Source organism: Syngnathus floridae, chromosome 17 (genome assembly GCF_059516105.1).
Source record: "Syngnathus floridae isolate MCC-2025c chromosome 17, RoL_Sflo_1.0, whole genome shotgun sequence".
In the NCBI taxonomy this organism is placed as follows: Eukaryota; Metazoa; Chordata; class Actinopteri; order Syngnathiformes; family Syngnathidae; genus Syngnathus; species Syngnathus floridae.
In genome coordinates, this window is record NC_142429.1 from 11,025,938 (window position 1) to 11,295,570 (window position 269,633).

General features: G+C 41.6%; 31 protein-coding genes and 3 long non-coding RNA genes across 96 annotated transcripts in view; 20 read left to right on the forward strand and 14 right to left on the reverse strand.

Annotated features, from left to right (window-relative positions):
- Positions 1-931: 931 nt before the first annotated feature.
- On the reverse strand, positions 932-5,991 carry LOC148384499 (dual specificity protein phosphatase 3-like). Of its 2 annotated transcripts, XM_088358459.1 has the most exons (4): positions 5,835-5,991; positions 5,406-5,638; positions 4,759-4,881; positions 4,590-4,666 (listed from the first exon to the last, which is right to left on the reverse strand). In XM_088358459.1, the coding sequence occupies exons 1-4, from the start codon at positions 5,957-5,959 to the stop codon at positions 4,629-4,631; spliced, it is 519 nt and encodes a 172-aa protein (XP_088214585.1). In that variant the 5' UTR covers positions 5,960-5,991; the 3' UTR covers positions 4,590-4,628. The 2 variants fall into 2 exon arrangements, with proteins under 2 accessions (XP_088214584.1, XP_088214585.1); XM_088358458.1 differs by lacking the exons at positions 4,590-4,666; positions 4,759-4,881 and adding an exon at positions 932-1,633.
- On the reverse strand, positions 1,928-4,797 carry LOC148384500 (stonustoxin subunit alpha-like). The gene is made up of 4 exons (XM_088358446.1): positions 4,759-4,797; positions 4,558-4,666; positions 3,011-4,480; positions 1,928-2,930 (listed from the first exon to the last, which is right to left on the reverse strand). The coding sequence occupies exons 2-4, from the start codon at positions 4,643-4,645 to the stop codon at positions 2,398-2,400; spliced, it is 2,091 nt and encodes a 696-aa protein (XP_088214572.1). The 5' UTR covers positions 4,646-4,666; positions 4,759-4,797; the 3' UTR covers positions 1,928-2,397.
- Positions 5,490-14,733, forward strand: LOC148384501 (uncharacterized). Of its 2 annotated transcripts, none has more exons than XR_015853492.1 (4): positions 5,490-5,508; positions 10,530-10,686; positions 14,094-14,208; positions 14,401-14,733. It is a non-coding gene; the product is annotated as an uncharacterized LOC148384501 (long non-coding RNA). The 2 variants fall into 2 exon arrangements; XR_015853491.1 differs by lacking the exon at positions 5,490-5,508 and adding an exon at positions 8,862-9,020.
- prl (prolactin) lies at positions 6,183-7,873 on the reverse strand. The gene is made up of 5 exons (XM_088358457.1): positions 7,657-7,873; positions 7,186-7,298; positions 7,007-7,114; positions 6,757-6,939; positions 6,183-6,694 (listed from the first exon to the last, which is right to left on the reverse strand). Exons 1-5 carry the CDS (start codon positions 7,697-7,699, stop codon positions 6,503-6,505), a joined length of 639 nt encoding a protein of 212 aa, XP_088214583.1. The 5' UTR covers positions 7,700-7,873; the 3' UTR covers positions 6,183-6,502.
- Positions 14,734-16,341: 1,608 nt separating the features above from the next.
- Positions 16,342-27,689, forward strand: brsk1b (BR serine/threonine kinase 1b). Of its 4 annotated transcripts, none has more exons than XM_088356616.1 (20): positions 16,342-17,580; positions 18,242-18,336; positions 19,040-19,125; positions 19,313-19,453; positions 19,572-19,688; positions 19,880-19,913; positions 19,982-20,050; positions 20,139-20,285; positions 21,017-21,048; positions 21,453-21,617; positions 21,695-21,792; positions 21,864-22,014; positions 22,082-22,142; positions 22,431-23,037; positions 23,222-23,270; positions 23,511-23,634; positions 23,728-23,829; positions 23,954-24,062; positions 24,623-24,730; positions 24,798-24,946. In XM_088356616.1, exons 1-19 carry the CDS (start codon positions 17,487-17,489, stop codon positions 24,718-24,720), a joined length of 2,379 nt encoding a protein of 792 aa, XP_088212742.1. In that variant the 5' UTR covers positions 16,342-17,486; the 3' UTR covers positions 24,721-24,730; positions 24,798-24,946. The 4 variants fall into 4 exon arrangements, with proteins under 4 accessions (XP_088212742.1, XP_088212741.1, XP_088212743.1 ...); XM_088356615.1 differs by having other exon boundaries at positions 16,343-17,580; positions 24,623-24,712; positions 24,798-27,689; XM_088356617.1 differs by having other exon boundaries at positions 16,343-17,580; positions 22,761-23,037; positions 24,623-24,712; positions 24,798-27,689.
- Positions 27,690-28,281: 592 nt separating this feature from the next.
- On the forward strand, positions 28,282-36,235 carry cpt1a2b (carnitine palmitoyltransferase 1A2b). Of its 2 annotated transcripts, XM_088356621.1 has the most exons (19): positions 28,282-28,450; positions 29,994-30,136; positions 30,218-30,357; positions 30,760-30,931; positions 31,050-31,151; positions 31,245-31,382; positions 31,609-31,686; positions 31,807-31,914; positions 32,105-32,192; positions 32,268-32,463; positions 32,760-32,948; positions 33,024-33,129; positions 33,569-33,685; positions 34,531-34,695; positions 34,769-34,897; positions 35,001-35,156; positions 35,221-35,334; positions 35,424-35,516; positions 36,045-36,235. In XM_088356621.1, the coding sequence occupies exons 2-19, from the start codon at positions 29,996-29,998 to the stop codon at positions 36,165-36,167; spliced, it is 2,355 nt and encodes a 784-aa protein (XP_088212747.1). In that variant the 5' UTR covers positions 28,282-28,450; positions 29,994-29,995; the 3' UTR covers positions 36,168-36,235. The 2 variants fall into 2 exon arrangements, with proteins under 2 accessions (XP_088212747.1, XP_088212746.1); XM_088356620.1 differs by having other exon boundaries at positions 29,994-30,357.
- Positions 36,236-37,872: 1,637 nt separating this feature from the next.
- On the forward strand, positions 37,873-42,147 carry LOC148384505 (uncharacterized). Of its 5 annotated transcripts, none has more exons than XM_088356627.1 (12): positions 37,873-37,965; positions 38,612-38,675; positions 38,945-39,010; positions 39,120-39,173; positions 39,245-39,325; positions 39,422-39,530; positions 39,651-39,662; positions 39,754-39,792; positions 39,946-40,095; positions 40,243-40,352; positions 40,570-40,602; positions 40,942-42,147. In XM_088356627.1, the coding sequence occupies exons 2-12, from the start codon at positions 38,640-38,642 to the stop codon at positions 40,969-40,971; spliced, it is 720 nt and encodes a 239-aa protein (XP_088212753.1). In that variant the 5' UTR covers positions 37,873-37,965; positions 38,612-38,639; the 3' UTR covers positions 40,972-42,147. The 5 variants fall into 5 exon arrangements, with proteins under 5 accessions (XP_088212753.1, XP_088212757.1, XP_088212754.1 ...); XM_088356628.1 differs by lacking the exon at positions 37,873-37,965 and adding an exon at positions 37,972-38,113; XM_088356629.1 differs by lacking the exon at positions 37,873-37,965 and adding an exon at positions 38,123-38,524.
- Positions 41,706-44,687, forward strand: pih1d1 (PIH1 domain containing 1). Of its 3 annotated transcripts, none has more exons than XM_088356624.1 (11): positions 41,706-41,844; positions 42,403-42,512; positions 42,592-42,649; positions 42,731-42,919; positions 43,207-43,268; positions 43,566-43,647; positions 43,720-43,816; positions 44,005-44,031; positions 44,083-44,161; positions 44,247-44,390; positions 44,464-44,687. In XM_088356624.1, exons 2-11 carry the CDS (start codon positions 42,432-42,434, stop codon positions 44,497-44,499), a joined length of 855 nt encoding a protein of 284 aa, XP_088212750.1. In that variant the 5' UTR covers positions 41,706-41,844; positions 42,403-42,431; the 3' UTR covers positions 44,500-44,687. The 3 variants fall into 3 exon arrangements, with proteins under 3 accessions (XP_088212750.1, XP_088212751.1, XP_088212752.1); XM_088356625.1 differs by lacking the exon at positions 41,706-41,844 and adding an exon at positions 42,036-42,175; XM_088356626.1 differs by lacking the exon at positions 41,706-41,844 and adding an exon at positions 42,148-42,253.
- A 151-nt stretch (positions 44,688-44,838) lies between these two features.
- Positions 44,839-49,704, forward strand: tnnt1 (troponin T type 1 (skeletal, slow)). Of its 2 annotated transcripts, XM_088356623.1 has the most exons (14): positions 44,839-45,689; positions 45,832-45,881; positions 47,307-47,349; positions 47,441-47,457; positions 47,526-47,636; positions 47,944-47,965; positions 48,231-48,291; positions 48,380-48,496; positions 48,628-48,705; positions 48,799-48,912; positions 48,987-49,096; positions 49,218-49,308; positions 49,382-49,422; positions 49,512-49,704. In XM_088356623.1, the coding sequence occupies exons 3-14, from the start codon at positions 47,324-47,326 to the stop codon at positions 49,555-49,557; spliced, it is 834 nt and encodes a 277-aa protein (XP_088212749.1). In that variant the 5' UTR covers positions 44,839-45,689; positions 45,832-45,881; positions 47,307-47,323; the 3' UTR covers positions 49,558-49,704. The 2 variants fall into 2 exon arrangements, with proteins under 2 accessions (XP_088212749.1, XP_088212748.1); XM_088356622.1 differs by lacking the exons at positions 44,839-45,689; positions 45,832-45,881 and adding an exon at positions 45,943-46,997.
- Positions 49,705-50,246: 542 nt separating this feature from the next.
- On the reverse strand, positions 50,247-53,739 carry syt5a (synaptotagmin Va). Of its 2 annotated transcripts, XM_088358588.1 has the most exons (10): positions 53,624-53,739; positions 52,919-53,079; positions 52,708-52,722; positions 52,423-52,604; positions 52,031-52,117; positions 51,792-51,959; positions 51,553-51,720; positions 51,346-51,463; positions 51,103-51,236; positions 50,247-51,024 (listed from the first exon to the last, which is right to left on the reverse strand). In XM_088358588.1, exons 1-10 carry the CDS (start codon positions 53,653-53,655, stop codon positions 50,815-50,817), a joined length of 1,275 nt encoding a protein of 424 aa, XP_088214714.1. In that variant the 5' UTR covers positions 53,656-53,739; the 3' UTR covers positions 50,247-50,814. The 2 variants fall into 2 exon arrangements, with proteins under 2 accessions (XP_088214714.1, XP_088214715.1); XM_088358589.1 differs by lacking the exon at positions 52,708-52,722.
- A 451-nt stretch (positions 53,740-54,190) lies between these two features.
- Positions 54,191-55,576, reverse strand: LOC148384509 (ferritin, middle subunit). Its single transcript, XM_088358385.1, has 4 exons — positions 55,283-55,576; positions 54,821-54,967; positions 54,618-54,743; positions 54,191-54,548 (listed from the first exon to the last, which is right to left on the reverse strand). Exons 1-4 carry the CDS (start codon positions 55,382-55,384, stop codon positions 54,393-54,395), a joined length of 531 nt encoding a protein of 176 aa, XP_088214511.1. The 5' UTR covers positions 55,385-55,576; the 3' UTR covers positions 54,191-54,392.
- A 663-nt stretch (positions 55,577-56,239) lies between these two features.
- Positions 56,240-61,249, reverse strand: aldh16a1 (aldehyde dehydrogenase 16 family, member A1). Its single transcript, XM_088357947.1, has 17 exons — positions 60,941-61,249; positions 60,377-60,476; positions 60,189-60,315; positions 59,931-60,088; positions 59,681-59,758; positions 59,395-59,582; positions 59,175-59,333; positions 58,950-59,108; positions 58,705-58,858; positions 58,560-58,635; positions 58,323-58,428; positions 58,096-58,220; positions 57,839-58,009; positions 57,443-57,647; positions 57,142-57,327; positions 56,930-57,055; positions 56,240-56,852 (listed from the first exon to the last, which is right to left on the reverse strand). The coding sequence occupies exons 1-17, from the start codon at positions 61,028-61,030 to the stop codon at positions 56,679-56,681; spliced, it is 2,382 nt and encodes a 793-aa protein (XP_088214073.1). The 5' UTR covers positions 61,031-61,249; the 3' UTR covers positions 56,240-56,678.
- LOC148384511 (histone acetyltransferase KAT7-like) lies at positions 61,236-71,061 on the forward strand. Of its 4 annotated transcripts, none has more exons than XM_088357950.1 (15): positions 61,236-61,735; positions 62,895-63,039; positions 63,308-63,481; positions 64,123-64,404; positions 64,465-64,547; positions 64,722-64,808; positions 65,459-65,557; positions 65,634-65,744; positions 66,816-67,007; positions 67,088-67,177; positions 67,310-67,450; positions 67,518-67,611; positions 67,697-67,843; positions 68,366-68,472; positions 68,649-71,061. In XM_088357950.1, exons 1-15 carry the CDS (start codon positions 61,721-61,723, stop codon positions 68,745-68,747), a joined length of 1,866 nt encoding a protein of 621 aa, XP_088214076.1. In that variant the 5' UTR covers positions 61,236-61,720; the 3' UTR covers positions 68,748-71,061. The 4 variants fall into 4 exon arrangements, with proteins under 4 accessions (XP_088214076.1, XP_088214075.1, XP_088214077.1 ...); XM_088357949.1 differs by lacking the exon at positions 61,236-61,735 and adding an exon at positions 62,399-62,440; XM_088357951.1 differs by lacking the exon at positions 61,236-61,735 and adding an exon at positions 62,466-62,790 and having other exon boundaries at positions 65,634-65,723.
- Positions 71,062-71,592: 531 nt separating this feature from the next.
- tac4 (tachykinin precursor 4) lies at positions 71,593-72,861 on the reverse strand. Its single transcript, XM_088357687.1, has 5 exons — positions 72,674-72,861; positions 72,124-72,220; positions 71,954-71,986; positions 71,824-71,877; positions 71,593-71,736 (listed from the first exon to the last, which is right to left on the reverse strand). The coding sequence occupies exons 1-5, from the start codon at positions 72,794-72,796 to the stop codon at positions 71,702-71,704; spliced, it is 342 nt and encodes a 113-aa protein (XP_088213813.1). The 5' UTR covers positions 72,797-72,861; the 3' UTR covers positions 71,593-71,701.
- A 2,863-nt stretch (positions 72,862-75,724) lies between these two features.
- LOC148384513 (growth hormone secretagogue receptor type 1-like) lies at positions 75,725-79,122 on the reverse strand. The gene is made up of 8 exons (XM_088358185.1): positions 78,983-79,122; positions 78,385-78,536; positions 77,624-77,799; positions 77,315-77,566; positions 76,759-77,032; positions 76,452-76,600; positions 76,081-76,160; positions 75,725-75,767 (listed from the first exon to the last, which is right to left on the reverse strand). Exons 2-8 carry the CDS (start codon positions 78,518-78,520, stop codon positions 75,725-75,727), a joined length of 1,110 nt encoding a protein of 369 aa, XP_088214311.1. The 5' UTR covers positions 78,521-78,536; positions 78,983-79,122.
- A 426-nt stretch (positions 79,123-79,548) lies between these two features.
- eci1 (enoyl-CoA delta isomerase 1) lies at positions 79,549-81,629 on the forward strand. The gene is made up of 7 exons (XM_088357924.1): positions 79,549-79,694; positions 80,014-80,139; positions 80,271-80,398; positions 80,480-80,626; positions 80,704-80,825; positions 80,897-81,075; positions 81,149-81,629. The coding sequence occupies exons 1-7, from the start codon at positions 79,652-79,654 to the stop codon at positions 81,313-81,315; spliced, it is 912 nt and encodes a 303-aa protein (XP_088214050.1). The 5' UTR covers positions 79,549-79,651; the 3' UTR covers positions 81,316-81,629.
- On the reverse strand, positions 81,620-83,771 carry dnase1 (deoxyribonuclease I). Its single transcript, XM_088357925.1, has 9 exons — positions 83,638-83,771; positions 83,244-83,382; positions 83,085-83,173; positions 82,918-83,004; positions 82,665-82,780; positions 82,480-82,592; positions 82,257-82,411; positions 82,103-82,196; positions 81,620-81,734 (listed from the first exon to the last, which is right to left on the reverse strand). The coding sequence occupies exons 1-9, from the start codon at positions 83,646-83,648 to the stop codon at positions 81,684-81,686; spliced, it is 855 nt and encodes a 284-aa protein (XP_088214051.1). The 5' UTR covers positions 83,649-83,771; the 3' UTR covers positions 81,620-81,683.
- A 709-nt stretch (positions 83,772-84,480) lies between these two features.
- On the forward strand, positions 84,481-87,671 carry naa60 (N-alpha-acetyltransferase 60, NatF catalytic subunit). The gene is made up of 7 exons (XM_088357926.1): positions 84,481-84,691; positions 85,074-85,189; positions 85,266-85,395; positions 85,484-85,580; positions 85,665-85,899; positions 85,971-86,140; positions 86,212-87,671. The coding sequence occupies exons 2-6, from the start codon at positions 85,080-85,082 to the stop codon at positions 86,125-86,127; spliced, it is 729 nt and encodes a 242-aa protein (XP_088214052.1). The 5' UTR covers positions 84,481-84,691; positions 85,074-85,079; the 3' UTR covers positions 86,128-86,140; positions 86,212-87,671.
- A 490-nt stretch (positions 87,672-88,161) lies between these two features.
- On the forward strand, positions 88,162-93,402 carry carhsp1 (calcium regulated heat stable protein 1). 2 transcript variants are annotated; one of them, XM_088357927.1, is made up of 5 exons: positions 88,162-88,375; positions 92,118-92,210; positions 92,301-92,409; positions 92,573-92,695; positions 92,847-93,402. In XM_088357927.1, the coding sequence occupies exons 2-5, from the start codon at positions 92,153-92,155 to the stop codon at positions 93,007-93,009; spliced, it is 453 nt and encodes a 150-aa protein (XP_088214053.1). In that variant the 5' UTR covers positions 88,162-88,375; positions 92,118-92,152; the 3' UTR covers positions 93,010-93,402. The 2 variants fall into 2 exon arrangements, with proteins under 2 accessions (XP_088214053.1, XP_088214054.1); XM_088357928.1 differs by lacking the exon at positions 88,162-88,375 and adding an exon at positions 91,684-92,010.
- A 724-nt stretch (positions 93,403-94,126) lies between these two features.
- On the forward strand, positions 94,127-118,896 carry LOC148384518 (neurabin-2-like). Of its 7 annotated transcripts, none has more exons than XR_015853209.1 (17): positions 94,127-94,255; positions 101,488-101,864; positions 101,940-102,148; positions 102,286-102,624; positions 102,812-103,450; positions 106,096-106,228; positions 106,930-107,050; positions 107,517-107,621; positions 107,707-107,842; positions 107,956-108,099; positions 109,163-109,216; positions 109,345-109,476; positions 109,906-110,003; positions 110,098-110,194; positions 110,388-111,773; positions 117,440-117,561; positions 117,680-118,896. XR_015853209.1 is itself a non-coding variant. In XM_088356760.1 (15 exons), exons 2-15 carry the CDS (start codon positions 101,564-101,566, stop codon positions 110,439-110,441), a joined length of 2,562 nt encoding a protein of 853 aa, XP_088212886.1. In that variant the 5' UTR covers positions 94,127-94,255; positions 101,488-101,563; the 3' UTR covers positions 110,442-113,571. The 7 variants fall into 7 exon arrangements, 4 of the variants coding, with proteins under 4 accessions (XP_088212886.1, XP_088212887.1, XP_088212890.1 ...); XR_015853207.1 differs by having other exon boundaries at positions 117,452-117,561; XR_015853208.1 differs by having other exon boundaries at positions 117,452-117,561; positions 118,065-118,896.
- Positions 98,460-111,468, reverse strand: LOC148384519 (uncharacterized). Of its 4 annotated transcripts, XR_015853211.1 has the most exons (10): positions 111,285-111,468; positions 110,370-110,902; positions 110,037-110,110; positions 108,717-108,794; positions 107,937-108,070; positions 107,698-107,770; positions 106,111-106,218; positions 103,244-103,388; positions 103,054-103,153; positions 98,460-98,799 (listed from the first exon to the last, which is right to left on the reverse strand). It is a non-coding gene; the product is annotated as an uncharacterized LOC148384519 (long non-coding RNA). The 4 variants fall into 4 exon arrangements; XR_015853213.1 differs by lacking the exon at positions 98,460-98,799 and having other exon boundaries at positions 101,862-103,153; positions 110,370-110,560; XR_015853210.1 differs by lacking the exon at positions 98,460-98,799 and having other exon boundaries at positions 101,862-103,153.
- LOC148384520 (phosphoribosyl pyrophosphate synthase-associated protein 2) lies at positions 113,662-119,781 on the reverse strand. Of its 2 annotated transcripts, XM_088356765.1 has the most exons (11): positions 119,617-119,781; positions 118,023-118,183; positions 117,484-117,536; positions 117,115-117,181; positions 116,852-117,024; positions 116,617-116,732; positions 116,477-116,532; positions 115,820-115,968; positions 115,330-115,400; positions 115,106-115,252; positions 113,662-115,036 (listed from the first exon to the last, which is right to left on the reverse strand). In XM_088356765.1, exons 2-11 carry the CDS (start codon positions 118,103-118,105, stop codon positions 114,878-114,880), a joined length of 1,074 nt encoding a protein of 357 aa, XP_088212891.1. In that variant the 5' UTR covers positions 118,106-118,183; positions 119,617-119,781; the 3' UTR covers positions 113,662-114,877. The 2 variants fall into 2 exon arrangements, with proteins under 2 accessions (XP_088212891.1, XP_088212892.1); XM_088356766.1 differs by lacking the exon at positions 119,617-119,781 and having other exon boundaries at positions 118,023-118,196.
- A 1,287-nt stretch (positions 119,782-121,068) lies between these two features.
- Positions 121,069-154,525, forward strand: caskin1 (CASK interacting protein 1). 3 transcript variants are annotated; one of them, XM_088356757.1, is made up of 24 exons: positions 121,069-121,747; positions 135,135-135,186; positions 136,843-136,940; positions 137,008-137,153; positions 137,564-137,659; positions 137,753-137,883; positions 138,970-139,078; positions 139,628-139,736; positions 140,909-141,003; positions 141,853-141,970; positions 143,423-143,668; positions 145,470-145,574; positions 146,163-146,281; positions 146,795-146,876; positions 147,315-147,427; positions 148,737-148,847; positions 149,678-149,779; positions 149,868-150,006; positions 150,233-150,376; positions 150,522-151,654; positions 151,715-151,984; positions 152,468-153,023; positions 153,153-153,642; positions 153,752-154,525. In XM_088356757.1, the coding sequence occupies exons 1-24, from the start codon at positions 121,660-121,662 to the stop codon at positions 153,846-153,848; spliced, it is 4,749 nt and encodes a 1,582-aa protein (XP_088212883.1). In that variant the 5' UTR covers positions 121,069-121,659; the 3' UTR covers positions 153,849-154,525. The 3 variants fall into 3 exon arrangements, with proteins under 3 accessions (XP_088212883.1, XP_088212884.1, XP_088212885.1); XM_088356758.1 differs by having other exon boundaries at positions 152,492-153,023; XM_088356759.1 differs by lacking the exon at positions 148,737-148,847.
- A 7,357-nt stretch (positions 154,526-161,882) lies between these two features.
- Positions 161,883-168,304, reverse strand: traf7 (TNF receptor-associated factor 7). 4 transcript variants are annotated; one of them, XM_088358238.1, is made up of 22 exons: positions 168,157-168,304; positions 167,204-167,356; positions 166,959-167,016; positions 166,779-166,864; positions 166,543-166,659; positions 166,299-166,391; positions 166,104-166,137; positions 165,800-166,022; positions 165,593-165,727; positions 165,422-165,517; positions 165,217-165,338; positions 165,071-165,144; positions 164,877-164,925; positions 164,658-164,785; positions 164,446-164,528; positions 164,341-164,380; positions 164,124-164,240; positions 163,537-163,659; positions 163,321-163,440; positions 163,107-163,238; positions 162,924-163,043; positions 161,883-162,840 (listed from the first exon to the last, which is right to left on the reverse strand). In XM_088358238.1, the coding sequence occupies exons 3-22, from the start codon at positions 167,008-167,010 to the stop codon at positions 162,826-162,828; spliced, it is 1,959 nt and encodes a 652-aa protein (XP_088214364.1). In that variant the 5' UTR covers positions 167,011-167,016; positions 167,204-167,356; positions 168,157-168,304; the 3' UTR covers positions 161,883-162,825. The 4 variants fall into 4 exon arrangements, with proteins under 4 accessions (XP_088214364.1, XP_088214362.1, XP_088214365.1 ...); XM_088358236.1 differs by having other exon boundaries at positions 166,779-166,867; XM_088358239.1 differs by having other exon boundaries at positions 167,188-167,356.
- Positions 168,305-171,465: 3,161 nt separating this feature from the next.
- gng13b (guanine nucleotide binding protein (G protein), gamma 13b) lies at positions 171,466-178,738 on the forward strand. 3 transcript variants are annotated; one of them, XM_088358357.1, is made up of 3 exons: positions 171,466-171,736; positions 175,258-175,384; positions 176,145-178,738. In XM_088358357.1, exons 2-3 carry the CDS (start codon positions 175,287-175,289, stop codon positions 176,248-176,250), a joined length of 204 nt encoding a protein of 67 aa, XP_088214483.1. In that variant the 5' UTR covers positions 171,466-171,736; positions 175,258-175,286; the 3' UTR covers positions 176,251-178,738. The 3 variants fall into 3 exon arrangements, with proteins under 3 accessions (XP_088214483.1, XP_088214481.1, XP_088214482.1); XM_088358355.1 differs by having other exon boundaries at positions 171,467-171,890; positions 175,256-175,384; XM_088358356.1 differs by having other exon boundaries at positions 171,467-171,887.
- A 3,689-nt stretch (positions 178,739-182,427) lies between these two features.
- rad23aa (RAD23 homolog A, nucleotide excision repair protein a) lies at positions 182,428-187,539 on the forward strand. The gene is made up of 9 exons (XM_088357202.1): positions 182,428-182,687; positions 183,342-183,503; positions 183,605-183,810; positions 183,891-183,934; positions 184,822-184,949; positions 185,087-185,174; positions 185,405-185,535; positions 185,624-185,785; positions 185,871-187,539. Exons 1-9 carry the CDS (start codon positions 182,622-182,624, stop codon positions 185,982-185,984), a joined length of 1,101 nt encoding a protein of 366 aa, XP_088213328.1. The 5' UTR covers positions 182,428-182,621; the 3' UTR covers positions 185,985-187,539.
- Positions 187,540-187,621: 82 nt separating this feature from the next.
- Positions 187,622-190,982, forward strand: LOC148384525 (uncharacterized). Of its 6 annotated transcripts, none has more exons than XM_088357186.1 (9): positions 187,622-187,780; positions 188,789-188,870; positions 188,944-189,130; positions 189,203-189,337; positions 189,445-189,537; positions 189,611-189,694; positions 189,786-189,825; positions 189,923-189,977; positions 190,109-190,982. In XM_088357186.1, exons 2-9 carry the CDS (start codon positions 188,854-188,856, stop codon positions 190,842-190,844), a joined length of 1,347 nt encoding a protein of 448 aa, XP_088213312.1. In that variant the 5' UTR covers positions 187,622-187,780; positions 188,789-188,853; the 3' UTR covers positions 190,845-190,982. The 6 variants fall into 6 exon arrangements, with proteins under 6 accessions (XP_088213312.1, XP_088213317.1, XP_088213314.1 ...); XM_088357191.1 differs by having other exon boundaries at positions 188,990-189,130; XM_088357188.1 differs by having other exon boundaries at positions 187,623-187,780; positions 188,978-189,130.
- A 196-nt stretch (positions 190,983-191,178) lies between these two features.
- On the forward strand, positions 191,179-193,907 carry atf4b (activating transcription factor 4b). Its single transcript, XM_088357199.1, has 3 exons — positions 191,179-191,360; positions 192,076-192,531; positions 192,610-193,907. The coding sequence occupies exons 2-3, from the start codon at positions 192,177-192,179 to the stop codon at positions 193,563-193,565; spliced, it is 1,311 nt and encodes a 436-aa protein (XP_088213325.1). The 5' UTR covers positions 191,179-191,360; positions 192,076-192,176; the 3' UTR covers positions 193,566-193,907.
- Positions 193,908-194,489: 582 nt separating this feature from the next.
- LOC148384527 (uncharacterized) lies at positions 194,490-200,132 on the forward strand. The gene is made up of 3 exons (XR_015853302.1): positions 194,490-194,649; positions 197,725-198,165; positions 200,060-200,132. It is a non-coding gene; the product is annotated as an uncharacterized LOC148384527 (long non-coding RNA).
- LOC148384528 (GTPase IMAP family member 8) lies at positions 194,775-199,561 on the reverse strand. Of its 2 annotated transcripts, none has more exons than XM_088357183.1 (6): positions 199,031-199,561; positions 197,741-198,296; positions 197,563-197,660; positions 197,349-197,480; positions 196,690-197,280; positions 194,775-196,551 (listed from the first exon to the last, which is right to left on the reverse strand). In XM_088357183.1, the coding sequence occupies exons 1-6, from the start codon at positions 199,059-199,061 to the stop codon at positions 196,478-196,480; spliced, it is 1,482 nt and encodes a 493-aa protein (XP_088213309.1). In that variant the 5' UTR covers positions 199,062-199,561; the 3' UTR covers positions 194,775-196,477. The 2 variants fall into 2 exon arrangements, with proteins under 2 accessions (XP_088213309.1, XP_088213308.1); XM_088357182.1 differs by having other exon boundaries at positions 197,741-198,305.
- A 128-nt stretch (positions 200,133-200,260) lies between the features above and the next one.
- adsl (adenylosuccinate lyase) lies at positions 200,261-226,222 on the forward strand. Of its 3 annotated transcripts, XR_015853300.1 has the most exons (17): positions 200,261-200,537; positions 201,899-202,102; positions 202,211-202,255; positions 202,378-202,457; positions 202,525-202,696; positions 202,775-202,821; positions 203,082-203,172; positions 203,251-203,320; positions 203,444-203,591; positions 203,703-203,883; positions 203,974-204,150; positions 204,221-204,340; positions 204,880-204,929; positions 208,915-209,059; positions 223,672-223,754; positions 223,820-225,257; positions 225,328-226,222. XR_015853300.1 is itself a non-coding variant. In XM_088357185.1 (12 exons), the coding sequence occupies exons 1-12, from the start codon at positions 200,394-200,396 to the stop codon at positions 204,305-204,307; spliced, it is 1,446 nt and encodes a 481-aa protein (XP_088213311.1). In that variant the 5' UTR covers positions 200,261-200,393; the 3' UTR covers positions 204,308-204,445. The 3 variants fall into 3 exon arrangements, 1 of the variants encoding a protein (XP_088213311.1); XR_015853301.1 differs by lacking the exon at positions 208,915-209,059; XM_088357185.1 differs by lacking the exons at positions 204,880-204,929; positions 208,915-209,059; positions 223,672-223,754; positions 223,820-225,257; positions 225,328-226,222 and having other exon boundaries at positions 204,221-204,445.
- A 4,323-nt stretch (positions 226,223-230,545) lies between these two features.
- csf2rb (colony stimulating factor 2 receptor subunit beta) lies at positions 230,546-262,352 on the reverse strand. Of its 19 annotated transcripts, none has more exons than XR_015853293.1 (33): positions 260,639-262,352; positions 259,995-260,255; positions 259,821-259,902; positions 255,562-255,776; positions 252,685-253,219; positions 252,444-252,587; positions 252,062-252,179; positions 251,818-251,996; positions 251,598-251,752; positions 251,374-251,518; positions 251,090-251,210; positions 250,849-251,003; positions 250,583-250,716; positions 250,209-250,392; positions 250,049-250,145; positions 249,887-249,953; positions 249,738-249,817; positions 249,492-249,642; positions 243,683-244,130; positions 243,349-243,558; positions 242,952-243,110; positions 242,837-242,879; positions 242,138-242,323; positions 241,839-241,962; positions 241,113-241,169; positions 240,099-240,177; positions 236,651-236,762; positions 235,779-236,262; positions 234,852-235,698; positions 233,443-234,749; positions 232,073-233,377; positions 231,165-232,002; positions 230,546-230,909 (listed from the first exon to the last, which is right to left on the reverse strand). XR_015853293.1 is itself a non-coding variant. In XM_088357176.1 (19 exons), exons 6-19 carry the CDS (start codon positions 252,544-252,546, stop codon positions 249,064-249,066), a joined length of 2,034 nt encoding a protein of 677 aa, XP_088213302.1. In that variant the 5' UTR covers positions 252,547-252,587; positions 252,685-252,751; positions 255,562-255,776; positions 259,821-259,902; positions 259,995-260,255; positions 260,639-262,342; the 3' UTR covers positions 247,319-249,063. The 19 variants fall into 19 exon arrangements, 3 of the variants coding, with proteins under 3 accessions (XP_088213302.1, XP_088213299.1, XP_088213300.1); XR_015853285.1 differs by having other exon boundaries at positions 241,412-241,962; XR_015853286.1 differs by having other exon boundaries at positions 234,852-234,963; positions 235,232-235,698; positions 241,412-242,323.
- Positions 238,459-245,774, forward strand: pdgfbb (platelet derived growth factor subunit Bb). Its single transcript, XM_088357184.1, has 8 exons — positions 238,459-239,300; positions 242,195-242,291; positions 242,715-242,771; positions 243,371-243,564; positions 243,644-243,832; positions 243,908-244,634; positions 244,783-244,935; positions 244,999-245,774. The coding sequence occupies exons 1-7, from the start codon at positions 239,235-239,237 to the stop codon at positions 244,914-244,916; spliced, it is 1,464 nt and encodes a 487-aa protein (XP_088213310.1). The 5' UTR covers positions 238,459-239,234; the 3' UTR covers positions 244,917-244,935; positions 244,999-245,774.
- pvalb6 (parvalbumin 6) overlaps positions 255,526-269,633 on the forward strand; it is a 15,571-nt gene continuing 1,463 nt past the window's right edge. Inside the window, exons 1-2 of one of the 2 annotated variants that reach the window (XM_088357205.1) lie at positions 255,526-255,731; positions 267,042-267,087. The gene's annotated coding sequence lies outside the window, so the exon portion shown is untranslated. The remainder of the gene's footprint in view (positions 255,732-267,041; positions 267,088-269,633) is intronic. The other variant, XM_088357204.1, reaches the window with a different exon arrangement.

Consider the following 269,633-nt stretch of genomic DNA (forward strand, 5'->3'; position numbering starts at 1 on the left):
AGAGTAAACAGAGTGAAACGGAAAGAAAACAATCAAGAAGGAGAAAAGCCCAATCACTGAAGTCAAAAGCCCAAAGTTTGGAATGTACACTAACACACCTTCATTTGCAGCCCTGCAGGGATTTCATTTCCTGGAGGTTCCAGAACCTGTCCTACCTACCTCCTCTTGTTAACTTTCAAAACAATACCCTGAATTAGTGTATGCGAATGTATGCCAGTTTAAATTCCCACAGCATGAGCAGGAACATATTTTCAGACCTTTGTCACACTGACATCAACTAAAGCCCCACAGGGATAAATATTGACATCATGGCAAATGATAAATAGCAAACAGAGGCTTGGTACGCACACGTGACCAGACACATCTGATTTAGTTTTTAGGCTTCTCTCAAGCAGGCTGGATATAATAAATGTAATGGATTTGATACATATGCAAACAAACAGTAATCCTGGGAAATAATCTTTGTACCCGCTTGTGAGCACCATGGGAGATTAAACAACATGCAATAACGTTCGGTCCAAATCTAACCTCTCCTGGAAACCTCAGAACTTTTAATTCCGCTCATTATTTCATCAGAGGTATTTTAAATCGGAGTCTGTCTACATTTGGGGGTGCATACTATGTCTTGCTAAATTCAGTTTCTCAATGATCCGAATGATAGCAGAGGATGGATGAATGGATGGGATTTCTCACTTTTTACCAATCACAGTGGTAAATGATGAGGCTTTTCATCCAGAAACATGGTCACATTATTAATATTCTATTTTGCTATTTGTGCAGGATTCACAGAGAGGAAACTGTGGTCCATTTATGCCCTCTGCGGGAGCTGTCATGAAATACTAGCAAGAGTCTTCTCAAACGTATTTGACTATATAGATTTGACAAATGCACAATGGCACTAGGAATTTGGTGCCCAATCAATATGGATGCGTACCTGCGTAATATTCTATTTCAACTTTATTGTCCATCAAATAATCCATTCGTCCAAACATACAGAAGACCTCAAAGATCACTGAAAAGCACACAATGGTTTACAAAACATTGTCAGCACACACTCATTAGTGCACAATAGGACATTTGAGCATGACGTCACGTGGATGTATTTCCAGGTGGCAAAAACATTTGGCTCCGCTTGTAAATAAACCCTTAAGAGGACTATGATCTCAGTGGAACATGTTCTTTTCTTCTACTTGTCTTCGCACAGGTCCAATGGGGAAAAAAGTGGATCATTTGTGACCTCTGCAGGATAACTCGATCATTCACCAATTGAGTTACACAAGTGTGGTAAAATATTCTTCTGTACTTACAAAATCATAATTTATATTTCATGTCATTTAAAACCTAAATATTTAAAAACAATATATATTTATATTCTGCAAAATATGTCAATAGTGCATACTTTCTTGCCATCTTTTGTTTGTGCTTCATTTGTTCCAGAGCATTCCCTCAGCGGCCAGCGTCTGGTTTAGCCGGCAGAGTTGGTAAAGGAAGCCATCGTTAGGGCCGATCTCTCTTCTCTCTCTCACTGTAGCAAGAGCGCTGTGGACGTCCATTTTCTGGCGAAGCATCAGGTAGGCCATGACTAAGGTGGGGGAACGGCTGTAGCCTTCCCTGCAATGCACGTATACTCGACCTAGGGAAGAATAGAAATAGGTCAAGGCCGTTCTCAACTGTGAGGATGTAAATTTAAGGCACTTCTACAAATACTAGGTCCTTGTTCAATTGATGATGAATGAGTGGTGAATAATGTTAATATTATATTTTTTTTAATATTATATATATTATTATGTTTTTTATATTTTATTGTATTTTTAATACATATTAATAAGATTATATTTTATAATATATATATATATTTTTTTTTTCATAAAAAGTGTCTGTTTCTTGTTATCATCCACTTTCAATTCACTTATGAGAGACACAATAGTGTGATGATCAAAAAGCATTTTTATTGTCCATGTGACCTTAACAATGTATTGACAATGAAGTTCCATCATACAGAACACATGGTGTGATTTGCCAAGGCCGCTGAGAAGCTCATCAAGCAAAGCATTCATTAGCGGTTAACGAGATGGAACACATGTTCCGAGCCAAAACCACAATAAGACAATACACCAAAAGTACAATTGAATAGAATCGGAAGGTTCTTAGTTTTCCCAAAATTCATGTATTGAAATCGAAATAAGTTTGAATCGAATCACATCCGTAATGTCTTCACATTCTTGGCATTTTTCCTTGCCCAAATGATTTGACTGCAAACTTGAGTGGCATGAGGATGAACCAAAAAAGCAATCAATGTCTTATTAACCAAGTTCCAATACTCAACAACAAATAACTGCGTTTAAAACACCTTCAATGGTGAAGCCTTGCCATGAGAAGCAAAATCGATATCGTGTGCTAAGACGTCAATCGGGCAAAACTTTGGTTGCCATAAACGGCAAAACCCGGGTAGAGTGGTTTGTCGAAATCATTTTCAAAAGTATACAAATGTTTCAGTTTGTTTCCATCGACACCATAGAAGGACAGGGTGCCCCCAGCGTGGTCAAGAAACACTCCAAGCTTGCGCATGCCATCAGTAAAACCTTTCCAAGTATGAGTTTTGCTGCCACTTACAACCTTCACTTCAAATACATCGCTCGCATGCAATCCCCAATTATACTTCATATCAGTAAATCTTTGAGTACCTAAATATGTATTCTTCCTGGGAGTTGTATTGTATGCTGCTGCGGCAATAATGTGACCCCTCCACTCCACTTCCCAATAGTGACGACCACTTAGTGGCTCGTTGCATAGAACCTGGGGATGATCCATAAATCTGTCGTCGTTAGCGGGATACGTCCTGACGCTGCCGTATGTGACCTTCTGATTCTCTTCTGACAAACTCAGATTTTTGTGGGCGGTATCTTGGTTCAAGGTGAGTTTGACAGCATCTGATGGGAAGACAAAAACAAAATTGTACAGTTGCTGTCGTTTGACGTCAAAGTAAAAAAAGAACAAAGAATGAACTTACGCCAGATGAGAGCACTTTTGTCCGTGATGGTCGTTAACGGTGGGATGGCGAGCGCTGTAAAGTTGTCAGTCTCCAGAAGGCCGTCTTTGTAATGGTAGATGGAAGATCCCTTGTATTTCTTATTTTTCATGGCAGTTATGAGAAACTTTATATCACTGCAATTCCGCAGAGGTTTGGCATATTCAAGGAACTTTTGGGCATTTTGTCTCATTTGTTCGACCACGTCCTTGGGGAAGGACGTGGACATTTCGGTGGTTCCTCCGAGTTTGAACGTCTCCAAGTATTTGGACATGACCTCAAGGCAGGAGTCATTCTCATCCAAGTTGGTGAAAACATAGCAAAGAACATTTGTGACACACATAGAGGAGGCCACTCGATCCAAATCTGATTTAGTGCGCACCACGTCAGCGTTTGATTCCTCCATTATCATGTTCACGCAAGACTCGATGGTATTGATGTCTTGTTCTTTGGAGTCCAACCATGCTCGAAGGTGCTCTTGACGGAATGGAGAACTTTCACGATCATCGAAGATTTTATCGAAAGAGCTCTCGTCTTCTTGCCCGGCGCGGATTGAAGGAAGCTTGTTGGACATGGCCTTTTGGAATAATTTTTCGTAAATCGAGACCAATTGTTGGAAACTTTTCACGTTCTGTTTTATGACGGGAAAGTTTTCCGAGGCGCTGCTGTGCAAACAATCGTTGCATCTCATTCTCACTTCACTTTCATCTTCCATAAATTGTTGAATTTTTCTCCATAGTGAGACGCTGAGGTCTTCGACCAGCACGGCAGCTCTGTCGTAGAGCGCTGCCAGAGGATACAGCCAGACAACCAGGGGAGAGCAGTTGTCCTCATCCGACAAGAGCGACGGAAGCTCACGGTAGGTCTCCACCGCTTGGACAAAGTTGGCGGGGTTTCTTTCAAGAATGAGATCCCCAAAGAACGTGCAGGTGAACGTGTTAGTCAGCTTCATCTCCTCTTCAGACAGCTTTATCTGGGCACTTCCTTCAATTACAAATGTCGGAATCTTCTTGATCACGGCCTGCATGTTACCTTGAATATCTTGAACACTGCTTGCCTCCAACTTCTCGCAGTCAAAGACAAAGACTGCATTTGCCCCGTACTGGATACCTGTGACCAAATGAGTGGCTTTGCAGTCGTCGATTTTTTTTTTCTGTTGGCTGGTTAGTGGTCCAAGAGCAGGAACAGACAGCTGCTTAAAGGTGGTGGAAGCTTTATAATAAAAAGTTACCCTGCTCTGGTTCTTGGATGTCTTCCGGTCATTCAGGTACTTGGCAGAACCTCCAACTTCGACCAAGCCACAAAGGAAACTCAAACCCAGAGAAGCTCCCACATCCAACATAGAAGACTTCGTTTCGATGGTGTCCGAGGCTGTGATTTGAAAGGAACTGCTTTTTTGAGCCGAAGTACTAGTCTGGCTTTCTAAAGCGGCTTTGTCCCAAAGAGTAAAACCTGCCGGAACAGACAAGTGAGATATACTTGATGATCAAGGTTTCACAACAATAACAAAGACGTGAATCGAGTTGTACCTGGGATCAATTCATCTTTGCATGCATTATACAGCATCCCCAAGGTGAAGGGCTGACCCAGAGCAGCCACTTTAAGTGTCTCTGACATCCTTGCAGATCGGAAGAGTAGCTGACGGGCAAAAAGGAAAACAACGCTTCGTTATAACAGTACTGCATCAGCTATTGGCGTTCATTCCGATTCAATCGGTACTCAACACTCACCTGACGAAGGTGCGATGATCAGCCGAGCTGTTTGAGAGTCATCCTGACTTCTGTCTCGAGATGATTGATGATCAGTGAGGTTGCCGGCCCATTTATAGTTATGACTGGCTGGTCTTTTGCATGCTTGTATTTTCATATAGGTTTTGCTTAGTTAAATGATATCCATATCGAATAATCAAATTCTAATAACGAACGACTTAAATGATGACCTTTTCAAAATTCTATTACCAAAGAACTTGTGAAGTGGGATGTTTTTAGTTCTCACTGAGAGCCAAATGATATCAAAGTTGGCGAAGATGGGTTTCAAGTTGTCTTTGCCTATTGGTCTGGTTAATATTGGATTTTTTGTTATATGTAATAAAAAGAAAAAACATGAAGTCAAATTGAAGACAAAGTAAGCTCATGAAGATGACCTTTGCATTTAGCATTGCTTTACACACAAATATAACACAATTATTTGATGTTTTTGTACAAAGACTATGCTCATACAATTTTGGGGTGCAAAAAACAGCTTTTTGTTGTTGTTTTTTATCAGCCCAAAGTCTCCATGCCAGGTTTTCAACATTTTTGCATTATCCGCCAGTGGCAATTTTCGTAATTAAAATCAACATTAAAATCAAACAAATATAAGCAAATTCTGGACTAACCTCTCCCATTTTTGTATGCCAGAGCTTCCTCGATAAAGTCTGCTGCCTCTTGGAAGAAAACGCTGATGTCGAAGTGATCCGTATCACTGGCTGCCACTCCATGGTAGGTGATCCCTGTTCCTGCATAAAACTCTGTGCTGGTGTTCACGTGCATAAAGGAATTTCCCTCTGCAGCGTTGAGAATGTGGGTGATTCCCAAACTCTTCAAGCGCGTCGTATTTGTCGCCACAAACCTGCATGGAAGAAGTTCAGGAGAAATATGAGAAATATGAAGTCAGTTTTTGATATAAGATTCCTTTTCCAGCTGGCCATAAACCAATATGGCTCCCTCTGGCGGACAGTTGGCGTATCTGTATGGTGGCAACGCCAAGCAGAACGCTGCTTGACCTACTTTTCACAAAAACATTTTTTAAAGGCCTAATAACTCACGCATCGCCGACGTAGATGCGTGGATAAACCTCGTGGACGTGTTTAGTTGGCCAGCTGTAAAACCCCCTGTCGTCTGTCAACAAGTCGTTGAGCTGCTGGAGAGTCACTTCGAAAGCCGCCGACATGGCTCAGCTCTGCTCTGCTCTGCTCTGCTTGCGTGACGTCACGGAGTTTATTTTTTCTTGGTGAAGGCACCAGTGAGCAAAACACAAGCAGGCATGTTGCAGAATGACAGAAAAATCCAAGGTGTTTATGGGAAGAAGCGTTTAGGGAATGTCATTTACAGTGTGTGTCCCAAGTGAGATTTCATTTGTGATGTCAAAGGTCAACTTAAAGAGAAATAGGAAGTCCTATATTTCATTTTATTCAATCTCAATATTTGCAGCCAGTAAAAAACAGCGAACAAATCCGAAAATCAGGTTTCAGATGTGACTAAACTAGTACATCACCTTAATTGATTATTAAATAATGATGAGAAATGAGATGGGCAGACCAAAGCTTTATACTACTTCTTAAAACGATACCTTCACCTGACATCATCATCCCCTATTAAATAATATAAGCCATCTAAATCATAATGCATATTGCTCGACTGAATTGCCGTACTATACAAGCTTTTGGAAAAGAAAAATCTCAAAGCCGTCCGGTCCGGTGTGATGTTTCGCTCTTCAACACAAGTGAGGTTGCAGTTTTGCTGCCCGGCATCGGAGGACTTTCAAAAAACTGTCGATCTTGTGGGAATCGCGGCGAAAGCAGGACAAAAGAAACTGAAATTTGATTAGTTTAGATGTCTTGTCCTGCCCGATGTCATTGCCGCCTCTGTAGGGCAGCGAGGAGATGGTCTGAGCTGCCGGGTCCATCTGTGGAAGCAAAGATGTTGTGACGTTTCACAACAATGTCATTTCATTTCAAAAACACGCACCTTGCCAGATAGGATGTTGAGACCATCTCCAAGGTTCTTGGAATGCTCCTGCAACTCCTGGATCTTATTGATGATTTTGCTTTGAGCCGGGTGTGGCAGGGTATTAGCGGAAGAGGACAAAACCACCAGCGGGTCCACCCAGGCTTGGAGCAAGGAACGAGCCAGGGAGAGCAGTTCTGACTCCTGAAAAGGGCAAACAGATTGATTGGCTATATTCTGTTGTGGAGCAAGTTTTGCAAAATTCCCTTACAGATACTTGAAGGGCTTGCTCTTTGTCACTGGGTGTCTGCAATGACGACGTGTGGCACGCTGAAGGCCGGGGCATGAGCATTCGGCCTATAGGAGTTAAATGAGAATCCTGGCAGGAGTAGATATGTTCAGCGCAGTTATGGATTTTTTTGGGTGGCACACGTAGAAGCGGGTACTCACTATCTCGTGGGTGAGTGTTGTGCTCAGAGAGTGGAGTTTGTCAGAGTGCTGAGAGGCTCGGTCCAGTAGGTCACTGACCGGGACACCGCTGCAGACTGCCACCACATACAACACTTGAAAAAAGAAATAAAAATATTGCGTCATATTGCTCGCAAGAATTAATCCATTCATTCCAACCATTTATTTGTCATACGGTGTATTTATTCTGTACAGCATTGCGGTCAAATTGGAATTATTGATGCTGTTTTATTGAAGGATTTTTCAAAATAAAATGATTTACTCTTTCTTCATGTCTGTATATTATAAAATGGTGTTTTGCGGTGCTGAATGAGAAAAAATGCTGATAATTACACTCAGCTTAGCTTATATTTAGCTCCTGAAATATTTGGAAAATGATCTCATACGTGATGTCATAATTTTCTAAAACTAAATTCAGCAATGTGATTGGTCAAAAAAGTGTGAGTCTCTTACCAGTGATGAAAGGTTTCCGACCATTCCATCTTCCGTGAGCCATTTTTCGTCCCTGGGCTGTTTCTCTTTGATTTCTCCTTCTTTGCTCTGACTCGGGTTTCCTTCCATTTTATAGTTCGTCTGCTTCAACTGTTTGGTTATGTAGCAGTAACCACAGCATGTGCTAATTGTTTGGTACTTGTTAGTCTGGTTAATAATGCAAGCATAGTCCAGGAGATGTGAATGAATGCAACAGCCACAGGTTGACTTGCACGTTTTTGTGTGGCACGGAAGTGGAAAAAGCTTCTTGGTCACAATTAGGTAGATGAATAAAAACATGCACGCAATGTTTGTCAATGACTTTGTGACGTACTTTCTTCCCGTTTATACTTAGTTTGATGGGTGGATTAGAACTGACGCAACTGACCTTTATAGCTCTAATCAATTTGCTTTTCATTTTAAACAGTATAATAGAAAAAATTAAAATGAGGACATCTGGTAAATTTTGAACGAATCAATCAAGAATGGTGGTGAGTGTGCCAGCAGGGGTGTGTAGACCTTTTATACCCAACTCCTTTGGGAATCGTTGTATTCTTTACTGTGTTGATTGGCTTAACAAAGATAAATACATAAGTTAATTATATATTGCATTTTTTTTTCAGTTTTGGCAATTGATGCAAAGATAGAAAGTATGCTATTGTGTATTTCTTGAGTACTTTTTTTTTTGCTATCCTACAAAGACAAGCAAAGGTCATATACTTTCCTTCAGCATGCTATAATGTCATCCCCCTTGTCTTCTCCATGGACACAAAGTTCTACTTTGGTCGCCTGTGTACTGTTTATGACCATGACCATTTTAGTTTGTACTGCTCCCGTGTTTAGCTGTACGTATGTACATGTGCAGCACGTCTCCCATGTGTGTCCTATACGTTGACTTTCCGCTGTCCTCTGATCTTATATAACCAAACGGCCCTATTCAAGTTCTACTTGCTGATAAGAAATGAATAGCCCTTTTCAAGCAAAAATGAGATACTGCATGTACGAAAAATCTCCAGGACTAATCTCACAGAAGTTACATTTCAAACTAAACTAAAAGTTTGGGTTTTTTTGTTTTTTTTCTGTTGCATTGTTGTCGTTAGGTGTATAATTCCTAGCCAAGCTCATTTTTTTCTAACCATATCCCCCTTCCCCCCTTTTGTGTCAGCACCTCCTGTTTTAAATGCAAACACACATGCACACTCCGAGAGGAACACACGCCCCCTTCCAAAAAGAGAAAAAAAAAATCATTCTACAAGTTGCAGGCTACCGGCTCGTTGACATCTGAAGGTGATTCATTGTCACCCTTAAACTTTTGGACTGTCCAACTCGGCTGCTGCAGCATATTGGTAGGAGTTTTTTGCTATTTGTTATTCATTGTTGACATTCTTCAAGTGAGGCCACATTTGGTCCCTAAAGTACATGATGTTCTTTCCTGGCACATGGACTCACATGTACATGTGGAAGCAAGAGACTTCATGCAAAAAACATGTAATTAGTTACTCTTTGGTAGAAAACTTTCTTTGCAGTCTGGGGGGAAAAGAAAGTGTAACACATCATGATACAGTCAACTATGTTTGCACAAAAAAGTCAATTCATAGTTTGGTAGAGAGTGTTCATTCAAAATTGGATCCAGTACAAAAGTTAATTGAATGTCATTCGATGCTAATGTAATCTAGAAACTGCACAGCGGTTTTTTTTTTTTTGCTAATGGTGTATGAATGAGCTTTTGCATTATTTTTGCCAGTCAGATGCCATTGAGGCAATGTGCTAATCATAGATAGGTTGTAGTGAAACACTTAATTTAAAAAAAAAAAAAAAAACTATGTGCTACATAGCTTTCAAATTTGTCTAACATTCACACGTGTGTGTGATGAAAATCTACCTTTTTTTTAAACCCAAAATATTCATAGTTGGGTCTGTCTCTGGCTGACAAAGAACAATTAAATATGGTATTGTTACATAACATTACACAAGTTTAAAAAAAAATCTTAGAATTCTTCTTTTTAAAGAGTCAGTTCACCCACCTCACAGAAACTTTGGGCTATGACTGAATTTTTTAAATGTGGAGTTTTACATCTAAGGTACAATCTTAAATTAATAATCATTTTATACATTTTCGGGTTACCTGAATGACTGCATATAAATGTGGAATTAATCAAGTACGCGTTGGTATATTGCTTTAAAATATTAAAAATATTACGCCCCTCTTCTTCTACAAGAAATGAAAGTTTTTCCCAAGTTTTTTTCTTTGACCTTGGAAAGTTTTTGAAATGTTCACACAAAAACAAAATTCATAATGAGGCAATAATATCACTTAAACTTTACTAACCAATCCCAAGTTAATTCTGTCCTCATTAAATTCCATTGTTAACATTTATTATAGACTAACATTGTCTTTGCTTTTCCACAAACTTCCAAATATTGTAATGAATAAGGTCACCACAAGGCGGCGCCCCACCCCATTTTCAAGCGCTTCACTTTTGCAGCGTCCACTCAAACCAGTAAGCATTCAACAAAGGCTTGGTTGACAGCAATCAATTGCACATTCCATCAAAGCATATGATGACCTTGACATGATGTTTAAAAAAAAAAAAAACACGTCCCTTCCTGTCTCTTGCAACCTGTTACCACCCAGAAGTGTTTGCCAATCAACTTCCTCACAATGTCAGCTTGCGTCACTGACCTTTAAACCCCCCGCAAGCCCCTGCTCAGCCTCCCACCCTGACCCATGCTATCATCTCACGTGTACCTCCCTCCCTCCCTCCTCCTCTCGTGCGCCCTCCCCTTTGACTTACTTGCTTGCATTCCCACTGTCTGTCTCTCTCTGTCTCCACCGGTGGTGCTCGGATCCCCAGGCTGACGTTTGGAGGACAGGAACAGGAACAGGAGCAGGACACACTTACCCATCAGCAGCACCACAGACATGTCGGACTCCGAGACCGCCGCTGCCGCTCCAGCCGAGGCCCCAGTTCCTGCTCCCTGTGCCGGTATCAAGGCCGATCTGGACAAATGGTAAGTGATGTGCAACTTTTGAATGATGTTGCTTGTACTTTTGTGCAAGCTTCATGTCAAAATTTGGTGACCTCATGGTTGTCAGCCACAGTTATGTCATGCAATAAAATATAAATGCATAATAATCATGATTGCTTAGTATCCCAAAACTATATTAAAGCTTTGGATTTAAAAAAAACAAAATACAAATTTAACCGGGTGAGGTTTAATTCCGTATGTCCGAAAAATCCGAGATACTAAAATGGAGTCTCTTTAGAGGACGATGTGCACCGCGCTGAAAGTCACCACCAACCCAAGCTCTTTTTTAACCGACTGTGACACGTTAGCACAGTCTTGGGGTCAAGGTCACCGAAACTTGGGGTACCCAGTGTTCGGAACAAAGATTTGGAGATAAATGCTTTGTGACAGCGGGGTGAGCTTTGATTCCCATCCGTCCGCATGGATGAAGGTTGGGAATCTGCTTACGTCACTTGCCTCCTCTTCCCAGAATACCTTGCGTCGTTAGCGCGTTGCTTTTTTTTCCCCGAGTCTTCTCTTGCATATCACAATTAGGAGGAACCCTGCCCGTGTTCTAAACCTTCCGACTGACCTCAATCTCATACAGACCTCCAACAATAAGGATGCTTGACGTGTGCACTCATCACGAGCGATGTGATGATGTAACACTTTGCATCTCATCGTTGTACTTCACGTGGAGCGTTGTACGCGTGATGTGGGTTGTATTGATTCTCGTGAGAACAGAAATTATTATCATCGTCATTCTCATTTAAAGTTATTATTATTTACTTGTTCCCATAAATTGCATATTTTCATCCTGTTTGGGTTCAATTTAAGTCGTTTTGAAGTTTGATATAACATTAGAGGTGCTACCAAATTGATCTATACTGATGCAAAGCCATAAGAATAACAAAAAGATGAACATAAAATGAACAGGGCTAAACTTTCAGGTTTTCATATGCTTGTGTTCAACTGTGATAAAGTAATGGTGAGGTGTGACTTGGTCAGATAAGACCAAATTTAGTGCTGAATGGGGGAGTCGGTTTCAACTCGTCTTTAGTAGTAACACAAAGCATTTTAGATCTTTTATTATCATCTTTATTCATCATCTATTTCATGATCCTTTAAATGTAATTCTAAAATGAACATTTCCAGTCTTTGTTGATATTAACTTGATGATCCAGTTGAGAATATACAACTATGAAGTGAAAATATGGCCCATGTTTAATAGTTGTCAGAACACACGACTGGGCTTTCCAGGCTGAGCTTGCACACTTAACATGGCAATCTGTGTAATCAATACTGGAGTCTTCTGTGTATTTATAGAAGGCAGCTTTTAGAAGTCGCGGCTCGTGGCGTGTCAGATTGGGACCGTGTGTGCAGGTTAACATGATAACCCGACTATATATCAACTTTCTGCTCTCCATGTCACCAGCTTTTAAGTTAAATTATTAGTTTAATTTTTTTACCTTATGAGTCACTCATCAATATGCGTTCATAATTTCCTAAAATGACCTCCAAAGGCTTACATTGAAACTTTTTGCAAAAATGCAACTACATAGCTACTGTTTTTTCCCCAAATCTGCAATTTCTTTTAAAGTCATGTTGATTTCGAGAAAATAGAGGTGCTAATATTCACTCTATTGTATGTTGCAAACATGTAAATGTGAAGGCCCACCCCCTTGCTTTACCCTTTACCCTTTACTTTCCGTGCATGTATACACACACCCAGATACACACATATAATCTTTCCATTACTGATTGACAGCAGTTGCATGTTCAGTCATGCACCCTCATACTTGGTATTTTCCATTGTGGGATTCAGTGACTCAGCAAAAATGTGTAATTTGAGAGCATTGTGCAAAAAAATTTTCAATGTCATGAAACTTCTTTCCTTAACAGAACTTGGAAGCTTTAATGTACCTTTCAAAATAAAACTACTGTTATGTTGTACTAGAAAAGTTATCTTGATCTAGGACAAGAGCTGCAAGAAAAAAAATCTATATTTATTTCAAATTCTTACTTTTCATTATCAAAGAGATATTATATATTATATACATATCCTCTCTGCTAGTGTCAGTCAAATTGAACATTTATTTTTGTAAGGGTGCCATTAAAATAAATGCGTGTGTGAACCCAATGAACTTTCCCGTCGGTGTTTCTGAACATCACTCATTTGACTAATGTTCTACATTATTTGTTGCTGCTGCACCTGCCGAGCGATCTATAATGCATGTCAGTCCCAGAAGACAACCTACAACACCATCATTATAAATAATTCAACTTCTTTTGTGACAGACAGCCGGACGCCATCACACGGCCGGTGATGACCGCAAATAAATCCTCATAGTTAGGAATGAGCATTTCAAAACTAATATTCACTCTGGGTTTAATCCAAAACCATTTGAGTTGATACATGTCATCTGTTGCTATGACAATTTAGCTTGACCCTGTAATACGACCTTCCGTAACTTGCTCTCTCGGGACGTTGTGTGATGGCTCCTGGTGATGATGTCATCCGGCTCCTCCTTTCCTGTAATCCTGCCCCCCCCGTCACACACACACGCTCACATAGAAATCTCACATATGATGTAATCTCATCAGTTTCCACTTCTCTCATGACACACATAGCATTCAGTGTTTTCTGCAGCCTCCTGGCATTTTCAAGTGCTGAGTGATAAGCTGCAGCTACCAGCTGCATGTTGCATCACACTCGGGCACTCGGCCAGCTGAAACACTCTGATTTATTACAATTTATTTAAATATCTTCAATATTTGAATAGAATTATAAGCCTGGTTTCATGTGCGCGGCCATCTTGAAAATGGAAGTTAGCCCAGTGAATGATCAGAGCAACTCTTTGTTATCATTTAAATATTAATGAATGGATGGAGGGGGGAGGGCTACTACTATAAGTGCTGACATTCAAATTATGTCACCCAGCCAGTCTCTAAACTCAGCCTTCCTCCTGCGTGTCTTGTCGTGGTCCCATCATCACGCAACCTCCCTTGCACCCTCAGCCCCTCCCTCCCTCTCACCCTCCCTCCTCCATGATGTTGTGTCAAACAGATGGGCACATACACACTCTTCCTTTTGTGTCGTAAAACTCCTCCCACCGCCCTCCCCTCCTTCTCTTGCTCCATCGCCCTAATGCATTTGGACAGTATCGGATGCAGAATTTGGGTGCTGCATGAGTGCCTGAAATAATCTCTCTCTCTCTCTCTCTGTCCCTTTTCCACTTGCAAGCTTCGATCACTTTACTTAATGTTAGCACTGGAATTGTTTTGGCGACAGATCATAATCTTGCAGACTCTTATCCCTTACCTGACAATGAATTTGATTTAAAGTGCAGTCACAGTGGAGCACTTTTTAATAAATCCAATGTCTTAATATTTGTGTGTTTGTCTTTCAGTGTGGCGGAGAAGGGAGTAGAAGCATGCAAAGACCTCCTGGAGGCCTTCGAAGCATGTGTGAAGAGCTCTGCTGAGGGGACATCATGAGCCAGGAGTTGCTGTTCAAACCTCAATGTGAGCATAAGCCATCATTTGTTATTTCCAGAATATAAGAATAAAAGGCTATAATTGAAAAGAAAAAAAAAATACCATATTTATATTGGCCGTTATATGTCATTCGCATGTAACAGGCTCAACCATTAAATTATATTAATCAAGTCATGTGATCTGTCTGATTATCTTCACCTCCCTCCAACTTTCTGCTAGGTCCACTGCACTAAGTCTTCCGAGTTCCCGGCATTCCCTTCTGCACACCGGCACAGGACTGAATGGCAACACCAACGATGATGCTCACGGTGTGACGAGCACTGTGTTGATTCGGGCTGAGTTTGGGACCTGGCAGCAGTAACCCTATTTTCCTTGTCTGTCCTCCATCCCTCCCTCTGTTTCAACCCTTTTCCTTCAGTCTTCCGCCATTCCCTCTCTCCCACTATGGCTGATGTATGGTGCATTGACTTGTTGATACTTCCAGAGAACTAATGGCTAGTTATGTAAATTCTTGAGATGAATACTATCAATGGAAATAAAAGTACAAAATGATTGGTATATGAAAGAGTTCTTTTAAAGTGGGCTGGTGGACTCCATGATTTATTTTGCAGCTCCACTGACGCTGTGCCGAGCGAAGACTGCATATTTCGAGGTATCAGTAAAGCCGCTAAATCCCATTTCAATGGCTGACATCTGTGACTCTCTCCCAAAGCGACACAGTGAATAGTCACCGCTCAATCACTCAAATCCTTTTTTTTTTTTTTAAACCTGCACTGCATCGTGTTGGCGGTCCAATTATGGCTGACATGTTCTTTTGTAACTCCACCCACACGTGTCTGCATGTTTGAACTTTACGCACCGCAAGTTCATGTACTCAATGTGCTGTATGACTGTAAACAGGTGCAAAGTGCTTCAAGGTTGGCGTCATGTGAAAGGCTGAACCATTTTTGTTCCGACATGCATGACAGCACACACATGATAATGATTCATCAAAGTTTCATTTTGTTTCTATACCAATTATAATCCTTTAAAAATGCTTATTGTTGTCTCAAAATAATGAAAACACCTTTTATATCAAAATAATCTAGATCTGTGACAGTGTCAATCAAAACTGCATTTTGTCATTGCACAGTTTTGGTTGACACTCATCTTGTAGTATTGATCTTTATCACACTGCAGAGCTGTTAATAATTATTTCTAAAATATAGTCATAACAGTACCCTCGTGTGGCCAGAAAGTATATTTCACCCTATGTCATATGTATAGAACTTAAAGAAAAACTTTTTTTTTAACAATCTTAGGTTATCACTATTATTATAGCTACAAATTTGATTTTTTTTTACAAGACAGATATAGATATTCAGATAACCTCATTTTATTTTAAATCAAGGTCAACCTTAATTTTAATTCCATTACATCATTTTTGCTGTTGACATTGTTGCCATTTTGTTGCTGTTGTGACTTTTGACTTGTCCTTTCTGTGCCACTACTTGCATGATTTACTTGGCACAGATTTGACTGTTTACTGGATGCTCTTCCTGGGAGTGGCTGGGTATTGGGACACTCATACGAGGATCTTGGGTGAGGGTATGAAATCAGCACCAAATTCATTATTTTGATGCTTAACTTGAATGTGCTATTGCTGCAGTGCATCATCAACACTACTGGGGGGGACTAGATATTTGATATATAATTTTTAACCAATGCACACCATAGTAGGCCTATCATAATATATTTTATGGTTCACAATTATTTCTCAATGCATCTATAACGCACAACAGATTAAACCATGTCTGCCATCTAGCGGTGATTGATGATATTACAATTTAAAACCAGATGTACATTGGCCCCTGTCTATTAGCTGGAGATTAACAAAAATCCACGTATAATTGATGCCCATTGCAGTTGATAGATGGATGACGTTCTTTGTAAAGCTTAAAAAAAAAAGCTAAAAATAAGAATATTGGGGGGCGGGGAATCTGTCAATAGCTGAGTCAGCAGTTCCCTCCCCAAAAACCTTTCTTTTTTTGTTTAACCTTGTTATAGAGTGTTTAGCTGCAGGGTGGGGGCAAGAGAAACTGAAAGGGAGAGAGAGTGACGGAGGAGGGGAGGGGTGGGAGTCGTAGGAAGGGGGGAGGGAAGCGGAACCCGGATGCTGATGCTGACCGTATTGGATGAATAGAATAGAAGGATGCAGGAGGGGAGGAGGACTAAAGAGAACGGGACCGTTACGGACTGCAGAGTGCTGGATGAAGGCCATCCCGTTAGTGATGAGCAACTTCTGAAACATAAAGTGTGCTTTTTGGACTGATCTCTTTTTCGCTTGGAGGAGATGCGGACATAGGATGAGCACGGTCGGCCGGGGAGAGGAGAACTGTGCCGTCCACCAGACTAGCTGAGCCGAGGATGCCGCTTTGGGCTTCCTGGAACAAGCGACACCGGAGGCGGCACTTTTTCGGGTCTTCGTGATCCAAAATCTCCGTTCGGAACCAGGGCGGGTTCGTCTTGTCTGGCCCGGTCTGTCAGCGCCTCTTTGACGCTCCCCCCCCCCCGCCCGCCCGCCTGCCCTCCCCCTTCTTCCTCTATTTCCTGATGCAGGGCCGAGGAGGGGGTGAGCCAAAGTGTGTACCGGATATTGGAAAAACCATTCTGGATGCTGATGCTGCTCCTGCTGCTGTGATAATAGACGATTATCTAGTCTAACGTCGAACGAGCGAGCACATGAAGCCATCGAGGCGGCTGTAGAGAAGAAGACTCAAGCTAAGACGGATTCCGAAATGTATTTTTGACATTAGGAGAGAGGAAGGAAAGGGGGGGTCCCTAGTATCGATCAGAGCATGGATTGAGGCATTCTGACTTGGGATATTTGAGACTCTGCACTTGCAGAAATCAATCTGTTAGTCTTCCTGTTCACGTCTGAGTAAGATCTGCACCACTTTAGTACAAACGCACGCACTCAAAGAAGGAGCAGGGTGGCTATTCATATTTTGGAAGCACCTCCACCGTCACGTCATCCCCCTCTGATCTCCACGTTTTTCTACGTAAAAACCGATCATCCCAGTAAAAGACCACACTGGTTTCTTACTTTAGTAAGATTCTTTTCTTTTTTTTTTTTTGGGTGGGGGCGGGCTTGGAGGCTATACGACAAACAAGTGAATGGGAGTAGCCTGCAGGGCCCGGCGTTAGATCACGACCACCTCCGACGCTAAAGTCTTCTGGGATGAGCCTTGCTGCATTGCGAGTCGAAACGGGTCCTCAGCTCTTTTGATTCGTCTCCTCTGAAACTGGCTCGATTTTTTGGGGCAATGTCGGGGAAAATGAGCAGCAAGGAACTGGGCCAGTCCAACCAGTACGTGGGGCCTTACCGGCTGGAGAAGACCCTCGGGAAGGGACAGACTGGTAGGAATCTCCTTGCAGTAGTTTCATCTGTCATTGCATTCTTTACTTCCTTGTTTAGAAATCGTCACTTCATTAGGTACACCCACATAATGTAATAGTCTTTAATGGTACATTTGATTGCTACAACTCTATTTATTATAGTGCATGTATGCTGCAACATGGTGGACAAGTGGTTAATAGTATGTCTGTGAGGTTCTGGGTTTGAATCTCATTTGCATGATTGTTAAATTAAATTGCCCAGAAATATTAATAGTGTGAATGGGTGTGTGCACAGTCCAGTTTAGGGTGTAGGCTTCCCCATGCACCTTCATCGCTATAGACAATCTGCATTGCATCATACTGAGAAATGTTTCAAATATTTTGTTATTAAATAAGGTAGCAAGCAATTCTAGTATCATTGGTGGACATCTTGTCTCTTGAGCTACTTTATACGATATACATGAAAGGACCTGCATTGATGATTAGCCATACTTAAGTGTCGCTGCCAAACAACCACAAACTATTTCATCAAGTATTATTTTGGCTTGGTTAGCTCACGCGTTATTCTATTTGGAGTTTTAAAAATGTGATTATTCTCTCCAGTGCAAATTTATATTGCGTTACAATAAAGCTACTGTTAAATTTATTTCTGAAAGCACTTTTGTATTGCTCTTTGTTTCAGGACTGGTGAAGTTAGGTGTGCACTGTATAACGGGACAGAAAGTTGCCATAAAGATTGTCAACAGAGAAAAACTGTCAGAATCAGTTCTCATGAAGGTATCTATCATTCCAATGACCAACGTGTTTTATATTTATCTGACATCTATTGTTTCACTACAGTGTGTAGGATTGCTTCCGTATACACCACATTGAGATGATTTCATTGAATTTTGAATTTAATTGAACTTGAAATGTCTGCTCACTGTCAACCATAGTGGCCTGTTAGTTAAGGTTTTTTTTTAATTTACATTTTGGAGCTTAAGTAATTTTTGTTAAATTAACTTTAAGTTAAATTTGTGCATTTTGTCATCCCTTGATACCAAAATCAGCAATCATCAATCTGTTCAATATTTTCACGCACTGGCTGCCTCATAAGTCAATTATAAAAATAGATAAATAGATTAAAATGACAAATACTTAATCAATTAAATGATTCATGTAACTCAATCATTTAATCCACATGTTTTGGAGAGTGTGTTTGTTGCTGCATCTATTTTTAAATCATTTTGATATGTCTCCGTCATAGCTGTCATTTGACTAATGCTGCATTCTACTCTGGCTCTTTCGCCTCATTGTTTTCAGGCTTGAAATGCAAAACCCTTAATGGGGTCGAGCACCTCGATCTGCTGACTAGCTTAGCTCTCTCTCTTCCATCATATTTATGTGCCTCTACCCACTTCTTCATTTTAACATCCTATCTCTATTTCTCTAAATCCTGCCTCATCCCGCTCTCCCTATCTCCCTCCATCTGTCACTGCAGGTGGAGAGAGAAATAGCAATTCTGAAACTAATTGAGCACCCTCATGTTCTGAAGCTGCATGATGTCTATGAAAATAACAAGTATCTGTGAGTATCTCCCTGCTGAATGAATGAATGAATCGGGGAGGAAAAATCCAAACAAAAATTGTCCAGCTGTTAGCTAAGCAGAATTTGCATTTATAGCGGTAGCATCAGCAATGTTTTTGGATGCTGGTTTATTTCCGTTTCCAAAAATGCTGCTTCCGTCTTTTCACGGCCTTTCGTTACCTGCCAGGTACCTGGTGTTGGAGCATGTGTCTGGTGGAGAGCTCTTTGACTACCTGGTGAAAAAGGGCAGGCTGACCCCTAAAGAGGCCAGGAAGTTCTTCAGACAGATCATCTCCGCTCTGGATTTCTGCCACAGTTACTCCATATGGTCAGTGCACCACAGTTAAAAAGGATATTTTGAATAACTAGGAGTTTAATAACATACAAAATACAAATACTCAGGCTTTTTGATTTTTTTTAAAAAAAATATTTGCATATATATCCAGTCACAGAGACTTGAAGCCTGAGAATCTTCTCCTGGATGAGAAGAACAACATCAGGATTGCCGATTTTGGCATGGCCTCATTACAGGTTGGGGACAGTCTACTAGAAACTAGTTGTGGGTAAGTCTTTTTGCCCAGGTCATAATATATAGTACATCGGATGAACTTTGAACCTAACAAAAGTAGTTGTATTTATTTCAAAATGAAAAGTACTATCAATTGTCAGTTGTTATTGACAATTTGTAAATTGATCTGAGCGTGTGAAGATCAATTTGCTGAGCGATATATTTAAAAACTCCTTTTCATTACAGATCCCCGCATTATGCTTGCCCTGAAGTCATTAGGGTAAGTGAGTTTGTGTTTACATGCTAAGTGTTTGGTTTTGCATGTGTAATAATAACGTTTTCCTCTAGGGGGAGAAGTATGACGGCCGTAGGGCAGATGTCTGGAGTTGTGGAGTCATCCTTTTTGCACTTCTTGTGGTAAATATGTTTTTGTGTTTTCAGTATTTTTTTTTATTCTCTCTCCTTTTCCCAATAAATGTTTCATTTGATTAAATTTCCCTCACAGGGTGCTTTGCCGTTTGACCACGACAACCTCCGGCAGCTTCTGGAAAAAGTGAAAAGTGGAGTGTTCCATATGCCCCACTTTATACCACCTGACTGTCAAGCGCTGCTCAAAGGGATGATAGAAGTCAACCCTGACAAGAGACTCACGGTATGTGACTTTGTCGCACATTACAGCCACCTACAGGACTGGAGTGGAACAACAGCGCTTAGCATATTTTTAATAATGACGCAGATGTGAGGAAGTGAAGTGCAGGGCTGCATAAAGCTTCATTACAGTGAGAACTCTTTGGCCCAGCGTTAAAAATAGAGCAGTGCTCCCTTCAAAAATATCTTTCCACTCAAGTTGTAAATTAATGCTTAGGATGGAAAATAAAAAGGATTATGTTGATACAAGGAACAAAGAGGTAAAACCAGGACACAGTGGCACAAAAAAAAAAGTGTAAAATAGAAGCAGAGATAAAGAGAATGTCTCATCAGTTAGTCATTCAGTTAACCACGGATCACAGATTTAATCAAAGCTGTGCATTCGTCTGATGAACTTCTGATTAATGGAGTCTGAAACGAGGTCAGAGATCCTCTGTTTTTTTTGTTTTTTTTTGCTGGACAGCCGGTTCTCTCCGAACCACCCACAACACATGCAAAGACAGTTCAAATATACAACGTATGACTTAGTTACAATAAAAGCTGTTGTGGTATTGTAAAACCTTTAATTAACGGAGTATTTACCTTATATTGATGACAAACCTGATAAGGAGCATGGATGAAGATGAATTATCGTTTACTGTTGCTCAGGCCAAAGCGACAGCAATATTGCTTTGGTGCCACCTTTTTGTGTCGTTTGCTTAGTTAATACATGGGTTTTGTATTTGTACCTTACAGCTAGAAGCAATACAGATCCACGCTTGGTACCAGTAAGTATATTCCTTTTTTTTATATAATTGTACCTGTTTGCCTTTTATCACCCCCCCATTAGGTTTAATTAATGATAGGCTCCACTCACGGGACATTAGGAGCATCTTCACAATGTAATAGATGCAATAATTGGCCTTAACAATGCTAATTAGCCAAGTGTATTGTTTACATGTAGAATTGTGGCTGTAATTTGCTGTGGTGCGGAATTGCTCTGCATCATCTGCTGTGGTTTTTCTAATGCTTACTTACACCATGGAGCTACTTGAGAGAGACAGCTTAATCCCATCATTTTATTCTTCCATCTTAAAATGTATACTGTGCGATAATATAATAGTATATCATATGATTAATATATAATATTAATATGTCTTTAAAATAATATTGTCTTTCCTTCGCTTCTCAGGAGCGGTCGCAACGAGCCGTGCCCTGAGCAGCCCCCTCCTCGTCGCGTGTGCGTGACAAGGGTGCTATCGTTGACCGACCTGGACCCTGATGTTCTGGAAAGCATGTACTCTTTAGGCTGCTTCCGGGATCGGGTCAAACTCACACGGGACCTTACGAGTGAGGAGTAAGTCGATCGAAGCCATCCGATTTAATCGATCTGTTGTGAATTATCATTGATAGAACCATTTGTCTGGTGTGCAGAGAGAACCAGGAAAAGATGATTTACTACCTCCTGTTGGACAGAAAAGAGCGCTACCCCAGCTATGAGGACGAAGATCTACCCCCGAGAAATGACGCCGGTGAGACACATCTCAAATATGAAATACGTAGCAACAACATGATTTTCATTTTGCATTGCAACTCGTCAAAGACCCACCTAGGAAACGCGTAGACTCGCCGATGCTGACCCGCCACGGCCGTTGTAGACCAGAGAGGAAGAGTTTGGAAGTTCTCAGTGTGACTGACCAAGTCTCTCCCACCCCACCTCGCAGGAATCTGGACACTAATGCACACAGCCAAAGGTGGATATATAGATAAGCTTGAGAAGGAGAAAGGATCTCATGTGTTGCTTTCTGCTCTTTCCAAAAGGTCTCGCTCAGTGAGTGGAGCATCCACGGGTCTCTCTTCTAGTCCTCTCAGCAGTCCCAGGGTAAGAAGCTGTCTTTATTCTACATCTTCCAGTGACTGGGACAAATTTCTTGATAGTGTAGTGGTTTCACGTGATGATTGACCAATCCAGCGGGAGTAAAAAATTTATCCAGTGTTGTCTATGGCTTTCTGAAAGCTCTTCACATTCTCAGCCACTGTCATTTTTTTGTTATAGTCTTTGTGACATCATGAATTCATCCAACATCTTGTTTGTTGGAAGAATGGCTTCCATGTATCATTTCATGACCATTTCTTTCTCTCTCTCTCTCATGTCTCCACATCCTGTCAGAGCCCGGTGTTCACTTTCAGCCAATCGGAAGTAACCGCAGCTTCCTCCTCTAAAGATCCCAAAGCGGCGAGCGCAACCACCCCTCGGCCTATCCGCCCGGCGCCCGACCCCAAAACTCAGACCCTCCCGTCCAAAGGCCCCACTGAGCGTCCCCATCTCAACTCCATGAAGTCCCTCCCGCTCCAGACCCCACGCACTCCATCACCATCCCCCTCTCCGCTTCTCTCTCCCATCCCTCGCTTTTTCAACTTTCCCTCTCCGTCTGTGTTCAAGTCCAAGAATGCCCACTCCTCGTCTAACTCCTCTGCCGCCACTCCTCCTGTGTCGCAGGTCACGCCGCAAGGCTCACCTCTCCCCACCCCGTTGGGCACGCCCGTGCACCAAATCCAACACCCTTCCTCCACAACCCCTCCCTCCTCCTCCTCCTCGTCTTCTTCTCCCAGAGGGGATGGATCTGGAGGGGCTTCTCTGTCACTGACGCCGCCCTCCAGTCCAGGTAGCAGCGGCGGACTAGCCTCCTCTAGCTCCGCCCACTGGAGAACAAGGCTCAACTCGTTCAAAAACAACCTGCTGGGCTCGCCACGTTTCCACCGGCGCAAACTCCAAGGTGAGACGGGGAGAATTCTCGTCTTCTGTTCTGACTTGATCGTTCTTCGTGTTAAAAATCGAATGTAATGATGAGGAAGAAAATCTGTTTTGTGTCCAGAATATCTTCTGGAATGAGTTCTGTGTATATAATTAGGACTTTTCAATTCACTGCCTTTTATCCATCTTTGTTTTTCATTCTGTAGTCCCAACATCAGAGGACATGTCCAGTTTAACTCCAGAGTCCAGTCCAGAGTAAGAACATATTCACCGTCTTTGGGACTAAAGATTAGACTGAACATTGAATTCCGCTTGTACTGTGACATCATAGCAAAACAAAACAATAAGAGGATAAAGAAAATGCACATCAGCATGGAAATGATGGTAGAGAAACATAAGAGGGGCTAATTAGTTGCTGCTTCTAACGAATTCAGTATTTAAAGCTCTCATCATGAAGATCCTGCTGTTGCTCTAATGTGTGACTCTCGTTAACAGACTGGCCAAGAGGTCCTGGTTTGGCAATTTCATCAGCCTGGAGAAAGAGGAGCAAATCTTTGTTTTGATTCGAGACAAACCCCTCAGCTCTATCAAGGCAGACATTGTCCATGCATTTCTTTCGGTAAGTACAAGCGACTTTGGGTTCACCTTAATTGGTCTGAAATTTGTTTATGAAGAGGGAAGATAATAATATTTTTTTTTAATCCATTTTCAGATCCCTTCCTTAGGTCACAGTGTTGTGTCTCAGAACAGTTTTCGGGCTGAGTACAAATCCTCTGGCGGCCCGTCGGTTTTCCAGAAGCCTGTCAAGTTCCAAGTATTACTTCTTTTTTTCTTGATCAACACTTATGAACCCTGTTGAAATAATTCTTCGAGAGTGTCTTAATCAAAGAAAAAAAAAAATCTCATTTTTATTTGATGTGTCTTGTTTTGTCCTTCAGGTGGACATCGGTTTCTCTGAAGGAGACCGGGAACTGGAAAGGGAGCGAGCAGAGAGGGAAGGCAGAAAAGCGCTTGGCATATACAGCGTCACCTTCACCCTAATAACAGGTAGAGTGAGATATTTATACTTGAGTGGACAGACAGCGTGCATTTGGCACTCCATCCCTGAAAGCAGCTGATGTCAAGCATCAGTTCAAACTCATTCTTTTTCTTTTTACACATAACATTGGTTATTATTAAAAAAAATCAACCATTTCTTTTGAATTATAGTCATACTACATCCGCTATGTACTGAATACTAAATATATGACACATGCAGAAAAAGAGAGACAAAAGGCTTTACTACATCTCATTAAACCGTGAATGTCATAATGATGTTTTTCATTGCACAAAAAAAATTGCACTTTTGGGGGTACAATAATAAATAACAAAAAAATAACCCACACACAAAAGACATAAATAAAGATGTATTGTATTATATTGCATTTGTAATTGTGAATATTTTTATTAAACATGATATTTGTTATTGCTTTAATTAATATAAATTAATAATAAATAATAATACAATTAATCTAATATTTTCTCAAGGAAAAAATTCAACTTACATTCCGACATAGTGTTTTTTTTTATTGCATTATTTATATTTTCCTCCGCTTCTTTTGTTTCAGGTCCTAGTCGCAGATTCAAGAGGGTGGTGGAAACCATCCAAGCTCAGCTTCTTAGTACTCATGATCAACCTTCTGTGCAGGCACTGGCTGGTGTGTAACTCATAAGCTGTATGTACCCGTAGTTCTATTCTTGGTCCCATCTCTTTCCTCTTAAATGTCACCTTGCATCCTTCAGATGAGAAGAACGGCAAACCCTCCCGGCAGCCCGGCACACCTTCGCGTCAGCCTTCGGAAAGTGATCGGTGTGAGAAGGAGCGTGCGGCGGCGGATGCGGCGAGTGGAAGCGGCAACAACCACGACGGAGGTATCTTACAAGGGTCGGGGAAAGAAAAAACTTTATTTCTCTCCACAACCAATGGGACACAGTCACACCCCTGAACAGAATGCTATGAAGAAGAGGCGGGATATCTACTCTGTCCTTTATCCTACCCGCATCCCGTTTTTTTCCTTCTTTCTGCCTTGCTACTTCAGTTCCTAGCGGCGGATTGGAAAAGCGAAAAGATTTAACGTAAAGCTCCGTGGATTTTTCTCAGTCCTCAAGGAGAAATCAGAAGCAAGATCTCCTCCACCCCAAAAAAAAAAAAATCCCACCTTAGAAGAAAATGTCACACGTTCACACGCTAATGAAGAAAGCACACGACCTGCTCACTAACGTACGGGATGCTTCACTTACTTCACACTTTGTTGCAAGCTTCTGATCAACATCCAATGACAGACGTTTTCATTCCTCATTTCCAGTTTTCATGAATGCTTCTCAACTTGACCTTTAACCTGACATCATGACTTACATGATTTTATGGAATGTCTATTTAAAATGAGCAAAAAAAAATCAAAGCTTGTGTCTTGAGAAATGACGAAGAACTGGATGGGTCTGAATTACAGGAGGGTTATTGATAAGGGATGCTGTATTATGGCAAAAACAAAACACAAAAACATCACAGAAGATGGATCTGATACTTATGTGTACCGGGATATATATAAAAAAAACAATAAGGCCCACTGATGCATCTTATCCTTGCAATTGATTAAGTTTCATTTCTGAATCAAAATGATAAACGCTATGATACCGTATTGCCTTTAACGGAGGAGAAATAGTGGATCACCATTTCGATGTTTCCCCATTTATCACTTAGTAGAGTCCCTCAAGCAAAAAGATGTTAGAGACAGGACACATAAGAAATAGCTCACATTGAAAAGTAACAGAAAGACAAAAGGGGTTTTATTTACTTTTGTTTATCATCATGTTGATTAAATCCAAAATCCCTCGTGTCATATGTTTTTCATCGACATATCTGAACTTATTTTTTTCCGTGTCTCCATACCAAAATCCACTCTAACCTTTAGATATAATTTTGTTTTATTTGTCAGGCTAGCAGAAAATAATTGATCATGGCTACTAATATTAATGCCCGCGACCCTCGTGAAGATAAAATAAATGAATGAATTAAGAGTAATGAGAAATTTGGAAACCATCCCAAAGCACACATTTATTGATTTATTTGTTTATTTTTCAATGATATCAGATATCAGCCAATGACAAGCAATGTATTGCTCCCAAAGGGGAAAAGAAAGAATGTAAAACACATTGATTGTGATGTCTGTCATTGTAAAAAAAAAAAAAAAAAAATTGCCTAGAGGGGGAAGGCAAGAGAAATTGCGAGCCACATATGATTGTTTTTTTTGTAGTCTACTCTGGTCTGTCTGTATTTTCATGCCACCAGCAAAATAGGCCCTATCAATATGAATGTTTTACATTTAAAGGTTTATTTTTTTCCAATTATGTATTTATTATTTATCTCTCATCGACCACAAAAGCTTTGATTATTGTGACAATTTATGCTGCAAAAACCCACCTGTATTGTTATATGTTGTTAATTTTGAACCCACTTTCTTATTGTTTGCTACACTAAATGACTTACACCACCAAAGATAAAAATCGTACTCAAACATAACAAAAGATAAGATAAGGCTTTAAGAAATGTTTCTCTGTCATTGTCTTTGACACTCTTCGCTAAAGAGAGCACGAGCTGTATGTTTCTGGAATGTAAGGAAATTAGTGCAAACATGCATGTACTAACACTATCACAGGCACTCCACTTCCAAAATTAAACACAATTTTTAGCTACAATTGCAAAGTATGGCAGCAGTCTTTCAATCCTCCAAAATAATCATTGATCTTTGGAATCCTTTGTGGCTCAATAGTGTGACAACAACGGTTATTTTAATGTTTCTTTCTGTTAAAAATATTTTTTCAATTAAGCACTAACTTACAAATGAGCTTGCATTTGTCTTGTCATGCACGTCAAGTCTTTCTGCAGTCTTGAAATGTCTGTTTTATGAAGAAATTGGGGAGGGAAGCAGTTGTATTTTTGAGGACCCAAACAATCTGCACCACTTTCTTTTATAATCTCATTTCTTTTCCCTTTCCATAACTGAGGCAGACCCTGAAAAGTGCGGCCCATCCAGTTTAAATGTCAGAAATGTTTGGAGGAATAAGCAATCAAGGGCACTGGGAAGTCATGATTTTTCCTTTAGGTTTGCAAAACAAAGAAAAAATATTACAAACCCAAGCAATTAAAGATCAATTGTGTTGTATCATATGAGGAATAGGTGGAAATGTGGGAAAATAGTCCTGGAAAAATAAAAAAATACTCAAAAGTCAATATCTGGCAAGGCAGCTGGGAGGGACCAAGGATATTTGGGGAGGGCGGTACCCCCACAGTCCCCCCTCTAGCTCCGCCAGTGATTAAGGTTAAAGTTCTTTTTTCTGAGAAGAAATCTTTTCAGTACAGATAGAAAGAAAAGCATGATAACAAAGGGCTGCTGCTTTTAAAACTACCTAGCGCAGAATACATCGCTATTATTGAAATATATGTCAGCCACCCCACCCCAATCTCTGTCATTTAATCACTCCCCTTGCCTTTGTATACATTTTACACTGATGACTTCACCGCACATGCACCCTATATCTAACTTTGTCTGTCTTCATCGTATGCCATCTGTTTCTGTGTAGCATTCATTGTCTTTTATCGACACTGTAGTCGCCATAAAACATTCTCCCTCATTATTCCCAAGTGTCATTCTTTTAGTCCCACTACAGTCATTTGTCTCCCACCCATGTGCACCAAACACAGCTCATCATTTACCCTCCACTCAAACTGCTGGAACGAAAACAAATTCTAAAATATTAATTATGACTGGTATGAGGGGAAACAGAAATGATTATTGCCTGTGAGAAATGTTTATTAATAAACAGCAATGGAATTATCTATGAGGAATTGAGCTCATATTGATATGATACACTTGTGATTTTTGTTATATGACAGTTACATCAAAACTCAAATGAAACACAACGGCAAGATAAAAATCAAACAAAACAAGCAAAAGGAATTGCAAACACAAAAGCAAGCAATAACAAGAAAAAGGGAATTGCAAACAAGTGTTATTAGTCTTGTTTTCCTGTTTTTATTTTATAGCTATATGCAGTTATCTTTTCATTTTATTTTACTTTTATTCAAATCTAAACACCATCATTTTTAAATGGCTGGAATTTGTCCTAAATATTGCTTATATCCATTGAGCGTGAACGCACCCCAGAAACATCCAAGACAGTCTGCCGCAGAAAATAGCGAAGAAGAGGTCCTCTACTTAAACACAGACGATCTTTGGCGACAGTTGTTGAAATCATTTGTTAGCAAGCTAGGCTAGTTTGCACCAAGAGTGAAGAGCGCTCACTTCCCCATCCGGAGAGGAGGCGCAGGGAGCGGCACAAATAGAAGCTTCTCCATCGATCACACTGCCAAGCAAACACCTTCCATCAATTTCCAGGTATAATTCAAACCTCCTATTAATTTCCTTTTCCCCCACTTGTTTAATTGATGTTTATTCCAAGCATTTGTGCGCCCACTCCTCGTTGAGCTTCGCGCGGGTGGAGATGGTGCTGAAACTGAATGGAGCGTTTGTGTGCTGCATGCTACACGACTTCTCCAAAATGAGAGTAAATGTCACATATTTGCCGAGTGCATATGTTTATTTTTTGGTTTCTTTTACCACCGCTGGACGAGGATGGTGAATGGATGCACAGCATGAGGTATGCTTGTGGAGCAACGTTCAAAAGTAAACCTGTTTTCTAAAGTAAAGCCATATGAAAACAAGTTTCGCCGGTGGTCGTCATGGTAGCGTCATTGCACAACACATAAAGGAGTCTTAAGCATTTACTGAAATTATAATCAAGAATCCTTTAACTATTGACACGCGCGGTGAAAGACAAACGGGCTGCTCCCTGTTCGATGCTATGACGTCACGGTGTTGAATAATAGTCGTTTGATTTTTGTCGCCCATCCATTAAACCCAGTGATCGATCAATAAAAGATTGATTTTAATAGATGCTTGAAATTGTTGAAAATAATTGTTACTGGCTGTTCATTTTTCATGCACACAAAAGTCAAAGTCATATGGAACAAAATGTTCCATCAGTTTCAACAATTGCCCAGATCAAATTGTGAACTAAAAATGTTTTCAAGATTGTTTTGATAGCTTTTCTTATTTTAAATCATGAATGCTTAATCGTTGAATAATTCAAACCGGTTATTGCTGGTGTAAAATCTTCCGCAGGCAAGTATTGGACTCATTATTATTTTTCCAACATTGAATCAACATTGAACTCTAATATTGATTTTACATTATAAACGTTGCACTATTTTTTTTTTTTTATTCGGATACATTCTGAACATAGAACAACAAAACCTCAGTAGCATTCATTGTGGAAAAATGTACATGATTTTGAATGACTCAACTTACATATATAAGGTCTGGATCCAATTACGTCAAGTGCCGAGTTATTTACTTCTAGTGACATGCTTGATGTTTGTACTGCACAATACTAGTTTGGTCGCCTCCCACAAGTGATTTAACCTGTTTTGCATGTTAACACACAGTGCTACTCACCCTTGTTTTTGTTTATTTAACTTGGGGTTGAAAAGTATAATAATGATGTGCATGGAGTGAATATTTCTGCCATCCCACATCTAGCTGCTGCTTAGGTTGTTGAATCTATTTTGTTTAGGCAGCAGCGCAGTTCGAATACTAATTGCATAAAAGTACTGTCATATATAATTCATGAGCACGCTGACACTGATGGCTACCATTTGTGCAGTAGTATCTTCAGTTTGCTTGCCATTTTATGCAATTATTAGGATAGGCATGTTTTTTTTTTTTTAATAATTAAAAATGGTCCCATGAGTGGCCCACAAAATAAAACCGAATGTAATAGTTAGTGAGCAAATTTGGGTTCATTCTAAATATTACAACTTAAAAAATGTATGTGCATGTTGAATTAATCTTTTTTTTTTTTTTCTTATGGGTCCAATAGCCATGGCAGAAGCTCACCAAGCTGTGGCATTCCAATTCACTATAACACCAGAAGGCATTGATCTGCAGCTTTCATATCAGGCACTGAACCAGATCTACCTGTCAGGAGTACGATCATGGAAAAAGCGGGTCAGCCGCATAAGAGTGAGTAAAAGCAAAGATGCAATGCCATCATTGACTTTAAACCTGACAGGAGAAGCTCCATTTATTTCTTTTTTGCTGCAGAACCGAGTGATCAAGGGCATGTATCCAGCCAGTCCTTCATCCTGGCTATTTGTTGTCATTGCCATCCTGGCCACCATGTACATGCGCTCTGATCCGAGCATGGGGCTCATTTCCAAGATCCAGCAACACCTTCCCCTCAGGTAGAAAAATGAGTGTTTGTCTTTACTGTTTGACTTTATTCACTCATTCACCTTTCAAACCGGCTTATCCTGACGAGGGTCGCGGGTGCTTCTGTTGCGATACCTTGCATCCAGCCAGGTATTTAAAAAATGCAAGTGGCTAACAACCACAACCACTCAAAACCTCTGCATGTCTGACTGATGAGTCACAAGTGAGCAATGTGGGTGTGATTTTAAACACGTGAACTCTGACCGACATTTCAGGCAGACATGTCACTCAGTGTTACTGACTCACTGTTTGTGTTACGGGCACACACACACACTTTTAAAACACTTTCACTATTGTTGAAATATTTTGCATCGTGATAGTGACTAATATGACTGGACTTGATTAATAATGGATGATTTTCTCCTCCATGCCAGCTTGTCACTCAGCGCTCAGGGCCAGACGATGCTTTCGGCGCTGGTTTTCAGCACGCTGCTGTGGCTCTCCCTTATCCTAGCTCTCAGGTTCTGCCTCAAGCTCCTTCTCTCCTACCACCGATGGATGTTTGAGCAGCACGGTCGAGTTTCCAACGCCACCAAAATCTGGGTGGTAAGTTATGCTCATACTTTGTATTACAGTGACCTCTAGTGGCGAGTTTCTATCATTGTCAATGTTGCTGCAAAATTCTGCCAAATGAATTGTGTCACTTTCTTTTTTTTTTTGCCAGACTCTATTGAGGCTCTTATCAAGCAGGAAGCCGCTACTATATAGTTATCAGACGTCGCTACCTCATCTGCCTGTTCCTGCCATTAAGGACACACTCAGCAGGGTGTGTGCACAAACGCTAACATGTCTGCACTCACAGTCCTCATGTTGATTGATGTAATACAGCAAAATTGTTCAAATTCTTTTTCTGCCTTAGTACTTGGAGTCAACACGCCCTCTGTTGTCCGACCCTGAATTCAAACGGATGAAAACACTGGCCTCGGACTTTGAATGCAACCTGGGAAATCGACTCCAACGTTATTTAAAACTTAAGGCTCTCTGGGCTACGAACTATGTAAGTCTATCACTTTAAAAAAAAAAAAAATTCACATGCGCTACTGTCAATTTGCATTTATAACGTTTCATATGCATTGGAAGTGTGAAACCAGTGTAGCCATTTTTTTTTTTCCAGAAATTTTTCAAAGCGTCGTGGAAAATAAAGTGATTTTTCACTAAGAACTATCTTTTTTATTTCGTCAGAGGTCGTGGTTATGATTTACGTGGTTCTATTTTCCTTTCAGGTGAGTGACTGGTGGGAGGAATACATTTACCTTCGAAGCCGAGGCCCCATAATGGTTAACAGTAACTACTACGGCATGGTAACCTTTTTTTTTTTTTGCTTGGCAGCCATCCATTTGGATTTTTTTTTTTTTTCTTCCTTCACTTCCTCTATTCCTGGTGCGATGTTGAACGTCTTACTTTCTCGTTGTACTTTAAAGGATTTCCTGTACGTGACACCAACTTCTATCCAAGCCGCCAGGGCAGGAAACACAATTATAGCCATGCTCCTCTACCGCCGCAAAGTCAATCGAGAGGAACTCAAACCGGTATGTGGTTTGGAAAGTTCTGGTGACCTAAATCACATGCAGATGTTAGAACAGGGTCACGCGTCTGCAATGTCATTTATGAGCTCTACTGATTTTCTGTTTTGATTTTAAGTAACACAATAAACAACATGTTTATTATAAAGCACATAAATTAATTAGGTCGATGTTTGTTATTGTGTCGATGAATTAGAGCCGCGTTCCGGGTACTGTTATCCCTCTGTGTGCAGCCCAGACTGAGAGGATGTTCAACACAACACGTACTCCGGGAGTTGAGACTGGTAACGCATGCTTGCACACACACAAATATATCCAAACAGAATGACCAGTAAAGATTTCATTATTTGTTTTCACAGATGTTCTCCAGCACTGGCTGGATAGCGAGTTTGTTGCTGTGTATCACAAGGGACGCTTTTTTCGCTTGTGGGTGTACCGGGCTGGCCGCCTGCTATCTCCCAGGGAAGTTGAGTATCAGATTCAGAGGATTCTGGATGACCCTTCGCCTCCATTACCTGGAGAAGACAAATTAGGAGCCCTCACTGCTGGAGACAGGTAGAAAGCACGATTACATTTTCGTTATTGTCACCGTACGCAGCGACGTAGGAAATCGTGTTTGGCCTTGGCCTCTGGCACAACAAAAGGCTCCACAGCTGTGGATGGGATGTTTTTGGCTTTCATGAAATATTTCAACTTTTGACCGTCTTGGAAGCATTATTGATTGTAAGCATTTCAGATGAATCCAAATTGCATATACACGTTCGATTTGAAAGCATATGGCCGTTCATAATGGATGTTTTGGTTTGGAGCTAGGTCAGAAGCGTTTCTCACATGTTCCAATTTATTTCCAGGATTCCTTGGTCTCAGGTGCGAACGCAGTACTTCAGCTCCGGCGTCAACAAGCGATCCTTAGATGCCATCGAAAAGGCAGCTTTCTTCGTGACCTTGGATGATGAAGAGCAAGGTATGAGAGGAAACGACCCGGCGGGAAATTTGGACCGATACGCCAAGTCGTTGCTTCATGGCAAATGTTACGACAGGTGAGGATCAAACTGAATGTTCAATTATTTGTGTCTGTCTCGTTCTTTGATTTTTATTTTTTTTTTCCCCCCTAGGTGGTATGATAAATCATTTTCGGTGGTGATCTACCAAAACGGGAAGAATGGACTGAACGCTGAACACTCTTGGGCTGATGCGCCAACCGTGGCTCACCTGTGGGAGGTGCGTGCATTCCATTCTCACTCTGTCACATCAATAGCGGAAGACTGTTGCATGGCTGGGTTCAAGGAAGTTCTCACGGTTTTAACAATGAGTATGCATCTCACGAGATGTAATCATGACCCGCCCCCCACCCACGCACACACACACAATCCTCAGTGGTTTACAAACGATCATCATTATTTGATCACCACTGTTGCTAAACCTTAGATTGAAGCCATCTGCTGCCTAAACACACAAAAGAAGCAAAAAATCTTCTCACACCAGAATCAACATTTCTGTTTGATAAAAAAAAATGTAAAATAAAAAAATGATATACATTTTGTGCCTACCACAGAGCAATGGTGGTGGCTCATCCATCGCAGTACGATATTTCTTTCAAATGCACTTTTTCCACCCTCATAGGTGAACCTAATTTTACTTTCTGTAAATGTATTTTAAGTTCACGCTAGCCACGGATGCCTTCCATCTGGGATACACTGAGGATGGCCACTGTAAGGGTGAAGTGGATCGCTCATTACCCCATCCCCAGAGGCTTATCTGGGACATCACACCAGAGGTATTACTGATAACTTTCCAACGCTGTCATCCAACTCGCCACTCGTGTCCAGACACACCAAAGTTTACAATAGTCATCATACCAGAATGTTATCATTCCATCTTACAATGTGTTTGGACAGGCTTTTTGTATAAACACAGTAAGGTTTATAGCAGTGACACACTTGCTAGCCACTGCCTACGTTAACTAACTTTAAGATCTGATTGAATGAATCCGATTTTCCGATTGAAAGGTTATTGTGCAGGTCATATCCGTAGATTCTTTTGTTCAGATAAATGAAAGATTTTTTTTTGTTGTGACCTGCTGCTGACACTTTGGACCGCACACTCCAGTCTTCCTCAGATATGGATAGCATTCAGAATCTATCATGGAAATTATTGTGCAGGTCATTATTTTATACACAGAGCGATCATTCTTATGGGAATACTATTAAATCTTACTGATGATCGCTGGATAACAAGTGAAGGGATTGTGTAAAATATGTTTCAATGCTAAAAAAAAGTATTTTTTCCTCTCCGCACTCTCACACACGATCATAAGAAAAGCCCCCGTTGTCTGCTGTGCGTCCGATGGAATTTTGGGGGGGGGGGGCGAGTCGGATCATTATGAAACCGAAAGTTCAACGTCCGGCTATGTGCTCATTAGTACTAAAAAAAAAACAGCTTCAATGAAGTTGAATGTTTAACCTGATCAACTTGTTTTTTGCAAATTCACCATGAGCAGACAACTTCAGCCCTTACAAACAATAAGTTAATGATAAGATAATGTCCCAATTTTGGAATTAAACAAGAATTTAAAAAAAAAAAACACTTTGCTCAAGTCTCTTACCTCTGTGGCATTTTCAGGTTCAAGCCCAAGTGTGTAGCTCTCTTGCTGTTGCCAAGGCTTTGGCTGACGATGTGGACTGTCACGTGTTCCCCTTCAGAGACTTTGGCAAAGGCCGAATTAAGAAGCTTCGGGTCAGCCCGGACGCGTTTATTCAGATTGCATTACAGTTAGCGTACTACAGGGTAAGTGAGACATGTTGCATATTTTTACATTATTTCCTGGGCTTTGTGTATGTTCATTATTTTATTTCCTCAGGATCGCGGCGGTTTCTGTCTGACCTACGAGGCGTCCATGACCCGTCTCTTCAGGGAAGGACGGACAGAGACGGTGCGATCCTGCTCGAATGAAAGCAGTGCCTTCGTCAAAGCTTTGGAGAGTGGCGAGGTAGGTCTTTACTTTTGGGGTTCGTCTCACTTTGAAGCAAAAGTTGAATAGAAAATTCAAAGTGTATTGTTTCGAGTCATTCGAGTGCATTGTGTTTTTGTAGAGCGAAGAACAATGTCAGCACCTCTTTCGACTGGCTTCAGAGAAACACCAAAATCTGTATCGCTTGGCTATGACCGGAGCTGGAATCGATAGACATCTCTTCTGCCTGTACATCGTCTCCAAATATTTGGGAGTGGAATCACCGTTTCTAAAAGAGGTGAAATTGTTGATTTTTCTCTATTTGCTCAAGTTCAATACTTTGCAATCTCTATTCACGTCAGGTTTTGTCAGAGCCTTGGCGCCTCTCCACAAGTCAGACGCCGGTTCAGCAAATGGAACTTTTTGATTTGAAGAACCACCCTGATTTTGTATCACTCGGCGGAGGATTTGGACCTGTGAGCACCACATCAATGATCCTTTTATTTGATTTTATATATTTACATGTATATGGTGAAATTGTCACGTTTGTCTGCGGTCACATCAGGTTGCTGATGACGGTTACGGCGTTTCTTACATCATCGTGGGTGAAGACATGATCAACTTCCATGTGTCATCCAAGCATTCCTTTAAGGAAACTGTAAGTAAACTATTTCTCTAACATTTAAATGCCGTAGCATGATTACAAAGCGTCTCTTGTTATACTTCGATGCCTATCACAACTCGTGCATAATGGCGGTTCTGTTTTGTGACTTTTGAGCGGGAGTCATTTATATTCATTGCAATGAATATAATATTGACAAATCAATTTTGTTTTGTTCTGCACAAATCAAAGTTTAAAAAAAAAGTGGTTTTAAATAAAAGAAACTTCTACATATTGTGCATATGAAGTAATTTTGGAAATTTATAATTAATTGATTACCTGATTTATTGTAAATATTTACAATTTTTTTTATTATAATTTAATCCATCCATGTTAAAAATGCCCTTGCGTACAAAAGTTTGACCTTGCCCTGTATGTGAAATTACATGCTGGTTACCTTCTGGACTGCACAGATTCAACTTCATTTGAGTTTTTAACTAGTTGCTTTACTAGTTGTTGACTGTTTTAAGCCGATGCATGGAAAAACGATGAGCTATATAGTTTCATTTCCTGTTTCCTGTTTAGGACTCTCACAGGTTTGGCGCCCAGATCAAAAAAGCTGTGCAAGACATCATGCGTGTCCTCTCTGCTGACACCAAAACTTCTCCAGGTTCCAAAGCCACATCCCAGAATCAGCCTAAGAATTAAATACACAATACAAAGATTATTGCCCTCACCAACTGATGGTGAAGATCCAATTATGTAGGTGACACCCCCCCCAAAAAAAGGTGAATATTTAAGCCAGTGATTTTAGAAATAACACTCTTTTAAAGGGACATGTAAACAGAGAAGATAAAATTGAAGCAGAGTTGGATCGCAGTAAGTTTCTGGTGCTTACTTGAATTATGTAGCTGTCAGTCTTAAGTACTATGACCTTTTTGTGTGTGTCAATTTCTCTTTTCGAGGATGTGATTCAAGATGTTCAAGTGGCAGTTCCTGGAAGTCATAAATATGACATGACATCATGCCAGAGATGAAATGTCGCTGCAGCTTTATTTGATGCTTTTCAAGTGCTCATGCAACACTTGCAACAGACTGCAAACGTTTTGACGTCAAGCTGGACTGGTCAAATCCAACCAGATTTTTTTTTTTATTTAATTGTTTGTATATGTTTGGTTTATTTTAGATGAAGCGGAGACGGCGTTTAAGTGTTCCTTATTTAAGTCATCGTAAGAATGTTGGCTTCGGCCTTAATTTTGGGCTTTGCTACTGTTGTGTGAAATGTTGAAAATGGTCAGTCTTAACTCGTCAGTGATTTTACTCACGCGAATATGGTACTGTATTTCCTCAAAACAGTTACCGCCTTTCCGTTTTTTATAAGTTGCCAAATGCCGACGGGCACGCGTTGGAGCTTGGAGGGCATGGAGGGTGAATTAGAGGCACTTGTGCGTGTTGGACGAAGTGTGATGTCATTGCAAGGCGCCATGACAAGGAAGTATTGTATTTTGTGAAAGTCCCTTTTCAGAATGACTTTTCCTTATGATGACTAATCCTTTTCTATTTGGACTAGCTGGGTTGTATTTGTTAGCCACTGATATGGTAAAATGATTCACCTTTGATTTGTCTGATAAAAAGTCATAAAATCGATTTAGGGAACAGATTGCTCTTTGTTAACTGCGCAATATCATTCATTCATTCGTTATAAAATGAAAACTAAGAGTAAGTTGAGTCATTGAATTGGATTCAAAGTTTGTTTTCATGTCGGTATCACTGATCATTACTTTTTCACATTCCTGTTTAATAGATACAAACAAACTACAAGGCTAACATAAATGCTTAAATATTGTTTATGACTTCGTTTGGTGGGTTTTTCTTTTTCATGTACCTGTTGCATTTGACCTATAAATAATTGATGTCCTTTGTATAGGCTTTTGTGTAACTTTATTTCATGTTATTTAAATGTCCTTTGTTTCCTTTTTTTTAACATATGGTGATGGAATGTTGCCTGAAATAAATAAATCCTTGACTTTACTGTAAATGTTTACATTTGGGGTTTCATTTTTTTTTTTAATCCAAACACTAATTCCAATGAAGTTGGACATCATGTAGAATGGAAATGGGGAAAAAAATAGAAATATTTGCAAATTCTTTTCAACCAATATTCAACTGAATACAATAGAGATGTCTAATGATCTTTTTTTTTTTTTAATTTGATGCCTGCAACACATTCCAAAAAAAAAAAAAGCTGGCAAAAGGGCATGTTTATTATTTTTGACATTACATTTCTATAGACACTAATTGTTGAATAAAGACAAAAATCCATCCTTGCGAGTGATCTGGAGTTGAACAGACTCTGCCTTAAAAGTCACTGATTTCGGTGTTGTGCAAGCGCAAGTGTCTTTCGAGGCGGAGCTCATGCAGACTAGAGAGTGAAACCGAAACCTCAGCTTCAAAAAAATACTGTCGTCTGGCTAAAGCAGAGCAACTTTATCGATCTCGAAACGCGGTGAGTGCACATTACCACGGATGCATGAATCTACTCATTACGCCTGAGCAAGGAGAAATAGGAAAGCGGCACACACGAGGACGATCTAGAAAACGCCCGCTTTATCGACATTAACCTTATTCGTGCATGTATTCAGGCATATTTCTAAGTATGCATGTATATTTTTATTTGGATATTGCATGATGCGTTCTTAACCGTATCGTTGCTCTTCCTTTCATGACGTGCTTAGAATCGGGAATCTCTTCATGTACTTTGCGGGATGCTTATTAAAATGCCTCTGTGCATTCCAAAAAAAAAAGTGACCAAATAACAAATCTAGGGAAATCACTGCAGAGAATCTAATGACGCGCATATATAGATATAATACAAGATTGTGGCACATGGACTTTTCTTGCTTATGCATTAATTCCTGATTGTTAAATCGTGGTCAGTTGAGTATAACGGGTTAAACACTGTCAGCATTTTTTTTTTTTTTTTTTACAAAGTAGTAGCTCCAACCGGGCCTAATTTTGACAGGTACTCAGTTATTTGTCCATGGTCACTCACTTCTTTCATTTCTGTGCGTAAAATATCTTAAATTGTATGTTTATCATTTTACTGTTCCACAAAGGATGAATTACATTTCTTGAATGTTGTTTACTTCTAGTGTGAGACTGGATGTTTAGAAAAGCAGAATGACGTGGAGGTGGCCACCCTGCCTGTGTTTTTTTGTAAGTAAGCACTTTTTTTAATATATAGCACTCAGCCTGTTGATCCCAATTCTAGACCATGTAAAACATTTCCTGAGGGTCTCAAGTCTGTCCACAAATGAATATGTACCTAACCTATACCTAGTTTCCACACTTTATTTAAAGCCCCAGTAAAAATAATATTCTCATATGAAATTAAGAGTGTGAAAAAGTCCCAGACAGTAGAGCCACCACTGTGTTTTTGTTTCTTTTAGTTAAAAGTTGAACTGCCATACAATTGTCTGTTTTAGGTATTCCTGTGTTTGATTCGAAATTCACAAGAGGGCTGTAAAGACTATTTAAACATGAGAGAATGGGTATGTTTTTTTTTTTTATCGTCTTTGATAAAGAGTCATTGTCTGTCAAACTAGCATGTGGAATATCACTTAACTTGACTGTTTTCTTGACTGTACTTTTGTCACGCAGATGAATTCCACTGGTCTTAAAAATGTCTCCCTTGTGATCACAGAGAACACCACAGTAAGTTTCTAATTGGTCAAAAGTGATTGATGAAAATGGATTCTAACATCTTTCTTATTTTTTTTTTAAAGAATGTGGCTGAGTGTACTTTAGAAAGCTACTGTCTGCAAGGACAGATATGTGATGTGTTGAACGACTGCTTTGACAGGCATGTGAGTGAGAAAATCAGAAAGGCTCTTTGAATCATGTGTTCATTATGACAATGGTTTTATTATTAACTATTCATTTGTTTTTTTTCCCCACTTTAGGCCGAGTCACAAAGTGCAAAGTGTAAACCAGTGTTGAATGTTACTGTTCATCCTCATCACTTAATGTGCCTTTTAGCCAGAGTGACGGATTCCCAAAATAGTGTATTTGGTTCGTATCACATTAATGATTTATTTCTTCCTGCAAGTCGCTTATTAATAATTAAACCTGTTGTAAATGTGATTGAGATTTAAAATGTATTTATTGTTCTGTTTTCCTTTTGCACTGCAGGCTGCGAATATGGTACGATTTTATATTACATTTATATGACATTTTCTAAAATAATACCAACTAAATTTTCATCGTAAGAAATATCTTCTGTTGTCTTTTTCAGCTACTGTTTGTCCATTATTTGAGGAAAGGTATCAGGCAGGTAATTGGTTTTGATTTGATATATTTGCACTCATTTTCATTGCACATAGCAGGGAAGTGAAAACAAATAGCTCCACTTTAAAATCATTCATGTTGAGCTATGCAGAAGTATTATTCTATTAAAACTAAATGAATCGTTTCCTTCTGTCACCAGTAACTGCACCGGATACGACAACAGTACGAACTACAACGATGACATCAACAGTTGGGTCATCTTCGACTGTACAGCTGCCAAACTCGCAAAAAATTATACCGGTGGCAGGAAATGGCCAGTATGCCCAAAATATATCCTGTCAAAGCAAAGGTGACTTTTATGACATACAACAAAGAGATTGTATTATGGTCGAATTTGTTTATATGAAGAATATTTCAGAATTAACGCACGCAAACTAATGAATTGCACAATTTCAATTAAAAAAATGAAGATAATTATTTGTCTTTCTTTCACCAGAAATGTCTTACCTGAAGGTGCTATTTGGGATTTCGTCAACGCTTGCCATTGCTTTGCCATTTGCTGTTTACTTTTACATGCAGCGCAAGTTCCAAGGGAAGCAGCAGCAGGTGAGTCTATTATGCTGAAAAACTGACTAAGCACTTATGGGATCATTTCATTAATGTGGTAATAATAATGAAAAAATATATATTAAAAATCCCTCATTGAAGTTGGAGCCTGTCCCAGCTGACTTTGGGCAAGATCATGCCATAGATGATAATCTCTTTTTGCCCTAGTGCTATGATTTAACTTTTTTTTTTTTTTTGGGTGGGTGGGTTCCTCTAGTATGACAACCAATCTTCAAAGTCCGATTTGCTGGTAGGTGTTATTAAGAACCTTATTGAAGATCACATATTGAATGCAAGTTGTTTCATGTATTAATTCAATTCAAACACTCAGCTTTATTGAACACAATCTGTGAATCTCACGCAATTGACTCGTTTTTCTACCTACCCATGACCTACTTTTGTCTTCACTTCCATTCTTCTTCCCCCACACATTTTTTGAAGCGATAAAGCGCATGCCATAACATGATTGCCCTTTGCCCATGGGTGTGTGTGTTATCGTAAGCTGATGTACTCGTTGGGAGGGTCCTATATATTCATCTAAAGTCAGCTTTTAGACCTTTTTTGTTTGTTTCCTCACTTTTCTCTCCAGATGGAGAACATCGGAGTGTCCACATCATAAGCTACGCATTGGATCTTCAAAACACTAGTAACAGTTCTCAAAGATTTACACTTACAATTATGCATGACTGACATGTCAAATTAATATTACTCTGGCTGAATGAATGTATATGACTGACATCACCGAACCCTTTTTTGACGTCAGGAAGACGGCTACCTAAAACTACCAAGGCAGGCATTTGGACTAGTTTCAAATTTTGCAACATCATAACTTTGTGTTTGTATAAAAGTTATGTTGCGTCAATAGAATAAATAAATAACATAATTATAGTTTTGTTTTGGTAAACTGGTTGTGGTTTACCCATTCCATCAATTTATTTTTATATCTTTGGATTATAACTATATTTTTTGGGATGGAAATCCTGAAGCTTTTCTAACGCAGCTCATATGCAAATTGGTGAATATTTATTTTCTCCATTTCTTTTGAATCTCATATATTTGGGGTATATGCTTTATGTTATGGACAGTGTTATGTTCAACCATGAACAGTGTTGAGTTTTTTTATGTTTTTCCTTTTTTTTTTTGCCATGATTTTAGCAGCAGGATTTTCTGCAGTGTTTTGGGAGACTTGTTAAAATTCTCTTTTGGTCACTTGAAGCAACAAGTTCATACGTGCTCATTGTTTTGCAATTGTTTTTGTATATGTCATTTTCATGTTATTATAGATGTCATTTGCAAAGAGCATTATCAATGATGTATGATTATCAAATGACCTGCTTCATCTGTCTGTTTAAAAAAAAATGTAGCACGAGTTGAGCATTTTACACAAAGCGCTTTTATTCTGAAGGATCACGCACGGAAGTGTGATGAACAAGTGCATAATTGCCTTTTCTGTCCTCCAGTTGAACGTAAATAGTCAGCCTTAAGAAACTAGGTAAGTAAACAATATATTGTGGTGTGTTTGTATTTAAACTGTACCTATAAAATCACTATAACCACAAATATTCGCTGGCTCCACTGAACTGCTGGTGATGCTATGCTAGTCAGCTAGCCGACTGTACTTGTCGCAGCCTACTGTTTGTTTATATGCAAGTTTAGCTTCCTCATACTGTCGCTACACGTGTGTGCACAATTCAAAGTCACGTCTAAATTGTTTTAATACGTCATTTATGTTCATGAGGAATGCTGTGATGTCGACCCATTTGACCGTTTTGAAGATTAAAAACAACTGAACCAAGCTTTCTTCCAGAATGACTCCTTGCTCTGTACGTTCTTTCAATTGCAACATTGAATGGGAATTTGAAAAAGCTGCAAGTCTTGCACGATATCAGGAAATATGAGATGTTTGTGACTACATATTCTTTTTAAAAGCACAATTACCCTTTTACCCCCCATTTTATTTGTATTGTATTTGATTAAAATGGCTGTTTCATATCACAGGATTCTATTTAAGGATGTTTATCGAGCTATGTTTTCGGCTGTTTAACCACAGGACTGTTTGCTTCATTTGAGCCTGTTACCATGACAACCGACTCGACACTCCTCAACTCCGAGATGGAGATACAGCAGCAAGAAGATCTGTATCAGCAGCTCTTAGCACAGGTCTTTTGACCCTGGCTGGGTTTTGTAATCTATCATATTTCCTGGTGGGTCTCCAAAATCTGATTATTTTTAAATTCAGTCACTAGAAAATATGCAGACTGCAAATCCAGATTCCAAAGTGATTCGGCCGCAACCAGGTGTGTAATTTTACAACACAAATGATACCAAATGACACAAATACAATACGACAAAGTAGGCTATTGTGTCCTTCCTCTCAGGAATTTGTGTGAAGACGACATCAGAGGGCGGCAAGAAGAAGGTCTTTGTCAACATCTGCCAGTCCAACTTGGTTCCACCTCCACCGGAGATCTCGAAAGAGAAACTTTTAGATCTGCTCCAATTAGAAGATCCCAGTGGCTACAGAGTCCCCATGAGCCTCGGCGAGCCACACACTGAATTGGACAACAGTAAGTCATTTTTTTATTTTTGAACATGCCAACAATGTGATTGATTGAATATGAACGCAACCAGTTAAATAGGTTTTGAAATAATCCATCAAGGTCTCGCTTTAATGAGTAAAACTTGATAATGATCACAGTTGAGTAGAATTTTCCCACTATTCATTTTTTTTGTTATTGTCACTGATGCATAGAAAAGTGAACTCACCAAACTATACAAACAGTTTGGTGAGTTCACTTTTCTATGCATCCCCCTCTAATTTTGCTAATGCCTAAATATAAATGTTGTCTGTCAGACTCTCAAGGTTGCACTGCATATGACGTGGTTATCAACCAAGAGTTTTTCCAGATGTGTCAGGTATGTCCGGCAGCTTTTATTCTTATCAACTATAATTATAGAGCCACAGAGCCAAAGTATTTATAGTTAAGAGTTGGTGGATTGAACATGATTCATAACGTTTAAGACTAAGTAATAAGGAGATCAGGCTTTGTAGTAAATCAGCAATATTGGAGTGAATATTTAATTCTTTAATTGTTGCAATAAAAGTAAAGTGTGTCTCTATTTAGTTAATGCACAATTGCAATTGCCTAATAAAGTGTCTTGTAAATCTTTCTGTAATAAACATGCTACTTTTTGTCTTTATGTGTCCTGCAGAAGGACTCCCTGTTCCAGCAGTTTGTTATTATGGTGTCTTTGGAAGGTTTAGAGAACAAGTACAACATCGAGCTGAGTCGAGGTGTTTAACAGTCAAATCTTTTCTTCATTTTGGTGTTCTATATACTCAATTGTGGTTTACATCTTTGTCCAGATTGGAAAGTGCTGAAAAACAGGAAATTCTTGGGCTCTGTCAGCGAGCAGAACATTCGCACTAAAAGCAAGCCAGTAATCCAAGAGCTGCAACCTCAGTAAGTCTCCATGTTGGATTGTTTAAGAAGCCAAGCTAAACAGGAACATCCCAAATGACTTCCTTCCAAAGACTCTGTAAAAAAAAATTGAACAAAATCCTATGTCAGTAAGAATGCATTGTTTATAAGCTCAGCCGGATATTTTACACAAACTGATTTTGTGATTTGTCATTGTTTTTAATTTACAGGGAAAACTCCACTTCAGAGGCCAAAAGGTAAAGGTATTATCTGTTCACCTTTGTTCGTTCTAATGTTATGTATCTCAGACCAGAATTCACCTTGTTTGTGGAGCCTCCTTCTGGTGTCCCTGAGTATCTCATTGCAGAAATCAACTTGCCTGGTGTGGTGAGAGACACAAATGTTAAACCATCCAAAAAATACTGACACTATAAAACAATGGGAATCTCAATAAAGATTCTTTATTTTGCAGGTTTCATCCCGAGCCTTGGTCCTGGACATCGGTGAGGACCGCCTCGTCTTGACGGCACGGCCCTCGCTCTACTTTCTGGACATTTTCCATCCCTTCCTCGTCAATCAGGAGACAAGCGTAGCGCAATTCAACAGCAGCACTCAGGTAACGCCGGCAACTTTTGTGAGAAACCCAACAAAGGCAGTGGTTCATAATTGTTGTGCCTTGTGTCTCTTAGATCCTTACAATCACCTTACCTGTGGTGTCATCTTGAAACAACCAGACGTAACTTCCAATTATTTATTAAGATGCTGTGAAAATCATGACTCCCCTGCACATAGTGAGTGAAGTGAATCCCCTTTTCAAATTTTACTGCAATCATTGATTTTGTATCATTTTACGTAAAAAAAACGGACTGTATAGAAATGATAAAAACCAGAATAAAGATGTAATCAAAACTAACCATTTTCATATTCATGGTTTACTTTTGTATTGATGACAATGTTAATTGTTTCATAACTGTTTATAATATTTTAACTGATGTAACAGCAGGATGCAGTTTTGTTCTTGGACCTTCAAAACAGGATCCACTCATTTTCTTGACCTTTGATTAATACACGAATGTCAATCTAATACAGCATATCATATTGAAATATTTTAGTCCAATAATAAACTGTGTTATTTAGTACTGTATAGTGAAACATACTATCCAAGATAAGTATGATTAATTATAGTTTCATATAGAAACCTCTTATTTGGATATAATTAGTGAACTTCAGCCCAATTTTGAGTCATAATATTCATTTGAGTATAGCCTAGTGACTTTTTGTTTGTGCTTTTTTAGAACCCCACACCCCTCTCAATGGAAAAAGTCAATGGGTCCCTATTTTTGGATTTGGCTCTTTAGGACCCTCCTCCCTCATTCCTCCTTTCTCTGCACGGGTTAGGGTTCCGAAGTAGGGTTTCAAACTAGGGTTAGGGTTTTAAAGTGGCCACAGTCGTTGTCATCATCCAAGAAGGTCAAACGCCTGTAATATTTTAGATCAAATTTAAGGATTAAATAAAAAAAAAAATGAATCAGGTAGAAGCGAACACAACTGGACAAACTAACCCACAATTATTTCAGCAGCAGTTCAGCTTTTGAGTTATAAATGTCCCGTCGCATCAATATAACTAGTCTAATGGAGGCTTTTGCTCAACACTAAATTATACGTATAAATAGCACTAATGCCTTCTCTGCCAGCTTTGTCTCTCTCCTGCCCCAACTCTATCTATCTCTCCTTTCATTGAGTCATTCCCGCTCCACCTGTCCTGGGCCACCAGCCTCCATTTGTCCGGTGAGGTCAGCCAGCCACCTCGCCAGCCAGCCCACTGTTCGTTCCCCTTAATCCCACGGGGTGCTCATCTTGCGGCCGTCTAATCCGCCCGTGGCTGTCAACCCTGACCACACAAGCACACCTGCAAGTTAGCACACGCGCTCCCGGCTATTTTTGAAGCCTATATTCAAACACTCCATCATAGTCGTTGAATGCATGTGCAACTAGTCATCCATAGAGCCCACGCATTGTTTCCCCCCCGTGCTATAAATCTCCCCTTCTTTGCACAGTAGTCCCAGTCCGGCTTGTGTGTGTCAACTGATTCCTCGTCTTCATACAGGTCTGTCATTTATTTATTTTTTTTCTCAGATAAATTAACACAGAGGAGATAAAAGGAATTCAATGTTCATTTATTTATCAAGATGGTTCTATTGTGACTATATACAGTAGTTGTGTCGTGAAGCTATTCAATTTGCAAAGAAATATAAAAAGTTACGACATGTTCTCGTCTTGCAGCGATAAAATGCTACGAGACATTGTTTCGTACAGATTACATCGTGTATTGGTCATGTCATTCTTCGGTCTCATTTGCCCCTAAACACATTCGTTCACTACGAGTGTTAACTAGTTAGCACCTGGTTAGCTGTTACATGGCAGTTTGCAGGATACACACTCAGCCAATTACAGGCAGAAAGATCAGAGCTGAGATTCGAACACCTGAACCTGCCAAGAGATTCTTGGTTAATGAATTTTTTTGCCAGTATTCCACTTTTAGCAGAATTAGGAATTAGTCTGTTGATAGTCGTTCTTTTATGATATCATCAAAATATTTAAAACAAAAAGTCCGATAGTGTCATCTCACAATTTCTATTCAACCTCATATTTAAATGCACATATTAAACGCATGGTCCCTTGATTTTATAATTTACTTTCTTACCTTTCTTTAGCGGCAGCTTTTTTTTTTTTTAATATAAATAAAAATTGTGATGGACACACATACAACAAGAACAGTCCTTGACTAAAATTACCCTACCTAAGACCAGTGCATTTGCCTGCTTGATTTTGACGCTCCCTAAATCCCCTCCCTGAATTTTTTCAGCCTACCACTCTCTCTCCTTTTAGCTTCCAACATTGATGCTTTATGCTGACAGAAGTGCTCAAATCTCAAGAAGAAAACACAGAATGTCAAAAAGTCAAATTAGCAGCTTTGATTTTTCAGAAAAGCTCTGACGGAAGAGATCTCGAGTGTGTTTAAGGACAACGTGTGAGCAATGCGGGAACGAAAGGGAGAGAAACTCAAGCTCTCTTTGTTTAACCTTTGTTACATTCTCACCTGTTGTTCTTGTATTGGTCCTCCAGCATCCTTTGCCAAGATGGTGTCAACACACACCCTCTGTGTCTCTGCATTGTTTTATGTCGAAGCTCGAGGACACAATTTATAGCCAGAAGCATCTCAGTATGTATTATCTGGCTGTTTATTTAAAGTGATTTACAACCGGTCAAAAAAGGCCTCCTGTGAAGAGTCTAAAAATGTTCGAGGACAAAAGAGCCGGCATTAAACCATGCACCAATGGAATTATCTTTAGTTAGTTTGGGTTGCTGATGTGAATACGATATTTAAAAAAAAAGAAGAGAGATTTGGGTTATGTCAGGGTGTACCTAAACTTTTGTAAGATGAAATCGCCTCCTGGACAATTCTACTGAGGAGATTAGCGAATGAAAAGATGGCTATATCATTTTTATTTTTTTGTTTTAACATTCACAGACTTGTTTCTTGCAGCCATGTCCGACATAGAAGAGGAGTACGAGTGAGTATCCATTTACGTGCTCTTTCTGCAATAAAAGCGACAATTTTATTTATTTTATTTTATTCATTTTCTTTCTTTGTTCTTTGTCCAGAGATCAGGCAGAGGAGGGTAAGGTGCAGAGTATTCAACTGTTTATCAAAAATATATGCGTGCAATCTGTTGTCTTTCCATGCCAGAGGTGGAGGAAGAGCAGGACGAAGAATATGAGCGGTACCATAAGCATGAAGAGGAGCACGAGGAGGAGGAGGAGGAGGAGGAGGAGGAGCATGTGTACGAGGATGAAACAGGTAATGGAAGGACATTTCATAGTGTCAACAGCTCATACCAATATTTATTTCTCAATTATGTATTTATTGTCATTATGGCCTATTATTTCTACAGCCTAGTATTTGTAAGCCGTTTATGTTCACATTTTTTCTTAAGCCCCTTCCAGAGAAAAACAAATTATTATTATTATTATTATTTTTTAACTAGGGCGAGTTTTAGACTGGTGGCAATAAAATTGACAACACACCATCCAACAGTGCTTTAATGCATCCTCTATTTCTGTGTTTTACTCACTGCTAATTGCATAATCCTCTCTCTTTTCAACAGAGAAAGAACGTCCCAAACCAAAGTAGGTCTGCTTTTTTTTATCTCTCGCTTTTAAATTTGCTGAGTGCAAAATGAGGAGAATTGCCTCTGTTGCTGAAAACTCTTCTAGTTCCAAAAAGTAAAATTAAGATAGCTTTTTTTTTCTGGTGTTAAAACATATTTTTTAGTGTTGAAAAAAACATCCTGAAGAAATGCCAAGAATTGAACAGTCCCCTTTATTTTTACATGTTCTCATTTCTTATTGAATTTCTTACTCATTTATTTCCTCCTTTGCTTTCTCCATTTAGACCAGTGGTAGCTCAAATTGCCCCTCCGAAGATTCCAGAAGGAGATCGAGTTGATTTTGATGTAAGTTGACTTTATGTAACTTTTCATCCGGAGTAGAATTTCATAATTTTAGTTTGACCTACAACCCCAAATCCATTTTTACCACCAGGACATCCACAGGAAGCGAATGGAAAAAGACATGTTGGAGCTGCACACGCTGATCGACGTCCACTTTGAACAAAGGAAGAAGGATGAGGAGGAGCTTATTGGACTCAAGGACAGAATTGTAAGTTCCACAGTTGTTTTGGTCAAAACCTGACCAAACACTATGAAGCGATAAAACTGTCGTTATGTTAAATTTTTATAGGGATTCATTTCAAAATAAAATATGCAATTAAAACTTAATTTCTCTGTCAGGAACGTCGTCGCTCAGAGCGTGCGGAAATCCAAAGAGTCCGAGCCGAGAAGGAGAAGGACAGACAGAATAGGATTGCGGTAAGCAAATACGATCAGAACAGACGCAAATGAGATCAAAATCTCTTTAGAATGGTTTTCCAACATGAAGCATTTCCCTTCATTATCTGCCAGGAGGAACGTCAGAGGAAAGAGGAGGAGGAAGCCAAGAAAAAAGCTGATGATGATGCCAAGAAGAAGAAAGTCCTCTCTGGCATGGGGGCCAACTTTGGAGGCTTCCTGGCCAAGGTCTTGAGACTGACTCTCATGGAAAGGAAATAAAATACTGAGGCTGTGTGTGTGTGTGTGTACATGTCGGCTAGGCCGAGTCGAGGAGGGGCAAGCGTATGACTGGCAGAGAGGTCAAGAAGAGGACCCTGGCCGACCGGCGTCAGCCCCTCGGCATCGACAGCATGAGAGAGGACTCCCTCAGGTGATTCATTTTTTTTCCCTTATCATTCATCTATCATGCGAGATCCACCCAGCACTCCATAACCAAGCAAGAAGTTCCTCCTCAGACCTAAAAGACTTTTTTGTTTTCATGTTCCAAAAAGACAACGAGCCCAGGAGTTGTGGAACTGGATCTACCAGCTGGAGTCTGAAAAATTTGACTATATGGAGCATATAAAGCACCAGAAATATGAGGTGAGCAAGTCTTGGACTGGAATGATATTTTATTTTGTCATTTGTTCTGATTGTTTTGATTTGCTCTTTGCAGATTATTGTGCTGCTCAACAGAATCCAACATGCACAGAAATTGTAAGTACTTTTGTTTTACAAAATCAATTTATTTCTTTGATTTTATTCGGACGTCTTTTCTACTTCAAACTTTCTCGTGTGTGTTACAGTAAAAAGGTGCACGGCAAAGGGAAAGTGGGTGGCCGTTGGAAGTAAACGCGTGAAAGGAAGAACCAAAGTAATAATAAAATGGCGAGAAGAAGTACAAGAACGGGAATCTTAAATCTGTAGTCCCTACAAGTATACGGCTTCTCTGATTATTTGTTGATAATGTATTTTAATAAAACAACATGCTCTCTGTCAGTTCGCATCTTTCTTTTTTTTTACCTTAACAAAGCCCTTTTTTCGCGATATAAAAAAATAAGTCAGCTCCAGCATCAATAAATGTTTATTAACATTCATAAAAGCGTAAAAAATATTTGAACCCTAATCTTTTCTGCATAAAGCATATCAGTTGTATTTAAAGTAGCTTGTCAGTATCCTCTCTGTCCATACTTTGCCACCATCCTGTTTAATTCCCACCTCACATGTTGGACTGACTGCGTGAGACAAGGACTAAAGAGGGCACTCTGCTAATCCACTCTTTCGTGACGCACGTGCGTACACACACACACGCACACACACACGCACACACACACTCCAACGAAACTGTTGGCAAAAGTGTTATTCGTCCAAAATAAATATGAGCAATATAATTGTGAGTGGATTCCATTCTATATGAAAAATGAAGAGTAAAACACTAATGATTTTTCATTTGGAGGTATAATAGTGATTATTATTCAAGCAGATTTTCCAGAGGCGCGTGTATGTGAGCTAGAGACTAAATCCACACAACCATCTGTCACTGAATTTGTTTGAAATATTTAATTTAATCATGTTTTATTTACACGTATATCATCTTACACACGTTTTCTTTTTCACATACAAAGAATGAGGAATTGGTAGGAGTTCTAAATATTTAACCGGGTAAACAAAAGAGAAGTCATACATAATGCAATCTCAAAAAGTGAGAATATTATTGCCTCGTATTTTTCTTATAATAAAACCATGTAAACACATTTTACTTCGGGAAGGATTCCTTGAAACAAAAATCTAAAACTCATTTACAAAGACAAAATAATGATAGTACAAAGATGTTATTGCAATTCAAAATATGACCTAATAAATGCATTTCACAATCCTAAACTTCAACCCTGCCCTTAGATAATCAGGGCAGCTCTGTGAAATAACGACAATATTGATGAAAGTTGGCAAAGTGCAAAGTTTTTGCTCACTAAAATATGACTGTAAGAAGAGTTGATATTTTTTTTAAAGGTTTTTAATATCCGTGCAAGCTATTGTAGATGCACTGTCCACCAAAAATCAAGCCCTCAGTGTCCATGTATTGTAAAATGTGATTTTATTTGAGTTATTTTAGCGGATGGGAGCCTTGAGGGCAGCATCGACCTCCTCCTCCGGCTGCAGGACGTGCCACTGAGCCACCGGACGGCGTGGATTGGCCAACATGTCAGACCAGTGACGCAGTCCGACGCCCGAAGCGCCGTAACCGATCCAGCACTTCCCGATGGGGTCGTTACTTCCCAATTTGTCATAATCGTACACCGTGATGATCACCTGGACTTTCTGTGGGGATGAAGACAATATGTTTTATAAATGCTATATAAATGTCGTTCCTTTTGGACCAAACGATTGTTTACCCACCTGGATCTGGGAGAAGGGGATCTCAAAGCTAAAGCTCTCGTTGAAGTATGGATTCAGAGTGTTTTGTTTTACTGATGTCTTCTTCTTCTTCAGGCGCTTTCCATTGTGCTGAAGAACCACTTTTACAAACGGATCTGTGGAAGAAGCAAAGTTCATGTTCACCAAGACTACATTGTGTCTGTAAGTTTGTCTCTATTTTTATTTCTTCCAAATGACTATGGTGTTATTTTTATGTGTGCCCACCAGATAGTCCTCCAACATCCATCTTCTTCAAGTTCTTGGCTTCCATGATGTTAACGGTCAGCTTGCCAGCCGTGGGAACGTAGCGGAGAGAAATGCAGATGTCTCCGAGCTTCTCTTGCTGTATTGAAAGAAATACAAATAATCAGGTTAGTTTTATCATTTCAAAACCACTCAAAATTTTGATGAAATTTGAAAATAAAAAAATACCTCTTCTTTTTCTCCTCCAATCAAATCCTTCCATTCGTGGATCGGCTGTGCGAGGTCTATGCTGTTCATGGGAATCTTGATCTCACCGATGACGTCATGTTTGCCGAATCGGTCAAAGTCGAAAACCTGCAGCACCAACGTCTGACCACCCAACTCTGTGTAGGGTATCTTGGAGAAACGAGAAGGTCCAATTTTAAAAGGTAAGAAGGCTTGGGTGTTATTTGAACAGTATGACACACCTTGAAAATAAAGGTCTCATTGAAAACCGGACAGAGGTTCTTGCGCTGGACTTTGGTTTCAAACTTTTTCTTCTTGTCCGGCAGCATGTAGACTTTAACGTAGGGGTCCGAAGTCCCGCCCATGTCCATGGCTGCCAGGTCCTGAGCCTGGAGGATGCCTACTATCAGCTAGGAGGAACAATGAGAGAAGCAACAACATGAGTGGAGGTACGTCCAACTTTGATAGACAATCTGTGTACCTGGTTATCCGTGAAGTTATAATCCAACGTGTACTCCAGTTTGCCAAAGTTCTCTTTCTCCTCCTCTTCCTTCCCGTCCTCACCTTCCTAAAAGAACCACAAGCTGTAATTATGAAACATCTCATGTTGATGTTTAGATAACAACAACAATCTGTTGGCCATCTAACATACAAGGTGGACGTCACACTTTTAGGGGCGTGGCCTAATGATGTCAGGAGGTTAGTCATATGTGAGAATCAACAAGGGTGCTCATTTTCAGCCTCACTTGCACAATAAATAAATCATAAAAATAAATAAATAAATTTAAGAAAATAAATAAATAAATAAATAAATAAATAAATAAATAAATAAATAAATAAATAAATAAATAAATAAATAAACAAACTGCTTACCTTCTTTTCTTCTCCGTCCTCCCCTTCTTTGTCCTTCTTCTTGCGTCCTCGCCCGGCCTTTCTTTCTCTGACCTTCTTGGGCTTTTTTCCCTTATTGAAGCATTTCTTGTAAATGCAGAATCCCATACAGGCAATTAGGGCGAGGACCACCACCACAATGGCACCTACTGCCCACATGGGCACTGAAAAAAGAAGGGAGGAAAGCTTTATGATGGGTAGTCCCAAACTATTGCCCGAATGAGTGTTTTAGTATATTAGAAGAAAGTTTCATGGAATGACACTTACAATTGAGTTTATGGTCTGGAGCAGAGCACAATGGTCACATGACAATGAGAAATGGAAAAACAAAAAAAAAACACAAATGGAAAGTGAGATGACAAGATCTAATGAGGGAGAATGCTAAAAATATTCAAGACAAAAAATAAGCTATATTACCAATTTGATATTTAAAAATAAAGCAATCCTCAGATTGAATTGAATGTATTTATTCACTTACTGGGTAAGTGTGTGAGCTCGTTGAAGAACTTGTTCTTCATGCTTTCAAACTGGTGGTTGGAGTGATGTGAGGGGGGCGGAGGTGGCGGGGGCTCCTTGCTTTCCTCCTCCGCTGCCCTGCGGAGTCGCACCCCCTGCATGCTGAGCATCCGCATCATTGCTCTGTGAGAAATATCGTGTCCCAAAATGTATTTGATAAATTGAATGTATTTTCCAATATCATTCAAAGTAGTTTACCCATCAACAACAACTGCATGAATTAATTCATTGTATTTACTCTATTTACATCACAGGGTGAAATTTAATTTTATTTTGTTTAAAATAGTATGTGTGAATTTCAAGCTGTGACTTGAGCCCCTCGCCTCAATAACGAGTCAGAGTAGATGTCCCCGTGTCACCGTGAAAGCATTAGAACAAGATTAAGTAGCCAAGGTAATCCAAAAATCCCAGGGTTTAAACAAATTAAGCAGGTTTTTTTTTCCTCTTGGAGCCTCCTGCCCATTTTCCCCTCACGATGCACCATTAATTAATTTGTCAAATTTAAATATCTCATAGCTGTTTTTTTCTTCATGTGAAGGATGTTTTCTTTTGGGGGTCTTGAAAGACATTTTGCTTTTTTTATTATCAACATTATGTCAAGTTAACATGGCCTCTGTCAAATAATATAAATATATCATATAGATAAAATAATATAAATACGACTCACCTATCTTTGTCTCGGTCAGTATTATTAGGCATCCAAAGGTAGTGAGCTCCAATCAAACAGTGTTGCCTCAAGGGAAGTGGTTGTCCACAACTCTTTCTCTCTCTCTCTCCCCTCCTCTTTTTTTTTTTTTTTTAATCTCCTCATTATCCCTCAATACCAACTACTTACTGGCCATTCTGCACAACATATTTGGTCTTGAGGCTCTAATTTGATATTACAAATCTCCTTTAAAAATATTTTTACAAGGATTAACACATTAACACAATCTTAAATTTAAATCCCAAAGGCAATTGTATATGTAATGAAATCCAAAGCATTGTAGTTCGTATCTCTTACCACTAGAGGGCAGACTAAGACTAAGTATTAGTTGGGTCCTGCAGAGGAATGTCAGATTTCCAAAATCAGAACCATGTTGGAGGCCACTTAAGAGGTGTGAATTCAAAGCACCTGGCTTTGTAAAAACTGTTATGAATTGAAGAAAATAGACGAGAATAAATTACTTAATGGGACCAGGTTCCTAAGGCAGAGCATTTTGAACAATGCTTATGTCAATGAAGAAAAGGTTCATTCCAGCTTCATTTTTTTATTCAGTGTAGAGCATCTTTACAACAGCCACTTGAGCATTTGACAAACAATTCTCATCATCCCATGAAACCACCTAAACACATGGCCCTTTGTTAACCAGATTAAACAGTTGGCTAGGTAGAGAATGCTAATGAAGGCCCATTTTAATGAACATGACAGGCCTTCACAAAAAAGGGACATGCATTTAGCTCTTGCCCCCCAGAGTATGCTTGTCAAACAGGTACTCTGCCATCTTGTTGTTTCCAGCATCCATTCGGCTCAGGTTGGTGATGTAGTCACCCAACTTCTTTATGGCCTCCACTTGCTCATTCAAGTAGTGGCTTTCCAAGAAGTCGCACATCTGTGGACACCAAAAGATTAGGAAAAGTAAGATTATGGCCAATGAGTAAATGTTAATTTGCAGACTTACATGTGGGTCCACATGTTCAGAGGCCAGTTTGTGCAGTTCCAGCAGAGCCTGGTTGACATTTTTCTCCAACTGCAGGGCGCACTGCATGGCCTCAAGTCCACTCCCCCACTCATCACGCGCTGGTTTCTAGAGAAAAGCACAAATAGAAATTAGAACACAAAATTTGAAACAGCACCATCTTTTATTTGGTTTGTAGTGCACACCTTGATATCCTGGAGGAAGATACGTCCACCTCTTTTGTTTTGGAAGGACAGGAGCTTATCAGCATGCTCCCTCTCTTCTTCACTGTTCTCCTTGAAGAAATGGGCAAAACCTGGAAGGGCCACGTCATCTCGGGAGAAGTAAGAGGCCTAGCATTTGAAAATAAAAATTAATTAGATCGGCTTCTGTGAAGCAATAAATTAAATTATACTAATTGTAGCAAAAACAGTAGTCTACACGGGACAATGTGAGAATCTGTTTGGGCATATTTAACATTTATTTTTAATAGAAAAAGTAAGGCACATTAGTTGGCCTTTTCCACCAGCTAGCAAACAGCAGCCGGAAATGCCTTCTTGGGTCAGTCAACAATAGAGCACGTTGCTCTGCATACAAATTGCATTCTAACCTCGTAACGTGATATTGATCTTTTTTTCCTTTCTTTTTTTCTCGACAGACTTACTTACCATTGAGGTGTAGGTGTAGGAAGCGAACAGCTCCATATTAACCATTCGGTTAATGGCGGCCTCACAATCCTGGTGGTAGTTCTGACGCACTTGAGACTCCATCTTAGCTGGTAGGTTTTCTCCTTTTTCTTACCAAAACCAAAAGTACAAAAATAGAACTTTGCGTCAAGTTATCTAAATAACACAAAAAGCTGCTATGAAGTAGTGGGGTGGAAAAAAAAGGGACGAAAGAAGTTCCGTTCAAACACTGTTGAAGCAAGAACTCTCAAGCGACTCTCCGTGTGGAGTTAACTGGAAGGACCTCAATTTATATTCCTCGATCTGATGACTGCTGTGACGTCAGCTATCACATCCGCCAATGGCAGCAGGTTTTGGGAGCACGTGACAATATTGCCTTTCCAGCCTATTGCGTCACCTGAATGAGTACCATATCAGTTGTTGGCTAAACTTATTGCATGTATGAAAATGACTTTAAATCAAAAGCAGATGCACTTCGTAACGCAAGGAAAAAGAATATTCAAGACCTCACAATTGCTGAGTCACGATTACTCAGCAAACCCCCCCACCCCTGCATGCTCAGTTTGTTTTGATTTGTGCTGACTCACTCCTAGACAAATGTTTTGCATCTACCTCAACTAGAAATGTTGCTGTGTCATTGTCATGACTCAGCAATCTGAAATTGCAAGCTGTCCAATGACTGGGAGAGGTCTTGTGACCATGACATAGCACATATCGGAAGGGAAGTTGACCTCAACACTCCATGAGACTCGGCTAAAAAAGATTGCACAAGATAAACGGAGAAGTGATGATTAACAGTCACGATGCAAGTCAGGAAACATTGATTTCAACACTTGCTTTCCCTATATTTCCCTATAATCTCATTACCTCTGCATATTTAATTCTACCAAGGTGACGCGTGTCAAAAATCTCAACCGACCATAGACAAGAACACAGAAATGCTGCAAAATTACTTTTAATAGTAACTTAAATGGAATGTGTACTAGAAACAAACTTTTGTACGTGTTTACAAATCCAAACAAGTGCATGTTTCTCAAAAAGGCAGAATTCTTACATAACAGTAAGGCATTGTATTTGATACAAAACGTGTCTCCCTTGGTAGTTTACACAACGACAGCAGCTTAATCCTTCATTTTAGGTGAGTACAATTTGTCAAGTCCTCCCAAGCTAACATTGTCAACAAATGTGATCGTTGTCCTATGATTGTGTAGTTGTACAATAACCTTTGCCCATTACTTCATTCGAGATTTATAACAGGCTTTTTTTTTTTACAGCAGAAAGTCACTTTGAAATGATTATTGAATTAATCTTTAACTTGCCTTGAACCCTACGGTTATCATTTTGTCATTTTATTCATCACACTCTTTCTACTATCATTTTAAGATGTAGGAATCCACACGCTCTTCCACTGGACGGCATTTCTCCACAGTTCCTCCAGAACAGATGGATGTGTCCAGTCCCCACCACAATGCTTCCCGTCCTTGTCCTTCTGGCAGAACAGCCGCAAAGTTTTTAGCGGGCTGGTGCAGGTGTACTGGAGGTATTGGCAGCCCTACAACGAGAGAACGGGATCATGTGAGCTGCGTAACTTCATATTGACTTTTTTGAAGGACCTCAGATAATGCTCACCTCACTGTTCCCCCAATACCAGATGGCCTTGAAGACACTGTGATTGGCCAAGGCCTTTGTCAACTGGTTTCTCCTTCCTGTAATGATGCTCACTAAGCCTGCTGGCAGATCTGAAGACAGGAGCACCTAGATGTAGAGCATTGGCAGTTCCCACACATTTAGGGACAAACATCTATGAAGAAAAAAAGATTCAGGGGCATTATTCCTCTTACCTGAATAAATGCTAAAGCCGGAAGTGGATATTCCTGACTGGGTACCATGACGATGGCATTGCCTGAGGCAAGGGCTGCTCCAAGAAGTGTTACCATGGAGAGGAGGAGTTGCTTGTCGGGAAGGACCACACCCACCACTCCCAGTGCTTCAGGGATGGAGAGACCCGTGCCAGACTGTGGTACAGGCTGAGCGACAGTAACCACACCAGATGTTAAAGTACGTGTGCATCAGGAGAATTTAAAACTCACTTAAAGAACACTTTTGAAAAAGTATGACTTTGTACAACGTTAAAGGCTTCACCAGAGTTCCGCCGTGAACTTTGTCACAATAGGCAGCCCAATCACGGAGTCGGGCGATGCTGAGCTCCACTTCCGAATCAGCCTCTTCCATAGGAAGACCGGTTTGGGTACTGATTGACGACGCTATGTCCTGCCTTTTTCCTTCAAGCCCCTTGGCCAGCGACTGAATAGACTGGGCACGTGCAGATGGACTCTTTTTCATCCAGCTAAAGGAGAAAAGTCATAATGGTAATTATGCAGATTATCCAGAAAAATCAAAATCATGACCGTGACAAGTTTGGTAAACACTGTTTGAGAACATTGTGTTTTGTTTTATTAGGTAAAAAAAGAAGACTTAGCTCCAATGTATTAGTCAACATGTTTTGATTTGTTTGTTTGAATTTAGTTGGTCACTCACCCTGGTTGAACTTTGATAGCTGCCTCCACAGCATTCCGGACATCTTTCGGGCCTCCATCAGGACAGTGGCCTAGCACACTGCTGCCCCCTTGTGGATGAACTACTAAACTGGCACCAGACTCCGATTTGCAAGCTTTGCCAGCGACAAAATGTGAGTAGGACTTCAGGGTACTGAGAAGAGACATATACAATCATGAATATGCTTATGTGCAAAATTACGTTGTGTAAGAATAACCATATTTAAACAAACAACACACCCAGCGGTCTCGTCGGGAATGATAACTGGCGGTGCGTCGGTTCCAAACTTGGCGTAGTCCAGAGCAACAGAGGAAGCACGAGGGGGAACGTAGGATGATGATGGCCGCAGAAATTGATAAAGACCCTGAAAAAAGACAGAAATTGCAGAATGATTGTTTAGGCTTCAAATATAGTAGATACCGCAAAACTATCTCATGCAAAAGTGTCACAAACTAAGCAAACAAACCTCCTGGCCTCCATCAGTGCATGTGCCGCTGTCTTTGTGACCAGAAACAGGCAGACACGGATCAGAGAAAGGATGTGAGTTTACCCACACTGAGCCAACAGACAGACTGAAGAGATACAGAAAAAAAAAAAAAGATCTGAACATCATCCATTGGCATTCATGATTTGTAAAATACTAAAGAAATGCAACCAGGGAAAAGTCAGATTATTATTTTTTTATCTGTGTGAATGTGCGTGCCTCTTAGATGTCTCCAAAGCCAGCGTGAGGTCTTCAGTCCAGATACATGCTGTTTGGCCATGTGGACTGTGGTTCCCTGTGTAGAACGCAAGAATTTTACGCATAGAATACTTTTGATGCATCTACTCCACAGAGGCATCTTTACCCAGCGTCACTGCTTCGGAGTTACTTCTGAAGGTCATAAGCGGAAGCAGTGGGCCAGGAGATGGCACGACCACACATGATGAGGACGGGGCCGCTCCGCAAAGCACCGTTGGAGGATATTGCGTACCAGAGGGGACAGCGCAGGACTGCACCAACTGAGGTATGAAAAAACAAAATGAAATAAGCTCACGGTGTCAAGTACCTGTACGTAAAATCATGAGGTCAATAAGATGTTTTATGACTAACCGTGGCCCCGCTATTTTGAGCATCCTGCACTGCGGCGTCCACGAGCACCCTGACATCATCACTGGGCAGCGCCACGCATTTCAAGCCTGCCATGCGCAGCCTTAGGCGGGCCGTCACACTTTCAAGCACGCTCTCCTGCACGCACAACACCCAATGCACCTGCGGAGACAAGATTTTTAAAACAAGTATCAAAAAATTGACGAGCATAGTGGATACTTAACTCACTTCTTTCTTCTTTTGGAAGGCAGTCTCTAACACGTCATCCACTGCACTGTTGATGTCAGCAGACTCAAAAATGATGATAGGGCATGTGGCGCCAATGTTTGGGGATACAGATACTGGAACCCCCATCCCTGCTGTGGCTTTACACAGCTTCACAGCATCCTAATTTAAAAAAAAAAATCATACATTTTTGATACATGTGAGATCATTTATTTATATCTACCTGTTTGTTGCCACTGTAGGTGATGCAGCTGATGCTGGAGTTCTTGGCTACATGAGAAGCAAGTGACATGTCAGTGCCAGTTAAAACACTGAGAACGCCAGCAGGAAGCCCTGCACTCATAAAAAGCTGAGCCAATAGAAGTGCCGGAGGGGCGGTACGTTGACCAGGGGCAACGATGACCGAATTGCCTGAGGAGGAAGAACATTTAGGTAAATTAGTCAATGTGACATCATCGCATATGAACCAAAAATCACAATAAACTAAGTATCGCGAAACTTTTTTGTACCCATTGCCAATGCTGGTAAGACTTTGAGCATCAGGGAGTAAAAACCGCAGTCATCAGAGACAACGACTAACACCACACCTGTAAAAGAGGAATAACATATTCAAAATGGTATCATATTAATTAAAATGTGCTGAGTGTATTTTGATGACAGCATTTACAAACCTGTTTTTAAAACACTTGTAAATTTTGGACAAAAATATAATAAGTCTATTTATTTTTAAAAACAGGACCGATGGCCCAGCTCACACACCCAATGGCGTCCAGTTGGCGATCAGAGTGTCTCTAAGCTGAGCCCAGCCGCTGTAGTATTGCAACAACCTGACGAGGCTGGAGGAGGAGCAGGAGGCTTGACAAAGGTCACACAGCTCGGCCACAGTCTGCCCATGCTGTCCAAGAGTGCTCGCCAACCTGAGGACAGGTGACACACATCCTAAAACATGCACAAACACTTGTAGAAGCATTTCAGCACTTTTAGAATCCTTTCAGCATGTTTTTTTTGGGTGTGTACCTGAGCAGCACTTTGGACCTCTGGTAGCTGGACAGGCGACTCCAGGACTCAAATCCTTTGATAGCAGACGATGCACACTGCGAAATATCATCCTGCACAGCACACACTGTGCTGCACACAAGATCACCTAAAAAAATTCCAAGTTGTTGTGAACTGTGTAGAGTTTTAGGGTCAAAATCGGAGCTCACCTTTCGAATCCACCAAGGAGCGAGTCTGTCTGTCTACCAGATTGACAAATTTGCCATCAATGAATAGACCCAAAGTGCAGGACTGGTTATCCAGCCATGCCTACAGGGCAGCGGAAAGGTAAAAAGTGAGTGGATATAAAAAAAAAAGCAAACCCCTGTTCAAATGCTTATATATCAATATTCTCAACAAACTTGAAAGTGGCCATTGCACACTTCGCTATCCGGCCTTCAAATGATAAAGTTTGGGATTCTGGATATCATGTCTCATATTAAGGGTGGCAATTTTGTGAGATGGTAAACAACAGTGCAGTTTGATATCAAAAGTGTACTCACTGTCCCCCATGACAGTTCACTGCAAGGTTATTGCGCAATTCAGTCACATGCTTGCCTTGTGAGTTATCAGTTAATGAACTTCACACAGGTCCAAGAGTCTAACGCTGGTTTGTAATACTTTGAATAGTGGTTATTACAGTAGAAGTGACATGAAGAAGCATGCATCAATATGTGGAATTTCAGAACAACATCAAAAACACTATTTTCTTTCATGCAAAATAGTCATTTTACCTGTGCAGTGGCAGTGTTGGAAGTTGTAGCTGGTCCGTACTCCATGCTTTGAAAAATATCTTGTACAGTCTTTGTGGTGGTACCAGCCATAATAGTAATAGCTTTATTTTGCAGAAAATCTCCAATATGTCCGTGAATTCTATTCTGAGAAGTTTTAAAGGTCCCAATCTTTGTTATAAAGCAGTAACGCCGCTCCAAGCGAAATCAGAAAAAAAGTCAACACGTCAGAGCGAACGTGCTGCCTGTCAAACCCGCCGACTGACAACTTGAAGCGAGGAAATACATTTCCACCTACGACAACCATCGTTTGTACAGTATATCTGATATTTAAAGTCATAATATTCGATATTTGGGCTGTAATTGTCTTAATTTCCCCTAAAAGTGTTTTAAACCCGTATTTTTGTAGCAAAAACTTTTTGTTATTTTTAAAAGGACAAAACTGTATAACAAATTGAAGCGTGAAAAAATTCTCAAAACCTGAGACGGATAAAAAAAATATAATATTGATGTATTTAGAGTTAAATTCTACGTGAACGCAACATAATTTTAGACACATAAGGGAACGCTTGAAGCAGCTTAACTTGTTTCCAGTCAGGCGGATTTTATCAACGTACCGAGCGTGCGCCTTGAGAGGAAAAGCATCAATACTGATACGCGGTTTTCAGCTGACTTGACTCATATTGTAACCTGGCGGTTTGTTGTTGTTCGATATTAATGGGATCTGACATCAATTACTCCCGTCACAGTCATTATTAACTTGGAAAAAACGATTCTGTGAAAATGCCCCGGAGAAAGGTAAGGCATATGTTTTCTTTGGTGCAAAACAGCCTTTAGAATAGACTGCAAGCTGGCTCCCATAACGTCATCGATTACGTTATCCAATTTAGGATGAAAACTGAAGGGGTTGGAGTAACCAGTGGAATTTAACTACACATTTAGCAGTCGTTTGTGTACGTTGAGAGTACACTCTTAGATACGATTGTTAGTTAATTCATAAGACATGCCCTGTTGAATTTGCTCATCGGCTTAGCAAATGTGTATTTCCTGGTTACTTAAATATGTCGCTATATTAATTTTTTTGCACAATTGTAGTTTGCCTTCCGACCTATTTTCTATTATGATTGCGGAGCGTGCGTTGATGATAACCTCCGTAGCCCCGAATACTTCATGTTTGGTCGGGACTCGGATGGAACAAGCTGTTCATTTTGAGGACGGTGCGACGCGTCCGTACCAAAACAACACAGTGATTGGTCAGAATCCCAATTAGCGTTACGCTCATTGGTCTGGCTTTGTAGATCTCCGCCTCTTCTCTCTTCTCATTGGTTGTATGCAAATGAAGTGCCGGGCTTCTTGTTATGAAGTGTCAAAAAAGTACGTCAAAAGGGCTTTCGTATTGAGTGACGTTTTCAGGCTAATTGGTTTATGAACATTTGATCAATTAGTAAAGATTTTAGTAATGCTTTGAATCAATAAATGTTTTCACAACATAGAACTTATCAGGTACCTATTATTATTAGGTACTCCTAGTCAAGCTAGCACGAGCTGTATCAAAAATTCTGTTATACATATTATTATACACAGTTTAATATTGTAAAATAATGTCCATTACAGTGCCACCTGAGTCACCCAAATTGTCAGTTTTGGCAGCTTGCATTTTTGCTAAATGTTGCTTGTTTAAACATAATGATAGATGTGATTACCATCATCCCTTCCATCTGACTTAAGGTCCTAAAATATCCATCTTTGGTGACTAGGTTAATTTGATTAATTATTGACAAGTTTGTTGCGTGGGGATGTGGAGGATATGATGCTCCTCACCCAGGATGGGATCTTTTTTGGATTATCCACCGGTAAAACGAAACAAAATCATAGGAATAATAAACCTATCTGAAGTCTGTCTTTAATTACTTTTATCCAGGACACTCTTCTAATTTAATTTATATTTTTTTTACAGAGGACCACAGGCAGCAGCTCAGATGGGACAGAGGACTCTGATTTCTCCGCCGACCTCGAGCCGGCCGAAGCAGTCGCGAACGTGCAACGACGAATTAGTACGCGCCTGACTCGCACGTCCCTTCGTCTCAGCCGAAGCACACGAGGTGAAATGTTTGCAAGATTTTTTTACTATATGCATATGTTGCCCAACATATCAAATGTGTCCATGAAGGAATAACATGAAGATTATTTAGCAGAGGTGGAAAAAGTAGGATACTCACAATATGTACTTGTTTAAAGTCAAAGAAGTCCATAATATTCAAGCACCCCCTGCTTTGTCACAAAAACTATTCTTCCTTTATTCACTGCATTTTCTTACTGTCTTTCACTTACAACGTTATGATTCATCTAAACATTTCTACTCCCTTCCAGAAAACTCCAGCACAGCACGAAGCAGTTCTCCTGCACCAGCAGAGACAGCAGCGTCTGCATTTTCCTCAAGACGCAGAAGCACGCGTAACCAACAGGGGGCGACAAACACCACAGCCAAAAAATACCCACTCAGGCAGGGCAGGTTATCTGGCTCAGATTCAGAGGTTAATAATGGTAAGTGTAAAAATGACTGGCCTTTATGTCTTACATACACAGGATGCTAATGATATTATTTCATGTAAGTAATATTGCATATGTCCCAAATACTTCAGCCACTGAAATCTGACATTCTACATTGTACGGTTGTGCTTCCAGTAAATGCCAAACATTTCAAGAGATGTATTTGGAATAATCATGGACAGTGTCACCCCGACTTCTTATTTCATTTGCTTCAGAAAGTTTGATATACTGTACCTTTTATCACAGAAGGTTTCTAGCTCCATCTTACCGTGCTGCCACCCAAAAAAAAAAAAACGTTTTCATGGCGAGTCAAATGTGTCTGGAGAGGTAGGCAAGAACAAGGACTACAGCATGTTCTATTATTTGCTGGCCGAGGTCTCGGAGCTCTGCGCCTCATTCGCACTCACATCAGTCTTGACTGTAAGATTCTTCTGCCTGGTCTCAAAGGGTGTAAAGTACCTGGGTACCAGTGAAATGACTGGGGCTTCCTGACCTTGGAATTAGAAAAAAGAAGGAATAAAAGTTGTAGTCCATAGTCTCCACTTCTCACTAATAAGAGACTATCCTAATTGAGGCCATCAGATCTTTGCATAGAAATTAGAAACCATTTAAATTGGCCTTCATTGACTCTGCAGGCATAAAGCGGACAGCGGACCACGACGAGACCCCTCCCCGCACCCCCACCGGAAATGCCCCATCTTCAGAGTCAGACATTGAGACCTCCAGCCCTGGGAACGACCTGGTTTCTTCTAGCAATGATGTGGTGGTTTCTCAAGAGGAGGATGAAAGACTGGCAAAGGAGCTGTCGCTGAAAGAGGCCGCCGCTCACGACCTTTCCCACAGGCCCAAACGACGGCGCTTTCACGAGAGCTACAACTTCAACATGAAGTGTCCCACGCCTGGATGTAATTCCCAAGGTAAAGAGATGGTTTATTCAAATCTCTGTGCAAGAGTCATATGATCTTCTCCATGTGTAGGTCACCTGACAGGAAGACACGAGAGACACTTCTCCATATCAGGGTGTCCTCTATATCACAATCTATCAGCTGATGAGTGCAAGGTATTAAAACACAAGACTCTTGAGAATGGCAACTGCTTTGCTACATGCTAACAAATTCAGGGCTCCCACAATGTGCAAGTAGTATAACAAGGTCAGGTTGGAACGCAGAAGGTTGTTTTTGCTGCAGGGCTGACTGTCACTTGCCGTCATCACACCGTGTTGATGTTTTGTCAGGGCAAGGTGTCAACTCGCGAGAAACAGGCCGACGAAAGGACGCTGTCTCACCGTCACGACGAGAATCGCCATTCCACCAGGAACCAGGTATGACGTCAATTCAAAAAGTATTGTACTGATTCGTGACTGGCTTTTGTTTTGATCTGCCCTGTGTTGAAATGAGATGTGATATTAGAAAGCATTAAATAATCATTATGTCATTGGGTCAAATTTAATAAAGGCAGGAGATAATATGGAGCCTTAAGTTATTATATATTCCATTGGACATCATACCCAGAAGCAGCAGAAGCTTCATCAAATCTGAACTTTTTCAATGTTTTTCCTTCCTGAGGCAAGAGCAGACATTAATTGCCGTCCTGTCGGCCAGCGATAAATTAGTGACTGGGCTGCTCATCTCATCCGATATTTAAGAAAGTGGACTTTGTTTTGTGGTGTAATATAGATGACAAGCCTGCCTGGCAGTAGTAAGAAAATATGTAATTAATGTTTTGTTTTTCTCGGACTTCCCTCTACAGTCAACTTTGATTGCCTGATAGAAACTGTAAACAACCGGCGGGCTTTTTACTTTCTGTCTTTCTCGTTTGTACTAAAATAACGAAAGACCACCACGCCGAAGCCAAAAGTATAGCGTTATCTTTGTTTCGCGCCTGTCCCGGGAGCTGCCCACGTGTGATGTAAACATCCAGGACAGGTTGTTATCTGGCGCGAGCTGGTGCTAACCGTCGGCGACGTGTCAGACCCCGACAGATCGTCAGCTGCGCTACAAGGAGAAAGTGACTGAGCTGAGGAAGAAGAGGAACACCGGTCCCAATAAGGACGAGAAGGACAAGTATACGGTTTGTGGATGAGAACTTTGTCAAATGCCGTTTGAACATACTAATGATGATTTTAAACACCGGCCTTTGCCGCTAGGATCATCGTCAGAGCCACGGGATAAATCGGGAGCCCCTGCTGGAGAACATCACCAGCGACTACGACCTGGACCTGTTCAGGAAAGCGCAGGCACGTGCCTCGGAGGACCTTGTAAGAGAGAAAACTCATCATCGCCCTCCTCTTTCACTCTCGTTGCGTCGGTTATTTGCCCACCCCCCCTCCTCCTCGCCGGCTCCTTCCTGCCTTCTTCCTTTTTTCTCTTCCAGTCTGCACAGCCTCCTCTGCAGCCTCAGGAGGAGTCTGAAATATACTTGGTAGATGGAACAATCCCTTTCAGTTATTCTGTGTGTGTTGTTGTGTTCCATCGAGAGCCATTGAGAAGTCAGGTTATTTTGTTTTGACCCTTAAATGACTCCCTATTTCCGAAAGGCAAACGGACATTAAATATGAATGTGACGATTGGGGCCTTAGCGTGGACTTGTAGTGTTGCGTCATTATTATTATAATAGCTTTAATCAGCTTTTCATTCATGTTTCGTAATCACACCCAGAACATAAAACTTCTCAGTTATTAAAAATCATTACAAGTATTGCGGCACACATTCCAATGTGTGATCTTGTTTGCCTCTTTAAAATAATTGAGTGTTTTTCTGAAACTTCCCCGCGACCGATGATTAATTAAAAAGCTAAGAAGACTGAAGTACACCGAGTATTACAATTTTACATGAGAGATTTTCATGGATGTATAAGTCTTTAGATTTCCACATGATCGTTTCAACACCATTCCTAGGAAATTACAATGGCCCAGTATTGGCGAGCGAGCCCACAGGCTACTCATTATTTTCTGGCGCTACCACCACTGTTGGAAAGCCCTTCAAAAATGGAATATTTGTTTACCTGTGCTCCAGTCTTCCTCGTTCCCCTGCAAACAGTTGCTCTACTTAACTGAAAAAAAAATAGTATTTTGAGTTCTCATCTGTGGGTTATTCATTTACAATTGACAGGCAGTTTATATGCTGGAGAAAATTCCTGCATTCATCTACAATTTTCTTCATTGTGATTCTGGGTGTTATCTATGCTCTTCCCTGACTAACAGAGTTTTTCTTTTTCTTTTTTTTCTTATTCCATTTTGTCACGGCAACCTATTACCCTGTTCTGTCCTCTTCTACCATTTCCTTTCACTCCCATCTTCATCATCACTCTCTTACCCCGATCATTACAGGAGAAGCTTCGTCTGGCTGGCCAGGTGTCAGAGGGGAGCAACATGATTAAAATTATCGTGTTCGGACGCTACGAACTGGACACGTGGTACCACTCGCCGTACCCGGAGGAATACGCCCGGCTGGGGAGGCTGTACATGTGCGAATTCTGCCTTAAGTATATGAAAAGCCAGACCATCTTGCGTAGACATATGGTAAGACTGATTACAAATATTCCCGTTCACATTATTTCCACAACCGAGCATTTCATTTCTTTTTGTCCTTTTCGCATTAGGCCAAATGTGTTTGGAAACATCCTCCCGGCGATGAAATCTACCGAAAAGGCAATATTTCAGTTTTTGAGGTCGATGGCAAGAAAAATAAGGTAAAGCTTAAAACAATAAAAAACATGAAAGATTTGTTCGGATGAAATTAATGACAAGCATTCATTTGCATAATACAGTTCATTCTTAATTTCAGTGGGGAAATTTTTTAACAGCACTGTTTTTTCTGTCAGATTTTCTGTCAGAACCTTTGTCTGCTGGCCAAACTTTTTCTAGACCACAAGACTTTGTATTATGACGTTGAACCTTTCCTCTTCTACGTGATGACTGAGGTGGACAACACAGGGTGCCATCTTGTGGGATATTTCTCCAAGGTAAAATCTTTCAAAACAACAATTACGTATCGTTGCTATATTTACACCTATTTCTGTCTTTGTCCAGGAAAAAAACTCTTTCCTAAACTACAATGTATCCTGCATCCTCACCATGCCACAGTACATGAGGCAGGGATATGGAAAAATGCTTATAGACTTCAGTAAGCTTTTTCTTTGTTACTTTAGCATTCTCTAAACCACAAAACAATCGATTTTAGCATTTTTTTTTTTAATTGGTCCTTTTAGGTTACCTGTTGTCAAAGGTAGAGGAGAAAGTGGGCTCGCCAGAGCGGCCATTATCTGACCTGGGCCTTATCAGCTATCGCAGTTACTGGAAAGAGGTGCTGCTCCGCTACCTGAATAATTTTCAGGGGAAAGAGATCTCCATTAAAGGTCAGTGAGTCCATTTTCGAATGTTGAAATACCAAATATGCAAGTTACTCTTTGACGTCAGTGTTTCCTCGTTTCATGTCATTAAAAGTGCAAGGACATTTTTGTCTTAAGAATCCATTTTATCCAATCTTAGGTACATCTTTGTACAAATTGCCAAAAAGAAAAAAAATGAAGGTCTGAAAATGGCTGGCACTGCTCTCAGGCTAATCAGCTTGTCTTTAGGGAAGGTTAGTGCAACTGGTGTTGCTGATGGTCAAAAAATGGCCTTTTGAATCATCCACTTCCTATTTCCGGCTGATATTTGCACCGGTTATGGATGCGAGTTTTTATTAAGGCTCAGTCGAATGCATGACATCCTCCCTGCTTTCAACTTTTGGCTGTAGAAAGGTTATGCCTTCTGGAACTGTCATTTTCTGCCTCCAAGCAATTTCACGCAATGTCGCCATCATCTGTGTGGCCTAGTTCAACAATGTTATAAAATGATGTACGCTTACCTTGAATCTTTTCTCTTTATACTGTCAGAGATCAGCCAAGAGACGGCAGTGAACCCAGTGGACATTGTTAGCACGCTGCAGTCCCTCCAAATGCTCAAATATTGGAAGGGGAAACACCTCGTTTTAAAACGACAGGTAAGATTGAGCACCGTGTTTGGTCATATGACGCGCTCAAGCTGAGCCGTGATTGGTCGGTACCTGTGCAACTCTGTGGCAAAATAGCCGCCCACTGAGATGGTTAAAAAAAAAAACGATGACATAGCATTTTAACTTAATCTAGAGCAAGCTTAACTGAATCCCGCCTGTTGTAGGACCTTATTGACGACTGGAAAGCCAAGGAGCGCAAACGTGGTAACAGCAAAACCATCGACCCCACAGCTTTGAAGTGGACGCCACCTAAAGGGACGTAGAACTGTATTTTCTTTCACACTCCCACAAAAAAAAAAAAGAAGCAGTCACATCCACTTCTGCGCACTGGTGAGCACACGCACCTAAAATATTCACTGTTGTTTTAAAAACGCTTCCAGCGGCTTTTTACTAAGTCAGATATTGTTGCACTCACTTCTGTTACAACAAACAATAATTATATTTGTTGCCTCTTCGGGTTATGATTATTGTTGTCTAATATTAAAGTCTCTGGATGATTGTCGGACTGAGTAAGAACGTAAGAGAAAATGTAGCAGGCAATGTATTACGTGTCAGATTATTCTGATTTATTTACTCAAACATTTTACAGACTGTCAAAGTATTTCTAGCATTATCTCAAAAATGTTCTACAAAATAGTATAGTCCGTACTCAAATGGCATAGCACGATTTATAATTTTTTGGTTTTAGAAAAGTGTGTTTCAATTACAGTGTTGTCAATACAGGTTGAACTAGATAATATTCAGTAACCAGAACCTGAAATTTGCGTGATGGAGCTCTGACTGGAAAATACTTGAAAATAATCATTTTATGTGTTCGGAAAAAAAGAATAAAAAATTGGCCAGATTTATGCGAAAGGAAAAAGTAGAAGCAAGAGCTATTGAAAGAAAGTAAATACTCAATTTTGTTCTAGAATTGTGTAATCAATTAACGTGTGCCAGGTATTTAAACCTATAAGCTATAGCTGCCATTGGCCTTATTTTAACTTTTGTACATCTTTAATTTAAGAAGGGACCTGCCTTGATATCTTTAAGTTGCTCTCTGTCATCAATAGGACATATGTGAGATTTTTAGACCCCCCCCCCCTCATATTTAATCATTTTCTACCTCTCACCACTATATAAAAGTTAAAATATTCCACTTTTGGTCTTCTTTGTTACTGTGTGAAAATATCTTTTGTTGAACATTTTTTGTACTAGAGTTCTTGAAAGGAGATGTGTTATTTATGTTTTAAGAATGTGCAAAGTGTAGAATAAAATAGTCACAGGATTCTTCCATGTGAATAGAAATATTTGTTTAAAATTATGTTTATATTGGGATTCTTCAAAGCTACTGTTTTTTTTTTCTTACTGAAAAAAAATAATTTAAATTCGGAGTCATTTTCCTGTAAAACTGGAGTCACACTGCAAGTTCATGTGCCGTATTTGAAAAGAAAGCCTTATCCATTTTTGAGTGAAACGCTCACATTAACAGGGTATTTATCGATTCACGCTGCACTGGTATTAATAGATGCGTGATACCGATTGTTTTTATCTACATTTGAAAGAGGCATGATTATGATCTGAAGATATGCAATTGTGTTTTTCTGTTTATTCTGCCATGACGTATAGTATTTCCAAATTGTGCCACTCGAGAACTAAAAAATGTAACTTTGAGAATAGAAACACAAAATCATAGACTAAAACAAGCAAACTGGTTTTTTTTTAAGCTTGCTCAATGGCCAGTTTGTATTTTTCTTTCCGTTTGACTGATTTTGATGAACATATGTTGGGAAGATTTGGAAATAATTTTTAAGAGCTTTATTAACAATATCAAGATGGCAGTTAGTAACTTCTTAGTTTAGCATAAAACCTGTCGATGTTTTGGGCTTGTTTGCAAATATTGCTGGTTTAGGGATATCGCCCTTGGTTAACTAGCAACACCTACTAACTACACGAATAAATTGTAAAGTTTTTACATTGTTTATTCTCTGAATCATTTCCATTGCTAATGCTAAATTCTTGTTTGAATGTTTTGGGGTACCTTCTCAACATTCTGTAGTATATCTTCAAAAGTTTTTATTTCTCCATTTTTCTTTTTTTCTTTTTTTTTTAAGGATCCACCAACGATTATAAATGTTGTGGTATCTGTTCAGTTTTTCTGCAAACATCCCGACTCTATTAACAAGTATTGCCAAGGCTGAAGTGCGCTTATATTGGAAAGTGCATTTTGACAAACCATCCATAGGGAATATTTATTGTTGTTTATTTTGTAACACTACAGAGTTAGCTGTTTTTGGTTTCCGTGCCTCTCAATTAGGAACAGGTTATGTTTGGTATTTAGGCAGCCAATGGCAGTTATGGACCAGCAGCTTCAGAAACACTTTTACTTTTGGGCATTAACAGATCTCGAGTGTACTTTTCCATATAGCACCAGCGATGTAATTCCCAATCTCAAAGCACCTTGCTCCGTATTTATAGCAGCAGCAGCAGCAGCAGCAGCCGCAGTGAAGCATAGCTTAGCATCAAACATGTTGCTCTGTTGTGCTTTTGTGTTCTTCCGTCGTTTGCTTCCTCTTCAATAAACACCTACTGAGGTTTCTGGTGTGTCATGTTTGAATTGCATATTACCATAGCAACAATTTACGTACAAAAGAAGGGTCTCACAGATCAGTTTTAATGCCGGTATTAGATTTTTGAAAATGGCCATCTAATGAAGTTTGTGCACTTTAGAAATGAATGCAAATTCCACCGGGAGGTTTTTTTTTTTTTTTTTTGCCACTTGAGTTAGAAGTTTCATGATTTTTGGTGTAAGTAGGTGGATCAATTTATCTAAATTACACTCCATGCTTGGGTTTGCATGTCAGCATGCAGTCATGTGTGGGGCCTTATATAAGCAGTCATGTGCCTTTCCAAATTATATCCAATCAATTTAATTTAAAAGTTGGACTATTTTATATCAAGAATGATCAGTAAAAAGAGGATGCACCTGAGCTCAATTTTGAGCTTCATAATAAAGAATATGAAAACGAAGTAGTATCTACATATGATTTCTTTAATGATTTTTGTTTTCATTTGAAAAAAAATAAATTCTTACATCTTAGATTGTATTCCATTGTCTTGTATTGTTAACACAATGTCCTGTTGATAGACAACACGTATGTTCACTGAGACACTAATGGCAATGATACAGAATTGGAAGAGAGAAAAAACAATCGCAGATGTCTTCTATAAAACATCTTCAGTACGAGTAGGATTTCCACTCCTCTTGCATATCTGGGAAAACACAACAGGAATTGATTAGAAAATCCATAGCAGCATAGAAGGTAACAAAAATAAAGTGACATATTTTGAAATATTTACCTTCATCTAAACTCCTTCTTCCCATGAGCCCTACAAACATCTCCCCTTTATTTCCTGGTTAAGAGAAAGAAGGCATGAGTTAAAAAAGTTGAATTGTAACATAAAACATATAGCCGTGTAATAAAATTACTTTTTCTGTCCAGACCGATCGGATGTGATACCCCTAGAAGATAGGAAGAATGGAAACGAAAATGAAAAAGGCATAGTGTAAAAGATTCCTACATTAGAAAATACATTAAAAGACATTTTGCGAATCCCTGGCAGCATAGTTATTATGACTATTTTTATGTGTTTGTTTACCCAAGCTCCTTCCCATCAAGCCGTGGAACTGCTGCGCTTTCGAGCGTTTGATGAGGTCTGCCAGACGAATGGTTATGCCCCTTTCTAGTGGGTAGTCCTACACACACACACACACACACACACAAACAGTGAGAGCAATTTACATGTGACTGAACTGACCAAACAAAGTGAACTTAACAGGTGTTTATAGAGATGGTAGTGGAGCTGTCCGGTGCTGAACTTGAGCATTATTAAGTAAATTGTAAAATATTGTCTGGTCTCAATTTTAGTACAGTACTTCTTATAATTAAGATGTCCTATGAAAACATTTTCTAATAATAGTGCCTGTATTATGCCACTAAACATATTTTTGATATGATTTGTTTGCATGTAAAGGTAAGTCTGTATGAATTAACTTCATTATGTAAGAATTTTGATTGCCATTGATGCTTAATCGTGGAGTTTATAACTTTATTCATTTACATTTTTGAATAGATTAGATGGATAGAAAATGCAATGCAAGTTTTCATTTATACGAAATATAAATGAAATCATTTCTATAAAGTGTTACCTGCCAGTTTTCCAGGGTCCACACTTCCCTGCCCTCCTCCCGGCTGGTGAGCGGATTTCCCAGTGGGCAAAGAGACTGTGTCATTACAACTAACAGCACAGTGGCAAACGTCCGAACATCCATGCTCACTTTAAGGCGCTGGTGAAAAACTCCAAAGTAAAAGGTACCCCTATTATAAGCAAAAAAAGATGCTTGTCGTGTAAGTGGATCAAGAAGAAAGTTGCACCTTTATAAAGCATCTCTTGCTCCTCCCACTTCCCTCACCTCACTGTAAGGAATGAATCGTGCGTCTGTTTTTTTTTTCTTCTGTCTTCTTTTTTCATACATACATGAGTCAGCCACTACCAAAGTGTCGAAATCACCTTCAACCACCTTTTATGTCCTGATTGAGTGTTGATGGCAACATGACAGGCAACTTTTGAATTTTCTACCCAATATTATAGCTGGGTATGTAACCACAGCAGCGAGTGAAGGATATATAACCGATTTTCAAATCGGTTTTCATTGCACCCCTGATAAAACTAAATGTTCCTCTGATGACATTAGCATTGTTCATAATTTTATTTATTCATTATATTTTTATTGTATTTTTTAAGTGTTTATTAGAGGCATCTTTGATGGTATTGTATAAGATATATACGCTCTCACACACCATTAAAGTAATAACAAAACTTTTAGTACCGATTTTACACAACAAAACTTTTAGTACCGCTCCATTCAAATAGTATAAAATAATATTATTTTTTCCCCCACACGGATACAGTGGATATAGTTCACATTTACGGCATGTTTTTACTATTAGGTTGATGAATTTTATTTGCCAACTAGTTAATCCCATACCCTCCTTTCTTCTGCAATTATGCTGGAATCCAGACATTGTACATGCATTTCTGGTTCACCTTTTTTTTTTTATATACATACAAGTTCAATGTGACCAAAGTAGAACATGTGCCTGCGCTACTCTCATTGTGGAGTTAGTCGACATGACGCTGGGCAGCGCTGCGCTTCACAGAGCAAGAACAGCAAAACCGTTCCTTCTGTTATGTTTACGCACTGTGCCGAGATGATTGCACATCCTCGTACGTCATTACTCAAATGAATATTCATGTTGAAGTGATGTCAGCCACATGTCTGCAAGAGACAGTATATTGTTAATAACTTTCTTAAATAAGGAAAAAAAAACATCCCACGTATCTATATACATATACAGTTTGTCTGGAGGCAAGAAATGGCAATTTTACGCAGGCACTATTCATGCCTGTAGGATATGTACGGTTGGTTTCCAATTTATGTTCAAACTGCTCCCTAATATCTATCTGTTGTTTCCATTCAAGCCACAAAACATGCTCACATGCAATGAAACGTCTCCCTCCTGACGCAATGTATTTTATGACATGCGTGTGAAAATGTTTTTGTGTGAATCATCACAACAGCTTTTAATGCAAGCTAAATTACATTAAACCATATTAAGAAACATCCCTTCAGGTTTCCAGTGGACAAGACAGGATTCTTTCTGGCACCTCAAGATTAAAATCACTCAATCATTTGCAGGTCTTTGTACTTGCTGGAGCTCTTGAGCATCTACTCGTATTGAGAGGGTAGAGTGAAATAGTGATGCGGGCACTGCACTTGAGTGAGTGACTCTCATGAGGGATGTAGTAGTGCTTCAAACATTGCAAGGAAGGCCAGTAAAAACATATATATATATATATATACACACGTATATATAATTAAAAAAATAAATAAATCCATAGACATTGTGTCTCGTGACTTAAAATAAATGTAACTTCTCCTGTAGCTTAGATCTGTGTTATTGTTGTCATCTGTGATCTTATTGGCACAGTAATTGGGCAGCATCTAAATCCAATAGCCCCCCATTGTCCTTACTGTTCCATAATTAATGCTCATTGGCCTTCTCCTTCTCACAGATGAGGCCGCCATCGGGTGCAATTCTCAGCCCCCTGCTTGGGGAATGCAATGAAATCTTTGGTGTATTCTTCTAGAAGAATGGTGTTGATTTGTTACGCTATGCAGTATCTTTGCAAGCACCCGCACGTGAGATGTATGTATTGTATCATATGCGTCCAAATTGCTCTCAGGTGATGGGAAATCAATTGAGTTAAAGACTTCCCTTTTTAAATGGTGTTGAAATCCTCTGAAATTTTATTGAATTTGTATCAGAAGGCCAGCAAGAGCGCTGATTTCCCCACTGTACCGTATGCTGTGCACTTTGTTTTTATTAATTGCTAAGTGCCATTATTATGCGTTGTTATACGCAAGCAGAGATAGTGCAGAATAAATGAAAATGCATATTTCTTCCCAAATTCTCACAGTAGTACTTAGTGCAGGCGACCAGGAAAGATGTTCATGATGAAAGTGGTAGCAAATTAGTGTTCCCTGTGGTTGGGCATGTTGTGCCTTAAGGAGTACAATTAATTGTACATCACAGTATAATTGTTGTGATTATTGTTACATGAATGTAGCTTGGACCCTAATGGGCAGAAATGGATGTTTTTAGCACAATATTTAATGTAGAAATAAGATAATAATAAATAATAATGTTAGAAATAATACACTAAAATCACTTAACAGGTCTTTTTAATTGTGATAGTAGCATTTAACTGCTTTCACATCCCAATTTAAGTAAAACAAAAACAAGAGTGTCCAATTTTACTTGAGCTCTCTTTTGCCCTGTAAGAATATTACCTATAGGACAGCGCCCTCTAGTGGTAGGAAATATCAGTTGTACCACTGATTATTAATTAAATTTGTTAGCAAAAAGCAATGTTCAATTTTCATGTATGTAAACAACAACAAATGCAAATGCATGGCTGTAAAAAAAAAAAAATCAGATACTGAACCTAATGGTTTTAGTGTAATACGTGTTGTGTTATATTCGATCATGTGACAGCAGACAATAACCCTGAATGATTTCCCCACTCCCCTGAGTAGTCACTTTCAATTTTATAGATTCATATTGTTGCTCTCAAACAAGATATCAACTCAAGTCAGGAAGAGCCTGGTTTACAAATCCAATCCAATCAATTGTCCTTAGCCCGAGGCCGTTGTGTTTTCCAAACTTGCTATTCTGAAGCTGACAACAAAAGAACAATGCTATTATTGTGGAAAGGAGAATCAAATAAAAACTGTGTGGAACATTCAATGCAAAAGGCAGCAAATCATATGTTGTCATATTTGTACAGGATACAAACATTTAGCCCTTCTTAAAGGGGAAGTCATCTCAAAAAAATTCCTTACAATAATCTTGTTTGTGCCCACCCTCGTCACACAGCGTGACGTAGTCATGTTAATTATGATATTACAAATTCGTAGTGGTCCATTGTGATTCAAGTGTCCGCGAGTGTTGTCTTTGTGAGCGTAAGAGACTGTGTATGGCGTGTCTATACCTGGCTGACATCACGTTATACAATAAAGGATTGACAGCAGCGCTGAGGTAGTAGAGCACAGAGGAGCCCAGGTTCAAATACTGAGATAGATAGTACAGAAAATACAAATGTGTGTCTGTGTTTGTGGTGTTAGTGAAGTGTGTGTCGTTGTTGCGTAGTGGGGTTATTTTGTTAGGCTTACTAGATTGTGTATTTGTGACAGTATGGGAGCTCAAAAGTGAGCTTTGCTGCATCCGTGTCCTGTTATATATTTCATAATTGCTGTTGTTAAATGGTTTTGTTTTATATAAAAGTGTAGATTGTTGTGTGTTTGTATCTTGTTGTTGGATTCTGGTGGGTGGTTCATAGGAGTAAGACAATGTAGTCTTAACGAGCAAGTCCGATGTCGTAGTAACATTGTTGATGGATTCATCAGTGTTGACAGTCTGCTGGTCCATGCCGGTGCCCAGAGAGAAAACAAAGATGGTCCGATCAACGTGAAAAGGTAGCCAGCATAGGATAAACGCCATCACGATCACTCCTGTGGGGGGGATCATAGAGACATTGAATCAAAACAACTAAAAAATTGTTGTGGTTTTCATTTATGGTCTGAAAACACTATATGAACCAGAGCTCTGCCAGAGCTACAGTGTAGAGTTTTGTTAAATCCAAAGATCGGCATTAGCTATCAGTGCTCACCGAGCATTTTGACGGTATGACGATGACTTTGGTCTCTGCGGCTGCTCTGGGGGCGGAGCCAAAGCGTTCTTCCAATCATCCCATAAACCAGGCCGAGAATGCAAACCGGAACCAGAAAGTAGAGGTTGGATAGAATCATCATGGCTGACAGTAGGCCAGAAGAAATGGCGTACTGTGTGCAACGACACTCTCTTCTATCAATCCATGTCCGGTGTGCAGCATTGGCTTCCCATCCTCCTCCTCCTCCTCCTTCATCTGCTTTTCTCTTGTTTTGCTGATCTCCGTAAACTTCCTTCACATCCTCTTGTATTTTGTTGATGATTTCACGTCTGTGTGTTTTGTTTTGCTCGTCTCTTACTTCCATTCCTGAGTCTTCCTCCTTAAACAACTTCAACTGTCTTGGTTCTTCTCCCCATTTTAGTTCATCTCGTTCTCCTTCAAATGAATTATGTTTTTCTTCAACTCCATCCATTGCAAAGCCAACGGGTTGTCCATCCTCGCCCATCCACCTTCCATTCTCCCTCCAGCCACTAACCCCGAGATCTTCTTGCCCAACTTCCTCAACGCCAACCATCACCAACACAGGTGCTGCACTGACTGCTGCACCCAGCCACAGGCAGCCAATCAGAGCTTTGGTTCTGCGGCGTGTCACCAAGGTCTTTGCTATAATTGGCCAGCAGACTGCCACATATCTCTCCAAAGACAAGAAGGTGATGTGGAGGATGGTGCAGAAGGTGCAACACTCGGAGAGATACATGGTCATCTTACAGGCAAGGTCTCCAAAGAGCCAGGGTCTGGGTCTCCATAGCTGTGAGAAGCAAAAGCATTTTTAGTTGATGATAGCTTGTATCATATATATTTGTACCTTATAGAGATCCAGAGGTAGGAGTAGGAGAATCATCAGATCACTAACAGCCATGCTACTCAGGTACAAGTAGGTAGAACTTCTCATGTGCGGTCGTAGCCAAACCACTAGAATTGTTAGGACGTTTCCCAGAAGACCAAGGAGCAGCACGGGAATGTAGATGATAGTCACGCACACTAGAAATGAAGAGAGAGAAAACAATATTTGGATCTGCGTTCAGCTTGTTAGCTTATCAACCATATATTTCTGGTCACTTGACATCTCTACCTTCTCACCTCCTTTCCTGCTGGGAGGTTCCAATTTTCACATTGGATGAGAAGAATGAAGGATGAGAGATTCCACCTATGTGCTATGTTTGAATTCAACTACTCCAACCAAGATTTGTCCTCCATCTATCTCACCCTTTCTGTCTCATCAACAACTCCAGCTGCCCCCCCCCCCCCCCCCCCCTTGGTATCTATACGTATGACGGCAACCTTTATTCCAGACTGACAATTTTTTTCTCCATTCCTCTGCTTTAGTGACTTGCTCCACAGTCCAACCAACTCCTGCAGCCTCCATTCTGTGATGGTCCTCCAAAGCAAACCATAGCTGCCATGTTGTCCGTGACAAAATTGTGAGTTTGATAACTATTACTACTATTTTAGCACAAATTTGCCACTGGTATATCGTACATAATAAAATATGTTATAGAATATTTGGAAATATCTTAGATGTCATGTTTTGTTTTTTTGTTTTTTTACTTCTTTATGAATACAAACCTAGCGCTGTGAATCCAAAGACAGGTTGATTCCAATCACAATCTTGGTTGGGACAGTCCTCCAGAAAGCCTGACGCTAGGCTACAGTTATCATCTTCACAGCCACTGCCCATGTCCTCCAACACCATTAGATCCATTATATCCCAGGGTGAGCTTTCCAGGAAAAACAACACGGAGAAAGCAGCGGGACATGATGGATTTCCGACTCAAGCACATTCAGTGTATGTTCAAGGTGCTTTTTATTTTTAGTCACGTAACTGATATGTATTGTAAACATTTCCCTGCAATGAAAGAATACTTGATTCAAAAAAATAGAATTAAAGTTACCAATCCATCGTCTTAACCATACAAAGAAATAATAAATCCAATAAATAACAATATTTTATGTACAGGTGGATATTCTGTATAAGAATACATAATCTGGCTGTATAGTCAAACTCTGGAAATTGTTATTTAAATTTTTGTTGTTGTTATTATGAGCATCAACACAACATCATTTGCAACTATCATCCAGTAGAGATTTACACTTAGGATAAATAATAAAGTACACCAGCAAAACAATAAAAACACAAAGCTCTCATGTCAAATGTGATACTTACCAGTCAAGAGAAGCTTCTGTCCGTTGCACACCTCCAAAGACACCCTTGAGCTCTGGCTGTCACTTATGACACCTGCAGTATCCGATCTGCTCCTCTCTCTCATCTCACCCACTCTCATCTTTAATGCTACACTATCTGCTATGGAATACACGATCCATTGATATTTCGATATCGATGCTCTGATAGCTTTTTCCAATTAGTAGAATCAATACCCAGAATAGTAAGTCAATATACTAATTTCTGGTCTATATCAAAATGACAAACACATTTTCAGTCCCTAAAAGTAACATCCAGTATATAATTCATAGTACCAGATACAGATCCTGAAATATTAATTATAATGTGGATGAACAACTTGTCTCAAATTATCTGAATATTTACCAATTTTCTATATTAATATATGAATGTCAAGCCACCTTTATATAAAATGTATCATCCTAAAAATAATCCACATACCAATTTAAAAAAATGAGAACCTCGGTTTACGACTTAGTCACGAGAATGTACGACGTTTCCGTTCGTAACCTTGAAACGTTGTAACCTCGAAACGTCACGGTGGCAAGAACCCGGATACTGTAATTACACATATTGGCCAGTGCAGTTCCATAGCGCTGTTCCGAAAAGGTCCGACAAAATCGAGTTAGCCTAGCTGCAACTTCAAGCATAACAATGGCGTTGAGAGCAGCTTTTAGGAATAAGTGTACTTTATCAGGTATGTTGTGCTTCACTTTGTAGGAGGATGATGTGTCTTAGTTATCATTTGAAGAATATTTTAACGTAAAATGCCCCTCGTCGGCTAACTGGTAGTGGTTAGCGTTATCTGTTGCACAGAATGTGGAGCAAGGGTCACAATAAGGTCTTGTGATGATATCTTGCTACTTGTGGAATAACAAAATAATCTAAACCTTCCCCTGTACATTGTGCACAAATGGCAAGCTAATTTCACAAATTATTTAAATCGGAGCCATGCATGAGCACTGTCACGTGAGTAAAGAAATGTCTTTGTATGATGTGTTTGCATGTGTCTCCAGGGCTTCTTTCCCAGCTGTCTTCCAGCAGAAGTCATGGCAGAGTGTGTGCATCAACGATACTTGCCACACAGCAGAGGAGCAACTCCACATCTTCTAAAATTTCAGTGGATTTTGACCAGAGTACAGGTAATTATTGCAGACTGCTTCTAGTGTGGCTGAGGTCATTTTGAACTTCATTTGGGCTTTTTATGATTCCCCCCCCCAATAAATTCTTAAGCGATTTGAGAAGGCTGAAATGTGCATTATGTCTTCCATAGGTGTGGCTGTGATGCATATGAAGAGTCCACCAGTCAATAGCCTCAGTTTGGACTTCCTCACAGAGTTTTGCATAAGCTTGGAGAAGCTCGAGATGGACAAAAGCTGCCGGGGGCTCATCATCACCTCTGTACAAAATCCCTTTGAACTTTTTAATTGAGTTTCATTTTAAATCGTCTCCTTTCCTTAATTGTGTGTTTGTGCTATCCAGAGTCTACCCAAGGTGTTCTCAGCAGGGCTGGACATCTTGGAGATGTATGGCAAGACTCCAGAAAGCTGCGGGGAATTCTGGAAAGCTGTTCAGGAGATGTGGTTGAAACTCTACAGCTCCAACATGGTCACCATAGCTGCAATCAATGTATGGATAGTTTCGAAGCAAACCATGACTAGAGAGCAAAAAAAAAACCTCACTGTAGTTTTCCCCTCCTTCTTCAGGGCTCCAGTCCTGCAGGTGGCTGTCTGATGGCTTTGACATGTGACTATAGAGTAATGGTGGACAACCCACGCTATAGCATCGGCCTTAATGAGACTCTGCTCGGGATAGTTGCGCCATTTTGGTAATGATTCACCATACGGCAACACTGAGGACAAATGTGATGACACACCATTTTAACGTTGCTGTTTCCAGGTTTAAGGACACCATGGCTAATACAGTGGGCCACCGGAATACTGAAATGGCCTTGGCTTTGGGGCTGCTCTACAACCCAACAGAAGCTCTGAAGATAGGACTGGTGGACCAGCTAGTACCTGAAGATAAGCTCATGGCCACAGCTGAGCAGACAATGGCCAAGTGGTTGGCCATTCCAGGTGTGTGATAGAAGGAGGAGTTCATTCTTTTCAAATATTTTAAAAACTGTTATTTATATTGTTTGTTTGACAGCCCACGCCAGACAGATCACCAAGTCCATGATGAGAAAGCCGACCATTGACAAGCTGACGGCCAAAAGAGAAGCTGATGTCCAAAATTTTGTTAGTTTCATCACTAAAGACGCCATCCAGAATTCGCTCCGTACGTATCTTGAGATGCTCAAAAAGAGGAAGGCTTAATGAGTAAGTGAAGGCCTCTAATCACAAATCATTGGACACTGACTTGACATTTAAAAATGTAATATTGTGAGTTAGCTGGATAATGGAAACAAACTTGGGCAGTCAGGTTCTTCTAATAGCGCCTCATCACTAAAAGTGCCTAACCTAAATCACATCGTGGTGCATTGCTTCTTCTTTCCTCTGTATTCTTTTCTCTCTGTTTTGTTTTTGGAATGTAGATTTAAAAGGTTAAAGTCCACTTTTTTGCCATCATTTTGTCCACTGTTAAATGCATTTTGCATAGCTCATAATGTAACGGTCAATGTCTGCTTCAAGATATCTTTTATTATCAACTGGTTTAGTAAATTTCAGATGTTTGAGTCATGTGATCAGACAAGCAGCTTCACCTCCACAGGAAAATGGTCACTGACAGCCAATGCCTAAGAAAGGAGAAAATGTAGATTTAGAATATAATCTCCTCAATCTATACAAAATTTCTTATATTCCACATGTGCAGACATGTTTTGATAAATTAATAGCATATGTGTCACTTTTGTACAGTCTGGTGGTGGAGAACACAAAGGAGTGACCAAGTTTTACTCTTGGGTGGGGTAAAAGTAAAATATGTAAAAGAATATAAGTGTGCTGTTTTGACAAGCATCTCCAAGACACTTTCTTTCAATCCATAAAGGTATGTTTTTCTCAAACCAAATTGTTCCTTTACCCGAAAAATTCACTCTTTCAGAATACCACGGCATGATGTTGTTTGCATTTCTGTTATGTGCTAATGTCTACTCCACACGTTTACCATATTGAAGCTCAGATTCAGATCTTCCATGAAGTCGTACACCTCCGCACTGTAGTCCACTACGCCCGTCTTCATGTCATCAGTCACCACAATCCTAAAAAAAAAAAAAAATATGAAGTCATGTACATGGCTAGTGCCAACATAGAACACCTACCTGTCATATGCACAATCAGTGTGCGACACTGTTGTGTCCGCCTCATTAGGGATCAACCAATGGAAGCTCTTGTCCGTAAAAATTCGGATCTGCGTCCACTCTGAGTCTGTCACATAGCTGCAATCTGTATTGAAGTCGCCCAGAAGAATGATATCCTGCAGGTCCAATGTATGGCTGTCATTATTCAGTTTCATCGAGGAAAATTACATTAAGTCATATTCACATTGGTGTTCCATCTGCTGCGGACATCAGTCACCACATTGTACAGCTCATCTACTTCCTGTAAGGCGAAGTCTGGTGAAGTGTGTTGTGGGATCAGAGCAAAGTTTCTCACAACTAAAAGGGATATAGGCAAAGTTACTGCCATTATTTTAAAAACACATTCTATATATACAGTATACAGCCTACCAGTGTCATTTGAGGAGAACATAACGATAAAAGGCTCCCTCATGAAGGTGTCGGTCCCACAGGGCTCACAACCATCGTCATAAGTGTAGTTTCTGACCACTGACACCGTTTCCTCCCTGGGAAGAACATGCATGGACTAAATTGAAATATAAGAAGTATTATACACTGGAATGGACAATGACTTTTTGGTAAGCTAAAAAAAAAATTGCATATGGAGATACTTTTGTCGCTCCAATTTTTTTTGTGTGTGTACCTGTATAGAAAGAGATACCGCTCCTTGTAAGAACTCCGACCCAAAGGCTCACTGACGATGTGCTTGTACCTAAATGGTGGAGAACCTCTGGGGTAAAAAAAAAAAACAGTATGAAATTTTCCAAATGTTCCTCACTATAAGCAATAATATTTGATATTTATCCTAACTTGTTGACATGTTGCATGAGTTTTGTGGTAGCTGAGAGGTCATTGTCTCGGACTTCCTGGATCAGAATGATGTCATAGCGGTGGACGATCTGCAACAGCAACACAAAATGCATCGCTAAGTACTGACTACAAGGTGTAATAAGAGGTCAAGTATCTGACCTCACTGATGATGTTCATCAAGGTTGTGTTGGAAGCTTTCTTGTCTCCAAAGGACTTGATGTTGAAGGCTCCCAACAGCAAAGACGTAGATAGATGCAGCAGGGCCAAAAGGAGACCCGAACTGTAAACTAAATACTTCCTGGGGGTAACACAAAAGTAAATACATTTAAAACTGACTGGTAGAAGGCATATATTCCAATTTACTAATGCAAAAGAAAGAATGGAATGCGTTGTGCTCTATGCAGGGGGAAATGTTCTACTCACTTAATGCATAACTCAGGTTAGACCAAAGTTACCTTAAAAAGTTAAAAAGGCATTCCAGGTTTTTTACTGCAAGGACTAATTTGTATTACTGTATAATAACATTCTTTATCAATGACTCCCGGGTAGCTACCTGATCTTCATAGCCAGCGTGTTGATGAGAAGGCCTAGTAGCGAAAATTCTCAAAGGTGCCACTGGAACATCTGAACAGAATTTCTGATTGTGTGTGTCTTTATTTGAGTGTAGGTGCATCATGTGACGAGGTCGTGCTGGCCAGGAGCGACGATAGGCGTGGTATTGTGGATAGGCTACAAGTTGGTTGCCATGTTAGATGGCGTTACATGACAATGAAGGATGTGCACTGCAAATGGTATGGTTATATTTAATTGATGAAAAAAGTCAGGAAATTGGAGACATTTTATTATAAACAACTAAAAAACACTACTGTTGAATTAATTACTAATGTCCTATCTAAAGAAATGGTCTGAGAATTTGATAAACATTCTTTTATAATTACCTTTACGTGACTGTCACTGTTATTAAGATTCAAAAAGAAAAATATTGCCTCTTCCTTTTATACACTACTCAATGCTATTTTTAAAAGACTAGTGGCAAGACAACCACTGGGAAGGGAGCAGATGCTAGAAATATTAGATAAGAAAGTTTATTTAAGGTCTTGCTTTTAGCCAAGGTCTTGGGCTTGAATTCCACTGCTACAAAAAATAAAAAAAAAATCTATATCAGTCCATACATATACTGAAGACATTTGGATTTTAGATCAAAAGATGAAAATCAATACAAATTAATGTAATAAATGTAAGAAACTCAGTTTTACCTTTTAAAACTATAATCATAGCAAAATGTGTTTTGTTTTCATCTGACAATTTCATACATGACTTTTCGTTTTTCTTCTTTTATTTAATATTGGTAGGTCAAAGGTCAAACAGTTGCACTGCGCGTGACAATTGCGTCACTTCCGTAAACAGGAAAAAAAAAAACATCCGGTCGCGAGCGTTGACCGGATTAGCTTAGTTTAGCCTCACTGCAGCATCGATAACAGTAATGAGAATCAAGAGTAGACATGTGTTCTGTCATGTTGTATCCAAAGTAGGGATTCGCCCACCTGGTCTATAACCGAACAATATAAATCCCCTTGACTTTCCTTCGGTGTGAGGGTTAAAATAAGGTAGGAACATGTTAGCTTAGCCAGACGCTTAGCTTAGCTCAGTAGCTGTTCTTTATCTGACGTAAAACTGTAGAAATACTGAAATTATGAAGTATGTGTTACTATCCTAAGCTGTGCGTTCAAATGGTGCAGACATTTGAACTAAATTGTGAATTCTGTATTTTTCTCCCAAGTTGTGTGATCAACTTGTGTAGACATTTTTACCATTGGTGTTTTTGTAAACCTTTATGACGTCATTTACACCGAGGTGTTAACATTCTTCACTGTAACTCTTGTTTAGATGTTTTCCACCTTTCTCCTTGCTTTCCACATCAATTCAAGATTTCCTAATATTGTTCTTGCTGTCAATTGAACTTTATTTTTTTTCTTGTTTTGCCTCCAGGTGTGAATGAGTGACGTGGTGCCTCCCACAGCTCTCAGTGAAGTCCAGCTCCGGTTCCTGTGCCACGATGACATAGACAGTGTGAAACTGCTCTGTGGTGACTGGTTCCCAATTGAGTAAGAATCTTTCTATGGCGAGAACATTTCCATGAAGGCATTTCCTGAAAAACAACTTGTTTTGACCTCACCCCAGGTACCCAGACTCATGGTACCAGGACATCACCTCCAACAAGAAGTTCTTCTCTCTCGCTGCCACCTTCAGAGGAGGTATTGTGGGAATGATTGTGGCTGAGATCAAAGGTCGGACCAAAGTACATAAAGAGGTAAGATGCTTACATAAATCAAGGTACCACTGTACACAACAGTAATGTTAATGCAGATGCCATTTTGTTTTTATTAATTGTGTCTTAGGATGGAGATGTTCTCGCATCCAGTTTCCCTGTGGACACACAGGTAGCCTACATCCTCAGTCTGGGAGTGGTTAAAGAGTTCAGGAAACATGGCATAGGTACTGGTAGACTTCACTGAAAGCACTCACACATTTTCTTCCATCTGTCACCATTACAAAATGAATGCCTGTTTCTTTATTTAGGCTCCTTACTGCTGGACAGTCTGAAGGAACACATTTCGACAACAGCCCAGGACCACTGTAAGGCAATCTACCTGCATGTTCTCACCACCAACAACACTGCCATCCACTTCTACGAGAACAGGGACTTCAAGCAACACCACTACCTGCCCTACTACTACTCCATACGTGGTGTCCTGAAAGATGGCTTCACATATGTGCTCTACATCAACGGGGGTCATCCTCCTTGGACAATATTATATCCTTTCGAATATTTACGGATTCGCCATTTTCTTAATTGTATCTATTGACTTTAACTTAGCGTTCCACTGATTATATCCATCACATCGGTTCAACCCTAGCCAACCTGAGCCCCTGCTCCATCCCACAGAGGTTGTATCGACAGGCTCAGTCTTTGCTGAGATCTCTGCTACCGTGGTCCAACATCGCCTCCAAAACCGGCATACAATACAGCCGAACAATGTGACTCGACATTGCAGGTTTGGATCTCATCGCCGCCATCATTATTCATGTCTCACTTTCTTAATGTTTTTTCCCATCCCACTTACAGGAAGCCCAAGTGTTCTGTTTCTCCTCCGTCTTCCCTAATGCAGCTATCCATTCACACCCTTGGGCATGCTGTGTAGAACACAGATTGCGGGTTCAACCCGATTCAATGCACGTTCCGCACACATGAAACGTGGGTCTGCTGCACCCATATCAAATAGTGCAATGTTGTGTTTACACTGATGAGCAATTGCGGGGGAAATTTTTGTCATCTTTTACTTGATCCCGTCACTACTATTTCATTCCATGTGTTGAGTCTATCATACCAAAACTTAGCAGTATAAGACCTGTCTCTCAAAACAGGTGACTGAGCAGACATCTTTGTTTTGGTATGGGAGGGATTTTTAACACACTGTCCGGTAGTTCCAACCTGACCTATATTTCTGCCCTGCTTCAGTCAATTCATTCACATGTTTGTCTACTATTGGTATATTATATATACTAAGGTAATAGAGTTTCACGTAGAGTATAATGTATTATAATGAATGATATTGCTGCTGCCCATTTGAAATAAGCACCCTTTCTCTTTTGACTCGATTGAATGTGAGTCCATATCAAATTGTGACATTGGGACCCTAGAACAAATGGCATTGGACTGTGAATATAGCAACGCATTTTTTAGGCTTGTAGAGTAGAATGAGTAATTTATCGGGAACAATGAAAGACTGCAGATTGGCTATTTTAGTATCATTGACGTGTGAAATGATGTGTCCTTTGGAAAACGGCTGAACATTGTTTTCTTTGTGCAATAACAAAATAATAATGTACTGTAATGTATTTGTGACATCAGCGCCTCGTCGGAACACGCTGCAACACAATGTTTACAGGCATTTCACATGAAGCAGTTTTAAAATCTTACACGGCTATTGAGTTGGCTTACTATAATACCCATGGAGTGTAATCCGTACAAGAAGGGCACAGTCGCTCAGGTCCTTGATTTTAAAGGTTTTGAAAAGAAAGAAAAAACTGGATGCAGTCTGCTGCTTCCCTTCTCTGTGAAGTTGCTGCTAATGTAAATGAATGACCACTCGTCTGTCGTATTTCAAATTATACAGTAATTCAGATTTGATTTTTAACATCTGCTTGATAGAGATATCGTATAGGAATAGTTATGCTCCCGAAATAGCTGTTACATCTGTGTGTTTGCAAGGTCATTAATTAGCACGCATGAAGTGCCAAATGGTGGTCTCAATACTACATTCAGCCAAAACCTTTTTTTGTTTTGTTACATTTCTCCACTTTGATGGCATTTTGTCACACTATATGTAACTGAGAAATGTGTTGTTCAAAGGTGTCAATTTCAAATGATTATTTCAGACAGTTTGTATGCAATACAAGTTCCTTTGATTGTAAACATTATTTGACCTTTTACGTCACAATCTAGGACTCATTTGACCTTGTGATCACTAATTTGAAAAAAATATGACTCTTGAGCAGTTTTTAATGATAAACATTCACACATTTTTTTAGACTCTTCTTTTCCTTTCTGCTCGTTAGGCTTGCACCGTATTTTACAGTTATTTTGACATTGACTTTGCACAAGAACTGAGGACGTGTTACGTGTACATGTTCTTGCCACTAGAGGGCAGTGCGGTGCCACGTAGCTTTCAAAACGTTTGTTCAGAATGGCTGAGCTGTCATTCCCTACAAAAGCGTTGAAGGGAAAAAAAAATCAAATTCTACTCAATTCGTCTGAAAATTATTTTTCACTAACAAATACTTTTGCTTTACGTTTATGTCAATGAAACACATATGATGGGTAAGACCAATCTTCCATGAGATGGCAGAAGGAATTTAAACCTGTTTCCAGCTTTTCATAATCTTTTCCAAATCTGAGGTTCTCACTCACTAATCTAATCTTTTACTTTTTTCAATCCGACTCTAAAATGATTTAGATTTTGCGTTTATTGTGAAGGAGTTTTTGTAACTGGATTTACGGTAACACGTCATTGATGACGTCATGGTTTGGGCAGCCCCGCCCATTCAGTAAAATAGTGAGGAGGACAGACAGCGCTGCTGGAGCCTGGAAGTTCCTGCATGAATCAAACCTCAAAACCTGAGCTGGGCTGGACTGAACTAACAAAACCTGCTCGACAGAACTTCACCAAAACACTGCTTTGCATTGACTCGAGAACGTTCTGCAGTCTTCAGTCGCTTGAAAGGAGACCGTGAGTTTTTCCTTATTTTCCTTTCCAAATTTAAAGTAATCACTACTTGTTTTCGACGATGTGTTTTGTTGTTCTGCTGCGTTGTGCTTATTTTTGCTTTTGTGATGGGTATTGGTTGTTTCTCGAAATGCACCACTCCCTCTGAGATAATGAAGTGCTGCACGGTAAGCCTCTGTAGATGTTGACAACAATCCACCAGTTGCTCATTGTCACCTTCGCGTGCGCGCGCGTGCGCGTGTGTGTTAGGTATTTTGCGGGGAACCAAACTGTTGGAACTCGACGTTCTTTTTTTCTTTTTTTTTTTTGAAACAATCACCAGTGATTACATTCAATCTATATTTAATTTAGATTATTTCCTATTATTGGGACGCAATGGTATGCAGAGGTATTTTATGCAAAATAAAATGTATAAATTAGGAGTGAAAATTAAATGAGAGTTTGTTGAGGCGAGCGCATATTTGCATTGACATTAAATGCAAAATCTGCAAAAAAAAAAAAAAGACAAAAATCATAAATGATCACACCTTTTATCTACTACCTAATCTTGTAGTGACACTTCCTTGTGTCATTTCCTGCCCAAAGGTTTGGGTACTCATTAAGCAAATGAAATGAACTTTAACTTTATTTTATATGATGCGAATAATGCAAAATAATAAGGTGCTACATACTATTGGTATTTTTTTTTTTTGCATCCAGGATTCCAGAGCTGCAGGAGAAACCCCGTTCAAGCATGTTTTTGTTTGAAACATAAAACATGAGATGATAGGGTGGGCAAGGGGATTGTGTTGAAGTGCACAAACAGGTTGCATGGCTGGAGGTTGTAATCAATCACCTGCGTATTGAATATATTACATTACGCCCACCGTTCTGCAATTGTGTTGTTGTTTTGCATTACAGATCAAACAGCTGAACAAATCATTTCTTGCATTACTTACATAGCACTCTTCGATATGTTTCAGCTCATTTTTAAATGTTTGGTTTGAGAACAGGTTGCCTTTTATTTATTTGAGTTATTTAGCTTTTAAAATGATTTAATTCTTTTCAAATATATATTTTAAATGATTTTAAAATATATTATTTATCTATTTAGTTATTCAGATTTTAAAATTATTTAGTCAGAAAAAAATCTGATATTTAATCATTCCAAACACTTCCCAGTTTTCATGTCTGTGACATGTTTTTTATTTTATTTAATGTCCTGGCGTTTAAGTCCTGTATTACAGCAGATCAATTCTCCAATATACGCTTTTGACTCAGTCGTTCTAATCAATATGGACAGATGTGCCATTGTCCAACGTGACTTTCCTTCAATCGTGGACATTAGCATTTATTGTAGATAAGAATGCGTTGCAACATGGGATATGTGGCCGATGCGTTTCAAACAAGGTGTGAATTTCACTTTACATTGACTGAGGGGATGTGGCACTGACGCATGTTGAGGATGAATCATCCTATTGCAGGATCAGGACCCTCTTCTGCAGTTGCGTCAACACATCCCATTTGGCCTTCTGCATGCATACGCAGTCGCACAACCACCCACCCACCCACACACGCTTTCAAGCCCACAAAAGAGCACATCATAATAGGCCGCTTGTGTTTGAGGTTAGCGCTCTCTGCCTTAAAGGCTCAGCTATAGTGGATTTGATTCTGTTCCATGCCAATGCTTTCAGGTCCTCAAATACCTGCCTGAAGCTCATCGCAACCTTTGTCCGTTTCATGTTATGCAATCAGAGCTGGCAAGCAGTCGTTTCCCCCTGACCCAAGATGACCCCACCGGTGAAGATCTTTGCATAGCATTAAGCCTGCTTGAAGTCTTTTGTCTGACAAACGTACTGATATTTGACTGTTTTATCCCAAGAAATAGCGATACAAGAGATGTTCGATACTGCTTTTTTTGTCCAGACTGACGCCGGTAGTCACCGATACCAACCACCGATACCACTTGTATTTTTGATACATAAAATATCCCCCCAAAATCAATTAAAACAAATCAGTAAGAAGTCTTTTTTTTTTTCATGGCACCATGAGCTCATGTTTGTGCGCATCATCGGTCCTAACAATCCATCCATTTATTCTTTTAGAGCACGCCGCCATTTATTGTCTCTTTCCTTGGCCTAATGATGCCAACAACACGACCAAAGAGCTTTTGCGGTCTGCTAGTAAAGTATCTGGCAGGATGGGAGGCGACAGGACTTCCTGCCACCAAAAGAGGGATGGTCACATTCAAACAATTCAAGGATCTCACCTTGGAGAGAAAAATAAATCCTGTGTCTCTGAAGAGTGTTAGGAATGTTGCTTATTTCTAAGAAACACACGAAGGAACAGCTTTGCTTTATGAAAAGCAATTGAATCTAGTCAGACTCCATCCAAATCAATGTTTATCAGCTAACCTGAGTTTTTATTGATCTTCTAAACTAATAGCCAGTCACTTACTTTTTCCTCCCTGACCTGTGAAAATATATTTTTGATGACACTTTGAGATTTCCGTTTCCAGCTTACGATTGATTTGATCATCTGTCAATTCAGTGAGACGCAGTGAGATGAGCAGATTGTTGAAATTGGACATCCTTCCTGTTTGCTATGTGTCCGTGTGACCGTCTGTCTGTCTTCATTCACCCATTGGCCTGGTATTTGCTGTATCAGCAGGGTCTCTGGTTTGTACCAGTGGTGAAAATTTTTGGAAAATTCCACAGGGCTCTGGTGTGTGAAAGCATGAGCACGATGACCTGGAAATCGTGTTACGATCGTGTTAGATTTGATTGCGTGCTGATATTCAGCTACCAGTAAATCTCTTTTTCTTTTTTGGGGTTTCCTGTGCACATTCACATTTCAGCAATCGTGACGGAGACTCTCCATGCTTTGCTTTTCAGCCACAGAACTGATGCCACCTGGCTTCATCTAACTCTGTAGCCCTGAACGTACAATATTTCTTTTTGTACGTCATACGAGGGCTGGTCATGAATCGACAACATCGTCACTGTGCGGTCCAGAGAAGCTCTAATCTCATTGCCGGCACATCTATCGAGTTAAGAGGGCTGGCTTCTGTTCTGCAAGATGTGTTCAGAATAGAAATGCAAGTGTGGCTACCACTTAGAGGTGTGATGTTAAATGAGTTATTCCGGCTCTTACACTAGTTTATTTTGCTTACTGCAAAAACAACCCTCTTGCATTCAGAGTGGAGTCTTTTTTTTTTTGCTTCAATGTTGGTTTCGAAGGTGTTCTTCTGGTGTGCTTTTCTTTCCGTCATCCCCAGATGGTCCTTCTAATACCCAACCCTCCCCTTTCTGGCCTACTCAAGTTACTATCTTGTGAGTGCAGACTGAGACTAGTATTGAAATGTCTCTGCTGTGAAGGCTGATAAGTGTGTTTTGACTATTTGAATAGTGACAATGATCTATTAAGTCTTAACATGTTCTTGTCATGTGTGAACGTTTTGTGTTTTTTCCACGGTGGTGATGGTTGCAGGCCTTCTGTTATGCGGTTTGTCTAGAACAGAACCCAATAACCTGCCATAGATGCAAATTGTTTAACGTGTCGAAGCAGGCGTAAAGCTTCTAAAACTGCTACTGAACTGCAGCTGTGACAGAAAAATGAAATGTGATCTCTCTGACATAATAGCCCGAGTGCTTCTTCAGGTATGAGGTAGCATTTGACAGGCCAAACAGTGCATCAACTAAAGGGCAATATTTTCTGTTATTACTCCGAGATTGAAAGATATTTTTTCCTCTTGTCCTCCACTAAGGGCATTGCAATCTCAACCCATTTTCGCCCACCACCATGTCCACTCAGGAACGATCAAGCACCCCGCCGTTGAACTCTGGGGGATCATCAAAAGGTATAACAATGCACATGTGTCAAGAGTACTCTGAATTTCTTTTTAATAAATTTGCTATGATGTAACCTATTTTTTCCCTCATCCAATCAGAATCCCTGCAGCCTCCGGTGTGCCGACACAGAGATCGCTCACCTTCACCCATACGGGGCTTTAATATTCCTAGCCCCTTGCCTACTCGCAGGAACAGGACCTGCTCAGCGTGAGGACGCATACACACACGTTTAGTTTTATATGGATTATTCTCTTTGCCAGAATAGAATCCATACATGTATTGTAATATTCTTTCTACTTTTCCTACCACTGGTTTTAATTGTCTTGTCCTGACATAGTTTTTTTTCTCCCTCTCCCTCCTTTCTATCCAGAGCGGCTCGTGCATCAGAGGGTCCAGTGTTTTCCGGTGTGTGCAAATGTTTTTCCCGCTCCAAAGGTCATGGCTTCATCATACCTGCCGATGGGGGCAGCGAGATCTTTGTCCACATCTCAGAGTAAGATCATGTTTGTTGCACCGTTTCGATGCACTAGCAATTTGTGATTTGTAATGTAAGAAACTCTGCTCTGATTAAGATCCATTATTATCCATTATGTCAAACAATCTTATACATACAAACAATTTGATACATTGTGTGCCAATTTCAGCATTGAGGGTGAGTACGTGCCAGTGGAAGGCGACGAGGTGAGCTACAAAGTGTGCGCCCTCCCCCCAAAATGCGAGAAGGTCCAGGCGGTCGAGGTGACCATCACCCACCTTAAGCCAGGAACCAAACACGAGACCTGGACTGGAAATGTTGTCAACAGCTGAACGCTTGAATTATGCTGCATAAGAAGTACTGGATGATGGGCTTAAATAGCTAAAAGCACACATTTAGTGAAAAATACAAGGGAACCATTGCTACTTTCTCACTGAAAGGTCTTCTTTTGCCTTCTGGCAAATTGATATCTTTACTGTAATTTCAAACATTGATTTTGACAGGTATAACACAAAGCTTATGATTGTTTTGTGTCATACTTAAATTTTTGACACTGTGGAGGTTTTACCTGGATTTCACTTCGTTTTTTTTTTTAATCCTGGTCAACACTGTGCCTACATCTGCCATTGGAGCTGCAACTTGTTCTTGTGCCTATGATACATTGCCTGTATTTGATCATATGGTTGGACATATTGAATGAAATTAAAGAGTTGTTAGCATCTAAATGTGTTTTGCCTATTTAATAATTCAAATCGGTCAGAATTCTGCTTTTACAACAACCACCATTTATTTGTTAGTCAACATTGTAAACGTGGATTTGCTGCCATCGTCTGTCCATATTTAGTTGGCAAGATTACAGCAGTGTTTGTGTTCGCCTATGAAATATTTTATATACATATAAACCTCAGAGATTGGCCTTTTTTTAAATTACAGTCATAACCACTTAAATTTTATTCCCTGCATTAACATTGTAATAATTTGTCAACATGTGTGACTCCACTTTGGTGTTTTAAAGTACTTATTATTGTGTCCGGATGCGTTCTCCAGTTGCAGGTTTTATTTTTCTATTTTTGTCCACCAGGGGTCACTAAACCTCAGTAAACAAATAAACTGATAGGTCATGTAGGGGTTTTCTATTGACAATTAGCTCGACTTGAACACTGAATTGCATCCTTTCCAAAGTCCCAATTTAGTTTGAAGCAATTTTCTCTGTTGACAAATATTACTTGTAGTTGACCAGAGGAGAAATAACCGCCCGCGGTGGTGAAGGAAAAACAAAAGTATGGTGTAAAAGAATGGAATATTGTACTATATAATAAAGAGGACTGCGTTGAGGATGAGGAGAAGAGGAAAGGGCGAAGAGAGCGGGATGGAGGTAAACAGATGATGGGAGGGGGAGGAAGAAGAAGGAGGAGGAGGAGCAGCAGAAATCAGCCACTTGGTCTGTTTCGCCAGCAGGACGCAGCCAGCCAGCAGCGGCAGCAGCAGCAGCAGCAGAAGAAGCAGCAGCAGCGCAGCAACGGCAACAGCAGCATAGGACAATGGACTGCTTTTTACCGAACAGAACCGGATATTAAGGTACGGCTAACTAAGCAAGGCGTGTCAGATGCTTTTGGCTTCGTCGTTGTGTGATTTGCGCCTCTCAGCGAGGTAGGAAGGAAGGAAGCGACGCGGCTCCGCAGACACCCAGCGGGGCCTGGCTCTCCTAAGCCCGCCTCCAGGTCCTAAACCGGTGCCGGTGACACGTTATTACTCGGCCACTCGGCGTGGATGTGGCTCATGTCCACATAACGTGGAGCTGCTTTATCTTCGCCACGCCGAGCTCTTTTTGTTGATCTTTGCATCCCATTGTGGGATGCCCTCTTCTTTATTTACTCCTCGACAGTGGCTGCATGAAACAATAAATGCGGCAGAGGCGCATTTTGACGGGGCAAAAGCACAATGAAATGTCTTTTGGTGCACGATTGAGTGTTATTTGAAAGGCGACGACGGAGTCGCTCTCGTAGCCAAAATGTTTTAAACAAACAGAAAAAATCTGGAATGCATATTTCAATGGAAGTTCGCAGTAAGCGTAGTCCATGCCAACACAGCCAGACGCCAGCCAGTATAGTGTGTATGCCAGAGAGTGACGCTCTTTACACTGGGCCATCAGGCCTGAGAGTTTCTTCCACTTGTGCACGGATTGTGAATAGATGGAGGCATTGTGTTGCCATAATGTGTCCTCTGTGTAATACTGTGTGTGTGTGCTCGCGGCCATCGTCATGCCTGTACAGGCATATGGAAAAAAAAAAGAAAAAAGAAAAGAGCATGCTGCACCACAGGCTGTCTGTCGCACATTGTTGTTGATCTTCACCAGAGGGTGGCCGATATTGTTATCGCGAGTATTGATAACTTGCTGGTATTAGCACTGATACCAATACCTGGTATCAGTACTTACCCATCCGTACTACACTACAAGCTAAGTTAAAACCAGTGCTACTAATTATAACTGAATACAATAAAAAGTGTATATATATTTTTAAATTTTGAATGCTAGACGACATTCTTGCAGCCAACATTTTAAAAAATCCCTTAAATGACAGCTAACATAAAAACGTCCATATTGTTTTTTTTTTTTTTTACAAAGGAGAAGAAAATACAACTAATGATTTCAGTAAAAGTGAAAATCCTTCAAAAGTGCAAAAAGCATCGTTGCAAGTATTTGTGCTTTGTGACTTCCCACCACACATTAAGACTCCAAAACAGCCAACTTGCACTTCAAGAATGAGACAATGCTACTTTCAGTGTCTCTGCCATAACATTTACATCTCTAAGTGTGTCATTTAGAAAAACATAGGCTTGGCCGCTAGTGTATTGACTATTTTTGAAGCCGTTCAAACTGGAGGCGCACCGTGCGGTACTTGCGTTTTGAAAAACAACTGCACAAGGAACTAGTTTTGGCTCGTGAGTGAACGATTCGTTCAAAAGAAGGAATTTCTTCAGTGAACGAGTTTTTTTCAGTTCATATGACTTCAACCAGTAGGTGTCGGTAATGCGCATTGAACCTGGTGCCACCTCGCCGTAAAACAAAACGAAGAAGAAAATGACGTAGCTTCCCGTTCATGAATGAGTCGTGAATCGCATTTCGCGTTCGCCAACTGAACGGAGCGTAAGTAAACGAGTCAGTGAGTGGGTAAGTGATTTGCATTTCCAGTTCATCGCGAGAACGGATCAGTGAGGGAACGAATCCTGACTTTCCCGTTCGCGAACGAGTCAATGGATCAACTGCCTTCCCGTGCATCAACGGATCAGTCAGTGAACGTGTTACGTTTCCTGGCGTGAACTACGTAAGCCAGAATGTCGATTTACGATTTGCCAAGGAAAGAAAGAACCACTCACTGAAACACCACTTGTTTTAGGCGCGTTTTCTCCAAGCTAACGGCTAACTTTATTGCATGAAGGGCTTCGCCGTTATGCAACAACGGGGAGATTATGCTTCTCTTTGGGTAATCTTGATTTTATAACACTTATAGTAGTTTTAAAATAACGTGTATGCATATATACGCCTAAATATTGTTATCCAATCGCAATTTCACATTAGATTGCTGGTTTGAAATTTAATTTTAATATTATTATTATTATTAAATAAACTTTTGTTAAAACGTGTGTGGTGTTTTTTTATTCCTTGTTTTTATATTCGCCAATTAAAACATAAACATCAGAGACATTTGGTTAACTGCTTTACATGACAATATGTGTTTTACGTTGTTATATGAGTATGTGTCCCCCAAAATAACAAATGTCAGCAAAACGGATTTTTTTTCAACCTTTTATTCAAACACATTTGGTATAACACCATCAACTACAATCCAACAAATACAAAATTAAAACATCATTGTCGGTATAACGTGTGTCGGCTTGCATAGCAGCAACGCTGACGATTCGGTGACCGATTCTTTTGAACAAACCTTTTGAGTGAACCGATTCTAAAAATTCAATCCGCTTGAGAACTGGAATGCACATCACCAGTACAAAAGTGTGCAGACGGCTGTGCCTTACCAGGTCGAAATAACCGACTGGTTAGTGACATGAGCTATGGCTTGATAAGAACTTGGTTCGATCCCAGGTGTGAGCATATACTTAATTGTTTAATTCTTTTAGAATTGAAACCTCGCTTTGTATGCGTACACATATGCAAACAAATGCAAATATTTATGTGTAAATACACAAAGTGACCCTGCCCCCAAGTTGGGGGATCAAACCAATGTATTAAGCCCACTACCTAGGGAGCGGGGTGAAATCCAGATCAAACAGCCAAACAGAAAGTGGGGGTGAGGGCAGGTGTGGCACTTTTCACTTAAACTGGGGGTGTCGACCTCCAGTCCTCGAGGGGCCGCGTTCCAATATGTTTTCCAAGTGACCCTCGTTAAGCGCACCTGCGTGAAAACTTTTAGCTTCTTTCATGGTCAAAAGGAGCTAAAAGTTTTCACGCACCTGCACTTAACGAGGGTAACTTGGAAAACATATTGGAACGCGGCCCCCGAGGACCAGAGCTTGACAACATTGACCATGATATTTCCCTAATAATTATTAGGTACACTTGAAAATGGCGGTGTACCTAATGGAGTGTCCGTGTAATTCCCTCGTTAAGTGCAGGTGCGTGAAAACTTTTAGCTCCTTTTGACCAAGAAAGAAGCTAAAAGTTTTCACGCACCTGCACTTAACGAGGGTCACTTGGAAAACATGTTGGAACGCGGCCCTGAGGACTAGAGCTTGACACATGTGACCTTTGACCATGATATTTCCCTAATAAAGTGGCCTGTTATTAGGTACACTTGAAAATGGCGGTGTACCTAATGGAGCGTCCGTGTGATTCCCTCGTTAAGTGCAGGTGCGTGAAAACTTTTAGCTCATTTTGACCAAGAAAGAAGCTAAAAGTTTTCCCGCAGGTGCGCTTAACGAGGGTCACTTGAAAAACATGTTGGAACGCGGCCCTGAGGACTAGAGCTTGACACATGTGACCTTTGACCATGATATTTCCCTAATAAAGTGGCCTGTTATTAGGTACACTTGAAAATGGCGGTGTACCTAATGGAGCGTCCGTGTGATTCCCTCGTTAAGTGCAGGTGCGTGAAAACTTTTAGCTCCTTTTGACCAAGAAAGAAGCTAAAAGTTTTCCCGCAGGTGCGCTTAACGAGGGTCACTTGGAAAACATATTGGAACGCGGCCCCTAGAGGACTGGAGGTCGACACCCGCCCTCACCCCCACTTTCTGATTGGCTGGTTGATCTGTGACATTACTCGGCCACTCCATTAGGTACGCCGCCATTTTTAGGTGTACCTAATAACAGGCCACTTCCTGATTGGCTGTCTGATCTGTGACGTCACTTGGACACTCCATTAGGTACACCGCCATTTTCAGGTGTACCTAATAACAGGCCACCTCCTGATTGGCTGTTGGATCTGTGACGTCACTTGGACACTCCATTAGGTACACCGCCATTTTCAGGTGTACGTAATAACAGGCCACTTCCTGATTGGCTGGCTGATCTGTGACGTCACTCGGACAGCATTGCCGCTATGCCAGCCGACACACGTTATGCCAACATTGATGTTTTAATTTTGGATTGTAGTTGATGGTGTTATTATACCGAATGTGTTTGTGTTTGAATAAAAGGTTGGAAAACATAAATATTGTCATATAAAGCAGTAAACCAAATGTCTGATTTTATGTTTTAATTGGCGAGTATTAAAACAAGGAATAAAACACCAGACAAGTTTTGACATAAATGTTTATTAAAATAATAATCATAAAAGTAAATTACAAACCAGCAATCCAATGTGAAATTGGATAACAATATTTAGGCGTATATATGCATACAGATTATTTAAAAGCTACTGCAAGTGTTATAAAATCAAGATGACCCAAAGAGAAGCATAATCTCCCCGTTGTTGCATAACGGCGCATCCCTTCATGCACTATAGTTAGCCGTTAGCGTGGAGAAAACGCGCATAAGAGAAGTGGTGTTTCAGTGAGTGGTTCTTTCTTTCCTTGGCAAATCGTAAATCGACATTCTGGCTTACATAGTACACACACTGATCCGTTGATGCACGGGAAGGCGGCAGTTCACGCACAGAACCGTTCTGTTGGCGAAGGGGAATTGCAATTAGCAACTCGTTCGTGAATGGGAAGTTACGTCACTTTCTTCTTCGTTTTGTTTTACGGCGAGGTGGCACCAGCTTCAATGCGCGTTACTGACACCTACTGGTTGAAGTCATATGAACTGAAAAAAGAACGAATCACTTCACTCTCGTTCACTGAAGAAATCCCTTCTTTTGAACGAATCGTTCACTCACGAGTCAAAACTATTTTGTACTTACCCAACGCGCGCGGAACACAATACTGAACGGATAAACTATCTTAGTTCCTTGTTTGCTTTATGCTTTGTATTTTATTATTATTGTTTGGTGTTTTATACTTTATCAATTGTAAAATTCTATACATGTACCTTTTATTCTAATGTTTATTACTCATGTTTTGCTATTAGTCAAATTAATAAATAAAAAAAACATTGCTGAAGTAAAAATGTTAGTTTATCGGTCAAAATAAATAAAACTTCATTACCATGACAACCCAAACAAAATGACTAAAAATTAATTCCATTTAATATTCGTGACAATTCTAAATATTGACTTATTAGGCACATTTTTTGGGGGGTGCATAGGAATCCAACTTTAAAGTTTTGTTTTCAAATAATTATGGAGAAGTGGACTGGCACTTTCAGTACAAAATTGTGTAATAGAATGACATGTAGATGAATCATTGGTCTTTATTTATATTCTCACAAGCGCGACATACGTGAAATATATCTCGACAGAAAGTGAGCTCAAAGTAAAAAGCGGTGGCTATACAGTAGTTGTTCTTGGACTGATGAATGACGCAGAAAATCTCGTCTTGGCTGACGCCAGCTCTTTCCTGTGTGTGTGCGTGTGTGTGTGTGTGCGGCTGTTCCACATTGGCCCACTAAAGTTCACATGATCCCTGTATGAGAAGCTACTGTTTTGTCAAGACATGATCACAAGATGTGCTTTGATTGCAACGTGTTTGTGGGAATATTTTTAGCCTCCAGGTTGTAAGCCTCCACGAGGTTTAATTTTGTCAGAGCACTTTAAAAGAGATTTTTTCCCCCCTTATCTAATATCATCTTGCTGCAAACAATGGCGCACATTTCTTCACTTTGGCCTTGACTCTCTTGACTGTGGCAAGTTTTAAATATCGGATTTTGCATATTTATTTCCCCAGATGTCAAGACACTGGAAATACCGGTATAGCTTTTCTATAAACTTTTTCACAATCCTTGGCATAGTAAAGGACTAATTCAGTATGTCTGTTTCGGAAAATGTCTCTAAGCTAGCCGCTGTGGATTGCGTAATGTTTAGCGCTAGCTATCAGCATTAGCTTCTGTGAGGTTGGGGGATATTTTACGATGCATATTTGACAATGCATGGACCACGTGCAAGTGTCTGACGTGTAGCGTGATGCCCTGCGATTAGCTGGCAAGCAGTCCAGATTGTGCCACACTTCTTGCACAGTCAGCTGGGCTTGGCTCCAGCTGACCCATGACCCTAATAAGGACAAGTAGTCCAGAAAATAGACGGAAGAACTAGATGTAGACAATCAAGTGCGCTCTTTTTATCGTCCTCATAGGTGCACACTTTCTTTTTTGTTTTGCACGCTCATTTGAAAGTGGAAGTAACTCCGCCTCTTTAAATTCCTGAGCTCTTCTCCCGGTTGTCATGGGAATGAAAGCAGTAGCCTACTACTTGGGGCTTCATGCTTATTTTCATGAAACAGGATCACCCTCTCGAATCAGAATAAGTTCCAGGATTCCAAATAATGGAGTGTAACTTTTTTTTTATGTGACGAAAAGCCTGCTGTCAAGACAACTGGGAAGTCGTTTAAATTGGGGGCAAAAATCACAATGTCTCCTTTAAAGGGAATGTTCTCCAGATGTAGAAAATGACTCAGTTAGGGTAAAAATAAAGATAATTACTACTGTGGGGAAAACATATGATCCCATGTTTTATGTCGTTTATGACCCAAGTATTTGCTGTATTTAATCACTGAATTTTAATCATTTCGGCTTTTGTTGTGGTATTGCCTGTCAGTCTTATTGGAAATAATCTTTCATGTTTTTTTACATCAATTAAATCCTTAATTTTGAATGATAGTCTGTTGCCATATGGATTTTTTATAGCTCAACCAATTGGAAACACTACTGAAGTTATTTTTTTTTTTACTTAAATAGGTCTGTTGCTGATTTTAGCTGTACAATCAAACCTAAAAAAAATCAAATATTTAGAGGATACCTCTTCTACTTTTTCACCAAAATTTCACCCAATAGTTTTTCACCTAATCCTATTTTACACACTTTTAAATAAAGCCTTTATTTGCTTTGATGTTTCGATGACATCATCGATTACTTTTGACAGCGGTACGATTTGTTCACAATTTGGTTGACATCATTTAGTCTGCAAAATTTAAAGGGATACCATTGAGCAGCAATTTGCATTCTTATGAACAATTGAAATACTTATTTAATTTTAATTGTGTGTGTTATGTACAAAACTGTAATGGGACCATCCATCCAGGAAGAAAATCCTGATCATAAAAACCAAAGCCATTGAAAATATAACCTATTTAAGGGTGGTGGAAAAAAAAAACATTTAAAAACAATGAAATCTGAAATAATATAATGATGACTACATACATTTATGGAATAGCTATAAGCTGTCTTAATTTCAAATGTATCTTCTGTTCTTGTCTCACAGCTCATGTTCTACAGACATGCTGCCACCGTCATCCCCATTAACCTGCTGTTCACTGGGGGACATTTAATTCTCAAACATGATGAAGACAGAACCTGCCTCAGACAAGGCGGACAACGGGGCCTCCGCCGGAAACAGTGGGGGGGGCTCCAACATGAGGAGCGCCTCACCTCATCGAAATGCGTACGAGGCAGGTCTGGCGGCGCTAAAGAAAGCGACGGATCACCTCAACGGAGGCTACGACCCCGCCTCCAAGCCCGCGCCTTTACCTCGGCCCAACGGGAGGGGTCGTAGATATGGATCAAATGTCCACCGCATCAAGAATATGTTCATGCAGATGCAGTCGCCAGGAGATGAGGAAGAAGGTGCCAAAGTGATTGGTAAATGATAACAATATATATATATATATATATTTTTTTTACCCGAACAAGCTTTCACAGTCTTGTCATCGGCAGGAAACGAGCAAGCGGTCAAACTGTCGCTGCCAAGGGCATCGAGCCTCAACGAGAACGTCGACCACAGCGCGCTGCTCAAACTCGGGGGCACCGTTTCGGAGAGGGTCAATCGTTTTGACACCAAAACGGATGGAGAAGGTGCGCGCTCCTCCTCAGGCTTGTCCAAACTCCAGGAAACCAGGAGGATGTTTGAACAACGGACGCTGCAGGTCAGAAATGGCGCTATTTGGCGCTTTGATTGGCTGTCAAGTTGACTGTTCACCCCCACAATAGCGCAAACCGCCAGCTAACTGCACCAATGTGTGCCATAAACAGGATGAACATGAAATGATTTGGTTTCCTTTAGGAGAAACAAGCTGCTACCAACAGGATTTTACTGAAGAAGGAGCGAGCTTCTGGTTTCCAGGATAGCCGCCTGGATGTGGTGGCACGCTTCAATGGCTCTACTGAGGCTTTGGATCGCTTAGATGACCCCCCTATTCCCGCTTCTGCTCCCGTTCCCGTTCCTGCCGCAGCAGCTGTTTCGGGGCCCGCTGAAGCCGTCAGCCCCACCGTCAGCCAACTCAGCGCTGTGTTTGAGAAGGCTGACATCCAAAACAATCTCTACCTCCCCAACCGTCGGTCGAGACCTGCCCCAGGACCAAAGCCAACAATTCCAGCCAAATCAGGGCCTGCTCGGAGTCAGGTAAGAAGATTTGAAGATTTGTTTTCAAGTGCTGACTTTAAAGCCAACTGCGCTTAAGGATTTACAATTACTTTCACTCTTGTCGTTCCTCCACTAACTGTTGCAGCCTGGGTTAGCGTGTTGACAACTTTTGATATGGTGTCAAGCACAATGTGAAATTATTAAATCATTTGTCTCTCTGTCTCAGATGAAAGCACCTCCTGCAAGTCAGGAGGACTTAGAGGAGGCAACAACAGGAACTGTCAGCAACCAGGCGGCAGAGGTTGACGAGACCGATTCGCTCCCGCAGTGCAACATCAGTAGTGCGGCGCTCAGCGAGGAGGAGAGATTTAGACATTCAGGAGATCAGCACTCCAACTCTGATGACATTTCAGCAGAGGCTAAACCGGAGTTGGAGTCTCAGTTGGTATTGACAGAAGACTCGAGTACCTTAGCTGGTCAGGAGCCTCTAACCGCCGCCGAACAGGATTGTTGTCGAGGGGATATCGATGCCGGGGCCAGATTGGTTCAAGCCGATGTCCACGCTTCACTGGAGAATGGAGAAAAAGAGCCACCGACTTTTCAAGTCACACAAGCCGAGGAGGAGAACGACGACGACGGCTCGAGGAAGGAGGATTACTCTGAGGGGGATCTGGTGGACGTGAGCGCGTACAGCGGCCTCGGCGAGGATGACTCTGAGGGAAGCCAGCTGGACGATGATGATGACGAAGAAGACGAGGAAGAGTACCATCCAGAAAGCAGCTGCACGGAAATCGAGGGTCTTCCTGAGGAGGAGGAACCCATCGCAGCCAACAGAAAGATACGATTCAGCACTGAGCCCATTAAGGTGAGTTTTGAACCGAGACGTTATCGTTGAAAATGTCTATAGAGTGCAAAATGTTTTACCGATTCAAAACGGTTTGATGGATCACGAGCAGTTGCTGCGCCATGCATGTTCTCATTCATCCCATTTCCGGAGGTTGACAATTAAAGGGAAAAAAGTGACACATGTGCTTTTAAATTATGTCAAGAAGGAATTATTTTTGTTAGACGTAGAAACTTGTAACCAGTGACCACTTGACTGCATCTTTGCATCTCAAGGAAGCTGCGGTTACAATGTACGCAGCTGAAAGCTGCAGGGACATATGTAAATGGAACAGACAATATGGCTGGTAGAATAATATAATGACAGGTTGGGAGACATGTTATTATGTGGTTGTCCTTAGGACCTTTTTTTTTTCCCTCACCATCTCCTTGTTTTCAGACTGTATACAGTATTTGTGCAGAAAACAATTGAGCATGCCTAAGTAAGTTAAATGAGTTGCAGGTCTAATTTTCAGTTCTTCAAATACGGTTATTATAATACTGACTTAAGAGGTTTAAACATTGTTTATTTATATTTATAAAATGTCTAAGGAAACGAAATTCTGCTATCTTAATGCTAACATATAATGGGAACCACCATAAAGAGGCTAAATTAATTAGCATTGATGCTGCAGGAATTAAAAACCACACACCTGTTCGGCTCAATCATTCTTTTTTTTTTTTTAAATTTAAAATATGACAAAGTATTCGATGACAATGATGCAGGTTTCGGCTTATTAACTTTATTTTCCTCTTTGAGTGAAGCATTCAAAGTTCATCTGTTAATAAGTTTTAGCCTCTAGGCACTTCTTGTTTTGCCAGTGATATTAAAAGGCGTTAAATTATACTTCCAAATTTTCCAATCGAAAACATCACACATTTTCCTTTCTGGCAAAAAAAAAAAAAAAGCAAAGTGTTATTTGCCTTTAAGCGATTAGCACAAGCTAAAATCACAATGGGGCCTGTGCCTTCCCCTGAAAGCGTAAAGCTTTCCTGCTCGTCGCCTAACGCTTGTGTTTACGTGCGCTGAATAGTGAACAAAGTTACCCCTGTGAGTGTGAGAAAAGCAGTTGGAATGTGGTTGGGTGTGTTTGTTTTTAATCAAAGAACACACACAGACGATGTGTACACACACAAGATCTAAAAAGTGTTAAAATTCTAAACCTACCCCACCAAATTATTTGATTCATAATACTGTAAATGTACAGTACATTGTTTTAAATTAAATGGTCTGGCCTTGCTGACAATACTTGTTATGACAAGTTAGGGTTAGGATATTCTATATAAATATTTTCATATTTGTTATCTTGCTATAGTGGACGTACATCATTTGTCGTTGTGTTGTTCTTTTTGTGTATGTGTTTATCTTTGTTGACATTTTTGTCACCATGGAAAGTCTCTGACTGTATCTGGGAGGGCGCACGTTGAAGCCTATTATGCACACTCACACACACACACACAGACACACACACGGCTATAAAGTTACTCAACAGGAAGGAAATGTGACAACAGGAAGCAGTTCAACAATCCTACTCTCGAACCCTATTTGCGTCGGTATGTGTGAGTGTGTACTGTGTGCGAATCACATAAAAGATCATGAATTATATATATGCCACATATTATAATAGCCGTGGCTGTGTTTGTCACAAACATATTAGCATATCTATCAGACAGAGCGCTATTGCCAAAATCGCGCCAGGCAAGTCGGAGGTTGCCACGGAAACGGAGTCATGTGATCATAGAGGTGGTCATCGGCGGGGAGACAGATGCTTCTGGCCTTTTCGAGAGAAGGGGGAGGGGTGTAGTTCATATTCATATTTATTTGAGGTCATATTCGAGATGACCTTCCTTTTTTGCGCCTCTGTCTGTTTTGAAATTGACCTGGTGTGCTTTTGACTTGTATGGGTTCTTTTTTGTTATTCATTGTTCAACCTGAATTCCTGTCATGTCTGGTCATGTGTGCTGGCTCTCGCTTGGGTTCTTCTTTGTGATCCTGTGACAGTTTGCGTCACATCTAGCACGAGTGGGAGGCTTTTATATCTCTCCGTTTCTTGCTCCAACATGCCACGGCGATATTAACATTCTGTTTGGAGACTCTTGACCTTCAGAAGATCGGGTTATTCATTGACTGATAAAAATGTTTTTTTTTTTTTCATAGCGCACAATGAGAAACTGCTTTTCCTTCACTAAAAATTTGATTTTCTGATTCAGGCCAACATTTTAAAAAGATACATGCAAATTTAGTCTAGTTTTTTCTAAATTTGCAACAACACGATGAATTTCATTCTGAACTTCCCTGTACTTCCCCATCACCATTGTAAGTGTAAATATGCCATTTGTGGTTTTTGTTGGCACGAAACCATCCCCTTGCTCCACTTCTTACCCGAAACCTGGCCTCACCACTTTTTCTGAGGTTTTCATGATTCATCAATTGCACACCATGCTTGTTCTCAAAAAGTGGCACCGTGGAGTTTCCACTTGCCCTGTCGTACTTTCTCTTTCATTTTCCACATTTATCAACTCCTCAAAATATTTCTGTCTTTAAAAAACTCACAAGTCAGTTCTGATAGGCATGTCTGAACAAGAAAAGCAGGAGAGAAATAAATGGATGCATGATTTCTTGTGTAGGTATTCACCACCTACTGTAATGAAGACTACGATCGACGTAACGATGATGTGGACCCAATGGCGGCGTCGGCCGAGTACGAGCTGGAGAAGAGAGTTGAGAAGCTGGATCTGTTTCCCGTTGAGCTGGAGAAAGGTGAACACAAATGCACACGCAGACGTAAACATACACGTCATTCAGACAAGCCTCTTGCGTACTTAAACACGCACATGCATGACCAGCCACAACATTGTGACCACTTGCGCAATATTAGGAACAGCTTTCATTACGATGCAATGCAATTCTACAAAGTATAACAGCAATGTTGAATTAATACTTCTGGCAGTGTCAATTATATGGTATCACCTTTCTTTTATGCGTGTGGCCCAAGATCTCAGTAACTGCCAAAGTGTTGCCGCTAATGGCCATACATCTGTTGGCTAACAACTCTGTTATCCCATTAAGAGATTAAAATCAGTGGAGATTAGCCTAATTTGGAGTGTAATCCTGGGGGTAATGGAATTGAACTAGCAACCCCCCCCCCACACACACACAGGTGGATGAGGACAATATATATATATATTATATACTGTTTTAGGGCGGTCATGATTAAATATTCATAGAATCGAGTACTCTATCAATTATTTTAATCGGATACAATTTTATTTCTATTAAAGTGTATTAAAAAATGTTTCTTGCCCGATTTTATTTAAACAAATTATTTATTTGCTTGATTTGTTGTCGATTAATCGATTAATTTTAGCACCTCAGCTTTTTTGCCACCTTTTCTATGGAATCACATACGCACAATTACATGCTGTAATATTGACACGGTGTTGTGCTTGTGTGTTTTTCAGACAGTGACGGTCTGGGAATCAGTATCATAGGAATGGGTGCAGGAGCTGATATGGGTCTGGAGAAACTGGGCATCTTCGTCAAGACGGTCACTGAGGGTGGAGCTGCACAGCGAGATGGCAGGTAAAGGCTCGCTTCAACTATATTGAGCTTTGGTGTGCCATTTTAGTTCCCACTCTTAGTTTCTGCTACTAATAGGCAAATTGATTTAGGAGAAGTGAAAAGGACATGCTTGTTTTTTTTTTTTTGCTTGTCTCACCAGAGGCTAAAAGCTTAATTGTGTTTCCTCTAAAAGGTTTCTTGACCCTTTTGAGTTCCTCGAAATGTCACCCAATATTAGCTGCCGAGCTGTTATTGGGGTTGCTGCTTTGTCAACTAACTTTACTCTCAACGTTCACTTGTATTGCCATAATTAAGTTTTAGATGGCTTAGGATGAGATGAACACTGCATTCCCCTTGACTTATCGGCACATCTTATCTAATGCAGCCTATATTGATTTTTAGACAATGTTTTATCGACAAATGCTAGGAATGTAATGCTTTCTTTCTTTTTTTTTTCATACGTGATCTTCCTTGATTTGAATTATAGAATCCAAGTGAACGATTTGATCGTCGAGGTTGACGGGACCAGCCTGGTTGGTGTAACCCAGAGCTTTGCTGCGTCTGTCCTACGCAACACATCAGGCACCGTCAAGTATGCTTTTTTTTCCCATGCTTGGTAATTTGTGAGCTCATAAGGTTTTACCGAAAAGTAATCTTAAAAAACATACAATTCCCAGATTTGTGATTGGTCGGGAGAAGCCAGGGGAGCAGAGCGAAGTGGCTCAGCTGATCCAACAAACTCTGGAACAGGAGAAATGGCAGCGAGAGATGATGGAACAACGATACAAGCAATACATGGACGATGATGAGGAGGTAAGACTAAATGGAAACCATTCAGTGGTTCAGTATTCTTAAACATAGTCCATTATTTCCACCTTGTGGTCAGAGAACGGAATAAATTTGTAACCTTTGTTGATGTCTTCTAGACAGGTGAATATGCCACAGATGAGGATGAGGAGATGAGTCCCATGTTCCCCAATTCCATCGAGGTTTTCGACTTGGCTGAACACCAAGACTCATTGTCTCCCGTCGAGCTGGACCCTGAAAAGTTGACCCACAAATTCAAGGAGGTACGATAATTTTGTGTCTTTGGATCCTTTCCGCACATAGGTGAAAATCCACAATATTGAGAGAATTTTCAAATGATCTGTCTGCTCTTTAAGAACAACAAACATCACGTGCTAAATTGGAGAACCTCCTTTTTCAATAGACCTCAGTGATCCCCAACATGTTGAGACACAACCGGAGATGTGCACGCAGGAGAAGCAGGAAAGGCAGGAGATAGTCTCACTTGCATCATCAAGTGTAAAAGCGAGCAAATAAAATTATTTTTAAATTTAGCTCTCAGCTCTGTGATTTAAATTGAATTTTTTTTCCATTTTATTGTGGAAATGACTGAATCTGCGTATTTCCTGACAGGCGCTCCTTCTCAAAAAAGTAGAAATAACATAACATTAGCACCATCTACTGGTAGAATTGAACTACTACAACAAAAAAGGCAAATGGTCACTGTCCAAGGTTTTCATATGCAGTTTTAATAACACTATTTAATATTTGTGTTTCCTATTTAATTTTTCTGATTGCACAAAAGTACAGATAAGAGGATGACATTATTTGTTTTCTTTTCTCTCTTCAATTCTTACTATTTTAGTCTTGTTTTAGCACACATAAAAACACTAAAAAATACCTTTTCTGTCTTGAATCTTTCAACTGCCTTCCCGTCCTTCGTCCCTCAGTGGGGGATCATCTTCTTACTTTGATTCACCTAGTAAGGGAAATGAAGTCAGTGCACTCTAGAATGTTGTTCCGAATGAAAGCCAAATATGGAAGATGTATATAACCTGAGAAATCTATCAGAACTGGACTACAAATTGAAAAAGAAGATTAACTTGAGTCTGGATGAGAGGTAAAATGAGAGGCCAGTTGCAATCGATTCAGAGGCTTGAGAATTCAATAACCAGGATGAATGAGACTAAGATCTACTTCAAGTATCAGGTCAGAACAATACCAGATGAATAGAAATTCTGAAATGTAGTGAAAAAATGTCTGTATTTTCTCTTTTCTAAACTAAATCTTATTATAAATTACCGGTATGTTTAACCCTTGTATTCCACCCTCTCCATTTATTTGCAGCTTCAAATCAAACACGCGGTAACCCAAGCTGAGATCCAGTTGCTGAAGAGGAAGGTGAGAGCTGATTAAAATTCTTAACATTAAAAAAAGTCGCCATGTTGCATATTGTTGCACTGCAGTCATGTCCACCAATACGTGTAGCTTCATTTGCTGGCTCAGCTTTTGATCAACTTCCCCCGCAGTTGGCTCACGCAGAGCAGGATAAATTGCGTTGGCGAATGGAGCGTGCTCAGCTGGAGCAAAGCATCCGGGACAGTAAAGAGAGGATGGAGAAACTGGAGGGTTACTGGATGGAAGCCCAGTCGCTGTGTAAGGTAATTCAATCATTAAAATTCTTTGTGGCCTTCTTAATGAAAGAAAACTCCCCGCAGTGGTCATATAAATAAATTGAATCTGACAAAAGTAGCTATAAATAAAAAGAAAAATAATAATAATGAAAAGTAGCCAATTAAAACCAGATATTGCTTTTGGGATATGGTTCAATAGAATTATTTGAAACAAACAAAAAAAAACGATACGACCCTTAGAAACAAATAACTAAATAATACAAAATATATTCAAAAAAATAATTTGGAGGAAAATCAGTGACGAATTAAATAGACAGTTAATATAAATGGTAATAAAAGAGCTCAGAACCAAAGTCCAATTGTGTGGTTTTTTTTTTTTAAATACTGGTTACAGTTTTGCCACCCCCCTCCGCTGTCAGCTGTTTCTGATTTCCAAAGTGTATGTTTATTTTTTAGGCAGTGGATGAACACTTGAAGGAAACCCAGGCTCAGTACCAAACCTTAGAGCGGAAGTACAGCAAAGCCAAGCGAATGATCAAAGAGTATCAGCAGAAGTACGGGAGTAAACACAAAACAGACATGCTTACCAAATACCAAGACAATATCTCGTTGATGCATGTGTCTTCTTTGTGCGTGCCTTGTGCGTAGGGAGATTGAGTACCTGAAAAAGGAGGCGGCGCACCGTCAAGTGGAGGAAGACAGTGAGGCGTCACACAAAGAGGAGGCGGACAACTTGCAGGAAAAGGTGAAGAAAGTTAATTGATTTTTTTTTTTTTTTTTAATATTGACATTAATGACATGCAGCAAGCACGTCTCTGGTATAAATTCATTCATTCATTTCTGGTTGGCTGTTGCCACTCACATCAAGTCACATTAAGTGGCAATCTGTGGGTTGTTTGAGTTTTAGAGGTTCAACTCACATGATTTTGTTTCCACAGATTGCAGACCTGGAGATCCAAGTGGATGCTCTCAAGCCCCCAAACCCCACCTAGCCTGCTCGCTCGCAGCTCCGCTTCCTATCCATAAAGGGAGGACGCGGGCGGCACTCTGCCTTCACACGGACGCACTGTAGTTCAGACGATCACTCACAGCGGCGGCAAGCAGACGGAACCTGACAATGTGGAACGTAGAAGAAGAAAAAGGAGGATGACGGAGCGAAAAGAGCGACCTCTGTTTTGGAATTTATGGCCTATCAGCAATCCCAGAATGCATTTTGTGTGACAGCCACAATCATCCTTGTGCGTCTTCCTGGAAACTCAGCAATCAACAAGGAAACCATACTCAGCCTCCCTGTGTTCGATTTATATGTAGATTTATTTTCTCCTCCCTGGCGTGAAAAAGTGTCCTACGGGGAGGATGTTGAGGAAACAGGCTCGTCACAAAGTGCTTTACAGAGTGACCGAGGACGGAGGAGGATTCTTGCTGTGCTGCTTCTCCACTACCCGCACTGGAACTACAGGAAGATGCAAGTGATGAGAAGTGCCCAGATGAACCCAAATTCTGCCTCATTAGTTAGCATTGAAAGACAAGACAAAGAATGCCAACAAGCCCATCAAAATTTGAATTCTTTAATCTATCTCTCCATACGCAAAGGAATCAGGTAAACATTTGCATTTCGGGTAATGAAAGCGTGGTGACATCCTGTTTTGTAAATATTCTCAACGTCTATTTAAAAGTTAACTTAAGCACCGACTTATGGTGGAGACTCGTGTGTGTGCAGACTAGGGTCGCCAAATCGTGTGTATTTGCATTTAAATCGGAGAGCAAAACTGAATTGGCTGTGGCAGTATTTAGCTCACATTTTTATAACTCAAAGTTCGACATGCTGGACTTACTTGGGATGACTTTCAAATGTAGTTTACGGAGTCATAACATATCGGCTCAAGAGTTACGGATGATAGTATTATTAATTAATTTGTATTATTTAGGGATGTCCCGATCTCTTCCTCATTTCCGGTGATCGTAGCATAGCTACATTAGCTAGCTAGTCGTGCCGATCTTTACGACAACTGCCGTAAAGTACCGGTTGACGGTAGCTGCGCAATTCAAACTTCCGTGGCGGTGCAAAGCAAACATGTCAAAAGTGCGGAAATAGTGACGACTGTCCTAAAACTACTTGCAATGTTTGCAACATGGCAGTTTCAAGAGCAGGTAGCAGCACCACAAACTTGACAACGTGTATGGAGCGTTTTGCAAAGCTGCAGGTGGAAAAGTTGCTAAAGCAAAGCTGCAGATGGAAAAGTTGCTAAAGCAAAGCAGCAAACGCTGGACCTTATGTGGAGAGCCCAATACTCCAATAAGAGGGCAAAGAAGATCACAGAAAGGTTGGTCGAATTTATTGTAATGCTTATTGATGAAATTGTAGTGCTATAAAAAGTTTAATTACTTGCTCAAAATATATTTCAGTTTTATAAATTTCAATACTAAAGGCAAAATATCGGATCGGATTTGAGGTTAAAAGATTGGAATCGGGTCAGAGGCCTAAAATGCTGATCGGGACATCCCTAGTATTCATTAAAATAGTGGTGTGGATAGCAAAATATGATCTTTTTTGGGAATGAGCTTCGGTTTAAATACAGGACAGATGCAGTTGACTGTATTATTTTAAAAAAGTAATATAAACCCATGAACCACAAGCCAGAATTTAAAGTTTATATGAGTAGTTGATCATTCTTAGAAAGTGCTTTTAGATTTTACCAGAGACCATTGAATAACTCCATCCATCCGTTTGTGTGAGCTGGCGCCCATTCTTGCTGACTTTGGTCAGTATTTTGTTTTTTTAGTGTTTTAGGTCAAGTCATCAGACTTGGAGTCATTTGCAGAAAGTGGGGCTTGAGTGACAATAAGTTGTTGGTGTTCAGACATTCTTTTTGTTTTCAAATGCTCAGACTACTACAAAAGTGGATTAGCAGTGTTGTTTGCAGTATTGTGACTGAACACTTAGCCCATTGATGAACGAGTTTCTTACTATCCACTGTTCCGACAGTGCTGGGATCATCAGTTTACGCAAGCTCATGTTCTGCCCCAGATGGCAGATGGCTTCCATTTTTTCAGTTGATCTTGTATTTTGGAATGCATGTTTAATTGAAGCACAGCTGGAGGGAGCCTCATGCTCGCCCGCGCTGTGCACAGACAAAAAGTATTTCCTGTACGCATGGTGATATCCTGCACTGGTAACATCATCAATCTGTTATTATTATTATTATTTTTTTTAAATGATGCACTTATGCTTCTAGACTGGATTTTCAGTTCTATTTGGTGAGGTTTGTCATTGATTTGCCTTGTTAGCTCCTTTTGCCTTTCGAGTTTCTGCATAGCTTTAATGTATGGAAAGTCATTTGAGCATTTGATTCAATATCCTATAATCCAACATTAAGCTCCATGTACTGCTACGCGCTCTTTGTTCCCATAAAAAAAAAAAAATTAAAAACTTAAGCTGGATATCAGGGATAATGAATAAATGCCCAACCATTTTCCATATAGATACTTTCACAATTCTCCTATGTCTGCTCATGAGAATCAAAACAAGGCGTGTTTACATCTATGTATGGATCGAATTGGATTGTCTTCCTCCAAATTGCATTCAAATGTTTACCCATCTCATTACGTACAGTATTTCACTCACTGAATGGATCTGTTGGAGCAGCTGAATGTGTGAAGTGCCTTGCTTAAGGACGTTCGTTGATAGTATCTCAAGTTGAACCCCGCAGTCCAAAAGGTATTTGGTTCATATGTGTCAATACTCAGGGCGGAAATAAAACTGGAAAACTTGTCCTTCAATCACTACTAACACTATTGACATATCCGCAGTTGCATTGGTCCAGTAGTGCAGATGAAAATGTTTTCCATATATGTTGCGATGTTGTATCGTGATGCTTCTTTACCCAGATCCTAAAATTTTTTTTTTTTTCTTCATGTATTTGGCTTAGAACAAAGTGTGATGAAATATGACATGTGCCATATAGTTTTGAATAGTAGTTACAAGTTAGTGCCAAACAGTGTGAGTGGGACAATCTTTACCTCTCTTGCCTGGGGTCTGTTCTGTCGTGGATGTCACCATGTTTGTCTGAACCAACACCTGTTTGTCAGCATTTCAATAAACCTGTTGAACGACAGAAGAAATTGATTCGATTTTTCCCCCATTTGAATTGAGCAAAGGTTTATATTGTGTATGAGCAGAGTACAAATGTGACAAAGGTGAACTGCACAGGGGAGTCTTTATTTCTCGTTTATTCAGTTAGTGCAGAAAATAAATACAAAACATTTTTGGACCACAACTGGCAACGTGACAAAGACCAGCTTCAGTCAATTTATTTGCTAGAAAAACAGTGATAGCTTCCTAGCTTTGTGTTTGTTTACTGGAAATGAAGGACAAACGTAATGATGCTATTGAATCAATTACCTTTCATCAGACTATCAATGAAAAGCTAATATTGACTTGGGTGGAGGATTAATTGATATGTGACGAAGGACACGTTGACTTCCATCTCAGTCCAGGACTTTGAACAGCTTTGTGGCATTGGAGATAATCAAACACATGGAGGTATTGAGTAGATAATGGCACAGTGTTAAATACATACACTTTTGTAGTCGTACTTCTGGAGCACATTACAAACAAGTATTTGTTATTTCCAGTTTATATTTAGCAAATAGTAGATTTGACCCCATGTGTAACTATGGCTACAGCAAACTTAATTGTCAATGCATCTAGCTGGAAGGAATCATCAATAGCATGTGTATCAGCTAAAAACAAAAACAAACTGACCAAAGGTCTTTAAATTTAAAGCAGCATAAGTCCGCCCACAAAGCAAGATGTGTGTTGAATGACTTGATTTATTTGGTGAAGGACTGTGTTTGTATTAGTGTGTTGCAAGTGTGCATTGGGGTACAATCTTTCTTTAAGGACATTCACTGATAATTATCCTGAAAACAACTCCTTTATGAGACGGACCACCTAACTGAATCTTTGAGTGGATCTTATGAAACAAAACAACCCCCAAAAAAAAACTACATGCTAATATCGCTATTAGCCTTGAAACACTGAGGATTTAAAATTTTGACAAGCTTGCTCAGTTAAAAATATAAAGCTAATAATAATCCGCTGCTTTGCGGGGAACTATAAATACTACAAACAATGTGGAGGAAGAAAACAATGCTAACAATTGGCATGGTTTTGGAGATACAGGAGTGAGACTAATAAAATAATTTGACTTGAGACAAGAAGGACAGTAGTGGACATGGAATCAGTGCGTGTTCAGACACGGGAAGAAAAGCATTACTTCATGAACAGGGCTATCAGTCATATGGACTACTCTGGAGATTTAAAGAAATACATGGAGGACATGAACGTATGGGCGTGTTTGTATTATGCGTCTATATACAGTGCACGCTTTGAGGTCTGACAAGGCAAATGGCATGTGTAGAACCTTCAGTCATCCACTCCGATGTTACGGAAAAGGTAGGACATGGACTCTCCGTTGTGGATGCGTCGGATGGCCTCCGACAGGATCATACTGATGTCCACCGTCTTGATCTTGGGACACTGGAGCTTCTGGAGTTCGTGAGGGATGGTGTTGGTCACCACAACCTTTAGGGGTGAACAAATGAGAGGAAGTGAAAATGAGGTCAAAAGGGCGGTGAACGCCAAGGGACGCACCACGTCGATGGCCGACTCCTCGATGAATCTGGGCGCGTCGCAGGAGAGGATGCCGTGCGTTGCCATGATGAAGATCTTGTAGGCTCCTCGTTCCTTCAGCGTCTCTGCCGCCGCGACAAAGCTGTCGACGTCGTCGATGATGTCATCCTGTGGGGAGAGCAGGGGGGTGTAAGACTGCCTTTTCCCGGTTACATCATCCCAAGAATGATGTATTCCTTTCGTACCACTATGATGGCGATGCGGCCGCCTACGTCTCCGACCACAGTGATGGGGGGCTTCTCCTTGGGAATCAACACTGGAAGTAATAAGGAAAGAAGGGGGGACTTCAATTGTACCGATTCCCTTAAATAGTAGCTAGGAAGGGGGCTTTATTTAGTTAACTGCAGAGTAGCAGGCTTTATTGTTTCATTTACATTTATTCCTAAAATTGGTTTATTAAAATGCATGTATGTCGGTTTTAAAAATGAAATGTGGCCCTTGAGCACAATATTTTGCCCCCCTCTAATCTACACTGATTTGTTTATCTGTCATACGGGGGTCCAAAGTTTGAGGTTGAAAACAGGGTGCTAAGAACTAGTCTATTGTCACATAACAAAAGAAGGCACACTCAGTTATTGCCGTTATTCATTCGTTTGTGTGCGGCGTTCTGCTAAGTGCAGTGTGAAAAGGGGCTGCATGCTATTATAAGAAGGAGTATATATTTGTGGTTGTTACATGGTATCTCCATGCTTGGATGTATGGCTCCAGTGGTCTTGACGGTGGGCGGCGAGTGTCTGCCATCAACCTGGTCGGACTCCGCATCCTGAGCCTCGCCGTGGATCACGGCGATCCCGAGGCGCAGGCGCTCGGCGAACGACTGGGCCCTGCGTGCCGGGAAGAGACAAAAGTCTCCTTTCAATAAAGCCTGCGAATTTCCAGTTGGCCAGCGAAATGTACAAAAACACGTTGAATTTGATGGTTGCGCAAAAAGTGGGGCAGTAGAAAAAGAAGGAAGTTAAGAACTTGAAATGTCGGGTATTGCCAATTTAGAGATTAAAATGACAGAGCAGTAAGTTTTGTTAGGTTTCTGCAAACAATTGTAATAACGACACTATTTGACTAGTTTGTTTGTCCTTCGCAGTTGAGTACGTTTGGCGAACAATTACCTAACAGTCAAGTCAAAATGTCAATATGTTTTAGTTGCCATTTTAAACGAAAGTAAATCCACAGAGACAGCCAAAATGATACTTGTTTGCACGTCTTCAAATTAAATGAAAATGTCCTGCAATTGACTGGATTAGTGACCACTCCTGGGTGTGACCCCTGACCCTGAGGACAAACAGCACAAAAGAGCAGTGTTTTCTGTGTGCGGTTCAGAAAAGAGGAACCAACCTTTTGGCAGAAGCTGGTGATTTAGCCACAATCACAGCGTTCCTGTAGTCGGGGATCTAGAGGGCCAAAGTATATGAGGAAGACAAAAATGAGAATTATTTTCAAAGTATTTTCAAGCCAAACTATTTGGCGCATTTTACCTCTTCTTGGATATACTGCAACAAGAAAGGTGAGGCTCTCAGGTTGTCTACTGGGATGTTAAAAAAGCCTTGAATCTCCTTCTGGTGGAGGTCCATGGTGATCAGGTGTGTAAGACCTAAACCCACATCACCAGTAATAATGGTTGGAATGCAATTCAAGTTCTGCCATTTTTTGACAGTGTAAAAATCCTTTGCCGTTACTTGGACACTCCCCGACCGTGAAGTTCTTCCTCACCTGCTTTACACATCATGGAGGCAATAAGCTTGGAGACGATGGAGCCCCTCTTTCTCATTTTACATTGTTTACTGTAAGGGAAGTAGGGGAGGACGCCCGTGATGCTTTTGGCACAAGACGTCCTGCACGCGTACACCAAGATCAGCATCTCCATAATGGTCGTGTTCACGTCTCTGGTCAAAAGACAGATGAGGATGGAGCAGGCCAAAATGACATTAAAATTGAGAAAGAATGATGAAAGTAAGCGAAGAGTTCCTCCTTACTTGGACACGGTCTGAATCACAAAGACATCCTTCCCTCGCACGGACTCCTGGATTTGCACACGTGTTTCTATGCAAACAAAAGTGGACATGGGAAGAAGATAACAACGAGGCCTCGAAAAATGGGTAGGCGCCGCCTCCCACACAAACCGTGTGAAAATGCAGATGCGCCATCAAGTTTAGGACGAAAACATTCCCAGAGTCACATGGAAAACATTGAGGTCCTTTTTGATGAACTTGTTATTCCACAATTAATAGAGCACTTGCATAAAATCAATTTGAAGTTGATTTAAAAACAACCACCAAAGTGGCATCGTAATAATGTCAGTGTGTTTAATAGGTCTGGAAATGTGAGGAGGAACATCAGTTTACCTCGGTTGGCTTCCTGGTACACCTGCACCTTGCCAAGCTCCACACCTAATCGCCTGAAAGAGAAGAAGTACAGACGAGGTAGAAAACAAGATACTAAATGATCAATAAATGCACGCAGTGTGATTTGTACTCCAAGCTAGCAATGTTAAAATCTTTCTTACAATTTGTTTTGCTATTTCTTTGTCTCATTTCAAAGAAGGATCCACCCATCCAACAAAGACACATTTGATCCACCTCCAAATTTAGCTATATGAATGTAATTTCAAGCTGTTCCTCTTCGGGAAAACTTGTCGAGCGAGCCTATAGAATATTCATTTTTTGTGTCAACACAAAATAAGTACCGTACATCATATCAATGCCTCAACAGAATTGTTTTATAAACATTCACAGACTGCGGCGTCCTTCGGAGTCAAGTTTATTATAGCGAGTGTGGATAGAAATAGTTTCAAAAAGCTTCAAAGAATGTTCATTTGGGATCTTGAAGATTGGCAGCAGTCTGTCTCGAAATTGCGAGTGTGTGAAAATGGTCCTGTACTCACTCTGCAATCCTCTTCCCCAACTCACGGCTGGACGGGTGCGAGTTGGCGGTGAAGATAACCAGGCCCCCCTTGGTGTGGTTCATGTCGCTTGGGTTTTGGCCGCTACTCTCCACACACTCAGGAAGAGGATCCCTGGGCACCCACGCTGCGCTGAGCCCTTCCTACGTGACGTGACAGAGGGTGGAGTCAAAATGTTGATGTTGGACAAACGAATGCTGCAGCTCTGATCAAACAGTCAACAACCTGGAGGGCTGCGTTACAAACTTTATTGACACGGTTCGCTGTACCAAAACTACTTTCTTTGGATAGAGACATTTCAGTACTCTCCAAGTCAGAGTACCAATATTTAATCATGCCGTAACGCCTACTCGCTCTAGTATTATAGGGAGTTTGAAAAAAACAACAAAGCCTGAGCCAATATGATTGCAAAAATGTGCACACCCTCATATGGGGATTCAGAGTGAACCAGTCACATTCACGTGTTAAATTGGGTTCAGTTTGCAACTTCTTGCCACATTTTAGGAACCCTGCAGAAATGCCAATGTTTGCTATGTGTAAAAACAATCGGGAATTAATATATGGCTTTTTATGTGGGGGAGTGGGTGACTCGTGTTGGACATGCAAGTGCGGCACAGTTTTAGCCACGCCCCCAAAGGTCAGAAACAAAGAAATGGTTACAAACAGTTAATAAGTGTAACTCCGCAATTCAGAACCACACAATTCTCAGTCTTTTCACGTTTTCAGCAATTACATTCAACGATCCAAACTTTATTTAGAAACAGATCAGTGATTTCACTTTTTAATGGATAGATTTAAAGAAGTAGTTATCTTTCACCAAATCTTGAACAACAATAAAATTGCAATTTGTTATAAATGCTGGTCTTAAAGTGTTTCAATTGGTTACGAACAAGGTACAACGAATAATAACAGATCAGAAATATGGAAGAATATTTTATCAGACCACTGTGCAGTGCTAAAGGTAACAAAACTGCTTTGGGAAAAAATAAACCCTTCGGCTGTTTAGTATATATGGAACCACGCGAGCCAAGCATGCCAAAAGTAACAGTAGACTGGTGATAACATGATAAAGAATGTTTTCGCGGTTGGGCTTGACTGCTTTCCAGTACACGAGGCTCATTCTATTTATAAAACCACACACTAAATATAATACGCGACAGTGAAAAACAAAGAAACTGCAATGCTAACGATCGGGTTGTCCTGTAGATCTGGTGAGGTCTTGTGCTTGTCTCGTGCACTAAAATTACTCATCTTAATTCATTATCACACGCACGACATTAGCTTCTCGGTGACACTAAGCTAGCTGCATAGCAACCGCCTTTTACCGTTTACATTATACGTATACTCCCTTAGGTAATGCGGATTAAGCTATGTAGGTCAAATTTGTTTTAAAGACTTAAGTCGAATGATTGTAAATCAAATTTAGAGTCAAGCAACAACATTGACTAAGGCCAAACACGCGCTAGAAATATTGAAACCATCAAAGATCCTGAATGCACCATCGGATTTCCATTTGTCGCGCACGTATCGTTGTAGTAACTGTGAACATGAAACAAAGCACAATTTTACTTCTTACCAGTTTGAGTCAGCTTCGTTTAGTCTTTTTGTGTCCAACGGGGTTTGATTGTTCAAGCCCCTCCAGCCCTTTTCAACCTGCCTCCTCCTTATTCCATATGTTTGTGCGAACGATGAGCAGTTTGAGAGCACGAACAAGTGCTGAGGATGCATTCAGGTAGACTCGTAAAAAAAAGAGTCACTCTCCGGCATCCGACTGAAATATAAAACAAATTGTATTGCATTTTTATTCGAAATATAGTAATAGTTATTATCATTGCAATATGATACAAATAATAACCATCCTTGTAACTAATATCTATTTCAATTATTTATTAACCTGCTACGTACTGAATGTGTCTGCAAGCGATGGCGTTTTTGAAAAGCTAAAATAGGCAACGATGACTAACTAGCTGCCTATTGTTGATTTAAGTTGTCATAAATCATATTTTAAACCTCTTTAGTTGGTCGAAAGGCGCATGTTGCATAAATGGCCGCATGAGGGCAGTATACTACAATAAATATCCACGCATTCGTTTCTGACGTTTATAAACGTTAACGTTGGAGAAAACGTGTATTAAACCACCGATAGATTAAACATAAATTGTTTAATTACTATAACAAAGTGTGGGCCCCTATTGATGCGCGTAATGTGTAAACAGCCAATCCATCCATTTATTGTAATGACAAGATCATGTCATCTCCAGGATTTCGTATTGGTAGGGGCGCTTGACCAATAAACAGAATCATGAATTGTGTGTCTAAGCTACTGCACTTGCTTGTGCAATTCATGTAGTGCAGCACAGCCTTTAGAATTAAGCTGCCATTTTCTAAAGTTGATAGTAATGAGTAAAATGGATAAAGCACCGTGATTGTGAGTTATATTAACAGGGAGAATTGTATAGATGCGGTCTTTGCAAGCGTACCAATCGCTACTTTTTTTTTTCTTACATAACTTGCTCGATGCGGGGGAGGTAGACAACAGTAGCCATGCACTGCTTACTGCCCACTATTTGAACGCACGCACGCACAAGTCAAAAGTATGTTACATCAACTCAACTCGGGCAAGTGAAATGCATCCCAAACGTTACTTGATGGAATGTAACGGAGTAAATGTAGCGCGTTACTACCTCCTCTGGGTTTTAACTAAAACAAAACATCTTGACTTGTGCGTGATGTTTCTGCACTGAAAAGGAAAACTGCTTTGACGCATGCTCAGTGTTCACTTGGCGCATAGTATAAAGAAAATAGCAGCCATGAAAGAAAAGTCAGTAGGAAAACCCATTTTGCGACTGCTCCGCCCCCTTGTTGCAGTACTACTCACGAGCACAGCAGCGCCACGAGCTGGCCCAGCTGTGGGGTGCGTGGACTCCCCACACCACCTCCACCACCTTTCCCCAATGTTCCCCTCCCCATACACAGCCCTCACACAGTCAGTCAGTCCCTCTCTCTCTCTCTCTTTTCTCTCACTACTCCTGCCCCCACGCGCGGGGAAAACATTACCAAATCCGAGAGCGCACGCGGAACGATGGCTGCAGCTGCAGCAACCGTGGATGGTATTTTCCACGCAGAGCACGAGAGCAGCGCATCGCTTGACACGGAGCAGTTTCATTGCAGTTTCCACGCGTCAAACGCTGCGATGCAGTCAATTGCGATATACAAATAACGACGAAGGCCACCGCTGGTTTTGCAGTCGGACAACCGCTCGTCTCCTTTTCTGGGGAGGGAGCCTTGGATCTTCCACCTCGCGAAGGCAGCTGCTCCTAGTAGCGCACGCATCTCTCGGAGCTGCACCTAGCCAAGGAGGAGGGGGTGGGAGTACGATAGCATCCCTCCATCGCAACGCATCGCACCCCTCCCTTTCCCCCCCTTATTCTTATTCTGCCCTGTCTCATACCATCATACACCAAAGCTCCAGGGGTCTCGTCTAGCCGGGGACCAAGAAAGGGGGAGGTGGGAGGGAGGGAGGGAGGCTGGTTGTGGCGCACTCTCCGCGTGGGAAGGCCGGACTGAAGCGCCCCTCTCTCGGAGGATGTTGCGGGAGTAGCACGTCTCAGAGTGGAAGATGGGGAAGGACCAGGAGTTGCTGCAGGCGGTGAAGACCGAAGACCTGCTCACCGTGCAGAAGCTGCTGCAAAGGCCAGGGAAAGCAAGTAAGAAATCACATTTGAGTTTGAATTCATGTACAATCATTTCACTTTTAGAGGCTGGAAATAAAAGGATATTGCGGGTGTGCCTCAATGGCTATTGGATTGTATGCATCAGATGTTGAGCATCGAGAGCTCGAGTGTGAATGTAATGCAGCAGAAATGGGGTGGGTGGGGGTGCATGGGATTGCTTTGACCCTTGTCTTGCAAATGACAGCTTCAGGCTTTTGACTACTGATTTGTTGTGTATCAAGGAATGGAGATGGAAACAATAGACTCTCCTTCCTGGATGACCCTGCTCCATGTTGATTATTTTCTGCAGGCGCTAGAGCACTTAAGCATCCAGGAATATTCCACGTCCACATCCCACTCTAATGTGTGGGCAACAGAGAGAGCGAGAGAGAGCATATCATGTAGATCAGTGATTCCCAATCAGCAGTGTGCAATGAGTGATCACCAGGTGTGCTATTGGAAATGATCCAATTTCATTTTATTGGTTTAAAAATTCATTTTTTTAATTATAAATAATATTTTACATCAAATTTCAAGGACAGTAACAATCTTACAGTCAAAAAAAATTGAAGAAATTTAAAATATTACATTATAGTGCAACAAGTTCAAGCCCAGGGTATCGACAGTATATTCGTAATCTGGACCTAAACTTTTGTTAAGAAGCTCCCACTTTATATCATTTTTTACCAATTTCCTGTTTAGGTCTATGAGTATAAAAGTCTTCTGGGCAAAAACGACAGGAAACAAAGTGGGCAAAATGTAATGAACATGGAGCTGTGAGTCTCAGACAAACAAGCCAGGCAGTTTAACATCAGTGCGACGTTAACACTAACCTGTTTGTCATCAGGCATTAAACATGAAACTCACACGGCAGCTGTGCTTGTGTGGCGCAGAATCGTATCTATTGCATATGGAGGATACAGTCGTGTGTGAGCAGAGGTTCTGCTGCAAGTCATTTGCTCCTACACAGGCCAGACATAGTGTCTCCATCCACGCTTACGCACACACCTGGCACCATCTGGAGAGCCATCATCAGTTTGCTGCCACTCAGCCTGCCCTCTGCACCACATGAGGTCGTGGCCATATGCATGCGTGTGATGTGAGGTCAGTGTTTGTTGATGCTCTCTTTCAATGTTTGTCCGCCATGGGTGGCGGCGGCGGTGGCGGCGGCGGCGGCTCGACCTTTGTTACTTCCTGTGAACGTGCGTGGAGAACAAGCATGCACACGGAAGCCCCTTGATAGCATGTCTTCTTTCTCTCTCTCGCCCATCTTTGTGTGTTGATATGCGAAGCTGGCAGAGGAGGGGAGCAGATGATTGCATCCACGCCACTGCACATTCACAAAGGAGCAGGCAGGCAGGCAGGCAGAGTGGAAGGATTCACATGCTGTCAAAGGGAGTCAGCGCAGTGTTAACTGGGCTCTGGCGGGCGGCTGCTACGCGCCTCGGGGAGAGAAATATGATCAAACTGCAGCTTTGTGGATGTCATCTCCAGCCACGCTTTGTCCTTTAGTGGTCATCGTTGTCAAATATTACGGCTGGAAACCAATCGCACGAGATGTTTATTTGTATTCGAGAGAGGAAAATTGAGGTGGTAACTCAAAGGCCAGCTTTTTTTTTTTTTATTCTTGCGATCCTATCCATCCTGTTCTTCCGATCGGTGAAGGATGGGAGACACCATCTCATTTATCTTAATATATATATTGAATTCAGATACTGACAGTCAGAGGCCAGATTGAGATGGATTGCTCTTGTTAAGAAATATACATAAATGTAACTCTAATCATAAGAGATCACTTAATTTGGCACTTAATGATGTGGACTTGTGCCCAGATGAGGTCAGAGGAATACCTGCATGAACAAGTTGTTCCACAATTTGATTTATTTGTCTTCCGGTCTTATCTCAAGCTTATAATGGTAGGATTCATCAAACATGGCCCAGTGCAAGCGTCCCCATATTTAGTGGTTGCTAAGCTACCGAACAGGAAGTAGCCTGCTACTTTTTTTATTTTATTTTATTTATTTTTTTTAGCCTTCTGCTTTTCCCCACCGATTTGAAAGTCAAGTTGATTATAATGAGGAGAAGGCGACTTGATACAAATCATTTAAACAAATGTTTGGTTTTCTCCCTTCCTGGCAGTTCTATTGATCATAGAATTCTTTTTTTTTTTTTTTTTTGCCCATGTCTGAGTTCCATATATTTAGCTCCAAAACATCATCAGTCACTCCTGCTGCTGCTGACTGCCCAAAGTGATTGAATTACATAACAGATGGGGAGAAAGATGGAGAAGTTTTTTTTATTTGTAATAGATTTGCTTTAATGAAAATAAGAAATGTCAGGAGAAGAAATGGTAAAAAGAATAATGAGTCAGTGCCTAAATGAATGTTTTTATTGAAGGGACTGTAAGTGATGGCAAGGTAAATTTTGAAATGGATGAAAGGTGGAACAAGCTGATGGGAACAGATGGCATAGCTAAATGGCATCTTTGACACCGCTCTGTTCTTCTATTACTCAACGACTGTGCACACTGCGAGCTTCTCTGTCTACACAATGCTCTGTACCAAAAATAACATTCTAGTTTAATGGGTCATTGGCAAGTTCAAGGAGAAGGAAAGCACAGGAGAGGTGACAAAATTGGAAATATGACGGGACGTAAAACACGTTCCATGGTGGCTCATCAAACTTTTTTTTTTTTTTAATTGTGCAGGCAATATTTTGAGCAATTTTATTAAGCCATTATGAAGGCAAAACAAAACAAAAAAAGGCTACAAGGGAAGGATGAGTTCTTTTTTTCCCCCCCTAGGTTTAATTTTACCTTCCAAAATAATCATCTGGTCTGGCAGTGGCTTGCTTCCATGATCCAGATGAGCAACGTGAATGTAATCTTGAGTTCCAGAAAAGAGAATATTTTTTTTCCGACTGGCTTACTGTACACGTGCATGCATGCAGCACAAAAGTATGAATATTCTCTTCTTTGAGGATTTCACGATTGGCACTTAAAGCTGACATTTAGCCAAGATAAGAGCGCATTAGCTTGTTTCAAGTGCGTACAGTGTATTGCATATATGGTACCAACAGCCGCCTTGGGTTAACACATTAGCTTTGATCACTGCAGTAGGTGTGTATTACTTGAGGCGAGTCTTGTCGTTTGAAGCTAATTGGCCAATGGCGCCAACGAACGGGATTGGCCGAGCCAATGAGCATCATTGTTGATGTTCTGGCTGATGTTGTTTACAGCTGTGCAACACATGCAGAACATGTGTTTTCGGCTCGGATGTGCATGCGGATGTTAGGAGGACATGCCAAATTTCATATCTTACCTTTCTGCACGGTTCTTTCGTTATTATTCCTCTTATAGCATTGAAAGGGTGTTGATTTATTCAGTTGCAGAGAGTACCAGGTGTCTGCGAGGGGAAAGGTGTTTATTGGTTGTAGTGCGAAAATGCTTAAAAATAGCAATTTCTCCCTTTAATGATTTGTTGGATCAAAAATTGGATTCGTCGAAGGACATTACGAGTTCATTTCGAATGATGTGATCTGAAACGTGGTTTAAAATCGATTGAGTAACCTTTTTAGCCCAATGTGAACTGTGATTTATGTTATGTCTTGAATAAGAGTCATGTAAAATGAATTTTGGGGGAAGTATGGAAAAAAACTGAAATAATCATATAAGCAAAAATGTATGCACTTGTACAATTCCACACTTCAGAGACCCAACTTGGTGTCGACAAGCAATAAAAAGTCCATTTTCCATATGGCCCCCTTTAAAGGAAACATATGCCATTTTGCTCCAAATGAAAACATTTCTCAAGAGTCTCTTTCATGCTTTTGGGTTGTCCTGCAAATGAGCTCTGCTAACCACACCCACCTCAAGTGTGTGTGTGTGCCAACACAAGTACAGCTCTGTGTTGGTTACTACCACAACTGCAGGTTTTGGGCTGAATCCAAATATTGCCTTCTAAGAAAGAACCCATGTAGGTCACATGACTTCAGCATCCACTTGGTGCTATTGTAAATGTGAGATTGACATTGTTTGATGAGATATTCCAACTCAGCATGGTGGGATGGAGTCACATACTTTGGCCTTCAGATGTGTTTCGGTAGGGGAGATTACATGATAATCTGACAACACGGATTAGTACATCAGATCTTCAGGTCTGCTGGCTACGGTCTCTTAGAATATGTTCAAATGTATAATACATTTTATAGTCTGTCTGTCTATCTGTCTGTCTGTCTGGAGAACCACCTCCTCTTCTATTCCTTCACATCTCATTCCACCAATCCAACCTTCTGGACTTCCTGCTATCCCTTTCATCTGTGTATCCATATCAGCCATCCTTTTTATCCTCCTCCCTGATCCCTTAGTATGTCGCTCCTATCCTCTTTGCCTTTGTGAGCTCTCATCTTTCATCCCGTCTGGTTTGACTCATGATTTATTATAATATGATGTCATGAATAATTATGGTTGTGTAAGCAAAGAAGCTCATGTGAATTTTCAAGGAGCTATGTTTTTAGTTATCATAGAGTCAGAATCAGTGCTAAGGTAAAAAATCACATATTTATTTATAATATTTGAAAAATATTTTTTTCTGCACTACTTTTAAACTCATTGACAGTCTTTATCTGTTGTTTTGAAAAATATTTCATCGCTTATTCCTTCTAGTAAGTCTGCTGGGTGACCTACTTTATTAACAACTTTATTAAGCTATTACATGCCATAGGCAGTCAAAACATTACAAACAAATAGAACATTGTCTAGCGTAAAATCATGATTTACAGAGAATCACATAAAAAGACTCGAATTACTAGAGACGGGGTGGACAGTTGCAACAGATAGTCCTACAATCAGGCTGTTGTTCTCAATGTAACTCTACCACACACACATCCACACACACACACACACTCACACACACTTCTTCAGCAATAGCCCAAAGCTTTCCACTGCTTAGGGTGTGTGAATAGGCCACGTACAAAGGGGCATTTAGCAAGTTGACAAGCCGGAGTGAGCGAAAAAAGTTGGGTGCTTGGCTTCAAGGACTTCAGTGTGTTGTTTTAAATCAACTAAAGATCAGTGAAAGTCCACTTCCTTAACAATGCTGCATATTGTAATGGAAATGTGTTCCAGCCCAATTATAATTCCGTATAAAACTTCAATGAACAATGATTCAAACTCGGAATCACAATGAATGTCTGTCTATTAAATCAGATTCGATTTCAAAACCATAAATAAAAAAAGCTGCATGGTTTAATGTCTATGCATGCAGATTTAAAAATAGGCACTTTGCGCCGTTGTGGGTGTGAACACAGCTTACTTCATTGGCTGCCAGTCACCAGCATAAAAATCATAAAACGACAGAACCCATACTTTCTTTGTTAAATAATCATTAGTGATACTGCATGGTTAAAAAAATCAATCTTAATATTTAATGCCATTTAAAGAGTGTGTTACCGTTTAGTGTGCAGGGCCGCTTCCGATTGTTTTTCTCCCTGAGCAATCGAACAGAAATAGCTTTATGTTTGTCATAAAACAAAAAGAATAGATCCGCATTAAAATCTCAGCAAACATGCACCCACCCACACACACACACCTGACATTTCCACCTTGCTAGGGGGGGGCCCATCATGTGCATCAAAGCCTTCCCACATTCAGTCTCGCTTCCGCTCCTGTGCTTAATCACTCTCTCACATTTCGATTTTTACATCCTACACTTTTGCAGGGCCTCTTTTGCAACCAAAGAACTCAAGCTATTTTTGTATCCCAGTATTGCATATACTGCACTAAATCTTATCTTGTATTGCTCCCGTTTTTGTTCATTCTCAGGTAGCCATAATTAAAGTTAAAAAAATGTTTTTTATGATTTTAACCAGAAAATCATCACACTGCCTTTTTTTTTTTTTTTTGCACAAGCATCACATGTTCACACATGCGCTGTGCAGGCAGCCTGGTTCATGAGCTATATCTGGCGTCCCGCTGCTGGATTCAACCCTCTGACACTTCAGGGACCGTTGATGTCATTGTCACGTGCGCTTGAATGTGCGTGTGTTTCAAACTATTTCTTTTTCCTATTCGAGAAAAACTTTCCTTACTACACCTTCATCTGAGAACATTTTTGCTCTTTGAGTCACACCAAAACATTTATTCCTGCTCCACTTTTTCATTCCTTTTGCAAGTATTACCCAGGAGAAAATGTTCTTTTTCCTCATTCTGCATAAAAACAGTGACTTGCTTGATCATGTGGAACTACTACCACTCGTAACATATCCATATATTCTTGTTTAAATCTAATATGTTGCTGTAAACACACAAACAGAACACGGAATATTTCAATTGCTCCTGGAAAAAAAAAACGGAAATGTGACACCATTATCACTAAACGGCAACAATGTCTTTGCTGATAAACATATCAACAAAGTTAACTGTCCGTCATAACAATAGCACCGTTATCAGTGGCTTCAAGACCAAAATGTCATCAGAAATTAGTGTTATCGTAGATGCTAAGGTACAGCTGATAAGTGCTGTGCAATCTCTCACTTTAGTTGTGTGCGTGTAAAGAAAAAGGACAAAGAGAGTGAAGAGAGCCACTATAAAAGGAAAAAAAGAAATGGGAATTCACTGGCCGGCAGGCAAGGATGAAATAAGAGGATGATGGAGAAAGCAGTGAAATGGGAGTACAGATGGGAAAGACTCGGGAGAAGGAAGAGAGGTGTGCCGGAAGAAAGAAAAGAGAATAAAAGATGTTGAGGCAGATGGAGCTTGAAAAGGATGGACCCAGTCGTGGAGGATGCTTGTGTGAGCTGGGGATAATCACGATGAGTCATGCCTTGGGACAATGTGGCCCACTGGAGAAAAACATTACTGACAGTCCCAGGCATCCAAAAGGCCTTCTGGAGCTTCTCGTAATCTGTTTGGAGTCATCAGGGAGACAAAGGCCCAAAAGACTGTTAGAGGTCAACGGAGTGCTAGTAGCATAGCATTATGCAAGTTGCTGTGGTTTATTCTCATATTTGGCCAATTACAAACTCACCTGCTGTTATGTTGTCATATAACTATTTTTAGTACACTATGTGGTTGATACGGATCCAGAATGTCAAATTTTAATAAGGCAACTAGGAATTGATTTTGAACGGGCGAGATGTCTTTTGAGGTTGGTTGGCCGAAAAGTCCCTCATTAGCGATGTTGAGGATGGCAGTGGAGTTTTACAGCTGTACAGTGGCTTTTAGGCCCGAATAGTTGGACTCCTGTAGTTTTACAACCCTTTTAAGACTGGGAGTTGATGTCTTCAAAGGCTTGCTTACTGCTGGTCGTCAACCATTTATTTGCATGAAGTTTACTTTAAAAGAGATCCCCTTGTATTATTAACTATTATGAAATATTCATAAAGTCAGGGCTGCATGAAAGTATTTAATATAATTAGTGGTATTCATTGATGGATTAAAAATAGTTTCTGCTGGGATTTGGGAGTTTGGAATCAGGCTCTTCAGAGTAGCACCAAAGAAATGCTGATGATGTCATTGGTAAAAAATTCATTGGTAAATTGCATGTCAGAATATGATGTTTTTTTCAAAAGCTATTTTATGACACGCAAACAGAGAAATCTGGTTCTCATTTGCCCACGTCACTGTCTGACGTTTGCAAAGCCAAGGTTTAGCTGAGATAAGGATGAGAAGTTCTTGTTTGTTCTGGTGTTATGTCCTGCAGCATGGTGGCGTGTGATTCCAATCCAGAGCTGACTTATTCTTGGCTGTGAGGGCTGACAGTGTTCTGGCAAATTTGTTACTTCTATCTCACTTTTTTTTTTCTTCCTTTTGCTCAAGTGACCGTACTCTATGTTTTCATGTCCTTTAACCCTGTTCTCTCCTATTATTGTTTTGACAATTTACATTTTTTCAATTTTCTTTTTTAAACTGTCGCCTGATAATCTTTGTGTGTGTGTTTAAAGTCAAAAAGTCAAAGTCTGCTTTACTGTCAATTTCTTCACATGTTAAAAATAATGGCCAAAGTTATTAGTTGGTTTTTTTTTTATCAGAAAACACAAAAACCTGAACCAAATTGTAATAATATTAAAAATATATATTTTTTTGTTTGCCATTATTTTTACCAATAAATTGTTTACATACTGAATAAAACATAAAACCATATTTTAAAAAAAAAAGACATTGCTGAGGTGATTTTATGCAGCTTCGAACGTAGCCATCCATTTATTTTATATATTTCATGTTCACTTTCCAGTCACGGCTAAAATCTCAGTCTTGTGTTGATTTTAAAATTTGTAAAAATACACCTTCTCACATCTTTATTTTCTCTCCAATGATGGATGTTTTCCGGACTTTGATCTTCCCGTGTTTAGTCCCGACATTGGCACAGTCTGCACTGCAGCACACAGCTTAATCTGACTATAATGAGATTCTCTCAAGGCAATACACATCGGCTTAGCTGTACTCAACACCGTTGGATTTTCTTGGGTGTGTTTGGATATATTTACTGAACAGTAAGGTCATCTTGCTACCTACAGCCCAAATTTTAATACCTAACCTAGCGTGTCCAACAGCAAGGATATTACATTTAGATCAGCAGTATAAATGGCAATATCCTAAAAATCCTTTTCCTCATGCCATGTGTCTTTTACAGTATGTAGAAGAAAGATACTCTTTTTATAATCTTTGTTTGTGCTACAAATACTGTGTCTTGTGCATTTTGCTGCCATCTCTCAGGGCCAACCAAATGACCCCATTTGACCCCTTTGTTGTTATTTTAAGGGCATGTCACTCGTGGCGTTATGGATGATAATGAATTGCACAGACAGGAAACATGAGGTTGGCTGTCGCAGAATATCTCATCCAGCAATATCCCATATTCACATCCAGTCAAGTCAAATGAAATTCCAACCATATGTGTTCGAACTAGTCAATATATTTTGTATAATACATCTTGTAAGCAACAGGCATGCTTGCTCTTTTTTTTTAACAATGTGCATGGCATTTGTGTGCATTTGTGTGTTTTGTGTGTATTGTTGCTTGGACAAATGGTAGCCACCAGAGAGATAACCTTGGCAGTGGGTGAAAAAACTGTTGCTAGGTAACTATTGAGTGCCCAGTGCACTGCTAACTCTTGCAACTGTAATACTCAGTCTGTGGTCTTACAGGGCAAAGATAATCAATATTAAAAAAAAAAAAAAAAAGAAGAAGAAACATTTCAACTCATTTTGTTTTTTTGGGCAGTATTAAGGGCTACTGCAGTTTTCGTAAAAATAATTTTTGATTAATGAATTACATTAATACTTTTTACTGATTTTTCATTGTAGAGAAACATATTGATTTTTTTGTTAGCAATTTCTGAATTATGTTTGGGGTTTTTGAAAAGATTCCTTTTTGTTTGTTTCATATCCTTGACCCCCACAAGGAAAATAAATCATTGTGTATCAAATTTGTCGCTATATAATGTGAAAATAGATTCCCGATTTTCTGGAAGTCGACTGCAGAAGGGCAAATGACACTAATGGATGACAATGACAACATTCATAAGTCAAGTGGTCAGAATGCATTAGCTCCATATTGGGTCCAAATACATCAGTGTTACACAACAACTCTGTTGTCTACACTATTACAGTTCGGCTACATTGATCACTTTGCATGAGCTCTTCCCGTCCCGCCTCTGCTCTCCCCATCAGACCCTGCCGTCTCGGTCGGTCCTCTAATTTAATCATACAACTTCCTGTTTACCTGCTTCTGAAGTGACATTTATGAGAGCGTGTGTGTGTGTGTGTATGTTTGTGTGTGTCTGCAGCTGAGTAAATGCAGTTATCCATTATCCAAACTAATCAGAGCGGCCATCCTGTCTTGTCTGCTTTGCCAATCCCACTCGTGCTCACATTATTTTTCATTTCTTCCCAATGATGCTAAGTACAGACTGCCATTCATAGTATTGGTGCTCAGGTCCACTTTTTTTTTTTTGCACCAATTTTTTTTTGCAGACAAGGTTTTATGAAAAGTGGCAAGACTTTCATGCTGAGTAAGAGTTGTTAAGGGTGTCTGAAAGTTTTTGACTGTATGCTTGTATCAAAAGGAAGGAAACATGAAAGGATGTAGAGGATGTGCAAGAGGAGGAGAGAAACTGGAACGACTTTTCAGGTGATGGAATCAGACGAAGAAGTTTGCCTACATGTGGGAGTATATTTGTCACATGTTTCCTCCTCCACCACTCTTGTTTTGAAGCAGATGTGTCAGGCTCATGCGAGAGAGCGTGCAGCAGAGCACGTCGTTTTAAAGAGGTTACAATGTGTGTATTTTTAGTACAGCTGACTGCAACTGTGACTTCCACGGGCGCACTCTGAACTCCAGACACCTTGTTTGACAGCGTGTGTACACACACCATCAGAATGTTGTATTCAGCAGTGCACATTGTTTGCATTGTGTTCCGAATGATTATGTATACAGGAGTCAAATTAAATAGTGTGTAGCCTTTCTATGCCAAAAAAAAGTAAAAAAAAAAAGATTGTATTTTAGAGCCAGTTCCAAGAATTAATATTTTACTGCTTGACATTTGTGTTAATAAACACAAATAAATAAATAAAATAAAGACAGCAAAAGTTATTAGAGAAAATCCAAGAAAGCAAAAATAACAAGATAACAAGGAAGCAAATACCAACATGAATGCTGTTAAGATGCTCTTGCGTGTTTATGATTGCTTTTGATATACAAAACAGCCTCAAGCAAATCTGTAAGCAATTAGCGCATTTACAATCACCAACCCATAGCGGAAAGATTCTCGAGATAACCAGCGTTTTAATTAATGAGCTAGGCACAACCGACGAGCTGCTTCTGTTTCGGGAGTCAACTAAATGGCTGCATTTGGTCAAATTGAATTTCTCCAGACCAGAGCCAGCAGATTGTTTTAGGCTCAACTTCTGGAAATAAAAATGCCAACCATCTCACACTATCATTAGTGTGTTCACAGCAGCGTTAGTGTGCTTATCTGTGTGCGTGTTTGTGCGTGTGTGTGTGTGGGGGTGCATGATTGTGAATCTTTGCTGTTTTGAGTGCAAGCACGCTTGCTTGTGTAGGATGATAGAGAGGATGCTTGTTGCCTAGCAACCCTCCTCTATGCAACCCTAGACTCTGCAGTTGTGCGTGTGTGTTTATAAATCATGAAATGTGTATTTTCCTTATCAGATTTTGTGTATTAGTATTCTGTGTAGATTGTGATTAATTACCTAAAATTGATGGAATGATCGATATTTTGTGTTTACAATGGTAGGTGCATGCTAACATACTTCTTTTATGCATTATTATCAACACAGAATTTCCATATTTTAGAGTCATCTTTAGCAACCTTTATGGAGCCAAGGCATGTATTAAATAAAAAATAGGATGTCACATTATCATACATCATTTACCAAATTGTCACTCCCCGGGGAGAAAGGACCTTTTCTTCCAGCATGGCTATACCTGAGTGCATAATTTGTCGTTGGAATAATCTGGTACATTACAAGCTTCAAACAGTACACTAAATTGTTGAACAAATACATTTCAAAGTCAAATCTAAGGATGTGCTGTTTGGAATTAGCTTGAACTAACACATTCATTTATTTGATCATGCTTTCATGTACTTTCCACCACTTTAACAAATCAAAGCGCACTGTTGATAAACATGTCTTCAAATAATATATGGTGTCCTTGTTGCCTTTAGGCGTTAATGGCAATGTTTGGTATGCGACTTGAGTATGGTAACAATACGACAATCTTGTCCTTCGACTATAAATCAACGTTAATGCAGATGGTTTGACCTTTTACGTATATACATACCACATGTTCCAACAGGGAGTTTTTATTGTCTCATTGGGAAGGATCTACCATAAAAAGATTTATTGGACAACTGCTGTAAAAGGTGTAAACTAATCGGTGTTTGAAAGTCTGTCATCGATTAATTGGTCATTGTAAAGAGGTTTTGTGAGCCTGAACCACATGATCAAGTGCTATAAATATGATTTTTTTCTCCTGCTCGGTGCCTTGACCTGGTTTCACTTGATCTTGGATGGAAAGTGATCCCCAAATCCCCACTCTATTCCATATCTGGCTAGTCGTGCTACTTGGCAGGACGCGGAGTCTCAGTTGTGTCTTTGCACATTTCATCCAGCAGACCATTTGGAATTTATTTTTGTCTCTGCTATTCGTAGATCGGCCAAATTTGCTGCTTTAGGAATTATTTGTGCATCATTGACACCCAATATCTGTTATGATCCATAACATGCACGTCTAAATGTTATTCAAGGTTTGAAATGGGTTCAAATTGGCAGAGGGCTTCCTCTCTCTGACTTTGTCCTTATAAGATGCCTCGCATGCAGCCTGCCTCTGCCCTTATTTGATGACGTGAGTCATGTGGGGGCAGTCAGGTCCTTTTATGAGGCCAGACATGGAAGGGGTGTGGAAAAACAAACACACAGTAGTGCAAGGAGACAAATAGACCTGTGTCGCAAATAGATGGACTGTTTTACGTCACTACAAAAAAAACCAATTATGTACACTAAATTTAATTTGATTAATATTTTCATTAGTGTTGAACTGTTTGTCTAATTTCATTGTGATAAGTGAAATCGTGTTTAGTATATCATAATTATCACGAGGAAATGTTATTGTTGTGAACCGCTGCTTTTTTTTTTTTGAGCTGGTTGTAGGCACTTTTTAAAAAAAAATCTTTTTGGTGTACATATCAGCAGATATGATTCAATATTCAAACACACAGTAGTTATTGATACAGATTTTAAGTGCTGGTTTTGCTATGTGTGTGTCTGTGCATTAAGCATCCAGAAATAGCCATTTAGGAAATCTATGTTCCGCTTCCAGTGGTGCTGGGAGCTGTCTCCTTTACAATAGAGTGCCTGTACGACTTCCTGCACGCTGCAATGTGTGTGCGCGCGTGTGTGAGTGAATTTAATAGAATCCACAAGATAAAACGGATATGCAGATTCATCCGCAATCATAATCCAACACCATCTACTTACTAAGTCATATTTAAAAAAATATAATGCCCCTTTTTTTTTTTTTTTACTTAAGAGTATTAAAAACAGTCAGTTTTTACAACATTGCCAAAGATTAGATTATTTTTTATTTGCCGCAGTGTTAGTTAGTTTGTCTGGATTTGCCTTGGGAGTGTCTCACACACAGTAGAAGAATATTTTTAATAATATTATCATCATATACCCGAGGAAATGATGATTCATAGCTAATGAAAACTTACCTTTTTCTGACCTTGCCCTGAGGAAATGCAAGTGATGTTTACTAGCCTCACGACAAACAACGAAAGTTGTACATGAGCTAAGCTATCCAGCAACAATGATTATGCATGATATGCAAAACGTAACTGATTTGCCCTTTATTTTCCAGAGCTGCTTGGGTCTGCAAAGAAAGTGAATGTCAACTTCCAGGATACAGATGGGTGAGTTCCATCCTTAGTCTCCATGCCACTCTTGCGAGTTCGGAGTCATCCTGACATCACCCCCGCCCGCCCCTCCCTCCCTGTACTTCCTCTGGTTCCATTCATATAAAAGCTTTATTGTCCTAGTTAGGTTTGCCTGCATAAGGGAAAAAGCTGGAGGATAAGCCCATATCAAGTTGAAACTAGTGTTTTTATGTAGTATACTGAAAGTAAGGACTAATGCACTGCTATTATGATTTTAGTGGTTGTGTACATCTGTCCATATCTTTCCATTTGAGAGATTGCATGCGAGCAGGATGTGGCTGTGCGAGGATGGAAGAATAGCAAACATTTTGTCGCTCATACTTAGAATAGATCAGCCTCAACTAAGCATGTTACAAAAATATTGTGACACAATTTCACAAAAAAAAAAAAACAATAACAGGGTAAGAGTGATCAAAAAATGAGAAAGGGGAAAAGCCTCAGGCCCAAGATTCATGGGAGGCAAGTGAATAAGAGGGAGATGGAAAGGAAGAGGGGATAAATATTGTACGGAATGTTTTACTACTTGGCAAAGGGAAGAGTGAGTACCCTTCCCCTTCCCCCATACGCACAAACACTAATACTAAAAGGAGCACACACACAAACAGTAAAGCATTGTGTAATGTATCCCGGCTTAACCCTGTAGGGGAAACTGAGGCTAGGATTAGGTTATGACACGTGCTTTTTACTCACTGTTCAGTGGGTCGTTACACCTGCAGCACGGGAATGAAGGGCGAGCGGAAGGTCAAATGATGCCCATGTGCTCCGCTTTGATATCCATTCGAGTTTTCACGGCCAAACGGAGGGTATACGACGCAATTAGCCCCGGATGAGCGATATTTCATTTGGTTTCAACAATGGAGATGGTTACTGTGAAAAACTTCAATTATGTTTGATGATTCAGTCGTTTAAAATGCTGAATTTGAATGGAAGAGGTGAGCAGATGCAGAGAAGCAACTCCAAAGGGTAAAAAATAAATGTGCCAAATCGTCTAAATTCATCCGTAGCGGCCCGACGCAGATTAAAATGTTATAGTTGATCATAAAAGGCACATAAACTACAAAATATCGTCTGTTGTGATACTCATCAGATAGGTGGTCAAAGTTTTATTATTTCTGGTCTGCTGTCTATTGGATTGGCTCACTTTATGTCACTGTTGGTCTAATTTGTTATTCCTGTCATGCATTAATTTCTAAATTTTGAAATTTATCCCAAAAAAATCTGAGAAAAAATATTTTTATTGTTTGACCTGAATGTCACTTAGCTTTGTCATTTAGTCTCCAAATTGGGACCTTAATATGCCATTTTTTTTATTGGTTTCAATTATAGTCACTTTATTTTCATTTTAGGACCTTAATATAGCTTTTTTTTTAATAGTTTCAATTATAGTCACTTTTTTTTGCCCCCAAATGATCCTTCCTACATTTGCCAACGCAACACCGCTTGCCTTTGCCCTATTTTTTAGCTCTGCTTTATATGTTTCAGCTTAATCCTCTCCTCCTAATGTATTTGCTATGCAAAGCTTCGGCTCCTATATGCACGTGTGTACAAACGGTCTAGATGCACGTTTGGCCAACAACAATCAACATCTTGATGATCGATCAGGTGTAATTCACACGTTTGTGTTCTCTGTAGATTTTCCCCTCTGCATCATGCAGCCCTTAACGGCAACATGGAGCTTATCACTCTGTTGCTGGAGTCACAGGCAGCTGTTGACATCAGAGACCAGAAAGGTAAGTTGAAAATCTTCATATAACATCGTTTTACTTTGTGACAACACTTGTTGTATTTTTGTGCCAGGTATGCGGCCGTTGCACTACGCGGCCTGGCAGGGGAAGGCGGAGCCTATGAAGATGCTCCTAAAATCTGGTTCGTCTGTCAATGTCCAATCCGATGAAGGGCAGATTCCTCTGCACCTGTCTGCGCAGCACGGCCATTACGACGTGGTGAGTGACATCATCTCGTAAAGAAATAGAACATTGACAAATTTTAAATAGGGGAGACAAAGGTTGACCTTGTGACCTTGTCTCGCAAGAAGATGACAATACCAGAAGTGCATTTGAAACCAATTTGACATTTTCTTATTGGACCAACATTTGTCAACCAGGAAGCACAGATTTAAATATTTATATCATAAAAAATGTCACCATTTATAAAAACAACTGCGTTAGTCTGTATTTTGCAAAGGGTAATGAAAATGGCGCCGAGCCTCAGGACTTCCTGTCAGATCTTGAATAACCACGACTTCCTGCAGGCTGCATGCGGTCATCATTTACATTCTTTTTTTCATGCATAATCCAGTATGTCTATCGAGTATTCAGATCAACCAAAACATGCAAATATGAATTGTTTCCAGTCTGAAATGCTGCTGCAGCACCAGTCCAACCCGTGCATTGTGGACAATGCAGGCAAAACACCTCTGGACCTAGCCTGTGAGTTCGGCAGAGTTGGGGTATGGAACTTTTTTTTTTTTTTACTAGCTACTTACAGATATCGCAACATAATCAGGAAACTTTTTTATACCTACGTGGTTGTGTGTACGCAGGTTGTCCAATTATTACTCTCAAGTAACATGTGTGCTGCTCTGCTGGAACCCAAGAAAGGAGATACTACGGATCCCAATGGGACATCTCCTCTACACTTGGCTGCCAAGAATGGACACATCGATATCATTAGGTACAATATGGACACACAATTCTTAATTCAGTTCTTAATATTGGGTGTAGTTTAACATTGCCGCCACTTAGAGGACAGGAGTGGAACGGTAGCGCCGGGAACATTCCGATTATTTACGACTGGACAACCTTGTTGGAGGTCTGAGTGCATTTCTAATCAGAGAATGGCAGAATTTGCAATAAAGTACTGCTTGATTTAGTAATTGTACTGATGTCAGTGTTAAATCTTCAACTGAAAAACAATTGTGCAGTTAATTTCCCTTTTTTATCACGCTCAAGCACATTGACAAGTGCTGTGTGTTTATGCGAACGCAATTTTCTGAGTTTGGACCTTGACAGAGGTGAAGGTGAGGATAGTGAGCGAGAGAGAGATTGAAAACAAGTCAGGCATCGTTCAATTTCTACTGCACTTGTCTTGTTTTTGCTTCTTGCTGACTGTGGCACACTCTGGACTGATTGGCAATCAATCAAAGAGCACATTTAGAGAAACAATTATTCATTCCAAAGAGCTTTTTAAAAAATAATTGAATTGTGATTTGAATATTGTGATTGATTTTTTTCTTCTTCTATAAAACTGCTGTCACAATTTCGACAGAGACACTAAAAATTCTGTCATAATTGATGGAAAAAAAAAATCTCTTAATGTGACACGGATAAATGATGCTCATTAGGATGGCCGCCAGTCTGCAAAGACAGCAGCAACAGAGGACAATTAAAGACAGCTTCATTCATTTTACACACTAAATCAACTAATTATGTGGTGGGAGGAAAAAAAATCACACAAGGTTATTAGAGATTAACAGACAAGAACTCTATATTGAGAACGCAAGGGTTCATTCAAAATGTATGAAGACACCATATTTAGAATATATGACTGAGATTTTACGGCGTGTTTATTAGCATCAAATATGCAAATTTGTCGGGACAATGATACAATGCTAAAGCAACTATATTCACTTTTTTGGGGGGGGTTCATTAGTATCCTGAGATCTGTGGTGCCTCTCCGTTTTGTGCCACCCTCTCTAATCCTCATCTCCACATGTTTATTTTCCTTGCTCTTCCCACTCTTTGTTGGATCCGTGGGCAGACTGTTGATCCAGTCGGGAATTGACATCAACCGACAGACCAAAGCGGGCACTGCCCTGCACGAGGCGGCCCTCTGCGGCAAGACCGAGGCCGTGAGACTCCTGCTGGAAGTAAGTGGGACTTTTCTTGTCGTATTTGTTCATCAACAACCTTTTTTTGTCTGGAAGAGCAGAAGGAGCAGTTTGGGGAGTGTTGGGGAATAATCCAAGTTTTGTCACAAGCCACATTATTAATCACAGCTGTCCCAAAAGAGAGCTGATGCGACACCTCAGCTGCTTCCAGACATATTTCCACACATCACCGGGACATTTTAAGCTGCTTTTAGAGATGCTTGTAGTGCATTTGATATGGTAAAGGATCAGTGAGAAGACATTTTGAGGTTCATGAAAACCAACTTTTGCATTTACATCCCGTGAGGTGAGGCGGCTGTAATCGTCTTTATTCATTGAACCAAACGTGTTATTGCTCTTTGACCTTTCTTGTAACGTGATCATAGTTAAAGCCCACAGCCCGTTGAGTTTAATGAACGGGCCGCTTAATCAGTTTTGAAATAACCGCTTGTGATTTTCACCCGTGGAAATGTAATCAACTGCATCATCATGTGTTTCAAATTTCACTGAGTGACAATTGTTTTGTCTTTCTCTTCTTTCTGCACGCAGAGTGGTATCAATGCTACGGTGCGAAACACGTACAGCCAGACCGCGCTGGACATTGTGTATCAGTTCACTGCAACCCAAGCGAGCAAAGAGATTAAGCAACTACTCCGGGGTAAAAGATGGCTGGATGGATGGATGGATGGATGGATGGATGGATGGATGGATGGATGGATGGATGGATGGATGGATGGATGGATGGATGGATGGATGGATGGATGGATGGATGGATGGATGGATGGATGGATGGATGGATGGATGGATGGATGGATGGATGGATGGATGGATGGATGGATGGATGGATGGATGGATCAGATAAGTCAATTTTTTAATTTGGTCTGCCAGTTTTTCCATAGGAAAATAATTCAAATACAAATAAAAACAAAAAATTACCAAAAGTGAAATCACTGAAGTAAACCTTAGTCACTGAACTGAGGTCTTGAGAGATTTCATCAGGATGATAATGACATATATAATTGATGTCACTCTGACACCCTGTGTGACATCATAAATGACACTTTTGACTTGGCATAAATCTTATTGTGTCTTATACTTTTAAAACTTATCGAACATAATAACCCCCCCCCCTAAAGAAACAAACAGCTATACCTCAAAAGCGAGGTTTGGATGAAGACCCAGAAGCAGCAGCTGGATGACACAATGCACAATCATTATAAACAAACAACAAAAACATCTCAAAACTCTCTAAAGGCTGAAAAAACATGTTCAAGTTAAAAGGTAAGAAGGCTTTGTTGCCGTTGTTGAATGCCAAGATAAGCTTTAGTTAACAGCATAATCTTTTGATAATTGCTACCAACAACTTGCCAAAGTGTTGACACGCTTAGTGTGGGTATTTGTACAAATGTAATTAAGTGCTTTGGTAATGAAGTGAAAATGCATTTCATTGTCTTAATGAGCAACTGCTCTTTTTCCTACTCTTTAAGCTCTCCACATCCGCACATAGAAACCACTAGCTTGACTCATTCATTCTTATAGAACTAACTTTGGTCGTCATGGTAACAAAATCCACCCCTGGCGCCATTCTCCCTGCAATATATGGGGTGGGAAAATAATCCAACATTTTTTTCAGAAATAGGACCACACTCCAAAATGAAACGACATTTTATTTATTTATTTATTTATTTATTTATTTAAAATTTTTAAAAAAAATAAACTTCTTCTTTCAGGTGTTGCTATCATGCTACAGCTGCTTTACATGTTGTTGCTGTTCAACCTATTTTTTATCTTAGTTAGAAAAACAATTGTTTTTGTGTTTTGTGCACACAGAGGCGTCAGCAGCTCTTCAAGTTCGGGCCTTGAAAGATTACTGCAACAATTATGACTTAACCAGCCTCAACATCAAAGCAGGAGATGTCATTACGGTACAATGCACGCCTACGGTAGAAAAATCAAAAGCAGCACTACCCCATTGAACATCCCCCTAAAAATCTCGGAAACAATTTACACTGGCCTACGGTAGTAATGAAACACCTACTTTGAGGTTTATAAAATATTTAATGCTGGCACTGGGCCAAGGACAAACACAAAGCGGTTGAGGTTGATGTCATCTTTAGTTTGGAAGAGAAATTGAAATGGCATTTTTCAGCCTAACTGGCTGCAAGTTGGTGCAGTCTTTCAATAAAAAGATGATTTTTTTTTTTAATAATTACGAGACAGCCTTCAAAATTTATAAAAAGAAAATGATAGAAATGGATAAATAGATGGTGCCATTATTTTGTTCAAGTTTTTGTTGCCAATTAAATCCTATGTTGGCTCTGCTAATTGGACAGAGTAGAGAAGCATTTTAATAATTTAATCGGATCAATTCAACGAACAATATCTGTTCTTTCTTTGCAGGGAGTGAATTCAACATTTCAAATCCCATTTAATGTGTCGAGACGCTTATGTCACTGAGAGACCAGTTTTGTTTGAGAATGACTTCCCTTTTTTGGGTTAATTAATTCGCTAGAACGAGCCTATTCAGCATTTCTCATTGACTACGCATACTGAGAGAAACGTATTTACTGCCTACTCCAGCATCATTCATGAATATTTATGATTGTTAGGGAAGCCAAGCATTGCCTGATTTTCCTCCTTAAGGGTCTAAGAACACAAATTGGCTTTTCGCCGTCACAAACTCTCATTTCAACAATATTTGCTCTTCAAGATTTTCAATTAGGATACATATACATAAATAAATACATGAAATACACTATGTCCTCTCATCCTAGGTGTTGGAACAGCATCCTGATGGACGCTGGAAAGGCTGTATCCATGACAACCGAACAGGAAATGATAGGGTGGGCTACTTCCCCTCCACCATGGTGGAGGTCATCAGCAAACGAACAGGTGTGTGTGCGTGTGTGTGTGCGTGCGTGCGTGTATGTATGTGTGATTGGTAAATTGAAATTATCGTGACCAAAACGAACCAGCTGAATGAAATTGAAAAAAATAATTGAATTTTTTTTTTAATTTATTTTCAAGCATAACTGTCAAGCAGAAGGAAGCAAATCTGTTCACTCTATTCACATCTCATGGCTTCCTAAAGAGAGAGAAAAAAAAACAGTATTGGATATTGTCAGATCGGAATCATCCAGTACGTAACAAATACGTCGCTGTCACTGCAAATGTAAATGGACAGAATCATGTCAAATGTCGTCATGGAAATAATAATATACTTTAAAGATATAAACATTAGTAAATATGGTCTAAATAGTAAATATGCTTCATTGGAGTTGCTCATCAATGAAACAAAATAAATGCTGATGGTGGACAGTGGACAACTAAATGGTATGTAATATTTAATATCTTTGTGTATTATTATTTGTTTCCATGTTTTATTTGCTCGGTGTTGACCGTACGTGTTAGTTAAAAAGATCCTATATGAACATTGGAGCACTTGCTGTGTAAATCCAGCCTTAATGTTCTGTAACACAATATAAAGAATCAGTTAAGTTCTCATGTCTAAATTTGAATTCCATAACAGGTAGGTTGACCAGGTGAGACATTTTGGCTCAGATCCATCCCATCATTTCACCGCACTAACAAAAGCCGGTGTCACTTTTTCAATGTGTATTGGTGTTGATCTGTCAATATGGTCGTGCTGTTTGTTTTGTGTTCACTTCTCGGTATCTGTGATGGTGTTCTTCATCTCAGATGTCTCATATTCTGTGGTCTCCTCTCATCAGCATCATTCACATCTTTGATACATTCTTACTTGGGTACTGATCACTTCTCACTATAGAATGTAAGTGCAGTAACTTTATGCTAACAAAAAAAGCTCATGTGTTTTTCTTTTATTTTGGAATGAAGTGCCATAGGTGTCAAAGTCAAGGCCCGAGGGCCAGATACGGCCCACCGCATCATATTATGTGGCCCGCTAAGACAAATTTTGCATCGACTTTGTGTCATTACTCAAATTACAAATTGTCTTCTCTTTTTCAAAACAGAAATATTGCGAGCATTTTTTATTACCATTCATCTTTTTAAACAATTTGAACAGTTTTGACTAGTCAGAAATAGTAGAAAGATAAATAAGGGTTCCTTTTGATGACCATTTCATGCCCACTTCATGACAAGATCACCCACATTTGTTTGTTCCTTCTTCTCATGGCTTCATAAAGTCCCTCTCATTGTTTTAGTCTTAACGTGTTAGTCTTAAAGCATTCTTTGTTTATAATTTATTCCTTTTTTTCCTCCCTTTTCTTATGTTTCCTATGTCTCCTTTTTGTGGTTTGTTTCGTGGCGGTGGTTCACTGTTGGCTGGTTGTGTGTGTGTGTCGTCACGGTGCGTGTATCTAGGTTTGGCCAGCACAGTCATTTGCACTCAACAGTTTCAAAAGATACCGCTGGTTGCCCCGGCGACGGTTGCCCCCGCCAACGTGGTAGTCAACGGCAACGACACCACGTTCCATCAGATCCATATCCTGCCTCCACCGCCTCCTCCTCCACCACATTCCCATCAGCCACTGCTTCCACTTTTCACTTCCTTTGGCTATAACAGGTCGCCCGTGACGACCCCACAGGGAGACACCCCCACTGCCCCAGGTACACGCCCCCTTTTCACTATTATTACTACTATTTTTATTCTTATCAAAACTTCAAGGGATGCTTTCTACTTTTCTACTTATTACTGGATCCAAAAACGAATTGGCTATGAATCATTCTAATTGGTGATTTAATCATTTCTAAGAAGGCATCCTTTAAAGTTTTCTGTTATTGGTCATTATTTATGTAGATTTATATGTTATTCATACTGACTTGCTTTGGTTTTTGTTTTCATTTCCCATTATTGAAACCTACATCATTACTTAACAAATTCCCTGGTCTTTAGCTAGTCAATTAGGAAATTCTTATTATCATCATTATGATTATTGTTATGATAGCAAACACTATCGTTGATAGTGTTCCCAAACAAACAATAAAAAGATAGAAAGAAAATCATAAATTCAATTTTGAGGTTTTAGTTTTACTTTATTGAGGTTAAACTCAATAAATGGAGTCACAGCATATCATTTTGCAACACACCTGTGTTCACCTGAGTTTTTTTTTTCTTTGTTTTTAAGTTTTCTTTTGGGTTTTTGTTTGAGTAGTTTCTGTTTTTCCAACCACTAGTCCAGCCCGAGCACGCACAAACTTTACTCCGCACAACAATACAAAAGCAATGTGAATTACACAACTTGAAAAATTGAAGCCACCGAGTAGCAGGACCAAAAAGTTGAAGTCAGTGCCAAAGCATTCGGTCGTGACTGTACACACGCAAATATTTGCAAGGCAGACATTTTGGGGAAAATGTCATGTATTATGCAACAGACTTAAGAATAAAGTTCACAAAAAACTTTTATGAGTAAGGTGTTTGCTAGCCTGAAGGTTATTTTTCTTTTTAGAAGCTCATTTTGATTCCTCCAGGACTAATTAAATTATCTGAATTCTTGTACTGCTTGAATCAATTCATCATTGAGATCTTTTGATGGAGGGATGCAAAATGGCCACAAGAAGGAGCTGTGTGATTTGATGAAGAAAAAAAAAAAGAACTTGTGCAATGTTTGTTTCTCTGGCGCACTTGTTAGTCACACATTTAAACCATTTATAAACGATTGAGATGCTTATAATGGTTTATGCCACTCTCCAAATGCACCTACAGGAGCCTCATTCTGAAAAAGTCTGCATATATAATCACAAATGGAAGGCTGTATTATATATGTACGTGTATGTACATGATGGCACCTGTATATACACAGAAAATCATATTATGAATGTTTTATGTACAATGCTTTTATACATGTTATCATATCTATATTCTGTATTTTTTCTGTGTTGGTGTGTGACTGCGTACTGGGAGTGCAAGTGTGTGTGAGAGAGTCTCGTTTGAAAAATATTAAGATGGAGACAGAGCACAGAAAGTTGGAGCTGACTCAACAGTTAGAAAAGACCACCATAGGCCGTGGTTTGGATTTTTATAGGCAAATTAATATTTTATCTTATTTTTTGCCTTCAGATATGGACTAACAAGAACATTTGCAGTCATAAAAAAAAGTCAGCATGTAATACTGTATACTGCTGTTTTTTTTTTTTTAATCATATGATCTGACCTTTTCATAATTATCGACCAATTTTAAAGCTTCAATAAACCTTCAATAAGTCGTAACGTTTTCTTCAGGTTTCAATGGAGCACTGAAAGGAACGTATTTGCTCCACGGGCAAAAACTCTCCACGTTATGGCCTATATGGTTCCATGTGGAGCTGTATAAAAATAAATTGACAACTAAAGCAAGTTGCTGACAAGTCCAAAAGTTTTGAGCCCAGTTTGAGCCCAGTTAGCAGCTAACGGTAGTGTCCTGTGTTGAAGGTTGTCGTGGCTCAGAGGCAAGTCCTCACAGCTCCCCCACCACGTCCTGTGGGCCCCACGGAGGCTCCAATGAAGAGATCTGGGTACTGCGCAAGCCTGTGGCAGGTAACTCAGCCGCACTGCGCTGAGCCCTCAAAAAAAAAAACAGTCATCAAACAGTATCTGGTGCCCATTCAGACAACAATCCAAAATAATATATATCATTTGCCTTTTGAAAGGTCATCAGATGCTCTTTGACCTGAGCAAAGTCATGTCCCGCTGTCCTTTCCATCTTAAGCTTAGCTAAACTCGTTGACCTTTATGTTTGGGACTGTAGCCATATGCATTTGGTCTGTGGCGTGTGTATGGATGGAGGTCAAGAGAGCCAGAAGACTCAAAAGTGAAAGTGCAGTGTAGTGTGTGCCTGTGTGTGTGTACTTGGTGTGTACAACAAGTGTGTCTTTTTCACTTCCAATTCACTCAAGTGTTTGTCCAGTCCATTTCATGCTGCCTAGTGCATTTCAAAGGAGAGTCACCGATTATCACGTTGGTCTGGGATATCAGCTAAACGTGCGGACGTGCGTGCATCCATATTTGTGTGGCATGCATGCATTTGCGTGCAATATTATCCTTTTGGCTTTTTTGCATGCATATGAATGCATCTTCGTCCCTGTGTGTACGTGTGTGTTTGTTGTGTACGTGGGTGTATTGCAGGCGGAGACCGAAGCAGTTTAGGGAGTTCTGGAAGTGTGACCAGTGTGAGGTCATCAGGCAGTGGTCAGAGTGCTGGAAGCGCTGCACATATCCTCCATGCACAGGCTGAAGGAGTCAAGGTATTATGTTTAGTTTTTGATTGTGTGTCAGAAATGTGTTTGCTGAGCCTTTCTCCTATGCAACGAAACTTTCCAAACACATCCTCATTTCTGTAGCTAATCAATAATTATTAGCCTCATCCTAAAGTGCTTTAAAATAATGAAAGACCTTTTTATTTTAATATCCTTTCTACCGTTCTTAACTCATTTTATTTTGCTATTTTCTTTGCTTGGCCGATATTTGAGCCTGCTGAAAGGCAAGATTGATAAAAGAAGAGCGAGTCTAAATGAATGCTAATGATGCTTCAGCCTTTTACTATGATGTCTTCATTAAAAGCAGTCGATGCAAACTAGTTCATTCTCGGAGCAGATGGGCACAAATGAGGCAATTACAAATGCAAATGTGGACTACAAATGAGACTAAATCAACTCCCGATTGATCAAGAATTCCATTATATACATGGAATACAAAATAGTAGATCAAGTATGTTGCTGTCAATAACTCATCCACACTGTACTATGTCATGTTTACAGCTTCTAGCCACGGTGTTGTCTCAATCTGCCAAAGCCAAGGAACATTTACTGGAGCAGTCCAAGTCTGTAGACCAGCCTGCAGGTAACACAATCAAGATAACGCTTTATCATACCTGACCAGATGCATTATGCTTCTCAAATTTATTTCTATAGCGAATAATCACAAAACATCTCAAAAGGCCTCACAGAAAAGTTTCCGTCACTCAAACTCATCAAATAAAATGCAAAACCGACACTAGCTGCAAAAAAATGTATTCGCATTGTGTCTTCTATACATGCAGAAATACACAAACATATATATATAGCATCACCCTGGCTTGTTTTCCAGACAGATGGCCAAGGCAGGGAATGTAGGAGGGAAGAGTTGTCACTGGTTGCCTGTCAAACGCCGAATATGATTTGCAATCAGTGATATGTCATTTAGAGCGACAAGTAAAGTCATCTGTCGCTTGATGCTCCTTTCTTATGGTAGGGAGATATTTTCAACCCAGCCAATGATATCTCTCTCTCTCCCTCCCAGTAGGTTCTGCCAGTTCTTCTCGGACATCGAGCCTATCGGGCTGTCCTCTTCACGAAGCGCCGCCTTATGATGCCACAGCGGGCAGGAAGGGGGAGGCGCTAGGGGAAGGGAAGGTAGGACCATCCCAAAGTCCATACAGATTTACTCCCCTCTCTCTCTCTCTTGCTCTCTCGCTCTCTCTCTCGCTCTCTCATACAAACACACAGCACAATTAGCAACATGAGGACAATGTAGCCCCTCAGTCAATTTGACCACCACTGACACACACATCAAGATGTCCCAGCGGTTTCTCTCACAACTGGCCTCATCCGTGCTGCGGGTTTTCGGATGTGGCCATGACACGGTGAGTGGGATTGATGTAAATCTCTGACATATCTGCATGTGAGACGATCTGTCCTGGCTCTTTATGTTGTTATTATTATTATTTTTATTTTTTTCATCCACTCCTTTTAGTTAAAGCTTCTGTTTTTTTCCTTTGCATCTCCGTACCAAGCTGTATTGATAGCGATCACTGAAAGGGGCACAAGTCTTACTGTAGTCGTGGTGTGTTTGTGTGTACGTGTGTGCTGACGCGCAGCGTGGGCACATTAGCTCACGGCGAGAGGTGTGAAATGGGAGTTTACAAAAGCTGTCCTTAACTGAAGTACCTCTGTGGGCTCACATTGAAGGTCACTTGTTGTTTTGTAATTATTTCAAGGTGGTATGCCAACCTGATCTTGTAGCAGAGATTTCTGGCTGTTGTCAATTGTTGGGTCGTGTGGATGAGTGTGTGTTTTTGTATGTGTGTATGTGTCATGTTCTTAGGACCATCTGTTAGCACAGTCCCTAATAATCTTGTAACCCGTAGTGTTTAATCATTTGGCAGGCGCCATAAAGATGTAGAAAATCGTTCATCGAGGAAAACAGCAGAAGATGGGACAATGAGAAACGTCAGAAAAATAAAATGGAACAGAATTAAACTGTTAGGCACAATGGTAAAAATAAAATGAATTCACGAAAACAAATTGAATACAAATTTTGAAGTTGATTTCATTCATGTGAATGAAATAAACTAGTATAAATGTATTTAAAAAAAAAATACAGTTTGACTTTTAATTTAGACTTCCCAAAATGGAGCCTTTATCTTTAATCCACCATTCCATCATCTTAAAAAAGCTTTATGAATACTAAATAATAAATTTGGCCCAAGGGCTGCAATAACTCCAAAGATATTTCATGCTTCATTTTTATAGTATATGAAAAAATAAAACGCTATTCACTGGGTTATTAAAATTCTACTAATAATCCATGTACGTATTTGGAATATTAGCAACGGCCTGGTCTTTGTTATCATTTGCGCCCCAACTCGGCCCTGCCTGCAGAGACAAAGCGGCTGACATAGAACTTGTGACAGTGCCCTCCTTCCTATCTTCTCTCCTGTAGAGCTCAGAGGCAGTTGTCCAATGGCTGAGCGACTTTCAGCTGCAGCTCTACGCTCCCAACTTCCTGGGTGCTGGGTATGACTTGCCCACAATTAGCCGAATGACCCCCGAGGTAAGGCAACTGGACCCCAATGGCAGTCCCAGCGTCCTTCCAAGGACCACAAATCTGCACAGATCGAATTTGTGCCGTCCTCATCGTTAGGATTGTGCATGCCAAAAACCCTCTCTTGTTTTGAATATGCACATTTCAATGACTCAAATGTGCCTCTTGCCAAGCCTGCCGTGGTGTGACCCTTGACCCTGGTATTGACCTGCATCTCTCTCTGACCCTTGGTTGTCTTTCTATGTAACCCACAGTGTTTCTTCCTATAATGCACAAATTTGTCTCCAGCATGCAAGAAAGCCACTGTATGTTTTAGTCACAAATGTCCTTTATTAGTAGTTGGAAACATTTCAGATGTTGTGATGGACAGAGGTGGAAGATAAATGGAGTCTTTTGTTTATTTTTTCAATTTTGTGCGCTGCCACATGTCAACACATTTGGACATGTAATGTGCTAAATAAGCCCATTTTTATTGGTTGGTTGATGGTTGGAAAGGTGGTCATACTGCATTTGGATGGAAATGCAACATAGCGTAGGATGTAGTCGACAGTCAGTCTGCTTGTGTGTGTGTTTTCAATATGGCGATTATTTCTTGTGCCCAGTACAGTGATCTATCTAAAACTTCCAAATAATTAGTCAATATATCAGTTTTAGCCTAATTTTTTTTAAATATGAGTAAAATAAATATTTCAGAAGTTTCTCTGGATTTTTTTTTCCACTCCATGCGCTCTCACTCACCCTCTTTCTTGCTCTCTTGCTTTTTCAGCAATTTTTTTTTGCCGTGTTTTTATGAATGAAAACCCTGAAGTATATGACTTGAGTGTATTTTGTGTTTTTAGGATCTGACAGCTATTGGAATAACTAAACCAGGTCACAGAAAGAAGATGACAACAGAGATTAATAAAATGAGTGTCACCGAGTGGCTGCCTGATCAGAAACCTGTGAGTGCACTCACAAACACACACTATATTGAAAAATAACATGAATTGAATATTGAGAAAAAGTTCATTTTCATTCATTTTCCTACAGGCCAGTCTTGGAGAGTGGTTGTGCGCCATCGGTCTAAGTCAGTACCACCAAGTATTAGTTCAGAACGGTTACGAGAACATCGACTTCATCACAGACATCACTTGGGAGGACCTGCAAGAGATTGGCATTACCAAACTGGGTGAGATATACTGTCATGTAGTGATTACCATGGTGTTTGAGGGTTGTTATTTACCATTATTTATTCACATAATTCTGGCCAGAACATTGAAACAAACACAGTTTTATCATTTTTGATAGATTTTAATCATGTCAATGATTCAGGCCATCAAAAAAAGAGACACAGTACGCTTATTCAATACGCTTACTGGCGTGGTCATTTGAAATAAGATATGTCAATGGTTCAGGCCATCAGAAAAAGCTAATGTTGGCGGTGAAGCGACTAGCTGAAATGCAGCGCAACTCAGATGGGCGTGGCTCCCTCAGAAAGAAGCCCCCACCAATCACACAGCAGCAGGAAGTGATGTCATTGGAAAGCCCACCTCCAGAAGGTGAGTTAAAAGGTGTTACGTTGAACAAATTAGCTTGTCAACTTAGTCTCAGCATTTTGTATCTTGACCTAACGGTTCGGTCCTAACCAATCAACTAGTAAGTTGTTATTTTCCAAAAATGCCGCTGTACCTTTTGTCTATCTAGATGTGATGTCTCCAAAAATGAGCACCTTCCAGGACAGCGAGTTGAGTAGCGAGTTGCAGAATGCCATGAGTCATTCAGCTCAGGAGGTCAAAGCACATCCAGCACGTAGTCTCAACAAGGATCCTGATGAGTTGAACTCTGGAGGAGGACCGCCTAAGAAGGAGGCGAGGACAATGAGGCAGCAGAGCAGCCAAGGAAGTAACTCTTCTCACAGGAGCAGCGTGTCTTCTCAAGGCAAACACCGTCACTCCCACTCCCATTCCCAGCCTGCACCTCCCTACACGCCCCCTCACACTCCAACCAAGACCAGGACGTCATCATCTTCTTCCACCTCCTCCGTCCAGAGCACGTCCTCCCCCCAGTCCAAACACAGGGTCTCCCCTCAGTTTATCCAAGGTGAAACGCCTCTCTCGCCACGCTCGCACCCTCCTCAGTCTCCGAACCATCGCGGCGCTCCGGTCCAGTCCCCTCAGCAGAATCAAATCTACCATCAGAACCACCCCCATGAGATCGGGGATTGTACACAAGCGCAGGTCCCGTTCCTCTGCCTCCCACCTGAGGCTGAGCTGGCAGACGGCGACGAAGCGGATCTCCAGAAGAAGCGAGCCAACAGTCTCAACCGGCGGCACGCAACATCAGATGGCGAGTGTGATGAGAGGACGGCGGCTGGAAGAGGACGGGGTGGGGAAGGCCACGTCGCCGCAAGCCAAGGCTCAAACGTTAGAGCAGAAGGTGTTAAATATGCCACGGTCAGCCACGGCGTCAACCGCAGCCACTCTGTCCGCAACCAAGACAAAAGTGTTACTCGCAACCAGCCGCAGTCCATCACTCTGCGCCAGAAGAAGAAAGGTCCTCCCCCGCCACCTCCTAAACGCTCCAGCTCGGCCATATCCACCTCTAACTCCAATCTGACAGAAGGGAATGCGCCTTTGCAAGTGCTGACTACCACTGATGGGATGCTGGATGTGCCTTATCACCAACAACGGCGAGCCAGCGATTTGGGAGTATCTGTTGAAACAGGAGCTGTGGAGACCAACAGCATGGGAAGTGTGAGGAGCATCGCCGCCATGCTGGAAATGTCTTCTATAGGGGGTGGAGCCAAAGGGATGGCCCTGCAAAAGAACTTCCTGCAGGTATGGCATATCCTTCATAAAGTCCATGAACATGTGACCAACCTTTTGTTTTCTTTTCAGGCCGGGAAAACACGCGAAACAATCGGTCTGGACGGCGAAGTGGTGAACCGACGGCGGACCATTAGCGGGCCCGTCTCTGAGTTGGTGGCAGCGGCGAGGCGTGACCAGCCGACACTGTCTGTCGTCTCCCAGCCTGAATCCTCCCCGCCTCCCGTAACTTCACCTTCTCCCAATCCAAGCCCCGGAGGAAGTGGGAGTTCTTCCGAAAACCTGCCATTTGCCGAGGAGGGAAGCCTGACCATCCGCCGACAAGGTCGAGGAGAAGGACAGGTAGCTATCTATATAGATTCATATTTTTGTGTTTGTATCTGTCAGTCTCTCTTGCTCTCTCTCTCTCTCTCTCTCTCTCTCTCTCTCTCTCTCTCTCTCTCTCTCTCTCTCTCTCTGTCTCTGTCTCTCTCTCTTTCTCTCTCTGTCTCTCTCCATCCCTCCATCTCTCTCGCTCTCTGTCTAGTATATAGTATATATGTGGTACATACTCATTAAAATTACAAATACGACTTCTAATATAAGCTAAGATTTCCAGCCAATGACAAGATAGGTTCCAAGATAAAAGTGAATATTCAGAGGCTCACTTTCACTCTGATGTTTGAAGTTTTTTTCATGTTGTAATGTTTCAAATCCATAGGCTCAATGTTGTAATGTTTAAATGCAACAGTGTGTTGTAATCCACCAAATTTTCTATATCAATGTCAATGTTTTGACTGTGCAAAAAAATGACCTCTTGCCACGAATGTATGAATTTTCCGTTAGTGTGTATTTTGTGTCTGCCTGCAGGGTGATGGCGAGGGCGATGGCGGGTACACTCAGGAGGACATCGCCCGGGTGGAAGCCACGGCAACCCTCAAGCGCCGGCCCCGCAGCTCCAAGAGCCACCCCAACGGCTCAGGCTTCACCCTCCAGGAGTCGTCCACCGTCAAACGGAGACCCAAGAGTCGCGACAAGGAACCGGAGGGATACGCCGGGCCCAACGGAGATCCTCCGGGTAGCGGACCGCCCGACACCCCGCAACCGGTACTTTACCAGAACGGTACAGCCACCATGAAACGCCGCCCGCTGTCTGACGCCGGAGTGACGGAGCAGCCCCAAGCGCAGCCCCAACCACAATCCCAAGAGACTGCTGCTCCTCGAAGGAACAGTTTGGACAAAGGCCTTCCAGAAGAAGCTCCAGTGAAGAAACCAAAACCGCCCGTCTCCCCGAAGCCAGCCATGGCTCAGATCAAGAGACAAGCAGTCACGCAGAACAGCCCACAGACAGCCTCCAACAAGAGAGTCCCTCTACCGGGACCGGGGACACCTGTCAGTCCAGGTATGAGATGTCCTCATTTGCTGTAAACTAGAACACATTGTGAACTTTGATCCTTCTTTTAAGCCGCCTGGGGACTGGAACAGATTTCCATTCTCACCTCCCGCTCTCCTCTCTCTCTTCTTCTCTTAGTGGAAGGAAAAAAGATCCCCCCTCCGGTCTCGCCCAAACCCGCCCCCCCACCGACGGCGCCTAAGCCAGCCAAATTGATCCACTCCATGACCAGCCCCCCTTCCCCGTCCTCAGCCACCCCTCTGGCAAAACTGCACCCCGCGGTGGCCCGGCAGACCAGCTCACCACCTTCGCTTCCCAATTCCAACACCCCAAGTCCACCAAACGTGAAGCTCCCCAGCCCGTTGGCACAAAGTCCGCATACCCCGCAGACGCCCACCACGCCGCAGACTCCTCAGACCCCCGCCACTCCCAGCCCGCCAGTCAAGCCCCCTCGCTCCTCCATAGGCGGCGTATCTGTGGACAGCGGGATGACGGCCATGAATACGCCCGTGTCCTCCACGACAGACTTTGGTGTGGATTCTTTGGTGCATCAAAAGCTGGAGGAGACGAGCGCGTCGCTCGCTGCCGCCCTGCAGGCCGTGGAGGACAAGATATTGCGGCAGGAGGAGTGAGTAGTGTGCAACTCAAACAACAAAGCTTATATTCAGTAAAACTAGTTGTAACCTTGCAGTTGAATGAAAACAATTTATAACTGTCATTTTTTTGTGCGTACGCAGTTCCGTGACAGAGCAAAAAACCACCGTGAGCATTCTGGACGACATCGGCAGCATGTTCGACGACCTGGCCGACCAGCTGGACGCCATGTTGGAGTAAGCGGTCGGTCGGCACGTCACCACGGCGACGCTTCAACCCGACGTGACTCAGATGGCACAATGGGCAATCGGGCTCTCCATCTCTCTTCCTCGTCATCCTTTGCTCATGGACCTGGCATTGTTCCCGTCGTCTGCGCCATCTGTCCGTCCAGCGCTGCTCTGGGAAGCCTCTCATCCTCCTCTCCAGGCAGAGCAAGAGAGAGAGGGAAAAACAATTGAAAGAGAGTGAGGAGAAGGAAGAAGAACGACGACAAGGAGCGAGAGCCTGCAATCAAAATAGGTGTCATCCTGTAGACTTGTGAACAAATGAACTCAACTAATAGTGATTGAAAAAGCAACAGTGTGATCAACCATCGTATGGTATGTGTACATTCTAAGCATGGAGAGTTTATATCTACTGAAAAAGTCCTGCATTAGCACAGTAATATATATATAATCATCTACAGATAATTAAGAATCTCTCGCTCTTTGGATCGATGTCTTGGTTCTGTGTGGAGTTCTCATGATGTAATCCGTGACCAAAACCGGACCATTCAGCTCCAAAAACTTTGTGTGTTTGTGTGAGATGGGTAAAAAAAAAAAAAAAAAAATGTCAGTAATAGATGCGCATGTGTGTGTCTGGGTTTGACTTTTGAAGTTAGGGTTAGGGTTAGGGTTACCCTAACCATCCCCTTTGTGTCTGGGTTTGACTTTTGAAGTTAGGGTTAGGGTTACCTTAACCATCCCCTTTGTGTCTGGGTTTGACTTTTGAAGTTAGGGTTAGGGTTAGGGTTCCCTAACCATCCCCTTTGTGTCTGGGTTTGACTTTTGAAGTTAGGGTTAGGTTTTTTTTTTTTTTTTTTTGTTAGGGTTAGGGTTACCCTAACCATCCCCTTTGTGTCTGGGTTTGACTTTTGAAGTTAGGGTTAGGGTTAGGGTTCCCTAACCATCTCCTTTGTGTCTGGGTTTGACTTTTGAAGTTAGGGTTAGGGTTCCCTAACCATCCCCTTTGTGTCTGGGTTTGACTTTTGAAGTTAGGGTTAGGGTTAGGGTTAGGGTTCCCTAACCATCCCCTTTGTGTCTGGGTTTGACTTTTGAAGTTAGGGTTAGGGTTAGGTTTTTTTTTTTTTTTTTTTTTAAGTTAGGGTTAGGGTTACCCTAACCATCCCCTTTGTGTCTGGGTTTGACTTTTGAAGTTAGGGTTAGGGTTTTTTTTTTTTTTTTTTTTTTTTTTTTTTTTTTTGAAGTTAGGGTTAGGGTTACCCTAACCATCCCCTTTGTGTCTGGGTTTGACTTTTGAAGTTAGGGTTAGGGTTAGGGTTTTTTTTTTTTTTTTTTTTTTTTGAAGTTAGGGTTAGGGTTACCCTAACCATCCCCTTTGTGTCTGGGTTTGACTTTTGAAGTTAGGGTTAGGGTTAGGGTTCCCTAACCATCCCCTTTGTGTCTGGGTTTGACTTTTGAAGTTAGGGTTAGGGTTTTTTTTTTTTTTTTTTTTTTTGAAGTTAGGGTTAGGGTTACCCTAACCATCCCCTTTGTGTCTGGGTTTGACTTTTGAAGTTAGGGTTAGGGTTAGGGTTAGGGTTCCCTAACCATCCCCTTTGTGTCTGGGTTTGACTTTTGAAGTTAGGGTTAGGGTTAGGGTTCCCTAACCATCCCCTTTGTGTCTGGGTTTGACTTTTGAAGTTAGGGTTAGGGTTAGGGTTCCCTAACCATCCCCTTTGTGTCTGGGTTTGACTTTTGAAGTTAGGGTTAGGTTTTTTTTTTTTTTTTTTTGTTAGGGTTAGGGTTACCCTAACCATCCCCTTTCTGTCTGGGTTTGACTTTTGAAGTTAGGGTTAGGTTTTTTTTTTTTTTTTTTTTTTTCTGAAGTTAGGGTTAGGGTTACCCTAACCATCCCCTTTGTGTCTGGGTTTGACTTTTGAAGTTAGGGTTAGGGTTAGGGTTCCCTAACCATCCCCTTTGTGTCTGGGTTTGACTTTTGAAGTTAGGGTTAGGGTTAGGGTTCCCTAACCATCCCCTTTGTGTCTGGGTTTGACTTTTGAAGTTAGGGTTAGGGTTAGGTTTTTTTTTTTTTTTTTTTTAAGTTAGGGTTAGGGCTACCCTAACCATCCCCTTTGTGTCTGGGTTTGACTTTTGAAGTTAGGGTTAGGGTTTTTTTTTTTTTTTTTTTTTTTTTTTTTTTGAAGTTAGGGTTAGGGTTACCCTAACCATCCCCTTTGTGTATGGGTTTGACTTTTGAAGTTAGGGTTAGGGTTAGGGTTTTTTTTTTTTTTTTTTTTAAGTTAGGGTTAGGGTTACCCTAACCATCCCCTTTGTGTCTGGGTTTGACTTTTGAAGTTAGGGTTAGGGTTAGGGTTAGGGTTCCCTAACCATCCCCTTTGTGTCTGGGTTTGACTTTTGAAGTTAGGGTTAGGGTTAGGGTTAGGGTTCCCTAACCATCCCCTTTGTGTCTGGGTTTGACTTTTGAAGTTAGGGTTAGGGTTAGGGTTCCCTAACCATCCCCTTTCTGTCTGGGTTTGACTTTTGAAGTTAGGGTTAGGTTTTTTTTTTTTTTTTTTTTTTTTCTGAAGTTAGGGTTAGGGTTACCCTAACCATCCCATTTGTGTCTGGGTTTGACTTTTGAAGTTAGGGTTAGGGTTAGGGTTACCCTAACCATCCCCTTTGTGTCTGGGTTTGACTTTTGAAGTTAGGGTTACCCTAACCATCCCCTTTGTGTCTGGGTTTGACTTTTGAAGTTAGGGTTAGGGTTAGGGTTCCCTAACCATCCCCTTTGTGTCTGGGTTTGACTTTTGAAGTTAGGGTTAGGGTTAGGGTTAGGGTTCCCTAACCATCCCCTTTGTGTCTGGGTTTGACTTTTGAAGTTAGGGTTAGGGTTAGGTTTTTTTTTTTTTTTTTTTTTAAGTTAGGGTTAGGGCTACCCTAACCATCCCCTTTGTGTCTGGGTTTGACTTTTGAAGTTAGGGTTAGGGTTAGGGTTTTTTTTTTTTTTTTTTGAAGTTAGGGTTAGGGTTACCCTAACCATCCCCTTTGTGTCTGGGTTTGACTTTTGAAGTTAGGGTTAGGGTTAGGGTTAGGGTTCCCTAACCATCCCCTTTGTGTCTGGGTTTGACTTTTGAAGTTAGGGTTAGGGTTAGGGTTAGGGTTCCCTAACCATCCCCTTTGTGTCTGGGTTTGACTTTTGAAGTTAGGGTTAGGGTTAGGGTTAGGGTTCCCTAACCATCCCCTTTGTGTCTGGGTTTGACTTTTGAAGTTAGGGTTAGGGTTAGGTTTTTTTTTTTTTTTTTTTTTAAGTTAGGGTTAGGGCTACCCTAACCATCCCCTTTGTGTCTGGGTTTGACTTTTGAAGTTAGGGTTAGGGTTAGGGTTTTTTTTTTTTTTTTTTTGAAGTTAGGGTTAGGGTTACCCTAACCATCCCCTTTGTGTCTGGGTTTGACTTTTGAAGTTAGGGTTAGGGTTAGGGTTAGGGTTCCCTAACCATCCCCTTTGTGTCTGGGTTTGACTTTTGAAGTTAGGGTTAGGGTTAGGGTTAGGGTTCCCTAACCATCCCCTTTGTGTCTGGGTTTGACTTTTGAAGTTAGGGTTAGGGTTAGGGTTAGGGTTCCCTAACCATCCCCTTTGTGTCTGGGTTTGACTTTTGAAGTTAGGGTTAGGGTTAGGTTTTTTTTTTTTTTTTTTTTTAAGTTAGGGTTAGGGCTACCCTAACCATCCCCTTTGTGTCTGGGTTTGACTTTTGAAGTTAGGGTTAGGGTTAGGGTTTTTTTTTTTTTTTTTTTGAAGTTAGGGTTAGGGTTACCCTAACCATCCCCTTTGTGTCTGGGTTTGACTTTTGAAGTTAGGGTTAGGGTTAGGGTTAGGGTTCCCTAACCATCCCCTTTGTGTCTGGGTTTGACTTTTGAAGTTAGGGTTAGGGTTAGGGTTAGGGTTCCCTAACCATCCCCTTTGTGTCTGGGTTTGACTTTTGAAGTTAGGGTTAGGGTTAGGGTTCCCTAACCATCCCCTTTGTGTCTGGGTTTGACTTTTGAAGTTAGGGTTAGGGTTAGGGTTCCCTAACCATCCCCTTTGTGTCTGGGTTTGACTTTTGAAGTTAGGGTTAGGGTTAGGGTTCCCTAACCATCCCCTTTGTGTCTGGGTTTGACTTTTGAAGTTAGGGTTAGGTTTTTTTTTTTTTTTTTTTAAGTTAGGGTTAGGGTTACCCTAACCATCCCCTTTGTGTCTGGGTTTGACTTTTGAAGTTAGGGTTAGGGTTAGGGTTAGGGTTCCCTAACCATCCCCTTTGTGTCTGGGTTTGACTTTTGAAGTTAGGGTTAGGGTTACCCTAACCATCCCCTTTGTGTCTGGGTTTGACTTTTGAAGTTAGGGTTAGGGTTAGGGTTCCCTAACCATCCCCTTTGTGTCTGGGTTTGACTTTTGAAGTTAGGGTTAGGGTTAGGGTTAGGGTTCCCTAACCATCCCCTTTGTGTCTGGGTTTGACTTTTGAAGTTAGGGTTAGGGTTAGTTTTTTTTTTTTTTTTTTTTTTAAGTTAGGGTTAGGGTTCCCTAACCATCCCCTTTGTGTCTGGGTTTGACTTTTGAAGTTAGGGTTAGGGTTAGGTTTTTTTTTTTTTTTTTTTTTAAGTTAGGGTTAGGGCTACCCTAACCATCCCCTTTGTGTCTGGGTTTGACTTTTGAAGTTAGGGTTAGGGTTAGGGTTTTTTTTTTTTTTTTGAAGTTAGGGTTAGGGTTACCCTAACCATCCCCTTTGTGTCTGGGTTTGACTTTTGAAGTTAGGGTTAGGGTTAGGGTTAGGGTTCCCTAACCATCCCCTTTGTGTCTGGGTTTGACTTTTGAAGTTAGGGTTAGGGTTAGGGTTCCCTAACCATCCCCTTTGTGTCTGGGTTTGACTTTTGAAGTTAGGGTTAGGGTTAGGGTTCCCTAACCATCCCCTTTGTGTCTGGGTTTGACTTTTGAAGTTAGGGTTAGGGTTAGGGTTAGGGTTCCCTAACCATCCCCTTTGTGTCTGGGTTTGACTTTTGAAGTTAGGGTTAGGGTTTTTTTTTTTTTTTTTTTTTTTTTTTTGAAGTTAGGGTTAGGGTTACCCTAACCATCCCCTTTGTGTCTGGGTTTGACTTTTGAAGTTAGGGTTAGGGTTAGGGTTAGGGTTCCCTAACCATCCCCTTTGTGTCTGGGTTTGACTTTTGAAGTTAGGGTTAGGGTTAGGGTTCCCTAACCATCCCCTTTGTGTCTGGGTTTGACTTTTGAAGTTAGGGTTAGGTTTTTTTTTGTTGTTTTTTTTAAGTTAGGGTTACCCTAACCATCCCCTTTGTGTCTGGGTTTGACTTTTGAAGTTAGGGTTAGGGTTAGGGGTTTTTTTTTTTTTTTTTTTTTTTTTTTTTTGAAGTTAGGGTTAGGGTTAGGGTTACCCTAACCATCCCCTTTGTGTCTGGGTTTGACTTTTAAAGTTAGGGTTAGGGTTAGGGTTACCCTAACCATCCCCTTTTTGTCTGGGTTTGACTTTTGAAGTTAGGGTTAGAGTTACCCTAACCATCCCCTTTGTGTCTGGGTTTGACTTTTGAAGTTAGGGTTAGGGTTAGGGTTTCCTAACCATCCCCTTTGTGTCTGGGTTTGACTTTTGAAGTTAGGGTTAGGGTTAGGGTTAGGGTTCCCTAACCATCCCCTTTGTGTCTGGGTTTGACTTTTGAAGTTAGGGTTAGGTTTTTTTTTTTTTTTTTTTAAGTTAGGGTTAGGGTTACCCTAACCATCCCCTTTGTGTCTGGGTTTGACTTTTGAAGTTAGGGTTAGGGTTAGGGTTACCCTAACCATCCCCTTTGTGTCTGGGTTTGACTTTTGAAGTTAGGGTTAGGGTTAGGGTTACCCTAACCATCCCCTTTGTGTCTGGGTTTGACTTTTGAAGTTAGGGTTACCCTAACCCTAACCCTAACCATCCCCTTTAACATACCCACGCACACACATGCAAACATGGAGAAGCACAATGGCCCATGAGGTTAGCTCACACACACACATACACACATGGGAGCCTGCACAAAGGGGTTGAGGGCTACAGCAGGTTGTCCTTGAGAAATAATTACAAATGATGGATTCCAGGACGCATTTAAAAAAGTGTTTAGTTCAATGCAGGTGAAAAGCAGCACATTCCCCTGTGGAGCTTCAGCCACAGTTTCCCCATCATCACCGATCCCTGCTGTTATTTTATATACGGAAGGATGAGTGACATGTTTTTTGTTCACGTGCTTGGTCGAATGCAACTTTTAAGATAGTAAAACAGAGAAAAAAAATAGCACATTTGGCTCATGGATTTATATCATCACTAAATTGAATCGTCTTTTTATTGCAATGTTTGCTACTTTTGCACACCTTGACATATCTTTTTTTTTTTTTTTTGGTCACACTACGCCTCTGGTTTATTTTCTCATGGAAACAAACTTGTCTTTTTTTTTGCTCATCCCACACACTAGCAAGCACCCGCCCTGTGTTGCCATGACAATCTGCTTCATCATCATCATCATTCCCACCATCTCAAATGGAGTTGCCATGGTTACCGCTAAATACTTCTCAACAACAGCGTTGATGCGTTTACAAATGTGTTGGGATGGAATTAGAGGCAGCAGAGATCGGTGAAGATCAATCGCCGGTTTGTTTGAGCAATATTAAAGATGTACTCCCTTCTGGCTATTAGTTCATATTCTTACAATGACTATATTTATAATAAAAGAGTTTGGGGTGCATGTGGTGTTGGAAAAAACAAAAAACAACTGCATTTACTGGTGGAGTACCTCTTTAAGAAAATTGCTGACATTGCATCCAAAGCCAAATCTTGGTGGTCCCAAAGCAAGCCACTCTCCTTATACAGAGAATAAATGTGCTATTTAAATCATATAGAGATTATAATATATATATGGATATTTGCAAGAAAAATAGAATTGTATTTACGATGTATGTGTCAACCTGAAGACTATTTTTCAAAGTTAACAGATCTAATCTGAGTGTTGCTTCTCCATGCTTCAGTGGCGTGAGCGAGCTGATGAGTCGTTGTATGGTTCCTTCCTTGTCGGGATGTTGTTCTTGCCCGTGTGTTCAATCGTCCCACTGTGTGTAGAATACAAGCAACACTTCTTCTTATCATTTGGCAGTTGTTTTCCTACAAAACGTGCCTTGATTTGTAATTCTGCTTGATTGAACCATTTCTTCTATCAAATATCTTTCTCATCTCATAGGACAATGATCTTAAACATGCCCTTTTTTAACCTTTGGAAATTAATTTTAATTGGTAAAACTAGTGGAATCATCAATCTGTTTGCTGATTCCATACCAATTTATCAAATGATTATTTTCCCATGTGTTTGATGTTTGCTTTGCTTTTGCCCCGCCCCCTAAATGCAGGTTAAACAAATGTACTGTACTCATCCACCCTTGCGTCAAAAGGAAAGTGGTGAAAGGGAAACACTTGCCATACATTCATGCAGCTCTCAGACACTTGGTTTAAAAAACAAAAAAAACAAAAAAAATTCTCTCCTGCTTGGTTGTGGTGCTGGGTTTATTTTGAAGGCATGTTGGAGTTAGGCTGAAATTTGTAGGTAAAACGACACAGATGGTCTTATTTGATTTCTTAACAAAAGAAAAGGAGGAAACAATGTCAAGCTGTTTAAAGTACATTTCCTGCCTGTGCTTATATGAACGGATGAATATCTGACTGGTGTGATGGACGGAAACTGAATGTGTGTGTTTTGTTGCTTTGCTTTTGATTGTGTGAAATGCGCGTGAGATTAGTGCGTGTGTGTGTATGTGGCAGTGAGTGGACAGTGGTTGGTGTGTGCTTGCAGTGACTGCATCGTATGGCCATCTGCTCTAAGTAAATAAACGTTCTATAAAAAAGAAAAAAAATGCACCATCATCTGTGTTTTGCTGTTTTTTTTTTTACACCTTTCAAGTGTGGCCACTTGAGATTATCACAGGAATTAAACGAAAGTGTTTGACTTATACGGTCAAAGTTCAGCAAAGTGTATATGTAAAAAAAAAAAAAAAAAGTAGTTTAACTCTGCTCATTCAAATGAGTCAATCATCAAAGTGTACAACAGCTTTAATGATCGATGATCAACTTGATCTTACATGATTACACGTATACAAGAAATCTCTAAGTAGTGGCCGGATGTGCACTAACATGAAAGCAAAGTATTGAAAGATTTTCGTGTATGTTTTGTGGGTGCACCCTACTTATAAATGTGATGTGGGTGAACATGTTGCTCTGACTATAGGCTTAAATTGAACCCAATATGGGCACTTGGTCTGCCATCGCTGACTGTTAACACATACGTACACAAAGCATATGATGGTAGTTAGTGTTCTACTCATTGTTGCCTTATGACGATCGGTCAGAGTAGCACCTCTTCAAACCCGTTACATATGGCACTCAAAGAACACACCCAAATATATATATATATTTATATATGTATGATTATCGCCTGTTAGTCTGAGCAAGTTGGACGCAAGTGGCTGAGCGATATAATGTCTGTCTTCTTATAAAGGCTGGTTTCACAAAGCTGAGTTGAGAAGAAAAATGATCACTATTTTTTTTTTTTAAAATCAGTCTCCCTGACGTGTAATCTCATTTTATAAAATATTGTAAACAGGAAAGTCGGGAGGCTGTACATTACATGATCACTATATGTAAAAAGCATGTTTGTGAAACCAGCCCTGACGACCTATTGAGCTGCAATGTAGTAGGAAATGGTCTTCAAATCATTTACAGGCACAAAGCATTCAACCGAGTGAACCCACTTTGCCGTAATGCACTATGTGATGAGATCACCGAGGACCTTGAGTTGGATCTTGCTGGGTCCTGATGACCTTGAAAGGTCAAAGGTCGCAGCTCTTTGAGCAAACACATCTTGGACTGCGGCTGTGACGTTGAACGAACAAACAAACAAGGGCGAAATGATGGCGTTTGGGATGTCCGTCTGACACAGACAAACACGATAAAGATCTCTGGAGGGATGGCTCGCTCTTCAGCACGTCCACACCTGGGAAGATAAACAGCAAAGGGCAAATGAACAAGTGTGAATGAATTTGTCAAAGCGGTGTGACGTTTAAACGTTCAAACTACCTTCACTGTGCTGTCCACTGCTCCGGAAAAAAGGCGACCTCGGGACACAGCCAGAGCTGTGACGCTGCCCTGATGTCTGAGCAGGGTCTGGGTACAGATCATGTTGTCCATGCTCCACACCTGAACACACGCACACACACATGTAATCTCTGCATACAGAAAAGAAAAGACGATGATGTTTACCCTTAGTGAACGGTCGTAGGAGGCACTGAACACTTTGGTCTGGTCGGGCGTGGAGATGACGGCGAGAGCATAAACCGTCCCCACGTGACCTGTCAGGGTCCGCACTTGCTCTTTGGACTCAATGTCCCACACCTGGAAAGGACACATTATTTCACTAGTTTAATGGGTGCAGAGATTTTAGCAAAAAAAAGTGAAATCAATGTGTGCGTCTTACATGAATGAGGTTTTCATAGGTGCCGCAGACGATGTGATGATTCGTGACGGCGATAGAGTAGACACTGCCCCCGCTGGTCTGCAAGACGTGGACACACTCCAAGGAGCGGATATCCCAAATCTGACAGGTTTAGAAGAAGCAGCAGCAAAACAGACAATGAAGCACCAAAAAAAAAAAAAAACATCAATAGTAATTTCAAATTTTCTCCTTTTATACCTTGATGGTCTGATATGATCCACTATACAGGTGGTTCTGAGAGGCCACCAGTGCTCGGACCCAGTGATTCAGCCCAGTCAACTCCTTTTTCAGCTTCAGCTCTGTCCCCACAATGTCCCACACCTAAACACAAGCAAATTAGTTTTTTTTCGTGCATATATTTTGCCTTATTTCTAATCATAGGTCCTAAGAAAGTGAGCCTTGAGAAGCAGAAGCGGATTATGTAAATTGAATCTCGACTTCACTGGAAGACGAGCATGGTGAAACCGAATGAGGGAGCATTACAATCGGTTATTATAAAGTTGCTGAAAGGGAGGAAAATGGAGCACGAAAGGCAAAAAAAAAAAAATGAGGAAGATTAGCCAGAAAGAGAAGTGAAAAAAAATTCTGCTTTCCTCCCTGTCACCATGGAAACAGATATTGCCACATCCCATCCATGTACTTGGAATTATTATAGCCTGTACTTATCTATTACTTTTTGGTCTCTCCAATTACTTGGCATTTAACAACTCTGCATGTTTGATATCCCGGAAGTCAGACAAGAGGATGTTTTAAATAAATAAATAAATAAATAAATACAGCTGTACCTTGATGGCCTTGAGGGAGCCGCTGAACAGCATGTTGTGGGAGGAGACCAGCGTACAAACGGGGTTGTCATGGGCACGAATGGTGTTGACTTTCTGCAGAGTCTGGATATCCCACACCTACACAAAAGAGCACAACGCAAGCACACACTTTGATCATAACGCAGGCGCACAACTTTGTTTCAAGTACCAGGAAGCAAATGAGAGCAATGTTCCTTACAATGATGGTGCAGTCTGCAGAGCCACTGTAGAGGCGGTTGCTATGGAGACAGATATTCAGACTCAGATCATGCTTTCATCATGGAAACAGTGTGCACTGTATTACCCCTGGATGCAGAGCGCCAGCACGATGCCATCGTGTCCTTCCAGGGTCTTCTGACATTTGTAGGTGGTGCACGTGTCCCATACCTGAGGACACAAAGCAAACCTTTTGAGCATTGCTACAAACGCAAGACTCGTAAAAGATTTAACGCTGACTGAAGGGTATACTCAGAATAAGTATATGTGATAAAAAAAAATTATTAAAGCTTTGGGTACCTTGATGGTCTTGTCCGAAGAGCCAGAAAAGAGCAAGTCTCCAGTGGAGTAGACACAAAGACACCAAACTGGTCCCTGATGGCCAACAAAAGTGCCTTTGCACTTGAAAATCTGCTGAGGGTCGTATGCTACAAAAAGACAACAACAAAAATGCATTGATCAGGTACACTGCAACATTTTTACAACTTCTTAAGAGAGACTGAAGGAACAGATTCTTACAGCCCAAGATGCCCATGTTGAGTCGAGCATTGATATGGGACAGCTCATCCTGTAGAAACAAAAAATCAGATGTGACCTCTTATTCTTTACAAAACACAATTTGGAGTTGTTTGAAAGATGTGTCATTTAGGTGTCCTGCTGTAAATAAACTCTTTGAAAATTTACATTTTAAGTTTGTTACTATTTCCACTCACATTGAGCATGGAAGCATCTCGGCGAAATTCCATAAGGTCCTCGCCGAGTTTACTCTGATTCTCATCCAGCATGTCTGGGGAAAAACACATTGTTGATTAATACAACACAAAAACTTGTGTAGATGCTCAAGAAACTTGACGCTTACCAAATTTGAGCTCCAGGTTTTTTTCTAGCTGATCTAACTTCTCAGACAGTTTGCCCAACATAGAGCGCAGGAAAGCAATGTCTTGGTCCTTCTGAGCTAAAGTGAGCTGCATCTCATGGAATCTGGTGGCATCAGAGAGGACATCCACACTTGATGTAGAGAATCGAAGAGTGCTTGATAGACGATTTGGAGCGAGTGTGTTCACCTGTCATCGGTCTGCTGCAGAAACTCCTTCAGCCCTTCAAATTTACACATCTCCAGGTGGGTTTCGTATGTGTCCTGGTTACCGATGAAAGTACACCTGTAGGCAACACGCGCCAAGTCAGATGCAAAAAAAGTGACAATGGGGTTTTTGTTTCTTTCTTCCAACACTTACCCGTATTTTGAGTGTGGACACTTGATGTGCTCGCATTCTTTCAGGTGCGCCTCCAAGTTCATGGTGAGCAACGGGGGGCAGGAGGGATTGTTGGGGCAGCGCACAGGCCTGTAGTCACAACTGGCTTCGTGCTCTCTGCACAGGAACGGATTTGGTGTGAGAGGTGAACATCTGATAAATCGGCATATTCACAACTATCTTTCGTACTTGCGTGCAGATAGTTTGATAGTGAAAGGACAGCCCACTGGGTCCACTTCATACGCTCCGGGTTTGCCCGCCACAGTGGTGTTGGCGGCCCCGCCCGCAGCCGCACCACTGACAGTGGCCCTGCAGCCGTATTTACAGTGAATGAAGAGCTCGCCGATCTGCTCGGCCACTGCGATGTTGTTGACCACAACGGTCAGTTTTGCCGCATCCACGGGACACTTGTCTGTAAAAGAGGGCAAGCATCAATGTCAAGACCACATTCATAATTACACTCAAATGACAAAAAAAAAAATTTCAAACTCACCTGAGGTCAAGGCACATCGTCTGCAGAAGGTGTGCTGAGGAAAGGAAATCACAATTTGTGAGTCGATTTCTAAAAATGAGACACTCGTACTAGCAAACAATTTGCTATTCAACCACAAATCATGCTGTGTGCTAACTTTGCTAAGCTTCTGAAAAGAAATGATTGAGACTCTTGGTTGAAAGGAGCAAAACGTACCCCACAAGTGGTGATGACAGGGTCCTTGAAAACGTTACAGCACAACTGGCAGCACAGCTTTACTGATGGCTGCTCAGCAAATACTTGGGGCTCCTACAAAAACACGCAGGCACAACACACAGCGCCGCCGCTTTGTTTCAGTTGTATTTCAAAAGTGTTACGCACTCCAACATGTTGCAATATGTTCATAATAGGGAAGCACTTCAATGAAAACAAGAACAACAGTGCTAGGTGTTGGACTCACCATGTCGTCCTCCTCTTCATGCAGAGAGAACGTGGAGCGCAGGGACATGTTGGACTCCGAATGGAGAGATCGCACTGAGATGGCCGAATCAGACCTTCGAGGAGTTCCAATGGGTGGCTTAAACAAGGAGGCAATTGTGTCAGATGATGATTGAGTGCAATCGAACCCTAAATTTGTGTCACCATTTTTACATTTGAAAATTTGCTTTAATGCCCCAAAACAAGGAGAATGAGTACCATATCATCATCATACCGAGGGGAGTAGGTCAAGGTGCTGGAGGAGGAGGGAGTTCTTCTATGTTGCTTATAAGTGCTGGATGTTTCTGCTGAAAACATAATCATGAATTAAGTCATGGACAGTAAGATCAAAAATAATAATAATAAAATAAGTAATCAGCGATGTGGTCTGTGTTGCACCTTTAGCTCCAGCAGCTACGGCTGCAAAGGTTGGACCAAATGAAGCCTCCATCCTGCTCTGCAAAAAAGTAAGGACAAGTGATTTCATTACTTAAAAAATAAAATATATTTGTCAAATTTGAGTATTTTCCTTTATTGGGGATTAACATCGAGTTGGAAATGTCAATCTAAAATGAGAATGACTACATTTATAAATGTTTTCAATAACTCTAGTGCACTGAACCCCTACATTGAGTTTGTCTCACCCCTCTAGCTGAGTCAGCTGTGGGGCTGCTGGGAATGATGGCTGTTGCTGTTTTACTGGATTATCTATTGTCGTGACACGTCTGGCTGCTGCTCATTACTTGACGCACACAAGCATGGAGAGGACACGGGAGCAGTCGAGTCGTTGCCTAGGCCTGGAAAGACACATGGGATCAAATCAAAGAACTGTTCTCACACTATTGCAATCCAAAAGGTGTCGGGCAGAAAAAATATTTATACATCTGTATACCTTTTGAGACTACAGTTTGTAAAATTGCACTTCAGAGGTGTTGCAAAATGTTTGTGCCTCTTAGCTATTGATACATTTTGGGTTTGAGATAGAAGACTGACGTCAAGAGAATGATGACTAAAAAAGATAATTTGATGTTGCAACTCAGAGACAAAAGGAGAGAAGGAAGTGACAGCCAATAAACAGATACCCGAACAATAACCAGACTCGGCTCGAATGGAGGTATGCATATTGTCAGCTATAATGACAAAGGTTTCTGACAGCCAAAACTAACCAGGACATTGGACCGATCTCTCCGCAAAGCGCGTCATCGGTATTTGCGCAACCAGGAAATTCCCGTAAAAGGGGAACCTCTCACCCAAAAAAGGGGGGCGGATACGCATAACGGACCAAAGTTAGATCCTGACAGCTAACCAAATGCCAGCGATTTTAAGTTTGAGCACGTAAAATGCAATCGGTACTTACAACATAAACAATAATATCTTATTAGCTGACATCTTGGCCAGCAACGATTTCTAACTGCGATAATGAAGTAGCTAACGCTAGCCTTGTTGGCTAGCTTAAGTTAGCTAATGTTTTCTACTAGCAGTCACAACAAAACCAAATCTTAAGATGCTCTGCTCGCTGTCAACTGTTGGGTGACGTTTTCCCGCAGCTAGTAAGATATTATTTTGAAGAAATGTCGGGTATAATATGCGCACATACCATTGTTTCAGCAACAGCGTTGCTCCAAGTTTGCAGACGAATTCCTAAATTCCTTTTCCCACCTCCCCTCGCCAAGCTGATCACACGCACACACGCTGGCGAGTGCAGCAAGGCATGCTGGGATATGTAGTGGAACTTACACTATTGTTTGTTAGCCACACTTATTTTCCTTGTATGATTTTCCTCTCCCCGGTAGTTGAACTACACTACCCATGACTGACTTTGCGAAAAGGCCATTGGATTTAGAACTGTCTATAAAGGAGCAAGTCCCAAATAAGCGACTATCGTTTCCATGTAGCGTTGTCATTGGTCCTTGCAAGCATCGAACCATGATGCGGCAAGCTCTGGTACATTTACGGGAAACGACGCTGAATGAAAAATGAATAAATTAGGAATTATAAAATATGCCCGCACGATAGAAAAGTTTGCAATATAAATAAATACATTATAATTCATTTGACAGTGGCATTCAAAGACCTAATACGGGTATAGATCATTTATCTTTTTGTCATCTTTTTGCGGTCTTCGGAAGGTACCTGTCAAAATAAAGCCGTGAATTACTTGTTCTCGCCAATTGTCATTTGTTTTTCTTTTTATAATCTGTGATTATTGCATTTGCAAGTAAGGTATCAAACCAGGTACGAAGGACAGTTGTATTATTATGCAGTGTATACATTTTGCCACAAGAGGGCGCTAATTACCCATCTTCCAATTTGTGGAAGCAGAGTCTTGAAACTCTTTATATGATGCTTGTCTCTTTTCAAAGCGGGCTTCAAATATAAACGGTCCATTCAATAAAAAAAAATTTGAGTGCTCACAAAAATTGCAAACAAAACAACCTTATACTATATTTGATCAAGATAATGCAACCCAGCCACAACTCTAATGAGGACAAATAGATGGATGTGCCCTGTGATTGTCTGAATAAGTGCATGATGTACCCCACTTCTAAATCTGTACAGGATCATGGTAAATTGCAGTATACGTTCACAATTTAACAAGCTGTTAAGTTGCTGACTTTGAAAAATGTCTTAATTTCAACCTGCATCTTGGAAAAATGTTTGTCTTCGTTTACATTCCCTGCAGTGTTTCATAATGTTTTGTATGAGGGGAGTGATGAGAGCAGTGACTTTTATCGGTTCATTTGAGCAGCTCTGCAGCTTGGAGAAGGAGTAGGTGTGTGTGAGGAGATTTCTGCATGTCCAGACGGATAGAGGAAGCCGTAATTAGAAAAGCAGACCGGGGAGAGCTGAATCCTGTAATGCAGCCATGAATAAGAGATGTATTGAATGCAGCAGCTTTGTTGATGCATGCGCGTGCACACAATCATTTGCAGTGTGTGTATATATACACACACACACACACACACACACACGCACGCACACACACACAACGTTCCATTAGAGGAAGCTCTGGCCATTAGTAGTTTTATCTTCTATGTGTGGGACAGCACTGACAAGATCCCTCTGCACATACTCAAAGACACTCAATCAGGTTCAACACACAAACACATTAGGTCTTTTTGTCTTCAGTGTTTTCAGCATCTCCTTTCATGGACATCAAAAAGTGAGAGATTCCCTTCCAAATAAATACAGATGAATACAACTTCATTTTCAAAAAGCACTCATTGCTTTCATACTGCTTACAATTGAGTGTGTGAATCAGAGCTAGCTGTCTTATAAAGGTTGATTGAGAACCACGTTATCATTTTACTGAGATCATTATTTTCTCATGAGAACAGAAAACATGTTACAGGTCCAATAAACTTGAATCACATAGTTACAAAAAAATCTTATGGATTCCTACTTCCCAATACAAAGGCCGGTTTAGTTCTTCCGAAATGAATGACACTTGTTAGATGACAAGTACAGCGACTACGTGTGTTTTGCCACTGTCAAAAAAATGTGCCAAATCATCTCATTTTAATCGTCGTACTTTGAGAAGCCCATTGATGAAGATACCCCACAGCATCATCACACTGCATTCACCAAGAGGTGTTACTTTGTCAGTGCAGCAATTATCAGAATGTGTTTGCCCAGTTTTCCCTTCATAGAAATATGACGAGTTTGCGCATTTTTAACCATTTTATCTGTGTCAAACTACACGCGGGCCAACAAATGCATGCATGCGCACACACACACGTGCACACACTTGACCTGGATTTAGACAACAGGGTTGCAGCTCTCCTCCATAACTGGGTCCATTAGGGGCTAAAGTGCAGCTGAGCCACATGCTACCCCAACACAACAAGACACACAGGATTAGAGACACACAATGGTGGAGTGGGACAATGTTAGGCCGCCTTAAGGGGATCAAATACGGATGACCACAAAAAAAAAAAATCATCTTGTGATGTTTGTATCAAGGTGCTGTTTTCCTTCTGTCAGTACATTATTACCAATTGGCTAGTGAGTGACGTTGTCATGTACTTTAATTGATTGTTCTATTTCCCCCCCACGCACAATCAATTTGAATAGAGCACAACAACATCAAGTCTGACTTTGCTTTTTTGTTACTTTGTAACTTGAGTAATTTATAGCAGAGGTTCCCGATCCTAACATCCATTAAGCTGTGCATCATGAATTAATGATCACTGCTGAGTAAGACAAATCTCAGCGCTGATGGCACTCCCATCAACACTGCTATCCCATCTGTGGGAGTGATGCCAAATTTTTGATTCTTTTGCTCCTGCACACCAAAAAAAGAGATGGTTGAGCCTTCAACAATATCATTTGTATAAAAGTAGTCATAATGGTCATCAAATACTGTAATTGAACATTACATGACATCATCTGTAAGGGTTGTAATGAGCATTTCTAAATTGCCATTATTAAATATAGTACTTTTTTTCCCATGTATTTCAACAACTATATGCAAGTCTGTCTAATGGGTTTTGATGTCAACAGAGAAGAAATGGCCATTAACAACCCATCACACGCTGACAGGATGTGAATCATGGGAGTCCCTGCACAATTTTCAACTCAGCTCGGTCAAACTGTCCGACTCTCCAGCTTCTCTTGAGAATGAAAAGCGTCGCATCAAAAGTGGCCCATGTTGATTGGAAAGATGCAATTCACATGCATTGATCTTAATCATTGAATATATATATTTATCAAGCAAGATTTTCATTTACTGTACAGGGATAATTTAACCTTTTGTAAATTATACAGTTGAAGCGTTGAGATTCCATATTAGGGCAGAACTCTTATGTGTGACACTAAACGCGCACACCCATGAAAGGCTGCTCAACTTGTCTCTATAGACACTGTCTCTTTTACCTCTCTCTCTCTCTCTCTCTCTGGCTCTCTCTCTTTCCATCTCTCTCACACGCAGACGCACAAAAGCACCCGGCAGAGTCAAGCGCGCTCCGATCCGCACCGCACCGCACCGCACACCGGCTGCTTTAAGTTGTCCTCTCCCTGTCCTCCTTCATTCTCGTGCAGCTCCAGTCTCCAAAACCCAGACTACATCCCAGCGACTCTTCCACTCCCCCCCCACCCACCCAGACTACCTCACTCACACGGATCGTGACTGCTGGTGACTGCGGATTTATCTTTTTCTCCTTGAGGGGATCCTGCAAGTAAGCATACTTATCTGCCATTAAACCCGATTGGACAAGGGGGGAGAATACAAGCTTTTTTTTTTTCCTTCCTCGTGTCCTTCGTGGCTTCTCATTCGTTTACCTGCACCGGTCCGAGTTGAGAAGATCAACAGCCTCCGGCTGCGCATCAGTGAGTTAACTATGCGTCTGATTCTCCTCTGACTAACGTAAATGGATTATTTATCACAAAAGCAATTAGAAGAACACCAATCTTGCTCTTGTGGTGTATTTCAGATCATGAACAGGAAACATTTAAACTTTGTGTGCCTCCAACATCTCCCTTGTATTGTCAAAGCCATCCTTGGTTATTCAAGCAGGGGTGACTCAAGGACGAGTGACTGGATGTGTGAACACTTTTAACTCCTGCTTGACACACAGTGTGTGTGTGTCTATGTGCATGTACAGTAATGTTTCAAAAAATATTTCCTGCCCCTCTATAACTCCTTTGTGCAAAAGATGATGCTTATATTTGTCTTATTTATATTTAGCACACAGAAGTATTGAGACACACCCTTAATTTGCAGTGTTTCGCAACATTTGTTTCGACATAAGAAAAACAATTATGGCACACCACTGAAATAAAAGTGAGCTCACGGAAAGACAAATGTTTTTCTTTTGAACAGGTGGGTGGGAAAAATATGCACGCACACTCCCAACATGAATAAGCCAACTCCATATTTTCTCTTTCTATAAACCACAAGAGGAGGCGGTGGGTGTGACACTAATTTGCTCACATTCCATAAAGTGTATTGATCAGCCCCAATCGACTGGATTTTTTTTTTCCAGTCCCCATGACAAGCTGTGTCACGGCAGCAGCGGTTGTGAAAATTATACAGTGGTATCAATATCATTTAAATCATTTTAACACCAAGGAGCCAATCTCAGCTGGTCTGCCTGTTCCTTTCTATTTTTAGTCTCTATTTACAAGGCAGTAGCTATAGAGGCTTTTCACTCTGTTCCTTCCCCTTTCGTCATTCTCCTCTGCCTCATTTTCCTCTTTTGCCTAAAAATCTTTGATTCACTCTAACCTGTTCCCGTTCACTAAATCCCCTTTCCTTTCTAGGACCATTAAAGTCAGCGTGATTTGACACATTAACGAGTCCAAGACACGTGCGTGTGTACATTACGATCGTATGGCGTGGATGGGAAGACAGCGAAATAGAAAGGGGGTAGAGGTTAATCTCTGGATGCTTTTAACCCAAATCACTATGTGACCTACATACTCGCCATAAAAGAACCACCCTACATTGCCACATATATTTACAAAGCGTTTGACATAAAATATTTAATGTGCCAATCTGGAAAAAGCTAAACTTCTGCACATTCTGATGTTTACGGTCACTGGACATGTTTAAAGCTTTTCCCAAAAGGGTATCGTTGAGTGCAGATTTGATTACCATGACAACTAGGGTACTTTGTTCGTGAGCCAAATACATTTTTCCCATTAAAGTGCTTGGAATTAGTGTTAATCTGTTCCAGTTGGGCAAGAAGTGTGCTGAATACAGTGAACAGCGTTTTATAAGATGGCGTCAAAGCACAATATTGTCTCAAATTCTCAGGATTCGGGAATACCGAAATAACATGGGAACAAGCATAGTGATTTTTTTTCTCAGGGGTCAAGGAAAAAACATTTTGACTGTGGCAACTTGTTTGGAGAAATGCATTTACCTGTAAAATATCATTTATAGTCATATTGGCAAGAATATTTGCGTGCAAATCCTTTGTTAGATTCTCATCATTAAATTAAAGCAGCAACCTCTTTAATTGTCACAGAAAAAAAAAAAATACAACCAATAACACATTTGTTGGCCATATCACCAGTGTTGGACTTAGCAGGAACGTGTTACTTCCAATGATTATAACGGTTGCAACTGCCGGACTGTGCAACAACAAAGAAGAGAAATCAAAAAAACGCTCCCGTGGATTAATGATTTAACACTTTGAAAGGACTAAAAATAGACAAGGAGCCTTCGGTGAGTAGGCGACTGTGGAGAACAGCGGGATGCAGGAAACGGCTAGAATCAAGCAATCAAAGTAGAAAGAAAGTGAGAATGCTGCTTAGGCCAACTCTAATTCCAGCATTTGTCAATATTCTCACAATCCAATGCCAATATCACAAACACTACAGTCATATTTTGTATATTTATCAACCTTTTTTGATTAGCCCAAATATGCTTACACAGCAAACAGTCAATTTGCCTTGTGCTTGGGTGTGAGCCCGAACATAAAATAATTGTGAGGACTTCATCCAGAACGCTGAGAAGGTCACACCAGCTCATTTTATTTGCAAGTATTTCTCTCTAACCATTACCTAGCACATTTCTCTTGAATCCCAAATTTGCATTCTTCCTTGAAAAAGACCACGAGAGAAACTGCAAATGAGACTTGAAGAAGGTTGGGGCAGTTAATTAGAGGAGGAACAACTAACAACGTGGTAGATAATTAGAATACCTTCATTAGTCCATGGTCAGATCATCTAATGAGATCCAGTGCACGATATATTGAATGTTAGAAATTCTGCCATTACAAAATGAAAGTGTCTGAGAGTAGAAAGAGGGTGTGATGTTAGCAGATGGATTGAGCAGACAAGTGGAGGTGAAAGTGATGAGAGAAAGGGAAGAAAAATGAGGATGAGGAGATTGCGAGTCATAGAGCTAGAAAGAGGCAAACATCCTCCTGGAGGACTCTGGAGGCTGAAACTGGATCTCAGGCAGGGACTGGCCATTGCCCTCCCTCCCACTCTGTCTTTTTTTTATTGGTAAGAGACATGTGTTGTATAATAATGTGCTTCCAACTCACAAAAAAGACACACACATACACACTGGAGTCTATTCTTGTCTTTCCTGTTGAGTCACTACATATAAGTACTTTTCTGCATCTGGAACCAAGATGTTGAAAGGAACGGACTTATCAGGATATTAACTGCTATTTTTTATCCATGGCCAAGTTTTATTTTCCAGGTTGACATGACTGGACATTTTGTATTCAAACTTCATCACAGTCTCCAACTTCTCATTTTTTTTATTTCACCCCAATAATTTATTTGGGGTTGAAGGCAAAATACAAATAAATAAATAAATACATTTATTTATTTTTTTTGTCTTTCTCCCACCTCACATTTAGTTTCTCTGCCTCCTTCAAGCGCTCTGATAAATCATTCAATAATCATATTAATCAGATGTAGGGCTGCAAATTTGCATACATTTTCTACTGCGCTGCATTTTTAAAAAAGATTGTACATAATAAACCAAAATATTGTCAGTTTAATGTGTTTTCTTTGTCTGTCTAAATTGCCTCTGGAGCTGCTGAGAATTTACAGGAGAGCTAAGTGGGTTATCCACTCTCTCTGTCTGAGGTTGTTTATGCTCAATAAATTTGACAGCCTCTATTTTCTTCCACCTTTAGGTAGATACAATAACAACACACAGCATAACTCCACTTGCTGCATTTGATGTGCGTGTCTTTGTGTGTATTTATATTTTTGTGTTCAATGTGTACAGATAGACACGTTCTAAATCAGACTGCAATCATGGATGAGATGGATCTTCCCCAGATGAAGAAGGAGGTGGAGAGCCTCAAGTACCAGTTGGCTTTCAAACGAGAGAAGTCGTCCAAAACTGTGACAGAGTGAGTTCATTTAATTCACAATAATAGTAATAATAATAATAATAATAATGTTTGGAACTGGAGTTTGATTGCAAACACCTAACCTTAGGCACAGCAGATAATGAACATGAAATGTAAATCTTTACTTTCAAACATTTCATCATTTATATTAAAAAGGTTAATTTGGATCATAGATTGACTGATTTCCCAAGGGCAATAAAAAAAGATAAAGTGGACCAGAAGCTGTTATGTCAGATGCTGCATCCAAGGTCAAGAATGAATTGGCAAGGTCAAGTTATCAGGAGTTCATGCAGCTGTTAAGAGCTTTCATATTTGAAAAAGAAAAAAAAAATTCCTACAAATCATTCAAATCATTTGTGTCTAATACAGTATATTGCAAAAGATACATACAAGAATTCATTCTAAACTATTAAAAACAAAAATCCAGTCCATGCATTGTTTGCTTCATGCATGTTTTAAATAATAAATAAATAAATGATTTAACATTAAATCAGATGAAAGCACAAACCCCAGTTTGATGAAGTTGGGACATTGTGTAAAATGTAAACACACACACACACACATAGTACAAACACAAACGCACTCACACAACAAAACAGTGATGGAAAGAATGAAAAATCTGATTGCCAAGCAAATTGAAATCTGCTCCAGTTGTGTGGCATCTTTGCTTTGTTACCATAAATGGAGAGAATGGAAAGCCCATTACTCCAGTAATAAAGTTGCTGTGGAATTTAAAACATGTTTCTGTCTTTCTCTAAAGTTTGGTGAAGTGGATAGAAGACGGCGTCCCCGAGGATCCTTTTCTCAACCCTGAGCTAATGAAGAACAACCCGTGGGTGGAGAAAGGAAAATGCATCCTTCTGTAGGACGCGCCTAGCTTAACTAATGTTCTCTTCTAGTTTGCCCCACAATTCACACCCACAGATGACTCCCGACCCCAGGACTATGCCTCACGACCTCTCACCATGAATGTATAACAGTCCCGAGCACACACACACACACACACTGACGAGACCACACGAACCGACACACGCTTTTGCCTGACTGCCACAATCTTCTCTTGCAAGTTCATTCTTGCATTTTTCGTTTTTCTCCAACCCGATCAATACTAGACGTCTCTATATACGACAACCTACTTATGCAGCCGCGAGGCACAATGTTTCATTCACTTGTTTGCAATTAACATCTATAAATGCTTTCATTCACTCTATTACTTTTCTTTTCATTGAGAGCTTAAGTTACACGCCGCTCACTTGTTATTAACTCAAGCTAACTTTTTATAACCGATTCTTAAATTTGGTGGCTGACATGATGCCTTAAAGTTGTAAATGGTCATTATTTGCGTCAATGCTAATGGTTATTTTGTGTCACGGAAACATTGAGTAATTATTGTTACGCCCTAAGACGTCGTGAAGATTGTAGTGTGGACCGTCGACAACGTTTTCAAGACATTTAATTTATGTTTTTCATCAACAGCATCATTTGTGACTGCCTGACTAATAGTATGTAATTTTAATATCCCATTTGAACAATAAGTGTGTTGCTTGTTAGTAAGCAGCAATATCACAACATTTATCGGCAAATTATTTGACTGTTCCGAATGAAGAATTGGGTTAGGAATTAACAATTAAAATAACAACACTTGAAATAAAGTTTGCTTTTTTAATTTTTTTTATATGTGGCCCTCCATTGCTGTTGCAATTTAAAATTAGTTTTCAGGTTGTTTTTTTTCTTTTCAGGCAATATAATATTTGAGCACCCCATACACAAAATACCCCACATGCCAAAATTCACTGCCTGAAATAGCGACCAAACAACCAAAGCCTTTTCCCCATAGCAGGAATGAACAAATGTTTACCATGACAGCAAAAGTAGACACGTTTACAGCTTTGACACTTCTCACCACAAAACTTTGAAAGCATGGTTTTCCTATTTAACATGATAACGCATGTTGTTGTTCTTAGGTGTCATTAGGTCCGAGTGTGTTTATTGTGGCTCCGGGTCTCTTTCGGAGGTTAAATACTCTTTCCGCTTCTTACCTGTCGCCCTAATACACAACACAAACATAATATACAAACATTCTCGACAGTCATGTACAGCCAGACCCCTTTAACTTATTAATCTAAATATTTTTTTTGGTCTCTATTTATTTTATTTATTTATTTATGAGAACCTTTTCCTTGTGATGAATGCTAGCACTTTTCTATTTGATTTTCTTTGTATCCATTTCCAAATCCTATGATGCAACACCTTGTCAGATCAATTACTGCCTTTGACACAATTTCCTTATAAGAATATAAAATTTTTCATTCACTTCAACATTGATGCCAATGTATGTGTGCATAAACATTCAATGTAGTTATATCATAAAACCAGGTTGAACAATTCCCAAAAACACACACACGCGCACACACACACGGATTGGTGTGATGAAGAAGGACAAGGACAACATGGGAACCTCACGTCATCTAAGTACTGTAATGACTCTCATTATAATCTGGATGACCCAGTTCCCCAAAGGCTGTTCTGTAATTGGGTGACTTTTTGTACAATGAATTAATTGCAAATATTTAATTGAAAGTAGTACATGATGTGCTAATTAATTCGTTTTCTGCCAACTAATCAAGCACTCACTGTAATGTAAAATCATGAATAAAATGAACTTCATACAAAAAAAAGTACACCTAACCAAAATAAAGGCAAATGGAAAAAAAAAATACTAATTAAACTGTGTGGCTAAAATAAAGGCAAAATGAGACTACTGAGAGGTAATAACAGAAAATGAATTCTGATTGTGATTTTTTTTTTTTTAGTTTAGCTGCTGAAAACTGTGTAGTGTAGCTCTACGGTTTGATGTATCATGTGACTTTTTCCTCCCTCGCTGCATGAAGAGGGACTACACAAAGTGGCTTCCACTGTATAAAACCTCGGAGCTTCATGTGTAGCTTTTCCAGAGACCCAAGTGCTCTCAGTTCCAATCTTGAAATTTTATATTTAGCCTCTTATCCAACACGTGAATTGACCAAACTTGTACACCGCCGCTGGAAAAGCAGCAAAAAGAGCAAATGCAGATGCACTTAACCCAATTTACCCCTTATTTTATGACTCCTGTATTTATTTTTTTTATTATTATTTCTTTTCATATATTCAGAACATCTGTGTGCTTGTGTTGCTTCTATTATAATGTCAGCATAATCTTAGCTAGCCACATATTCCTTGTGAGAGTGCTTTGGAGTTCCAATTATGCATCCGATTAAGCCCAAGTGTAAAGATTACAAGCAATAAATTCAAGATCATTTTTTATTGAATTTTTTGCAGAATATCTTATTCAATAAAGTAGAAGATTTTGAGAGAGCTTTGTTGTTGTTTTTCTTTGCATGTGTGTGTTTTATTTTCACAACCACAGCAGGCTAACCCCAATGTGGGAGGAAGTAGTAGATTCAAATTCACAACCATTATATTTAATTTTCTTCTCAAGACGATAAAAAAAAGATATTTTACAGGGTCAATAATAAAAGACAAGTGGTGGAGGATTTTTTTTTTCAAGAACCTACTTCAGTAATTATAAATGGAGGATGAGATTTGTGGCGGTTCACCTATATTTTTTTATTGACTGTGTCAAAGTGTTTACTAGCTAGGTAAAGTTGTTGTGATGTACAGCTGCTTGCTTATCTTTTTATGGGTCATCTCTCCTCAATCCCTTTGCCTCTTTGCTGCTCTCCATCTACTAATGCTCTCAATCCCTGTTCACCCTCATGCTACTAAATCCGCACCCCCTTTGTCCCCTTTCCCCCTGAAATCCTCCAACCTCCTGCCCACACACACACACCAGCCGTCTCCTCACTGTCTGACTTGAGTTGGGTCTAATGCGCTGGTTAATGGCCCTCTAACTCCCAATTTACACTCAGATTACACACTTGCACTCCCAAACACACATAGCATTGCATCTGCTCATGCATGTGCACGTTCAACAACACGTTTGTCGCCCTGAAGGGTTTGTGTATTTACATTCCAACGCACTGACCGTTTCTGTTTGGATTAAGATGAACGTAATTTACAGTGCAAATTGTAACACATTTTGATTTTGTCTTCAACTGGAAGCAATTGCTAATGGATATTGCTGGATCTTCCAGTACAACCCACAGACTAAACCTCAGAGGTCTGATTTTTAAATCAGAACGTCAAAGTCATGTTCGCGTTCTTCGACGTGTTCTGCTTATTTACTTACAAGCTACGTTTTCGTGCACAGATGTTCAAGGAACTCAAATCTTTTTGCAAGTCAGTGCTAGCGCCGGACAGCCGTCAAAGACTCAACATTGAGTTATTGAGGCGGGCATATTTTTTCTTAGTCCTTGAAATGCATTTGGCTTTTGCTCTCGTCTGAGCTGTCATGAAGTGACAGCATTATTAAACGTTATATATTGGATAACTCTATTCTCAGTAAAGGCAATTTTCTAAGTGGGAATAATGACAGTGTGGAGACCTTGGAGTTTGTGTGATGTCTGAGTATCAACAAAACGACTCAAGGTAGTAGAGTAGCAGAGTACAATCAGTCAGAAACTACAAACAACTCCAACAAATGTTACTGCACATTGATTGTAATGAAACCATGATTAAACATGGCCGGAAAAGTGCATCACTTTAATATAAAGTCCTTTTCCCGCTCTGTGGTTTTTACAGCCCAACATGGCTGTGTGAGAACCACAAAGTGGAAGTCCATTGCTGTATATGGAGATCGGATTAAAAGATGTGCTTCATTGAGACTTATGCGCTGAGCCATGTACTGTGACCTTTGCTTTAGAGCTTGTATGGGGCCTCATTCCTCTTCCTTACAAGGAAATATACAGCTCCACTCATAAATTTTTGATTTATCTGAGTTGCAATGCCCAACTTTGGTACGTGAATGCTTGCTATATGTATAAAAATGAGTTCCTGGATTACTCCTTTGAGCCATCAGATGGATTCTACCCCTCTTTTGAGATTCAGATCGCTTATGTGGCAAAAGTTCATTTCCGTAGATGAGGACAGAATAAGATCTTGACACACTCGTTAGTTACCGGAAAGCTCAGTCTCACCGAAACGTTTGCACAGGTAGCGCGAGATGAGACCTGTTCGTTGAGCTAATTAGCATGGCCTCCCTCATGTGCATGACTTTGTGCATGGATGGGTGATGGTGTATGGCCCACTTCTGACAATGCTATGGGCCAGAAGAGACAGGGGTTAGAGAGGACGGATATAGATAGAAGTGAGAAAAGCATAGGGAGAGAGGGACGTCAACGTCGGGGTTGTTAACCACTAAAGCACCCCAGACCCATGAGAGTTCTGTCTTTTCTGTTTTGTTTTTTTCCGTGGTGTCATTACCTTCTGTCATCTTCTCGAGGGAGTCCATGTTTACCCAGCATGGCCTTTGAGCTGTCACTGCGGGAGTCATGTGTTCTTGGTTGCCATGGCAACCAACAGACGCACTGAGTCATCTGTCTAACATACAAACAAATGATTGGAGCGGAAACTTCGAGTTTGAAAACTTGGAAAATCCTAAATTGCCATATCTAACTATATGTTGAAAAAAAAACTTTCAAAACTTTCAAAAACTGTTAACTAGAGTAAACAAAGTGTGTTACAAATCAAATGTATTATTATCATCATTATTGCTGTTGTCCCTCTTGGTAGCTGTTAAAAAATGGCCGCCCCCTGAAATGGATAAAAACGTGGATTTTGCCAGTTTGATTAATCTTCCACATATGAAAAATTAATTAGAACTCTAGTTGGGTTACACACAATATATTATTACAAAGAAATGTGGGGGCTTGACTTCCCTTTGAATGCATTGCTCAAGTGTGCACCGACTGGCCCGTGTTTATTTGCACTAACTAGAATAAGCATCAAATACATTTTATGGAAGATTGGATGGATGAAAGGTTTGAAGGGAAACGAGCCAAGTGAGTGAGATACGCAGGAGTTTCCATGGCTCACAGTCACGCCCACACAGAACTCAAATCTATTTTGCCCTCAGTAACAGCATCACTCATCTTAGCAGTGCTGAAACGTGAGGTGAACTATTCCAGTGGAGGCATATTGAAAAGATATTCAAACACAGATGTGATGTTTGAGGTATTTGCACAAAGATAGAATTAAACTAACTTTTTGATTGACAATTGGCAGCAATATGGCAAAGCAGTTTCGACATGCTTTTCAGACAAGGCAGTCTTTTTGTGTGGACAATAGCCATCAAGAGGCAGCATTTTAAGTAGGTCTGTTTGGAGCCATATGCCCATGAATGCACCATGCCTCAATAAAATATGATGTTTCTGTGTTAATCTTTAATAGTTCTGTCCTTCAGAATTAACCCAGACGAATACACATTCAGGGCACCATGTGGAATCTCTTTGTATTCTTTCCCCCCTTTAGTCACTGTTTTTTTCCCCTTTCTGTCTTCTTTAATCACATTTCAATCCACATATTTTTTTTTTTTCTTCTTTTCTTTTTCTCACATCAATACTGCTGCTACATCTGTTTTGAAACTTAAGTATCTGAACATGGGAAAAAAGAATCAAACAAATGCCTTTACCCTGCCACCGCAGGTCCCAGGCCCGATAAAAATAAAACAAAAATGTGATGGAGGCTCAAAAACCGTGCCAAAAAAATCATGTGCGATGCTGTGGCGAGCCCTGATGGTACAGCCAAAAATTGCAATAACACACCATGCGCCACCTGACCACATTTATTCAAAACGTGGAATAAACTTGTAACTATTCGCCAATAGTGTAAAATAATAAGAATCAATAGACCATATACAGTACTTTCCAATTAATTAACAGAATGAATGACACCACAACCAATGTCATGCCTTTCATCATATTCGTCAAATGAACCATATTTTCATAATTATTAAAAAAAACAAATGTCCTGACAGAACAGCCAATAAATATCACTTAAATTATAAATGATATGGGTTTTGTATGTGCCGGGATGTAAAACTCAGAAGAAGCGAATGATGCTACCCAAATCCCGCAGCACTGAACGAGATCTCGTACGTTCGACCGAGATTCTGCTTCTGACGTAGCTACCACCAACTTGTCACCAAAGATGGCGATTTGCTGAGTGCTCATGGATATACACATTTTACGGCTAGCTGTTATCTTACCAAAAACGTCAACTGTAAAAACAAATTAACCGCACATCGAGCCGATACTTAATCGTTGGAAGAACACCGGGGACAACGTTGGCCACCGCCACCATGCAAATCACACTAAAAACACTGCAACAGCAGACAATTCAAATTGAGATAGATCCCGAACAAACGGTGAGTAGCTTTGTAGCTAACTTGCTAACTTTAGCTCCACTCCCCGCTGCTGAAACTAGTTTTTAAGCGCTTGTTTACCTCCGTGCTTCTGTTGGAACTTATTGTCACGTGTCGAGAGTTGTGATTCACCGGGATTGGCAGACATTGTGCGTTTATGTCTGGGTACCCCCCACATGCTGCTACGGGGTGGGAACAACGCAAAACCTCACTTGTTAGCTTTAGCCCACTAGCTAGCTAAAAAGCCAATAAAAAAGTGCCCAACGTGAATGCTGTGGTTTTGAGCACGTGCTATCAAAAACGTCGATTATTTACGATCACGCGTTTGTGGTTGTTGTGCTAAATGTGGCTAGATAGATGAGTAAAGTGCATGTTTACAACGTTGATGCTAATGACACTGCTAATTGTTGGCCGTTCTGATATTGCAACATTACAAAGTAGCAAGCTAAATTTGTTAGCATGGTCATTGCCCTAACATGCTGCCTGACAGGCCAACGCCTTTCACAGAGTGGACAGTTGATGGTTCTGCATATCAAGTTTTGCCTGATGTGACCTAGGCGGAGCTCAAATTTCACACGTAGATTTCACACATTAAATAAAAGCCAGAGTTCTTGCATGCCATACATTATTTTGTCTGTTTTTGTCTTCTTTTATCAGGTGAAGGCCTTAAAAGAAAAGATAGAAGCAGAGAGAGGAAAAGACAATTTTCCCGTGTCCGGACAGAAACTGATATATGCTGGAAAAATTCTTCAAGATGACACACAAATTAAGGAGTATAAAATTGATGAGAAAAATTTTGTTGTAGTCATGGTGTCCAAGGTAAGATAACTTGATTTAAGATCAGTGGACTTCATTTTAATTTGTGCATGTGTACATATGCAGCAACATTTTTTTATTTTTTATTATGATGATAAACAAAGGCTAAGACTGCAGCTGCTGCTGCGGCACCTCCTGCTTCAGAAGCACCCAAACCCCCTGCCCAGGATTCTGGTTCCACGTCAGTTCCCACTTCTACTTCAAGCTCAACCCCAGTCCCAACCTCCACCCCTGCAGCTGTTCTCACACCCCCTGAGGAGGTCAAGGAGGAGCCAAGTGATACAGCAACAGAACCCCCGCAACCAGCCAGGTACAAGATGTTATGACAATAGTGGAAGTACCGATGCATAATATTTCATTCATTCATTTGATCTTAACTGTGTTTTGCAGTTCCAGTGGAGGGAGCCAGGGTTTGGATGCCTCATCTGCACTGGGTATGTCATCATTCAATCATTGCCACTCTTGCAGTTTAGAACGTTAGCATGGGAATTGTAGCCTAACTCAGGATTTGTGATTACTTTAACGGCAAACTGTCACTTAACACACATAATAGTTAAAAAAAAATCTAAGTCCAGCATTTGAATACCAAAATCCATTTTCCAATGATTTTCTTCTGAATATATAATTCCTCCATTAATCCTGTATGTTGTCAATGTACATTTAAATAATTGAAAATGTTTAAGTGAACTTATGCCTCTGAATGCACACATAGATGAGCAGCCTGGTAAGTTGCCACTCTCCTCTTGCATCTCTCAGTCAATAAGACAAAGTAAAAGCCGTCTTCCCACACAATGCTCTGCAATGCATCGGCTTTAGATTAAAACTACAGTATCTGAATTCTTTTCTAAAATTAGTTCATAGACCTGTTCAGACACATACGTTGTCCGCTGCCACATGCTGTTGCCATTCGTTGGGGACATTACGGGCTGCAGAGCAAATCCTAGCCTAGCTATTTTTAAACAGTAACAAAAGCTGCCTCTATTGTGAGGTCCTAGTTAGGAACAGTGATTCCATTCTCAGATTATACACATACCTTTGTTATGTTGTCATTTAAGACCATCTTGCTACTTGTTGACATTTACCCGTAAAAAAATATATATATCAAATTAGTCTTAGGTCCTCCTTTTACTTCCCCACTGTACTTCTCCTTGGTCTTAAAAAAAAAAAAAAAAAAGTCTGTTCACAGTAAATGTTTCCCCTGATTACAGAAGCAATAGAAAAAACTATGCAGGTACAGCATACTTTAATATTTACCAATATTGAAAATGATAATCAACACTGTGTGTGTGTGTGTGTGTGTGTGTGTGTGTTCTGTTCTCAGTGACCGGAGCAGAGTATGAAGCAATGCTTAAAGAGATCATGTCGATGGGTTATGAGAGGGAGCGAGTGGTGGCAGCACTTCGGGCCAGCTTCAATAACCCTCACAGAGCTGTCGAGTACCTTCTCACTGTAAGTCTTTCTCAGTTATTACACTTGGACTAAATGACATCCATAATGCAAACATATTCCGATCAGACTGAGTGTGTTTATGTGCACCATTTGGTTCAACTGTTCATTAAAGCGTGGTGTGTATCGCATATTTCTAGGGTCTCCCGAGCAGTCCAATCCAGGACACGAATCCCCCGGCACACACGCCAGCATCTGGACCCACAGAAGCGCCCTCTCTCGCAGAAGGTTAGGATACTTTCTCCGTGGACTTTTACTCATTGAAAATGGCAAGAATAAGAACAAATAATGTCCTTGAAATGTCACATTTACTGCATCAAAAATATTCCAAATATAGCACACGTAGAATAACCGTCCTTCGTATACTAGTGAGTTCCAGAGACACAGAAGTTCAGACTTCAGATTTTGAATCTAATGACTGTATTGCCTTTTAGTAACATGATTTTGTACACCACCAGGAGAGAACCCTCTTGCATTCCTGCGGACTCAGCCCCAATTTCTTCACATGAGGCAGGCTATCCAGCAGAACCCAGCTATGCTTCCAGCTCTCCTGCAACAGCTTGGCAGGGAGAACCCTCAACTCTTGCAGGTAACACACACGCATGCATGACTCTTTCAGATGCCCCAACTTTTGGTTCTATTTGTCTTGATCTTTCATTTATTTGTGCTCCCCGCAGCAAATTAGTCAGCACCAGGAGCTGTTCATTCAAATGTTGAACGAGCCGGTGGGTGAGGGCGGGGAGGCGCCAGAGGTCGGCGAGATAGGTGCGGCGGGCGAGGAGGGTGCGCCTGTCAACTATATCCAAGTCACACCTCAGGAGAAAGAGGCTATTGAAAGGGTGAGTGAGTGGCTCTTAGTAATGTACGTTCATAATCGCCGAAGGTTTTCCCCTAAAGGTAGTTATTATTTTTGACACCCGGCAGCTAAAAGCACTCGGCTTTCCCGAGGCGCTGGTCATCCAGGCCTACTTTGCCTGCGAAAAGAACGAGAACCTGGCCGCCAACTTTCTCCTCAACCAGGGCCTGGAAGACGACTGAAGAGCCGAGACGGCGGCCACCTTCCTGCTCCTCCCCTCCCACCCCTCCCCTCTTCAAAGACTGCACGCCCAATTTACTGTACAGCCACCAACCTCAGCTCCACTCAACAGGAGAGAGGGAGGGGAGAGCCAGAAGGGAGCGGGGTGGGATGGGACGGACGGGGTCAGGTTGTGACCAATCAAAATGGAAGTTTTGCGCAGGAAGGTTCAGACTTAATGTTACGTTAGCTCGTGTGAAAGAGGGTGGGCAAATCCACGTGAATTCCAATGGAATGTGTGGACTTTGTTTAGGGGACATCCACAATTTGATTTTAGATGCGCTTTGTGAACACTTAAAGGGGGGCTGAAGTTGCTGCGCTAAGTGTGCGCGTGTGCTTGTGTGTGCGTGCGTGCGTGCGTGTGTGTGTGGGTGTACACGTCTGCGTGCCTGTGCAGATATGACACACTGACGGAATCAGTTTGCATTGCCTAAGTTTGTTAATGCTGTAGCTGAGCACATTCGTCCCTTCTACAACATGATGAGCATATTTTTAGCGCCCACGTTTGTGTCCAATATTTCAACACAAACTGGTCTTGCTGTGGGTTATTTTTGCGGGCAGGGGGGGTCACAGAATCAACTGACAATATTTGGTCTTGCCTGGCGTCACGTTAAAGACAGCAGCCAATCGGAATCCTTGCACACTCTTCTGTATGTTAAGTAACTCAATGTAACTTGTGCTAGCTATGCTGGTTGCTTCTGGTGCATACCATATTCTGCAATTTACAAAGTGAAGTTAAAACAATATTCTACAATGATTGTTTACAACAACTAAAAAAAAGAAAGAAAAAAAAACAGGCTGCTGTTTTAATGCAAATCACAATTTTAAATCACTAATAGCTGCTTAGACACATGCTTTTGTTTGGTTGACCATTTAGTTAACTGATCCCTTTCCGTTCGTTTGCAAGGGAAAAAAAGTTGTAGTAATTGTATGACACTTCATTTGAAATTATTCCACATCTAACTAAACCTTTTAGAGCCAAGGCCCGCTATGTTCTTTGACATGCAACAGTAAAGGAGTTCATGCAACCCCCATGTGACTCATTAATTGTAATAGCTTTAACATAGGTGAACATTTATTTGCTTTCAAATATTCTTCCTAATAATGATCTTTTATCTTCAATTTCCATATTTGTTAAGTCCCCCAAAACGATATATAGTTAACATACCAAACTAGGATTTAATAAAATTCAAGTTGGCACAGTTTGAAATGAAGTACATTCAATTCTGTGTATGAATTTGATCTCAAAAGTTCATTTTGAGGATCAACTTGTAAGAGAACGGTCATCATACTGTACCGTTCAGTTGGGATTACTGTAAAATGTTGCGCCAGGATGAGCATGTGTGGCCACATTCATTTGTTTCTTAATGTTGAACAAATTGTATCGGATAAGAAGAGCAAATGTTCACAGTGTGATTCTGTACGTGTGAGGGCAGTTTGTGCTTGACTGTCTGTGCAGCATCAACATTATCTTGGACTATGCTGTGCTACATTAAATATCAGCAGTCTTTCAGGCAATTTGTGTCTCTGTTTCAATTAATTATCTCTTTGAAAGTCTCTATTCCAGCGCCTCCTGGTGGTGCCAGAAATTTTGGGTGATTTTATTTGCATGTTGAAGATCCACCCACCTGTGACACTGAGCTATGAGGTACACACAATAAATGACTCTGGGCAGTATTGGAAAGGCAAACCCAGAGTAAGCAACTGAATCCATATCCACGGATAACATGCGACTCCGGTGTGGCCTGAAAAGGTGACGGTAAGCATAAATTTGCAATTTTATTCAATAACAAAATGCACGTGGCATCGATTCATTATGAATCCAGCTCTTTGTTTTGTCTTTTTTGTAACTATAAGATTGATTGCATTACAATTTCAAACTTCAACAGTGTTATGTATATTTTGTAAATATGTAACCAGAACCTTAATTCTATGTTTTAAAGTTTCTATTAAGTTTACTCAATTTTATTTTGTCAAGTGTTGCACAAAATAAAATTGTCTGGATCCTGATTCTCTTTTTAAGTAGACTATCAGGTTTCAGATTATTTTATTGTCTGCAACCATGAAATACAATTAATTCAACACAGTGCGTCCTCTAATATTCCTGGGAGCCAAGTCGAACACTTCTTGTTTTACAGCATTGTAATGATAGTCTCAGAATCAGATATGATTGAAGAGCAACCATAGGTGGAATTTTTCCGTGACGTAACACTTGTAGGCTTACATCTTTAGAGATGAACAATATGATGGCTGTATGGTGCATGAAAGGCTGTAAACATTGTGCCCAATTTTTTTTTTCCCCTCTCCTGGTGCCAATGGCAGCCTTAACCTAGACTTAGCGGAATTTGTTATTATTATTAAACAACGTCCTTAGAATATTTTAAAATTGCAATTATTTGTAGTATATAAACTAGGTAAATGAAACAAAACGTGCTGCATTGGTATCGATGGCAAAGGGGGGGGGGGGGGGGGGGGGAGTACCTGGGTGTGACATCTCGAGGTTGCGTGTCTTCGGCGCTTTAAAAAAAGAACTACTTTGTTCCATAGTTCTATTGAATTCCCTGAAAACACTTGGTTATGTAACAGTTGGTGACAAATAATAGATTCACTTGAAGAGTCACATAAGATCACACGTTGGATAAAAATGCCACTTTACGTAACGATGTAAAAGTCTCAATTAAAAAAAAGAACATTGCATTGTTAATAGTGACACAGATGAACAATAGCAGTAAAAAGTACTAATAATAATATTTGTGAACCTTTACAGCCCAAGATAGATAGCTAATCAATCCAGACACTGACCAACAAAGATGAGGTCCTCCATCCTTCCATATGCAGCAGCACCAGCGGTAATCAATTAATACTATAAAAGTCATCAAATGAAATAAATTTTTAAAAAATCACAGTGTTTATTTATTTCAGCATTTTTCTCAGTATGTGTTTCATTTGCTCAAAGACTTCCCCAAAGAACAACTGCGCTGACTCCAAGAAGCGCCGTCCCCTTTGTCCACCTCCCGATCCACCAACGGGCATCTACGTCAATCCCATTAATCCCAAAATGGTAGTCTATGAATGTGATCGAACATCAATGACAAATGCACCTACAAAGGTATGCAATAGTTATTTTTTCTTTTAATTAGTCATCAACACATCAGCTCAAAAAGCTTTGCTATATCTCCAGCCTGAAGGTGTGAATGGAAAGGTACTTCGTCCTGGCCATCCCCCTCCACCCCCTCCACGCAACTTTAATATCAGGCAAACTTCAGCTCAGCAGGAATCCGAAAGGTGGAAATCCTCCCAACCCAGATTGGAAAATGTGAGTTAACATTTCCCTCCATATGCGTCGCAGTTATTTATTATTTTTTATTTTTTTAAGTGCCGGTCAGGAATATGCGTTTCGTTGATTGTGGTCGTCTTCCACAGATTACGCCACCTGTAATATCACCAGATGAGCCCCTATACACGGAAGTTGAGGAGAAAGCATACCTGGAAATTCTACCAGAAAATGATGTCACGGTTAGAAAAACACACGCATGCACACAGACACACACAATGGAATTCTATAATCTGATTCTAAAATCTCTTCCAGGCACAGGCGGCATTGAAACCTCAAATAGCAGCACACAGGCAAAATGTCTTCAACCTCAACTCTTTTCAAAACACACATAGCCAGGTAAGAATGCGCGAACACAGCAATTGTGATGTCATGTCAAAACTTTATAAGAGAAAATGTACATTTCAGTCTGCGTTTTTGTCAATCACAGGATACCCAGGAGCTGGTTGAATGGATGCGAACAATATCAAGTGAGTAGACCACACTTCCTTGTGACATTTTAAGATCATATCCATTATTAAAATGTGGAACAAAACTATATTGGATCTAATGTGCTGATTTTGACAGAGACTACACATGTGACTCCATCTTTGTATGAACTCAGTAAAGAGGATCAAATAAGGTAACCACATTTGATTAAAAAAAAAAGTATATTATGATCATTTCATGTATGGATGTAAATAGTTGAAAATTTTTCCGATAAAACATGAACAAATACATTTTAATTCATCAATTTTTGTTCTCACTTTAAAGGGTCTTCAATCAGAGAGCTTTGAACACGAAGCAGGTTCTTCATCTCTTCAACATTCTCATGACACGGCGCAGTCAACGTCTGCAATCCTATATTTCAAATTTTCATTCTTTCTCTGAGCTTCTGGACAAAGAGAAGAAAATGGTCAAAACTATGAGCATTGCTGGAGGCACCACAGGTGCAGTGGGAGGAGCGGCTGCGGTCTTTGGAATAGCCTTGGCACCCTTGACCATGGGCGTGTCGTTGGCCGTTACAGCTGTTGGCGTTGGCATGGTGGGGGCGGCAGGAGGAATGGGTGCCCGTGCTTCTAAGGCCACCAAGAAGGTTGGAGACAGAAACACGATCGAGAATCTGGTCCGTAACTACATGTTAGATGTTGCTGACATAGAACAGTGTCTGAAATTCATCCTCTGTGAAATAACGGAGGTGCAAAGGCACAATCTTGAGAGGTTAAGGCAGGCTGGAGCTCTGCCTGATGCTTTGACAGTTGCTCATAAATTACAATCAGTAATAAACAACATCAATAATGGTAAAAATAATGTGTACACAAGCGGACTGTCTTCTGTGAGGCTCTTATGTGCCTTTACTGCAGAAATGGATCAGTATTTTAAGGAAAAAGGTGGGCAGAAACGGCTAAGGAAGTCCACAAAGAGCAGACTCTCATGCAGATTTCAATTGCTGGCTCGAAGTCTTCAGGAGGAGCTTGACTATTTGAATTTTGTGTGGCAATTTTTGTAGCATGAGAAAAAGAAGAAGAAAAAAAAAACACATTACAGTCACTCTAGACTGTTGGCATTTTTGTTTTGTACCTCATTTGATTTTTATATTGCATAAGCTGTGAAAATATATCATTAAAAACTAAAATCAGTTCTAGAATGTTGTCATTTGTAATTATCTCGTATTCTTTAATAGTTCACCATTAAGTTCTGAATAAATCTATAGAAAAAAGTATTTTTTACATGACGTCAAGGACCCGGAAACACGTCATCGAGACGGAATATAGTCCTTCGCGGAGTGATCGCCAACACGTCTAGTGCGGAATGATATTTGAGGGCGGACCACTCTTTTTAACTCAACAACAGTGCCCTGTTCGCCATTTTGCCTTCCGCGTCACAAGCGTCTATCAAGAATTCCCAGACATCTGCCTAATTTTGCCGAAATGGCAGTGTGAACGTGTGCAGCGACCCAGCAGCAGCCAACAAAACAGTGCATCCAACCAGTGCACTGAATTACTTCAAATTCAGCAAATATGTCGTAAGTATTGATTTAAAAATCGTGACTTCCTCATTAGGGTGTGGTTGTCCTAGCTAGTTACCATGGCCGTCTTTTATCGGCAACGTCGTGTCATAACTTACCCTAGTACATATCAAGTACATCCTGTTTGAAATTTTATTGATCACAGACGAAGTGAATGTTATCACGAAGGATTAACAGACTGATGCAACTCCTAACGTCGGGAAGCAATTTTTTTATTTTGTTTTTTTTTTCAATGCGCTCGTATGGTGAAATTATGGTTAAATCCATTAAAGTCCATAAACATTTTGACTTTATTCATTGTTGTGTTGTCATTTTGCTACTTTGAAGAGTCTACGTGGCTGTCGAATAAGCTAATTACCTCGTGGTAAAATGGCGGCTTTGTGTGTCTGGGGGAGGGAAATTCTTTGACCTCCTTTTAAGCTGTGAATGACGTCAAACAGTCACGAGAATGCGAACACGTGACTTGCAGCTTTTCCCCTGCAGTGATGGGGGCAGTGTTGTCATCATTTATACATACACGAGAAACACTTACTGCAACCTGTTATCCAGCTTGACTTTTTTATGAAGCATAGTTACAAGTAGTAACAAAAATCAATAAAGTCAAAATAGTTCTTACCCACTTAAGCAGCTTTTTTTGTCTTATTGCTCCTTGGGAAGAACTTGTCTGTCAAGGTAATAGCAATTGTAACCAAATGTCTTTCTCTATTTCCAGGTCCCACGTGGAAACCCTCAGCACTGCTGCAAACGACAGCAAAGAGTTCGGCACTCTCATATCGTTGTCACGTACCCCTTTTGTGACCAACAACAGCCACTATGACCATGATGATGACAAACTCACTGTTTGGCCTGGAAGACATGGAGGCTCTTCTGTGGAAGCCTTCCTCTCCCATGGCTGACGCCGTGGGCTCAGCTACGTTTTACCCTGACCGAGAGGACCATCGCAAAGGAGGACGAACCTCAGTGGATGGCGTCGCATCACCAGTGTCACCATTCAACTCCTCATTTCTGTCTTCTTCTTCCTCTCCCCTTCCCTTCTATTCTCCCCCTCGTTCGCCGCCGGCTGTCCTCCAGGGGAAAACTGAGTTTTCATCTGATCCACTTCAGTTCCCCTGGTCAGACCAATCAGAGCAGTTGAGAGATACAGAGGTGGTCTCAGCTGACAGAAAAGGTAATATTATTATAGTACTAGTGACTCTTAGTCCTAAGTGACAGTGTTTACATTTAAATTTGCCCATTTTGCCCTCAGATGATGTGTTTGGTGACCTGGACTGGATGGCTGAAAGAGTGGATCTGAGTGACTTGGACCTGGACTCCCTGATAGGCACCTGCAGTCCTGATGAAGAGAATCCCAGTGATCCAGATGACCTCCTGGCCACTTTTGATTGCCCCATTGAGCTCGACTCACTCCCGATACCCACTCTGTCAAGTCTTGCCGATCCTTCACCAGATGTTGGTCACCCGCCCTCTGTTGATTCTGACCCAGTTATCTCCTTAGCAGAACCAGTCTCCCACAACGATCCGCGTGATGTTCCCTCCCCTGCCCCATCTATCCCAGAACCCGAAGAGGAGTTCGAAATCAAATCAGAACCCACACCTGCTGACTCCCCAAGTTCTTCATCATGTGTCGATTCTCCCTCATCCCCGGCTTACACCCTCGACTTGGGGAGTGAAGTGGATGTTCCCATGGATGAGGTGAAGCCAGTGGTAGCCACAGTGTTGCCTCAAGTCCAAAGGGTTGTACTTTCCCTTTCACCGACCCGAATTGTCCTTGTGTTGGCTTCGAAAGATGACGCGACTGCGCCCTCCACCATATCCACTCGGTCCAAAATTAGTCCTTCCTCTTCCACAGCATCGCCACTAACAAGGTCCTCCAGAGCCAGACCATACCCCGATCCCAAACCAAAAGATAGACCACCTTTGCCCACAGTTCAAGTCAAGTCATTTCCAGGTGCAGATGAAAGAGGAACATTGAAGGCTCCAAAGAACAAGAAATTAAAGAAGATGGAGCAGAATAAGACGGCAGCCACTCGCTATCGGCAGAAAAAGAGGGCGGAACATGATGCCCTGTCGACCGAGCACTCCATGCTGGAGAGGAAGAACGTCGAGCTGAAAGAGAAGGCCGAATCTATGGCACGAGAGATCGAGTACCTCAAAGAGCTCATGGAGGAAGTCCGTCTGGCGAGGTTGAAAAGCGGACCCTGAGCACTGACGGGTAGTATAGAAGGCGTTAGAGCGGACATGTGCTCGCTGTGTTTATCTGTCGGAGAACTAACCTCTAAAGCATACACTTTACTCGCATAGTTACCACGATTTTAAGTTTAGCGCATGCTATCACCTTTCTTATGGTATATGGGACTTTGACTTTATTTAAAATTTATAAGAGTAGCTTGGGTACACTTTGAAACATGTTCCATGTCTTGCATGTTTCACAAATCGATGGGCCTAGGTGTCATTATATATAGTTGGGTCTTTTATGCTCTTTTAAATATGTATTACTAAAACCATCTGTATTATGACTTGGAAATAAAAGTGAAATGTATTACATTTGGTGGTTCATGTCTTTTGGAAATGGTACATAATGATGAAAATAATTGATTGGCCAGTTTGGATTGGGACAACATTTTGGTAAGCACAACCAGATCATCAATGCTGTAGAAAAAAATGGCAATGTCTGGCATGAAAAGTCTGATGTGCCTTTGATTTTACATGACCTGAGCATCTGCGGGATTAAAAGACTGCATTGGACCCGCCCTAGGCAAGGAGGGAAAATGCTGATGCTGGTGCTGACCTTGCAAACCTTGAGTAATACAAAGCAAAATGTGTTCATTCAGCTTTTAACTGGTTTTCGTCTGTTCTTGTTCATATTAGGAATAATGCCAACTAGATGGTGGAACAGCATACACTGGAAATCTCATTTTAGAGTCTGCCTCGATTTTGTAAATAGGGGATGCTGAGTGAGGTCATCAAAAGAATGTCGCAAACCAGTATAATAAATGGAAGTAACCCAAGTTTGTAGAAATAAAAGGAAAAAAATATTAAAAATACGTATATGAAACATTTTTTTCTTGACCACAAGATGTCACTACTGAGTCACCAAAGACGAAAAAAGTCGAAATTCAGGCCTCGTTGCGTTCACATATATTTTTTAAAACATATATATATATATAAAAAATATTGTTACGTACAGCTCTGTGACGTATGACGTGTGACGTAATGAAAACCCGGAAATGAAGGCAAGTTGAGGTGGGAATAACTAAAGTTTGGAGCTGACCAAACTGACAAAAAGGTAATACGATTTTTATTTATTTTCAGCATCTTCACTGGCCCTAATCCTCTTCCTTATATACACATATATATTTGGAGATAATGTTCCTTAAATAAGTACCGTATCAATACAATGAGAGCCAGACATACACAACAATATATCAGTATCTTTTATTTGTATGACAATGAACAAAGTGCCGATGATGTTATCATCACCATTACAAGAAACGACACAGCAAGTAACATCACTTTGAGCTACAGTAAAGTGGCGAAACGTAGTGCAAAATGCTTCACTTAAAAAGCAACATTAGAACATACTTTACACTGTAAATATTACGCTGCATATACAATAAAGCCACAGAGGAACGCTCCCCATTCAAACGACTGAAGCGTCCACATATCAAATTGTTAAGTCATGCTTGCAAGTGCTGCAGTAGGCTACATTGTTAGGTGAAGCACATAGTCACTAAAGCAAAAGGTTCTTGTAGTTCTCATCTCTGCTTGCAACTAGAAAAATGACAGGGAAGGGCGTGAAGTCAAACCAGAATATTCCCATTTCCAAGCAGGTTTCAAATGTGGAGAAAAAAAAAGTCAGGTTTGCCTTCATATCTCAAGGAACTCATTAATCTGCATGCAGTGTTCTAACATGCTTCAGACAGCTGGATATATATATATATCTTGTATTGTTTGTTTATATATTTTAGCTGTAGAAAAAAGTTACTTAGTAGCCCTATTTTAGAGCTCCAGTGATTCATGAGGTTAGGTGGTTTCTGTAGCATGCGAAAGCCCTGCAGCACTATCACGCTTTGATGCTGAGGCACGTAGAGCCCAGTTGAGCTTGTCAACAAAATACTGGACGGCGGTGGAATTAGCACAAACGGCCAGGCGTAGCCAGACAGCCCAAACCTGGGCAGCTCCCCACGCTACTTTCTTTGTCTCCCGGCCCGAGCATGAGAACCATTGCAGACCAGACAATATTTACGACTCAATTTGCTTAATGGACGAAGGCGATGTACGAGCACAAAAGAATCAAAGTCAATTACTGAGACGGAAAGCGTAGAGACTCGCTCTCCTCTACTTGCTGCAAACCAGCATTTCTTGATTTGACGTGACCTGTGTCTGCAGCGTTTCAATCAGCATTATCCAGCTTTCCTGTGAAAGGCCCAGATTTCACCCGAGAGAGTGAGACCGCCTCAACCCTGACTCGCCGAGCAGAAGCATATCAAATATTAATGAAGTCAGCTTTCTTTTTTTAAATCATAATTTTACTATGACTCAGAGTTGTCATAAAACGATGCACTTTCATGTGCAAAAAGGCGCCGTGGAGGGAGTGAGCAAACATTGACAAGTGCACTTGCTCCCAACAGATTTCTCATCCATCATCATCTGGCACGGAAAGTGTGTTTTGATGCCGATTCTGTGGACTCAAAGAGCAGAAGCTACACAGTTGACGCTCTTCTCCAAAAGAAAGCCGCAGGAACAGAAAAAACATTCCTTCACGTAACAAGCTGGCTTCTCCAGATAGTGTCATTCTAAACAAATCCCCTCGTGATTAAAACGGATTAGACTTCTGGTGTGCCGTCACTCAACTCAACTCTTCAACTTTAAATCCTAACAGTGTGTGACCGTAAATATATACTCATGGCACATTTCCTCCCGCAAGAGTGAAAGTGATGCTAGTCCAACATCCATCATGATTTTTTTCTTCCCTCAACCAGAGCGACTCACCATCAATCCCCCTTATTTCCTAAACCATCTAGAATGTCTATCTAGATGAGGCTAAAAGGTACACGTCGGCCCCGATGGGACCGTCGAAAGAACAACAAGGAAGCTCTGAGCGTTCACCTTCATCACTGCAGCTGGCAGCCTCGACAGTCGTCCTCAGGCTCGGTGTTGTCGGATGAGTAAGAGCTCTCCTCGCTCACTGTCAAATGCGACACAATTCAATTAGACAATGTTGATGACAAGGCAACAACGCCACACAGTTAGTCTGATGCAACGCAAGCATGCCAACACTTTCAAAAGCCAAGAGCCGCATTCGATATGATATTTGAAGACTTACGCCATTCAGTCTGCACAGGTAGGAAAGCTTTGTCGCCGTTCTCCCTGATCATCTCTTCGATCCGATCCAAGAGATTGGACACGCTCTTGTCCTTGCCAGGGGTCTTACTGTCCAAGACGTGGTAATAGTTCCCACAGTACTCAAGGAGTCTTTGGAGCTCCCGGCCTCCTCTGAGTATGTGCTCCTCGATGGGGGTTCGGCCCAGCCAGTCCCCGCAGCTGAACAGTACCATGGTGTGGAGACAGGCGGCGTCGCCGAAAAGAGTCTCGATGTGGGCCAGGAGGGTTCTTCTCTTCCGGGCGGTGAGGGAGGAGACCACGGGGAGAACCAGCAGCAGAGTGTGCGGTCCGGGTCGCAGGAGGGCGGCGCCGCGCTGCGACTCCTGACGGATGCGCTTGGGCGTGCGCCGCACGGAGAACCAGTCCCAGCCCGGGGTGTCCACGATGGTCACCCGGCGACCGGACACCAGCGCCTGCCTTCGGAGACAGAGGTCCGTCTCCTGGCCAGACTCGAAGAAGCGACGGCCCAGGATGGCGTTCCCCACGGAGCTCTTCCCGACACCCTTCCAGCCTAACAACAGCAACCTCAGTTCTGCCGGCACAAGCAAGGAAAAAAGAAGAGGAACAAATATTCAACAGTTACAAAAAGCTCCTCCATACCTCTGGGAGGACCTCCAATCATCTGCTCTCTCTGCCTAACATGCTCCTCCATCCTCATCCTCTCCTCCTCCAGAGCTCTTCTTGCCTGCTCCTCCTCCAGCAAAATCAGCTCGTTCACCTCAAAGTACCAACCTGAACAAAAAGCAAGCCGGCATTCATCCAACAGTTGTATATATATAAAAAAAAGCTGTACATATAACTGATGTCAGCAAACCTTGATTGTCAGTGATCATTTCCTCCACCTTTTCCATCAGCTCAGGCACCTGTGTGTTGTCCTCTGTGTCTTTCCAGCTGTTATCAAAAGCATGATACCTGCAACCACAAGTTCTTCATAGGTTCTACTCAACTCCCGATACTTATTGTGTTTTGTGTGCAGGGGATCAGTCTCGTACCTGCTTCCACATCTCTCCACCAGCCACTGCAAGGCCTCTCCCGTGTTTGCGATGTGCTCCTCAATGAAGACCCCCTTTTGCAACTTGTCCACTCCAGTGAAGAGCACCATGGAGTATCTCCACGTTCCACCCCCCAGCGCCCCGACCTGCTCCTCGGCGGCTCTCCTCTCCGTGTCGGTGAAAGGCTGCGTGACGGACACCACCAGCAGGATGGCGTGAGGTCCGGGAGGGCACAGGATGGCCCCCATGCAGGGCCCTTCACTATCCAGGCTGGGCGGAGGTCTTGGCAGGCTCTCCGACTCGGCGCCCGTGTTCCCGTTATCGTCCGCTTCGGTGTCGTCCTCTGCGTCGCTGGGGATGGCCCATGGGGGCGTGTCTACCACCGTGACTCGACGGCCGAAGATCTCCGTCTGACCCACGTTGCTGTGAGTAGTCTCCGTCCCGGCGTCGAAAACTTCTTCTCCCAGGATGTTGTTGGCTGAGGAGGTCTTACCAGATTTTGGACCCCCGAGGATCAGCAGCCGGCGTTCAGGAGGGTGACGACCCCTGACGTCGCCTGCTGAAACTAGGGGACATCAGTAAGAAGTAGCTGAACAATACAAAATAAAAAGAAATACGCCATCTAGTGGTATTCAAAAGAACCTCACTTAGTAAAGTTCTGTTGTATTTAACACAGTTTTAAACTTTAAGAAGTACTTGTTTATGTACGATTAATTTTAAGTTAATCGCAATTGAAGTACATGCTAGTCAGGTGTTGGAGATATATATTTTTTTTATGCTTGCTTCCAAATAGTTTCTTGAATCTTCCTCATCTGAGCTCCTTTACAGCTTGAGAACTCTTCTCCTTCAATGACTCTAATCTAGTTCTCAGCATGCTGCCTTTTTTTCTCTTACATCCCAAAAAGAAATGTGGGTCAGAGAAGAAGCGGAACCCCGAACGCTTTCCAGGAAGCATATCATATACACAAACGTGATTTTTTTTTCCAAACCAAAAGTTACGAAGTGTACGCATAGTGATGTCAACACTGAAGATGATACACATTCCAAACGGCTCTGCAGGGCTGATATAAACGGGAAGCATTCATTGATATGGGAAGGGGGGGAGCAAAGCGATAGAGAGCCATCCAGCTCCTAAGTGCTGCTGACACACTCCTTGCGTGCTGCTGAGCACAAGGACTAAAGCAACAGTTTCTCAGGATTGACGCTGTCGAGAATTTCCAACCTAAATCTGATCATGGAATGAAAGGGTCTGAGCTGGAGGTGTGCGACAAAGGATAAAAACACACTTACCAGTGTCAGAGGCAGAGGACACAGCAGCCATCTTGTGTGTAGAACCTCTGGCTTCCTCCTCCTCAGCCCCCCTCCTCCGTCTCCTTCTCGCCTCCACCGTGGATGGCTCTTGTCGCCTCTTTAGAGAGAGCACCAAGCGGCGATGGATCCTAAGCAGGGTGCAGAAAGCTGGCGGCTCAAGTGCTCTTCTTCTCTGACCCTCATTCTACTGCAGCGCTAGCCCTCTATGGTCTTCCTCCTCTGCCATTCAAACTCCCCCTCCCCACTTTTTTTTGGTAATCTTTTTAACCCTTCGCCCCAATCTTTTGCGCCATTCCTTCTGTTTCTTATCCCACTTCTCTGTTGTGTCAGCACCCTCTTTATCTCATTCATCTATCTAAGTGGACGGAGCAACCTCTGTGTACCCGAGGTGTCCATCCTTGCAGCAGCAATTACTGAATGTTTCATCACATTTCAAGCGAAAGAGAACGCTGTTGCTCGGCACCAGCATCAGCAGCATCTGTGGGCAGTGGATGCAGACTGCGGTGAGGAGGACAGATAGAAAGATGGATAGACTGAGCAGGGGAGAGAGAGAGAGAGAGGAAGGGGGCGGGGGCTTTACAAGATATTCAAGAGGCCAGAACACCTTATTTACAGCTGAATGTATCCTGCAGCTGCTGCACCAAGCACAACTGTTTATAGGACGCCCGCAGACACTGATGACGTAGACCGGATGAATAAATTCAAACGGTCATGTAAAATGCATGCACAGCCACGTTACATAATACACACACACACGCGCGCGAGGGAGCAAACAATTAGCAACACAAAACAGTGTCCCTTGGCGTGCATTATTTCTCATGGATGAACCAGGATTAGAAAGTATTTACAATGAAGAGAAGGGATCAAATCCCCAGTAATGTGCTTAAGTAAGCATTTACAGGTTAAAACTTTTGCTGTGACGTAAGATAGGGTTGACATACATTGGGGAATTATTTCTCCTTGTATTTTGTAAATATGCTATAATGAGGCATTTTTGTATGTTTTCAGAAAACGAAGAGAAAAAACACAAAACATTCAACAAATGACTCCATGTGCCGCGATCACCTTGATGACTGATAATCTAACCATGCATGAAGAAAAAAAATATTTTTTGCACAATGGTATCTTTCGTTTATTGATTTTAAAAGCGTACATAAGTTTTGAAATTGTCCACAGCACACTGCCGTACGTGGCTACAAGTGTCATAAAGCACGTGCCGTACGGCAGCTCCAAGTGTCGTAAAGGCGCCTGCAGCTCGTGCAAACGGCTAAAGTCGGCGTCTGTCAGTGCCTAAAGGAGTCTCGTCAAACATTTTGAGAGGGCACAACCTCAATTGCGAATCATGGCAGGAGCTGACGATTTTATGAAATATCGTTCCCCACTGGTTTCAAGATATGCAAGCAAGGAAATGGCTTACAACTTCAGTGATAGGAAGAAGTTCACAACGTGGAGAAAGCTGTGGATCTACTTGGCTAAGGCTGAAAAGGTTTCGCATTTTGTCGTTGTGCAATTTACCTTTGCTATAAATGCATCTGCTGTTTACTAAAGTATCGACCTTCACGAAGGGAGATCAAGTTCCTTGCTCTAAAAATAGCCCCACAACGCATGCTTGTATCTAACATCCTCCATACAGTGTCTCTTTTACTTTGGATATGTGCATGTCTGTATTCCTTTAAAAAAAACAGTATTTTCTTGGCCTATACTGCCATATAATTTAATTTATGTTTCACAATAAATCAATCTCACATGATGTTAAAATACATGTGACACACTCGCACGTGTTAACAGATTGCTATTCAAACCTTAAGTCCTAAGGATCGTCACACACATCTAGGTGTGATAAAATTTGTTTGCAAGGGGAGCAGCAGGCGGACCCCATTTCGACCCCTTACACTGAGTGCCAAGCAGGGAAGAAATGGGTACCAATTTTATAGTCACCGGTATGACCCGGCCGGGGGTTTGAACCCCCGACCTCCCAATCTCAGGGCGGGCACTCTCCTCTTAGGCCACTGAGCTGGTAGCAATAGTCAGTCAAATTTTCATAGTCTATTCTGCCTGTAATATAATAGTTGAGCCAACTGTTGTTGTTATTATTTCATTCTTGAGTGCAGGTTTGCCGCATTAAAAGTATTGTCAAAGCGATTGTAAGCAACTTTAAAAATAGCTTGTTCAATTGAATTGAACGTGATGTTAAGTGGTGGCAACCCCAGGCTCACATGCATCTCCTCACATGACTCTTCTACTTTCAGAGCTAGTTGCAGTCCATATTTGCACTTTCAGACATTCTTCTTGAGTCAACATAGCTTGGGCTGGCCTCTGTGTGTAAAAATGTGTCGGTAAAACAGGAGACTGCTCGACTAATGGGGCCTCAACGGAGCTCAACTTTGTTGACCTATTTGAGATTAATGTCGTTTGCGCGCTCTGTGGGGACCCGGAAACATACTGACCTTTAACAAGCCAGGCCTCGGAAGTAGTAAATTATTTTAAGGTCGGTGCTGAGTTGCCCAGTTACTAATCTATTATATCATCCTGTCACATGACTGCTGTAATTTAACAACAAAAAAAAAAAACAGCCCCAATCTAATCAGGATATTAAATCACGTTACAAAGGCATCACATGCCAAGACAGAGCTGATAATCAAATCAATAGCAGAGACCTTCTTGCCCCATTTTAACAACCCTGTAATTGGAACCACATTGCCTGCATGCACATAAAATTAAGATTAGCATTCAAAGACATTTCCTTGATCAGGGATCTGGAAATTAAAAGTAAAATTCATGTTCACATGCAGAACTCCATCCTGCTGATCTCATCTTCACTTCTAGCCCCTCCATTGCTCTCCTCAGGCTTTGGGTCTGCCCATCACGGACGAGCAGATTGTGGAGATGGAGAGCCATGCGGAGGACATCGACTTCGTCATGGCGGCCGAGGAGGAGCGTAAACTCAGGCATGATGTGATGGCTCACGTGCACACCTTTGCTCACTGCTGCCCTGCCGCGGCGCCCATCATCCACCTGGGAGCCACCTCATGCTACGTTGGAGACAACACCGTAATGAGCACAAAATTGCATGCGTATTTCGGGTATCTGGACTTAAGCGTAAACGTGAGCTCCAGCATGCAGCTGAGTTTTTTTTTTTTTTTTGCTCTTCCTCCTCAGGATCTAATTATGCTGCGCGATGGCTTCGACATTCTCTTACCCAAGGTGAGGCTCAGATGTTTTGCCGCAAGTGTGCACATCCAACCATCCATCCAATTAAATCAGCACAATTAGTCATTTGGAAATGATGGCTCTCAAATTCATGTGTGTTCTTTTTGTTTTGACAGTTGGCAAGAGTCATTGACAGACTGTCGAACTTTGCAGAGAAGTATTCGGACCTCCCCACGCTTGGCTTCACACACTACCAGTAAGTCCGTTTTTATTTTCTTTTTCACTGCATGTAGTTTTCTTGTCCAAATCTTTGGTGCCCACAGGCCAGCCCAGTTGACTACAGTAGGAAAGCGGGCGTGCCTGTGGCTGCAGGACTTGACCATGGACATGCGAAACCTGCAGCGAGCCCACGATGACCTGCGTTTCCGTGGGGTCAAAGGTACCACTGGCACACAGGCCAGTTTCCTGCAACTCTTTCAGGGAGACCACGACAAGGTAAAACAACTCTTTGTAAATTCCCAACACATTCGTATTAAAGACATCTGGTCATGTGAGTAATTCATCATCCATTAGGTGGAAGAGCTTGACAGGTTGGTGACAGAGATGGCTGGTTTCAAAAGGTAAATTGGGGATACATATTTGTGCTCCTAGAATGTCTGCCCTCTGGAGGCAAGAGAGTGAAGTGCACCCGAGTGTCTCAATATTTTGGTATATAGTTGTATGTGAATGGCAAAATACTTGCTACACACCTGCATGTGCACTTCCAACACACTGATAGTAATAATTATGACTATAGTAACATAACACAACACAGAAGAAGCAAGCATTTGTGGAGTTGACATGTTGAAGCAGTGAAACACTTTTTACTTGTACTACACAGCGCCTACCTAGTGACTGGACAGACATACAGCCGTAAAGTGGACATCGACTCTCTATCCAGCCTTGCTAGTTTAGGAGCTACTGTTCATAAGGTAATGTACACTCTTAGGGAAATGCCTCCCTCTAGTGGTGAAGATGCGCAATGTGAGATGTGCTATACTTTTCTGCAGATTTGTACTGACATCCGCCTACTAGCCAATCTGAAGGAGATTGAGGAGCCTTTTGAGAAAGAACAGATTGGTAGAGCCACTCACTAATGTTTCATGTATTTGGACAAAAAGTCAAGATTTATTAGCAACAGATTCCAATATCATCACCTCTCCACTATGACGGCGTTGTCCCTTCTCTCGCATCCCTGTGCAGGTTCTAGCGCCATGCCGTACAAGAGGAACCCCATGCGTGCTGAGCGTTGCTGTAGCCTTGCCCGCCATTTGCTGGCGCTGATGGCTGACCCACTGCAGACGGCCTCAGTGCAGTGGCTGGAGCGCACGCTGGACGATAGCGCCAACAGGTCAGCCATCTTGAATGACTGCGAATGGGAAACGTGTTACTGTCGCTGGCATAATAAACACGCTCCTAAATTCCTTCCATTTATGCAGCCGACTTTCTCTTTCTCCTATAGGAGGATCTCCCTGCCGGAGTCTTTCCTGACTGCTGACATCATCCTCAGCACTCTGCAGAACATCACGGAGGGCCTGGTGGTCTACCCCAAAGTCATCGAAAGACACATCCGCCACGAGCTACCCTTCATGGCCACCGAGAACATCATCATGGCCATGGTGAAGGCCGGAGGCAACCGACAGGTACGAGCTGAGACTCATCAGCGACGCCTCAAATCGTGTGTCGATCGTCATCGTAGTTATCGAGAAGAATTGTTCTTACCGCCGTCTCAGGACTGCCATGAGAAGATCCGCGTTCTGTCTCAAGAGGCGGCAGCTGTGGTCAAACAGGAGGGGGGGGATAATGACCTGCTGTCTCGAGTGCAGGCTGATCCTTACTTTGCTCCCATTTTGGGGCAACTTGATACCATACTGGACCCCAAGACCTTTATCGGGCGTGCCCCCCAACAGGTAAACCAGAACTTTGATGATGTGATACAGCATGTAAATAACTACTTTTATTTGCGTTGTACTCCTCCAGGTGTCCAGATTCCTGTCTGAAGAAGTGCGCCCTCTACTGGAACCTTACAAGTCCAAAATGGATGTCAAGATTGAACTTGAGCTCTAACACGTCAAGCACATTTGACATCATGCAAAAGTGGTAACTTGAAGAAAGATCATGGTTAATTTCTCTGTAATGGTTTTCAATTTCAACCTGCTGGATGACTTTTTAAAGTTAAAATGCCAATAAAGTAAAGTAATATGCCTCCTTGTCGTGTGTCAGAGTTGTGAAACAAAGCCCAAATATTATGATTCCTTTTTGCTTTTAAAAGAGTTGTTAATTTTATTTGCTTTTTACATATTTTATAGGTTAAGTCCTGAGTGGGAGTGAGAAAAAAACAAATTATTTTCTCCCAAATTAGTATTTGGACATTTCAACCAACTAAGACACTCGTGTGGGAACAAAGGTTGAAGGGAATGTGTTGTCATGGATACCATGTGCCTGTGAAGAGTGCCTCAGCTGCACTTCACCTGCAAATGTCATTATTGGATGTTCAAGTGTGACCTCACAGTTCCGAATGCCATCGGCCATGTCGCTCACTATTTATTTGTCTCCGAATTGTTCACATGTTGAAATTCTATGCGTGTCATTAGAGTTTTTCATTCCTAATAAAGTCATTTTGTTTCTCTCCCCATTAGGTTCCACTCTTGATCCGGTAAACCTAGGGAGGGGTGTCTGACAACATCAGGTTAGCATTTCCTATTTTCTTCTATATATATTTTTGACTTTGAATATACATAGAGTACATGACACAGTATGTTAAAAACTACTGAATGAAATGGATAGAGTAGTAATGCACGTGGTGCACATGGTGGCACTATTTAACTATTATTCGCAAGTGGTTTTCTCTTATTAACCCTTGAAATGTAATACATTTAAATTCATCATAATATATCTGCACTAGTATTAGAAGCAGTAACAAAAAAGTAACTGAGCCATTTTATACTCCAAACAAAGCCCTTTAATTCTTCTGTTATATTTTCTGGAATATGAAATAATGCCATGATTAGTGCATGGTCAAAGAATAGCAGGAAATGTCTGCCCTTGGTCTTCCTCCCTCTCCATCTGTCAGCTGGCTAGACAATAGATGAAGGGGAACAGCAGAGGAAAAATGTTTCCTTCTAACGTAATGAGAACGACTACCTACATGATCTACATCATACAAATACAGACCCGATTGGTAATTGATTTTCCCAGCGGTTTTCTTAAAATAATACAACAATAAGATACTCTAGATAAATTCTATACCGACCAGTAGGGGCGCTGTGGAGTACTTCCACTGAAGACCATAGTATTTAGTAGGGGAGAAAAGCGAGCTCCCACAGTTATAAGTTAATCAAGCTCTCTGTTTATATTAACACTGCAACCAAATGATATTTGTATACTTCTTTTATTGTTGCATTTTTTAAAATTCACTCGGGGCTTCCACAGCGGCCCAACTTAAAAAGAGAATACTTGGCCCCCAGTGTACGTCGTACGCTTTCCTGACAGCATTCTTTCACATACTCCGTGCTGTGTGATAACTCGAGGGGGGGGGCACAGCCTTGAATTCTCTGGGAATTTCTCAAGAGCCTTCTGTTGCCCGTATTCTGCCTACGAGCTTGTTCACCGCAGCGGATTGAACTTGATTCGTTTCATATTATTCAAAAGCAACCAGATTTGTTTCAAGATGTTTCCATCTTGGTGAGAGGCTGTTAAAATGACAAAATGTTCTTAAATTACATAGGAATTCAGAGGGAGGCCGCTGTTGCTCAACCCCCCCCCCCCCCCCCCCCCAACCCTGCTGTTTTCATTATTAAGAATAAAAGGCCTCCGATAAAGTAAAGAAAACTCATAAAATCCTCTTGGAGGCCCTTGATGTATGTAAATGTCAGCAAAAGGTCTGGCTCCTTCATTGTAATGGTGGAGAACATGTTTTATGTGACGCCCGCCTTGTTGCTTTTGACTTGAATTCAGAAAGGAGCTCCTTCTATGCTCCTCTAATCTCTCCTCGCACCTGCTCGGGCTCAGAAACATAAGCAACGTTCCTATCAAGCCACGGAGGACTTGCTTCCATGTCCACTTTTGCAGACCAATCCGTTACGCTGCTACCTGTCATGTCTTATCATCACACAGCCAAATCCTGCACATTCCACCTGGAAAGTCCACTTTATCTGCAAGAAAGCTGCCTCTGCCAAATTTTGGAGGCTTAGAGAGGATGACGAGGTCAGAGTTTGGGAGCAATGGCGGAGGAGGGGGGGGGGGGGGGGGTAGGTCACTTACAGAATAGAGACTGGATTGTCCACAAGTGAAGGCATTAGTTTGGAAAGACAGATAGAGAGGCCTATAGAAGCAGCTGACATATGAAGCAAGACCTGGCAGGCCGGCCAGCCGGGGTGATGATGGACTGAGCGAGAGCAGGATGAAGAGTGGGCACCGGCAGCCGTGATGTCATCCGACGACGGCGGTGGCGGCGGCCTTGAGAAAGATGCCCTTTTGCTGAAAAATGCCAAGCGCACCACATTCCAGCTCGCCACACAAAGGCCCACCCTCGTCTGGAGCGCTCAGGCTCAATCAGACAAGGGATAATTATATAATTAGGCGCAGACAGGGACCCTCAGATATTATGTTATGTTATCAGACAATGAAACGAGTTAGGCCTTTTTGAGGCAGGCGCACACGTGTGGGGCTCCCTCTGTGGCTTACAGATGACTAACGGCTATAAATTGACCTTTTAGCCTTTGCTGATAAAAGCTTGTATTGTTGTAGCGTGTGTGTGCATGAGAAGGTGGGGGCTTTTGGTACTCTGATGACCAGGCAGTAAGAAATAAATGGGCTCTCTCGCAAAGGCTCCTTTATGTAACGTAAGAAAATGGAGGACTCGGGGCAGGCCCCTGCAGAACACCTGGAAAGGAAATGCCGTACTGAAAATGGATGGATTGATATTGTGATGACGTCGTCGAGTCTCTTATGAAGTCGTGCTGATTATTTTCACCATTTTATGGGCATATACACTAGCATGCAAAAGTTTTGGGTCACTTAGAAATGTCATTATTTGTCAAATAAAATCTCTATTTTTCAATGAGGATTTATTATTAAAATCATTTTAAATAAATTAAAGTGTAAGATTTAATTTTTAAAATTATTTAGAAAAATCTCTATTTTTCAATGAGCATAACATAAACTAATCAGCAATACTTTCCATACCTGCGTCTGCTTTTGAAAGCAATATCTCCATAGGCGCATAAAGGCCCATTTCAAGCAACCGTCCCTCCACTGGTCCATTGTGTTTGCTAATTGTGTTTGAAGGCTAATGGATAATTAGAAAAAAAAAAGCCTTGTGCAATTATCTGAGTTTTCATGGAAAACACTACATTGTCTGGGTGACCCCAAACTTTTGAACAATTGTGTAGGTAGGATGACCAAACAGTCTGAGCAGGCAGGATTGAAGTTCCCACACGAGAATGGAGAGCCAGTGACCCTCCCGAATTGGCCAGCACCCAACTTGCATCGTGCCCTCGGCTTTGGGTGTGTGTCCATCGCAGAATAGACCATTGTTGATCACGTAAAAAAGGAGAGCCAGGGGTAGAGGAGGTGGTGAGAGACTGGAGCTGAGCCCCTGGACAATAAAGTCTGCTTTGGCCTCTCACTACAAAGTCATCATCTCTCCAGCAATTTTAATTTGTTTATTCTTCTTGTTGCAGCCTGCAGGCCATCTCTCATCCAAATACAAAACAAAGAGTCTAGTTGCAGATTAGCCGCAAATCTCCGGCTACCAAATTATATTTGGATATCAGACGTGCTTTGAGATGGTGAGAAATATCTGCCCAAATAAGAATCGCTGCCACTACCAATGATTCCCGTTTATAATCATGCTGTTTTTAGAGACTGGTGACATGTTCTCAAGTGGTGCTGCCCCTCCTCTCGACCCCCCTAGAGGTTTGGATTGCTTGGAGCCTTTTCAGAAAGAGAAAATAGTTGGCCCAGCTGAGCTTTACTAGCGTGGAACATAATTGAAAACAAACTAAAGCTGCTTTTTGAAGTCATGCCATCTTTTTAAATGGGTGCCAAATGCTATTGGGGATATTATCTTTCTCTGGAAATGTTCAGAAAGCAAATGAATGCTGCCAAAGATTTGATAAGATACCTCTGCTTCACGGACTTTGTTTGGAAAGTTGCGTCCTACTTGCTCAGACGGTGATGTCATCATTTCAGTCAAAATGGAACGATTCCTCTCTACCTGATCTCCACAGGCCACTTGACGTCAAAGAAGTCCCCTTCTCTCCCCCCTTGTCCTCTCCAAGCTGTCCTGCATATTTCATTGGTATTTCCGCATGTCTCCCACAGATGCAAAATAAAGGCCATCGGAGTAACGGTTCTAATGTGGAACAATAATAACTGGGGGGAACTGTACGAGAGGCTGGAGAGGCTTGTTGACCTTTCCGAGCTAAACTGGTCCCGGCTTGTGTCTGTGCACTGCTGAGCCCATTGTCTTCTCAGACCTTATCATTGTGTTGCAGTTTCCTCTCCCCGCTGGGTGTGCGTGTTGCGAGGGCTTGAAGTGTCCTGTCCTCCTGCTCGACGTTATGAAGATGAATTGAAACCCAATTGCGAGATACGAAGCTTCACCTTTCGGACAGGTGCGATTCTCGGTTTATCCGTTCTGACGGGAAATTCTTTATTTCTTTTTATAGGCCTATCGGCTCCGGTCTCCTATAACCGGCGTAGGCGAAACACGTCCTGTGATGTCACCGTCAGCTTTTGTTCTTCCCAGACAATACGCCCACACCGCTGGGATTCCCCTGCCCCGGCAACAGGGGGAGCTCTTGTGTTCCGATGGTATGCGCACCGTGACTCATCGCCTCCTTTTCTCCCACGCATCACACACACACACGTTGAAAGTGTCTTCCTGTCTACCCAAGCGTTATAGCGGCGACACACAGATACAATGCATCAGTAAAGTATAGGAACAATGAGGACATGAGCTTCATGTAGGATGTCGGGGTGGACCGTTGTCCCGGGCAACCGATATGGCAACACGGCTCGTCTGACCTTGGCTCCTTATTGAATCAATGGCCGTATTGATGCTCATGGAGAGAGTGAGACAACACAGGGAAATGAGAAGGCCAGAGAACAACTGTGTGTGTGTGTTGTAATGCTGAGTGTGCAAGCTGTATTTACACACAGTTTGGAGGATGCTTTATTTTGTTCACTAAGGCAGGTACTTGATGCTGACATCCTGACAGTGGGTGAGGAGGATAAACGTTGCTTTCCGTACGACAACTTGGATCCGCTGCTGATCTGCCGATGTAGGAACGGATAAGGGAATGGCCACAACAAACTACCTTTGGTCATCAAAGCTATCCTACTATTGTTCCTCCGTGCACAGGAAGAAAGCTTTGTTGTGTTATTGTTGGATGAGGGAGAATGACTTAGTGTGTGTATTTGTGAAATATGCATAATGTGTTATGTAGATTGTAGTATGCGTGGTGGTGACAGGAAGCCTCGGATTTCAGTACCTGAGTCAGAGCGGAAGAGAAGCTTGCCGTGCAGGAAAACACCTGGGAGCTGAGCGAGAACAAACAAACCCAGAGGAGGGAAGAGGAAGAAGAAGCAGGCAGGATAGGGAGGGAGGGAGGGAGAGAGGGGAGAGAAGTAAGGGAGAGCAGCTGCTGTTCAAGCCTTCGCCAGAGTCCAGGAAAAAGGCCGAGGAAGAGAAAGTTCCGGTTTATACGTCAGTGCGAGCATCATTGCGAGTGATTTGACTGGATTTGAATCACATCTGCTGCGTCTTGGTTGCGAGCCATCACTAATGGATATTCATTGCTACGAATATTGTCATTTATTTATGGACCTTTTATCGGTTTTTACATCAGCCCTTCAGGCAATGGATATTTGAATGCTAAAATGTGATTATTCGTCACAATTGATTTGGTTTAGAGCAACAATGATGCTATTGTTGGCGAGAAGTAACACCCAAAAACATTTTTGCAAGACAACTCTGTCAACTATTTGACGGCGACCCCTCCCAAGGAAAGTCGCTCTGGCTCTGGCTCTGTTGTCCAGACGTCATATCCTTGACACGGTTCCCCACTCAGCTGCCATGCGGCCTTCCCACTCTGTCTGAGCGCACGGCATTGTTTTCGGACACAATTTTCATTGTATGCGCTGTAGGAGGGGGAAATCTGTGCCACAGTAGACGCCAAGCAGGCTCGCACTCGGCGACCTTCATCAGAAGTGGCATCTTTATTGCCTGCACCCCCACCCCCCACCCATTCTCACTCACCCCAATTGTGCCCTCTGGGAGGTAAAAGTTGGATTTCCCCATTTCCACCCCCGCCATCTCTTTCACAAGCAACACCTTTCTCTTACCTTCTGCTCTTGTTTCTTCTCCTCCCACCACTAAATCATTTAATTGTGTAAATAGTTCAAGCGAATTTACCCTACTATACATACAAAAAAATTATTTTTTTTCTTAAAGAATATATCTCTTCTTTCTCTCTCCTTTGTATAATGCCGCTAGAGTAGCTTCTCGCTCTTGCGTTTAATAAGCAGATCCAACTATTTAAGGTATTTTGGGATACCAGTTTGTTTCTGTGTCACAGCAGAAGTGTTTGGACAAGTCTGATCACTTTGATTACGTGCTCTTCAACTTGGAATACATCGACTGAAACTTGAGATGTTGAAAGTTTATTTGTGACTTTGCATTTCCAGGTTAAAGGTGAGTATTTATACACAAGCGTGTTTGTGCAGAGCTCGGGGAAATGCAGGTGTGTACGTTGCCTCTGCTTAGAAAAGCCTTCCAAGAAGTCTGCAAGGAGGACTTTGACATCTTGTAATTTATGACACGAGGAGGCGTTTCAACTTCAAGCTCACAGCTGCACAGCCCAGCGCCAAAGAAAAAGCTCAAGGCAATCCCCTTAATTACTTCTGAAGTAGCATTTTATGCTCATCATCATCTTAAATCTCATTTGAACACACCCGACAATGTCTTTGGGGACACAAAATGAGAAAAGGTGATACATGTCCTGCTGTCAGGATCACCAGGGTGAAATGGACGCAGAGAGAGCACATAAAATACATCATATGAAAAAAATCAACCCTGATCTTAAGCTCCCAAGAGGGCAAGGAAAAACTCAAAAGAACCCTACTAAAAGAAAGAAATAGTCGTTTTATTTTATTTCATCGTATTTATTTATTATGAATGTATTATTTATTCATATAAAGGGCGGTCCGTGAAAATATTTCTGACACGTAACCGGTCCGTGGTGCAGAAAAGGTTGGGGACCTTGCTTGTGAGCTGCTCCATAAAAGCATAGATATTCCATGTGATATGAGCAAGGATTCCATAGTGTAGTGGTTAGTGCTCTGGACTCTTACCCCAGCGACCTGGGTTCAAATCCCAGTGAGACCTAACATGTTTTATCATAGAAAATTTGAAACAGTTGCTCGTGTGCTGCCTCATATAACCATACACCTCCCTAAGCTTAGTTGGAGCTAGGGTAAGGGTTAGAGCTAGGGTTAGGGTTAGAGCTAGGGCTAGGGCTAGGGTTAGGGTTGAGCTAGAGTTAGAGCTAGGGTTAGGATTGAGCTAGGGTTAGGGTTGAGCTAGGGTTAGGGTTAGAGCTAGGGTCAGGGTTAGAGCTACGTTTTGGGTTAGGGTTGAGCTAGGGTTAGGGCTAGAGGTAGGGTTAGGGTTAGAGATAGAATTAAGGTTAGGGTTAGGGTTGAGCTAGGGTTAGAGCTAGGGTCAGGGTTAGAGCTACGTTCTGGGTTAGAGCTAGGGTGTAGCTAGGGTTAGAGCTAGGGTCAGGGTTAGAGCTACGGTTAGGGTTAGGGTTGTGCTAGGGTTAGAGCTAGGGCTAGGGTTAGGGTTAGGGTTGAGCTAGGGTTAGAGCTAGGGTCAGGGTTAGAGCTACGTTCTGGGTTAGAGCTAGGGTTAGGGTTAGGGTTGAGCTAGGGTTAGAGCTAGGGTCAGGGTTAGAGCTACGTTCTGGGTTAGAGCTAGGGTTAGGGTTAGGGTTGTGGTAGGGTTAGAGCTAGGGTCAGGGTTAGAGCTACGTCTTGGGTTAGAGCTAGGGTTAGGGTTAGGGTTGAGCTAGGGTTAGGGCTAGGGCTAGGGTTAGGGTTAGAGCTAGAATTAAGGTTAAAGCTAGGGTTAGGGTTAGGGTTGAGCTAGGGTTAGAGCTAGGGTCAGGGTTAGAGCTACGTTTTGGGTTAGAGCTAGGGTTAGGGTTAGGGTTGAGCTAGGGTTAGGGCTAGAGCTAGGGTTAGGGTTAGAGCTAGAATTGAGGATAAAGCTAGGGTTAGGGTTGAGCTAGGGTTAGAGCTAAGGTTAGCGCTAGGGTCAGGGTTAGAGCTACGTTTTGGGTTAGACCTAGGGTTAGGGCTAGAGCTAGGGTCAGGGTGAGAGCTAGAGTTAGGGTTGAGCTAGGGTTAGAGCTAGGGTCAGGGTTAGAGCTACGTTTTGGGTTAGAGCTAGGGTTAGGGTTGAGCTAGGGTTAGAGCTAGGGTTAGCGCTAGGGTCAGGGTTAGAGCTACGTTCTGGGTTAGAGCTAGGGTTAGGGTTAGGGTTGAGCTAGGGTTAGAGCTAGGGTCAGGGTTAGAGCTACGTTCTGGGTTAGAGCTAGGGTTAGGGTTAGGGTTGTGCTAGGGTTAGAGCTAGGGTCAGGGTTAGAGCTACGTGCTGGGTTAGAGCTAGGGTTAGGGTTAGGGTTGTGCTAGGGTTAGAGCTAGAGCTAGGGTTAGGGTTAAGCTAGGGTTAGGGCTAGGGTCAGGGTTAGAGCTACGTTCTGGGTTAGAGCTAGGGTTAGGGTTAGGGTTAGGGTTGTGCTAGGGTTAGAGCTAGGGTCAGGGTTAGAGCTACGTTCTGGGTTAGAGCTAGGGTTAGGGTTAGGGTTAGGGTTGTGCTAGGGTTAGAGCTAGGGTCAGGGTTAGAGCTACGTTCTGGGTTAGAGCTAGGGTTAGGGTTAGGGTTGTGCTAGGGTTAGAGCTAGAGCTAGGGTTAGGGTTAGGTTTGAGCTAGGGTTAGAGCTAGGGTCAGGGTTAGAGCTACGTTCTGGGTTAGAGCTAGGGTTAGGGTTAGGGTTGTGCTAGGGTTAGAGCTAGGGTCAGGGTTAGAGCTACGTTCTGGGTTAGAGCTAGGGTTAGGGTTGTGCTAGGGTTAGAGCTAGAGCTAGGGTTAGGGTTAAGCTAGGGTTAGAGCTAGGGTCAGGGTTAGAGCTACGTTCTGGGTTAGAGCTAGGGTTAGGGTTAGGGTTGAGCTAGGGTTAGAGCTAGGGTCAGGGTTAGAGCTACGTTCTGGGTTAGAGCTAGGGTTAGGGTTAGGGTTGTGCTAGGGTTAGAGCTAGGGTCAGGGTTAGAGCTACGTTCTGGGTTAGAGCTAGGGTTAGGGTTAGGGTTAGGGTTGTGCTAGGGTTAGAGCTAGGGTCAGGGTTAGAGCTACGTTCTGGGTTAGAGCTAGGGTTAGGGTTAGGGTTGTGCTAGGGTTAGAGCTAGAGCTAGGGTTAGGGTTAGGGTTGAGCTAGGGTTAGAGCTAGGGTCAGGGTTAGAGCTACGTTCTGGGTTAGAGCTAGGGTTAGGGTTAGGGTTGTGCTAGGGTTAGAGCTAGGGTCAGGGTTAGAGCTACGTGCTGGGTTAGAGCTAGGGTTAGGGTTAGGGTTGTGCTAGGGTTAGAGCTAGAGCTAGGGTTAGGGTTAAGCTAGGGTTAGAGCTAGGGTCAGGGTTAGAGCTACGTTCTGGGTTAGAGCTAGGGTTAGGGTTAGGGTTGTGCTAGGGTTAGAGCTAGGGTCAGTGTTAGAGCTACGTTCTGGGTTAGAGCTAGGGTTAGGGTTAGGGTTGTGCTAGGGTTAGAGCTAGAGCTAGGGTTAGGGTTAGGGTTGAGCTAGGGTTAGAGCTAGGGTCAGGGTTAGAGCTACGTACTGGGTTAGAGCTAGGGTTAGGGTTAGGGTTAGGGTTGTGCTAGGGTTAGAGCTAGGGTCAGGGTTAGAGCTACGTTCTGGGTTAGAGCTAGGGTTAGGGTTAGGGTTGTGCTAGGGTTAGAGCTAGAGCTAGGGTTAGGGTTAGGTTTGAGCTAGGGTTAGAGCTAGGGTCAGGGTTAGAGCTACGTTCTGGGTTAGAGCTAGGGTTAGGGTTAGGGTTGTGCTAGGGTTAGAGCTAGGGTCAGGGTTAGAGCTACGTTCTGGGTTAGAGCTAGGGTTAGGGTTGTGCTAGGGTTAGAGCTAGAGCTAGGGTTAGGGTTAAGCTAGGGTTAGAGCTAGGGTCAGGGTTAGAGCTACGTTCTGGGTTAGAGCTAGGGTTAGGGTTAGGGTTAGGGTTGTGCTAGGGTTAGAGCTAGGGTCAGGGTTAGAGCTACGTTCTGGGTTAGAGCTAGGGTTAGGGTTAGGGTTGTGCTAGGGTTAGAGCTAGGGTCAGGGTTAGAGCTACGTTCTGGGTTAGAGCTAGGGTTAGGGTTAGGGTTGTGCTAGGGTTAGAGCTAGGGTCAGGGTTAGAGCTACGTTCTGGGTTAGAGCTAGGGTTAGGGTTAGGGTTGTGCTAGGGTTAGAGCTAGGGTCAGGGTTAGAGCTACGTGCTGGGTTAGAGCTAGGGTTAGGGTTAGGGTTGTGCTAGGGTTAGAGCTAGGGTTAGGGTTAGGGTTGTGCTAGGGTTAGAGCTAGAGCTAGGGTTAGGGTTAGGGTTGAGCTAGGGTTAGAGCTAGGGTCAGGGTTAGAGCTACGTACTGGGTTAGAGCTAGGGTTAGGGTTAGGGTTAGGGTTGTTCTAGGGTTAGAGCTAGGGTCAGGGTTAGAGCTACGTTCTGGGTTAGAGCTAGGGTTAGGGTTAGGGTTAGGGTTGTGCTAGGGTTAGAGCTAGAGCTAGGGTTAGGGTTGAGCTAGGGTTAGAGCTAGGGTCAGGGTTAGAGCTACGTTCTGGGTTAGAGCTAGGGTTAGGGTTAGGGTTAGGGTTGTGCTAGGGTTAGAGCTAGGGTCAGGGTTAGAGCTACGTTCTGGGTTAGAGCTAGGGTTAGGGTTAGGGTTGTGCTAGGGTTAGAGCTAGAGCTAGGGTTAGGGTTAAGCTAGGGTTAGAGCTAGGGTCAGGGTTAGAGCTACGTTCTGGGTTAGAGCTAGGGTTAGGGTTAGGGTTGTGCTAGGGTTAGAGCTAGGGTCAGGGTTAGAGCTACGTTCTGGGTTAGAGCTAGGGTTAGGGTTAGGGTTGTGCTAGGGTTAGAGCTAGAGCTAGGGTTAGGGTTAGGGTTGAGCTAGGGTTAGAGCTAGGGTCAGGGTTAGAGCTACGTACTGGGTTAGAGCTAGGGTTAGGGTTAGGGTTAGGGTTGTGCTAGGGTTAGAGCTAGGGTCAGGGTTAGAGCTACGTTCTGGGTTAGAGCTAGGGTTAGGGTTAGGGTTGTGCTAGGGTTAGAGCTACGTTCTGCTCTAGCTCTAACCCTAGCACAACCCTAACCCTAACCCTAGCTCTAACCCAGAACGTAGCTCTAACCCTGACCCTAGCTCTAACCCTAGCACAACCCTAACCCTAACCCTAACCCTAGCTCTAACCCAGAACGTAGCTCTAACCCTGACCCTAGCTCTAACCCTAGCACAACCCTAACCCTAACCCTAACCCTAGCTCTAACCCAGAACGTAGCTCTAACCCTGACCCTAGCTCTAACCCTAGCTTAACCCTAACCCTAGCTCTAGCTCTAACCCTAGCACAACCCTAACCCTAACCCTAGCTCTAACCCAGAACGTAGCTCTAACCCTGACCCTAGCTCTAACCCTAGAACAACCCTAACCCTAACCCTAACCCTAGCTCTAACCCAGAACGTAGCTCTAACCCTGACCCTAGCTCTAACCCTAGCTCAACCCTAACCCTAACCCTAGCTCTAGCTCTAACCCTAGCACAACCCTAACCCTAACCCTAGCTCTAACCCAGAACGTAGCTCTAACCCTGACCCTAGCTCTAACCCTAGCACAACCCTAACCCTAACCCTAACCCTAGCTCTAACCCAGTACGTAGCTCTAACTCTGACCCTAGCTCTAACCCTAGCTCAACCCTAACCCTAACCCTAGCTCTAGCTCTAACCCTAGCACAACCCTAACCCTAACCCTAGCTCTAACCCAGAACGTAGCTCTAACCCTGACCCTAGCTCTAACCCTAGCACAACCCTAACCCTAACCCTAGCTCTAACCCAGAACGTAGCTCTAACCCTGACCCTAGCCCTAACCCTAGCTTAACCCTAACCCTAGCTCTAGCTCTAACCCTAGCACAACCCTAACCCTAACCCTAGCTCTAACCCAGCACGTAGCTCTAACCCTGACCCTAGCTCTAACCCTAGCACAACCCTAACCCTAACCCTAACCCTAACCCTAGCTCTAACCCAGAACGTAGCTCTAACCCTGACCCTAGCTCTAACCCTAGCTCAACCCTAACCCTAACCCTAGCTCTAGCTCTAACCCTAGCACAACCCTAACCCTAACCCTAGCTCTAACCCAGGACGTAGCTCTAACCCTGACCCTAGCTCTAACCCTAGCACAACCCTAACCCTAACCCTAGCTCTAACCCAGAACGTAGCTCTAACCCTGACCCTAGCTCTAACCCTAGCACAACCCTAACCCTAACCCTAACCCTAGCTCTAACCCAGAACGTAGCTCTAACCCTGACCCTAGCTCTAACCCTAGCTCAACCCTAACCCTAGCTCTAGCTCTAACCCTAGCACAACCCTAACCCTAACCCTAGCTCTAACCCAGAACGTAGCTCTAACCCTGACCCTAGCTCTAACTCTAGCACAACCCTAACCCTAACCCTAACCCTAGCTCTAACCCAGAACGTAGCTCTAACCCTGACCCTAGCTCTAACCCTAGCACAACCCTAACCCTAACCCTAACCCTAGCTCTAACCCAGAACGTAGCTCTAACCCTGACCCTAGCTCTAACCCGAGCTCAACCCTAACCCTAACCCTAGCTCTAGCTCTAACCCTAGCACAACCCTAACCCTAACCCTAGCTCTAACCCAGAACGTAGCTCTAACCCTGACCCTAGCTCTAACCCTAGCACAACCCTAACCCTAACCCTAGCTCTAACCCAGAACGTAGCTCTAACCCTGACCCTAGCTCTAACCCTAGCTCAACCCTAACCCTAACCCTAGCTCTAGCTCTAACCCTAGCACAACCCTAACCCTAACCCTAGCTCTAACCCAGAACGTAGCTCTAACCCTGACCCTAGCTCTAACCCTAGCACAACCCTAACCCTAACCCTAACCCTAGCTCTAACCCAGAACGTAGCTCTAACCCTGACCCTAGCTCTAACCCTAGCTAAACCCTAACCCTAACCCTAGCTCTAACCCAGAACGTAGCTCTAACCCTGACCCTAGCTCTAACCCTAGCTCAACCCTAACCCTAACCCTAGCTTTAACCTTAATTCTAGCCCTAACCCTAGCCCTAGCTCTAACCCTAGCACAACCCTAACCCTAACCCTAGCTCTAACCCAGAACGTAGCTCTAACCCTGACCCTAGCTCTAACCCTAGCTCAACCCTAACCCTAACCCTAGCTTTAACCTTAATTCTAGCTCTAACCCTAACCCTACCTCTAGCCCTAACCCTAGCTCAACCCTAACACTAACCCTAGCTCTAACCCAAAACGTAGCTCTAACCCTGACCCTAGCTCTAACCCTAGCTCAACCCAAAACCTAGCTCTAACCCAAAACGTAGCTCTAACCCTGACCCTAGCTCTAACCCTAGCTCAACCCTAACCCTAACCCTAGCTTTAACCTTAACTCTAGCTCTCATCCTAACCCTAGTCCTAGCCCTAAACCTAGCTCTAACCCTAGCTCAACCCTAACCCTAGCTCTAACCCTAACCCTAGCTCTAACTAAGCATAGGGAGGTGTATGGTTATATGGGGCAGCACACGAGCAACTGTGTTGATAAAAGATTTTAGGTCCCAATGGGATTTGAACCCGGGTTGCTGGGGTGAGAGTACAGAGCACTAACCACTACACTAAGGAACCCTCGCTTACGTACAATGGACTATATATGGATCAGCTCACATGCAAATAGTTATATAGGCGTGTTTCAAATTTTTTATGATAAAAGAGGCAAGGTCTCACTGGGATTTGAACCCAGGTCGCTGGGGTGAGCATCCAGAACACTAACCACTACACTATGGAACCCTTGCTCATATTGCATGGAATATCTATGCTTTTATGGAGCAGCTCACAAGCAAATGGTTATACTGGTTATACAGGGCAGCACACGAGTAACTGTGTTTCAAATCATTCTATGATAAAATATTTGAGGTCTCACTGGGATTTGAACCCAGGTCGCTGGGGTGAGAGTCCAGAGCACTAACCACTACACTATGGAACACTCGTTTAGGATGCATGGAATATATATGGTTTCATGGAGCAGGTCACAAGCAAATATTTATAATGGTTATATGGGGCAGCACATGAGTAACTGTGTTGCAAATATTTCTATGATAAAATATTTTAGTTCCCATTTTGGAATTTATATGAATAAATAATACATTTATACAAATAAATAATAATAGATATATAAATAAATATATAAATACAATGAAATAAAATGATCCGACTAACCCTAACTTGTCTTGACCTGAACAGACGGATGTAATTGGGAGAGAATATTTTTCAAAATAAATTCTTACACATTTTTGCTAGCTTTGCGGGCTCGACCGGGGAAACTTGTCACGTGACCAGTACAAGCGTCACAAGTGACCCACGGAACGGTACTGGTCCATGGACCTCTGACGTATAGTATCCCGTTGATCCCCCAGCAGCAAATACAAATAAAGTGCAGGAATAAATAGAGCAGCTATAGAAAAGAAGACTTCAACATCCAATGTATTTGATGATCCAAAATAACTAGCTCAGCCACACTGGCTCCATGAAGCAATCAAAGCCAAATGCTAAATTTAGTTGACTTAGTTTGTTTCTGTGTCATTGGTGTGCAACCACCTTTCCGACAATTTACAGCCGCTCGCTCGCTCGCTCGCTCTTCTGATACTAAACTGAGATCAGACATTCTATTCAAGCACATTTTCATGCCTGCCGGCGTGTCCAGCTTAATCCAACAACTCCAGTATTCTATTGCAATTTCTCAAATCATTAAATCTCTCTCTCCCTCCCTCCATCCATCCATCCACATTTTCCATTGCATGGACGGAATGAGTCACGAAATGTACGTGCATCCTGAATTTTGAGAGGAATTCCAGATGATGGGGCATCAGGAAGCAAGCTTGTAAACAGGAATATCGGGGAGGAGACCGAAACATGTCGAATGTTTATAAATACACCTGCACCTCTATTTGACTCTCCAAGCTTTGTGCTCTTCTGGCTTTTATTTTCCAGCATGCAGATGGTGTCCATTTTTGCCATGATGTTCCCAAAGCCCGGTCTTAGCCGCAAACAATGCCAGAGTGTGCAAAATAGATTTACAGTATATATTTGAATCAAGCAGCTCACGGCAGTGAAAACATTTCTCCTTATTTGACCTTTCTTAACAAGTCGGGGCACACAAGTGAGAACAAACATCGAGACATGTGCACACTTGAATGACTTTGTAAATTCCTCCCCTATTCAGCGCTATCATTTATTAGCACCATTTGATGCCGAATACATTAGGAGCTATTGACTTTGAAAGCGGCAATGGATGCTTACAAAAGAGCATTTTTCATTTGTGCTTCTGAGTCAAAAGGCCTCGTCAAAGCCAAGATTAAAAAAATACAAGTATGTAGGTGAATGTGGCCTTTGGGTCCGTGCTCCTGAGAAGGTCTTGAAGGCCTTCAAGCCGTGCTACTGATTTTCCATGCTTAGCGCCACTCAACATTCCTTTCTTCCTTTTTTTTTTTTTTTACATGAGCCTTTCCTATTGTAATTCTTCTATTGACATCTCTTTGAACACCTCAACGTTGCATTCTCTCCGTCTTTCGTTCCTTTTGTGAATGTCGCTCTTGAGAAAGCATTCCAGCGATTCCTCACTGTCAGTCTCTCACGCTCTTTTTTGGATTCATCTGCGAGTTGATGTTGATAAATCCTTCTCTGTCGCATGGCCCGCTCATTTTTACTTCAGTGGAATTTGAATACAGATAAAAAGTCTCATACCTACGAACCCACACACACTGGCAAGCCTTTGTACAGTAGAACTACAGTAGATTCCTGTTTTTCTTCTCTAACATCTGAAAGTCCACTATGTCAAATTACCCACTGAATCCTCTCTGCCATCAACGGAAAAACGCACCAAATCAAATGGCATCATTGTTCAATTGAAGATTGGTTCACGGTGCTGTGACCTTTTCCGGATCTTCTGAAAAGCTCTTAAATATTTGGGCCAGTGCTGTCATTTGTCACTCCCTTGCTAAGCATAGAGGCTCCCTCTGTCCATGGGTAAAATGATTGTCAGCTGGGGACAGTGTGTGTGTTAGCCAATATGCAAGGGAAGGGGGGGGATCTTCGTGTGCACTTCCATTCATCCTTTGTCCGAACACACGCATGTACAGTCCATAGTGTACATGGAACAGTGCATGAACAAACCACTCTGTTAGAAATACAAAAAAAAAATGGAAGTCAAATTGTGTCCATTAACCAACCTTTTTTCATTCACGGCACAACTTTTCATTGGAAAAAATCTCGAGGCACACCACCAACAGAAATCTGTTAAGGGTTACACCAGCTTCTATATTAAAATCAGTTATATTACAACAAAAGACGTAAAGTTCTATTCCTATATATGTTTGGAGAGTCGAGTAATTGAATACAAATAAATACTAAATATTCTTTAAATTGTATTTCTTTTGTAATGGAAAGTGACAGTTTTTGAAAAAAGGTTTTAAAAAGTGTAAGGAATAAACTATTGAAAGTGATTGTGTTCAAAATCCAAAAGAATCAATATGGCTTTGTTTACTGTTTTAGACTGGCTCTATAAAATAAAGGCACTCACTCGACCAGAGCCTGCTCGGAAACAAAAGGAGATTTGGTCATATTGATAGGGTATCCTCCATCCAAACATGTTGGGTGTTCAAAGTTTCAACGGATAGTCCGAAGCCACCCTTTCCACAGTAGTCACCATGACAGGCGACCACCTGGTGGCGTCAGTGTGCCGAGCGCCGTTGGACGATCAGGAGAAGAAGATTTGAATCGACGGATGTGACGTCAGGTCTTTAGGTCAATTGAAGGCAGGTGTGCTTGCTCAAGGGGAGTTATCATATGCAGGTGCCACCGAGCGCGTGGCGGCGGCGCCGGCGGACGGTTTCTCGGGTAAGCGAGCATGCTAGCAAATGTTTGTCGTCTCCTGCCGTTTTTCACGACGGACGCCGTGTTTGTTGCACGATTGGCATGCTTTGTTGCCTTTTCTAACAAGCCTTTTTTTTTTTTTTGTCGTACTCGTGACTCGGCCACGTCACGTCCACCTGGAGGTTAATTGTAAGCCGCAGGCCATTTAGCCCGTGAGCAAATGTTTGCAGTTTCTCACGATGCCATTTATTATTTCTTGCAGGATTTTCGCTGTCTAGGTAGTGCTTGAGGTTTCGGCACGGCACGCCACAATCCACTTTGCGTCGCGTCGTTGCGCGTTTTGGTGGTATTTTAAATGTCTTTCGCGGTTGTTTTTTTTTTAATGCTGGCCAGCATTTTGTCATTCGTCTGTCTGTAGAAGGTTCGTAAATGACGCCGCCGATGTTTAACTGACTATAGGAAATGTTAGTTTGACTCTAGTCAACTAAACCATTTTTTATGGTATTATATCATCCGTGTGCCATTTCCGTGTCATGCAAACTGCTGGTGAATGCAACCTATATGTTACGTCATGTCCAAATCGGACCAAATCCATTCAAAGATGGCGCCCGCCCGCCCGCTCGTTCCGTTACGCAACAAACATTTGCGCGGGTTATTTTCTCCCGTTTTGGACGCCACGCCGCCAACCTGGATCATCTGTCCAATGTGAGGTGAGTTGTAGGTGATGAAATTAAAATATGAATTATAATCTTTAATAATTCTTGTCATGATTATATATTTTTTCCAATGTAAAACTCTACTTAGAATGTATCAAATTAAAATATTAACTATAATTTTGCTAAATTATTGTAACTTACTACAATATAATATTTTTTTTCAAATGTAAAACGCCAAGTATGTATAATTGTTGGTAAAAAAAAATCATGCCATTGGCACTTTTTGTTGCAATAATTTGCTTGTCTTTTGTAGCACGAAAAAAGGCCGCCCAGCCAGCATCCTTCTATACAAAGCAAGCTGGAGGCTCTTGAAGGAGCCCTTTCAGTGATGTTGAGGACACTGAGGAAGAGTAGTCCTAAATCAGGTGAAAACCTGTTTTTGTCAAGTTTCAGCTTCCCAACACACAATGGTTGTCGAGTTTTAGCTTCCCAGCACACAATTAATGTCTGTCTGTCTGTCTGTTTTTGTAGGCTGCAAGAGGAGCCAAATGGGATAAGTGTAATTCCACATGAAAAGGCGCAATGGCCTGTCCATAGGCGCAATGGCCTGTCCAAAGGCGCAATGGCCTGTCCAAAGGAGCAATGGCCTATCCAAAGGAGCAATAGCCTATCCAAAGGCGCAATGGCCATATCCAAAGGAGCAATGGCCTATTCAAAGGAGCAATGGCCTATCCAAAGGAGCAATGGCCTATCCAAAGGAGCAATGGCCTATCCAAAGGAGCAATGGCCTATCCAAAGGAGCAATGGCCTATCCAAAAGAGCAATGGCCTATCCAAAAGAGCAATGGCCTATCCAAAAGAGCAATGCCATATCAAGTCAAGAATCAAGCAGCACGCTGCTAAAGTCAACATGTGTAGATCATGTGCCCAGGAGGGGGCAGTGTGGTTGCCTTTGGTTATGGGTGCACGACGGAAAGGTTGCAGGTGTGGACAGTGTTTGGGGCTCTGACGGTTGGTCTTGCTTAAGAGGTTGTGGCTTATCTGGATCCAGCGGTGTCTTGTGCTTGGTTGCCATTGATGGCTCACTTGGGGGCGGACGTGGTGACTTGGATGGAGACAAAACTGAACTTTGACGCGGAGCCCAATGTCCAAGCTTGCCATATGGCTTGTACCATTTTGTGTCTTTTTCTAACCTGCCACTGTCGTGCTCGCTGCGTTCTTTGTTCTCCCCCATCGGTGTAGGGCGGCGTTGGAGCGAGCCGTTCCTGAATGTCCAATTTTGCAATTTGACTTGAACCATTTTGTCTTTTTCTAACCTGCCACTGTCGCACTTCATCTAACCCTAACCTACCACCGCTGTGGTACTTGCGTTCTTTGTTCTCCCCTAGGTGTAGGACAGCATTGGAGCGAGACGGTAGCATTTAGTCTTTTTCTAACCTACCGCTGTCGTGCTTGCTCTAAGCTGCGTGTCCTTTGTTCTCTAGGTGAGGGGGCGGTGTTTGGGCGAGCCGGTCCACGAGGAAGACGTAGTGATGTGAGCAGCGCCCAACTCATTGCATGTTCTGCCATTTGCAGGCCGGACGCAAAAGGGGGGGTGCGACGCACGGCCCCATCCGACCGGGCGACGCTCACCAATAGTAGCTAGGCACTGTGATCAAGTAAGCAAGTGACCGACAACTTGGGGTGCTCTTTGAGTTTCTAACATTTGTTTCTGTTTCTGCAGATGGCGACCGGGATGTGACACGATCTGATCAGAGGTGACCGGACCGCTGTGGCATCGCTCTGAAGTCGCCGAGTTCTGAGGGAGACCCGCTTCCCTGGAGAGGCGTCGACCTGCGCAGCTTCAACGTGTGAAATGGATTTTTTTTTTCTTTTTAAATTACACCAGCGGTGTCCCAATGTCTGCTTGAGGGCTGCATACTGAAACAAATTCAGAATTCTTTGACGCAAATTCATTCAATCAATCACGAAATGTTGCCATTGATATTTAGTGCTACAAAGCAGTGTCGTGTTCAGTCGTGTGGTGTGTTGATCAAGTTGCCCCGAGGCTGCCATTTGGACACCAATGGTGACGTGTGTAGGGCTGCACGTGTATTGGAAAACTGCCATATGGTGGTCTAGGTTATTGACATGCACTTTAAGACAGCAAAGATTTTTTTTTTTTCATGTCTCAAATGAAACATGCTTTCTTGCCTAACTATTTGTAATGAGTTAAGACGATAAGTCAAAGTCAAAAGTCAAAAGTCAAAGTCAAGTCAAAGTCAGCTTTATTGTCAATTTCTCCACATGCCAAAGACACACAAAGAAACCGATTGATTGATGTAAGTTAAAGTTAACTCCTCTAACTGATCTCATTGCAATCAAATAGTTAACCTCCATCCAAGAATTTTGCACAACTTGCCTCAATGCAGTGGTCTGGCCCAATACTGCCATATCATTGGTTTTCCAAAATGTTGTGCAGCCCTCATTGAGTGCCAAACGCGCAGCGACCGCGCAGCGACTGCAAGCGCAAGCGACCGCGCAGCGACTGCAAGCGACCGCGCAGCGACGGCAAGCGCAAGCGACCGCGCAAGCGACCGCGCAAGCGACCGCGCAAGCGACCGCGCAAGCGACCGCGCAAGCGACCGCGCAAGCGACGGCAAGCGCAAGCGACCGCGCAAGCGACGGCAAGCGCAAGCGACCGCGCAAGCGACGGCAAGCGCAAGCGACCGCGCAAGCGACGGCAAGCGCAAGCGACCGCGCAAGCGACCGCGCAAGCGACGGCAAGCGCAAGCGACCGCGCAAGCGACGGCAAGCGCAAGCGACCGCGCAAGCGACGGCGCAGCGAGACTGTTGTGCTTGTCTTGCAAGGGGGAAGAGACGATGTATGAAACGAAGAGCCGGTGGACGGAGGCCACCAGACCTGCGATTGATGATCGGGGTGCAAAGGAAGGAATCGCCCAAAGAAAGCAGTCGCCAAGTGTTGAAGAGGAGCCTGATGCATGACTGGCCCAGGCTGGCCAGCGGTGGTGACATGGCAATCCAATATGCAACGCACTTGTTAGTTCTAATTTGATTTCCTTATTTGTCTGCCGTTCAGGGTTGCCGGGGCGGCGGATGGGACCATTGAGGCCTGCACCGAGAGGGACTGGGCTGCACCCGCAAGACCAGGGAGGGGGCAGGTAATGAGTACGTTGACAGAAGTGAGCCGCATGCAACTGAGTGCCATTTGTCTTTTTGTACTTGTGCGAGGCGGAAGACGAGTCCAACACCGGCCGGAGCAGACCCGGACCTTGGCCCGTGACGAGCGGCTCACACGAGACTGATGGGTGCCGATGCAGCCAGCGTTTCGGGGGGAGTATGACTAGAAGCCAACCATCACCCGACCTTCGCACGTGATGGACGGGTGCGGATGCGGCGAGGGCAGAGCGCCCAGCCAGCATTTAAGGAGAGTATGACTGTTTTTCCTTTTGTGCTTTCTTTCTTTCCCTCCCTCCCTCCTTCCACTTTTTCACTGGGTGTGCACACTGGCCGTCTGCATGAGGCCTCTCTCTTTCTCAGCGCTGCGTCATTTTGCAATATTGATGTTTTATTGTTATTGTGTTTTTTAAATACATGAAGTGAACTCTTTGTACTGTAATTGTGTGTGCGTGTACCTCTGAACCTGAATTAAATTGTGAACGGAATTCAAGTGGTCCATTTTAAACATTGGCATGGGCAGTCTATCGTGCATACAAACTGGCATCATTTGAGACGTTCTCAATGACAAGACATTTGTAAAGTTAGTCTCAAACCAAATTGTCTTGTTAAATATGCAGTGTCAGGCTTTTATTTTTTTAACTACACAAAGAAAAGCTGCATGCATTCTAAATTGTTGACAAAAGCCAAGTATCAATAAGTCATCTTTGGCAACCTTGCTTTAAAATGGCCACCGAACTCAGAATCTTGCAGAATGTTGGTACATTTTTCTGTATGAGTAAAAGCTGGTATTCTAATCTAGTCAGAGCCATTATTTGGTATGTTTCGAATCGTCATGCATCATGTGGGCGTTCTTGTGAATATAATCAACTGTTTTCTTCCTGTTGGTGGTCTTGTAAATAAAGTCAACTTTGGTGTCAGTCATCATTCGCGATGAGCCTCAATTGAAGCTGCATCTCTTGAATGTGAAACTTCTTGCATGTTTTGTTGCAGGGCTTGGCGTCCCTATTGGCTGTCTGACTACAAAAAAGGCCGTCTGTCCAGTCCAGGTTGTTGCTGAGGTCAATTGAATGTATAAACATAGCGTGTAACGTTTAGGACCTTGGCTTTCAATTCAAAGCACAGTTGCTTAACTACACGGCCAGCCTCGGTACATGTACTGGGTGGTACCACCCAGTTCAGAGTAAAGTAAAGGCCAGAGTGGTCGTCTTAATACCAGCATCCTCATGAAATTGACCATATCAGACAGGCTAGATGAATTCCAAGTGCTACCATCGGGTGGCAACATATTTACCTCAAGCTGTTTGGTGCTGGGTCAATGTGACGCGTCTTTCGTTGTTTTTGCCCAAAGCAACCTAATACACAATATTTGCCTCAACCTGTCTGACGCTCCATTGAACTGTATGCCATAATTTTTAACTTGAAACAACTACATTACAAATGATAGGCGCCCTAATTAGACAGCTGTGTCAACGTGACCCGTCTTTTGCGGTTTGTTTTGCCCAAAACAACCTAACATACGCATAGGTACTGCCGCTATCTCGTCGATGTGCATGTCTCTAAAATGTACAAAGCAAATTCATTTGCATAATAAACTTCCAAACCAAGCAATGCTTCTTTCTAGGTCTCCTCATGTCCTCAGCACTGCAAACCTTTGTGCCGGTACACCATATGAAGTAAATGATGGAATGTTTTTTTTTTTTACACCTCTAATGTGTATCAAGCATACCAGATGGTGTTTTAGAACAGCCTAGAATATTAAGTTACAAAAAGTTAAAAAAAGTTTAAAAAAACTTACTAAAGTTAAAGAAAAGTCATTGATTATATATCTGCTCCAAGGAGGGACTATTGACAAGCGTTACCTCCTTCATAGTCTGCGCATTGTGTGCTTCGTAGCGCGGTGTAGACAGGGGGCGCAGGCGGCAGGGGGCGCAGGCGGCGCAGGCAGCAGGGGTGGGGAATCGAACCCTGGATCTTAGGTGTTCGAGCGCAGCGACGGAGCCACTCGCCAAGCGTGGCGAGCTCGGCAGTGATCCCGCTTTCACTTCGAGTCATTCTTATACGTTCAGTATTGCGCTCCGCGCGCGCTGGGTAAGTACAAAAGAGAACTTGCGGCCGCCAGCTGCCAGGTCACGCTGGCCGACCGGTTCGTGACACGGCCTCATGCGCCGTACAGCCCTGGTTCGATCCCAGTGGTGGGAACTTTCTCCGGCCCACTTTTGTAAGCGTCTGGATACATGCATATAGGTTGCATGTCGACGCATTTATTTATGTGTAAACGCCCAGTGTGGCCCCGCCTGCAAGTGGGCGGGCCGATGCAGCTGGCCCCGCCCCCATCGAAATGGCCCCGCCCCTGGCCCCGCCCCCTGCCCTACAAAAAGACAGTAGGGTAAGAGGCGGGGCAAAGCCCCGCCCCCTGCCCTACAAAAAGACAGTAGGGTAAGAGGCGGGGCGAAGCCCCGCCCCCTGCCCTACAAAAAGACAGTAGGGTAGGAGGCGGGGCGAAGCCCCGCCCCCTGCCCTACAAAAAGACAGTAGGGTAGGGGGCGGGGCTTCGCCCCGCCCCCTGCCCTACTGTCTTTATATACAGTATATATATATATATATATACAGTATATAATATATACAGTATATATAAATATATATATATATATATACAGTATATATATATGTATATATATATAAATATATATACAGTATATATATACAGTATATATATATATATACAGTATATATATATATATACAGTATATATATATATACTGTATATATATATATATATACAGTATATATATATATACTGTATATATATATACAGTATATATATATATATACAGTACATATATATACAGTATATATACTGTATATATATATATACAGTATATATATATATATATACTGTATACTGTATATATATATATATACAGTATATATATATATATATACTGTATATATATATACAGTATATATATATATATATATATATACTGTATACAGTATACAGTATATATATATATATATATTTATATATATATACTGTATATAAAGACAGTAGGGTAGGGGGCGGGGCTTCGCCCCGCCCCCTACCCTACTGTCTTTATGTAGGGCACTACCCTACTGTCTTTTTGTAGGGCAGGGGGCGGGGGCAGGGGCGGGGCCATTTCGATGGGGTCCCGCCCCCATCGAAATGGCCCCGCCCTCTACCCTACTGTCTTTTGTAGGGCAGGGGGCGGGGCCATTTCGATGGGGGCGGGGCCAGCTGCGTCGCCCCGCCCACTTGCAGGCGGGGCCACACTGGGCGTTTACACATAAATAAATGCGTCGACATGCAACCTATATGCATGTATCCAGACGCTTACAAAAGTGGGCCGGAGAACGTTCCCACCGCTGGGATCGAACCAGGGCTGTACGGCGCATGAGGCCGTGTCACGAACCGGTCGGCCAGCGTGACCTGGCAGCTGGCGGCCGCAAGTTCTCTTTTGTACTTACCCAGCGCGCGCGGAGCGCAATATTGAACGAATAAGAATGACTCGAAGTGAAAGCGGGGTCACTGCCGAGCTCGCCACGCTTGGCGAGTGGCTCCGTCGCTGCGCTTGAACACCTGAGATCCAGGGTTCGATTCCCCACCCCTGCTGCCTGCGCCGCCTGCGCCCCCTGCCGCCTGCTCCCAGTGCCGCCTGCGCCCCCTGCTCCCCGTGCCGCCTGCGCCTACTACCCCCCCCCTATGAAGGAGGTGACGTTTGTCAATACTCCCTCCATGGAGCAAATATATAATCAATAACTTTTTTAAGCTTTAGTAAGTTTTTTTTAAACTTTTAACTTTTTGTAACTTAATATTCTAGGCTGTTCTAAAACACCATCTGGTATGCTTGATACACATTAGAGGTGTAAAAAAAAAAAACATATTCCGTCATTTATTTCATATGGTGTACCGGCACAAAGGTTTGCAGTGCTGAGGACATGAGGAGACCTAGAAGGAAGCATTGGGAGCTTAAGATCAGGGGATGCTTTGACAGTAATTGTCAATTTTTGTCTATGTGAAGCCCTTTGAGACTGTTTGTGATTTAGGGCTATACAAATAAACTTGACTTGACATTGCTGATGTATCAATGCCCGAGCGATTAGGCACATGGACGGGCAACCCCCAGCCTCGGGTTCGGATACGGCATTGCTCAAATTGGCAAATCTTAGCAAGCTACAGAAGACTTTCTGCATCACATGAATATTTTTTTAGCATGTGGTTTGGAAGTTTATTATGCAAATGAATTTGCTTGCTTTGTACATTTTAGAGACACGCACATTGGCGAGATAGCGGCAGTACTTATGTGTATTAGGTTGCTTAGGGCAGAACAAACCGCAAAAGACAGGTCACATTGATCCAGCTGTCTAATTGGGGCGCCTATCATTTGTAATGTACTTAAAAATATGCTGCTACTCGGGGGCAACACTTGGAATTCATCTAGCCTTTCTGATATGGTCAATTTCATAAGGATGCCGGTATGAATAACACTCCAGCCTTTACTTCACTCTGAACTGGGTGGTACCACCCAGTACATGTGCCGTGGCTGGCCGTGTAGTTACGCAACTCTGCTTTGAATTGAAAGCTAAGGTCCTGGAAGTTACATGCTATGTTTATAAATTCAATTGACTATGGCAGCAACCTGGACTGGACAGCAACAGCCTTTTTTGTAGTCAAACAGCCAATGAAGACATCAAGCCCTGTAACAACACGTGCAATAAGTTTCACATTCAAGAGATGCACCATCGATTGAGGCACATCGCGAATGATGACTGACACCAAAGTTGACTTTATTTACAAGACCACCAACAGGAAGCAAACACACCACTGTTGATTTTATTCACAAGAATGCCCACATGATGCACAAACCAAAAAATGGCTCTGACTAGATTCAAATAACAGCTTTTACTCTTACAGAAAAATGTACCAACATTCTGCAAGATTCTGAGTTCGGTGGCCATTTTAAAGCAGGGTTGCCAAAGATGACTTACTGATCGCAACAGAGACCGTTTGTACACTTGTCGTTTGCATCTATGGGTGTCTGGCTACTTGGCTTTTGTCAACAATTTAGAATGCATGCAGCTTTTCTTTGTGTAGTTAAAAAAATAAATAAAAAGCCTGACACTGCATATTTAAGTCAATTTTGTTTCAGCCTAACTTTACAATTGTCTTGTCATTGAGAATGTCTCAAATGATTCCAGTTTGTATGCACGATAGACTGCCAATGCCAATGTTTAAAATGGACCACTTGAATTCAGTTCACAGTTTAATTGCAGTTCAGTGGTACACACACAATTACAGTACAAACAGTTCATTTCATGATTAAAAAAACAACAGTAAAACAACAATATTGCAAAATGACGCGGCGCTGAGAGAAAGAAAGCGGCATCATGCAGATAGCCAGTGTGCACACCCAGTGAAAAAGTGGAGGGAGGGAGGGAAGGAAAGAAAGGACAAAAGAAAAAACGCAGTCATACTCTCCTTAAATGCTGGCTGGGCGCTTTGCCCTCGCCGCATCCGCACCCGTCCGTCTCGTGTCGGCCGCTCATCACGGGCGAAGGTTGGCTCCCCCCACGGCCGGTATTCGACGTTTGGACTCATCCTCCGCCTTGTGCCACTGCAAAAAGAAAAACGGCTCTGTTGCATGCGGTTCACTTCTGTGGACGTACTCATTACCTGTCTATTAAAGCTTGCTCCTATTTTAAGCTCCCTTCATTAATAGCGTATGCACACATGAATGTTTTTGTTTTCTTTTTATGTCTGTTCCTATATGAAGAATTCAATGCTTATAATTTCTTTCTTTGTCGTAAAGTGCTTTGAGCTGCATTTCTTGTATGAAAGGTGCTCTACAAATAAAGTTTTTTATTATTACCCTCTGGTCCCGCGGTCCTGTCCAGTCCCTCTCTGTGCAGGCACTCGTCCGATCCAGTGCCCCAGCAATCCTGAAAGGCAGACATATTGTGTTGGTTTTGGCAAGGGGAAAAATTCCACTAGCACCCCCCCAACCTAGACTAAGGTAAGTTTGAATCAGGTAACTAGCGGCACGCACGGGCTGGCGCATGTCTCATACGGCCCTCCCGCATTGGAGCAATCCGAGTTATGAAATGTTTAACCCCTTACAAAAAGGGAGGGAGGGAGGAAGGGAGGGAGGGAGAGAGCGAGAAGAGATGAAAAGAGGCTTTGGTGCGCACTTAAGCGCAACCGGCCAGTTCCCCCTGAGTAGAGCTGGCTTGGCCCCGAGAGGAAAAAAAAGAGGAAAACGTGACGTCACGGAGAGCGTCACGGAGAATCTCCTTGTCCTCGACACCGTCGACGACACTGGGACCCAGTCTGGCAGACATTATACCCTGGTATTCCACAAAGGGCAAGGTATAGCCACGTTCCACCCTGAGTGCACCAGGCCATGCAGGTACTGCCGGGCGCGTTGGAGAAAGAGAGCGAGAGAGAGAGAGAGAGGGGGGGGGGGAGGGAGGGAGGCAGGGGGTGTCTGCTTTGCCGATTCGTATCTAGAGGGTCACAGCAACCCAAATGCCCGTGCGTGCTACTAGTTACCCTATTCAAATAGACAGGGGTAGGGAAAGCACAAAAGAAAAACCAAAGTCATACTCCCCGAAACACTGGCTGCATCTGCACCCATCAGTCTCGTGTGGGCCGCTCGTCACGGGCCAAGGTCCGGGTCTGCTCCGGCCGGTGTTGGACTCGTCTTCCGCCTCGCACAAGTGCAATAAGACAAACGGCACTCAGTTGCTTGCGGCTCACTTCTGTCAACGTACTCATTACCTGCCCCCTCCCTGGTCTTGTGGGTGCAGCCCAGTCCCTCTCGGTGCAGGCTGGCGCTCGCCCCATCCGCTGCCAGGTGAAAGGCAGAAAAATAAGGAAATCAAATTAAAACCAACAGTGTGTACACTACGCTTGCAGATTGGATTGCCATGTCACCGCCTCTGGCCAGCCTTGGCCAGTCGTGCATCAGGCTCCTCTTCAACACTTGGCGACTGCTTTCTTTGGGTGATTCCTTCCTTTGCACCCCGCTCACCAATCGCGGGTCTGGTGGCCTCAGTCCACCGGCTCTTCGTTTCAGACATCGTCTCTTCCACCTAGCAAGACAAGCACAAAAGTCCCGCTGCGCCGTCGCTTGCGCTTGCAGTCGCTTGCGCAGTCGCTTGCCGTCGCTTGCCGTCGCTTGCGCTTGCCGTCGCTTGCGCTTGCCGTCGCTTGCGCGGTCGCTTGCGCGGTCGCTTGCGCTTGCCGTCGCTTGCGCGGTCGCTTGCGCTTGCCGTCGCTTGCGCGGTCGCTTGCGCTTGCCATCGCTTGCGCGGTCGCTTGCCGTCGCTGCGCGGTCGCTTGCGCTTGCCGTCGCTGCGCGGTCGCTTGCGCGGTCGCTTGCGCGGTCGCTTGCGCTTGCCGTCGCTGCGCGTTTGGCACTCAATGAGGGCTGCACAACATTTTGGAAAATCAATGATATGGCAGTATTGGGCCAGACCACTGCATTGAGGCAAGTTGTGCAAAATTCTTGGATGGAGGTTAACTATTTGATCGCAATGAGATCAGTTAGATGAGTTAACTTTAACTTACATCAATGACTTATCGTCTTAACTCATTACAAATAGTTAGGCAAGAAAGCATGTTTCATTTGAGACATGAAAAAAAAATTCTTTGCTGTCTTAAAGTGCATGTCAATAACCTAGACCACCATATGGCAGTTTTCCAATACACGTGCAGCCCTACACACGTCACCATTGGTGTCCAAATGGCAGCCTCGGGGCAACTTGATCAACACACCACACGACTGAACACGACACTGCTTTGTAGCACTAAATATCAATGGCAACATTTCGTGATTGATTTAATGAATTTGCGTCAAAGAATTCAAAATTTGTTTCAGTATGCAGCCCTCAAGCAGACATTGGGACACCGCTGGTGTAATTTAAAAAAAAAAAAAAAAAAAAAAAATCAATTTTACACGTTGAAGCTGCGCAGGTCGACGCCTCCAGGGAAGCGGGTCTCCCTCACAACTCGGCGACGTCAGAGCGATACCACAGTGGTACGTTCACCTCTGATCAGATCGTGTCACATCCCGGTCGCCATCTGCAGAAAGAGAAACAAATGTTAGAAACACAAACAGCACCCCAAGTTGTCGGTCACTTGCTTACTTGATCACAGCGGCTAGCTACGATTGGTGAGCATCGCCCGGTCGGATCGGGCCATGCACCCCCCCTTTCGCGTCCGGCCTGCAAATGGCAGAACATGCAATGAGTTGGGCGCTGCTCGCATCATTACGTCTTCCTCGTGGACCGGCTCGCCCAAACACCGCCCCCTACACCTAGAGAACAAAGGACACGCAGCTTAGATCAAGCACGACAGCGGTAGGTTAGAAAAAGACTAAATGCGTCTAGCTCCAATGCTGTCCTACACCTAGGGGAGAACAAAGAACGCAAGTACCACAGCGGTGGTAGGTTAGGGTTAGATGAAGTGCGACAGTGGCAGGTTAGAAAAAGACAAAATGGTTCAAGTCAAATCGCAAAATTGGACATTCGGGATCGGCTCGCTCCAACGCCGCCCTACACCGATGGGGGAGAACAAAGAACGCAGCGAGCACAACAGTGGCATGTTAGAAAAAGACACAAAATGGTACACATCATATGGCAAAATCGAACATTCGGATCCACATCAAAGTCTCGTTTTGTCTCCGTCCACGTCACCACGTCCTCCCCCAAGTGAGCCGTCAATGGCAACAAAGCACAAGACAACGCTGGATCCAGACAAGCCACAACCACAGCACACCTCTTAAGCAAGACCAACCATCAGAGCCCCAAACACTGGCCACACCTGCAACCTTTCCGTCGTGCACCCATAACCAAAGGCAACCACACTGCCCCCTCCTGGGCACATGATCTACACATGTTGACTTTAGCAGCGTGCTGCTTGATTCTTGACTTGATATGGCATTGCTCTTTTGGATAGGCCATTGCTCTTTTGGATAGGCCATTGCTCCTTTGGATAGGCCATTGCTCCTTTGGATAGGCCATTGCTCCTTTGAATAGGCCATTGCTCCTTTGGATAGGCCATTGCTCCTTTGGACAGGCCATTGCTCCTTTGGACTGGCCATTGCGCCTTTGGACCGGCCATTGCGCCTTTGGACCGGCCATTGCGCCTTTGGACCGGCCATTGCGCCTTTGGACCGGCCATTGCGCCTTTGGACAGGCCATTGCGCCTTTGGACAGGCCATTGCTCCTTTGGACAGGCCATTGCGCCTTTGGACAGGCCATTGCTCCTTTGGACAGGCCATTGCTCCTTACGACAGGCCATTGCTCCTTACGACAGGCCATTGCTCCTTTGGACAGGCCATTGCTCCTTTGGACAGGCCATTGCGCCTTTGGACAGGCCATTGCGCCTTTGGACAGGCCATTGCGCCTTTTCATGTGGAATTACACTTATCCCATTTGGCTCCTCTTGCAGCCTACAAAAACAGACAGACAGACATTAATTGTGTGCTGGGAAGCTAAAACTCGACAACCATTGTGTGTTGGGAAGCTGAAACTTGACAAAAACAGGTTTTCACCTGATTTAGGACTACTCTTCCTCAGTGTCCTCAACATCACTGAAAGGGCTCCTTCAAGAGCCTCCTGCTTGCTTTGTATAGAAGGATGCTGGCTGGGCGGCCTGTTTTAGTGCTACAAAAGACAAGCAAATTATTGCAACAAAAATAGACATTGAGTAGAGTGCCAATGGCATGATTTTTTTTACCAACAATTATACATACTAGGAGTTTTACATTTGAAAAAAAAAATATTGTAGTAAATTACGATAATCTATCAAAATTTTAGTTAATATTTTAATTTGATACATTCTAAGTAGTTTTACATTTGAAAAAATATATAATCATGACAAGAATTATTAAAGACTATAGTTCACATTTTAATTTCATCATCTACAACTCACCTCACATTGGACAGATGATCCAGGTTGGCAGCGTGGCGTTCAAAACGGGAGAAAATAACCCGCCAAATGTTTGTTGCGTAACGGAACGAGCGGGCGGGCGCCATCTTTGAATGGATTTGGTCCGATTTGGACATGACGTAACATACGTTCGATTCACCAGCAGTTTGCATGACACGGATATGGCACACGGATAATATAAAAAATTAAAAAATGGTTTAGTTGACTAGAGTCAAACTAACATTTCCTATAGTCAGACAAACGCGCGCTTATCGGCGGCGTCATTTACGAACCTTCTACCTTCTTCTAACCGTCAGACGAATGAAAAAATGCTGGCCAGCATTAAAAAAACAACCGCGAAAGACATTTAAAATACCACCAAAACGCGCAACGACGCGACGCAAAGTGGATTGTGGCGTGGCGTGGCGTGCCGTGCCGAAACCTCAAGCACTCCCTAGACAGCGAAAATCCTGCAAGAAATAATAAATGGTATCGTGAGAAACTGCAAACATTTGCTCACGGGCTAAATGGCCTGCGGCCTACAATTTACCTCCAGTTGGACGTGACGTGGCCGAGTCACGAGTACGACAAACAAAAAAGGCTTGTGAGAAAAGGCAACAAAGCATGCCAATCGTGCAACAAACACGGCGTCCGTCGTGAAAAACGACAGGAGACGACAAACATTTGCTAGCATGCTCGCTCACCCGAGAAACCGTTCGCCGCGCCGCCACGCGCCCGGTGGCACCTGCATATGATAACTCCGCTTGAGCGAGCACACCTGCCTTCAATTGACCTAAAGACCTGACGTCACATCCGTCGATTCAAATCTTCTTCTCCTGATCGTCCAACGGTGCTTGGCACAATGACGCCACCAGGTGGTCGCCTGTCATGGTGACTACTGTGGAAAGGGTGGCTTCGGACTATCCGTTGAAACTTTGAACACCCAACATGTTTGGATGGAGGATACCCTATCAATATGACCAAATCTCCTTTTGTTTCCGAGCAGGCTCTGGTCGAGTGGTTAACGCCATTGCCTTCAATCAAATATAAAAACAAGGAACAAAACAACAGACAAGTTTTGACATCAATGTTTATTAAGATAATAATAATCATAAAAGTACATTTCAAACCAGCAATCCAATGTGAAATTGGATAACAATATTTAGGCGTATATATGCATACGCCTTATTTAAAAACTACTGCAAGTGTTATAAAATCAAGATGACCCAAAGAGAAGCATAATCTCCCCGTTGTTGCATAACGGCGCCTCCCTTCATGCAATTTTTTGGAAGCAGAAAAATGTACAAACATTTCACAGTGCAGCTGGTTGAAATGAACTAAATGTGACTTGATGTACATTGTTAAGAGCAGAGGAAGCAAAGTGATGACTTGAAATTTTACTGGTGACTCAAATTGCCTTACTTTGTTTTTTTGGACTCGCTTGAAAGTTGAAGGTCAAGACTTGACTTCCTTATGACTTGCACATATGTGTCTTACTCCCACCTTTGGTATTTTGTAAGGTTGCCTCACAGCCCTGAGAAAAAAAAAATAAAAAAAGGCCCTAGGGTTAGGGTTTCAAAGTAGGGTTTCAAAGTAGGGCCTAGGATGACATTTGAGTTACTGGTACATTCTGTAAAAACTAAATTGTGGTTTGTATGTTGTTGGTATCACTTTGCTAGTGGCCTTGTAGAGCTCCTGTATGGCTGGGTGTAAATTTAGCACTATAGCTCATAGCGTTTCCTCCATTGGCCCGTTAGACAAACAATGGCATCCGAGTATTTGACGCTGTGCTGTTCACCAAAAGTCTCTGAAGGCAAACTTCTACTTTGCCTCCATGAGACTGACTTATAATCTTTTATTTTGGGGCCTGGCTGACGGGGGCTGATTTTCACGTTAGCATCATTGTTTCAAAAATGTTCCCTAAACATTAGCGAGCATTAAAAGGTCGTGACTCTTAGAATAACTCTTGTGGTATTTACAGACACCCTTATGTTCCTGATAGCTTGGCTGCTTGTTCTGAGGTAATCAGAGGAGTCAGTATCCAGCAATAGAATTCTTATTTTTTTAAAGTTCTATTACGTAAGACTAAAAGATTTGACATAAGTTTAGATTTAAGGCACTTTCTCCGGGCTTTTCCACATGCGTGTTAGGTTAATTGACTGAGATAGGCTGCAGTTCACCCATGACCCTCAACAGGATAAGCGGGAGAAAATGGATGGGCGGATTCTCTCAAATCTTGCCAAGCATTGAGATGCTAATCGGTGTCCAAAAAAAAAAAAAAAAGCCACAGCAGCAAGTGGTGTGTTAACAATGGCAACTTCCAAAGAGCTTAGCATGCATATTAGCGGCGCTTTTGCAGAACACTGAAGAGTTTATAAATTGATAGATGTCAAAAGTTTAGTCATCAAGGGCAATTTTGAAGGAAGCCTTTCAGTGAATTATGACTAAAAAAATCCCGTCATCTCATCTAACTCAAATTTGACAGGCCAAGTGTCTCGGGGGAGAAAGTTAAAAACAGTGCACTCTTGAGGCACACAGGAATTCCCCAACTCCAATTTGAACCTTTGAAATGGAATTTTATAGCAATCATTTTCCTCAACCTCCGGCTATGATTGAACATGACTGAGCCTCCCAATGACATTTAAATAGGAAGTCTCTTTTTAGTTTCTGAGATCGTATTTCCTCTCGCTTGGTGGAATCTTATTTTGCCTATCTAATGTGCATTTCACATTAAATTAAGAAGAGTGATCTATTTTCAAAATTGATATGCATAAATAAAGCTGTATAGTGTTTCTTTTCGTGGTATGTGCACAGCAGGTGCTTTCTATTTTATATGACATACAGAGGAGGGAGGGGAAGGGCGGACATTATTGAGATCAACTAAATTAACATTGCTGCCTCAGTTATGAAATTGTGTAATTTTGCATGAATAATTTGCCTTTTAGGGAGAAATTTGAATGTCACTGAAGTTCACAAAAAAAATAAAAATATGGAAAGTGTAAAAAATAGCACGTATAGGATGTTAATGACCCATGACACTTTCTGACCAGACTGTTTTGGTACAGTTCCCTCACGCTTTGCTTTTTTTGGGGCTTTGGAGGATGGGCATAAATGTGGAAAAAAAATTCCTGGAAAATATCCACAAGTCAATTACATGGTCTGGCACCTGAGGGGGGGTGGGGTGCCCCTGCAGCCCCACCTCTAGGCCTGCCACTGGTAGGAAGGACAAGCAAAATATGATCATGAAATTTAAGTTCACATAGCTGAAAATCGAACATGATGTGCTAATTATGATCATTATTCGATTTCATATTGCAGACAGAAAGCTATTCAAGTGTGTTTCTTTGTGCGCTTATGCAGATGATGAGCAGCCATTCCTGAGGCAGGGGGCGGGCGAGTGTTGAGCGGACCAACAGCAGAGTCTTGGAAGTATTCTGTACCCCTCACACCGCCACCTCTCCTGCAGCCTCCGGCCTCTGCACATTTAGAAACTTCTCGGGAAGCAGAACCAAGACCCAAAAGGACCGCAACCTGCCAGCACCGCACTTTTTTGCTGGATTACGGTTAAATTATTTTTTTTGGGGGGGGAGGAGACTTTTAATGTCTATTCAAATTTGTAGCTACTTTTTAATGTTTTAATCACGGTGGATTGTTTTGTCGTTTGGAACTTTTCGGACTGACGCCGGCGCGCATCAATCTGGTGCACAGAGCAAGGTGATCGTCGATCCGGATTAAGTGAAAGATTTTGCACACACACACAAAAAAAAGGAGCATTCTAGAGTCCCATCTTCAGCCTTTGGATAGCTGACATCACCGCGCGAAGAAAGCTCGGTGCGCGCTCGGAACACCGCAGGGGGAGAGAGAGAGAGAGCGAGAGCGAGCACCAGTGTCCCCGCCGGGAGAGCAAGTGCACCCGCCGCGCGCACCCTGCCGGCCGAGGACTGCGGGCCTCCGGAGCCTCCATAAATGCTCTGCCCGTCGCAGAGGCTCCAGGCTGGCCAGCAAGATGAGCTCCACCGTGCAGCTGCTGCTCGCGTTACTGGCGACGTGCGTGCGATTTGGCGCAGCCGAGGTGAGTAGTTGGATCAACTTTTACGCCGCTCACTTGCACTACGACGGGCGGATAAAAGCTGTGGGAAAATAATTGCTCAACTTCTACTTATAATATGAGGTCAATTTGCATAGAATATGATTCTACAGCGGCGTTACGTTACGGTCAGCAAGTCTACATTTAGTAAAGCTATAAAGGTTATTAGTCCATTGACACTATTTTAGTATTCTTTCAACACTATTTCATTTTTACATCCAGGTTATTTTTTTTCCAGAGCACCTGCATGCTTGACAATAAAAGTCAGAAAAAAAGGGCTGTTGTCAGACTAACTATTATTCTTGCCATTAGGTGTCATAAGAATGACTGCCCAGGGCCAGACACGTGCATCTTCCTCATCCTCTGTGGGTGAGAAGCCATAAGCTGTTAAGGTGCCTTGAATGCACCACATGGTGCGTTTAGATGCTGCAGCTCCAGATGTGTCATAAATCACTGAGCTGTATTACACACATTGTAACTTCATTATAAAGAGAACATATGTTTGGATTGCAGCCAAGAAAGGAGTCCAAATGGATTCAAATATGCTACTTTAAACAATAGCAAACAATTCCACTTTGCTAGACAAACAGTCATATCCAAGTTAGTCACTTTTGGCTATTTTGCAAATGGCTCACACAAAACATTAAGGATGTTGAATCATGCTAAGACCTGTAAAAAAATAAGACAGGATGCATTTGTGTCACGTGCACAGGAAGGCAAGACATATTTGAGTAGAATACTTGTTGATGCGACTTTCGGCTTGTCCCATCAGGGTTCACTCACTTGATTTGGTTGGCACCGTTTCTACGCCGGATGTCTTTCCGGGCATGGGACCTGCCATGGCGGGTGGCTGGGAATCTAACTGGCAGTAAAGGAATGAAAAGTAATCCTATCAGTGAATTAGCCTTAGCAAGTCAGTCGGGCTGATGTCATTTAAGAGCAATAAAAGATTAGAAAAGGCTTCTGTGCTATAAAGATGAATTGAAGCTAGCATGTGAGAACAAATGGCTCAATTGCTCATTTCCTTCAAGAGTGCCTGACGTAAAGGTGAAACACATCATACAATATATATGATGGATGACTTGACATCAATTGCTCCTTTTTTTATGGCTTCTGGAGGCAGAACATTTGAAGAAAAAGGCAATTTTGACAGGCAGGCTCATGGGTGAAAGTTAAAAATGACTTTGATGTATACAAGTGGGAATTCCCAGAGTTGGACTAAGGCATATATACGCAAACTTCAAACATTCCAATTATCATACAAATGGCTTGGAGCAACACACAGTGCTGTGTGCTTGTGAGTTTATGTCAATGAGCGACCACCAAGGGGGGGAAAACAAACTTATTCAGTCAGTCGCCAAAATGTTCAAAACACCTGCGTGTGATCCAATTAAAAAAACTTGGGGCAATACATTTCTACATCATATTTGCTATTAAAGGCAGTCAAATATTTAAAAAAAAAAAACTTTAAGGTTTTGTAGAACCCCTGAAATATCCTTGGCCACCCCAATTCCCCCCTAAAGAAAAAAATCCTAGCGCCGCCAGTGCATCTAAGTTAGTTTGGACTGACAACAAGAAGTGGGAGAGTAATAAAAAACAAAAACATATTTTATGTAGGTATGATGTGGTTAGAATGTTTGGAGGTTGTGGGTTCAAATCTCGACTGTCACACATTCACTTATAATTCCCGTGACCATTTGTGAAAAATGCCACGGCACACTTTTGCTTAGCAAGCTTCCTCGCTCCCTCCCTAATTATATACGATTAGATGTTCCTGCTCCTCCCCTGCAGACGTACCTGGCATTCCTCAATACATCTACTCGACGGTCCACTGGAAGCTACCAGATTAGGGCTCTGAAAATACAATCAATTTCAAATATGTCACAGGCTGGAAAATTATCACATAAATGCTGAAAAACAGGAGGAATTATTATTACATATTTTATATTACATTAAAAAAAAGCCATTTAGCCTCAAATTAAAATTTCAGTCAAAATTGTCAATGTATTTGTGACACGCAATTAATTTGCCTTATTTCATGTATAATCAGTAGCACAATTTTTCTCGGTTTGTTTCGAGATAGTAAATTTCTAAACCTTGACAGAAGGCAGGCAGGGCTGTGAAAAAAGGCCCAGCTCCTATAATTAACATCAAACACAATTATCCAAGCAAGCAGGTTGGCTCTACTGGCGAGGAAAGGAAATAATGATGACTCCTCTGGGGCATCTGCAGCTCTACAACAGAGATGCGAGCAGAATTACAGCAGGCATTTCCCCGCTTGGACTCTTTGAGACTCTGAAAAGGGGGGCAAGCAACAATGCAGGAAACGGCGTCGTGAAGTACGCTCAAAATAACCGCTCATGCATGGATGGCTGGCTTTGGCTAAAACGTCCTTCCTAAAGAGCTTCATTAAATTCTCCAGATTTTGGATGTTCTATTTTCCATAAATTAGTGCAACATGACTTCATTCATGACTTTCGAGTAACATGAAGCCCATCCTCGCGAGCGAGCAAGTGTCCCGACCCCACGTCTGATCCTTGTCCATTCTTTTCTTCATCTCCTTTTTGACATGGCTGCCTCCCTTCTCTTCTCCTCTCTGTATCACTCCTTCCCCCACTTCCTGGCTCCTTCCTGGCTCCTTTGACCCCTAAATGTTAGCAGATGAGAAGACACAACGCCAATAGTCATTCAGCCAGCTCTTAGTGACCATTGTGTGTCTGCTTTGGTTAATACCCCCCCTCCTTACCCCCCCCTCGCCCAATAATGACTCGAGGGGTTAAACCTACACTCAGATCCTGATTACAATGTGGCGTTTTGCTCACATTTAGTTAAATACTGACTAAACAAGGATGAATCCCATTTTATTTGATGTCGTTCAGGGGGATCCACTTCCTGCGGCCCTGGTGGAGCTGGTTAGAAATAGTCCCATCTCCTCCATCGACGACCTCCAGCTGCTTCTGCTGACTGATTCCGTAGGTAAAGACCTGCTTGTTTGAATTTAACTGCTCCTGCAAACATCCGAGTATTTATTTATAGTATTTATAAGCGCCCTCATTTGGACCTAATGAAAATGTCGTGGGAAAAATGTTGGCTGTTAAACTATTTTTATTTAACCGGAAAAACAAACAATCCCGATGAATGCAACCCCCCTGGTAGTAGTAAACATATATTATATTTCAAATCCACAAATTCTACAACTTTATTTATTTTCTTCTCTTATGGTACCTGGTGAACATCAAGCAAAAGAGGAAGATGCTATCAGAAACACATCAAGTGATTATTCGATTAGTGTGCCAATTAGCCAGACTAGCTTGTATTTTTAGGACGCGTTTGTGGTCAATTATCGAGGGGGGTGTTTGCATTAATCACAGCCTCTATGTGTTTACTGCTTTGTCTCAGATGAGGAGGAGCCAAACTCAGCAGCAAATGGAGGTCACAGACTACCAAGGAGCCTGGGTAAGCCCCCCCCCTCCCCTTTTTTTTTTTTTTTTTAACATGTCACGTGTGAAAGATTGGCTTACCAAAGGAATATATTACACCCAAAGACCTTTCTCATATCCAAACCTGTCAAATAGAAGACAAGAAAATACATGTCGAATTATGTACGTAAGTGCACGTCATGATGAATGCACTCACAATACTGTTGCTCCGACCGAGTGCTGGCAAGGAAGATTCCTGATTTTCTTGGTGAATGAAGATGTACTTTATCTTCATTAGGTTGTCTCTCCGGGCCTTGATTTATGTGACAAGTATGGGCTTGGTGACATGCTGAAAATCATTCCCATTAACCTTTTTCTGGGGGTGGGGGGGGAATCGATAATAAAGCAGATGTCGGTATAAATGGACACCAGTTGGAGTACCGTGAAAGCTTCCCATCCAGCACCAAAAGACAAATGATCTTGCATTAACACATATATAATGTTTATGAGTTTTATTTTTCCTATTATGTCTTTTTCTATCTTCTCATGTTGCCTTGCAACTGATTTAAAAAATTAAAATAAATAATGACCGACAGGAATGAAATAATACTCACAATTTGTCTTTGCCTCCTCCAGTTGCTCAGCCAGCCCAGCAGGCCGTGTGTAAAGTTCGCACGGAGGTGGTGGAGGTCACCAGGGCAATGCTGGACCGAAGCAATGCTAATTTCCTGCTATGGCCGCCATGTGTGGAGGTGCAGCGCTGCTCCGGTTGCTGTAACACCAAAAGCCTTCAGTGCGTCCCTGTTGTCACACACACCAGATACCTGCAGGCAAGCCACCACACAACCACACAAAAAAAAAAAACACCACAAAAAGACAATTAAGCTTCAACGGTCTCAATTTGTGTAGGTCATGAAGATCGAATACATCAATAAAAGACCCACGTACGCTAAAGCCGTGGTGTCTGTGATGGATCACGTGGAATGCCGATGTCAGCCTGCTCCACGACAGCCGGCGCTGAAGAGGAAATCTTCTCGCCGGCATCACGGCCACAAGGAGCACCATCGCAACCAGACGCTCAGCCATGGACGTGGACAGGTAGGTTAAAAACAAACAACAACCAAAAAAAGACACCATTGAGTACTCACCATATAATTGCATTTGACCATCAAGGTGAAGGTGCATAGCAAGGATGAGCTCCATCAGTGGGATGAGCTGAAGCAGAATCAGGGTTCCCTCCTGGTGGACCTTCTGGAGCAACACTGGAGCTCCAGAGGAGACACCTTCAGGCAGCATGCTGAAGGCTACAGTCTGGCTGGTGCTGAAACATCTCCACCCGAAGAGGAGGTTCTCATTGGCTCACACTGGACACGTAACTCCACTGGCTTACTTGAGACTAAAACCCAAGTGGAGAGCAAAGAAAGGAATGTAGAAGGAAACAAGACTCTGTCTTCAGTGGATCATGTTGGCATGAATAAAACATTACAAGATGGTCAGGGGCTCATCAGTCCTGGGGGAATTGTTATTGAGGGACCAACGGGCAGGGATGAGGGTACAGAAGAAAAAGTTTCCGTTCCCAAGCCTGTCACTCAAAAACCTCAAGCCAAATGGAATCCGATTGAGGAAGCCATTGACAGGTTTGGAAGTAGGTTCAGACCCACCAAAGAACCCAACCCGGACCCTCGGAGAGGCAACAAGACTCCAGAGGAGGTGAAAATGATGCAGATTGCCGAGACAAAGTTAGAGGAGGAGAGGAAAGAGCTGCTCCTGCTGCACAAGAAGTTGGACCATGAGAAGGAGATACTAAAACAGCAGCAAAAGAAACGAGAGGAGGAGCAGCACCTCCTACGTAGTAGACATCGTTACATGCAAACAACCACCACGACCACAACCTCGCCAGGTATGACACACTTCATCTAAGGCAGCATTTTGTTCTTAACTTTTTTCAGTAACCTAACCCTAACCCTAACCCCCCCCCCCCCAAATGTTTTCATTTATGTTTTTTTTTTTAAAATACATCACAAGTGACCATTTTGTTTGTCCCACAGAGACAACGACCACAGCCAGCAAACAGAAACCCTCAGCTCCAGCGGGGCCCAGACCTCCAGGACATCCGAGAAGAAGGATGAGGAAGAATCGAAAAAGGATAAGCAAGGCAGCTATGAGAGCAATGCTGATGTAAAGCTTTAAAACGATTCTCGGTGAGTCTACAGAATCCTCCTGACTTTGAGAACATGACTAATGATGTCTTCTGACATTTCCAGGAGCACAAGATGAGCTTGGAGTATGGATAATGCAGGTCTTACTAAAAGTATTCAACTTACTCCTCAGAGACTCTACGTACTGTTTGAAGAAGCCATAACGACACCTGGATGGAGGAAAAAGTGGAGCCTTTCCAGCAAAAGTTGGAAGTGGCATCCAAAGACTTGCCAAATATGTGCGGCAAATTTCCTGCCTTTGACCTGAACTGTGGAAACCAGTGCAACTTCTCCACACGGATTCTTGTTTTGATAAGACAAGAAAGAAATTGCACTTCTAAATATTGGCGTTTCATGAAAAAGTCGCTTTCTGAAAGACTTTTTTTGGAATTGACTTCATGTTTAATTACAAAGGAAACCAGCAAAGACTTCTCTATTATATTTAATTCCATCTAACCCATTGCGAACACTGGAGATAAGCAGATGTGATCGGCATGACAAATCAAAACAAAAGGTGTGCAAAGGGCTTTTCTGCTTCCTTCATTCTTATTTATTTATCTATCTATCTCAACTACTACTAAGGGTTAACCTTCTTCACCAGTATTCAAAACAAAACAGTATGTAACAGTGTCGTGTAAGTCACACTTTTCATTGACCAGTTTTTTATTTGGATCACTTTTTAAAGTTTTACATAAGGTCAAACCTTGTATTGTCATGTCAAGTGTGTGTGTGTGTGTGTGTGCTACCTTGTATGTTGCCTGTGTTCAATTATGTCCTTTTAATTCAAAGAAACGTCCCTCCTTCACATTCCTGAGCATATATATATATATATATATATATATATATATATATATATATATATATATATATATATATATATGTATGTATGTATGTATATATATATATATATATATATATATATATATATATATATATATATATATATATATATATATATATATATATATATATATATATATATATATATATATATATATGCTATATATATATATATATATGGGAGGAACAAATGACTGTTGTTATTCTGTGTTTAAATATCCATAATCAGAAACTTAAATTATTGAAATGCGTGTCAACTTAACAATTGTTACTGATTGTGTCTCTTTTATTATGATTTTTTTGAGGAAACAAAACTAATGATATTTTCTTATGGTAAAAGAAAAAATGTGTACGTGTTGTTTTGTCTCTTCATTGAATTCCTTCAAATGATAGTCAGCGTGCCTATTTCCACTTCACACGAGTCAGTGTGTCCTCACAAATCGGAAATTTCTTTACAGTAGTCAATGCTATATTAAAAGCGAGTAAACCATATAGGATTGCGCAATAAATTTAGACATGAGAGGTGGATGTGTAGGCGAACTGTGGCGTTTTCCTTGTGGCTTGCATCTCAGCCAGCCAGCCATCTCAGGGACCACAAGCATGAGCGTATCATTAAACAGCCATCATCTGCTCCTATTTTGTCCAAAACAAACTGAGCAAATGATGTTTTAGTTGACACATTTCACCACTTGTTGACCTGCTAGCCACATGTGACTCTTTAACCTCAATGTGCGTTTGTGCAGTCCGTCTCGCACACACACGTAACGCTTGTAAACAGCAGAGCATCTCCAAATTCAACGTAGAGGTGGGAAGCCAGTGCTCAACGGGAGTGGAGGAGGACGACAAGGAGAAAGGCGTGGAGCGTGAGAAGCATGTTCATACTCATTTCGGACACACACAGGGGTCAAGCACTGTGACAATGTGGGCGTGTCTCGAAGGAGCTGGGATGCTTCAAAGCGGACTAAGTGACCTTAAAGTACGATATGGTTAGCTGGGTTTCAACAAAACTAATACCTGACTGAAAAATAGAATCCAATGAATTAAGAAAGAAAAAATCAATTTTTTCCCCATTTTTAGTCATATTTTGGAAATAGTGTTTAGTGGTAAAATACCAAATTTAAAAATATAATACAAAATATTATTCAATTTTTTTTCCCATTTTTTAGTAATATTTTGTGTTTATTGATAAAACACAACCAGAACGTAAGTTGGCTGTGTCCACTCCCACAACGGTGCAAACGGCCCTTTCTACCTGCACCAGAAATACCAAAAGGAAAAAAAAACAACCTACAAGAACATGAAAACCCCTCAGCCAGGATGCGATGAAAATAAACTCGGGTTGTATTTGAACATGGGCACACGTTTTGAAAAGCCACAAGCAACAAGAAAAGCAGTCAATCCACAGCGGCAGTGGAAAGTGTTTTCCAAATGAAACAAGACAGTGTTTTGATACAAAAACATTAAGGAGCTAATATCCAAAGCAGACCTTGGCTTACATTCTCTAATGTGAGAGGAGGAAACAAAAGGCGGCCCATGTGACAGCACACACTTTCCACACCTTCCAATGCGTTTATTTTCCTGTTTTTATGTACGCCAACGGAGAACATGATGCACACAAGCGTGAAGCAGCACACTCTAAATCAGTGGATCCACTCAAGCGCTTGCAAAGGAACAATAGCCTGACGCTGACTAGGAGACTCAGGAATGTCACTGTTTCTTTGGGGGCTGACAAAGGATGGAAAGCTAAAAACACAAAAACAACTTTTAAACTCTCAAACATGGCCTGTAACTTCATTATAGATGATGACACAAATCTTCATTTTATTTTGGAATTAGGACAACTTTGAAGTCAAACAGCATCACAATCGGATTGTGATTCACATTTGCTTCCACTGCTCACAAGTTTGTGGGAACATTTTTGGGAAAGACCCATTTTTGTTCCAGCACGACTATGTCCCAGTGCTCTTCTGGATGAAAAAAAATATTTCCACTGCGCATTCCACACACCGCAAAGGAGAGACCAGCTCCATATTTTTCCTTTTTTTTTTTCAATTCCAAGGTGATGCTAGGTGTTTCCTCAAATGTGTTACAAAACTGGCACCAATTTTAAACTGCAAATCACATTAACACAAACATTCAAAAGTTTAGCCAAAACAAAAATAAAACATGTAAGACAAATTGAGACTGTCATGTTTGATAGTCTGAACTTGACTTTGACACCACAAAAGCAAATGCAGCCATTTTTTGGACCAACCTCAATCAAATATTCTCCACTGATGTCTGACAGAAGGTGTTAATTTTTTGAATTTTGTTTGGGAGTGTGAAAGCAGGTGCAGCACAAATCAGCCACATTACTAAATTATATGGACACCCAATTAAATCATGTGACACCCTCAAGAATATTGATCTTCTTCGCCGTTTTTCCTGCTTGGGGGAGTTTACCAATCAACAACTCAAATTTTGACAACGAAAGCATTTAAATGTGTAAATTAATTCTAGTGGACGCTGTGACCCGTACAAAAGCCTAATAAAACTATTTTACTTGACATTTACAGGGTATCAGTTATTTGCAAATATTAGGGATTTATCAAGTACTATTTTTCCTTCTGTATAAAGTGTGTTTCTCAAGAAACCACTCACACTCTGAGTGACCCCAAGTGTCAGATTTACAATCTTTCAATAAAAGCCCACCAACACACGAAGGTTACATGTACCTGAAGCTAAATGTCTGCTGCAGTTCAGTATCATCATAATGTCAAGAACATATTTGATGCATTTAGCAAGCTTCAACATTGACAACAAGTTGCAAAAACACACACCTCTGTGCAAACATGCATGTATGACCATAAAGCAAACATGACCCGACTTATGAACTTATGTACTCTTGACTTTTTATAGAAGCAGTAACAGATTATTTGCAAAAGATTATTTAATGTCTGTTTTTAGAGCTTATTTCTGTTTTGGTAAAAAAGATAACTTTAGACCAAATTATTTTTTGGGCTCAGATAAATACTGCCCCCCACTGGTTAGATGTGATATAGTTATTTGCTGCTGTTTTTTTATTTTGAAAGATTTCAAGGTCGACTTTTTATCGACTAAGCAAGCAATTCATTTTTGCTTGACGACGGCCACGCGCCTTTTCTCGGTTAAGTGAGCGAACAAGCTCATTACAAGATTTTCTTACTTATAATAGCATTTGAGGCTTCAGCTCCAGCTCATCAGAACATCTACTTCCCTTTGCTTCAGTAGGCACAACAAATTCCAGCCCAACATGCTCAACATACATGAGTACTAAAAGGGAGTGGGCAGAAAACAGTACCCTGAGGCCCTTACGCTAGGACAAGAAGGATTGGCGCTGTAGGCCGGAGGCGGATCAGCGCTTTCGGACCTGATGTCGACCAGTTCATCGTCCCACACTGTGTTATCTGCACACGCGTGGCGGTTCTGCTCACGCTTTTGCACGATGGCGTCGGCATCCCAGTGCGACGCCAGATCTGATGCCAAAGTGGAAACGCTGCCACGCGGGAGGCTCACGTAACCTTTGCCGTTCGGGGGGAAGACCACCGACGAAGGAACATCTGGTGATGTTACTTTGTCCTCCTTTGTCTCTTCACACATGTGGTTGGATTCTAATGACTGACAAGTGTGTTTTGATGTGCATGAAATGTTTTCATATCAATTTTTGATCTGGATTTGAGGGTTGTAGATGAGCAGCTTACCTGACAGAAGATATATGGGCCGCTGAAGTGCACCGGAAGGTTACAGCCATTAACCTTCTCAGCAGGGAGGGGCAAGCTATTACACTTGTAGTCCTGTCGGTCCTGCTCCACATCTTTATTTTCTGCACCCTCGGATGGCCACAGAGAGGAGCTTGGGGAGATGATGGGAGTGGAAGACTATTTTCAGTATGATGAATTCATGACTTGCGTTTGAGGAGCAACGATTTGAGTAGTGAGAAGAATTACCGTGGAGATAAGCGGTACAATTGCTGCACTTTGCAGATGTGCGTGTTCTCGTTCTCTATAAGGATCTGGCTGGTGGCAGACTGGATGACAGAAATATTTTTCATTAGAAAACAAAACCAAAAGAACTTTGAAAAAAAAAATATTCTCACCTTGATCTCTGACAGGGTTTTGCTTTTGGCAGGAGATGGAACGGTGTTAACCCAAAGAATGATTTTCCTGTTTGAAGATATTTTGGAATTGCAGAAAAGACCACAAAACATATTCTCTTGTTGACAATATAATAATATTTGTTTTAAAAATAAAGAAATTACCTTTGGCATACGAAGACAATCCAGACGAGCATGAGGAAGACTATGATCACTATTACACTGATGCAGAAATAAACAATGGTGCTGATGGACCACGTGGCTACCAGGGATTAAAAAAAAGAATTTAAAATCCATGGTGATCATTTATTTTACAGTACGGTACCTGCGTGTGAGGTCCAGTCTTCCGGCTCAGTCCATTCTGAGGGAATTCCTTCATAGAGCGAACCCTCTCCGGGGATGACCACAGATCTGACTTGGACCTGGTGGCGCTGGGATGGGCTCAGAGAAGCACTAAGAATGTTCACCCATGTAGAGCCTTCGGAAACGTTCAACAGGACGGACGACCCCTGCAAATTCAAATTCAGTTGAACTTGCCAATGCAAATTGTAAATCACCTTTGGAACAAAACATCTCATGCAGTCATAAAAGCAGCACAGGAGAAGTTCATAATAAGAATAAAAATAGATGGAGAGCATAAAACATATTTATGAGCTTTCCCAGTGGTTCTAACTTAAAACTCATTTCACGGTTTATTACCTTATCCGGCATCCTGTAATAGCGCACTTGATAATATAGTCTGATTTTTGAAGCGGTGCTGGGTTTAGTCCATTGCACAATCCAGTTGTTGTCTTTCTCTTTCACTTTCACTTGCTGTGGTGGCCTGGGACAAACTGCACATGGCAACATCATCATATCATTTTTCAATGACCTTCAGTTTGCGTTGAGTTGCGAGACTGCAGTTCTGCCATTTAACACTAGATGGCGACGCTTCAGAAGTTTTTTTTTGCATCTCAATTACTCACTGTGCTCATTGGCCTGAAACGTCTTTGCACTGCGGGTCGGTCGAAGTTCCAGAAGCAAATGCGCAGGATTCGCGACATACAGCGAGCAGCTGTATCGCACCAGTGACCTACTGGGGTCAAAGGTCACCGTGGGGGACTTACAGCAGCTCTCAGACCTTCCGGCAGAAATGACAAATGTATAACATATGGAGGCCACCGGGTTATCGTTCTAAATGGATACGTGCGCATGCACTTGACTCACGGTGCGGTGTGGTTTTGTTGACAGGCCAGCTGGTAGGTCATTACGAGCGCTCTGCTCACCTCCCAGCTACACGTCACCTCCTTCTCACCATCAAGTACACAATACAAGTTGGGAAGCTGAGCTGAGACCAAGGAGAAATTGAGATAGAATTTGGATTATCAAGGATGTACGGGGCAGAAATTTCAACTCATTCACTCAGATTAAAAATGTTTGTGTTCGTTATCCCCCACGATTCACTATTTGGCAATTTTTTCTCATCTTCTTTTGAAATGTGTGTAAGTCACCTTGTTTAGTCCTCCACGTCACCACGGGACTCCATTGACTCCACTGGCCCACGTGGGCCCAGGCCCTCACTCTGGCCTCGTACCTGTGACCCGGAAGCAGCAGTCGTGTGTCTAATTTGACGTCTGTGCTCGTCACATTCTTAATCTGCAGACGCGATGACAGAAAGGAACTTGATGATGTTCTCCCGGTCAGAAAGTTTGCAGTGACATAAATCTGTGCTTACATTCCATGTGTCCTGGCTTTCTGCCTTGTAACCAAATTGGTACAGGAGTTTTTTGTTCAGGGAGGAGAAGGTGGGATAAGGACTGGACCATATGAACCCCAGCTGCCCATCTGCAGTGTCATATTTTGACAAGTCGGCCGGTGTGCGTCCTCTCACTGTGCAACACAAACACAATCTTGATCTTTTTCATGGTTAAGATGACAACGTGATATCAACTCACAGTGATGACAAAGCTTCACGGGCTTGCTTGCGATACTGGAGCAGAGTTCAGCATCGTCCTGGACGAAGAAGCCCGTGTGCTGGATACCGATGGAAAAAGAACGCGTTTGATATCGACACCGGACCGTCCTGTGCCCATCTGCGTTTTGGACCACGGCCCCAAAGGGCTCACACGGCTCCCTGCAAGCACACACGTGATCTCATCAGTGACATGACGTCTCTCCCGACCTTTAAGTGGACTTTACCTGCCGTGTCGTGTGCGGAACCAAAGCCGTAGTGGTCCACGTACGTGTGGCCCCTCCCTCCACTTGCAGTAGACGTACGATTCGTAGTCGTTGTGACACTGCAATGACTCCATTAATGCTGCAAATCATATCAAATAATCATAAAATAAATTTTAAAAAAATGATCATAAAAAATCAATCACTTTTAATGTTGCAAATAATATAAAACAATCATAAAATAAATACAAATATATAATATAAAATAATCATAAAAAAATCTCAATCACTTTTAATGTTGTAAATGATATAAAATAATCATTAAAAAAAAATCTAAATTGTTTTTTGGTGCCAAGTTCTATACAGTGTTTGACTTTTCAAATCCTTGTGAGAACACATGGCTTACCGTCATGTGAGCCATTGGTTTCGCGAATGATGCATCCATCTGGATCCGAGAAGAGAGCCAGAGTTGGGAGCAGCGAGCCGAGCAGCAGCCAGGTAAGAAGCATCTTTCTTGGGTTGCTCTCAGTAAAATGTGCTCTTCACAATTCTGGTGATCAGGAGCGAGGCATAGAGAAAGTAACAAAGAGTATATTTACACGAAATCATGAGGAACCGCACTTCTCCTTTGGGTATTCTGCGCTTACCTCGCTCGATGAAGGCTCACCATTTTGCTGTGGCTAGGCGGAGTTTCCTCTCGCTGTCTCCAAGTTCCTGTTTCAGCCCAAAGTTTTATTTTATGCTTCATCAGCCTTTTGACAAGGGATGCAACTTATGAGATGTTTCTCACGAAGTGATGACACATTTCCTCCGAAAGAGCTCAAGCCACAAATGAGCTTTTGAATCCAATATGATGCAACTTGTATGAGTCAAAATGACCAAACACATACAAAATGTCATCTATCACAAAGTTCAGTTGCTCTTCTTCTTTCTGGTAAATTCAAACTTCTGCCTGACAAAGACATATCTTCACCTTCATCTGGAATCATTCTGACAATGACCATTTCCTCATTTCAATTTGTTTGCAGTCCTATTGTGCTTGCTCAACTTCATCATAACTCCCCCTCATTCAATTCCCAAATATTTTTTTGGGTCACGGGTGAGCTGGAGGCCATGACTTTGGGAGAGAGAGAGAGGTAGCCTCACTTGGCTGGACTGTTTGCAAAGCCAATCAAGGCACATCTAGAAGGAAAAAAAAGTGGTCTTGAGAAAAATGAAGTTCCTCTCTTTGAATGACTGTCCAAAACAATGAGGAACTCTGAGCAAAGAAAATAAAACCACAGCAGGCTGCTTGGTGGATTTTTCTGTTGCTACACTTTGGACAACTCCTCCTGCTGCCTTATTTCAAACATTTGATTTTTTTTTTTTTTATTGTGATGACAATCTTTACATTCTTCTAACCAATTTTGATAGAACACTAAATTTTGGCAGTAAGTCAAAAGCGGATACAGCCTTCAGGGAATATTTATAACGTCTGTATTTTCGTACAGGTAGAATTTCATTTCCTTATTTTCTGAAATTATGACAATGCAAACCAGACTTATGTGCGAGCAATTCATCTTTGGAATGGAATTCTATTTGTACCGCTGCGGTAATTTCTACCAACAGGAGATTGATATCCAAAATATGGATTATAATCACCCGAGCGTCAGTCGTATTTATCAAACAAACACCACTGAGCTAGAAATAACATCGGCGCTCGGAAATAGATGAACTACATTTTCAATGACTGCGTCGATATGCTGTTATTGACGGATAGCTTTGCTTTTGCCATGCACGTCAATAATCTTTCAGGCTGATGAGAGCGAGAAAGAGAGAGAGAGAGAGCGCCTGGGGACTTGTTCAAGAAGAGAGTCAATTATCAGACACATTATTAAGGAAGGTGGAGATAAAGTGGTGGAGATAAAGTATGTGCAGAAAGTGCTGCAAGCTGATAAACGGCTAGAGAAGACACATCTAACGCTCTTTATCCCATCTCATTCATTCCGAATTGCGCACATACACATGCATCCATCCACTTGACAATATTGCCATCACAGCACAATTGCATTCTATTACAGCCCAATTTCACTCCAGAAGAATACATGGAATGGAAATTGCATTGTGTCAGCTGTGAAGCGGCCAGCTATTTAAATGACATGCACACTGCCCGTACAGTCTGTCAATGTTCTCCGGAGCTACCCGACAAGGAATTAAGACAAGTCGGGATGTCTCAAGATTGATTTCAAATGTGTTTTGTTTTAGCTTGGCAGAATACGAGGAAAACAAATGCAATTAAGTAAATCAATAAAAAGAATAAATTACAATTAATAAATGGTTTTCATGCTTTCAAATGACCCACAAGAGGACGAGCAGAAAGAGAAAATGGATGGGCCAATATCCGTTAGGATATCATCATCATTAAAGACATACTGATGATATCACCCATCATAAAACATCCATTCGTCCATTTTTTTCCAATTTTATCATTAGGGCTGCGGGTGTACTGGAGCTCATCCTGGCTGGACTTGAATTAACCTAACATGCATGCTTTTGAAATTTTGGGGGAAGCCAAAGTACCATAGGAATAACTGCATGATATATACATAAATATCAATAAATATGAAAATAGGGTTCTCATGAGGAAATTCAAATAAGAGGCTGAATCTGTCAGTGTTTTTTTATGTATTCACTCAACCAATGTGACCTTGTGGGGGGAAAAAAAGGAATCTCCACCGACAGGAATTAAATCTCCACCTCAGGGTGAATAAATCTACGCCAGCAGTTTTAGAGGCAACTGGGAATTTTAAAAGCTTTCCTGATTTAAAATGTGTCTTAGTATAAAGAAGACCTGCTCCGTAATTTGAGATCATTCATTTTGTAACTAGGAGCTGTTTTTTTTATGTCTGTGCATTTGAGCCTTGGAGAGCCATCGTAAATGTCAAACATGGCCCATGTGACTGGAGTAAGAAAGAAAAAAAAAACACTTACGGGTCACATGCACATCAAGTTAAAGTTTGAAAAGAAAAAGATGGATCAGTGGATTTTCATAATTCTCTATTCAATTCAGTTCAAACCCTTTCTTTCCTTTTCAGTTCAGCACCCTTTCACTGGACAGTGACAGTTTTTTTGCTCGCCTTTGGACTCATCACTCTCTTCAATCTTTCGACTTCACAATGATCCATGAATTTCATTTTGGGATCCAAACTATCTTTAGCCTTCCTCACCCCTTTTTTTTTTTTTTTTTTTAACTCCCAGGGTGTAGTGAGTTATTACTCCAATGTGGCAAGACTGAAACCCATTATTGGATTACAATGTGATTGAATGGGCAGCTTTGTCTCCAGAGTCTTGATGCACCTGACGACTTTAATTCATATTTTTCAAACCATTTTGATGCATTTTATTCCTACGGGCATTTCTTCTCCTCTCTCCTCCTCCTGTTTAATATCACATACCCCCTCCAATCCCAATCCGGCACTCCCTCCCTCTACTCCTGCATCCTGCTTTATCTCTCCCTCCCTCTCTCGTTCTCCCCTTCATCTCACCTCCAGCCAGCCTCCTCCTCGATCGCGCAGCATCCACTTTCTCTTTCCACTTCTCTTTCTCCCGTCCTTTCTCCACTCGGCTCTCCCGTCAGCAGCTCTGCAGGCTCGTTGCTCTCCGTCCAACCGCCGAGGACTCAGAGGCACTCAGGACTAAGTCTCTGTCATTGCAGGTAAGTGGGACTGTTGATCATTGAGTGATTTTGGAGGCGGATGGGCTGGAAAAAAAAGAAGAACAAAAAAAAGTAAAGAAAGAGGAGAAACAAAGTGTATGATGTCGGGGTGCGTTTGGTGTATTACACAATGGTGTCGAAAAATACTTAAGACACAATTAGTGGTAGATAACGGCTTCATCAAAATTCCAAATTAAGATATGTCATCACTAAAGCAGTTCAATAATTACAATCTAAAAATGAAATATAAGCTAGAAAATATGATGACAGGATTGGAGCATGATTCAACTGGAGGCAAAATCCCATTCACAAACCGGAGCTGAGAAGTGGCCATGGTGATTGGTTCTCTCAAACCTGTGAGTCACTGTGTGTGTGCATACATGTGTGTGTGTGAAGGGGGAAATCCATTACATTCTTTTACAAGCGCTGGTGAGTCTCAGAGTAGACACTTGAATGATTTTTTTTTTTCCTTGTACACTACATATGCATTGCATGGCCGGTGGTGCAAATTGTGATGATGATGAAGATGAAGATGAGCGAGTGTCACATTAAAAGACATTTTGGTATCGTTGGCGCAACACAGTCTAACATCTCATGGCTGTTTTGATTTTGCAGCTTTTTTTGTCTCCTTAAATCTTTTTGACTAGTTGCATCTGTCGCTACTGCGCTACAAAATCTGCCCTTCAGGATGAACAGCTGTGTACTGAAGGGCAAAGAGACTTTGGATATGTTCTCAGGTGGATTATAATGGCTATCTATAGAGAGGATGAGATTTTACCCAACGCACACCTCAATGTTAGGCATTAACTATCATTGTTATATGATTATTTTATTCAAATAAACTTACGTGACTGTAAAGCACACCAGAATGTTGATGAGTTAGGATATGAAGAGGACCTAGACTTGAATCTTGAGGAACACCTGATACTCTCCAGTACAAAAGTTTGTATTTCTTCTATGCAGTTACAAATGGGGGTTTGCGCCGTTGTGGGGATGAACACTCCCGGCCAATTAAAATGACTTTAAATTCAGTGCAGGTGAGGGGTGTGGCCTTCATGGCAGAAGCAGTCCAATGCAGGACATTGGCGTGCACGAAATACATTTAAGAAGAACTGCAAGAACATCTCCATTTACGGATGATGTAAAGCTGCTCATAATCGTCCTTCATCGTCTTTGAAACGCAGACCATTTCCCAATTAGCTAGCAGTCAGGTGGAAACGATGTTAACATCCACACTTGATTTCCTGGGGAATTGTGTCACTTAACAAGCTCTGTGGAGTGTGAAATGCCACGTATGATACAAGACTCCAGGGGAGAGAGTTGAAGACAGGTGTGGAATGGCACCATGCCGGTGTGACTGACTCTCATTGTCCCTGAGGTGCGGACATGCAAGTCGCCTTGAAATTTGACCTGTGTCAGTGGTCCAGGTGTTTACGTTTCCAATATTTTGACTATATGTGGCCGCCCTGATCCAATTAAAGCCTCTGAGTGACAGCAGAGAGCTGACAGGGGGTGTCGGGTGGAGCCTGTCACGTGTTTGCCCCTGACATGACTTTTGGATTTCATACATTGAAATAACACGTTGTGAATAGATAGGGAGCAAAGGACAAATAATGGGGACCATGCAAATTGGAAGAATGTGTTGAGATGAGGACTTGTCCTTGACACCTGCGATCGTCATCTGCTAATTCATTCATCGATGCGCGACATGTTAGCGACTTATTGCTACGTGCCTTTACAGAAGAAATACGTTTTGCATTTTGTGCCTTATGATACACAATATGATTTTTTCCACTTTTATATCCGATCACCTGAGGCCAACCCTAATTATGATATAGTCTGCAATAAACCAAGTTTGACACATTTCCGAGCTAGTGGCTGCTAAATTTGTGTTTGGTCATAATATACTCATGCCTCATTATGCAACATGATTGATTCATCCATCCATACCTGTATGGGCAAATTCAACCTGGTTTTTCTTTTAATATGATTTTTTTTTTTTGCCGTTAAGTCCCTTAATACTCAGAAGAAATGTGCTAACTTAAGATCCCTCATTGCAATTGTTAAAATGAAAATCTTCCTCAGGCAAGACGTGCAAATTGCACGACACGCATAAGGCCATCACGTCGCTACGCTTTCTCAACCACTTTGCCTGAATAATTAGCCTTGCCAACCACGGAACAGAGTTCGCCTTGAGAGAATTTGCATTTGTGCTGATTTTGTCATGAAAAAGTACAATTAACCTCACGTTCGGGGCACTTGTTAAAGGACGTTAATTAAAACGCGGCGATAAGAGAATAAAGTGGAAGGCAATGTATTTTTTTTTTTTTGCTGAGGTGACAAAAAATGAATTCGACATGGCTCTGCCTTCAAATTACATTTGGATGCTTTGTTCTCATTTTTGGGGTGAACAGCTGGTCACAAACATAAATGGACAGTGGCAATAAACTCTTGTAATTTAACTGGCATCACACCGGATGATTTGACACTCATTCCGGACTAAACATGGAGATTTTGCTCCACGTGATCTTTGCCAAGGTCAAAGTGGCAGATGGCACGTGGGAAAGTATGCCTTTGTCTTACTGATGCAAGACATATCCAGAAGATGGCGCTATTCTGGGTTGCCAGAAGGCAGGCTAGTTTGTATTTTTTTCCATGTCTCAAAGATATCAGATTGGTATCATCAGTTGAATATGCACTAAAGCGGATTCTTGAGACTATCAAGCTTCCATCTTTGTTGCAAGGTCATGTAAACAAGAAACCTTTGTTATCCAAACAAATCACTGTGTGTCCTTGAGGTAGTACTTTTGTGTAGTTGACTTTATTCTGGAAGGTGTTTCCAAAAAAACATCAGCGTGACAAGAGGTCCAAAAAAGTTGATGCTAACTTTAGAGTGACACAAAGGTTAGCCCAGCACAAAGAGACTCAACTCATTTCTAATTAGAAAAGCCATAACCTCTTAAATGAGATCATTAGCAAAGCCACGGTCAGATGGGAACAGAGTGCGAATGAAAATGGATTGAGACTTTTCTTAATTTAGAGCCTGCTCCTTTTTTTTTTTTTTTTTTTTTAGGGAAAGAAGAATTAAAGAAGATGAGGATGTGACCTATTTTGTTACTGCCACTTAAAAGCCTTCACTTGGGAAAACAGGCAATTTATTTATAGACTTACACCATTTTTTTTTAAATTGATAAAAAGCATCAATAATAGGTTAAGCAGTTAGTTGGCAATCAGCATTTAAAAGTCTGACTCGGCATATATTTTTATAACACCATCATTGGCAGCTGATTATAATATAAACAATTTAAAAAAAATAAACAGGCACTTGAGGTACTGCAATAAATGCACATTTCTTTTTCAATCTTAAATCATGGGAATTGGGGGAAAACAGAATTGCATAATCAACTAAGAGTGTGAATGACAGCTAATCTCAATAGCTGAGATTAGGCTGAACTAGCAAAACAAGCATTTGACGTGGAGGCTTTCCCTCCCTCCCTCAATCCGTCCATCCATCTATCCATCTATCCCTCACTTTTGCACGTCCTGCACCTCATGCCTAAACAGCGTTGTCCTTTCTCTGCATTCATCTGACCTTCATTCCTTACCACTTCATTTCATTTAATCCATAAACCATATCAAATCAAGCGGCACCTTTCCCAATTGCCAGCTCATCGACTCGCCGCTGCTAATCGACTGTTTGTCAAAGTTAAACTGGAGTTTTTTTTTTTTACCCGTCACATCACGGACTTATCAAAGTAGAACATAGAAGTGTCCATCTTCACTCAATTTTGGTTGCACTTCAAATTGTCCACATTTTGGGGGGAAGTGGGGGGGGTCATTCAAACTTCAAGGTGTCATTGTATTTGATTTCAAGCCTTCATCTCTGCTGGAATTCTGGTCATGACTGAACACCAACAGTGATGTTATGCAAAATTAAACAAAAAGTTTGTATGATGTGTCCAAATAGTTGCGATGAAAGGATTACTTTGATCATACGCAATTCTGATAAGCAATCAAAGGCAGTTGGATCAAAGTAAGAAGAAGTTTTAGATGTTGACTTGACTCTAATATATATTTAAAGTGCTTTACCTTCACTTTCCTTTGGTCTCCTTTTCAAAAAGCAGCAGAAGAGGTCAAACAATCCATTTTGGCATTGTTGTCTTCTTAATTCCTGCAAGTTTGAAAATTTGCAGAATTATGCTTCGCTGATGTAACCGACTTAGAAGCGACTTTGTTGTACGCATACCTCTATTCACACTTTACCTCGGAGCTGAAAGTCACATCTTTTGTAGCTTTATGAATGGCCGCGTATCACGAGTGAAAGCGACTCGGGCTTCCCTGACCTCTTTTCATCCTTCCCCTCATTTTGTAAGAAGCCACCAGCAGGCCCGAGGCCAGTCCTGAGCGGCCGGCGCGGACCGAGGCTCACATTTGCGTACGGGTGCGTGTCTTTGTGTATGAGCCGCCACAGATTAGCCGCTTTCTGCTGCAAGGTCAGTGGCGGTCTAGCACGCATCGGCAGCGCTGCAGGAGACAAATGGGTGCGGGTGGAAAGGATGTCATCTGCTGCTGCTGCTGACCAGATATCACTGGAGTTAGCCACACAAAGCATCACACACTTCCCGTGTTCAATCATGTGGAGTCACATGAGCAAACGGCAATAGCACTATAAATGTTAATGGAGCAAAGTCGAGTATGTCGACACTTGCTTTACTCCTCCACGTCTACGTAAACACTCAGACACTGAGCAACAAGATTGAATATTAATGAATGGGACGATATTTACACAGTTTCCCTGCTGTGTCTTTTATTGAATGCATCCATCTGTGAGTAAGTGCATTCAGCTGACATTTTATGATGGCTTTAAATACTAAAGAGTTAAAAAAAAAAAATCCTTCCAGACTTACCTCTAACGAGGTGGCCCCATACGTATTTTCTTTTCTGCATTTTCTGATTTTTGTCCTCCGAGGATGGCGCCAGCCAGCAGTTTTGATGAGGACACACGTAAAAAAAAGTTTAAAAAAACTGAAAAACAAAAATAATACCCTTCCACTGTCACATGACCAACAAATTGGTTTAAATACTGTTTAGAAATTCTTATTTCAAATCGACTTCCTGTTGTTGCCCTGAAATAAGAAAAGCACAGGTCCAAACAATTTTCAACTCGATCAATTGTAATTATTACTTGCTGAAAGGCTCTGATTAGTTGATTAAAAACGGGAGGCCTATTCCCTGCAATGATTATAAACATTTTTTGGGTTGTTTACAGAAGTGACCTGAGGGCCCATCTAGAAATCAAGAGTGCTCCTTCTAAAATGTGACTTTAACAAGCCCTAGCTCTTTCCAATAACTCGCCTCTCCCGTTGCCAGACGCTGGTCCAGAATACAAATTGTGTTTTCCTTTCTTTATTTGGGTAGGCGGTAGCGCAGGAGGCTTGATGGGCAAAATGTTGTCGGCCAAGTCGAAAAGGAGCCTGTAATAAGGTGATGAAGCTGCTCCATTCACAAAAAGACAAGAGGACAAAGAGGCTGGAATGGAAAAGTGGCGAGAACATATTGGATGGCGAATGGACGAGGAAATAACAAATGAATAAATAGGACCAAAAAAGTTGGGTCTTTTGCCATATACAACAAATGTATCTGATTGGACCCAAAAATATATCATGAATTAAATGAAATAATATTCATAATAAAAATACTGTAAGACGTAAAAAGAAGCATCAGACTTTAGGAGACATTTAAAATGCATTGATTAAGGGCTTTTTTTTTTTGAGTTAGCATTTTATCAAATAATGTTATCCGGCAAGCCTAACTGGACTCCATCATCGAGGAGAAAAAAAAAAAAAACAAGGCCCTTGCATCACACTGCGAGGCAGAGAGGCATGACGAAGACTGCAGCATTTTCAGAGGCGCATTTGCACACACCGCACTGCAGCTTAAACCACAATTACAAAATAGTTAACATCGAGTCAACATTGCTTTACTTATGATTTAACCCAACACATTCGTTTTGCCTTAACAGGACATTTGATGTTATTTGTTTAGAAGATTTTTTTTTATTCTTTAAAAAGTTCCTAATTACTATATTTAGTTTGAATTGCCTGAAAGCATCCCAAACAGTCCAACCTTGAGTGCGATGTAAATACTTAGCAATAACTTGCATCATCTGCACTACTGTTACGCTTTGTGAATATTTTGGCAGAAAAGTTGGCCTTGGGGGAGGTTTATCTTTGTCTGGGAATGTTAAGGACTCCAACATAAGAAGCGGCGGCCCGCCCACTGACGAGGAGAGAAGAGGTCAAAGTCAAGCGCATCATTTCCATTACGCCTGGATTGTGTTGATGCAGCAAAGTGCAAAGAACACTGCAGAAGAGCAGGGGACACCCTTTGCAGTTATCACTTGCTGGGCAGATCAAATTCAACTGGACTTGCTAAGCTAAGGGATGCTAGGTGCTAACCAGCCTTGCACATTGCTACAGCATTCCGTGCACACAGCATATTCTAAACATAGTGATTGTTGAAGGTCATTGCTTATACATTCCCATTTGCTTTTTTGCACTGCCCCAAGGTTGTGCTAGACTAATCACACCGGCTGCTTTCACACGTATTTGCTGAGTCAGCGCATGGCTTGAGAAATTTGCTCTGTTCACTGATTCGGCGAACTTTGAAGTCAGAAGTATCCCACTCAAATCTTAGAGTCCAAAAAAATAATCACATAGCTGATGAATTTACGGATTTTTTTTGGGGTGTGCAAAATTTCGTTTCGCTTCATAGATGGAGGATTCAGAAATTGATGGTGAGTCGTTTCCTTATAGGGAACAGATTGTGTTAAAAAGTGACATCGTATAATTGTTACATCCAGGGAGACAGCCAGCTAGGAAAAAAAATTAATTGAGGTTTTAATGTAAATATTTCCAGTGCACATTAATGTCTACATTATCACTGCACATTTTGATTTTTGTAAATTGCATCAATTGCAGAATGATAACACTGTTGTCTGACAAAGTGACCACAGATGGTCGGCAAAACGTGTTTTCCTGGAAAGAGAGAGGGGGGAAAAAAGAAGGCTTAACTGTATGTCTCCTCATATGGGCATCATTCTGTGCACTGCACCTGGGTTAGAAGAGCCTCTCTGCCAAATGATCCCATTGGAGGGAAGCCGCAATGGAGGGAGGACAGAACGAGAGAAAAAATATTGAATCAAGGATTTAGAGGCGAGGGGAAAAGGGGATCCAAAATGTGCCGGGGAGAGAGGGCAATGATGAGATCACATAAATGTGTTTTGCTAACAACAAATGCGCGTGGGAAATTAATGGACGGAGAGCCAAAGAGTGGGGTGGCGAGTAGATGGATGCCGAGGCAGACAGATAAATGAGGTGGCTTGCCAGGGGACCTTCCGTGGGATGGACGCAAATGGGTGAAATTAGAAAAAAGGGAAATTACAAAGAAAAACAGACAATGGAGACTGGGAAAGAGGATGATGACTAATTCATTCCAAACATCAGGCCAAAAGTGATGAGATGTCACTTAGTACTATATGAATGAAGAAGGTGTCACAATACTTTTTTTTTAACAATAATTTTACTTGCTGTTTATGAATGGGATCTATGAAAATTGGGTATTGTCAAAATTGAGTGCATGTTTGGTCAAGAAAAATCAATGCAGAAGCTACTTGAGATGCACAAGTCCAATTTTGTTCCATCTCACCTGAATGGAGAGTGGCAAGTTGACAAAATGAAGGACAACAACCAAGACCTTGATGAAAATAATGGACGTCAGCCAGCTAAGAGAAATCAAGATGTGGCTTTCTCTTGGCAAGAAAAGAGGAAGGACAGTTATCACCTTGACAGCGGAAGAAGAGATGGAAGGGGAAAAAAAAGAAGAGGGGATGATATGGAGAATGAAGGAGGACAAAATGAGAAAATGAATGAGGCAAACAAAAGCCCTCACGTTAAAACACGCTTCCATCTGTCAGAAAAGAAAATTGAAAATTCCTTCTCTGCCTCCGGATTGTTTGTGGTTGCCTACAAACGTGTTTTCGCTCCTGTTGCATGAATACGGTACTTTGGGGAATTGAGCATTTCTTCTATCTAAAATGAGTCTCCAGAAGCCTGAATGGAATGCAAATGGATCACCATATGGACTCGGTGTGGAGTTTCCATGTTCTTCCCAGGCAACTCTGGTTTGCTGCCACATGGTGTGTATGGGGACACCACTTTTTTTTTTTTTTTTTAATATCATCACATTCTCATCATCAGCAATTTCTGCACTTCCTCCTTGTGTCCCAACTCATGCCAAGTCTCATTAATGTTATCGAGCTTCCAGCGGCAACTTGTTTTGATCATCCAAGCCCGTTTGTTGTGCACCATGGCAAGTGGAACGAGGACCGTTTGGCATGCCAGAAGCAATTTCGACCATATAATGTGTTAACTTCACAAGTAGAAGACACTGCAAATGATAAAGACCAAATATTGCTGTCACTCATTTGGCAGAGCTAAAGGGGGGAAATAAAGGGCAAAGACCCCCTGAAATTTCCTTTGGGTATGTAAAAATACAGTTTTTGTTTGTTTTGTGGACTAGTTGTGATGTCTTGGTTAGAATTACGTGTCAGAGAATGAGCGCAAAAAGCATGTACAGTAATTGTGGAAGCGTCCGGAGGGATGACCGGGCTGAAGCGTCAGCCTGAAGCCGATAGAGCCCGGTTCTATCCGAAGCAAGCCAAGCGTGAGAGCATGAGCAAGAAGCAGAAAGCAATGAAGTGAAATTAAAACCCGCTGGTGGTTAGACGCTGAGGCTTGACTCAATTCTGGACCTCTTCAAGACAATAAACCGGAAAAACTAACCACAATGCAGGCACAACATTAGTCGCAACTTCTAAAAGGTCTTTTAAAAGTCTTTTGCGGTGTTTTATGTGTACCAGAGCAGATAGAAAGATAATTTGGTAGTTTTCAGGCTAGCATAAAATAAAGTGAAAAGACTTAAGGAGCTAAAAAAAAATAATCAAATCAATATTTTTGAAACGATCCAAATAAAGCTAAATAAAACTCCTTTGAGGGAAAACAAGGTTGCTGGAGTTCATCTTGACAGTCCATGCGGCTGCACTGGCAGTCCCCCGAGCCGTCCATAATGTAATAACGGCCTGAGGCAGTCACAAGAGCGCACCTAATAAGGCTAACAAGTCATGTCAGCATGGGACGTTAGCGGCCAGGGGATCGATGTGCACCAAATTCAGGTGCATTAAGCTGACTTCATTATAGCCTCCTTTGTGTCCACACACACGCTTAAAATGTGACACATTTACTTTGAAATGACTTGTTGAATTCATTGGACGTCATGGATGTCAAAGTTGCATTTGTAGCTGGGAAACAATGTCTTTAAAAAGAGAACTTAGCCAAAAAAAACAAACAAAGGGGAAACAAAAAAGCAACAGTTACCTTATTTTGCTTACTGCTACAGCCTTGCAAGCTCATGAAAAAAAAAAAAAAAATCTAACAGGCAGAAGTGTCGATTTTGCCTCAACATGCCCTATTTCACAAGACCACAAAGCAATTCAGTGTCCTACAGTCAAATACGGATTGGATCCAGGATTTTTAATCTACTCCCTGAGAATGTTCGTGTTTGGCTTGCTGATGATGCCAATTCGCGAGCGCTTCTTTTATATATATTTTTTTTTTGCATCCTACTGTTCGCTGTCGGAGCCCCGAGTCAAAATGAGATTAGTACACAGAGGTGCCCGAGAAAAATATTATCTGAGCGCTCAAGAAACATATTAAAAAAAATCCAACACCTCTGAAAGTGATTAAATAAAAGTGAATATGATAATCTTGTCTGCCGAGTTGTTGTTAGTTGTGTCAGCCTAATAAATTGTTAATGGGGAACACGTGCGCAAGCCTTATTTAGTTTTAATTAATCTATTTGATGGATGATATCCGCTCTTCCTTTCAGCTTTGCACACAAACGAGAATCCTTTTCCCGACTGAGTCGTGGAATGGAGGGGAAATTACATTAAGATGTAATACAGTCGGCACACGGTGAGCTGGTTAATGTGTGTTAATGAAGCAATCAATAAACGGAAAAGTAAACTGTGCATAAAGGGCACATTTGCACGACTGGCGCGCCCAAGGTGCTCTCTCTTTTATTTCGTTATTGCGCTAATGCATTTGTAATGCGCTGCATCTTGTTTGAGGTCATAACAACTTTCCTCTGGTTTCATGAAACGACAACAAGACGCTGCCGCGGCCAATAAATCACGCAACCTGCGATGAAATCGATTTGCAAAGCTGCGCCGCTTCTATTTGGAAACCGAGGGGAAGAGCTGTAATTATGTTTTCTATTGAGAAGTACAACAGATGAATGACAGCACCGCAACTAGAAAGTTCGATAAGTGACCCGAGTGCTCCTGTCTACATCTTGCCATCTAAATGAAACCCGACAAATTCTCTCTTCACCTGCGCGGACGTCTGCCTGTCAACACATCATCACAAAGGTCACTCGGTAAATTTGCTTCTCCATCCATCCATCCATCCATCCATCCATCCATCCATCCATCCATCCATCCATCCATCCATCCATCCATCCATCCATCCATCCATCCATCCATCCATCCATCCATCCATCCATCCATCCATCCATCCATCCATCCATCCATCCATCCATCCATCCATCCATCCATCCATCCATCCATCCATCCATCCATCCATCCATCCATCCATCCATCCATCCATCCATCCATCCATCCATCCATCCATGGTGACAAATTGTTTGAGCACAACGGGCCGCCATTTTCCCATGAGTATGCCAATCAGCCGCCATATATTCATTCATTTGTAACAACCTGCATGGGAGTCCCATAAGTAATCAGACAGAGCCTAACCTTTAGAACGATGGAGACACGGACATAATCAAACAATGCGAAGCCGGGCCTCAAATTAGGATGTTGTTTAGCTACAAAGCGATTGTGTTGATTAAGTATGTGATGTTGTCATTGATGTGGAAATAGAAGGAGGCTATGAAAGGCGTCCTCCTGGCTCCTCCCTGATAGTTCCCCTTGTACGACAACAGTGTCCCAAGCGTTGAGTAACACCAAACCTCCTTGCGTATGTAGATTTGTTAGCGTCTTATTTTCTCCTTCCTTCATCCTTGTCTCATCTAGCATTCCATGGTGGAATCCAACGTTGACCTCCCAACTACGTCGGCGGCGGCCTCATCTCTCCCTTTCCGCTTCCCCCCTCTGCGTCAACTCCCTCTGCTTTTAATCTCGTCTCAGTCATTTCTTGTTTAATATTCTGTCTTTCATTATCATCATCCCAGGATTACCTGTCAGAACTTCATCGTGCTTTCATCTTGTCAGAAGGAGGTGAGAGGCTCGCCTCTGGTGGCCTTTTTTTTTTTTTTGCTGCCGTGATGCCAGCGTTTTAATTGTACCGATAAAATAGTTGGATATTTGTTTGTTTGCTCGTGCTAACAAGTAATCCTTTAAAGTTAATTAGTGGCAATAAATTGTAAAGAAAAAAAAAAGGTGCAATTAGGTTTGTTCCTAATGGAGGGAAGAAAAAGAGAAAACACATCAAGACTATGTCATATATCACCGGAGATGCTAAATGCTTTGAAGCAAGTCTTAAATGAAAAGAGAAAGCTTCAATTAAAAGTGGAAAGGAAAGAGACAGACAATGCTTTGGGAAAGACAGAGTGGCCATGGGGTGGTGGTCGTAATCATCTCAGAGGGGGATTAGAGGACAGACAGGTCCCTTGGGTGGGCGGAGTGAGAAAATTAGGTGAAGAAATCCAAAAGCTGCAAGGAGGAAGGCACAATAGGGGGGGAGGAAGGACAAAACAAGGGTGGGACCAACAAAACAAGGCTGGCCCACTCTTTGATCGTCATTAATAGCCATGTTAAATAGTATAAAGAAATATATCATATTAGAATAATATCATAAAATGATATATAATAATATAAAAATATGATATAAAATAATATATAATAAAATAATACATATATATATTTTCAGTTTTTCATTCAGAGATGCAGTCATGGAGTATCTAAAATGCAATCAAAGTCAATAAATCAAATGAAATAGAGTCATCCAAAATAATAGATCGAAGATGCTATTTGACTTCCTGAACTGGCTCCTCCATAGAATGAGATTAAATTTAGATAGTGAGACAGCATCTCCAGCAGGTAATTACTTTCCGATAGCAAACGTTTGCTTGCAAAATGAGAAGCGCTGCTTTCCCGGGGCTTACTTGCGATTTATTTCAAGGTCACATTTTAATTACACCTAATTAGACTGACCACGCTTTAACGGGTGTAGCCAAACTTTGTCCAAATGCTGATGGAAGCAAACTTGTTGATTCACCCATGAGAAATGAGCTATTATATTTATAAAATAACAGGAAATGTTCATTGCGCTCATGCATGTATTCCACTATGAATATTCACTAACAGAAGAATACTTGGATAATTAAAGTTAATGAGATGGACACTCAAGGAAACATTGCTGACTTTTTTTTTTTTTCCAAGGCTTACAATGAGTGCTTGGAATAATGGGCATTTTTAATTTGTTTGTTAATATTACATGCAAATATGTCAAGTGGTCTCAGCACTGGCGCCGCTTTTATTAGGTTTGTTTTGCAAATGAATCTCATGAATGTGTATGTACGTTTATTAGACTGCAAATCGTAGCAGAATGTGTCACATGGGAGGATAGATGAAAGTTTTGAATATTTTATTACTTATTTGCCGGGTTGAATACAAGCACCTTTTTGTTTTATTTATATTTTTTTTCTTAATTGTTACTTTTGTTGTTTTTTTTACTACTTATACATCAAACATCTAAAAAGCAGATAGAGTTACAATCCACATGTTTTGTGTTTTCGTATCTATTTGTGTGTTCTTCCTATCAGCATCAACCGAAATTACTGTTAGCGTTCATTGCATTTCAGCATCAATTATGTAAATATGATGCAATTTAGAGGAGCTTCATGGGACAATAAATTAGCTCTCAGGCTTAGGGAAATAATAGCCTGCTGCATCTATTTATATAATAGTAACTCATCCTTCTCGATTCCTAATATAAAAGCATTTTTGAGTCATCATTATTTGAAATGTCAGCGAATCTATAAATGCAAACTTCCTGCAGCCTTTATACGATTACTGCAAATAAATATCAGTTAACTTTGTCCAATTCCGCTGAGAGCTGATTGGCTTAGGTTATCACGCCAAGTCAATCTTAGCCGGCCGCTTCATTGTTTGCTTTCCCTCCAGACACCTTTGTACTATAGGTCACAAAAGAAGCTTGCGCTGGTAATAATAAATGATTGAACATGTGGCCACACAAGTTAAGTACTGCTCACTATTGATCCATGGGTGCAGGCCTGTGTCACCAAAGTAGATAAGACTCCAGAGCTTCGAGAAGCTCATATATCACCTGCTGTGATACAAACCACAAATGGAGGTCACCTTCATTAATACAAGTGCTTGTCTGGATAAATGCTACCATTAACTTTGGACAAATACAGTGTTATTTTTTCGGTGTCTTAATAAGTCATTTAAATATTGACGGTACAATTAAAGCTAATAGATGGGTCACCACTCTTCAAATGAAGTGTCAGCCTGTGTTTTATATATTCATGTATAAAATACTTTTAAATGCACCACGCATGGCTATATTGATTGTTTGTGTCCAGAAGCCACAGACAATCTAGTGAAGGATGAAGACATTTGTGTCTACATCCAACTTCTACAGTATCTTTGTGTTCAAGCTTATTAAGAAGGAGAGTGCATCTGTCAAAGTCCCAAGAGGGGATACCTTCATAAGGTTGTGTCAAGCCAAAGCGTTTTTTTTTTTGCGAGGTATAGAGTGGATATTTAAAAATCTATACACAATCGCAATTATTTTGCTT

What these genes read in the sequence shown, in the direction of transcription:
- prl (XM_088358457.1), bottom strand. Translation starts at nt 7,699, where the DNA reads ATGGCTCACGGAAGATGGAATGGTCGGAAACCTTTCATCACTG. An exon ending in CAACACTCACCCACGAGATA is followed by an intron (nt 7,115 to 7,185) that starts GTGAGTACCCGC and finishes TACTCCTGCCAG; the next exon opens with GATTCTCATTTAACTCCTAT. An exon ending in TCAACATCCTATCTGGCAAG is followed by an intron (nt 6,695 to 6,756) that starts GTGCGTGTTTTT and finishes TTGCTTCCACAG; the next exon opens with ATGGACCCGGCAGCTCAGAC.
- brsk1b (XM_088356615.1), top strand. Translation starts at nt 17,487, where the DNA reads ATGTCGGGGAAAATGAGCAGCAAGGAACTGGGCCAGTCCAACCAGTAC. An exon ending in GTCCTCTCAGCAGTCCCAGG is followed by an intron (nt 22,143 to 22,430) that starts GTAAGAAGCTGT and finishes ACATCCTGTCAG; the next exon opens with AGCCCGGTGTTCACTTTCAG. An exon ending in CCACCGGCGCAAACTCCAAG is followed by an intron (nt 23,038 to 23,221) that starts GTGAGACGGGGA and finishes TTCATTCTGTAG; the next exon opens with TCCCAACATCAGAGGACATG.
- naa60 (XM_088357926.1), top strand. Translation starts at nt 85,080, where the DNA reads ATGAGTGACGTGGTGCCTCCCACAGCTCTCAGTGAAGTCCAGCTCCGG. An exon ending in GGACCAAAGTACATAAAGAG is followed by an intron (nt 85,396 to 85,483) that starts GTAAGATGCTTA and finishes ATTGTGTCTTAG; the next exon opens with GATGGAGATGTTCTCGCATC. An exon ending in GTTCAGGAAACATGGCATAG is followed by an intron (nt 85,581 to 85,664) that starts GTACTGGTAGAC and finishes TTCTTTATTTAG; the next exon opens with GCTCCTTACTGCTGGACAGT.
- atf4b (XM_088357199.1), top strand. Translation starts at nt 192,177, where the DNA reads ATGACCATGATGATGACAAACTCACTGTTTGGCCTGGAAGACATGGAG. An exon ending in GGTCTCAGCTGACAGAAAAG is followed by an intron (nt 192,532 to 192,609) that starts GTAATATTATTA and finishes TTTTGCCCTCAG; the next exon opens with ATGATGTGTTTGGTGACCTG.
- caskin1 (XM_088356757.1), top strand. Translation starts at nt 121,660, where the DNA reads ATGGGGAAGGACCAGGAGTTGCTGCAGGCGGTGAAGACCGAAGACCTG. An exon ending in GGACACATCGATATCATTAG is followed by an intron (nt 137,884 to 138,969) that starts GTACAATATGGA and finishes ATCCGTGGGCAG; the next exon opens with ACTGTTGATCCAGTCGGGAA. An exon ending in GGTCATCAGCAAACGAACAG is followed by an intron (nt 141,971 to 143,422) that starts GTGTGTGTGCGT and finishes GCGTGTATCTAG; the next exon opens with GTTTGGCCAGCACAGTCATT.
- LOC148384499 (XM_088358458.1), bottom strand. Translation starts at nt 5,959, where the DNA reads ATGTCGGCGGCTTTCGAAGTGACTCTCCAGCAGCTCAACGACTTGTTG. An exon ending in CGCATCTACGTCGGCGATGC is followed by an intron (nt 5,639 to 5,834) that starts GTGAGTTATTAG and finishes TCTTCCATGCAG; the next exon opens with GTTTGTGGCGACAAATACGA. An exon ending in GGCATACAAAAATGGGAGAG is followed by an intron (nt 1,634 to 5,405) that starts GTTAGTCCAGAA and finishes ATTCTTCCCTAG; the next exon opens with GTCGAGTATACGTGCATTGC.
- LOC148384511 (XM_088357949.1), top strand. Translation starts at nt 62,414, where the DNA reads ATGTTTTCACAACATAGAACTTATCAG. An exon ending in AGATTCAGAGGTTAATAATG is followed by an intron (nt 63,482 to 64,122) that starts GTAAGTGTAAAA and finishes TTGACTCTGCAG; the next exon opens with GCATAAAGCGGACAGCGGAC. An exon ending in ACGAGAAGGACAAGTATACG is followed by an intron (nt 65,558 to 65,633) that starts GTTTGTGGATGA and finishes CTTTGCCGCTAG; the next exon opens with GATCATCGTCAGAGCCACGG.
- LOC148384518 (XM_088356760.1), top strand. Translation starts at nt 101,564, where the DNA reads ATGATGAAGACAGAACCTGCCTCAGACAAGGCGGACAACGGGGCCTCC. An exon ending in TCAGCACTGAGCCCATTAAG is followed by an intron (nt 103,451 to 106,095) that starts GTGAGTTTTGAA and finishes TTTCTTGTGTAG; the next exon opens with GTATTCACCACCTACTGTAA. An exon ending in CGGACAACTTGCAGGAAAAG is followed by an intron (nt 110,195 to 110,387) that starts GTGAAGAAAGTT and finishes TTGTTTCCACAG; the next exon opens with ATTGCAGACCTGGAGATCCA.
- LOC148384500 (XM_088358446.1), bottom strand. Translation starts at nt 4,645, where the DNA reads ATGTCAGAGACACTTAAAGTGGCTGCTCTGGGTCAGCCCTTCACCTTG. An exon ending in CAAAGATGAATTGATCCCAG is followed by an intron (nt 4,481 to 4,557) that starts GTACAACTCGAT and finishes CTGTTCCGGCAG; the next exon opens with GTTTTACTCTTTGGGACAAA. An exon ending in CAAAAGTGCTCTCATCTGGC is followed by an intron (nt 2,931 to 3,010) that starts GTAAGTTCATTC and finishes TCTTCCCATCAG; the next exon opens with ATGCTGTCAAACTCACCTTG.
- carhsp1 (XM_088357927.1), top strand. Translation starts at nt 92,153, where the DNA reads ATGTCCACTCAGGAACGATCAAGCACCCCGCCGTTGAACTCTGGGGGA. An exon ending in CTCTGGGGGATCATCAAAAG is followed by an intron (nt 92,211 to 92,300) that starts GTATAACAATGC and finishes TCATCCAATCAG; the next exon opens with AATCCCTGCAGCCTCCGGTG. An exon ending in AGGAACAGGACCTGCTCAGC is followed by an intron (nt 92,410 to 92,572) that starts GTGAGGACGCAT and finishes CTTTCTATCCAG; the next exon opens with AGCGGCTCGTGCATCAGAGG.
- LOC148384528 (XM_088357182.1), bottom strand. Translation starts at nt 199,061, where the DNA reads ATGGCTGCTGTGTCCTCTGCCTCTGACACTG. An exon ending in GTCCTCTGCCTCTGACACTG is followed by an intron (nt 198,306 to 199,030) that starts GTAAGTGTGTTT and finishes GATGTCCCCTAG; the next exon opens with TTTCAGCAGGCGACGTCAGG. An exon ending in GTGGAGAGATGTGGAAGCAG is followed by an intron (nt 197,661 to 197,740) that starts GTACGAGACTGA and finishes TTGTGGTTGCAG; the next exon opens with GTATCATGCTTTTGATAACA.
- cpt1a2b (XM_088356620.1), top strand. Translation starts at nt 29,996, where the DNA reads ATGGCAGAAGCTCACCAAGCTGTGGCATTCCAATTCACTATAACACCA. An exon ending in CAGCAACACCTTCCCCTCAG is followed by an intron (nt 30,358 to 30,759) that starts GTAGAAAAATGA and finishes CCTCCATGCCAG; the next exon opens with CTTGTCACTCAGCGCTCAGG. An exon ending in GCCCTCACTGCTGGAGACAG is followed by an intron (nt 32,464 to 32,759) that starts GTAGAAAGCACG and finishes ATTTATTTCCAG; the next exon opens with GATTCCTTGGTCTCAGGTGC.
- dnase1 (XM_088357925.1), bottom strand. An exon ending in TGATGAACATCATCAGTGAG is followed by an intron (nt 83,174 to 83,243) that starts GTCAGATACTTG and finishes TTGCTGTTGCAG; the next exon opens with ATCGTCCACCGCTATGACAT. An exon ending in CGGTATCTCTTTCTATACAG is followed by an intron (nt 82,781 to 82,917) that starts GTACACACACAA and finishes TGTTCTTCCCAG; the next exon opens with GGAGGAAACGGTGTCAGTGG.
- tnnt1 (XM_088356622.1), top strand. Translation starts at nt 46,955, where the DNA reads ATGTCGAAGCTCGAGGACACAATTTATAGCCAGAAGCATCTCA. An exon ending in TTGGAGGCTTCCTGGCCAAG is followed by an intron (nt 48,913 to 48,986) that starts GTCTTGAGACTG and finishes CATGTCGGCTAG; the next exon opens with GCCGAGTCGAGGAGGGGCAA. An exon ending in ATGAGAGAGGACTCCCTCAG is followed by an intron (nt 49,097 to 49,217) that starts GTGATTCATTTT and finishes TGTTCCAAAAAG; the next exon opens with ACAACGAGCCCAGGAGTTGT.
- LOC148384525 (XM_088357186.1), top strand. An exon ending in CCCAACCCAGATTGGAAAAT is followed by an intron (nt 189,338 to 189,444) that starts GTGAGTTAACAT and finishes CGTCTTCCACAG; the next exon opens with ATTACGCCACCTGTAATATC. An exon ending in TACCAGAAAATGATGTCACG is followed by an intron (nt 189,538 to 189,610) that starts GTTAGAAAAACA and finishes AATCTCTTCCAG; the next exon opens with GCACAGGCGGCATTGAAACC.
- aldh16a1 (XM_088357947.1), bottom strand. Translation starts at nt 61,030, where the DNA reads ATGGCTGGTACCACCACAAAGACTGTACAAGATATTTTTCAAAGCATG. An exon ending in CTCCTTGGTGGATTCGAAAG is followed by an intron (nt 60,316 to 60,376) that starts GTGAGCTCCGAT and finishes GAATTTTTTTAG; the next exon opens with GTGATCTTGTGTGCAGCACA. An exon ending in CCTACAGTGGCAACAAACAG is followed by an intron (nt 59,334 to 59,394) that starts GTAGATATAAAT and finishes TTTTTAAATTAG; the next exon opens with GATGCTGTGAAGCTGTGTAA.
- rad23aa (XM_088357202.1), top strand. Translation starts at nt 182,622, where the DNA reads ATGCAAATCACACTAAAAACACTGCAACAGCAGACAATTCAAATTGAG. An exon ending in TTGTAGTCATGGTGTCCAAG is followed by an intron (nt 183,504 to 183,604) that starts GTAAGATAACTT and finishes TGATAAACAAAG; the next exon opens with GCTAAGACTGCAGCTGCTGC. An exon ending in CTGTCGAGTACCTTCTCACT is followed by an intron (nt 184,950 to 185,086) that starts GTAAGTCTTTCT and finishes GCATATTTCTAG; the next exon opens with GGTCTCCCGAGCAGTCCAAT.
- syt5a (XM_088358588.1), bottom strand. Translation starts at nt 53,655, where the DNA reads ATGCCTAATAATACTGACCGAGACAAAGATAG. An exon ending in ACTGACCGAGACAAAGATAG is followed by an intron (nt 53,080 to 53,623) that starts GTGAGTCGTATT and finishes TATTTCTCACAG; the next exon opens with AGCAATGATGCGGATGCTCA. An exon ending in ATAACTTCACGGATAACCAG is followed by an intron (nt 51,960 to 52,030) that starts GTACACAGATTG and finishes TGTTCCTCCTAG; the next exon opens with CTGATAGTAGGCATCCTCCA.
- LOC148384505 (XM_088356627.1), top strand. Translation starts at nt 38,640, where the DNA reads ATGACGTGGAGGTGGCCACCCTGCCTGTGTTTTTTT. An exon ending in ATTTAAACATGAGAGAATGG is followed by an intron (nt 39,011 to 39,119) that starts GTATGTTTTTTT and finishes TTTGTCACGCAG; the next exon opens with ATGAATTCCACTGGTCTTAA. An exon ending in TGATCACAGAGAACACCACA is followed by an intron (nt 39,174 to 39,244) that starts GTAAGTTTCTAA and finishes TTTTTTTTAAAG; the next exon opens with AATGTGGCTGAGTGTACTTT.
- tac4 (XM_088357687.1), bottom strand. Translation starts at nt 72,796, where the DNA reads ATGGATGTTCGGACGTTTGCCACTGTGCTGTTAGTTGTAATGACACAG. An exon ending in GATCGGTCTGGACAGAAAAA is followed by an intron (nt 71,878 to 71,953) that starts GTAATTTTATTA and finishes TCTCTTAACCAG; the next exon opens with GAAATAAAGGGGAGATGTTT. An exon ending in AAGAAGGAGTTTAGATGAAG is followed by an intron (nt 71,737 to 71,823) that starts GTAAATATTTCA and finishes GTGTTTTCCCAG; the next exon opens with ATATGCAAGAGGAGTGGAAA.
- LOC148384513 (XM_088358185.1), bottom strand. Translation starts at nt 78,520, where the DNA reads ATGGATCTAATGGTGTTGGAGGACATGGGCAGTGGCTGTGAAGATGAT. An exon ending in CTTTGGATTCACAGCGCTAG is followed by an intron (nt 77,800 to 78,384) that starts GTTTGTATTCAT and finishes CTTCATTTCTAG; the next exon opens with TGTGCGTGACTATCATCTAC. An exon ending in TACCTCTGGATCTCTATAAG is followed by an intron (nt 77,567 to 77,623) that starts GTACAAATATAT and finishes TGCTTCTCACAG; the next exon opens with CTATGGAGACCCAGACCCTG.
- gng13b (XM_088358357.1), top strand. Translation starts at nt 175,287, where the DNA reads ATGGATGAGATGGATCTTCCCCAGATGAAGAAGGAGGTGGAGAGCCTC. An exon ending in TCGTCCAAAACTGTGACAGA is followed by an intron (nt 175,385 to 176,144) that starts GTGAGTTCATTT and finishes CTTTCTCTAAAG; the next exon opens with TTTGGTGAAGTGGATAGAAG.
- pih1d1 (XM_088356624.1), top strand. Translation starts at nt 42,432, where the DNA reads ATGACAACCGACTCGACACTCCTCAACTCCGAGATGGAGATACAGCAG. An exon ending in ACACACTGAATTGGACAACA is followed by an intron (nt 42,920 to 43,206) that starts GTAAGTCATTTT and finishes GTTGTCTGTCAG; the next exon opens with ACTCTCAAGGTTGCACTGCA. An exon ending in ATCCAAGAGCTGCAACCTCA is followed by an intron (nt 43,817 to 44,004) that starts GTAAGTCTCCAT and finishes TTTAATTTACAG; the next exon opens with GGAAAACTCCACTTCAGAGG.
- pdgfbb (XM_088357184.1), top strand. Translation starts at nt 239,235, where the DNA reads ATGAGCTCCACCGTGCAGCTGCTGCTCGCGTTACTGGCGACGTGCGTG. An exon ending in TCTGCTGACTGATTCCGTAG is followed by an intron (nt 242,292 to 242,714) that starts GTAAAGACCTGC and finishes GCTTTGTCTCAG; the next exon opens with ATGAGGAGGAGCCAAACTCA. An exon ending in CACGACCACAACCTCGCCAG is followed by an intron (nt 244,635 to 244,782) that starts GTATGACACACT and finishes TTTGTCCCACAG; the next exon opens with AGACAACGACCACAGCCAGC.
- traf7 (XM_088358236.1), bottom strand. Translation starts at nt 167,010, where the DNA reads ATGGAGGCTTCATTTGGTCCAACCTTTGCAGCCGTAGCTGCTGGAGCT. An exon ending in AAACCTGGAGCTCAAATTTG is followed by an intron (nt 165,145 to 165,216) that starts GTAAGCGTCAAG and finishes GTTTTTCCCCAG; the next exon opens with ACATGCTGGATGAGAATCAG. An exon ending in GATCATATCAGACCATCAAG is followed by an intron (nt 163,441 to 163,536) that starts GTATAAAAGGAG and finishes TAAACCTGTCAG; the next exon opens with ATTTGGGATATCCGCTCCTT.
- csf2rb (XM_088357176.1), bottom strand. Translation starts at nt 252,546, where the DNA reads ATGCTTCTTACCTGGCTGCTGCTCGGCTCGCTGCTCCCAACTCTGGCT. An exon ending in CAACAAAACCACACCGCACC is followed by an intron (nt 251,004 to 251,089) that starts GTGAGTCAAGTG and finishes TTCTGCCGGAAG; the next exon opens with GTCTGAGAGCTGCTGTAAGT. An exon ending in AGACTGGACCTCACACGCAG is followed by an intron (nt 250,146 to 250,208) that starts GTACCGTACTGT and finishes AATCCCTGGTAG; the next exon opens with CCACGTGGTCCATCAGCACC.
- eci1 (XM_088357924.1), top strand. Translation starts at nt 79,652, where the DNA reads ATGGCGTTGAGAGCAGCTTTTAGGAATAAGTGTACTTTATCAG. An exon ending in GGATTTTGACCAGAGTACAG is followed by an intron (nt 80,140 to 80,270) that starts GTAATTATTGCA and finishes TGTCTTCCATAG; the next exon opens with GTGTGGCTGTGATGCATATG. An exon ending in CAAGTGGTTGGCCATTCCAG is followed by an intron (nt 81,076 to 81,148) that starts GTGTGTGATAGA and finishes TTTGTTTGACAG; the next exon opens with CCCACGCCAGACAGATCACC.
- LOC148384509 (XM_088358385.1), bottom strand. Translation starts at nt 55,384, where the DNA reads ATGGAGTCTCAAGTGCGTCAGAACTACCACCAGGATTGTGAGGCCGCC. An exon ending in TCTTCCTCCAGGATATCAAG is followed by an intron (nt 54,744 to 54,820) that starts GTGTGCACTACA and finishes GCTTTTCTCTAG; the next exon opens with AAACCAGCGCGTGATGAGTG. An exon ending in CTGAACATGTGGACCCACAT is followed by an intron (nt 54,549 to 54,617) that starts GTAAGTCTGCAA and finishes TGGTGTCCACAG; the next exon opens with ATGTGCGACTTCTTGGAAAG.
- LOC148384520 (XM_088356765.1), bottom strand. Translation starts at nt 118,105, where the DNA reads ATGAACCACACCAAGGGGGGCCTGGTTATCTTCACCGCCAACTCGCAC. An exon ending in TTGGGGAAGAGGATTGCAGA is followed by an intron (nt 117,537 to 118,022) that starts GTGAGTACAGGA and finishes CTTCTCTTTCAG; the next exon opens with GCGATTAGGTGTGGAGCTTG. An exon ending in TCACCAGCTTCTGCCAAAAG is followed by an intron (nt 115,969 to 116,476) that starts GTTGGTTCCTCT and finishes CCCGGCACGCAG; the next exon opens with GGCCCAGTCGTTCGCCGAGC.
- adsl (XM_088357185.1), top strand. Translation starts at nt 200,394, where the DNA reads ATGGCAGGAGCTGACGATTTTATGAAATATCGTTCCCCACTGGTTTCA. An exon ending in ACTTGGCTAAGGCTGAAAAG is followed by an intron (nt 200,538 to 201,898) that starts GTTTCGCATTTT and finishes TGCTCTCCTCAG; the next exon opens with GCTTTGGGTCTGCCCATCAC. An exon ending in GCTACGTTGGAGACAACACC is followed by an intron (nt 202,103 to 202,210) that starts GTAATGAGCACA and finishes CTTCCTCCTCAG; the next exon opens with GATCTAATTATGCTGCGCGA.